General features: G+C 40.1%; 3 protein-coding genes across 8 annotated transcripts; 2 read left to right on the forward strand and 1 right to left on the reverse strand.

Moving 5' to 3' along the window:
- The first annotated feature begins 5,433 nt into the window (after positions 1-5,433).
- Positions 5,434-159,342, forward strand: MNAT1 (MNAT1 component of CDK activating kinase). 3 transcript variants are annotated; one of them, XM_081344000.1, is made up of 9 exons: positions 5,434-5,580; positions 58,666-58,818; positions 59,749-59,822; positions 64,209-64,312; positions 64,944-65,084; positions 79,063-79,188; positions 107,224-107,345; positions 149,751-149,913; positions 159,235-159,342. In XM_081344000.1, exons 1-8 carry the CDS (start codon positions 5,492-5,494, stop codon positions 149,869-149,871), a joined length of 930 nt encoding a protein of 309 aa, XP_081200126.1. In that variant the 5' UTR covers positions 5,434-5,491; the 3' UTR covers positions 149,872-149,913; positions 159,235-159,342. The 3 variants fall into 3 exon arrangements, with proteins under 3 accessions (XP_081200126.1, XP_081200127.1, XP_081200128.1); XM_081344001.1 differs by lacking the exon at positions 159,235-159,342 and adding an exon at positions 151,947-152,063; XM_081344002.1 differs by lacking the exons at positions 149,751-149,913; positions 159,235-159,342 and adding an exon at positions 151,947-152,076.
- TRMT5 (tRNA methyltransferase 5) lies at positions 152,124-163,076 on the reverse strand. Of its 2 annotated transcripts, XM_081343949.1 has the most exons (5): positions 163,022-163,076; positions 158,956-159,593; positions 156,389-156,516; positions 153,646-154,291; positions 152,124-152,429 (listed from the first exon to the last, which is right to left on the reverse strand). In XM_081343949.1, the coding sequence occupies exons 1-5, from the start codon at positions 163,024-163,026 to the stop codon at positions 152,353-152,355; spliced, it is 1,494 nt and encodes a 497-aa protein (XP_081200075.1). In that variant the 5' UTR covers positions 163,027-163,076; the 3' UTR covers positions 152,124-152,352. The 2 variants fall into 2 exon arrangements, with proteins under 2 accessions (XP_081200075.1, XP_081200074.1); XM_081343948.1 differs by lacking the exon at positions 163,022-163,076 and having other exon boundaries at positions 158,956-159,757.
- Positions 163,077-163,084: 8 nt separating this feature from the next.
- On the forward strand, positions 163,085-211,025 carry SLC38A6 (solute carrier family 38 member 6). 3 transcript variants are annotated; one of them, XM_081343969.1, is made up of 16 exons: positions 163,085-163,380; positions 164,721-164,851; positions 166,282-166,355; positions 171,957-172,009; positions 172,906-172,945; positions 185,724-185,802; positions 192,688-192,770; positions 193,257-193,315; positions 201,521-201,586; positions 202,289-202,342; positions 203,117-203,196; positions 205,957-206,057; positions 207,696-207,820; positions 209,232-209,376; positions 209,473-209,567; positions 210,751-211,025. In XM_081343969.1, the coding sequence occupies exons 1-16, from the start codon at positions 163,279-163,281 to the stop codon at positions 210,829-210,831; spliced, it is 1,368 nt and encodes a 455-aa protein (XP_081200095.1). In that variant the 5' UTR covers positions 163,085-163,278; the 3' UTR covers positions 210,832-211,025. The 3 variants fall into 3 exon arrangements, with proteins under 3 accessions (XP_081200095.1, XP_081200096.1, XP_081200097.1); XM_081343970.1 differs by lacking the exon at positions 209,232-209,376; XM_081343971.1 differs by lacking the exons at positions 164,721-164,851; positions 166,282-166,355.
- Positions 211,026-270,921: the final 59,896 nt, after the last annotated feature.

Below are 270,921 nucleotides of genomic sequence, written 5' to 3' on the forward strand. Positions count from 1 at the left end.
TGGTCAAGGGCAATTGCTTTTTCTGCACTTTTTTTTTAGAGCAGACTTAACTGGCTACTGCTATTAACTTTTCCTTAGATGCAAATTCTTCCAAGTTCAGTTATGTTTACTTCCAGGTCATCATTTGATAGAATTATAACTTTAATTTCTCAGAAATATTGAGTTTATAGGACCAGAGCCACAGGAGTTCAATCTTTTTCCATTCATCTACCCCAATGCCTTTAAATGTTTTATAGGCAAAGAAACTGAAAGCCTTTCAATTATAAATCATAATAATAGCCATAATGTACATGGCCTAGCACAAAGTTGGCATTAAACAAGTATAGGTGATAGCTACATATTAGTGAATGATAAATAATCAAGTATGAACGAAAGCATATCCTGATATGTTGGAACAGTAACTTGGTACAGAACAAATATATTCCAAAAAGTGGTGGGATAGATCAACTTTCCACAGCTGGTTTTCTGGATAAACATTCCCATAATTTTGGGTGAGAATTAAAATCTAAAACACCTAGAGGGCTCATGGGTATGAAAGGTGTAGGGATGCTGGACTGTTTTAAATATCTCATGTAAAGTCATCTGAATAAACAATAATTAAAACCAAATGACAATTACAAATCAATAAGAGATTGAGCACCACGTAGTCAAAGTATAAACACTTTGTGACTGGATTCACAGAACACATAATGGCACTTATGTGTTCTAGAGAAGACAAGAAGGTAAACATTGTGAAAATGCTTACCTTGGGGTGGTTAGCTTCTCCAGTCTCTGTGTTTCCAGGAAATTATCAATTACACTTTACTGTAGATGTCATCATTAATTTACAAAAACATTTCACCATTCAGTAGAATCAACAACTAGTGGTAAAATCCCAATTGCTCTTCTAGGAAGGAGTAAGAAGCACTCCTCCTTACTGGGAAAGTAATATGGGAAAGATATAAACAAAGGTTGTCTTGATACCAGAAAGAAGACTTCAGAGCAACCTGGATGATGCTGTCTGAAAATGATGAGGATGTAGCTCCAGCTTTCTAGAGGGTGCTGGGTTGAGAAGGGCAACTAGTAGAGTAGAATTAGAATATAATGGAATGGAATGGTTTGATTGTTAATTTTACAATACTCTCTGGGCTCTTTGATTCTCAGAACTTGTCTTAATTCTGAAATGAATAATGCTAAGGATGCTGGCATGAAAATCAGTTCTCTTGAAATGAGTGAATTTTAGCTGAACTTCTTTGGAATAAACTTATTTGGCTCTCCAGATCCGATCCTGCCTGCATTCTACCAAAAGCTTGTCTATCTTCAATTGAATTAAACCTCACTTTTATGTAAGTTTGCTCAGTGGGAAGCCCCATTGATTCCAAGTTTTTCCATACACAGATCTGTGTATTTAAGCTTTCATCCTTACCCACTAACAAAGTTTCCAAGCCTTCTGTTTTCTGGACTATGGACATTTTTCAACTGCTGTAGCCATTTTTGACTATGGATGATGGCCTTCATGGTTCAATACATCAGGAGAGTATCAGCCTGGGGAAGCCTAAGCCAAAAAAGGAGATTAGATCTACATTACAAGAGTGTAATTGTAGGGCTATTTACTTAGGTGTAAATCAAATTAGACCATTGGATTTATTGCTGAGTAAGTGCAGGTGAGGTCTGACTCATCCAGAAGATGTTCTTGACAGATTTCTACAGGAACAACAGAAAATGAAAAGTCTGATAAAGATTATTTTGTTCATGGTTTCTTTCCTATGAGGCTATTTCTGCAATCTTTATATGACATCAGGCATTATCTTTGTTTTAGAACACTTAGGAAGATCTATATTTAATCCACCTCAGCATCACAGACTAGGACATGGGGATCAATAGATACAAATATTCCTTTTCCATTGTTGGAATAGGCAACAATATTCCACAAGCAACACTACTGTATGCTATATGAAGACACATCCCTTTTAATTTAGTGGGACTTGCCTCTGGGGAAACATCACAACACACACATTGGAGAATGCAATGTTAAGATATGTAATTATTTTAAAGCAATTTTTTGATCCAAGGCATCAATGTACTGTTTGGTATTGGGGATGGGTTGGGGAGAATCTTAATCTGCCATATCTGGTTTTTGAGCATCGCTGCCAAGCCACACAACTTTGGCAGCTCTTTGGAAGGGCAATAATGTGAACTGGGATTTCAGAGTGTTTACTACCATTTCCTCAAGGTAGGTAGAATTATATTTATAAGCCAGCCAGAGTCTCTTAACAGTGAGATGGGTGGCAATACACTTAATAAATATATCTTTCTCTTTCACAACGCATTCAGGAAGTTTTAGGAAATCTGAATCAAGATGGGAAAATTATTTCTCTCTGTAAATGGAAACTCTTTCTTTCAAGGTGGATTGAATCCATTATGGGGGTTTAACAAGCTGTCACTTGCACTTCTCAACTGACTTTGGGGAAGGTCCCCGCAATCGGGCTTTGTTTTGGTGAGGAAATAGGGAAATAGGGGTAGGAAGCACAATCCCATTACCGACCTCCTGATCAGAACGGGATCACCTTTGAAGAAGCTGTTTTCAGACATCGGGCTCAACCTTAGCCTGCCTTCGCATTACAGGTTAATGATTTTTGCCAGCCTCGAATCACGTTGCCATACACAGTCGGGATCACAGCGACATCAGGTCTAAAATGATGTGTGGTTGGTTTGAGGTTCAGTGCAAACATCCTACTTTTGAGATGTGCCTACAAACCAGTTCAGTAGAAGGGTATTATAAGGATCATCTGTGTATTCCAGGTTCCTTTGTATCTATGCCCTGAATAACATGCACGCCCCGCATTCCTAATACCTCTGTAACTTGATCGGAGTGATCTTCTAACCTGCCTGGAGATGTCTCTCCCAGCACGGTGGATCCTTTTTGATCCCGGAAAATAAAATAAAATCCGAGTTAGAGGTTTTGGGTAAACCCTTTTACATAATTTTTACTCCAGTGTAGAGCAGAATGGTCGTCGCTCAGAAGCAACCAGGACTGACTGAAACGAGTTTCCTTTTCCACACATCTGGCTGCGGGGACGCTGAATGGGAACAGACCTAGGGGTAGAATGGCTCAGTCACTGTCAGTCATTTGCAGGCAGCCGAATGCCCGGATTACACCAGGGCAGTTAGATTTGGAAACCACAGGCAAATACAGTCAAGGCAGGCGGAACGACCGACTTGGTGCTTAGGCAACCTCCCCCCCCCCCCCAAGGCTTTCAGCCTTAAGGAAATGAAAGCAGAGCCGTTTTTGGTCTGCTGGAGTTTCAGCGGCTGGAACTCAGTTACTGTATTTGCTCACCATCGGGGGAGGGAGCCGAGGGGCAGGTGGTAAGGAGTCACTGTCTTCAGACCATACAGAGTTGGGTTCACCTCTAAAAGGCAACAAGGAAATACAGATAACTCTTAGATCCTTTGTGTCTTTCAGCGGCTATCCGGAGTTTTGAGCCCTGTACAGCGTAATTTACGTGGCCAATTTGTACAGGCGCAAGTCCGGGCATGGGAGCAATTGTGCTGAGGGACGGAGGGGGGGGGGAATGGGGGTCTAAATCTAGAAATCTACCGTACGTCCACCTCGGTCTCGGAACGCTTCCACTCTAATTGGCTGACGAAATCAGTACGATCCTCTCAGAGCCTGGCAGCCCTGGACCATAATAGTCGACAATGACTTGGACGTCGGTGCGATGGAAGCTCCGGCTGTTTCTGAACACACACACACACACACACGTACCATTTAATACGAATCCAAGTTTATTCTACAGTCAGAGTCTAATGTGATGTCAGAAGCCATCCCATACATTCAAAAAGAAATCTCAAATTAGATAGAGGATGCATCTAAGTGGATACATTTTTCAATTAGTTTTATTTCAATGGAAATAAGCAATGGGCTTTGTTTTTAAGAAGACTTCCGGAATCTTGGGATGAGTTAGACTGAATACGGTGGATGACCCTTTGTCTCAATGGCCCCAAGTACATCTATATACCAATCTTCCATTCGCCTGACCTCAAAGAGAGACTCACAACTGTATTAACTAACTCTCTGGGGTTTCGGAGCCCTAATAAGCAGGCATATACATAGAATGAAGGCTATTGCTAAGCACATTGGTTTGTGCTTAAATTGTAAGCCGCCCTGAGTCTTCGGAGAAGGGCGGGATATAAATGGGATTAAAATAAAAAATAAATAAAAATAAATAAGCCTGCGCAGTGAGAATCTTCATTCAGAAACTGCCAGGAATCCCTGACCAGCTTCTTTCAATCAAGCTGCACTGTCGTTCTATAGGTCAATTCCTTCCCAGCACCATCACTTGCACATCACCACTATCTGGATACTTCTCTTGCTCGAAAATAAATGCCAATGTCATTACCAACTTCATTCATTCCTCCAAGCCAAAACACTGATAGAGTTGTAGCCTGATCCCTATATATGTTTCCTCATAAGTAAATTTGAGCTAGGACAAATGGCCAGATTCATTTCATCCCAGAGAAGCGCACATGAAGGAACCCTGGGTCTCGTTCTTTATGCATGCTTATTGAAGAAATATTTGTGTGCCTCTCTTCCAGTGAGATTTCGCAAAACAATATTAAACGAAGCAACGTTTGCTTTTGAGTCGTGCTGACTAATCTAATGCAACTTTTCTTGAACATTTACTTCGACTGTGTTTGTAAAAACTGGTTTCCAATACGATTCTTGAGAGTCGCTCTACACCAAAATAGCCGACAATGACTTGGGTAAATACTATTGAAATCAATGGGCTATGTTTATGAGGGATCTACAGTATTAAGCAAAATGGAACAAAGTGATAGGAACCCATCAACAGGCTTCAGGTTTATCTCAGAGACATTTGAGGGGGAATAAATGCTATTCAATGCAATGCAGAAGACTCACTTCTGAATAATTTTATGCGTAGGATCTTGTAAGGATGTGATCCACTGCTCACTCACTGAAGACACTGAGGTTTTCACTTTTGGAAGATATATATCGAATTAGGAAGCATATTCCACTGTTACTTTATGATTTTCCTATTGCTGTTGGGGCTGCTGTCTCTAGTAGTTTCTGCAAGCCCCAAGGGAAAGGGGCTTGCAGAAGTGATGTTAGCTCTAAAGCCGCAAGTGGCGCTTTTGTAAGCATTGAAGCTGCCTTTTTTAATGAAATAAATCCATCGGATGAATGAAACTTACTTCCGAGTAAGCATGGATAACAGTATTTCACATTACGGTTAAATACCTGCTGAGGAAATTCGCTTCAAATCTGCCCTCCCCGCTTCTCATCCGCTTTCTTTTTTCAAAGCACAGGCAAAGTAATTAGCAAAAGGGCGCAAGATGCTTAAATGTTTTTTTTCTCCTCCTGCTGCACAGCGGAACCATTCTTTCCTCGCTAGAGAGCCAGACGGCCGATTTTAGCGGTAGGACGCCGCCTTTCTGGAATGAGGGTAGCAGCGGCTTCGGCGGCAAATTTAGTCGAAAGCTTGTCGCCATGGATGACCAAGGTTGCCCCCGGTGCAAGACCACCAAATACCGGAACCCTTCCCTCAAGCTGATGGTCAACGTTTGCGGACACACGCTGTAAGTGTTTCTGGCTTGCAGAGGAGCGGTGGGAGAAAGGAAGGGGGCTTAGCTGTTAGGGCTTGACGTCCCGTGTCTCAGTAGACCGAGGGTGGGAAAGCCTGTTTCAAAAGCTAACGTTGCTCTCTAGAAGTCACATTCCTACACTCTGAGCACCTTATTTATTATCTAGAGCAGGGGTCTTCAAACTTGGCCCTTTTATGACTTGTGGACTTCAACTCCCAGAATTCCTCAGCCAGCTTTGCTGGCTGAGGAATTCTGGGAGTTGAAGTCCACAAGTCATAAAAGGGCCAAGTTTGAAGACCCCTGATCTAGAGATATGGAGATAGGCCGTAGTGATATAAATGCAGTTTGCAGGTGCTTAGAGGTGTCCCTGTTAACATGCTAGGAGATCAGATCTTAAGCTCTAGAAGAGTTTGAAACAATACAGAGGATTTCAGAGAATCTCTGTGCAGTAAAATATTGAAAGTTCTCGTGATGTTGAATGTATTTAGTGCTATCTTGCAGCTGCTCACATCCCAGGAGACAGCTGTCATGTCGCCCCTAATTCTTCTCTTCGTCAGACTAGATGTACCCATTTCCCAGAACCGTTCCTCATACGATGTATCCTGCAGACCCTTTGACATCTTTCTTGATCTTCTCTGCACTCTTTCTAAAGCCTCAGCGCCTTTTTTTTTTAACTCCGATTACCAAGAGCCTTGGTGGAGCAGTGGGCTAATGCCTCCTTCAGTAACACCAGCTGCCTGCAATTAGTGCAGATTTGAGTCCCACCAGGCTCAAGGTTGACTCAGCCTTCCATCCTTCCGAGGTAGGTAAAATGAGGACCCAGATTGTTGGGGGCAATAAGCTGACTTTGTAATAATGCCGCTTGGGGGGGGCGAAAGCCCTAATAGGCATATGCATAGAATGAAGGCTATTGCTAAGCACATTGATTTATGCTTAGATTGTAAGCCGCCCTGAATCTTCGGAGAAGGGCGGGATATAAATGGGATTAAAATAAATAAATAAATAAATATAATAAATGGTGAGGGGTTTTTTGCATTTTGTTTCTTAATGTTTGTTTCTTATAAGGAAATATACGTTTTTCTTTATATAATCTACAAGTCTAGATGTATGCTGTATCCAAACAATTGAACATATTCATTTTTTACTATGCTTATCTTTAATCTACTTTGAAGAATCTTTACTATTTGTTTAGCATAACACCTACTTTCCAGAATGCTACTGTTTTCATGTGGGCATTTGAAGCCAAGGAAATGTGTGACTGAAGATGTGGTAGATAATTACTAAATAGGTGTCTTAACTATTTTTTGGCCTACCGGATTTGAAAGGAGACATTGGCTGTGGAGTCCTAGTGCTCTCTGAGGTTGGTTGCTTGCTACTTGCAGTTATTTCATTATTTGTTCAGGTAACATCATCAGTGCTAGGGAGCATGGGGTTTGCTGCCTGTTTACATACAGGAGCTGCCCTGCCAGTGTTGGTGGAGGTGTGGTTTTTGCTTTAATTCCTTGATTAGGATATTGTACTTTGCTTGATTGCTTGTCTGGTATTAATCCTTGCTTATCTGGGTTTTGTTTGCTGGGGAGGATATGTTCTGATCTTTTTGTTTTTAGTTTTTTGAGTGGTCTGTGAATGTGGGTTTATATAAGGGATTGGATCTCTTTTTTCTGCAGTTTGTATCCTATTTTTTATTTTTTTAATTGTTTTAAGCTTCATCGAAGAAGGAAAAGGTTAACTAATAAATCCTAAATAGAAGTAAAGCTATATTACTATTGTATAAAAACTGTGTACTATAAAACTGACCTTATTTAAAAAAAGGACTAGGTTGCGAGAATAAAAATATCAAGGAAAAAAAATTGGAGAATAATCCAAGGGAACCCCTGCTCCCAAACTAAGTAAGTAGAAGTCCCCTCATATTTAATTTTGTGATGATATGGAGGAATGACTTTGGTAGACAGGAGGAAGAATCACAGACTTGCCAGTGGTCGGGTAAGAGCAAGCTGAGCATGCAGAAGGAATGGGAGCATGGCAAATCTCTCAAAAGGGACTCTCCCTAGTTTCTTGGACTACAAGGGCAAGGGGGGGGCATATTTTCAGACTTGCAAGATTTATTAAAGTAAACTTACAATAAAGATAGAGATAGTACTTCTGAATGTGTTTCTTGTCTGGACTACAAAAGTCAAAGAGAATGGGAGCCCACCTCACCTGGGAGGAAACATGTTTCAGAGGGTGAAGGCAATAACAGAGAAGGCTCTCTTTCTGGACCCCACCAGCTAGAATTCTTTGGCCGACGGTCTGCAACATACCTTCACTGTCTAACTGGGTGGGAAGGACCAGTTGCTAAGGTACCATTTGAAGTTATAATGGACCATCCTAAAGGTACTTATTTTATGTTTGCAGTCTGCAATTTCCACAGGCTGCATTGGGAAGGACTGATGTAGCAGTATGAAGACAGTTCTGTAGGTAACCTGGCCCCATGCTGTGTAGGATTTTAACGGTCATAACCAATATCTTGAATTGGACCTAGAAGCAAATTGGCACCCAATGTGGGTTGCGCAGCAGAGGTGTCACGTGTGCCATTTCCTTGGTGCCAAAGATTGTCCATGTGGCAGCTATACTGTACTAGCTGAAGCTTCCAGATATTTTTCAAGGATAGCCCCATGTAAAGCGCATTGCAATAGTCCAAACGGGAGATGGCCACAGGGCATGATTGACCGAGCAGAGAGCCTCCCTATGAATTATATAATAATTTATACTGTTAGTCATGCCTCTTATTTGGGGCAAAGCTATTCATATTGTTTAGGTTTAATTCACTGTTCAAAAACTACATCATAGTTATGAAACAGAAAAAAATTATAGTCTTGATTTTTTTGTCTTAATTCTTAATGTATATACTTACTGATGATCTTTGCAGTGCTCAGAACTTGGGTGGTGCAGTTGTCCTGGGCTCTCCTGGATTGCTCAGTGCTTTCGATACGTGGACCTTGGTATCTTCTGGACAGATTTTTGGGGCTGGGATTTGGAAACCCTGTTTTGTGGAGGTTCGCCTTTGTGGCTTTCAGTCAGTATTGGGGGGGGGGGAACAGGTAGAACCCCAGCCCCCTGCAGTGCATCCTAGAAATTCAGGACAACATATTTTTCATAGTTACGTAAACTTTGTTTTGCATGCTTTGGATACCCTCCTGTTTGGCTCAATTATGGCAAAATACAGCGATTTGTGCTGACATAGATTATTAGCAATGCTCTGCTATTTTGTGGACTTTTTGTTTTGGTAATTCAGAGACTGTATGCTACTTATATTGTCTTTTTGCACATAGAATAATAAAGTTATAAAAAGATGCCATTTCTGCTCAGCAAAGTAATTTGTATATTTATATTTATACTATAAATTTGGTAAATATCTACTAAATTATAGCACCCCAACAAATGTCTGTGCACTCTCCACTTGAACTCATCCAATGATAAGTCTTGAATGTCGTGTTGTTACATTCTTGAGCCTCCATTCCCAGCAAATAGCACAGTCCATAACATATGAGTTTCATCAGTAAATGTTTATTTCATTTCCAGATAGTAATGTCTTATTAGCTATCATGTCTCTTCACTTTCTGATGGAGTGTAATTTCATCTTCTCTATTTTTTAAGGATCTATTATGTCTCCTGTTCTGCATCCTCTTTTTCACCCCTCAAATTCAGACCTGTTTTACCTCTCAGCCTGGAAACTGTTTCGGGATTCCAGAAGTGCAGAGTATATTCTATATTTCTTTATTCTGGTTGTTACTCTAGGAGGATTCCCTTAGTGATTGTCTTCCTCAGAAGCTAATATGAGGCTATTCACTGTTGTGGTCCTTTGATTTTTTTTCTACAAGGACTGCAGTACTGAAAATTTTTATATATTCAATTATATACCACATTGTTTTCAATGTGGAGCACAAACATAAGCATTACTGGTCATAATTGCAGATTTCTGCCCATTTATCTCTGTCTTTGCTTATTAAGGAATTACTAGTAGAAAGTCTTTTTATTTATTCTTGAGCATGGGGAAGACACAGAAGAACACAGCTGGACAAAGTTGCTAAGATTCTCAAAAAGAGAAAGGTGAGAACCAGGGCTGTCACAACTGGCTATAGCAATCCAGATGATCACTAGATACGGTAGTAATAAAGAGATTCTACTTTCTCTTATGGAGCCCAATTTTGTGGAAAGCAAAGGCAATATATGATTAGTTTCATTGATGTAGTATACCCAGGGATGGTTTGTCAAGTGACTGGTGTTGTTTTAAGCTAGATTTAATTCAATTTCTTTCTCTTAAATCTCTTTTTCTCTTATTTCCCTCCTTTAATTCTTTTACTGTTTTCCAGAGCTATGCATAACATTGTTTATCTTGAAAGAGAATCATGTGATGGTTTGTGTGTGTGTGAGTATATATTATCTGCATATCCATAGTGGATAACAGCTGCAGTCCAAGTCATTTAAAGACAGTCATGCTGGGGATGGTGTTTTAACTTAGAATTAAATATAACTAATTAAACTTTCTGGTAAATATGGTAGTATGGATGAATGAAGCTTTTTGTATGAGCTTCCGTTTACAGATTGGATCATAAAGGAAAGATTATTCACATTAAGTGTAAATATGTTTTAAAATACAAGCAGACAACCCTTTCTACTTTATCCTTTGTATTAAAAAAACAGTGTTGCAATAATTTTCAAAATGTAATTTTCAAAATATGAGCTATTAAAATTTTTCTATTCTGTATCTCTAACTCATGGCGAATCCATATTTTTACAACACATAACCTGAATAAAGGGAAGTATATTAATGAATCAGTTAAAAGTTTTTATGAAGTTGAATGCATGCATGTAGTTATTATTGAAGTACGAAATTCTGCTCTCTATCTGCTAAGATTGCTTTTGCTTTTACTTATTTAGTGCTATACACAATATTTTAAAAATGCAGCAAGACAGGTTCCTGCCCCAAGGAGTAGGACTAATAAAAAGAAAAAAACACAGAGGAATAAAGTGGTTGACAAGGATTGCTTATGTTTGGGGTTTATTACAATTTAAAAGACAATAGCTCATTGGTGAGCTAATTGCTCCCAGAGCTGGGAGGTTAATCTGCAAAGAGGAATTTATAGGTCATTGGTAGACATGCTGTTATACAGAAGGACTCAAGTTTGATTTTTCCTGCTTTCATCTAAAAGATCTGGGAGCAAATGATTAGGAAAATCTCAGCTTGATTCCTGGAGAACTGCTGCCAATAAATAATGCTAGGCTAGATAAAGAAAAAGTTCATTTCTCCAGTTCTCTCCATTCAGTGGGAACTGGGATTGCTATGTAGAAACTTATGAGTTCTGAGGGTGTTAAGTTTTACTCTTCCTTGATTGCTTGCTTATTTATTCAGCCAATTTGTATTTTGTTTTTCAGTCCAGCTGAATATTAAAGGTGGCTAAAAAAATCTTCAAATGCAAAGTACAAAAAATACAAAAGCCTTTTAAATCTAGTACTATAAAGATTAACAGGTAAAGATTGGCTGTATTAAATGTGTTTTGTCTGCTATTTTAAAGGTAGAGAGATTGAGGTTAAATGCATAGCTGTAGGGATGTCTCTTATTTGCTTGACAAATTGTGTGTGTGTGTGTGTCTGTCTGTCTGTCTGTCTGTCTGTCCTCAAAAGGAGCTTTCCTGCAGATCTTAATCTTTTCTTGATTGTAAGCATGCCTGCCATACTTTGAGAAAGGAAAAAAGTACTTCAGCTATGTCCCTTGAAGGTCAAACACCCTGCCAGCAAAAGCAGATGCAGCACTATTGTTTTCAGCAAAGCTGTATCAGCTGCAAATGTGATCCAGAGAGAAAAGGGGGGGGGGGATACAGTTTTTATGATGTACAGTTTTAAAAATAGAAAAGCGGATTGCTTTTACATCCCCTTTAGCCCTCGATGGCTTCAGATTAGGAAAAGGATTTCACACTATAGTTATGTCTTAAATGCAGAATAGATATTTTTGGCCCACTATAATAGTGATACTGCTGGCTGATACTTTTGATGAGAGATCATCAGGACCTGATTTTATTTTCTCCGATGAACTTGGGTGAAATTTTGCAGTAGCAACTGATTAGGCTGAGATGTAAATTTAAATTTTTATTTCAAAAGGTCATCTTGGGAGCTTTTTAAACCATATTTACTTATGCAACCTTATTAACCCCTCTGGAATCTCTGTAATAGTAGCACAAGTAATCCTTGACTTATGACCACCGTCTGTCTTAAATGAATCATCACATGAGCGTGCCTAATTTTACAACTATTTTTGCTGCAGTCAATAAGGCCATCACATGGTTGTTAAGTGAATCCCGATTGTCCCATTGACTTTGCTTGTTGGAAGCCCCTTGGGAAGATTGTGTATGGTGATCATGTGAGCCTGGGATGCTGCAGGTCTTGTAAATACATGTTGCTTACTGAGTACCTGAATTTTGATGATGTGTCTGTGGGGAGACTGACATGCTCTTAAGTGTGAGGACTAGCCACTTTTTCAGTGCCATTGTACAGTTGCTAAATGATTGGTCATAAGTTGAGGATTCAAGTTGCAATTTTCTCGCTCTCCTAAGCGTGTTCGATAAAAGAATAGCGCTATGTACACAAAAGGGCTGCAACCTGTTTTGCTGTCATTATTGGGGAGAGCTGTTGATGAAACTTGAAGTTAGGTAATCACTGATGATTACTTAAAGGAGATTTGTTTACACTTTTTAAAGTATCATTAAAACCAGCCTGTAACATATGTAAAAGCCCATCCCCAAAGAAAAGTTGATTCTTGCATGCTGGACATAAGGAATTTTTCAGACACAATCCATTAAATCAGCTTGTTTGGATATAATGAGAGCAAGCTAGAATGGTGGAATTATTCATGTATTATTGTCTATTGAATATGAAATAACAGATTATAAAAAAAGTTGGCTGACAAAGTTCATCCCATAACAAATGTTTCCATTTACATTTTTAATTATTAAATTTATATGCTGCTATTCCCAGTGACTCTCCTGGCTAGGACTAAAAAAGAAATGCTCTTTCTGAAAACCTGAGACCAGAAGCAAAAACCCCTTTGAGTGCACATTAAGGTATTGATAAAGGAGAATATTTGTAGCTCAGGTTGAAATGAGGGTTCCTTGGTGCTCTCTGAGCTTGTTGTTTCTTGCAGATGTTTCATTACCCAAACTGAACATCAGTTTGGGTAATGAAATGTCTGCAAGAAACCAACCAAGCTCAGAGAGCACCAAGGAACCCTCATTTCAACCTGAGCTACAAATATTCTCCTTTATCAATACCTTAATGTGCACTCAAAGGGGTATTGGCTTTTGTATTATGGTCATTGTAAAAAAAAATCATTTAAGATGTATTTTGAGATTCCTAAGAATAAGGGGTTATTAATAGATATGCTTTTTTCTCTAGTTATTAGAATATGGAGCTACCTAATATTAACAGATAATTCAAAAGATACAAAGAAAATAACTGATTGTAATGTATATTAATAGGGACGCGGTGGCTCAGTGGGTTAGGACGCTGAGCTTGTCGATCAGAAGGTCAGCAGTTTGGCAGGTCGAATCCCAAGTGCCGCGTAACAGAGTGAGCGCCTGTTACTCGTCCCAGCTTCTGCCAACCTAGCAGTTCGAAAGCACGTAAAAATGCAAGTAGAAAAATAGGGACCACTGCGGTGGGAAGGTAACAGCGTTCCGTGCGCCTTTGGCGTCTAGTCATGCCGGCCACATGACCATGGAGACGTCCTCGGACAAGCGCTGGCTCTTCGGCTTTGAAATGGAGATGAGCACCAGCCCCTAGAGTTGGAAACGACTAGCACGCATGTGCGGGGGAACCTTTACCTTTACCTTTTTAATGTATATTAATATAAAGAATTACTCTCACCAACTCTATTGATCTGATTCAGCACATTTTATTAGTAAAAAATTGTTACCTTAGAAACTTAAGAGGCATACTTTCTTTGTTGCTGTAATTGCCCTCTTTAAAAGCCCCCTCATATATGGAGCTAAGCTTGTTGTCCTTTTGTGATAAAGAGTTAACTTGTTCAATTGGCATTGGGCTGAGATAGTGTATGAGCCCATTAATACTGTATATTTGAAGCCTGTTTTTTCCCCTAACGTGGTTGCTTTTATTATGTGATATTTTCTTTATCTATTGTTTTAATCTTTGTAAAACCATCCAGATTTGTTGGATGAATGAGCAGTCTTAAAAATGAGTAATATTACCAGGTACCTATTATCATATCTGGTGGACATGTCCTAAAGCAAAAAAGGTTTTGGCTTAAGATACATTTATGGTTAGGCAAGATGATTAAAAAACAAATAGAATTTAAACCAGAATTGTTTCTCTTAGGAATGATAGGCCCTAACTATGATAAGGGGAGCGGATACTTAATGTTACATGTATTGACAGCAGCGAGAATTATGTATGCCCAATATTGGAAAAATGAAAAGTCACCGACTGAAGAAGTATTAATTAAGAAATATTGGATTGTTCAGAAATGGATAGATTAACTTTAGAGATTAAAGAGAAAGAGCATTTAGTTTATTACAGAACTTGGAATAAATTTTATCAATGGCTAGATAAATGAGTTAGAGAGAAAGGAATGTGATATGCAACTTTGAAGTTATTTGAGTAAGAATGTTATCATACATTGAAAATTTAGTATTGTTTTTGATAATTTATTATATCTATCAGTGTTATTGTTAGCCTCATTATCTTTATTTATGTATATTTACCCAGACAACATGCTGTTTGCCAAATATTGAATGTTATTGGGGGAAACCCCAACCCTCACCTTTAACCTTTCCTCTACCCTATCACAAATCCCCATTTCCCTACCTTCCTTTTTAACCCTATAAAAACTAATAATTTTTTTTAAAAAATGAGTAATATTATTATTATTATTATTAATTTAATTTATATACCGCCCTTCTCCCGAGGGACTCAGAGCGGTGTACAAGGCAATAAAATTGCAATAAAAATACAATATACAAAAGTTAAAAATGAGATTAAATAGACTAGCCCATTACAATAGATAATTAATTAAAAATTACAAATTAAATACCCCAAACCCATTAGACCAGGCCAGCTTGTTCAAATAGGTGAGTTTTCAGGTCACGGCGGAAAGAGCGAAGGTCAGGAGCCATCTGGAGCTCAACCGGTAATTGATTCCAAAGGGCTGGCACACCCACAGAGAACGCCCTCCCCCTGGGGGCCACCAGCCGACTCTCTGACCGACGGCACCCTGAGGAGGCCCTCTCTGTGGGAGTGCACTGGATGAAGGGAAGTTGACGCCGGCAGCAGGTGCTCCTGTAAGTAATCCGGACCCATGCCATTTAGGGCTTTATAGGTCATCACCAGCACCTTGAATCTCACCCGGAGGGCAACTGGAAGCCAATGCAGCTCGCGGAGTAGAGGTGTTACATGGGAGTATCGGGAGACCCCAAACACAACTCGCGTGGCTGCATTCTGCACCAGCTGGAGCCTCCGAGTGGTCCTCAAGGGCAGCCCCATGTACAGAGCATTGCAGTAGTCTATACGAGAGGTCACGAGCGCGTGAGTGACTGTATGCAGGGCATCCCGGTCCAGATAGGGTCGCAACTGGCGCACCAGGTGAACCTGGGCAAAGGCCCCCCTGGTCACAGCTCCTATATGATCTTCCAGGGAGAGCTGTGAATCGAGGAGGACACCCAAGTTGCGAGTCCTATCTACGGGGGGGTAACACCTCACCCCCCCCATGGTTAAAGATGGAATAACCTGAATTTCCCGAGATGCCGGCACGTACAACCACTCAGTCTTGTCAGGATTGAGCCGAAGCCTGTTCCTCCCCATCCAGACCCAAACCGCCTCTAGGCAATGGGACATCACGTCAAGGGCATCACTGGGGTGGTTTGGGGTGGAGATGAAAAGCTGGGTATCATCAGCATACTGATGATACCCGACCCCAAAACCACGAATGATCTCACCCAGTGGCATCATATAGATGTTGAACAGGAGAGGCGAGAGGACCGACCCCTGAGGAACTCCACAAACGAGAAGCCTCGAGGCCGACCTCTGCCCTCCTGCCAGCACCGACTGCGAACGTCCCAGGAGGTAGGAGAAGAACCACTGCAGAACAGTGCCTCCCACTCCCAACCCCCTGAGACGCCACAGTAAGATACCATGGTCGATGGTATCGAAAGCCACTGAGAGGTCTAATAGGACTAGGACAGAGGAACAACCCCTGTCCCGAGCCCGCCAGAGATCATTCACCAGCGCGACCAATGCCGTCTCCGTGCTGTACCCGGGCCTAAAGCCCGATTGGTACGGGTCCAGATAATCAGCTTCCTCCAGGAACAGAGGGAGCTGATGCGCCAATATTACTTGGTGTGCAATATTATTATTCCATAATAATTGAATTAATTGAATCAATAACTTTATGGAGGACATACCTACTAGTGGCTGTGGTCATGTTTATTTATTTATTTATTTATTTACTTACTTACTTACTTACTTACTTACTTACTTACTTAACAAATTTTTATAGCTGCCAATCTACCACAATTAACTCTGGCAGTGAACAAGATAAAAACAAAGTTAAAATTTAAATTGAACAGAAACATATGTTTTAAGATACAGCATCCTATTAAGTGTTAAATCATATTAGAGCTTTTACTACTATATCCAGGGGCAATAGGCTGGTTATTATAGGAAAATTTAGAATCTATTTTATGATATTTATTTAGAAGTGCCTTGAGTTGGGTTTACCCAGAGATATTCTTAAATAGATTTTCATCTTTTGACTAAAGCATGACCTCTCAACATTGAAAATTAGTTTTAAATTAGTTATAAACTATAGAGTTAATGCAGCTTATTGAATCTATTAAGTCTAAATGGCAGTTAACTGCAGGAATTCATATCAAAACATCCCTATACTGTAGATCACAAGTGTCAAACTCTATAGCATCACGTGACATATCGTGACTTTTTTGCCTTTGCGGAGCCGGGGTGGGCGTGGCCTGCATGTGATGCAACTGGCCCATGGGCTGCCAGTTGGACACCACTGCTGTAGATGAATACTTGTAGCAAAAGTAAGTTCATTCCCTCTTGCAATAATTGGTCCTACTAGAGTTTCCTACAATTTTATCCTGTAGTACTAGTAAGAATTCCTATTTTTATCCCTAACATTCAGCTGCTTTCTTTCTACAATATCTCCTGGCTTTTTGGGAAGACAGAAAAAAAAATCTTGCTCTCTTGTATTTGATACCCTGTATCAAATACCTTGCTGTTGTGTCCATCTTCTTTGGACTAGTCCAGGGGTAGGCAACCTCTGCTCTTTTATGACTCATGGACTTCAACTCCCAGAATTCCTGAGTCAGCATAGCTGAAAACCTGAGACCAGAAGCTGACTCAGGAGTTGAAGTCCATGAGACATAAAAGAGCTGAGGTTGCCTACCCCTGGACTAGGCCAAGGGTTTTTAAACTTTCTCTATAAGCTTATCGTTTCCTGATGGTTCTTGTCCTTCTTTGAAGCTGTTCCAATATTTCCAAATTGTTTTTAAAGTCCCGTACCTGACAAAATGTTCAAGTTGTGGCCTGACTAATGCAGAATTAAGTAGAACAATCATTTCTGATTTGGAAACTATGCTTTGCTTTATTCATCCTAAATTGCTTTTGTTTTTTTTCTGTAGGCCATCAAACTGCTGACTCACATTCAGTTTGTGATCAAGATTCATTCCAAGATCTTTTTTCATTCCATACTAGTGTTTCTGTTTCCAAACTCAGAAATTTTGCATTTGCTTCTCTTTTATGTTTTTTTTAACCTCTTTCTTTAATTTAACAAGATTGTTTAGAAGTTTAGTTCTGTTTTCTAAGGTATTAGCTATGTGAAAAGCAAATTTGATAAGCATTCTCTCCATTTTATCCAAATAATTATTTATTTATTTATTTGATTTGTATACCGCCCTTCTCCCTAAGGACTCAGGGCGGTATACAAATTAATAGAAAGGTGGTTGTTGCACATACTTATCTATTAGAGAGTATCTCTCTTCCAACTTGGTCTTGCATCACCAATTATGAGCAATGATTTCCAGTCTGATTGTAAATAGAATGATGACTTCTAGTTCATGTTTCATGCTCAGTTTTTTTCGTTTAGTCTCAGTGTAATCGTAGTCTGCCACCACAGAGCATTTTACAGCTTAGTACAGGGGTGTCAAACTCAATTTCATTGAGGGCCGCATCAGCATTGTGGTTGTCCTCAGGGGGCCGGGTGGGTGGGGCCTGGGTGGGTGTGGCCTACTGGGTGGGCGTGGCTAAAGTGGGTGTGGCCAGCTCTACATCGTTCACATCAAGGGTGCCTATGGGAGCCTGGGCAGGAGTGGGACAGATCTGAGGGTCTCTGGCAGAAGGAGGGTCTCTGGGCCAGGGCCAAGGCAGTGGGGGCCGTTTCCTCACTGTTTCCAGGATGGCTTTGTGGGCCGCATGAAACCATGGGCCGGATCTGGCCCCCGGGCCTTGTGTTTGACATGTCTGGCTTAGTACTTTATAGTCTCTTAGTTTATCTTATTTATTATACTCAATATAAACCTCGTATTAGAAGGTGAACTTAGATCAGTGCTTCATTGATCATAGAAAGGCTTTTCAATAATGTCAAACTATGGAATGTGTTTATAAAAATGAGAATTCCACAACATCTAATAATCTTCATGAGAAATCTATATATAGGTCAGGAAGCCCCACTACGGACCAAACTGATCAAAAGACTGGCTCCAGGTTGGCAGAGAAATGAGATGACTGCACACTTTCCTCTTATTTATTCATTCCATATGTTGAATATAAAGAGGGGCTGGCTTGAAAGAAGATGAACATGATTTAAAACTGGAGGAAGAAAAATCAATCTGCATTAGGCTGATTGCAGTACCGTGATAGCTGAAAATGCGCAGGATCTCCAAGCTGTTGTAAGAAAAGTCAAAGAGCATAGTTTTTTTTAAAAAAAGGAATAAAATTAATATAAAGATGACCTAATTAATGACAATAACCTTAGACCAAGCTAATGATCAAGCTAATGCAATGAGTCTTGTAATTGACAGTGAAGATATCAAAGTGGTAGGTAGCTTCTGCCTTTTAGGATCAACTATCAATAGTAAAAGAACAAGCAGTCAAGAAATAGGAAGTGGGAATTGAAATTTGAAGAAGCAGGAAAGAGAGTATTGACACTTTTGAACTTTGTTGGAGAAGACTCCTGAGAATACTGTGGACAGCCAGGAAAATAAAATAGTGCATTATTAAACAAATCAACTCAAAAAGTCTCACTTGAGACATAAATGACTATATGTTTGCAGCCTTTACGTAACTTATTAAAAAGTTCAAGAAATGAGATAAAATTAGTTGGCAAAATTATTGCATAGTTCTGGTTATCCCTGTATTGTTTTCACTGTATTTATAAATCAGCTGGGTCATGATGTTATCTGGAAACTTTGGCTTTGACATTGTTTTTTGAGGAGGGAGACAAGGATAAAATTAAGTTTTTCTTCAATTATTTGTCACTCCATCTTCATTCTCTAAAGATAATACATAAGGGCTTGGCCAGGTCCTCAGCAAGTTCCTTTAGTATCCTGAGATATAAATAATTTGTGTCTGGAAATTTAAACACATTGAAAACAAGTAGATATTCGCTGGGTATATTTCTGTCCATCTAAAGCTTCAGTTTCGTCCTTTTGTTTTGCTTGGCATAATTGTCTCTTGGAACATACATTCTTTCATCATAAAAGACTGACCCAAAATAGTAACTGAATAGTTTTTTTCTTGCTGCTACCTGCATTTTTAAAATCCTGATTGAGCATCTACTGTATTGATTCGTTTGTTTTCCTTTGCTTTTGATCATACCTAAAAAGGCCCTTTTTTGTTTTTCTTATTATCCTCGACCAATATAATTTTATTCTATGCATTAGGTTTTTTTTTCTGATATCATCTTTATAATTCTGGCCTACCTATTTCTTTACTCCTTAGTAATTTGTTTCTAGTGTCTACGTGTATCCTTTTGTTTTCATAAGTTCTCTAAACCTTTTGCGTAATCCCATTCATTATCAGCTCTCTTCCATTCTTTCTCCTTGTTGGAATTCTTTGCATTAGTCCTTTTAGTATCTCCTTTTGGGGAATTGCAACTCATCATAAGCTCCTTTTCTCACTAGATTCTCCTGCCATGGAGTCTCATTTACATTGTTTAGTGTGTTGAAATTTTTTTAAAAATATTACAGCTTAAATTTTCCTGAAAAACCATCTTCTGCATTTCTTCATTCTGAAAAAAAGTATCAGTGAGACAAATCAGAAATTTCCTTGAAGTACCATGCTCAGCAGGAAGTTGTTTGAGGTAATTAAAGATCTGTAATTTGCCTTTTGAAGTATTATCCACGCCATTAGTTGCTGAGTGTTGGTAGATACTAGGAACAGTGTTGGTTTCCATTTGTTAACCTTTTTAACTTAGATTCTCTGTATAGTGCCACCAAGGTTTTTACTTGGATTTCTGAGTATGTTTGATTATGTTTAACATACAAAATAATAAAATAATATTATATAATGAAAGCATTTCCCCTTCATTTCTATTGCTTCTGTTACTGTTTAATCCTTTAGCTGCTGTATTCCAATAATGGGAGCAATCACAGCAGTTCTATCTTATACCTGTTAAATCCTGTTTGTCTGTACTGATTTCAAGTTTATCTTGTTTATCATATAGACAATGAAGACAACAGACTTAATGAGTGTTCTTACTATTCTTTTAGTTAGTGGTTTAACAGTCTCCATTACAGGATTACACTCCCATTTCTTTCTACAGTGATTGTCTGTATTGCAGACATTTTTATCTCCAAAGTCCATAGAATACAATTGAAGTCCTCTGTATTAAGATTACTGTGCTTTATTGGATCAGATTATTTACTATTTCTTGTGAGGTATAACCACTCTTATGCCAGCAATCATCATCCAGACTATGCCTCAGAACTGAAATCTTGGCAATCGGTACCATTTCTGAAACCAGATGTTCTTCTATTCCTATTTCTCTCATAGATAAGAAGATGGATGGGAATACCACTTGAATCCCTCTATTTTTAAGTTCCCTTCCTAGAACTTCAGTATCTATAATCATATAGATAGTTACAGTTACTTTTAACCTTATTCTTTGTCCTTAGATGGATTAGTAGGAAGTTATAATTGTCAATAGACGTAATGCTTTAAGTCTTTAAAATAGTTTTGCCATATTTTTAATCTGTGCTTCTGGAAGATAACATACTTAATAAGACACTAAGTGCAATCAGTAGTATATCACTAACAATTATAGTAGCAAATCACCAACAACTATAATTCTTCTTGTTGTCTTCTTTTAAGAGTACATCCTCTCTGCCCTTTGGAGATCTCTTGTCTCTTATCCAGCATTTTTTCCTTTTTCCCTTCCCTGAAGTTACAGACTTTTTTTTGTAAGGATCTGAAAGTTCTTGGGTTTCAGAGGTGCTGACTGTTTCAAAATATATGGCACCTTCTTTATCTTCATTGTAAGCATAATCGTCATGTGTAAGATTCTCTTGTCTATGTTACAGCTTCAATCATTGTACTTTCTCTTCAAATACTACTACATACTTGCAGTTGCTACAGGCCTATCCCTATACTTACTAAGAAGGAAGAGAATTTAAATAAGAAAATGTTTCTTTATTTTCTAGGTAAATAGATTTGCATTAAGATTTTTCTCTCTTTCTCTCTTCTTTAGTAAAGATGGAAGGAAAGAAATTGTTACTGTATTCAGTCTCCATGTTTTGAAAGCCTTGCTAGGGCATTTTATTGCAGTGAAAAAATGTCATGTGTATTTATACTTTCGTTTATCTTCTGTTCCCTTCATTCAAGGCAGATGAAAGTACAAATAGTGAAATCCTGTGTTTATGATAGTTTATTTGTAGACGTGGTAAGGACTTTATTGGAGTTTAAAGCAGCCATTTAGTAGATAAGAATATTCCTCATTTCCAATGAGATAAACGTGAGGTGGGGGCGATGCCAAACCATGGACAAATTTGTTTTGTCACACTTATCGAGACATTTTAATTGGAAATACCAAGGAGTGATCAGGTAGTCCTTGCGTACTGACCACCTGTTCAGTGTCTGTTTGAAGTTGCTTAAGGCACTTATGACTAGTCCTTGAAGTTGCACCACCTTCACAGTCATATGACTGTGATCTGGGTGCTTGGCATCTAGCTCACAGTTACGATGGGTGCAGCATCCTGCCATCATGTGATCATGGTTTGTGACCTTTCCTGCCAGCTTCCCACAAGCAAAATCTATAGTGGAGCCGGCATGGAATCTCACAAGTTTCTCGGGTAAGTATCTCCCACCTGGCAGCAGCCACTCCTAGAACTGAAAATGCTTGCACCTGCCACTGCAGCTATCAATGCACCCTGCTTCCCTCACATTAGCCACTTATCTGCCAGCTGGCCTGCTTGTGAACTGCCTGAAACCTGCAACTTCCTGCTAGCTTTTCCACTGACTGGTTGTTGGAAGCTGCCAGGAAGTTGTGAGGAGGTCCTTGCTTAATAATACACAGTTCTCACTTAATGATGTCAGTGGGGACTGCTGTGACATCAGACCATGAATGCATCATTTAGTGATGGAAATTCTAATCCCAATTACAGTGTTAAGCAAGAACTACCTCTAAATCAGGGGTCTTCAAACTTGGCCCTTTTATGACTTTCGGACTTCAACTCCCAGAATTCTTCAGCCAGGCACGCTGGGCAAGGAATTCTGGGTGTTGAAGTCCACAAGTCACAAAAGGGCCAAGTTTGAAGACCCCTCCTCTAAATGAATAATATTGGAGAACTGTTTTTATATGGTGCTTAATGTGTTAGATTAGAAACTGAGAGACTGTGACTTCTGGTTCTCCTTTAGGCATGAAAGTTGGGGTAGTTGACTTTGGACTAGTTACTTTCTTTCAGCTCAACCCACCTTGCAGGGTTTAGTTGTGGGGAAAAAAATAGCTGGGAACATTTTGTGCATCACTTTGAATTGAACAAATATAGTAAAGACAGTATAGAGCTAATAAACCTGCTTTGTTCCTTTGTAAATGTCTCTTAGAACTAATTATGAGTGTCGTAAAGTTGTTTAATGTGTTATGAAGTTGATTAATGATAATTAAAACAGGAAAGATTTTTTTGTGTTGTCTACACTTAAAATAACTCTGATTTTCTTGATCAGAAGAATGTACAATATCTGTAGAAACGTTCAGAGATTTCATTTTGTTAATGAAATATTCATACTATATAGTTGTGATCCCCTTCATGGATTACTGCCTTGTCGTGGCGAAGGGGCTTGCGTAATTCAATGAAGCTATGAGCTATGCCGTGCAGGGCCACCCAAGACGGACAGGTCATAGCCGAGAGTTCTGACAAAACGTGATCCACTGGAGAAGGAAATGGCAACCCACTCCAGTATCTTTGCCATGAAAACCCTATGGACAGTACCAAAAGGCAAAATGATATGACGCTGGAAGATGAGCCCCTCAGGTCGGAAGGCGTCCAATATGCTACTGGGGAAGAGCAGAGGGCTAGTACTAGTAGCGCCAGAAAGAATGAAGCGACTGGGCCAAAGCCGAAAGGACGCTCAGCTGTGGATGTGTCTGGTGGTGAAAGGAAAGTCCGATGCTGTAAAGATTTTTTCTCCATAGGAACCTGGAATGTAAGATCCATGAATCAAGGAAAGCTGGACGTGGTCAAACAAGAGATGACAAGACTGAACATCGACATCTTAGGTATCAGCGAACTAAAATGGACAGGAATGGGTGAATTTAATTCAGATGACCATCAGGTATACTACTGCGGGCAAGAATCCCTCAGAAGAAATGGAGTAGCCTTCATAGTCAATAAAAGAGTAGGAAAAGCAATACTGGGATACAATCCTCAAAATGACAGAATGATCTCAGTTCGAATCCAAGGCAAACCATTCAATATCACAGTAGTCCAAGTCTATGCCCCAACCACCAATGCTGAAGAGGATGAAATTGACCAGTTCTATGAAGCTCTACAGCACCTTATAGAACTAACACCAAAAAATGATATTCTTATCATCATGGGGGATTGGAATGCTAAAGTAGGAAGCCAAAAGATAACCGGAATAACAGGCAAGTTTGGCCTTGGAATGCAAAATGAAGCAGGGCACAGGCTGATAGAATTCTGTCAAGAGAATACAATGGTCATAGCAAACACTCTTTTCCAACAACCCAAGAGACGGCTCTACACATGGACATCACCAGACGGTCAACACAGAAATCAGATTGACTATATGCTCTGCAGCCAAAGATGGAGAAGCTCTATACAGTCAATAAAAACAAGACCAGGAGCTGACTGTGGCTCAGACCATGAGCTTCTTGTTGCAAAGTTTAGGCTTAAACTGAAGAAAGTAGGGAAAAGCACTAGGCCACTGAGGTATGAATTAAATCATATCCCTGTTGAATATACAGTAGAGGTGACAAATAGATTTAAGGAATTAGATCTGATAGACAGAGTGCCTGAAGAACTATGGACAGAGGTTCGCGACATTGTACAACAGGTAGCAACCAAAACCATCCCAAAGAAAAAGAAATGCAAGAAAGCAAAATGGCTGTCTGAGGAAGCTTTGCAAATAGCTGAGGACAGGAGGGAAGCGAAAGGCAAGGGAGAAAAAGAAAGATACGCCCAATTGAATGCAGAATTCCAGAGAATAGCTAGAAGAGATAAGAATGCCTTCTTAAATGAACAGTGCAAAGAAATAGAAGAAAACAATAGAATAGGGAGGACCAGAGATCTTTTCAAAAAAATTGGAGAGATGAAGGGAACGTTTAATGCAAAAATGGGCATGATAAAGGACCAAAATGGCAGGGACCTAACAGAGGCAGAAGAGATTAAGAAGAGGTGGCAAAATTACACAGAAGAACTATACAAGAATGAGCTTAATGTCCCTGATAATCACAATGAGGTGGTCACTGACCTCGAGCCAGACATCCTAGAATGTGAAGTGAAGTGGGCCTTAGAAAAGCTGAGCAACAACAAAGCTAGTGGAGGTGACAGTATTCCAGCTGAGCTATTCAAAATCTTAAAAGACAATGCAGTAAAAGTGCTACACTCAATTTGCCAGCAAATTTGGAAAACTCAACAGTGGCCACAGGATTGGAAAAGATCAGTTTACATTCCAATTCCAAAGAAAGGCAGTGCCAAAGAATGTTCAAACTATCGCACCATTGCACTCATTTCTCATGCTAGTAAAGTCATGCTTAAAATCCTACAAGCTAGACTTCAGCAGTATGTGGATCGAGAACTACCAGAAGTACAGGCCGGATTTCGAAGAGGCAGAGGAACTAGAGATCAAATTGCCAACATACGCTGGATCATGGAGAAAGCTAGGGAGTTCCAGAAAAACATCTACTTCTGCTTCATTGACTATGCTAAAGCCTTTGATTGTGTGGATCATAACAAACTTTGGCAAGTTCTTAAAGAGATGGGAGTACCAGACCATCTTATTTGTCTCTTGAGAAACCTATATGCGGGCCAAGAAGCAACAGTGAGAACTGGACACGGAACCACTGATTGGTTCAAAATTGGGAAAGGAGTCCGGCAAGGCTGTATACTGTCGCCCTGCCTATTTAACTTATATGCAGAGCACATCATGAGAAAGGCAGGGTTAGATGAATCAAAAGTTGGAATTAAGATTGCCGGAAGAAATATCAACAACCTAAGATACGCAGATGATACCACTCTAATGGCAGAAAGTGAAGAAGAACTAAAGAGCCTCTTGTTGCGGGTGAAGAAGGAGAGTGCAAAACTTGGGTTGAAACTTAACATTAAGAAAACCAAGATCATGGCATCCGGCCCTCTCAATTCCTGGCAAATAGATGGGGAAGAAATGGAGGTAGTGACAGATTTTATTTTCCTGGGCTCCAAGATCACTGCAGATGGGGACTGTAGCCAAGAAATTAAAAGACGCTTGCTCCTGGGGAGGAAAGCCATGGCAAATCTAGACAGCACACTAAAAAGCAGAGACATCACCCTGTCAACAAAAGTGCGTATAGTCAAGGCTATGGTCTTCCCAGTTGCAATGTATGGCAGTGAAAGTTGGACCATAAGAAAGGCTGAGCGCCAAAGAATTGAGGCCTTTGAACTATGGTGCTGGAGAAGACTCCTGCGAGTCCCTTGGACTGCAAGGCGATCAAACCGGTCAGTCCTAGAGGAGATCAATCCTGACTGCTCTTTAGAAGGCCAGATCCTGAAATTGAAACTCAAATACTTTGGCCACCTGATGAGAAGGAAGGACTCACTGGAGAAGAGCCTAATGCTGGGAAAGATTGAGGGCAATAGAAGAAGGGGACGACAGAGAATGAGGTGGCTGGATGGAGTCACTGAAGCAGTAGGCGTGAGCTTAAATGGACTCCAGAAGATGGTAGAGGACAGGAAGGCCTGGAGGAACGTTGTCCATAGGGTCGCGATGGGTCGGACACGACTTCGCAGCTAACAACAACAACAACAAATAGTTGTGATATGGAGTTGGTTGCTATTCTTAGTACATCTTCAGTTGTTTCCTTAGGCAATCTGTACCCAATATCTTAATTATGTGCCATTTAGGAGAAGTGATAAAATATGACTTTAATAACACTGTTGTAAATCATTTTGAGTCTATCAGTGTGCTTGTATATTATTCTTGGCTTTACTTCAATTGCAGAGAGATAATTTTGAACACATATCAAGTGATACCTCAGGTTTTGTACTTAAAATCCTTGAGTAATTGTTGCTAGGCTATTTGTGTGTGTGTGTGTGTGTGCGTGCGCACACACGTGCCAGGATCAAAAGCCCATATATATTTATTTGGTATTATATGTCTTAATAAACTCAGTGGGGTTACTTCTGAATAAAAACATATAGAGATGTATGGTTACATCAGTTTTCATAAGTGAGATAGAGCATTTTGAAGGCTTTGATTTTTTTAGCCTATCTTTATATATTGCTAAACTGATTGTTTTCTAGATATATTTAAGGCCTTAGACAACCAGTGGTAGGTTAATTTGTAATATTCTGTATTATTTATCCCTTCAAGATGTTTGAGATTTATTATTATTAATGAAGCATATAACAAATATTTTTTTAAAAATCAGTGATACTACATATAAAAACTATATTATAGGGATTAAAATAAGCTAAACACAAGGGGAAGGGAAGAAACTGAGGGTCCATATAATGTTAATAGAAAATTAATATTGTTCCATTTAATTTTTAGAATATAAAGGCATTTTAAAATTTGAGAAAGAATATATATCTTGCACCCCTTCTTTAATGTCAAGAGTATAGATTTTTTTTTCTATTTATGATACTCAGTTTTGTTCCCTGACTTTTCTGAATTGAGTCCTAATTTGTCAGCAGGGATAAAAGTGCATTGAGTTGACTATATAATCACAATTAAGCTTGCTTGTAATGTCCTTGAGACTTCCCCACTCAATATGAAAAAGTTGGAAGTGGAGCGGATGGATTTGTACATCTACACCCTGCATGAGTACAATCTAATAATAATAATAATAATAATAATAATAATAATAATAATAATAATAATAATAATAATAATAATAATAATAATAATAATAATAATAATAAATACAACACTGCAGTGTTTAAGGCCAAATCTGTGATTTTGTATGTTGCAACGATGTGGCCCCAGTGGCCAGGCACACTGTTTGGAGGCCATGTGTGTAGAAAGAATAGTTGAATAAAATACGTCTCTTGTTAAATGAATAGAGTTCGAGCATTTGAAAAGGCCAAATGTATTTGATGATGGGGAAAAAGTGAAAAAGTGCTTTGCTGGTAGAATTAAAAAATAAACATTGCTTTGTTTCTTTCTTAAAAAGAAAGGCCAAATATGGAAGAAGTTATTATTGAAAATTTAATGATATTTCCATCAATATTGTACAGCATCTCTGCATTTTGTAATGATTTATTTATATTTAATGAGTCTGCAGTTTCTACTTTTAGATAAAAGAAATAACTACCTACATATAGCTTTGACTTATGTGTTTACAAAAAACATGTCCTCTTGCCTGTAATTTGAATTTTTTAAAAAACAAATCTTATGGTAGCTTTTTAAAAAATACACTTATTAAAATTCTTGGCTTGGGTAATTACTTGACATAAATCCAAATATCACTGTGTTTCATCAGACTACTGTTAGCTTGATGTAGTACTTAAGAGTTTATAGTCTGAGTAGTAAGTATCATTTGCCTACTGAATTTTTTTTGCAGCCCTTTTTGCTATTCTAAACTGTGCTGATTATTGCCAAAACTGTTGTTGAAATTAGATAATATGGCTTCTACTACTTTGAAGCAGAATATACAGTGCACCCTGCATTGTTGCTCTGGGCTTGATCAATAGCAGCTGTTAGCACTGATTCAGTGCTTGTTGAAAATATGCTTATAAAAGATTCTCACTTTCACCTAAGAAGGGGAGAAGTTTAGAAAATAATAGTTTTTATAAGATCTTTAGGCAAAACTTATCACGGATATCAAATTCCATACTCATTTTGAGCAGGAGACAAATAGAATGCCTACTAGTGATGTGTTTCTTCATGCTGAATAACATTGCTGAAGATTGGGAGATGTGAATTGCTGAATTTAACTCACATATACTATGGCTCAATTTGCAGTTCTTGGCTTGCTAATTCACAATTTAGCAAGTAAGAGTGAGCAATAAGAGCTTGTTTGGGCAGACCTTGAGATTTTATTAGGTTGCAGGTTATATACATTTACATGGGAATTCAGGTAGTCCTCGACTTTTTAGCGACCATTCAAAGTTATGGCACTGAAAAAAGTGACTTATGATTGACTCGCACTTATGACAATTGCAGCATTCTGCAGTCATGTTATTGCCTTTTGTGACATTTCCAGCCTGCTTCTGATAAGCAAAGTCAATGGGGAAGCCAGCAGGGAAGGTTGTATATTACAGTCATGTGATGTCTCAGTTAATGACTGCATCATTTAATGATGAATTTTCTAGTCCCAGTTGTGGTTGTAAGGTCAAGGATTACCTATAAGCCTCATTGAAATCAGTGAGAGCTATTTTTTAAGAGAAAAGTATGGACTGTTCATTATATATTCCATTCCTGACCTAATAGAATATCTTAGGTTGTCCTCAACTTACAACAGTTTCATTTAGTCACTGTTTAAAGTTACAATGACATTGAAAAAGTGACTTATGACCGTTTTTCACACTTAGAACTATTGCAGCATCCCCATTATCTCATGGTCAGAATTCAGAAGCTTGGCAACTGATTCATATTTATGACAGTTGCAATGTCCCGGGGTCAGCTGACTCTCATTTGCGAGCTTCTGACAAGCAAAGTCAATGGGGAAGCCAGATTCATTTAACTACCATGTTACTAACTTAACAACTGCAGTGATTCACTTAACGAATGAAGCAAGAAAGGTTGTAAAATGGGGCAAAACTCACTTAACAAATGTCTTGCTTAGCAACAGAATTGTTGGGCTTGATTGTGGTTGTAAGTGGAGGACTACCTGTATGTCTTTCCCTATTCTGTCTGTCTCCCGTAAGTATTTTTCCCAAGGTTGATTTGGTAGGGTTGGTACGCTCAGGTGTCAACTTCTGAACTGAACCTGGCTGAAGCCATCTTTGTTGTTCTCAGTTGCCACACAGGTTGGGAGGAAGGCGGCGGGGGGAAGAAACCGAAAGGATTGCTAGACTAAACACAGAGCAATCCGTGGGAACCAAGGTCATTCCCACAGATGCTGGAAGGTGGGAAGAAGAAGTGTCACAGATCCCGCCAATTGTTCTCATTGGGTAGCGTGATTAATAGCGTAGTAGGGGGAGGGAAGTGTTACATTTAGTTACATTGAATTCCTGGGGGGGAAGTTTAGAGTTGTTTTCACTTTTGACCATGCTGATATTATGTATCCAATAAACATGTTCTTTGAGGAAACTTCAAGACTCAGAGTTCTGATTTGTTTGGGTCCATTAGTTGGAACCTTGTCATCAGAATTCCTTCAGTTGAATGGTGCCGTCTATTGGGACACTGGGAATGCGCCTTCTCTGTAGCAGTACCTGCCCCTCTGGAATGAGGTTCCCACCAAGACTTGAAGAGCTGCTACCCTGATGGTATTTCAAAGGGCTTTGAAATCCTTTCTGTACATTCGGGCCTTTGGTGAACATGATTGAAGCCTCCTTTTTTTTCTTTCCTTTTTTTTTTCTTTCTATTTGGGTTTGTTTTCTCTGCCATCTTTTTTCCTTTTGTTTTGTGGTTTTTAACTTTTAAATGTTTCTAATAATTTGTAAATGGCCCAGAATTGCAGGGAGACAGGGGGCCTATAAATTTAACTAACAATATGTTATTAAAACTAAAGGTGCAGTTTAAATGAAATATAGTGATTTGGCTTCAAAGACAAAATTGGAAAGTGGGCCCATTAATCCATTTGAAATAACAAATCCTATCACAAATCCCAGGAAGAATTTGGCTTGTTGCTAGTGTTACATCTGAATTCTACAAACTAACTGGGGGCTACTCTTCATGGAATGTACTCAAGCAGAGGTTGCCCATCCATCTGTTTGGGATGTTTTGATTTGCTACAGTGAAAGAGGGTTGAGTTCAGTGGCCCAACTTTATAATTTTATGATTGTCAGTAGTTTGGGGTAGTCCTTGAAGTAGGCATTAGTAACTAGTCATATTAGTAACATATTAGCTACTTCCTCTGGATCCTGCTACCCACATGTTTTTAGAGAAGACACCAAAGAAACCTGGAGCAATATGGAAGCTGCTCAGATTGCCACTGTATGATAATACCATGATACTGTATTATTCAGCCTTCTCTAATCTGGGATCTTCTTTATTGCAACTCTAGAATTCCTAACCAGTGTAACCAAAGACTAAGAATACTAGAAAGTCTGGCTTAGGATATCTGGATAATATAAGAAGTCTCTATAATTTCCATAAGGTAAGTTAGTCAACTTTTCCTTGAGATGGTTATTTCACAACACCACTATAGCCAAAAAATTTCCTCATTTAATGTCTAGTACATTTTCAGAAAAAAAGGAAGAGATTATTCACTAATTATTTTTTTTATTGTACCCTTTCTATACAAGTATTCCATCAAGGATTCCATGAGTTGAACTTCCATCTATTTATCCAAAGGCAAGGATTCCCTCCAGGGCATATATATACTGTGAATATCTTTGAAAATAAATTGTGGAGATCTTTTTTTGTGTGTGTGATTTTGATATTAATGTGGGAGAACTAAAATCTTTTTTGAGTCTAATTAGGACCCTTGCTAGTTTGTGGTCCCTTAACAATAAAAAGTTATAAAGTATCTTACAGATTAATACATTTATAATAACATGAATCTCATTTAAGCCATAACCTATAACAAGTTAATGATCATGTAAGATATTTTGTGTTGAGCTATATATAGACTACTTTATTTACCAATACTACCTTCAAATGCATGCATGGATACTAATAAAAGAGAAAGCCATCCTCTTGGCTCCAAAGACCACATTATTTAGCTCATAGCTCTCTTACGGTTTCTTATAATTGGCATGCATCCATTATTCACTACTTGATTTGTATTTTGGAAAAGGATTCCAAGAAGAGGCCCGTATAAGGCAAGGCCACCGAATGCAGAAACATAAAACTTAACAACCAAGAACATTCTTTTCTAATGTAGCCTTTGCTGATATCTCAAGTGTAATCTAGAAAAAGAGAGGTTTGTTCTTTTCTTAGCAAAATTCATACATGTGTTTCTACTTGCCCAGGCTTCCTCTGCCCGTTTTTTGGTATAAATATATATAAAAAAAGATGAATGAGGCATTAAGAAAAAATGCAAGGTTGCAAGTAATATTTTATTATAAATAAATGTTTAAAAGATGTATTGGAGCTGTACTGCAGAAATTCTCCAAGTGTAGACCTTGGACTTTGGCAAGTATAGGCAAGTTACAAATTTGAAACAATTTGATTATGATTTATGATAGTTCACATATATTGCTCTTTCCCTAGTCCTACTTTTTAAACTTGGCAATACTAACTTTCTTTATTATTTTGCCTAGTTTTATGGCTGCTATTTCTTCAGACTGGTGTGCTTTCTAACTTTTCTGCCTTTAGGAAATCCTTCCCATTACAATTCTGATTTAGAAGTTTCTGGCATTGGGTTTATTCGAAGAGGTACGCCTCTATTGTTTCACTATTGCCCTATCTGAATTTTGAGTGCCCTAGGACATATTTATATTGGCTTGGTTCAGTAGAAAGGAAAAGATTGTCTTTAAGGGATGTATTTGCCTACCATTATGAATCTAAAATAACAAAAATAGCGTGATGATAAGAATAATGTAATTGTGGAACTAATTGCATGAAGGCAGTCTGTCCTTTTTCATGTTAAATATTTGGGAAGTAGGGGCTGGAATACATGGTCCTAGATTTCTTTCTGTTGGAAAGAAAGAAAGAATTCTGTTGGAATTCTTGAAAAGTTTCTGAGGGAACACAGTTGTCTTTAAACACGTTTTGAACAATTCTGCAGTATTATACAGAAAAAGAAATCTTCAGAATAAAGGTCTTAATACGGTACTGACAGCCATTTGATAATTGTCTTTTACAGATGTTCATATTGTTTCCTCTTGTTTTAAAGAAAGCAAGCACAGGTTTGCCACATAGGAAAAGAGGTAATGTTTTATCTCCTCTGCACGCTCCCCCCTCCCCCTTTATTAGAAACCCTTCTTTCCTGGAAATGGCTGTATGTACAGCTGTACTGGCTGATACTGGAAATTGTTCTACCTTTGAGAAGTACATCATGTCCTTGTGTCCCCATTCTAAAGGGGTAATGAATGCAAAGCAGGTGAGTCAGCCTTTTGTGCTTAGGACCAGGTGCTTTTCCTTTTTTTTCTTTTTTTGGGAGATGGCATGCTAAAACACACCCTGGCATTCATCCTGTTTGCAAACACTTCAGAGTATTGAGAACAGGTAGGGATATATTTTATGAGTGGGTTAGCCAGTTTTCTTTAACCATACAAGAGAGACTAGCTTCTATGTAGTTCTTTTTTATAAGATTAGAACAAAATGAAATTCTAGGATGGTTATTAGGCTATATTAGCTGCCCTCTGACTTAGTTGGACTTGGTTGTGCCACAGATTGAGAATCAGAAAGTTAGAACATCTGGAGAGCATCTAGTACAGGGGTATTAAAACTGCCGGCCCGTGAGCCAGATTCATCATGCCGAAACTGCGCCCACCCTAGCTCCGGCAATGGGGAAAAGGTCGTGATACGTGTTAAGGAATTTGTTGTGCAGAGGTCTCCTTGTGCTACCAAAGAGTTGCACAGACAAGGAAGGGTACTGAGAGCAGTAAGAGTCACACAGTAAACACAAGAGTACACTGAGTTGTAAAAGCAAAAAGTAGTTTACTTTTGAGGTGGTGTAAAAACAAAAATGCACAGTCAAAAATAAACAGTCCAGGTCATACACAATAGCAACGGTCCAAGAAGTAATCCAAAATACAAAGTCTTCTTACCGGTCCAGAGGTCAATACACAGTTCAGGTTTATAACAGTAACAGAGCAAAAACAGTAATAGTAGAGAGCAGTGAATTCAGAGAGAGAAAGAAGCTATGTTACTAGCTCCCTCTTATGGCCATGAGAACACTTACACACCCATTGGCCAATTAACATCTTAAAGACATAACATCATGGTTAATATATTTTCAACCCAACATTGTAGGCTAACACCATATGCCTAACAGTGACATGTCACGTGATGTTGGGAGTTTGATACCCTTGATCTAGTATATAGGAAGCTTAGGGAGCAAAAACTATGCTAGTTTCTTGCCGACTAATATTCTATTGTTAACTAAAATGGGATATATTTTATGAATGTGGTATTTGTGACTACTACATCATCTAAATCCAGCAGGTAGCTGGATCTGGATATCTGATAGCTGGATTTGCTAGTAGCTGGATTTGCTAGTACACATCTAGCAAATTAGAATGAAGTAGTAGTCACAAATACCACATTCCTAAAATACATCCCATTTTAGGAATGTAGTATTTGTAACCACTACTACTGCTACTAGAATTATAGCTACCAGAAATCCAGATCCAGCTACCTGTTGGATTTCATATTTATTTGAATGCTTTGATGCATTTTTAAGCTGTTTAAATCTAATAAACCTAAGACATAAAGGTTTTGGGAGTGATTAAAAGACAGATTAATTTGTAAATGGTACAATGCTGTTGTGAGGAAAACCTTGTACAGATGATGTCAAAAAACTCTATGAAACTGTTGAAAGAATTGGCTTGATTCATTCTATAAACATATTGATAAATTAAAATGAATTTTAATGACATCAAAATGACTTTGTTTTCTTTCTGTTTTAAGTTTTGTAATCAAGGTTACAGTATCTCCTGATATTCCAGGAGAAAATCCAGAGAAAAGATTTTCACATTCATAAAAACCTTTCTTAACTGAGTTAAAAGTTCGAGTACTTTACTGCAGTGTTTTTAAAAAGATGCCATTATTTCAAAATTAAAGGTAAAGCCTCTCCTTCAGTTGAGTTGAACTCATATGAGTACACGGAAATGTCCATATAATTTTCTTGGCAATTATATGCGAAGTTCAGTGGTAATGAACTTCTGGTTGATAGGCTATGTTCTAATTATTTGATATCCAGATGTTTTGCCAGTAACTTTGGTTGGCATCTTTAGAGGTGAAAATGAGCACAAATATTTGGTAATCAGAACATGGCCTATTAGCACAGAAACTTAATCACCACTGGATTGATGCTGATTGTGAAAGTCTTTGTCAAAATAGAGAAATTGTTTGGCATTCCCATCCTCTAGCTCAGACATGTCAATCACAAGGCCCGGGGGCCGGATCCGGCCCGCAAAGTGGTTTCATGCGGCCCGTGAAGCCATCCTGGAAACAGTGAGGGAACGACCCCCACTGCCTTGGCCCTGGCCCAGAGACCCTCCTTCTGCCAGAGACCCTCAGATCTGTCCCACTCCTGCCCAGGAACCCAAAGGCACCCTTGATGCGAACGATGTAGAGCTGGCCATGCCCACCCAGTAGGCCATACGCACTCTAGCCACGCCCACCCAGTAGGCCACGCCCACCCAGGCCATACCCACCCGGCCCCCTGAGGGCAACCGCAATGCTGATGCGGCCCTCAATGAAATTGAGTTTAACACCCCTGCTCTAGCTGATTTTTTTTACTTCTTAGCTTAAACTAATCTCCAGGCTTTTTCTAATGGTCTATCCAAATATTAATTAGATCCAACTTAGTTTCTGTGATCAGCCGAAGTTAACTAGGAATTGCTGTTCTATAACTGGGCTGTTCTACAGTTGCAGCCTATTAATTAGAATAAGAATCATATCAGTTTAAAGATTACACCACTGAGAGTTAGATTCAATGAATATAAATAGCTCTTCTCTGTTCTGTGAAATTATTTATTTATTAAATTTAGACTACTTTCAGGGGGATTTCCTTATCCAATTCCTCTGGCTCTTTTGTAGAAGTTGCTGGGAGAGAGAATGGGGGGAAGAGAGAAGAAACATTTTCTTTTTGTAGTTTCCTGGTGCTTTTACAAAGTTTTTTAGTCTTTTTTTTTTACTACTAGAAAAAGAAAAACAAGATGGTACTTTATATTTGGGTGTCTGTTAGAAATCACCAGATTAAAAATATCCAAATTTATGCTTTTGTTCTCACTAAATCAATGTTTTGGAAGTATTTGGTTTTTTTTAAAAAAATAGTAGTTGATTGGGAAAGGAAATAAATGTTTATATCAAATTCAAAAGAGGAATCATTTTACTTTCTTTACTTTTTTAAATTAATGTAATGGTGGATATACACATTTTCAATAATATTTTTCCACACTGGGAAGACTGGTTGGTCACATCAGCTGGAATTTGCAGATACTGGAAAAACTAGTATTTCAGGTTTCCCATACAGCATCCTATCCAAAGAAGAAGCCTAAGTATTTCCCTATCAGGAAGGGGAAAATTCATTGTGAGTGACAATAGTAGAAATTATCCAAACCGAGTCTCCATTAGACATTTCTGTTATATTTGCATTTCTCACTTGTAGTAGTGAACATCTAAATAAGCCCTGGGAGACTGCACATAACCAGCTTAATTGAATATGAAAGCTTTTCTCCTTAGACCAGTACACGAGACGTAAATAAAACAGAACAATCAATAAATAAGTGCATTAGCTGAATTTACAGAAACGAGCTATGAAACAATATTGTTTTTAAGCAGCAGAAAAATATTTTTTGGATGTGTCTTGTGGAGTGAGTTACTTTTGAAAGAAGATACCGAAGAATCAGAGATCAGATTGTAAGTAAGGGAGACAGGGTGAAAGTAAGTATGCAAACAGACAACTAAGGGCAACTGTGCCATGAGCATTACTGTAAAACGAATCAATTGAGTGGGGAATTCTATCGTTCTAGATTTTTTAAAAAAGTTTCATAGCCTGCTGGATGTTTGTAATAATGGCACTTCAGCATGGAGATTATATAGATGTGAAAATACAGTCACCATTCCAGCCATTGTTTTCTATGAATTTAGCCTTTCAGCATCTTTAATGATTATGATGGCCCTTCTTTATCCTTTTTTTCAGCAAAGCATTTGATAGAATAGCCCTAGACATTCTGATTTATAGGTTGATTAAGAATGGAGAATTACATGTCTATTAGCTGATAGCTTCCACAGTTGGCTTAAAAACTGCACTCCAGAGAGTGCGGATCAACAGTTCCTTGTCGTACTGTCATAAGATAATGATTGGGTACCACAAGGTTTGATTTGGGTCCAGCTGCTCTTAAACATTTTTTATTTGTGGCATGAACACGAAGGTGAAGGACATGCATATCAACTTTGATAACTCAAAAGACAGAAACAAAATGCAAAATAATATTGATAGCTTAGAGAAATTAGCTAAAAATAAGCAAATCAAATATAGTAGAGACAAATGTAAAATTCTTCTTTAGGAGAAAAAAATACAGGACCAGGTTGGGGATATGTAGCTTGGTAATAATGCTTAAAAAAGGATCTTAGAACAGCAATTAATTATAGCTAAGAGTAACTGTGAAGAGCAAACAAAATTTTGTTCTTCACTAATGCATAGTTTATAAATGAAAGGAAGAAGTTACTTCCACTTTGTTCTGCCTTAACCAGACTCTACTTCAAGCAGTATGCCCAAATTACTACATTATAACAGAATTTTAAAAAAAAACTAGATTTGGAGATTGCAGCAAGGATGATTACAAGTTGGAAACTTAGTTGGAGTTATGGCCATGACACAGCAAAGAATATTTGAAAGCTTAGTCCAAAACCAAATGTACAAAACAATGCCACTGCTGTACACCAGGAGGAGGCATGGTGAAGTAACCGACAAACAGAATTCTTTGGACAGGAAGACAAAGAGAAGAAGTGTATGTAACAAATGATGCTTTCCCAGGGAGTCCACCTTTAAGCCTCCAACTCTTGCACTGGTTTTTGTTTTTAGCTCCTTCATAGTCAGGGTTCTTGTGGGCTCAGATGTAGAATTGTGTCAGTACCAGGTACTGGAGTAGCAGGGTTTATAGGTATATTTGTAAGGGTCTAGGCTTGTTTCTAAAATTATCTAGTGGTATATTTGCATTGTTACATTACATACATCAAATTATTTTTAAGGCATCACATTTGATATGGATGACAATTTTTATATACAGAACCAGTAAAATGCTGATATTTTTTACCCTTTCCCTAGTTTTTCCCCCATCTTTTGTTATTTGTTGCCAATATGCTTGAAGAAATTAATTTATTGATATTGGAATCTAACATATCAGTTTAGGATCACAATGAGGAAAACTGAAGTAAATCTGATTTCGGAATTCAGAACTAATATTATCAGAGTAACCAATGCTATCTCTCTCATTCCATAAGACCAACGCAACAAGAGAAATGTGTATTGTAATAACTTAGAAAAAACAAAGAGAAAGAGAAAGAATAACACGGGGAATCTATAGTCTGTATTACCTTGCCCCAAAGCCAAATATTATTTTCAAAGTATTTTCTGTCTTGTCTGCTCTTTTTCAAATATTCAAGCTGAAATTTAGACATATTCTTCCCCATAGTCTAATTTTCTCCATTTAGAAGTAAGTGTACACAACTGTGTAAATCCTCACACCTTTCTTCCCTCCCCCTGTTGTCTATGGAAGATTGAAAGCAGCTCTAGATAAAAGCCAGAAAATTAAGAAAGCAGGCTCCCTTAATGGGCATCTGAAAGATTTATGAAAAAGCTCTTTGAAACTGCAATGTTAAAAGAAGGCAAGTGAGAGTTTGAGCTTGCTAATGATGATCGACATGAGTAGAAGGGCTTTCCCTTAGGCAAGGATTGCATATGGCAAGAAATACTGTGGCAAGCAGTAATGGATGAATTATGTTACATCAGGGAAGGGCAGCATATGGCTCCTAAATGGCATGAGGACTCAGAATATTTTATGTGACTCATGCACCTGTTCCAAATGCTGAAAATGTCCAGTTTCCTTTGGCAAATGTGGTGTTGTTTAGATAACTATTGAGCAAATCTTTACAGGGGATCCATCAATAATATTCATGTAATACAGAAGTTTTGCATGGTGACCCATGTCATGGCGGCTGTATGACTAAAGAGATCAACATCTAGCAAATCATTAAACATGATTGGTGGGCTGCACTTGGTTTGGAGGTCACATGTTGGGCAACTTGTTACATAGGTAATGTAGGAAATCTGTCAGTTGGATTTTTCTGAGGTTTATGTAAACATATCTGAATTGGGCTAATTGCTCATGCCCTTTTAATTCACTGCTGAATTCAGCAAGTAAGCAGTGTTTTCAAAGTACTGTAATTATTTTTATGCCTAGTGGGGAAGCAACTGTGTACGATCAAAGAGAGAGAGAGATTTCCTCTGAATCTCTTGCAAAGTCAATTTTTAGGTTTTTACTTTTTTTACATCTCAAATGTGACCAAATGGAGAGAATCTATGTAGTTGCTAAGTGGTGATACCAACTTGATGGCACATAATCAGAAAATACTTGAGCTACAGCTCATATAATAATGTTGTAAGCTGCCTGAGTTATCTTTGTTTGAATTGGGCGGCCATGTAAATTTTTTTAATAATTAATAAATAAATAGGAATCAATTTAAGACAAATCATAAAAATCATGGTACTAGAAAAGTTCATGAAGTTAGCGTCTTCTGCGTGTCATAAATACATCTCTTAGACACTGAGATGTTGGAGCAGATCACCCTGAGGTTGATTTATATCATATTTTTATGCTGCCCTGGCAAAATCTGTATTGATTGTAGGTCTAAAATAGTATCATGTCCTCTCCTTGCATAAATGTACAAGTGATTGTTTAGAGATCTCTTTTTGGTGTGAAATTAAAACTTGTAGTGGTTGAACCAACAAAATACTTTTTACTAGGAAAATGTTTAGTCTAAGCTCTCACCCTTTGCCACATGCACTATTCTCTTTTAACAGTAAGGACAATAGCAATCACTTTTGGTATGTTTTGGCCAATATTTATTTTTATTTATTTATTTTAATTGCATTTATATCCCGCCCTTCTCCGAAGACTCAGGGCGGCTTACAAGCTCAGCAGTAGCCTTCATTCTATGTATATGCCTGCTTATTAGGGTTTTCACACACACCCCAGCGGCATTATTACAAAGTCAGCTTAATTGCCCCCAACAATCTGGGTCCTCATTTTACCTACCCAAACACAATCAAAGCTCAGTTTTATCCTAAAAATGCTTATATTATTCTGTGCAAACTAGGTTCTCTAATCTACAGATACTCCTGCTAGCCAGCTTACTATTGCATATGTTATCAATTAGAGATAAATGTAATATACTGACAAATTCAAATTCAATTACAAAGTAATGTTTATTGGTGTTGTTAGTTTTGCTTTGCATGGGTTTTAGAAGAGGGAATGGAGATCAAAATTATTAAAATTGTTATTTTTTGATAATTTGCTAGAAATGTTAATAGTTTTGAACATGCAGAAGTGGTGGAGTTCCTTCCAGAAGTTTCCCTCTCATTTTATACCTTTGGCTCATAAAAGCAATTGAAGGGGGTTAAGTATAGGAATTGGAAGCTTTCTGGAGAGACTAATTGTCATTCCAATTCTTAATCAGCAACATTTGGCTAATTTTGATTTTGTGAATTCAGTGTGCTGGATGCTCTCAAGCTATAGATTGCCCATATATAGTAGTCTTTAAGATACCATAAGATTCTATGTAGATTGTTTGAGTAACTTTGCTAAATGTATAAGGAAGGACGTTTTCCATTCTTAACTTTTGGAGACTGTGGAAATAAAGGGTCTCAGTATGTAGAAGCCTTTATTTGAAAGTGTCTTAGATTCCATTATAGGCTAAAAGAAAATTGGTACAAAATGTTTTACAAATGGTGCATAATTTTATCAATAATTAGCATGAAACTGAAAGAACATTCTACCATATGTGGTGGACATGTAAAAAGTTCAATAGTACTGGAAAGATATATATAGTAATGTGAAAAAAATGAAAATTAAATTAAAAATGAAATCACAACCATTTTACTAGTCAATCAATCAATTTATTACAGCCAAAGGCCAACACATAAATTAACCATTCAAATAAAACAAAACTAAACAGAACCATCACAAGAGGACATAGCAATATATTACAATTAATGATGTAATCAATGCGTGACCAAGGTCTGCCTAGTTTTACAGACAGTATATCAAAAACTAGCTAGCTTCAGAAAAACTGAATCATACTGACCTGACGATAAAAATACATTGAGTATAGTCTAAAACTGGATAAAACATGTAATAAAATTAATTATAAAAGATTATTAAAAGATCTAAAATGATTATTTATGTTTCTGGTGAATCCCCAATGCTGCTACACAAAATCTAGCCACCTGCACCGTGATCACTGCCTACTCATCCTTAAGCAGCCACTGGAAATAAATACTTTCCGGAAGACCAGGATACCTATCAATTATGGAGAGGAAATGGTTTTTCTGAATAGCTCTGTAGAAGGAACATCAAAGGAGTATGTGTCCAATGGTCTCCACCTCTCCTGAGCCACAGGAGCAGAGTCTTTCAGACAGTGGTGTCTTTTTATACTTGCTGTACAGGACGGCCGATGGAAACGCATGGCACCATGCAAGTGAGAATGCTTTCCAGTGGTTTACTGACTCCAACTGACTAAGATACCTGGCAGGTGTAACCACGTATCTAATAGAGTCTAGAGCCAGAAACAGCGGAGCTATACCTAAGTCTGCTTGCCTCTCAATGTCCTCTGCCCTTTGACACAAGGTTTGTTTTGCTTGGTCGTAGTCCAATTTGAGAATTGAGGCTGACGGGAAGCCTAGTTTGGCAAGGTTGGACTCGACTGCCTTGATCCATTCTCCATAAAGAGGAGAATTTATCTTGTAGAATTAATGGAGCAAGGCTTTGCGGAAAGCAATTAAGCCTTAGCCAGATGTTTAAGGAAGCTCTACAGATTCTTGCTTCGACTTTTATCAATCCTGTCTCCAGGCGCAGAAGTGCATTTGGGACACAGCGTGGCATCTGGAGAATTGTTCTGATAAATTTGGATTGAACTCTTTCCAGTGCTGTAAAACACGAAGCTGAGGGTCCGAGCAAGGTCCCGTAGAGAAGCTGTGCCAGTGACTTGGCCAGAAAGAGCTTAATTTCAGCTGGAACATAGTGTCCTCCCTTTGTGCAGAAAAAATTAAGAATGGCATTCGCTGATCGTTGGCCAGAGACAGCCACATATTCTACATGGGCTTTTTGTGAGTCAGTGGCATGGATGACCACCCCTAGGTACTTAAAGGTGGTTACCTGCTCTATTTTGTGGCTATTTAAATACCATGAGTACCGTTTTGGCCTTTTTGCAAAAAGCCATAACCTTTGTTTTCTCATAATTTATGTCCAGTTTATTATATTTGCAATACTGGACAAAGGCTCGCAAGGCTCTTTTAAGGCCAACTGGAGTCCTGGAGAGAATCACAGTATCATCTGCACAGAGCAGCAGAGCAATGCTTCGGTCAGCTATTTTTGGGGGGTGGTAATTTGGATTATTTACCATATCCTTATTTTACCATATCATTTATGTAAAAATTGAAGAGCGAGGGGGCCAAAATGTACCCCTGTTTAACCCTCTTGAGTTTCAACTGACCTTGAGAGAAACCCTTGCATATTACACCTCACCTTGAGGGATGTTTTGGCATGTAAGGCACGTAACAGATGGAGGAGTCTGTGAACAATTGAGGCAGCTTCCAGCTTCTCCCATAGCTTAGTCCTTGTAACCGTGTCAAAAGCTGCCTTAAGATCTATAGAGGCAGTGTATAATGATACAGGTCTATCTGATGCATATTTTTCAATCAAATGATGAAGGACTAAGCACTGATCTATGATGCTTCTCCCCTCTCTAAACCCAGCTTGTTCTTCGGCAATCAGGTTCTCAATATCCTTTAATTTATCTTGAAGGTGTTTGGCATAGAGTTTGCTGATTATATTTAGCAGACTTATTAGTCTGTAGTTGGCAGGGTTGTCTCCCTTTCCTTTTTTATAAATTGGGACCACAATTGCCAAGCCCTGATCCTCTGGGACATGGCCGGTGGAGTCAATATAGGTGAATAGCGCTGCCAGCACGGGTATCCACCACTCCATATTATTCTTTAATAATTCGGCCGAAATGAAGTCAGCTCCTGGAGCCTTCCCGATCCCGAGTTGGCCAATGAGGGATTTAATTTCAGACTGAAACTGGAGGCCACTCAGGTAAATCCTTCATTATAGACCTTGTACTCTCGCTGGAGGGGTCTTCATACATTCTCCAAAAATGAAGTTCCCAGGTTATAGGAGATATATGACAGTCTAATGGGGTATAGATTCTTTCAGAGTGGCAAGATATTAGATGCCAAAATAAAGAAGAGTTCTTTTGCTTTGCTGCCACAATGAGCTGTTCCCAGGAAGACCTTGTGTCTTGTCTCTTCTTGAATGCAATCAATTGCTTGAATTGCTTTTTGAGTGTAACTAACTGTTTAAGAATTGCTTTATTGCCATATCCAGTCTCGCTTTTGTACTCCCAAGTTAAGGGCTTTCTTGGCTTCTACGCAGTCCTTATCAAACCATGGTTTGGAGGTGGTACAGGACCTCTTAACTGAGAAATTTCGGTCATGTGCTAATAATGGTTGTAGCTCATAAACTAAACTTTTATATAGTTCTAATAAATCTTGAGTTGGGTTGGCTGATATAAAGGCTGCACAGACTTTTTGAAAATTATCCTCTGTTAAGGCTCTCCTTACCTTCTGATCATGTTGTTGGGTCCATTTGACCCAACATCTTGTTAGGCCAGCTGTAGAGATTGCAGGGATAAAATGGTCCTTGGAGGGTATCTGCCTGATAAAGGGCTTCCTGTATATACACAGAGGAAGATGATCACTTTCTAGGTAAGGCAGGACTTCAAAATTTTCTATATAATGTACTAAATCCATAGAAGTTAAGATGTAGTCAATGGTACTAGTTTTGGACCCTGCCATGAATGTAATTTCGCCAGGATAGTCACCAGGCCATGAGCCGTTAGATATGAAGAAGTTAAATTTATTTGCCATCTTGGCAAGACAGAGGCCAGCATAGTTAGCTCTAATGTCTTTACAGTAGAGATTCATATGAGGGGGGCGTTGGTTTGTATAGGGACCTCCGATGGAGGGTATTGATGATGTTTCATGAATAATATATAATCATCTGGTCCCAATATGGCAGGGGTGTCAAACTCAATTTCATTGAGGGCCACATCAGCATTGCGGTTGCCCTCGGGGCCGGGTGGGTATGGCCAGGGTGGGCGTGGCCTACTGGGTGGGCATGGCCAGTTCTACATTGTTCGCATCAAGGGTGCCTATGGGGGCCTGGGCAGGAGTGGGACAGATCTGAGGGTCTCTGGCAGAAGGAGGGTCTCTGGGCCAGGACCAAGGCAGTGGGGGCCGTTCCCTCACTGTTTCCAGGATGGCTTTGCGGGCCACATGAAACCACTTCACGGGCCGAATCCGGCCCCCGGGCCTTTTGTTTGACATGTCTGCAATATGGCATTAAAGTCTCCCCCTAGTTGGACCCTGGTATTTGGGTGTCCCATGAGTTGTTTATTAATGTAGTTTTCCAACTCCAGCCATACAGCAGTGGTTTCAGCTTTTCTTAGTGAAGGAGGGAGATAAACATTAATTATCAAAAGCAGGACTGAGTCCCACTTGAGGAGAAGGGCCATAGCTGAATGGTTTAAAGGGGTAATAATAAGTGTGGACACCGGTCTCAAGTTGGTAGAAATAAATTACCCAGCCCTCCTTTCAGTCTCCCTGGGCCTTTGCTGTCCTTGCTTCCAGCTTATATGAATAATAGCCATTAAGCAGGAGATCATCAATAGTCCAAGTCTCTTGCACCAATATAATATCCTTACCTTTCAGAGGATCAGAGTGATTAACGATACCGCCCAGCTACATTCCATGACATGATGTTTAAAGTGTTTTTCTTGCACTGGCCTTCATATAGTCAACTCAAGTTCTCCATAGGGGCAAGAAATATCATAATTTACTGAGATACAAAATTTGCCAAACACTGAAAATAGCATGCAATTCTGATGATATCTAACTAGGAATTTAAACTTGGTGTATAAGCAACAATTTCAGAATTAGAAGCATATATACACAAGAGAAGTTTAATCAAATTCAAGAAAGAATGGTTTCTACCAACCAACCACCTACTATTAATATTGCTAATTTGTATGCCACCCAACTCCCAGTGATTCTGTGAGTGGCATATATGTACAATAGATTAAGCAGCATGGCAAATACAGAAACATTATTGCTTCTATGGAAGCCTAAATGCTTATAAACACCACAACTTGGTGTCTGGAAGTTGAGTCAGCTCCCCTTCCTCCAGATATTTTGGATACCAAATCCTAACTTGTATAGCCTGTATTATGGTTGTAATAGTCTAATCCATCTAGATGGTTCCAAGTTAGGAATATCGAATTTATCACCGAGGTTCTCTTTATCTGTTTACACTGTAAATAGAACAAACCTGTCTATCTTTTTTCTATAATCATTTAGTACACATTATTGTTTACAATATTGTTTACAGAATAAGGTGGAGAATACCTTATCTGTTCAGGTACCCGTTCATCAGCAAAGTCTGACTATGGTCGTGATTTTTGCATCAAAAAGTTCTTGTGATTTTTATTATACTCCAAAAGAGCAACAACAATGATTAGGGGACTGGAGACTAAAACATATAAGGAACGGCTGCTGGAATTGGGTATGTCTAGTACACGGGTCGGCAACCTGCGGCTCCCAGTCGCCCGGTGCGTGCGCACCTCTCTGAATGGGAGGAGGTGCGCACGCACCACTCCGAACGGGAGGAGGTGCGTGCACACCACTCCGAACGGGAGGAGGTGCGCGCGCACCACTCCAAAGGTTTGGAGAGCTGCGCACACACCTCTCTTGCACCTCCGCCCGAACACCCGTTTGGAGACCTGCTGGTGTTCGGGTGGAGGTGCGGTTTGGAGACCTGCTGGTGCTGGTTTAGAAAGCTGCCGCGGCCCGCAACAGCTTTCTAAACCGGCACCAGCAGGTCTCGACACGGGTGTTCGGGCGGAGCTGCGCGCACACCTCTCCAAACCTTTGGAGAGGTGCACGCACAGCTCCGCCCGAACACCCGTGTCGAGACCTGCTGGTGTTCGGGCAGAGGTGTGGTTTGGAGACCTGCTGGTGCCAGTTTAGAAAGCTGCTGCGGCCCGCAGCAGTTTTCTAAACCGGCACCAGCAGGTCTCGACACGGGTGTTCGGGCGGAGCTGCGCGCGCAGCTCTCCAAACCTTTGGAGAGGTGCGCGCGCAGCTCCGCCCGAACACCCGTGTCGAGACCTGCTGGTGTTCGGGCGGAGGTGCAGTTTGGAGACCTGCTGGTGCCGGTTTAGAAAGCTGTCGCGGCCCGCGGCAGCTTTCTAAACCGGCACCAGCAGGTCTCCAAACCGCTGTTCAGGCGGAGCTGCGCGCGCACCTCTCCAAACCTTTGGAGAGGTGCGTGCGCAGCTCCGCCCGAACACCTGTGTCAAGACCTGCTGGTGTTTGGACGGAGGTCGGGCGGCAGTTTGGAGGTCCCAGGGTGGCTCCGGCGACGCCCGGGCTGAAGGCAGCGCCACAACCCAGCGCCCGTCACCACAGAGACCCGTCGCCGCTGGCATGCAGGTGCGTCCACCGGCACCAGCAGGTCTCCAAACCGCTGTTCGGGCGGAGCTGTGCGCGCACCTCTCCAAAGGTTTGGAGAGCTGCGCGCGCACCTCTCTCGCACCTCCACCCGAACACCCATTTGGAGACCTGCTGGTGTTCGGGTGGAGGTGCGGTTTGGAGACCTGCTGGTGCCGGTTTAGAAAGCTGCCGCGGCCCGCAGCAGCTTTCTAAACCGGCACCAGCAGGTCTCGACACGGGTGTTCGGGCGGAGCTGCGCGCGCACCTCTCCAAACCTTTGGAGAGGTGCACGCGCAGCTCCGCCCGAACACCCGTGTCGAGACCTGCTGGTGTTCGGGCGGAGCTGCGCGCGCACCTCTCCAAAGGTTTGGAGAACGCGCGCGCGCAGCTCTCCAAACCTTTGGAGAGGTGCGCGCGCACCTCCACCCGAACACCCGTGTTGAGACCTGCTGGTGTTCGGGCGGAGCTGCGCGCGCACCTCTCCAAAGGTTTGGAGAACGCGCGTGCGCAGCTCTCCAAACCTTTGGAGAGGTGCGCGCGCACCTCCACCCGAACACCCGTGTCGAGACCTGCTGGTGTTCGGGCGGAGGTCGGGCGGCAGTTTGGAGGTCCCGGGGGTGGCTCTGGCGACGCCCAGGCTGAAGGCAGCGCCGCAACCCAGCACCCGTCACCAAGGAGACCCGTCGCCGCTGGCGTGCAGGTGTGTCCACATAAAAAAAAGTGGAACCGTGTCGAGACCTGCTGGTTTTATGCGCGGCTCCCACTTTTTTTATGTGTGATGGAACCGGTTCCCAGTGGCTCTTTTGCTTTTTCAGGTTGCCGACCCCTGGTCTAGTATAATGAAGAGAAGGACGAGGGGGGACATGATAGCAGTGTTCCAATATCTCAGGGGCTGCCACAAAGAAGAAGGAGTGAAGCTATTCTCCAAAGCACCTGAAAGCAGGACAAGAAGCAACGGATGGAAACTAGTCAAGGAGAGAAGCAACCTAGAACTAAGGAGAAACTTCCTGACAGTTAGAACAATTAACCAGTGGAACAACCTGCCTCCAGAGGTGGTGAATGCTTCAACACTGGACATTTTTAAGAAGAGACTGGACACTCATTTGTCTGAAATGGTATAGGGTTTCCTGCCTTAGCAGGGGGTTGGACTAGATGACCTCCAAGGTCCCTTCCAACTTCTTCTTCTTCTTCTTCTTCTTCTTCTTCTTCTTCTTCTTCTTCTTCTTCTTCTTCTTCTTCTTCTTCTTCTTCTTCTTCTTCTTCTTCTTCTTCTTCTTCTTCTTCTTCTTCTTCTTCTTCTTCTTCTTCTTCTTCTTCTTCTTCTTCTTCTTCTTCTAGCTATAAATGATAAAGGCAATTTTAGTTTAGTATAGGTGGAGGGTATCAGATGGATGAAGACCAGAGTAAGGTTAAAAATAGACCTTTAGCTTTACCTCAGAAAATTGCATGATGCATGAAGCTTTTCATTATTTTTATTTCGTGACAGAGTAAAGGAGAGGTTTACTAAGAAATATAGAGGGACAGGCTGTAAGTTTCTCATTGTGAAGAAGGTTTGTTGTTAGAAGCAGCATTCTTGATTGTTGAATTCATCTTTCATCAACATTGTTTGTCTTGGCTTGTGCCAACCCTGAGACAACCAATATTGGACTGTTTCAGATGAGCTGAATGAGGCATGTTTAAAGACAAAGGTGTAAGATTTTGTAATGTGCTTTAATCATTTTTAAAAGTTCCATTTTGTAGCCAACACTCTTTTCTGTTCCAGGAGGATATACTGAAATATTGTTTTTCCATGGGTGTGTTACTACATTTGTTTGCCCAATCTACTAATGGATTTTGAAGTGATCCTTCTTGTAAGTTGGGTAAATTTTGTGTTTGACCTGGCATTGCTTACATATTGTGTAACTACTTGTTTTTTCTTTCAAAGCAATAGCTATGTTTAAAAAAATGGGGTGAGGTCTTTGAGTACCCCATGGGATCACTTCCATGGACTTTTGAAATAATTGGAAGAGGAGCAATTCTGGTCCAAACTGCAGTTGATAGATTGTAAAATATTGCCAAGAGGTATTCTAGTGGTATATTTTGGCATTCTATTTATTTTTTATTTAAACAAATATTTTAAAGAAATAATGCAATTCGGATTGAGTTTTGGCACATTCTGGAAGATTAATGATGGACCTCAGACATCAAGCAGCCTATTCTTGATTTAGTCTTAAATACCATTCAAGATTGTTGCAGAAGTCAATATGCTAATTCTATGTATTTGTTTAAAGACTTTTTAACCTTGCTTTTTTGGTAAAAGGGCTCCTAGAGTGATTTGTAAAGTTATATAGTATGACTCTTCCTGCCCTCTGACTCACAGTTCAGGTTATCACATACAGTCTATAGAGAAAAAGAGACTAGAGGGAAGAGGAACAAAATGAAATACAGTAGAAAGGAGTTCAGATTGATAGGTAGATATTGCGTTCTGTTTTTTTAATAATAGTAATAACAAAGTAACTTCCTTTTCCCATCTCCTTGAAAGAAAAATCTGATAACTTTTTCCCATGAAAAGACTGAGCTTTATTCAGTTCTGGAGTCGTTCTAAGCAGTACGGTATGTTTTCGATACCAGGATCTGGTTGGTAGCTCTCAGAATTTCAGTAAAATCATAGAAGAGTGTGTAAGCTTAAAGTCTACATACCGTATTTTCCTGAAAATAAGATCCAACCAGAAAATAAGCCCTAGCCTGAATTTTTAGTGTGCTCCTAATATAAGCTCTACTCCCAAATTAAGTCCCAGTTAAGATTGTCATCAGCTCTTGGGTGGTGGTGGTGATGGCCAGCACAGCACAGCACAGCTCAGGAGGTGGTGAGCCTGTGGGGGCCGACAGTGTCCGGCAGCAGCCACAGCCCGTGCAGCACAGGTGAGTCCTAGTGCAGATCACCAGACTGGCCCTCCAATCAGAAGCACGGGGGGAAGGCAGGTGATCCGAACATGCAGCGGCACTAGCAGCAGGTGGAAGCAGAGGCATGGGGTGGAGGCAAGTGATCCTGACGTGCCACAGCTGCTTGGACAGGTAATCAGCTCACCTATGCTGTACGAGCTGTGCAGCCCCAGAGTGCGCCAGCAAAGGGGCCTATGTGCTGCGGCTGCTGCCGGACACCATTGGCCCCCACATACTTGCCACCTGTTGTGCACGTATTGGGGGGGATCTGGCTGGGCTGATCACCCTGATATCGTGTTTCTCTGAAAATAAGTCCTAATGTGTCTTTTGGAGCCAAACAAAATATAAGACTGGGTCTTATTTTCTGGAAACATGGTAGTATCTGCCCAATCTACTTGATCTTGCAGATTCCTTTGATGTTATGTAATCTATTTGGGCCTGGAAGTGCTCTTTCTCTATAGCAGATGGGGTCTTCCTTGAGATCCAGATGGCTCCAACTCTCCTCTTGTTTAGGAGAGCCACGAAGAACTGGTTTTAACCCAGGCCTTTGGCAAAGGAGAATGAGATCCTCCACTTCATTCAGTCTGATCTGTTGTACTTGCTATCTTTTCTCTATCTTTTATTGATTTCACTATAACTACTTTGACTGTTATGAACTGCCCAGAGTATAGGGAGTCAGGTACATACAAGTTTAATAAATAATGATAATACCTGGGCAATCACTTGCAATTAAAATATTACAAAACCCCCCCAAAGGCTTAATTTTGACTGCTCAAGAGCAAGCTATTTGAAGTAATGCAGTCAAAGCCAGAATTCAAAAAATCATCAAAAACAGATTGTACAAAACAGAAGAAGAAAGAGTAGATCATATACTCAGCTTGTGCAAGAAGATTGCATAAACTGATTATAAACAGTGACATAATACAGTCAGCAAAAGTATTCCCTGGAACCTCTATAAAAATTATCCTGTGCAAGTAATAAAAATATAGGTGAAAAAGTACATGAAAATTAGCAGGTTAAAATATTGTCAGATTTTTCAGATAAAACTTAAAATCTTGGCACATAACACATGACTGTGGTTAAAAAGAAGAAATATGGCTAATTGATGTGGCAATAGCAAGGGATAGTAGAAGATTAAGAATTAGAGAAGATCACAAAATATCTTGGGTGTTGCCCAGAGTCTCCTTGTAGGGCAGATGGGTGGCATAAAAATCAAATAAATATCTGAAAATTAAAGTTGAAAGATTATGGCATAAGCCAGTTATGGTGGTCCCAGTGGTTATTGGCACTATGGGTGCAATATAAAAAAATCTTGATAATGATGGCACTTGGAAAATTGACAGAATTTTCATTTCATTTCATTTCTCCACTGTAAAAGGCCATGCTGCTTGGATCTGCACTTATGCTGCATCAATACATTGCAACATTTTAGATTCTTGAAAAGAATTCAATGAAAGAACTGGATGAAGGAACTCCAAGGAACTGGCAGCTGTAATTTCACATTGCTGTGTATATACTACTACTACTATTACTACTACTATCACTAGAGACTGGACAGCCATTTCTTTGAAATGGTATAGGGTTTCCTGCCTTAGCAGGGGGTTGGACTAGATGACCTCCAAGGTCCCTTCCAAATTATTATTATTATTATTATTATTATTATTATTATTATTATTATTATTATTATTATTATTATTACTACTACTACTATTACTACTACTTTGGGTGTGCTAGTGTAATAACAGAGTAGAATCATAGAACCAAAAGTCTGGAAGGAACCTTGGAGGTCTTCTCGTCCAAATTCCTGTCCAGTGCAGAGGATTTTATACCATCCCAGACAAATGTTGTCCAATTTCTTGAAAACATCCAGTGATGGAGCACCCACAACTGTGGGAGGCAAGCTGTTCTAGTGATTAATTGTTCTCACTATCAGGATATTTCTCCTTAGTTTAGTTGGATCTCTCTTTAATGAGCTTCCACCCATTGCTTCTTGTCCTATCCTCAAGTGCCCTTCAAGTACCAGAAGATAGCTGTCATGTCAGCCCTAAACCTTCTCTTCGTTAGGCTAGACATACCTAGTTCCCTTAACCACTAATTGTATGGATTTAGCCTCCAGACCCCTTACCATCTTTGTTGCTCCTCTCTATACTCTTTCTAGGGTCTCAGCATCTTTTGTGAATTGTCGTGACCAGAATTGGACACAATATTCCAAATGTGGCTTCACTAGTGGAGTATAAAGCAGTACTGTCTCTTCTCATGAACTTGATGATAATCCTAAGAAAACAAATCAAACAATGTGGTAGGGAATGATAAGAAAAAAGAACAACTTAGGAGATGCAGAAAACATACCCGCGGACAGGCATAAAAGTCTTAAATGCTTATATACAAATGCTCAAAGCTTGGGGAACAAACAGGGTGAATTAGAAGCAATAGTACATGAGGGCAGGTATGACATAGTTGGCATTACAGAAACCTGGTGGGATGAAAGCCATGACTGGAATGTACTGATGGATGGATACAAATTGTTCAAACCCCCCCCCCCCAACAGATCTACAAAAAGAGGAGGGGAAGTTGCAGAAATGCACATGATCAAAGATAAAATCTCTCCAGAATGTACATGGGTCAATATAAAAGCAAAAAAGTGACATTGCCATAGGTGTATATTACAGACCACCCAATCAATCAGAAGAAATAAATGAACTCTTTGCCAACCTGTTAACAAATGTATGTAGGAAGCATACCACAGTAGTAATGGGAGACTTCAACTATCCAGATATCAATTGGAGACCAACTCTGCAGCGAGTGGGAGATCAAACAGATTCCTAACCAATCTAGCTGGCAACTTTGTCATCCAAAAGGTGGATAAGAGAACTAGATGTAAAGCTATACTGGACTTAATTCTTACTAATAAGAGAAGAAGTGATAGAGTTGAAGTTGCTGGAACCTTGGGTGAAAGTGACCACATCCTACTGGAATTTAATATAATGCAAAAACTAGCAATAGTAAACAGTCCAACCAGTGTCTTAAACTTCAAAAGAGCCGATTTTAATAAACTCAGAGTGGGTGGTTGCAGCAGGTTTTGGTCACTTCACATGACCCTGGGACATTGACCATCATAAATATGAATCAGTTGCCAAGCATCTGAATATAAATCACAAGACCCTGGAGATGCTGCAACATTCCAGCTGATCGGCACTTCTTCTGGGCTCAGCAGAAGCGCCAGGATCAGCGCCGATCTCCAGCTGGAGCCTGGCGCTAATCCTGGCACTTCCACTGAGCCCTGACAGCCCTGAGCTCCAGCCATCTCTCAGTTTTGGTCACCATACTACAAAAAAGATGTTGAGAATTTGGAAAAAGAGAAGAGCAATTAAAATGATCCAAGACCTGGAGACTAAAACGTGAAAAATGGCTTTGGCTAGTCTAAAGAAAAGAAGAAACAGGGGGTGACATGATAGCAGTACTCCAGTATTTGAGGAATTACCACAAAGAAGATGGGGTCAGATTATTCTCCAAAGCACCAGAGGGCAGGACAAGAAAGAATGGTTGAAAACTGACCAAAGAGAGAAGCAACCTGGAATTAAGGAGAAACTTCCTAACAGTGAGGACAATTAACCAGTGGAACAGCTTGTCTTCAGAAATCATAGGCACTCCATTATCACTGGAGGTTTTTAAGAAGAGACTGGACAGTCACTTGTCTGAAATGGTATAGGTTCTCCTGCTTGGGCAGGGGGCTGGACTAGAAGACCTCCAAGGACCTTTCCAGATTCCTATTCTATTCTATTCTATTCTATTCTATTCTATTCTATTCTATTCTATTCTATTCTATTCTATTCTATTCTATTCTATTCTATTCTATTCTATTCTATTCTATTCTATTCTATTCTATTCTATTCTATTCTATTCTATTCTATTCTATTCTATTCTATTCTATTCTATTCTATTCTATTCTACTCTACCCTACCCTACCCTACCCTACCCTACCCTACCCTACCCTACCCTACCCTACCCTACCCTACCCTATTATCATTAAAATATTTCCTGCATTGTAGAAAACCAGTCATTTGTGGTAGAATGTTAGGTATTTGAACAGGGTGATCTCATCTGTCTTCATTGTTCTATTTCAAAGTTTTGCTTAGTTCCCAATCTCTCATAATTCTTAGTCTCCATCTCTTCTACATCTTTGTTTCTCTTATCTGATTATGTTCCAGTGAGGTGAAATAGGAATGAGCATTTTGCCTCTGCTCTTCTGTGTTGAATCCTTTTGTTTTCCCTCCTGACACTTCATGATGACTGGTTCAAGCATCTGTATGCATTTGAATACTAACATTAGTTTGTCAAAAGATCTCAACTATGGCAGATAAAAATGAAATTAGATGATTATGGTAGGCTTATATAGGCCTTCCTTTTCTGTATTGTATCATAGTTGTAAAATGTGAGTCTGATGTCATTTGCAAAGCATTTTGCTGTTTTCATCTGGGAAATTTATTTAGTGGTTAGCTAGACACAGATGCATCTATTTCTGTTATATCATTTTTCAGGGACTGATTCCAAATGGGATGTCTCTGTGTATGGCATAATATATGGAAATACAATTATATGTCTTCAACTGACTTGAAAAACTCTCCCCTGCAATAACAACTGATTGCAGTTAGAATGATGTATTGTTTTTAATTTTATTATAATGCCTTTCCCCCTTTAATTTTCCAGTTTTAATTATAATTCTACAGATAATTGAGGCAGTAACATTATTCTTCTTGGTATTCTCATATCAGTCCTATGAGTGGGTTAATTTGAGAGATACAGTAATTACTGCACAGAATATTTTTATGCCATGATTGAGTTGAGATTTGAACCCAAGTCTCCTTGGCCAAAATCCAACATTTAGTGCTACTTATTGTTATCTTCATTCTTATTCTCACTGGTATATATGCATCTCAAATACATATTATAGTAGGTTCATATGGGCAAAATATTAGTTTTGTAAGCTGGTATTTTTTTGTGAACACTTATAACAATATGCAGATGAATAATTTTGGTACTTTTTTCACATTCCCTAAAGAACAAGCTATTATAAACCTCCAATTTTCTATCCTGGATATATGCTGGATTATAAAACTCATTATCTCTTGTTATGATATGCAGAGTGACCCTATGGGTTGTTATCAGCTGTCATATCTCTGCAGGCATTAAAATCCATTCTTTTCTGGAATACTGTCACTATATTAGAAGATACAAGACAGCACCTGCAGTGATTATTTCTGGTTTGTTGGACTGTGTAACGTGAAAGATAAAGAAATATTTCATTGCAAACTAGAAATACAAATTAGTGCATTGGGATTTTTTTTAGGGAGGCTACCGCTCAGAAAAATGAAATATTTACATGAGACTGGTCTCATTTGGTACCATGTTCCCAGTAGATTTCCATGTTCCCATTTAAAAATGATTTGTTCTGGTCTTCAGTAGCCTGCAGTCTGGGTGAAGGAGGTTGCAATGTACTTCAGACAGGACAGTTCAGCCAGACAGTAGGGGGAGGGGGAAAGAAACATAATTTTTCTCCTGCATAACTTCCATACTCACAGATGTGTACGTTCTCCAGTCCTTTCCTCACCCCATGCCCATATTTTCAGTCCTCTGATAGACCATACTCCCTCAATTCCTGCATCAGACCATTTCTTTTTGTTTCCTCACTAAAACATGTGCCTTCTATTACGTTTTTGGATTTGCTATGTCCTAACTCACTTCCAAGGGACGCGGTGGCTCAGTGGGTTAGGACGCTGAGCTTGTTGATCAGAAGGTCGGCAGTTTGGCGGGTCGAATCCCGAGTGCTGCGTAACAGAGTGAGCGCCTGTTATTCGTCCCAGCTTCTGCCAACCTAGCAGTTCGAAAGCACGTAAAAATGCAAGTAGAAAAATAGGGACCACTACAGTGGGAAGGTAACAGTGTTCCGTGCGCCTTTGGCATCCAGTCATGCTGGCCACATGACCACGGAGACATCCTCGGACAAGTGCTGGCTCTTCGGCTTTGAAACGGATATGAGCACCGGCCCCTAGAGTCGGAAACGACTAGCACGCATGTGCGGGGGAACCTTTACCTTTACCTTTAACTCACTTCCAGTTAAGACAGAAGCTAAAATATGTGGCACTCCATTTGTTCAAATTTATATGTCATCATCTGATACTTCCTTGCTCCTTTGTTTCCTTTTATATCCCCTGCCAAAGTGTCATTTGTAACTTCTTTATGGCTGGGATTTATGTTATTTATTTATTAAATTTGTTTGTTGCCTATCTCACTGCAAGGCGACTCTGGGTGGCTTACAACATCAAAATAAAACCATAAATATATATGCCTATACTTAAAATCACAATAAAGTCACAATGAACATACAGATTACAACTAACACTAAAATATGGGGAGGAAAGGAGCAAAATGTATTTCTATTAATGATGTTTTGGCCTTGCAAGCACCACATAAATTGTTGCTATACATAAATAACAGTCGGGTATGGGTAACTGTGGTTCAATGTCAAACCAGTTTTTTATTGCAACTCATTGCATCATGTTCTGAAATTCACAATGCAAGTAGAATAATTTGGTTTATCAGTCAATTTTCAAAATTACTTATTCTAATACTGTTTTTAGTGGAAAATATCAGAAGACAATGATAAAACAGTTCTATATTATTCCCCCAAAAAGTAATGCTGATGTATCCATGAGGTTACCAGGTCTGGAGAAAAACAGTATTCAAAAAACCTTCTCAATATAAAAGAAGCACTGCTGGATCTTACCAAACCAAATCTTATTCTTAACCCTCTTTCTTGGAGGCCAGTGATATTCAGCCTTCTACTATTATTGATCTCAGTGCTGATAGTTAACTCTTAGGAGAGTTGTATCCCATTGTCTTTTCTTCTGCTATGATCTTCTTGTGGTGGTAAATTTCATAAACCAGAACATATTATCTCTCTTTTTAAAAATTTGGATATATTGTACATCCAATTAGTTTTACTGAGCAACTCCAGATTGTTTCTTTTTCTTGCATAGCCTTTAATTGAAATAACTGGATCCAATTTTTTCCTTTAAAGAGAAGAGCCTATCTCATTAGCTTAAATGGGAAAGAGATGTTAACATTCATTTGGGACCTTATTTTTGTTTAGATTTTACATACCCTTTTGGGGGAAGGTAGGATGTTGCTCAATTTACATTTCTATTTTTTATTTAAAACTATTTTGTTGATGTGTTACTTAGATCTATCTGGCTGCATTTATCTTCAGATATTGGTGTATTTTTCTGTATAGACGTAAGTATTATTGGTCTTTAACATAACAAAGTTGATGTTAAAGTGGCTTTAATTTGCCATATCCAATTGGCCATTTGGATGATATGCATGTTTAGAACAAGCATTTGTCCTAACTTTGATTCTTTTTCCTCCTAAAAATTATATGTATAAGAAATTGTGAGCATGCACTTATGCTCATTCTGAACTTGGCAAGATGATTTTATGCTGCCTGCCATTCCAACCAAGCATGCAGCATTTGGAGGACACCAGGCTGGAGTAGCTGGCCTGAAGACTAGAGCCTATGAGTTGTTGAGCTTTCGTTGTTTTAGCTTTTCGACCCTTGTTGTCCTGTATCATACTATCCTCCCCTCCCATCTTATTACCAATATTTAGCTTTTTGTATAATGCATAATGTATACAAATTGGTTTCTGTAATTTGTTGGAAGTTCTGTACGTTGATATTCATGGATCAATTTTCCTTCCCATTTCCCTAGGCCAAAATAAGTAGATGATGATGATTTAGTCAGTAATGATTTGAGTATTTGTAATAACATATTTCAAACGTTTTGCTTCCTCCTGAAATCTAGTCTAACTAGCTCTCTTGTGACCTTCTAAAACTAGCTGTTGTTGTGCATGCCTTCATTTTATAGACCAGAGGTGAGGAACGTTCCCTATCTTTTACTGGCTTTTACCAAAAAAAAAAAAGCCATTTAACATACTACCCAGAAGACAGAACAACCTCTCCTTCTGGGAGAGGGACCTTGTGTGGTAGCTCTTTCACTGTCACTTCAGCTTTCACTGTCTGAAATGCTTCCCCCAGGTAAAACTGTGCTCTTCATCTCCTCAGTTGCGAGGGAGATATTAGTAATCCTCAAGATTCGCGAAGTAAAATAAATCTTAAGATGATCATACTATAATACAGGGCTTTTCAACCTTTTCACCCATTGTACCACTTTTAGGATATGGCAACATCCGAGTAACCACCAGTTGCCTAGCAAGGTGTCAAAAACTTGATGACCCCCCCCCCCCAAAATGGAAAAAAGTGATGAAGTACAGGTAGTCCTTGACTTACAACAGTTCACTTAGTGACTGTTTGAAGTTACAATGGCACTGAAAAAAGTGCCCCCCAAGCCACAGCTGAGCAAGACACTTGCCTGCCTGCCCGGCGGCGCTCTTCCTCCTGTCCGAGGTTTTCATTGTTGTGAGCATTTCTGTTGAGGATTGGCAGCGGGGGTGGGGTGTCTGGTTTTTATCCCCCCCTTCCCCCGTCCGCTGGGTGCTTGCAGCAGGTGTTGGTCACTTCACATGACCCTGGGACACTGTGACCGTCATAAATATGAATCAGTTGCCAAGCATTTGAATGTAAATCACAAGACCCTGGAGATGCTGCAACATTCCAGCTGATCGGCGCTTCTTCTGGGCTCAGCTGGAGCCAGGCACTGATCCTGGCGCTTCCGCTGAGCCCTGACAGCCCTGCAGCTCCAGCCATCTCTCGCTCAGGCTTGTGCGGTGCTGCCACCGGTTCAGCTTATTCCCCTCCCCCGCTACCACTTTTCTAGGATGGTTGCGTACCACTTGCCAGGTGCCAATGTACCACAGGTGGTACCCATACCACTGGTTGAAAAGCCCTGCTATAATACTCAGAATGATCCCAGAATATTGACTGTTGGGGAACCTGCAATAAAAAAACCTGGTTTCGAAGCAAGGAGCAAAACGGAAAGGAAATAGCAGTTTACGTTGCAAAATTTTATACAGGTTCAATTTCTTCCTCTATATCAGGAATAGATAAATTTATGGACGTCTGGCAGCCCCTACTATTTTACTGTGTGTGACTTCCAAAGATACTGACCTTGTACTGCTGAAATATGAAGGCACATGTTTGCTTAAAAAACCCCAAAGAAACAAGGAACATATTAAATCTCTAGTAGGGGTTAATGCACCTATTTTGATAAAACAACAGCACTATGTCTCAAATTCTTTTGAAGTGAAACATGAAAACTACAATTTGTGTCAGTGGGAACAATCAATTTTCTTCTGGCAAAATACACATTTTTATTCCCATTGTACTCTTGAGTACATATTTTGTTGTTTTTATTTAGCTTAGATCAAGAATATACCGCAGTGTTTGGAGAAAGATAAAAACTGGAATGAGAATACTCTTGGAAGTATAAATTGGGTTGACTTGCTTAACAGTGAGAATGAAATAAATTTTTTAACCATCTCTGCTTACAATACTGTAGAATTGACCATCTTCTACATTTCCCTTTCTTTGGCTCACTATCTCAGTTTGGAGATGGTAAAAAGCACTTTTTGAAGATTTTTCTCTTTGCTGGTTCTTGAGAAGGGGAGAGAGCCTTCCATCAGCCATATTGATTTCATCTTTTTGTCATGAATGCTTAAGCCACTGCTTATGCCAAGTAATTGGATTATTGTTTTTCTGGAATCTTTCACATCTGTAATATGTTACTCTTTTTTTCATGCATAGATTTATCTCCCCACCCCTTCCTTCCCTTTGAAAATAAAAAGGAAACATGAATATGAAGCTACCTACTGGACCACCTGTCTGTTTTATCACTTATTTATTTTTTTAGCATCCAGTGATTTTTCTCTTTCAGTTGTGAAAGCTGCGTGGAGCTGCTGTTTGTTCGGGGAGCTGGGAATTGTCAAGAGTGTGATACCCCTTTGCGGAAGAACAACTTCAGGGTACAACTCTTTGAGGATCCAGCTGTTGACAAGGAGGTGGAAATCCGTAAGAAGGTGCTGAAAATGTAAGTATCAGAAAGCCCCAATTAAGAGAAGCCACTTCTTTTTTTGTTTGTGTTTTCAAATTCATTTTAGCCATGTTTGTGAAAAGGGTTTGTTTAAAATATTTGCAAAATATTCTTGCTCAGGAAAGTATTTTTTTCTGTTTTTTGGTAATTTTCTTTGGGTTTTTCAATACAAAATAGGGCAGAGCAATGCACAGAAACAAAGACACCTGATTTGTGCATAAATAACATTCCATATGACAATATTTCAGGCAGGAAACTTCAATTCTTTCTCTTAGTTCTGATGTGTTGGGAGTTTTAATGTTGGTTGTTAACCTGAATACAAGCTAATTCTGCTGACTGCCAGCAGTTCGATTCTCATCGGCTTAAGGTTGACTCAGCCTTACATCCTTCTGAGGTTGGTAAATGAGGACCCAGATTATTGGGGACAATACGCTGACTCTGTAAACTGCTTAGAGCTGCAAAGTACTATGCAGCGGTATAATAAGTCTAAGTCCTATTGCTATTATGTGGAATTAACTAAAAACAGCCACGTTGCTGAGCATAAAAACTAGTAAGGATGGTATTTTTACTTTTTTCGTTATTGCTCTTTAGCTATAAAACTTACCATAATCATTTTAAAATATGAGACATTACCTGGCGTCAGGCTTATATGATCTTGTTCTAGACCTTTAAATGAAATAACAAACTTGAGATTATAATTTTCTTAGCTCTTTAGATCCCTTTTATCCATTTGTCATTGCTCTGTTCTGTTGGCTTTGGGGAAGCATTTTTATTAGCTGCTGACTCACTTAAGGTTCAGAAAAGATCAGTTTAGATAAAGTCTGAGTGCTTGGCTTTTCAGAAAGGATGAAGAAAGAATGTCAGAAGTTTATATTTTTGAATGCTCAGATATAATCCTATTTTTTGTGTGTGTGTCTCTTGGCAAAGATACAATAAAAGAGAGGATGACTTCCCCAGCTTAGCAGAATACAATGATTTCCTGGAAGAAGTGGAAGAAATTGGTAAGTTCTAATGTGTGCATATTTGATGCTCTGCATGCTTTTATCTTCATTGAATGTTAAAGCTGAGCCTCTCTTCACTGATATTTATTGGAGCACTTGCTGATTGGCTAATTACTTTCTCCTTGGATTTTTAATCAAGAGCCCTTCAATTGGAGGGATGCATCTGAGTAATAAATGTTTTTAGTAGTCATAGTAAGGATGGGTTGTGGTATGGTGGGAAACACATACAGCAGATGTGGTTATAAAAATGCTTTGTAGGTTATTGCTGGGACTGCAAAAGAAAAACTCCCACCAAAGAAAAAGGGGAAGGAGGAGCATTCAGTTCTTAATCTTGGCTTCCATTTGCCTTTATTCACCATGACAGTAGCCATATGGCCCCCCTGTAATCCTCTTGCTGCTTCAAGTACAGTAGCTGGGAGGACTTGAGACATTTGACCCTACATACATTTTGGCAATGTATTTATGGGGCTAATGCAGAAGGACAGAAGTTAAAGAGCAAGATGAAATCTCTTTTTTTCCCCTCCTTCTTTGTTGAATTTCAGGTCTACAGATGCTATAGCTTGGGGGCTGTCCCATTTTGTTGGCAGTTGTAACACAACATTCTCATTGGGGAATGTTGACCTAACAGATTGGGTGGGAAATAGGATCTTTCTTGCATTGGAGACCAAGGCATGTTAATAGGGGAGAGATGTATGTGCTCTTTGAGGTCTTGTTAATATTTAATGCCTTCCCTCTATTTATGGCTATACTCCAGTGAGCTTTTAGTGTGCATATTTCAATCGAATCCTCCTCTCCTTACCCTGCACAGCATTTATCTGAGTATAGGTGGCGAGATATGCCTGACCTTTGGGGCTGAGTTCCCCCAAACCTTTCCCTTTAAGAAGTCCCCTGGATCTATTAGCTCTTGCTTTGCTATCTGGGCATTAAAGTTTGCTCTTGGTTTTACATTTTTTTGTTTCTGCCCCTGCTCTTGACTATATCATAAACAGAAGACAAAATTGGGTAATAGTAAGCAAATTAATGTGAGTACAAATTATTTGACACGGTTGGTGACTTGCAGTGCCACTGTTATTTATTTTACTTTCAATAGTCCTGTTTCTTATTGTATTCAAAAAAATAATCAAGTTGTAATAAGTTTCTGTGCTCAGTCACTCAAGCCCTGGTCATGTCTTGCTTGGACTACTGCAATGTGCTCTACACGAGGCTACCCTTGAAAAATATTCAGATGCTGCAGCCGGCACAGAATTTAACTGTGAAAAACACTTCTTGGAGCCCCTAAGGTAGCCCATGTTACACTGCTGTTCCACGAGTTGCACTGGTTGCCAGTTTGCTTCCGATTCCAATTCAGGGTGTTGGTTGTCATCTTTAAGGCCCTTCATAGCATGGGTCCAGGTTACCAGGTTAGATGGATGAGTTACATTGGTAGAAGGGGCTGGAGACTTCATCGGCCAGGGAATTCCAGCTGGCGGGGCCCAGGGGAAGAGCCTTTTCAGATGTGGCTCCTGCCCTTTGGAACATTATGTCCTTTGAGATGAAATCTGCGCCCACCCTTTTGGCCTTCCGAAAGGGCCTGAAGACTTGGCTCTGCCAACTGGTCTGGGACCCCAATGGGGATACGTCGTTCTGGAGGTGGTTAAGGGAATGATAAGACCCCCTTCACTTCCCCCTCCCATATGCATCGTACTCTCTTCCTTCTCTTCCCTACCATTACTTTAATGTTATTTTTTAAATTTTTAATATTTTTATTGGTTCTTAATGATTGTAAAGGGACGTGGTGGCTCAGTGGGTTAGGACACTGAGCTTGTCAGTCAGAAGGTCGGCAGTTTGGCGGGTCGAATCCCGAGTGCCGCGTAACAGAGTGAGCGCCTGTTACTTGTCCCAGCTTCTGCCAACCTAGCAGTTCGAAAGCATGTAAAAATGCAAGTAGAAAAATAGGGACCACTACGGTGGGAAGGTAACAGCGTTCCGTGCGCTTTTGGCGTCTAGTCATGCCGGCCACATGACCACGGAGATGTCCTCGGACAAGCGCTGGCTCTTCGGCTTTGAAACGGAGATGAGCACTGGCCCCTAGAGTCGGATATGACTAGCACGCATGTGTGGGGGAATCTTTACCTTTACCTTTACCTAATGATTGTAAGCTTCCTAGAGTCATCGCCAGGCTAGATGGGTGGCATATAAGTTGAATAAAACAAACAAACAACAAACAAACAAATGAGCATTGACTGATCATTATTGGACAAGAGAGCTGACACAGGTGAAGCAAAGCTGATACCAGGTGTGATCAGGCAAGGAGGGTGAGCTAACACGCCAATTTGCAAGAAGCAAGTATTTTGATCAAAATTAAGTTGCTCAAATTCTGAAGAGCCAATTCAGACCTGGGAAACCTTATACAGTGAGATGAAGTCCAATGATTCTTTTTGTCATCCAGTCTTGATGGGTGACAAGCAATGGTTCTTTCTGGCCATTTCTGCCAAAGAGCTTGAACAAAAGGCTAGCAGCTCCCTCTTCTGGTGAGGTAGCACAGAGTGAGGTAGCTGGGCCTGAGCACCCCCCAGCTCTGTGGCTGGAGATTTGTGCTGCAGCTGAACTGGGTTTTCCCCCCCCACCCCAGCACTACAAATTTGATTAGTGATTGTGTGTGTGTTTTTGAATGCATGCATACATACCCACCTCACACCACACAGCCTTACAAGTTAAATGGGAATTTTTTGATTTTTAGGTTTTTTAAAGATATGAAAGTGGTATTAAAAACAATTTGCATTGTGCTGTATCTTAACATCTTAAAGGCAGGCCAACATGTAAAAGAACGAAAGAGAGATGAACAAAATTACATTTGTCTATCTCCTTTTTTCTTGCTTCTTCATAATTGTGAAGGCCTAAGACAGGTTTATTTGGAAATGTATGTTGTGCTTCAGTGTGATTACATAAGAAAGACTTTTCTAAGTTGTCTACATAACAGTCATCTGTACTAATGCCAACCTGAGAAATTTGCTTCCTGAAATAGAGTAACAAATGGGTCTTCATGGTCCATTGCATTATATCCTGTCCCAGCTTGACAAATGGGCATTCTGGGAATTGCAGTCCTAGCTTAACTGGAGGTGCTAAACTGCGAGAAGGTGTCACATGGGTGTCCAAAGCTAGTTATGTTAATTACCACTGAGGACATCCCATAGATGCTGTTCCCTGATAAAAGGTTAAATGATAGCATTCATTCATTCATTCACTCATACATTCTATTTTGTGCCTTATTTTTCCATTCCTAGGTAACTCATAAGCAAAACACAATATTGATCAAGATTATAGGAAGTTATTATGGGTATTAGCAGTATTTTTATTTGGTTATCTGCGTGTATCTAAGAGTAGCACAATTTTATTTTATTCCTTTCCACAAAAATAATCTTAGTTTTGTGAAAGAAATTATTTAGGCCAAAGTTATACCTGGTGAGTTTTCATGACAGAATGAACTAGAACCACATGGGGAAGGTGGTTATTGTGATTAAAGGCGATACAACCCATTACAGAATCTAGTGGACAATTGCATTTCTATATTTTTCACATGTTGGATTATTTTGTTTATGAAATAACAAAATAGAGTAAACTTTATTTTATCTGTTCATTCCATTTTACATATTGGTAGAACTCACATGAAGTTCTAATATCATTCAGTGCCATACTTATGCAAAAATCCAAAATGAAACAAACACCTTTTCACAGAACATTAACAATTTGCTGGCTTTCCCCCCCTAAACTTTGACAATCAGAAGTGGCTGCCTTATTCTGACCCCAGCCTGTAGTATACCTCAACTATTTTCTGCATCCTTTCTAGCTTCCCAATATTGTTATAGGAATTGAGCAGTGTCTAGAACTGTACCCAGGATTCCAAGTATGGTTGAGCCAAAAATTAGTAATGTGGTATTTTATAAGAAGCATAATGGGGGGAAAATACAATCAAATCTAAACTGACTTCAGCATTGTTGAAGAATTCATTGCATTTCTAGAGACTTGCTTCTCTTCCTGTACAGTTGAATTAACACATCATAATGCTTGAATTTTGCATTTTTCACCCTTAGAATAATCCTGTGACTTTTCAGCAGTAACTGTAATAAGTAGGCTGTTGCTTGATGGAATTATGGAACAACTTAGGATAAAACAAAATTGAAATAAAAGTATGTGAATATAGATAATCTCACCACTAATTTTTAGAAGAAACATATTCCAAAATTTCTAATAGTAACTATTATTTTAAAAATAGGAATATTTTGGGAAATACTATTTTTGGAACAAAGGCAGAGCTTTTAATGTTTACTGATCCTCCCCTCCCCTTCTCTCTCCTTCTCTTCCCTCCCCTTCCCTTCTCCATTATTTTTTTAATCAAAATTGATCCAGTATTCAACCTCACCAACAATGTTGATGTAGAAAGCACAAGAAAGAAAATGGAAATATACCAGAAAGAAAACAAAGAAGTTATTCATAAAAATAAGATTAAATTGGTAAGTTTTGTAGGGTTTGTTTGCGTCATTTTTTTCTGAATTAATTGAAATAAAGGAATTAATAGCAAAATATTTAAAAGCATCTGTTCCATCCGCTCATCCATTTTTTGAGATCCTTTATCTGGTGACTTGAATATATAGATATAGATATCTGCATTGTCATTTTAACGAACCTACAGGGAAAATAGAGTAGACTGAACTATCCATGACATATAAGGAAAAACATACTTGGTTTTTGGTATATTTCGTTTCCAGCTTTGCTTAGAATTCTTGAAACATGGATATAATCTAATCTTTAATTGAACAAATAAGGGAGGTGCAGATCATTGGGACATGTTTCTATTGTTAGATTTGAATGGGATTTAGCCTATTTCTTAAGGAAATAGGATCTCGGTATATTTATCTTGTTAGTCTGAAAAGGACACTCATGAGATGACTTCTGTTATGAGAAAGGATGATATCAGCTCCCATCTGTGTCAAGATACAAGAAACTTTATAATATTCTTGATGTCCATAGTTGACTTTTCCTAAGCGTAGATACTAGCTGCTTTTTTCAGGTTTTCTGTTGCCCTAGTCTTGTACCCTTAACAAGTTTCAGCTCAGAAGTATTAATTATTATGGTTCTGCTTAGTCTCGAGAACAAGAGGAGCTGGAAGAGGCACTGGAGGTTGAAAGGCAGGAGAATGAACAGAGGCGGCTTCTTATACAAAAGGAGGAACAAATGCAACAGATGTTGAAGAGGAAGAATAAACAGGAACTTCTGGATAAGTTGGTAAGTAATGAAAGAGACAGGTTTAATAAGCAACTACATATTACTGAGTTCTGAAACGGACTGATTATATTTCTCTTTTGTATGGTTTATTCCTTTTTTCCTGCCACCAAAGAATAATACTAAAGGATTAACTCAGAGGTTTCCTTCATTCTTCTTTTACTTTTTGCAATCATTGGAGCTCTTATGAAATTCAAGAAACATCTGTAATCTTTATTTCTTAGACAGTCCTATGGAATAGATTAACAGCTTAACAAAAAATGAGACTATATAGGGATTTGAATACTAGCATTTTTACTCTATACTGGTCGAATGAGCTGGAGTAAAATATTGGATTTCTGCTGAGAACTGGTTTTTCTGCCCTTTCTCTTTTCTCTCTCTTCGTAATTAGTTGTCAGTTCATTACACACACACACACACACACACACACACACACACACACACACACGGGATTATGGATATATTTTAAACCTAAATTGAAAGGTGGGAGAGTAAGGCAGGAGCCAACTACATCTACAAAAACTATTAAGGAAGCTGAAGCTATCACCTTTATCTCAAAATTGGCAGAGTTGGTAGGTAACCTGGCAGCAGAGAAGCATCCTTGGAAAGACTACTCACCAGCCAGTTAGCATGGAAAAAATACACTGAGGAGAGCCAAGTGGTTTGCTGATTGCTTCTTTTGTTAGCTAGGGCAGGGAGGAGGAGGAGGAGGAGGAGGAGGACAAGATGTTGGAGTTGTTTGGCTTCAAAGCTGATGGACATGTTGTATCTGGAGCTGAATTTTTATAAATAACAGTTTCAAAGCTAGAAGGGGAAATGCTTCTCTTTAACTTAAGCAAGCCTGTTGAAGTAAGGAAAGGGAAATTGCACGCTGGCTCGGCCCAGCCTTTATCCCATAGTATATTTTTTTAAGCTGTGGGGGATTTTTTTAACAGTTTAAAATAACTAAATGAAGGATATATTTCTTCTAAATCTCATTTCCCACCCCTCTTCAGTTCTTCTTTATATAAAATATTTCCAAATGAGCTTCAACTTGAAAGAATGTAAAAAAGCAAAGAAAAATGGGCTATTCCAACATCTAAAATCTCAAATATTCAAAAACAACAAATGATTTTGAATTTTTGCTTGCAAAATAAGAGAAAATAGAGTGAAAATAAACTGAATGTATGAGGGCTGAGGAAAATAGCAGTCCTTTTTTTGAGGTAACATTTAGCAAAACTTACCATTGACTAGCCTCATGATGTTTTCTATCTCTATCAAATGCTCACTCCACATTATCTGCTGAAATCATCAAGTCACTAGTAAATTCCATTAGCTTTTGTAGGAGAGCTAGATACACAAAAATCATTTTGAATTGAGGCTAAGCATTCCAAGAAATGTTTAGTAACTAGCAATACAAAAGGGGGAAAAGTATAATTGTAATAGATGGGGATTGTTCATTTGCACTGTGCAATCTGCAACTACCTAGGGCAGTGGTGGCGAACTTATGGCACGAGTGCCAGAGGCGGCACTCGGCGCCCTCTCTGTGGGCACGCATGCCATTGCCCCAACCCCGCCTCCCCCCACAGCCTCCTCCTCACCAGCAGCCCCCCTGGAGGAGAGTCACCCTGGGTGCGGCCTGCGTGGAGCAGCACAGCCAAGCACATGGTAGCTGGGCAGCAGATGATGCTGCGGGGCGTGGGCGGAGGGCGTGGCCACCATGGCGCTGCAGGGCCACCTGGGCGATCTGCGGTGGTCCGTGGATGGCCCTGAGGGCAGGCAGGTTGAGGGCGGGAGTGGGCAGGCAGAGCAGGGGCAGGGCGGGGGCAGGGCGGTTTGTGGGCACTCGGTCTCTAAAAGGTTCGCCATCACTGACCTAGGGTTTGACCTACTAGTCTGCAATATATAGAAAAACTCATTAAGTCATGGTCCAGAGATGGCTGTCCAACCTCCTTTTAAAATTCTCTAGAGAAAGAAGTCATAATCTTCTTAGGTAGTCTGTTCCATTGCTGTATAGATCTTACAATCAATTGACATTGAAAATGAAAGAAAAAGAAGACTCAGTTTATTTTAGAACATGGGATACTTTTTATCATTGGCTAGAAAACACTTAATTCGATCTGTCCAGACATCCAGTTCACAATAGAAGAAGAGACCAACAATGTGCTGGCATTTCTAGACGTTTTCATCAGCCGTGAGCCCAATGGTGGTTTTTCTACAAGTGTGTATTGGAAAGCCACGAACACCGACCATATTTTGCATAATGACAGCAACCATCCTACTGTGCACAAAATCAGCTGCATCAGGACATTGTTTAAAAGAATTGACACCCACTGCAGCACGATAGCAGTGAAATCTAAGGAACGAACACATCTCTACCAGGTATATATACAGAACAGATATTCGACAGATTTTATTCAACATTGCTGCTGGCGCCATGAGTTGTGACCAATGGATGATGGATCCACAACTGCCATTTGGGCAACACTCCCATATGTTAATGGAGTATCTGAGACAGCCGCGCGGATATTATCGGCTCATGGCATCAAGGTGGCACACAAACCCAGCCAGACCCTGCGAACAAGGGTAATGCACTCCAAAGAATCCTTGCCTAAAGGAGAAATGTCATCTATGGTTTACCAGATTAGTTGCAATGACTGTACAAGCAACTATTTCGGGGAAACTGCAAAATACCTGCAGACAAGGATTCACAAACATGAGTTGGCAGTCAGGCAAAATGAACATTGGTCCCAAGTTAAACAACCACTTGTTTAACTTTGTAGGGGCTGAGGTCATCGCCCAGGATTCAGCAAAGGGTGGTCGCCTGCTAAAGGAAGCCTGGCTGTCTGACCAGCATTCCAGATCAACTGGCATGTTGATCTGTTACCAGCATATCAAGAGCTAAAACATCACGAGCAATCGCGCAAGGGGTCAGAAGGTGTAAATTGAGAACCACCCTCCGCCCGTGTAATCACTCAGGGTAAAAAGGCAAGACATCCTGATTCCACATCAACTGATATGCTGGTACAGCTGGAAGCCATGATGATTGAGGAGATGGGAGAACGGACCAGACCTACCACGAGATCGAGGATGAGACAGCAAACTGGTGCGATTGACGCAGCGAGCATGGCTGAGAAGCCACCAGCTGGAGCAAACACACGAAGCGTTGACAGCGCATTGGACTGTGACAGTGGGTGACCATGTGGCAACATCAGATGGTCTGACGCTATATGACAGGCATGTTCGGCCAGCGGGGCAAGTGGCAGGAGGCAGAGTGGCAGGAGCATGGCGGATGCCGGCCAGCACAACCGAACTGAGATCAATACATCCAATCAAATGTGAGCGGCAGACTGACGGACCTATTTACGTGCACATTGGCCAAATTACCAACACTTAAAGCACTATAAAAGTCTTCCCAATGTTAGCTTACACTTTGACAATGTTAGCGGTGGCTAACGAAAGCTTAGTGCTTAATAAAACTTTCTGTCCCAGAGATCAGTGTGCCAGTATGCCTCTTTTACAGATAAATGTACCTGGGACTCAAATTTTTAGAGTAATTACATAAACATCAGTGACTCAAGATGTCATGCAATAACATTTAAAACATCACAAAATGGAGTTGGGCAAACCTCCCAATTTTGTGTTATCTGCAAATTTGATAAGCAGGTATCAATTCCATTATCCAGGTTACTAATAAAATGTTGAATAATATGGTTCCAAGATAGATCGCTAATTACTAGCTTGATGTAGAACCATTAATCCTGATTCTCATAATTAGTCAGTTAACCACTGTCTCTTTAGTGTTGTATCATCTAAATCATATTTTAACAACTTGTCAATGAGAATATTATGTAGAACCTTGTCTAAAGTTTGCTGAAATTTAGCTGATTATCCACAGCATAACTCTAATCCACCAAAATATTTACTTTGTTAAAGGTGACATTGAGCTTTATTTAATATGACTTATTTTTTTGCAAAATCCTGCTGACTCTTAGAAATCATAGCATTATCTTCATGATGGTTTCAAATGACCTACTTTATTACTGGCTGTAACACCTTTTTAGGTACTGATGTTAGGCTCGGTGGGATTCTCTATTTTCCCCTTTCTTGAAAAGGAGGGGCCTCATTTGTTCTTTTCTCGTCCTTTGGCACCTCCCCAATTCCATAGGTCTCTTCAACGTTAAATAACAAAGGACCTGACAATGTTTAGTCATCTTTCAGTATTCTAAGGTGCATTTCATCATGGTCTGAGGTCTTGATTCCTACTGCATTTACCATATTTTATGTTTCTTTTAATGTATTTTCATTTCCATATAAGCATACTCTTAGTCACAGTAATTTATTTATTTTTTTCACATTAATTCCTCACAACAAATGATATACTACCCACTAAGTTTCTACCAGCAATTGTGCACTTTAAAAATTCTTCAACCATTTCCCCATCTTTGCACATGTGCAAATGTAGCTCTCATATTCTTAATAGGTTTGTTTAAACATCTTTTGGTGAAACCAGCCAATGGCTTTGTTTTAATGAAATTTATTTATTTATTTATTTATTAATGGGATTTATATCCCACCCTATCTCCTGAGGGACTCAGGGCGGCTAACAACAACAAAACATAAAGGTCTCTGTATAGTAAATTAAAAAATAAAATTTGAAATAAATTAAAGTAAATTAAAGAATAAAGTTAGAATTGTAAATATAATTAAAATCCCTGTCAGTCTAGGTCAGCCAGGTGGAAAAGGAGTGTTTTGAGGCCGCGGCGAAAGGACTGGAGATCTTGGGCCATCCGAAGCTCAGGGGGGAGCTGCTTCCACAGGGCTGGCGCTCCCACAGAGAAGGCTCTTCCCCTGGGGGTCGCAAGCCGACATTGTCTAGCCGACGGTACCCTGAGGAGGCCTTCTCTGTGTGAACGTACTGGGCGATGGGAATTCGTTCCCGGCAGCAGATGGTCCTGCAAGTATCCTGGGCCTAAGCCATGTAGGGCTTTAAAGGTAAGAACCAGGACCTTAAATCTCACTTGGAGGGCAACCGGTAGCCAATGCAGCTCACGCAGGAGGGGTGTAATATGGGAGTATCGGGGTGCTCCCATCACTACCCGTGCAGCTGCACTCTGCACCAGTTGAAGCCTCCGGGTGGTCTTCAAGGGCAGCCCCATGTAGAGAGCATTACAGTAGTCTATACGGGAGGTAACGAGTGCGTGGGTGACTGTACGTAGGGCATCTCGGTCTAGAAAGGGGCGCAACTGGTGTACCAGGCGAATCTGGGCAAATGCCCCCCTAGCCACGACTCCAATATGATCTTCAAAACTGAGTCGTGAATCCAGGAGGACGCCCAGGTTGCGTGCTCTATCAACGGGAGGTAATATCTCTCCTCCTATAATCAAAGATGGAACCTCTTGTACTAAATGAGATGTCGGTACGTAGAGCCACTCAGTTTTGGCCGGGTTGAGCCGGAGCCTGTTCTTTCCCATCCAAATCTGTACCGCTTCCAGGCAACAGGACATCACATCGAGGGCATCACTGGGTTGGTTTGGGGTGGAGATGAACAACTGGGTATCATCCGCATATTGGTGATACCTCACCCCAAAACCACAATGATTTCACCCAGCGGCTTCATATAGATGTTGAACAGGAGGGGCGAGAGCACCGATCCCTGAGGCACCCCACAACTAAGGGGCCTTGGGGTTGACCTCTGCCCTCCTGCCAACACCATCTGTGAACGGCCCGAGAGGTAGGAGGAGAACCATCGTAGAACGGTGCCTCCCACTCCCAACCCCTCAAGACGACGCAGCAAGATACCATGGTCGATGGTATCAAAAGCCGCTGAGAGATCTAATAAGACCAGGATAGAGGAGTAACCCCTATCTCGGGCCCGCCAGAGATCATTCACCAGCGCGACCAATGCCGTCTCCGTGCTATATCCAGGCCTGAAACCCGATTGGTACGGATCCAGATACTCAGTTTCCTCCAGGACCAAAGGGAGTTGCCGTGCCACCACGCTCTCAACGACTTTCGCAAGAAAGCGAAGGTTGGAGACAGGACAAAAGTTGTTTAAAATAGTTGGATCCAATGCAGGTTTCTTGAGGGGCCTTACTACCGCCTCTTTCAGGGCGGCAGGGAAGTACCCTTCACTCAGTGAAATGACTGACTGAGTCATTTATTAACAATTTGTTGTTGTTAGTTGCGAAGTCGTGTCCGACCCATCACGACCCTATGGACAATGTTCCTCCAGGCCTTCCTGTCCTCTACCATCTTCTGGAGTCCATCTAGGCTCACGCCTACTGCTTCAGTGACTCCATCCAGCCACCTCATCCTCTGTCGTCCCCTTCTTCTCTTGCCCTCAATCTTTCCCAGCATTAGGCTCTTCTCCAGTGAGTCCTTCCTTCTCATTAGGTGGCCAAAGTATTTGAGTTTTAGCTTAAGGATCTGGCCTTCTAAAGAGCAGTCAGGGTTGATCTCCTCTAGGACTGACCGGTTTGATCGCCTTGCAGTCCAAGGGACTCGCAGGAGTCTTCTCCAGCACCATAGTTCAAAGGCTTCAATTCTTTGGCGCTCAGCTTTTCTTATGGTCCAGCTTTCACTACCATACATTGCAACTGGGAAGACCATAGCCTTGACTATACGCACTTTTGTTGACAGGGTGATGTCTCTGCTTTTTAGTGTGCTGTCTAGATTTGCCATGGCTCTCCTCCCAAGGAGCAAGCGTCTTTTAATTTCTTGGCTACAGTCCCCATCTGCGGTGATCTTGGAGCCCAGGAAAATAAAATCTGTCACTACCTCCATTTCTTCCCCATCTATTTGCCAGGAATTGAGAGGGCCAGATGCCATGATCTTGGTTTTCTTAATGTTTAGTTTCAACCCAAGTTTTGCACTCTCCTTCTTTACCCGCAACAAGAGGCTCTTTAGTTCTTCTTCACTTTCTGCCATTAGAGTGGTATCATCTGCATATCTTAGGTTGTTGATGTTTCTTCCGGCAATCTTAATTCCAACTTTTGATTCATCTAGCCCTGCCTTTCTCATGATGTGCTCTGCATATAAGTTAAATAGGCAAGGCGACAGTATACAGCCTTGCCGGACTCCTTTCCCAATTTTGAACCAATCAGTGGTTCCGTGTCCAGTTCTCACTGTTGCTTCTTGGCCCGCATATAGATTTCTCAAGAGACAAATAAGATGGTCTGGTATGCCCATCTCTTTAAGGACTTGCCAGAGTTTGTTATGATCCACACAATCAAAGGCTTTAGCATAGTCAATGAAGCAGAAGTAGATGTTTTTCTGGAACTCTCTAGCTTTCTCCATGATCCAGCGTATGTTAGCAATTTGATCTCTAGTTCCTCTGCCTCTTCGAAATCCTGCCTGTACTTCTGGTAGTTCTCGATCCACATACTGCTGGAGTCTAGCTTGTAGAATTTTAAGCATAATTTTACTAGCATGAGAAATGAGTGCAATGGTGCGATAGTTTGAACATTCTTTGGCACTGCCTTTCTTTGGAATTGGAATGTAAACTGATCTTTTCCAATCCTGTGGCCACTGTTGAGTTTTCCAAATTTGCTGGCAAATTGAGTGTAGTACTTTTACTGCATCGTCTTTTAAGATTTTGAATAGCTCAGCTGGAATACTGTCACCTCCACTAGCTTTGTTGTTGCTCAGCTTTTCTAAGGCCCACTTTACTTCACATTCTAGGATGTCTGGCTCGAGGTCAGTGACCACCTCATTGTGATTATCAGGGACGTTAAGCTCATTCTTGTATAGTTCTTCTGTGTAATTTTGCCACCTCTTCTTAATCTCTTCTGCCTCTGTTAGGTCCCTGCCATTTTGGTCCTTTATCATGCCCATTTTTGCATGAAACGTTCCTTTCATCTCTCCAATTTTCTTGAAAAGATCTCTGGTCCTCCCTATTCTATTGTTTTCTTCTATTTCTTTGCATTGTTCATTTAAGAAGGCATTCTTATCTCTTCTAGCTATTCTTTGGAATTCTGCATTTAATTGGGCATATCTTTCTTTTTCTCCCTTGCCTTTCGCTTCCCTCCTTTCCTCAGCTATTTGCAAAGCTTCCTCAGACAGCCATTTTGCTTTCTTGCATTTCTTTTTCTTTGGGATGGTTTTGGTTGCTACCTGTTGTACAATGTTGCGAACCTCTGTCCATAGTTCTTCAGGCACTCTGTCTATCAGATCTAATTCCTTAAATCTATTTGTCACCTCTACTGTATATTCAACAGGGATATGATTTAATTCATACCTGACTGGCCTAGCGCTTTTCCCTACTTTCTTTAATTTAAGCCTAAACTTTGCAACAAGAAGCTCATGGTCTGAGCCACAGTCAGCTCCTGGTCTTGTTTTTACTGACTGTATAGAGCTTCTCCATCTTTGGCTGCAGAGCATATAGTCAATCTGATTTCTGTGTTGACCGTCTGGTGATGTCCATGTGTAAAGCCGTCTCTTGGGTTGTTGGAAAAGAGTGTTTGCTATGACCATCGTATTCTCTTGACAAAATTCTATCAGCCTGTGCCCTGCTTCATTTTGTATTCCAAGGCCAAACTTGCCTGTTATTCCAGTTATCTTTTGGCTTCCTACTTTAGCATTCCAATCCCCCATGATGATAAGGACATCATTTTTGGGTGTTAGTTCTATAAGGTGCTGTAGGGCTTCATAGAACCGGTCAATTTCATCCTCTTCAGCACCAGTGGTTGGGGCATAGACTTGGACTACTGTGATATTGAATGGTTTGCCTTGGATTCGAACTGAAATCATTCTGTCATTTTGGGTATTGTATCCCAGTATTGCTTTTCCTATTTTTTTATTGACTATGAAGGCTACTCCATTTCTTCTGAGGGATTCTTACCCGCAGTAGTATACCTGATGGTCATCTGAATTAAATTCACCCATTCCTGTCCATTTTAGTTCGCTAATACCTAAGATGTCAATGTTTAGTCTTGTCATCTCTTGTTTGACCACGTCCAGCTTTCCTTGATTCATGGATCTTACATTCCAGGTTCCTATGGAGAAAAAATCTTTACAGCATCGGACTTTCCTTTCACCACCAGACATATCCACAGCTGAGCGTCCTTTCGGCTTTGGCCCAGTTGCTTCATTCTTTCTGGCGCTACTAGTACTAGCCCTCTGCTCTTCCCCAGTAGCATATTGGACGCCTTCCAACCTGAGGGGCTCATCTTCCAGCGTCATATCGTTTTGCCTTTTGGTACTGTCCATAGGGTTTTCATGGCAAAGATACTGGAGTGGTTTGCCATTTCCTTCTCCAGTGGATCACGTTTTGTCAGAACTCTCTGCTATGACCTTTCCGTCTTGGGTGGCCCTGCACGGCATAGCTCATAGCTTCATTGAATTACGCAAGCCCCTTCGCCACGACAAGGCAGTAATCCATGAAGGGGTTATTAACAATATTTATCGCAAATACCTCAGGTGGGGTGTATCAAAGTCATGCTCAAAAAAGAATAGAAATGCTACGTCTACTTATTAAATCTTCAGTAAGCAGTCTTTTGAAGGATCCTCTAGAAGAGATCATGAGGCTATGGGGAAGGGGAAGATCTGTTTGGTCAAAGTTCAGCTGGCCAAAGTTCAGCCAGTAAATAATATATTCTGGACTTCATCCAGAATTTTGGCTAGTTTTTTGAAGGAGCCAACCTCTGGGTAGGAAGTTCTATAATTTAAGTTGAGAGATGTGACTAGCTCCACACTCAGCTTGCTTTATAACTAAGAGAGGATTTTAGTTTAGTTCCTCTTCATTGTAGTCTTACGCTATAATCAGAGAGAGCACAGTCTCTCACCATGTTGGCCCTCCTAAAGGAGGGTTTCTCTATCCCAGGTAAGTGGAAGAATACTGATCATACCTTTTGCTCTCATGTGGCAAGGAAGGAACTATACAAGAAGCATTCCTAAAAGTAGATGTACCTTACATATAATTAGACTACAGTATGAAGGTCACTTCAAAATAGCTTTATCACTAACAGTTTACTTTTTATAATGACTTAAGAGAGGGAAAGGAGGGAAAACTTACAGTGAGTCACCAAAGTGTTTCCAACTCAAATGTAAATGCTCTTTAAATTTAGATGAGCTAACATTATTTTCTTATAAAGCAATTGGTTTTACGGGAAATCCATTTTGCCAAATGCCTTGCAAAAAAGAGCAGTTATAAACAGCCTTTAGGATATGACCAAAATAGGTAATTGATAGACCTCTGTGTACACATCGTTACTAAACATATCTAAGTACGTTATTAATGACCGAAAGGTAAAGTGAAGGGCAGGAGTTTGTGTTATTTTCTTCCCCTAAGGCAAATACTGTCAATCTTTTTTGTTTAAGGCTAATTTCAAAAGTTAATTATTGTGAAGAAAAATATTTTGAAGAATACTCCTCATTCTGAAATATGCTTAAACATTCTAAAATAGTTGTATTAGTAGTAAGGATTTTCAATATTCTCCTCAAGTACAAACTCTCATTCAATAACAATAATTAATTTTTTTCCCTGTTCATTCTTGTCCAGTTCTCAGAAACTGCCTGGATAACTCCCTACAGTTTTTTGGGCAAGGTTTTCCAGAAGTGGTTTACCATTGCCTCCTTCCTAGGGCTAAGAGAAAGTGACTGGCCCAAGCTCACTCAGTTGCTACAATTTATGTTTTCTTGGTTTCCAGTCTGGATGCCACTACACCAAACTGCCTAGTAATGTATAGATATATGTGTTTTGGTTCTCTTTTGCTGTTAAAATAGAATTACCCATTACCTTAAAAACAACTAAGCCTAAGCACATATTTTATCCCATAACTGGACACACTTTCTGTTTGTTGTGTGATAAGGAGATCATTTATGCATTTCAAAAATCATAGTAAGCCAACAGTTCCATTACATGAACAGGAAATTATATTTCTTTCCTAATCTCTCAGGAATTAGAGCAAGTAGATCAACCAGTGCTTTCATATTACGAAATGTGTGATATGTACTGCACAGTTTGTGAAATAAATACCAATTAGAATACCTACTGGAAAACATTTTGAAAAAAATGCTTCATTTGAAATAATGGTAAACCCCTGTTTTATGTTACTCTAAATATTTTATGGTAAGTGAACTCAGGTTCCAATTCTGTTTCAGTAAGATGGAATCTTTGTTCAATTGCTCCGGTTTTTTAAGGGGCATCAAAAAGAGATACTTAATGTTTATAATATCTAATAAAAAATGACGCAATCATATGTATTTTTCTATCCTTCTCCTCTGCCCCCATTCTGCTGTGCTGCAGCATCATGTTTTTTGTGTTTGTGTGTGTGTGTGTGTTTGTGTGTGTGTGTGTGTGTGTGTTTGTGTGTGTGTATTGCTGTTGTTTTTGTTGCTGGAAAGTATGAATGAAGAATACTAGGAGTATATGCCATGCCAAGAATATATACTCCCATCAGAAGGAGTGAAGGTCATATCAAGTAGGCAGTTATATCTGGTAGCAGGAGGAAGATAATCACACAACAGCAAAGATGATTTCATGCTGCATGTGAGAAGACGGTGGCATACCATTTCTGTATTTTATCAAGAAAATCAAATGGATGGAGCATGTAAAGCTTATGTATGCATGTATGAGTTTGTTTATGTGTTTGTTTATTTATTTGTCTTTATGTATTAACTGCTCAGTATTTTTTTATTTTTTTTATTTTAATCCCATTTATATCCCGCCCTTCTCCGAAGACTCAGGGCAGCTTACAATTTAAGCACAAACCAATGTGCTTAGCAATAGCCTTCATTCTATGTATATGCCTGCTTATTAGGGCTTTCGCCCCCCCCAAGCGGCATTATTACAAAGTCAGCTTATTGCCCCCAACAATCTGGGTCCTCATTTTACCTACCTCGGAAGGATGGAAGGCTGAGTCAACCTTGAGCCTGGTGGGATGCGAACCTGCACTAATTGCAGGCAGCTGGTGTTACTTAAGGAGGCATTAGCCCACTGCTCCACCAAGGCTTAGTAGCCAAAGCTTTGTTTTAGTTATTACAATTAAACATGCTAAACAAACTATTTGAGTGAAAGCATATACAATAAAATCAAATGACATATAAAATCAAATCAAATGACATACAAAATAAAGGTACCACACAAACTAAGTAGCACTAAAGGTTAGTAATTCAAAATGAAAAACAAAATATGAATTATAATACTAATAAAACAATTAAAATATAATTGAAAATGCAATTAAAATTTAAAATAAAAAGAGTTTGGAAAATAGTAAGCTATTTGTCTGGCATTGAAATGATTCTAAGGTGGGTGCCAGTCAAGCCTCTTTGGGGAGGGCATTCCATATAGGTTGCCATCACAGAAAAAGTTTTGTCATTTTCAGAATGCCTAGTTCATGGGTGTCAAACTGCCGGCCCGTGGGCCGGACGCGTCATCCAGAAGCCACGCCTACCCTATTGCCGGCAATGGCAAAACCGTCCCCATACGTTGCGTGACGTCACTTGACTCGTGAGTTTGACATGTCTGGCCTAGTTGAGGTTGACATACAGAAAAGAGAATCTGAAACTGTAAAGGTAGAATTAAAGTGGAAATATGGAATGTTACAAGCCTGAACATTGGAAACCTCAAAATACTGAGAGGAATTTGCCCGTTGACCTCTTAAGCAACAGTGAATTGAAATGTATGGGAATTGGACACTTTCACTCAGAAAGCAAACATTTTACTGTTCAGGAACAAAAAATAAAGAAGGAACTATGGTGCTTTCATAGTTAGGAATGGTATAGCAACAGCAATACTTAGGTACACTACAGTTATACTAGTTGGATTCCCTTTAATATACAATTTATGTTCCATTCACTGATGCAGAATAAGAGGTTGACAAGTTTTATGGTCGAGTTCAATCTGAAATTGATGCAGTATGCAAGCAGGATGTGCTCCTTGTGGTTGGAGACAAGATTAGCAAACTTGGAAATAGTAAGAGCAAAGTAATAGTTCTGTATGATTTAAGAAACAGAAATAAAGCATGAGAAGGACTTAACAGCTTCTGCCAATCCGGTGATTTTTTTCATTGCTAACACGGTCTTCAGATAATCAAGATACCACCTATATAAATAGACATCACCAGGCGGAGTTCACAGAAATCAAATTGACTATATTATTTAGACAGGGAGGTGGAAGAGCTCAGTTATAACAGCAACAATGTACCCAGAGGCTGACTGCAGAACACACCATAATCTATTCATAGGCAAGTTCCAAATTAAGCTAAAGTGGAAGAAGAAAATCAACTACCTTCCATGATACGATTTTGAGCTTATGTCTACCCTTTTCAAAGAAAACTTCAAGAAACACTTTGAAATCTTGAAACTAATTCATAGGAAACCAGAGGAAACACTGAGTGGAATTTTATTTGCCTTTTGTTAGCCTGGCTAATATTATTATGCTGTCCTAAGTTTTAAGCAAGTTTCTGAACAACTCTATTGTCCATTTGAATCAGTGGGCTTGCTTTATGCATGGAAATTGTTAAAGGAGAAAATAACTGTAATAAAGAAGAAATCTCATTGTGTGAGAGGACTGATGAGAATAACGTTCAAACAGCCTCAAACAAAATCCAATGAAGAACCAAACTGGATGGAGGTTTTGGATCCAGCTTAGATGACTGTCTGTGCTGCTTCTTTTTAGAATTGTTTATTCTAATTATTATGACATTAAAAGTGATACTAATTGCACACTTATGTAATTATTGGAATAATGATCCTATTTTAATACATTTGTCTTTTTGGTTATTACATTTTATTATATTTTTGTTGGTGCAGAATCTATAAAAAATATATTTCTATGTTGTTTTTTTTAAATTAATGAGACTAATGTAGCTTTCTTCTATTAGTAAAAATGACCATTTTCTGGTAAACCGGGAGTATTGAGCTCCATTCTTCTGTAAATGGCCAGAGAAAGCCATTTTTGAGAAAGGTGAAATTTGTTGCTCTAGGAATACATGACAGTAATGGTGGATGGTTTATGGCTTTTAAATATTTTACTCTCTGTTTTTAATTTTGATTGTAGGAAAGTTCTCATCTGCCAGCTTCTTTGCTGTTAGCCCAGCATAAAGATCGATCTACAAAGCTAGAAATGCAACTGGAGATTCCCAAACCTGTCAAACCAGTGGCATTTTCAACAGGTATCAAAATGGTAAGATCCAAACAACTTTCTCTGTGTATAAGAGAGAAATATTTTTTCCTTTTTCAGTTTGGAACAATAAATTAAATTCTAGATTCACTGTAGCACTTAGGTTGTGATTAACTGATTAGAAGACAGGGATAAAGAAAACAGACATATACTAACTGGTTTCAAAACCTTGTTATATTTTCAGTTCATGAATGTACAGTAGATTATCACACACACAAGAAAGCATGGCCCATTGGCAGTGGATTCAATGTTTCTAATTGCAATCTTTTTCTCAATTTCAACACCACACAAATGGATGCAATCTATTATGCTGGATATTGATGGCTGTTTGCTCCAGATATGTTCTGCATTAGGGCTTGGCATATTTTGAAAATGATTAGAAGAATTATTTTGGATCTTGTACAGATGTGTACATAACACCTCTCTACTATTTGTTGAAGAAGCTTTTTCAGGGTTTGGCATGAGGTTAAAAAAAGAATTACAGCTTTAAGAATCACATTAAGAGAAGGATGAGGGGTGACATGATAGCATGTTCCAATATCTCAGGGGTTGCTACAAAGAAGAGGGAGTCAAGCTATTCTCTAAAGCACCTGAAGGCAGGACAAGAAGCAACGGATGGAAACTAATCAAGGAGAGAAGCAACCTAGAACTAAGGAGAAATTTCTTGACAGTTAGAACAATTAACCAGTGGAACAATCTGCTTCCAGAAGTGGTGAATGCTCCAACACTGGAAGTTTTTAAGAAGAGACTGGACAGCCATTTGTCTGAAATGGTATAGGGTTTGCTTCCTGAGCAGGGGGTTGGACTAGATGACCTCCAAGGTCCCTTTCAACTGTATTATTATTATTAATTTTGGTGAGTCAGCAACCTTAAAGCAGTTGAAAAAGAAAAGACAGAAAAAAAGGCTTACATAACATCTGAAATGTTATTTTGGCATCATTTTTGAAGGATTGACAGTCCTATTCTTTAGGAAATATGGATAATAATAGTGTGAAATACCTCTAAATAGTCTCCAAAGTTCATCTAGATTTGGTATATGTTTATTTTCTCATAAAAATTGACAGTTCCTTGGCTGTGCTACAGATTATATGTACTCTTTTCTTATCAACGATCAGCATTCATTCTTGACTGGCTTTGGACATAACATTAATCTTTGATATAACTATGAAGAAATAATACTTTTTATTTCTATTTTCAATTAATCTTTATTATACAGATATGCAGACATATATTCAATCTTGACAGTGGTTTAGGGCATTTCTCCAACCTAGTGATCTCAGTTGCATTGGATTACAACAATCTGTTGGTAAATAGTTACAGCTCTTATGCTTGGGAAAGGCTGAGTTAAAGAGGAAGGCCATACTAAGGAACAAGATGCTAAAATTGAGTTTTTCCCTAAGGCAGAAATAAGCATTTTAGTGCTGTCCATATATTTTGAACTTCAGGTCCCATCAGCCTCAGTTATCTTGGCCTAAACAAAATTGTACAGACAAACCAGAGATTGTCTGGATAAATCAAAGCACAAGTAGTTAAAAATGGAAGTAAAAGTAACATAGGTGCACTTATATCCAAAGCAGAACATCTAGATCCAATCACAACTTTCTTCCATATAATATCAACCTTGTGAACTCTCAAGTTTCCTCTTTTCATTATGTATTCAAAATGGACAGGGATTAATATACACACATATATGTATATATATGTGTGTATGTATGTATATATATATATATATATATATATATATATATATATATATATATATATATATATATATATATATATATATATATATATGTATGTATGTATGTATGTATGTATGTATGTATGTATGTATGTATGTATGTATATGTATATGTATATGTATATGTATATGTATATGTATATGTATATGTATATGTATATGTATATGTATATATATATATAACATGTGTATATGTGTATGGGTATATACTTTATTTTGAGAGTGGGCAACAGAATTTCATTTTTAATGTGTGCCAGTATGCTCAGAGTGAAAAAATGACAATAAAGGTTATCTTATCTCTCTCTTATATCATAAAATATGTTGGTAAGTGTTTTTTGATACAAAGAATCATTAAACATTCTCCGGGAAAAGAGCAGATTCTTGCTAGCAGGAAGATTTGTTTTAAAAGGTTTCTTTAAAGACAAAACTTTTATTTGGTATTATTTATTTCTCTTGACATATGACAGTGATGATAATCTTGCAGTTTTCTCAGTTTTACTTTGCAGAGATTGTCATAAAAGTCAAGATAACTTCTGTCTGCCTCTTAGGGGTGGGACTGCCATTACATGGTTGCAACCGCCATCATGACTCTGTTAACCTCCCTTGACATCTTTGAACTGAGTACTGTTTTAAATGTATTATTTCATATTTACATTTCTCGTTTGTGATCTTTCTTTTGAATACCAAGAAAGGATAACATAGGACAAGTTGTTGACCAAGCCCAGAATTAGTTTTCACTTGTCTTAGCTCAGTTTAATATAACTCTGTTATTGCTAATTGCATTTGTGTCCTGCCTTTCTCAGAGAGATTGTGGTTGTTTACATGAGAAGGGAAGTAGAGAGGTCTCTTCTGATTTCATCCCCACAACAAATAGCTTGGTAAGGTAGACTGGGCTGAAAAAAAATAACTGGATCAAAGGCTGATACTTAAGCATCTCACTACACTAGCTCTCTTTTAATAAATAAGGTACTACTACACATAGATAGATTTGAGCTGTGTGCTGAAAAGTAGTCTGTCATTAGATCAATTTTGAAAAAAAAGTATGCTAACTTGCCAACTTATATATAGAGTTGTTTAATTAGTTTAAGGATTACTAGAACTTGTAAAGGCATTTGACACAATTAGCTTATTCTAGCTTCTATTCTTTCCCATCCTAAGGGCCAGTTTAAGGGTGTTGCAGTAGTACTGGGCCTCAGAAAGTAGGAGCAGGGACACTTCCCACTTTCCCCACATGTCATCCCTTAACTTCTTATGCCAGATATAACTTAGCCTGTAATATTCTCTATACTATTAATTTTTAAAAAAATTGGTGATGTGACAATGGATGTCGGCGCTCTGACAACTGAGAATTAGCAGCCATTTTACTTTTGCTTTTAATGTGCCTTTTCTATTTTAGAGTTCAGATGTAGAAGGATAGGGTAAATGCTTGAGGGTTTAGCTAGCCATAACAATGTCGAAGTGTGGGAACTCAAGGACATTGTCTGATAAGGTTTTGGTAGGCTGAAGAGCCGGAGAGAAAAGCCCACGGTTTGCGCTAATTGGTGAACGTGATTTATGACCGCTTTTGTGGGGTGGGAATTGCAACTTGTTACTTTGTATCTGCGGGGAGGGAAGCTCAGTCTTGGGTTCAACTATGTACATGCCAGATACTTTGTTTCCTAACAAAATGTTCTTTAAGGAAGAATTCTTGCCTTGAAGTTCTGTTACTGGTTTCATCTATTGTAGACATGTCAAACACAAGGCCCGGGGGCCGGATCCGGCCTGCGAAGTGGTTTCATGTGGCCCACGAAGCCATCCTGGAAACAGTGAGGGAATGGCCCCCACTGCCTTGGCCCTGGCCCAGAGACCCTCCTCCTGCCAGAGACCCTCAGATCTGTCCCACTCCTGCCCAGGCCCCCATAGGCACCCTTGATGCGAACGATGTAGAGCTGGCCACGCCCACCCAGTAGGCCATACGCACTCTAGCCACGCCCATGCAGGCCACACCCACCCGGCCCCTTGAGGGCAACCGCAGTGCTGATGCGGCCCTCAATGAAATTGAGTTTGACACCCCTGATCTATTGGAACCATGACATATTCTATAGTTGTAAAAAAAATCCTTATCATTGCTTTCTTGTAGAATGTTTGTCTTTCTGTCACCATATCTTCCCTTCTTGGAATCAGTGCCTATCTTATGGAGAATATATTGATGGCCACTTTAGCCCTGTGGTTGCTATGAGCTTGGTCAATATCCAGCCATGCCACTGACACTCCACTGTCCAATCAGCTCCTCCCTCTTGTTAGGACTGAGGAGGGACTGAGATGTCTGCTGCTTTGCCAGTCTGGACTCCTTGCCATTCTCCAATGAGGGGATGGGGATGAAATTGCTACTAGGAAACCTGATACTTCTCTTCTCCAGTCTTATCTGCTGCCTCTTATTTCTGTTGAGGAAAAGGATGCAAGGGAGAGAGGGATATTTAACATCTCATTTTGTAGAAATCAATTTCTGTGTTAATCTAGCTGGACGGAGGCCAAATGTGAGGTTGCATTATGCCCACAAATTTCTTACATAATCCCTATTTTTTCATCCATATTTTAGTAAAAAAGAATGCTTGAAACTACTCTGAACAGTACTTTCCTTTTTATTAAAAAAGTGCTATTAGCCTTAGAGCCATGAGCTATTTATCTTTGAGTTAGACAAATGAAGGGAAATCCTCAGCTGAAACCAAGGTTCTGATTTTGTGTAAATGCACCTCATTTATAAGTAATTGTAAATATATGAAACTGCATTTATACACATACATTTGTTATTTTTGATTCTTTTTATTTGCATTTCTCTCTCTACTCATCTCCCTGTTCTTTAACTTTGAGCTGAAAAAGTCTTAGGGGTAGATTTGATCTTTCTTGCTTCCCCAGGTTCCCAAATGAGTACATGTGAGTCAGTTTTCATAATCAGACTATTGGTCTGTCTGACCACTGGTTCATTTAGCACCATATTATCCATTCTAATTGGCTGGTATTAGTTTTCTTTCACCCTGAACAGAAGCCTTGCCAATTCCAATACTTGGGTTTCCTTAAATTGGAATTGCAAGACTTGAATCTGGGTTGCTGTGAATGTAAAATATTTGTTCAACACTGACCTATGACCCTACCTTGAAAACTGATGCCACACTGTCTAGGATAAGAATGAAAAACTGAATCCAGCAAAATGACTGGATGCTTCCCAAGTTTACATCTGGAGTACAGGTGAACTCAATCTGGAGGAGAATCCACGCAATCAGAGTTCTTGTTTTAAGTCATTTCTTCCTGACTTGCTTCCTCTGGCTTTCAGCCAATGTTCTTGTTGTGCCCTGTGCACATCTTGTTCTCTGATTCAGACTGAGTGAAGCTTTTGAGGGGAAATATGTCAGTATGAATGCCTTGTAGGCTGGAACTTTTCAATCCCTGATCTAAGGGTTTCTTTGGTTGTTTATTCTATTATACATTAATAATATATTATTATTGCCATATTATGAACCATAATTCTTGGCATTTCACAAAACAATAAAAACAAAAAACAAAAAAACGCAAACAACCAGCGTCTCAGGGCAACACTCTCCCACACATCAACATTCCACCTTCCACTGGGCTCCAGCCTCCTCATATCCCACTGCTTGTAGGAAGAGCTCTTCAAGGCTTTCTAGAAGACCAGGAGGATCTGCTGGATGTCATGGGGAAGAAAGTTCCACTGGCAAGGGCAGCTATGGAAAAGTGCACTTTGTAGGTGCTGCTTGATTACCAGATTTAAGAGAAGGGACCTGGAACACATACATTCTATCTGATCCTCAGGGATTAGAATGAGCGGACACCACAGATGGTTTCACAAATGTTGTTTATGATATTATCTTTGTTTTAAGGTCCTCATAGGTCCTTCTGATGGTAAGAGTATGAGGAAGAGTTATCTGCTGTGTAGTAGCCCCAAAACAATGGAGCACCACTTGAGGAAGCTTATTCCATTCCCCTGTGACAGAATGGGTCAACTAAACTCTGTTTGGTAATCTGTTATATGATCTTTCAGATTCAGATTCAGATTTAAATTCATTTCATTTTATTTACAGCTGATATCCTGAGGCTGGGACAGATATGGACCCTCCGGTTAGTACCCTTTTATCCGGGGGTGAGGGGGATCAGGACCCTGAGCTCAGACTGGTGTATTTTAATGCCAGATCCGTTGTGAACAAGGCTCCCCTCATCCGGGAATTGATCGAGGAGGAACACGCGGATCTGGCATGCATTACGGAGACCTGGCTGGGCCCAGAGGGCAGTGTCCCTGTGGTTGAACTGTGCCCTCCGGGTTTCTGTGTGCTACACCAGCCTCGGGCTCAGGGCAGGTGCGGTGGGGTGGCGGTGGTTATACGGGAGACCTTATGTCCGTGGGAGACCACCGTTGTCCAGATAGGCGGGAGTGAGTCCCTTCTTATGAGATGTGGCCCTCAGGCTCAGTTGGGCCTGTTGCTAACATACCTGGCGCCCAGCTGTGTAGCAACAGCCCTGCCTGAGCTGCTCGACACCCTCTCAGGGTTGATGGTGGAGTTTCCCAGAGTCATAGTTCTGGGCGACTTCAACCTGCCTTCCCTGGGAGGGTCGTCAGAGTTAGCTCCTGGAGTTCATGGCTTCCATGACGGCCATGGATCTGACCCAAGTAATTCAGGGCCCGGCTCATGGGGCGGGTCACACTCTTGACCTGATTTTTCTATCTGGGTAATGGTTGGATGATTTGGGAGGGGGCTTGCCAACTATTGTCCCCCTGTCATGGTCCGATCATTATCTCCTGCGGCTGGTCTTTCGCTGTGTCACCCCCCGCCGCTGGGCTGTGGAACCGACTAGGTGGTTCCGTCCCAGGCGCCTAATGGACCCAGAACGGTTTCAGATGGTGCTTGCGTCCTTTCCTATCTCCCTCACTCACAGCCCGGTCGATGCCTTGGTGGATGCCTGGGAAACGGCGGCCGAGGCACTCGACCGTGTTGTACCCTTGCGACCCCAGACCCGGCACAGATCCCGTTGGGCCCCATGGTTTTCTGTAGAGCTCCGGCAGATGAAGCGTCGGAGACGGGGTCTAGAGAGCAGTTGGAGATCCACCCAGTCTGAATCTGACTGATTGCGACTAAGAACCTTCACAAGGTCTTATCTCGCTGCAGTGAGGACGGCGAAGTCTAATTACTTCGCTGCCGTCATCGCGTCCGCAGATAATTGCCCAGCTGCCTTGTTTAGGGTGACTCGCTCTCTCCTTAATCGGGAGACGAGGGAGGAGCCCTTACAGGGGCGGGCTGAGGAGTTTAGTCATCATCTGGTGGACAAAATAGCTCAGATCCGGACCGGTTTGGACTCTGGGCAGAGTCTGACATGGAGGAATCAAGCGGTCTTGAGCATGTTATCTGGACTGAGTTTGACCCTGTTTCCCCCGATGACGTGGACAGGATCATGAGGAGACTGAGCTCCACCACTAGTTTACTGGACCTGTGCCCCTCCTGGCTGGTTTATGCGGCTCGGGAGGAGACACGAGGCTGGTTCCAGGCAGTAATATCTGCTTCTTTGAAGGAGGGTGTCTTTCCCGCCGCCTTGAAGGAGGCAGTGGTGAGAACCCTCCTCAAGAAGCCTGTTCTGGACCCAGCTGTTTTAAATAACTACCGTCTGGTCTCCAACCTTCGCTTTTTGGCGAAGGTTGTTGAGAGTGTGGTGGCGCATCAGCTTCCTCTGTTCCTGGAGGAAACTGATTATCTCGACCCATACCAATCGGGTTTCAGGCCCGGGTACAGCACGGAGACGGCATTGGTCGCACTGGTGAATGATCTCTGGCGGGCTCGGGACAGGGGATGTTCCTCTGTCCTAGTCCTTTTAGACCTCTCAGCGGCTTTCGATACCATCGACCATGGTATCCTACTGCGGCGTCTCAGGGGGTTGGGAGTGGGAGGCACTGTTTTACGGTGGTTCTCCTACCTCTTGGGCCACTCGCAGTCGGTGTTGACGGGAGGGCAGAGGTCCGCCCCGAGGTCTCTCGTTTGTGGAGTCCCTCAGGGGTCGGTCCTCTCTACCCTCCTGTTCAACATCTACATGAAAACGCTGGGTGAGCTCATTCGTGGTTTCGGGGTGGGGTATCATCAGTACGCTGATGATACCCAACTTTTTCTTTCCACCCCGAACCAACCCAGTGATGCACTCGACGTGATGTCCCGTTGCCTGGAGGCGGTCCGGGCTTGGATGGGGAGAAACAGGCTTCGTCTCAATCCTGCCAAGACTGAGTGGCTGTGCATACCGGCATCTCGGGTTAACCAGGTCGTTCCACCATTAATGATGGGGGTGAGGTGTTACCCCCCGTCGATAGGGCTCGCAACTTGGGCATCCTCTTGGATTCATGGCTCAATTTTGAAGACCATATAGGAGCCGTGACCAGGGGGGGCTTTTGCCCAACTTCGTCTGCTGCGCCTATCTGGACCGAGATGCCCTACGCACAGTCACCCATGCGCTCGTGACCTCCCGGCTAGACTACTGCAATGCTCTCTACATGGGGCTGCCCTTGAGGACCACTCGGAGGCTTCAACTAGTGCAGAATGCAGCCGCGCGAGTTGTTATGGGAGTTTCCCGATACTCCTGTGTAACACCTCTTCTCCGTGAGCTGCATTGGCTTCCGGTTGCCCTCCGGGTGAGATTCAAAGTGCTGGTAATGACCTATAAAGCTCTAAATGGCTTGGGTCCGGATTATCTAAGGGAACACCTGCTGCCGGCATCAACTTCCCATCGTCCTGTGCGCTCCCACAGGGAGGGCCTTCTCAGGGTACCGCCGGTTAAGGAATGCCGGCGGGTTATTCCCAGGGGAAGGGTGTTCTCTGTGGGCGCGCCGGCCCTATGGAACCAACTTCCCACGGAACTCAGGACTGCCCCCGACCGTCGCTCATTTCGCCGGGACTTGAAAACCTGGTTCTTTGAGCTGTTTGGCCCAGACTGAGGGGTTTTAATTAATTAATTTATTGGTTTTTAGCTTAACTTTAGGGACTGTAATTTAATCATAGTTTTAATTGATTTTAATTTTGTATGTTATGTATTTTAATTCTCCCTGTAAACCGCCCTGAGTCCTATGGGAATAGGGCGGTATATAAATTTAAATAATAAACAAATAAATAAATAAATAAAACCAAGATATTTCCACATGCATAGTCTAACTGTGTGAGGCAGGTACATAAGCTGAGATGGTCTAAGGTATGGGTCCCAGCCATTTGCAGAGAGAGACAGAGACAGAGGCACTTGCGGTTCCCTTCTCTCTCTCTCTCTCTCTCTCTCTCTCTCTCTCTCTCTCTCTCTCTCTCTCTCTCTCTTTCTCTCTCTCTGTGTGTGTGTGTGTGTGTGTGTGTGTGTAACTCATGCTGTTCTCTGAGAAGCTGACAAGCTTATTGGGTGGGGCTCCTGCCTTTGCTGCATCTCCACAGGAAGCAGCAGAAAGCAGGGTGGGAGAGCCAGCCCAATAAGAATGTGTGTCCGCTTGTCCACAACAGCGTGAAGCCAGCTTGCCAGGTGAGCAGAAGATCGGAGAGAGGGAGAGAGAGGGGGGGAGAGAGAGAGCGGGAGGGAGGGAGAGAGGAGAGAGAGAGAGAGAGAGAGAGAGAGAGAGAGAGAGAGAGAGAGAGAGAGAGAGAGAGAGAGAGAGAGAACTCATGCATAGCAGCCTCTATTTCTTTTTAATTAAACTCTTCAATCAAGTTTACACCCCTTGCATGCACGCACGCACGGGTTTTGCGGCTCCCAGTGTTTTTTTCCTCTGGGAAACAGGTCCAAGTGGCTCTTTGAGTGTTTAAGGTTGTCAACCCCTGGTCTAAGGAGCCAACAGGAAAATAGTTTTTGGACCCAGAGAAAGAGAAGATCACTACCAAGCAAAAATAGATTTAACTAGTTTCAGATTGGTAAGTACATACATAATCTTGGGAGAGTTAAATTGCCCAAAAAAAGTTGTGGTATGTGTTACTATGTATGGATGTGAAAATGATGCTTTGAAGATTCAGTCTACCCAGCACAGAGGTCCCAAGAAAGAAGAGTATTTGAAGATAATATAATCAAGAAGGTAATTATGCTTTACTAGCTCTAAGACACGGGTGTCAAACTCGCGATGTCACGTGACGTGTCGTGACGCATCACGACATTTTTCCCATTGCCGGCAATAGGGTGGGTAAGGTTTTGGCGTGATGCATCCGGCCATGGGCCGGCAGTTTGACACCCTTGCTCTAAGAGGTTGCCTGCTACCTCTGACATAAGCTCTTGATTGACTCTATGGAGAAATTTAATAATAGCTAAACATACAGCAAAAGGCATCGATAGACATAGTAGCAGAGGGATCACTTTTACAGGCAGGGAGATAGAGCACATTAGGCCACAAATCAATTTGCTACTTTTTACTTCTGAAATTAGAAATGAGAGGGAGCGAATGATTTGTTTGTGTGCTTTAGCTGAATGCTACTTGTTGATCTGTCTATCTGAAAAAGTCAACCTCTTAGAGAACCTGATGTTTTTCTCTCTGGAAATACTACAGATGAAGAAAAAACCTGTATTCTGTTTTGTCTGTTCAGTCCTGAGGGGGATCCCACTCCATAACTAAATTCTTTTGTGCTACATTGTATCTATTTCAGGGGTGTCAAACTCAATTTCATTGAGGGCCGCATTAGCATTGCGATTGCCCTCAGGGGGCCGGGTGGGTGTGGCCTGGGTGGGTGTGGCCTACTGGGTGGGTGTGGCTAAAGTGCGTATGGCCTACTGGGTGGGCATGGCCAGCTCTACATCATTCGCATCAAGGGTGCCTATGGGGGCCTGGGCAGGAGTGGGACAGATCTGAGGGTCTCTGGCAGAAGGAGGGTCTCTGGGCCAGGGCCAAGGCAGTGGGGGCCGTTCCCTCACTGTTTCCAGGATGGCTTCGCGGGCCGCATGAAACCACTTCATGGGCCGGATCTGGCCCCCGGGCCTTGTGTTTGACATCTCTGATCTATTTCTTGTATGTTTATCTTGTTTTGGGGTTATTTATTTTCCTATTGTATAGTTAAACATTTTGTTGGCTGTTTTCCTTCTAAAGTTTTTTAATTTGGTACATATGCTGCTTTCTGCCTCTTTATGCATATTAGAAAGAAGAGCAATTCAAATTTCGAAAGAGAGAAGATATCTGGTAGAGCAAGCCAAAATATGGCTGGCTGGAGATATGCTTTCCCCCCTCTTCTCTGTCTTTCCACAGTTGTTTGCTTTGGAAAGCTCACACTTTAAGCACATGGAAATACTTCACACTTTTGAGAAATGCTGACTTCCTACATGCTTTATGAAGGAACAGCACATCATTCATACAATGTAAGCACATTTTATAGATTATCTCAATATAACTTTTCATTTCTGCTGTGTGTTTTTTTTAACAGTTAGGTCTGTAATGTGTTCCTTCTTTTATTACCATGTTTTGACCATGTGTTGCATAAATCATGGATAGCTAAATCTTGCACTATATAAATATAATGGAAAAATACAGCTTTACTGCTAGATTTTACGGGCTAGAATACTAGTCGTTAAGTTTAAAATTTCAAAGTAAAATAAATCGGAAAAGGCATTTTAATTAAAATGTAATAACTGACAAGAGTTGGCCTCAAAATCAAACTGCATTTCAGTTTATTCCTTAGATATTTTCTTCTCGCGGTAGAATGGGGATTTGAACTGAAACATCTTTCTTTGTCTCAGAAGCCTAAATTAAATTCCATATACACTTCTATTTCTCCAGAGCCATTGCTAAGAGGACAAGCTTTAATCTGGGGCCGAAGTAGGATAAACTCAAGATTTATCCTTCAGTCTGTCCTGGTGAGCTATTACTTGCTTGTCTCCTTTCCTCTAAAGAACAGCTTCTGTCTTCTGAAAGAGAATTCCCCCCCCCTCTGTTTAGGACAGGGGTAGGCAACCTCGGCTCTTTTATGACTCATGGACTTCAACTCCCAGAATTCCTGAGTCAGCTATGCTGACTCAGGAATTCTGGGAGTTGAAGTCCATGAGTCATAAAAGTGCCGAGGTTGCCTACCCCTGGTTTAGGAGGATAAAGGTTGAGGAAGTCTCCTGAGCTATGCTGACTCAGGAATTCTGGGAGTTGAAGTCCATGAGTCATAAAAGAGCCGAGGTTGCCTACCCCTGGTTTAGGAGGATAAAGGTTGAGGAAGTCTCCTGAGCTACTAATACTTTTGTCTGAAAGAAGTTGTGTATTCCCCCTCAGATGTTTTCTGGCATTTTGAATGGCAAGGAAACTAAACTTTTGTGAGTTCTGGCTAGCTATTCACAACAGAAGTATACTATCTTCATTATTACAGAGTAATATCTATTTATTCTTCATGGTCTCTCTATATTACACAGGGCTTGTGTCTATGGAGACTAACATTCAAATATTCCCTTGTCTGAGTTTTGGGTAGGTTACCTGCCTCTAAAAATATTTCCAAGTGTAATTGTCTAAGCATTTTTTAATTGCCATATAAATAGGACCATGAAGAAAAAGTTTTACCGATATTATTTTGAGCTTTTACCTTTGATTTTTTTTCTGTTCCCTTCCCCTTACTCCTGTGTATTGTATATTCATTATTAATTAGCATATTGGTTTCTCTTGGCTGTAGCTGGTCTACAACTCCAGTTACCAAAATAAATTTCCTCATAGATCGACATTCCCATTGCTTTTTTGTTCATGGAGAGGATCCTTTCTAGGAGATCAAATGCTTCAGGGGGTGTTATTTCAAATATAGTCTGCAGTGGATGGTAATATGTTGCTACAATTAGTAGCTGAAATGATTGTACACCCCATTTCAGTTATATTTTAGGATAAACAGTGGTGTAAGACTTCCTAACCCTGGACATCGTGTACTGTATGTATAAACTGCCACTTCCAGCATTCTCAGCAATTGGCCATGTTGGTGGAATGTTCTAGGGTTGAAATTTATATGCTTGGAGGATGCCAGGTTGATGTAAGATAGGGGTGTCAAACTCGCAACGTCATGTGTTGTGTTGTGATGCATAATGACGTATCACGACTTTTTTTTGCCATTGCTGGCAATGGGGTGGGCACGGTTTCACTATGATGCATCCGGCCTACAGACCACCAGTTTGACACCCCTGATGTAAGAGGTTGGTTGCTTGCTAACATTTGATTTCAGAAATGTGACTGATTTAACTTTCCTAGACATTGGTAATGCAGGTTGCTACAGCCTATCAAGTTTTACAATTTAGGTAACTGCTCTCAATCAGAATTTGAGTAGTGAAGTGAGTTCATTTCTCTGCTCTTATTGTGTCTGCAAACATCTGGCCAGTGGTCCTATTTAGGGTGACCAGGTTCTTTCTGAGTAAGGCCAAGCCAGTTCAGCCCTTGCTAGATTTCTGTGAGGCATGTTCTTAGCATCGGGATGCTAAGGACCGGGATGCCTTGCGTACAGTCACTCATGCGCTCGTGACCTCTCGTTTAGACTACTGCAATGCTCTCTACCCCCTTCATGGATTACTGCCTTGTCGTGGCGAAGGGGCTTGCGTAATTCAATGAAGCTATGAGCTATGCCGTGCAGGGCCACCCAAGACGGAAAGGTCATAGCAGAGAGTTCTGACAAAACGTGATCCACTGGAGAAGGAAATGGCAAACCACTCCAGTATCTTTGCCATGAAAACCCTATGGACAGTACTAAAAGGCAAAACGATATGACGCTGGAAGATGAGCCCCTCAGGTCGGAAGGCGTCCAATATGCTACTGGGGAAGAGCAGAGGGCTAGTACTAGTAGCGCCAGAAAGAATGAAGCAACTGGGCCAAAGCCGAAAGGACGCTCAGCTGTGGATATGTCTGGTGGTGAAAGGAAAGTCCGATGCTGTAAAGATTTTTTCTCCATAGGAACCTGGAATGTAAGATCCATGAATCAAGGAAAGCTGGACGTGGTCAAACAAGAGATGACAAGACTAAACATTGACATCTTAGGTATCAGCGAACTAAAATGGACAGGAATGGGTGAATTTAATTCAGATGACCATCAGGTATACTACTGCGGGCAAGAATCCCTCAGAAGAAATGGAATAGCCTTCATAGTCAATAAAAAAATAGGAAAAGCAATACTGGGATACAATCCTCAAAATGACAGAATGATCTCAGTTCGAATCCAAGGCAAACCATTCAATATCACAGTAGTCCAAGTCTATGCCCCAACCACCAGTGCTGAAGAGGATGAAATTGACCGGTTCTATGAAGCCCTACAGCACCTTATAGAACTAACACCCAAAAATGATGTCCTTATCATCATGGGGGATTGGAATGCTAAAGTAGGAAGCCAAAAGATAACGGGAATAACAGGCAAGTTTGGCCTTGGAGTACAAAATGAAGCAGGGCACAGGCTGATAGAATTTTGTCAAGAGAATACGATGGTCATAGCAAACACTCTTTTCCAACAACCCAAGAGACGGCTTTACACATGGACATCACCAGACGGTCAACACAGAAATCAGATTGACTATATGCTCTGCAGACAAAGATGGAGAAGCTCTATACAGTCAGTAAAAACAAGACCAGGAGCTGACTGTGGCTCAGACCATCAGCTTCTTGTTGCAAAGTTTAGGCTTAAATTAAAGAAAGTAGGGAAAAGCGCTAGGCCAGTCAGGTATGAATTAAATCATATCCCTGTTGAATATACAGTTGAGGTGACAAATAGATTTAAGGAATTGGATCTGATAGACAGAGTGCCTGAAGAACTATGGACAGAGGTTCGCAACATTGTACAACAGGTAGCAACCAAAACCATCCCAAAGAAAAAGAAATGCAAGAAAGCAAAATGGCTGTCTGAGGAAGCTTTGCAAATAGCTGAGGAAAGGAGGGAAGCGAAAGGCAAGGGAGAAAAAGAAAGATATGCCCAATTAAATGCAGAATTCCAAAGAATAGCTAGAAGAGATAAGAATGCCTTCTTAAATGAACAGTGCAAAGAAATAGAAGAAAACAATAGAATAGGGAGGACCAGAGATCTTTTCAAGAAAATTGGAGAGATGAAAGGAACGTTTCATGCAAAAATGGGCATGATAAAGGACCAAAATGGCAGGGACCTAACAGAGGCAGAAGAGATTAAGAAGAGGTGGCAAAATTACACAGAAGAACTATACAAGAATGAGCTTAACGTCCCTGATAATCACAATGAGGTGGTCACTGACCTCGAGCCAGACATCCTAGAATGTGAAGTGAAGTGGGCCTTAGAAAAGCTGAGCAACAACAAAGCTAGTGGAGGTGACAGTATTCCAGCTGAGCTATTCAAAATCTTAAAAGACGATGCAGTAAAAGTGCTACACTCAATTTGCCAGCAAATTTGGAAAACTCAACAGTGGCCACAGGATTGGAAAAGATCAGTTTACATTCCAATTCCAAAGAAAGGCAGTGCCAAAGAATGTTCAAACTATCGCACCATTGCACTCATTTCTCATGCTAGTAAAGTTATGCTTAAAATTCTACAAGCTAGACTCCAGCAGTATGTGGATCGAGAACTACCAGAAGTACAGGCAGGATTTCGAAGAGGCAGAGGAACTAGAGATCAAATTGCTAACTTACGCTGGATCATGGAGAAAGCTAGAGAGTTCCAGAAAAACATCTACTTCTGCTTCATTGACTATGCTAAAGCCTTTGATTGTGTGGATCATAACAAACTCTGGCAAGTCCTTAAAGAGATGGGCATACCAGACCATCTTATTTGTCTCTTGAGAAATCTATATGCGGGCCAAGAAGCAACAGTGAGAACTGGACACGGAACCACTGATTGGTTCAAAATTGGGAAAGGAGTCCGGCAAGGCTGTATACTGTCGCCTTGCCTGTTTAACTTATATGCAGAGCACATCATGAGAAAGGCAGGGCTAGATGAATCAAAAGTTGGAATTAAGATTGCCGGAAGAAACATCAACAACCTAAGATATGCAGATGATACCACTCTAATGGCAGAAAGTGAAGAAGAACTAAAGAGCCTCTTGTTGCGGGTGAAGAAGGAGAGTGCAAAACTTGGATTGAAATTAAACATTAAGAAAACCAAGATCATGGCATCTGGCCCTCTCAATTCCTGGCAAATAGATGGGGAAGAAATGGAGGTAGTGACATATTTTCCTGGGCTCCAAGATCACTGCAGATGGGGACTGTAGCCAAGAAATTAAAAGACGCTTGCTCCTTGGGAGGAAAGCCATGGCAAATCTAGACAGCACACTAAAAAGCAGAGACATCACCCTGTCAACAAAAGTGCATATAGTCAAGGCTATGGTCTTCCCAGTTGCAATGTATGGCAGTGAAAGCTGGACCATAAGAAAGGCTGAGCGCCAAAGAATTGAAGCCTTTGAACTATGGTGCTGGAGAAGACTCCTGCGAGTTCCTTGGACTGCAAGGCGATCAAACCGGTCAGTCCTAGAGAAGATCAACCCTGACTGCTCTTTAGAAGGCCAGATCCTGAAGCTAAAACTCAAATACTTTGGCCACCTAATGAGAAGGAAGGACTCACTGGAGAAGAGCCTAATGCTGGGAAAGATTGAGGGCAATAGAAGAAGGGGACGACAGAGAATGAGGTGGCTGGATGGAGTCACTGAAGCAGTAGGCGTGAGCTTAAATGGACTCCAGAAGATAGTAGAGGACAGGAAGGCCTGGAGGAACATTGTCCATAGGGTCGCGATGGGTCGGACACGACTTCGCAACTAACAACAACAACAACAACAATGCTCTCTACATGGGGCTGCCCTTGAGGACTACTCGGAGGCTTCAGCTGGTGCAGAATGTGGCCGCGCGAGTGGTGGTGGGGGTTTCCCGATACTCCCATGTAACACCTCTACTCCGCGAGCTGCATTGGCTTCCGGTTGCCCTCCGGGTGAGATTCAAGGTGCTGGTGATGGCCTATAAAGCCCTAAATGGCATCGGTCCGGATTACTTACGGGAACACCTCCCTTCGTCCAGTGCACTCCCACAGAGAGGGCCTCCTCAGGGTGCCGTCGGTCAGAGAGTGTCGACTGGCGGCCCCCAGGGGGAGGGCGTAATCTGTGGGCACGGCAGACCTTTGGAACCGTTTACCGGTTGAGCTTTGGATGGCTCCTGACCTTCGCTCCTTCCGCCGTGACCTAAAAACGTACTTATTTGAACAAGCCGGCCTGGTCTGATGGGTTTGGGGTGTTTTAATATTAATTTTATTATTTTTACTGTAATTGGGCTACAATGTTTAATTCTTTTTTAACTTTGGTACATTGTATTTTTATTGTATTTATTGCCCTGTACACCGCCCTGAGTCCTTCGGGAGAAGGGCAGTATAGAAATTAAATAATTATTATTATTATTATTATTATTATTATTATTATTATTATTATTATTATTATTATTATTATTATTATTATTATTATTATTATTATTATCTATTGGATAAAGTCTCTCAGCTTCACTCAAAATCGTTATGTTGGTTGGTTGGGTTCTATGGAGGTGAATGGGTCATGTCTGAGCTCTGTTATATGGGAAAAATTTAGCCAGTCACACCAGAGGAAGTGGATAGGATCCTTAGGGCTATTAATTCTGCAATTTAGTGCTGGCCAGTGCCGTTCCTGGTTGGTGAAGGTTTCTTGGTAGGTGGCATGCAGTTGAGTCCAAGTAGTTATTAATGTTTGTTGAGCAGATGATGGGTGCTCAGCTTCAGAGGCCCCTAGATGGAACAGATTATTTGGACTCTTTTCAGTCAGGATTCAGATTGGGTGACAGCAATGAGACATTGTTGGCCTCTTGTGAATGAACTGTGGAGGGTGAGACAGTTGATGTATTTGTCCTGACATCTGTCAGTTGTTTTTGGTATCATCAACCATGGTATCCTCCTGGATCAGCTCTGGAGTTTAGGAGTTAGGGATATGAGTTGGGGATGTTGTTTTGCAGTGTTTTTTCTTTCCTTGTGACAGATTCCAGGTGGTTTTGGTGTAGTTGGGGGGTGGGAATTGAGCTATGTCCCCGCAATGTGGAATGCTTCAGGTTTTGCCCCTCTTCTTTAATAGCTACATGAAACTACTGAGAAAGGTCATACCATGGTACAGGTATGCTATTTGCAGGACTGCTCTTCCTCAGGATATCCCCCCCCCCTCTCTCTAGGATAGAATAGACATACTCCAAGTCCCTTCCCTTAAATGTTTAGAAAGATCCTGGCGGTGGGACTGATAGTGGCTCCTAATCTTTGAAAGATCCTTCATCTGAGATTCAAGTAGGCCCCTACCCTCCTAACCTTGCAGAAAGTGGGTGGGCAAACTGAAATTTATTGTAGTCCAATAAAATTGGGATATGTGGGGGTATGTTGCTTTTTGAGGCGACAGTAATTTTTGTGATGGTTTTTATGCTTTTTACTGCTTTTATTGTTTGTTAGTTGCCCAGGGTTATGGTGCGTGAGATGAACAACCAAACAAGTGTTTTAAAATAAATGAATAAATAAATACATTAGAGAATTGGATTGTGGCTAGAAAGATATCATGTCAGATTGCTGCTGTTGCACACATTTGGGGCCAGATATTATCTCTCAGTCTAACTTGAATTTTTATAAAATGACGTAAAATGGGTAAGAAGACATCCATGCATGCCATAAAGAGACAGGATTAAAATATAAATAAAAGTAATTAAAAGGCAGATGTTTCAGATCATTCAAGGCAAAAGGTTTTGCAAAGCAAAGTTATTTTGGTATCAGAGTTGTCATAATCAAACAATGATAAAAAAGCAGACTGATAGCTGATTAAAATAAAACTTAATTACCACAGTGGTGCTTGTGGCACATTTTTCCTTATAAGCCTTAGCTGATCTTTACTTTCTCTTACCTCTTTACATCAAGATTAGTTTTATTTATAGATTTGTTTAATTCTGCTTTTAAACCCATCATTAAATGGTGAATAGTTGTTTTTAAGAAAATATAATTAGATATAATTTTCTAAACTAAAAATCAAATGAGTAACCTACTTGCTGCTGTCCAGCAGTTTAAAAATTGAATTGTAAGTTGCTACTTTCTGTTTTGCTTGGTGCAAGTTTTTTCTTTCTGTCTCCTAATTAATATATTAAAAAAACTGCAAACTGTAAAGAAATTAAAGCAGAAAAATGATTAGTAGAATTTTAACCAATGGGAAAAATGTTGGTAATGAAAGAAAATTTCACATTAAAATGCATTTATTTTGCTTCCTATATTATAATGAGAATTGCCTGGAGTTTAAGTATAATCATTGATTGCCTGCATATGCTAAGGAGAAAAGATTTTTGGATCAAAGGGACAATGCACTCTAATGAAGAAGTAGTCCTAAACAATACTTTTTAGGAAGGGTGTTTGCTCAGGTGTTCACGGGTGGAGAAGAGGTTATTGTTCCATGCAACCATCATCTGGCATCAAAAGCTGGCACCCCCTTGTTGTACCCAGGCTGTTTTTGGGATGTCCATCAAGATGGAATTGAGGAAAAAACGCCTACTGTCAGTTACTGTTGAAAGAACCTTCTTTAATTGTTTGGAAAGAAGGGAGGGAGGAAGAAAGATGGTTCATTTTGAAAGGTTTAATGGCTTATTTCTTTTTTGTGGTTGTTAATTGGCCTTGTTTCTTTTCAAGTAATTAACCTAGCGTTTTGTGTTTCTGAGTATATTATTAGGTCTTTCCAAACCCATAAAAATAGAAGTTGTGCTGGTCCATTAAAAAATCACACCTATGCAATATTTTTATTTAAGTATTGCATGAAAATAAATTAAACAAGAATTTAAAGTATTTTCTCTGGGACATTTTGAATTTAACGTATTCACATCTGGTAACAACTGATAGTTTTAAACTCAGGACCTGTAAATAAATCTGATAAAGTTAAATACTCTATACCCTGTTTAGTGTAAATCTGCAACACATGAGCTCTGTTCACAAATCATGCTATATCACGTGGTGGTGGGTTGTTTTTTTGGCTTAGCGTGTTATGCAAACCTATTTATTGTAGTTAGTGAACCATGATGTAGGGGTAAATGTATTATGTGAATCCAATTTATTATTGCTCAACCAATCATGATTAAGCGAATCATGGCTTAGGGTGATGTACATACAGTGTGATGTACAAACCTAGTTAGAGTGAATTTATGGGAGGCATAAATTTTGTCAATAGAATGTGAGAGAATTTGTCTTAGCCTTCCTCTATCTAATGCTGTTGGAATATGTTGGTTTAAAACTAATATAATTGGTTCTGAGAGGATTAATCAAGCTCACTTCTCCTTGTAGCTTAGTTCTGCAAGATATAAAGTAAAAGAAAAAGATATGTAGAGTTCATACTTTTGCTTTACAATAGGTAAAATGGTGAGGGGAAAGGACTGTGGGGTTAGATCATGGGTATCCAACCTTTTGTCTTGCCTGGGCTGCACTGAGTGAAGATGAATTGTCTTGGGCTGGATATAAAATATATAATATGGTTTTATAATATAAAATCACATAATATTAAAAGTTTACCATTTGTGAGTTGCATTACTAGCTGAACCCAGGCCGTGGGTTGGATACACCTGTGTTGAGTAGTAGAGAATCTCCATGTGTTGTTGAGCATTTTGCCTAGTAAACATTGGGGGCAGGATGAGAGTAAGTGTTAAAAGCAAGTCAATTTTCTGATCTTCCCAAAAAAATGTGGTTTTTGAAATGATGGCTAAGGTCAATGGAACTATGGGAGTATGCGTATGTATGTATACAGAGGTTAGTTTGGAAAGTATCAGTTCCTCATAGTTCTCTTTGTTGATGAATTTCAGTTACCTGAGACAGCTTATTTTGAGAAAAGAGCTGAAATAAGAAAAAGCTAAAAATAATACCTGAATCAACATATTTTAATTTCGTCAAAGTAGAACTCATTTTCTGCTGAGGTCCCTAATTGAAAATACTAATGCTAATATTGCAGTAATTTCTCCTGTTTCTTTTTCAACAAAGACATAACAGGATGTTTGAGGTGTAAGTTTCTCAAGCTAATATAAATAAAGAAATATAAAGTTCCTGTGATTTAATTTTAATTTATGTTTAGTGCTCATGAGCTATATGTTATCTTTTCTTACTCTGCAGTCTTGTTCTTGGTTTTTCATGCATTAGCTTGTCTTGTGGTTGTGTCTTATGGTTATTTCAATATTAATTATTTGTTAGTCCAATCAGAACATGATTGTAGTTAAATGGCTATTTATTTTGGAGCCACTAACTTTTGACAGTGGTATTCTGCCCTGTAATATCTCTGAAACTCCTTTGCAGTAGCTTGAGCAGTACATTGCAAAATATTTGCTGTTATTATGAAGGAAATTATCCCTCTAGTGATTAATTGGGGAACTGATTGTTGGATGAATGTACACATGTTGGAATGCTCCCTTCTTTCTCAAAATTGGAGGAGGGAGCTCATAGAAACTTGGTTTCTATTTTGTTGAGTCCCATGCAGCATTTTATCTGGTAATAATATTCTGTAATTGGAGGCGCCTTGTAAAAAAACAATTTCAGAAGTAATTCATATCCTTGAATAGTGGGAATAAACTTGTAATATAGTAGTTTAGTTGACAAAAGAATATAATTATGCTGTCCTGTAAGGAGGTATTTTATTATATTACCAGAAAGGCATGTGAATGAATATATTTCATAAGAATTTGTATTAACGTATTTGTGGCATTAATGTTTTATTATGTAGTTTTGAGATGTTTCTCCATAAAGTCCCCCTCCTCCCCAAAATAATTTTTATTAATTAAAATTTTTTTATGTGGCCCATCTTCCCTATAAAATGAAGCTGGGTGGCTTTTTACAAATCCAATGCCCGTTTCTTTTGGCAACTACTTCCACTCTTGATGTGTTCTTACAATCAGGAAATTTTTCCTAATATTGAATAATAATTTGGCTTCTGGTCATTTGATACCATTATTCTGGGTACTGTACAGGTAATAGAGAAAAGGATTTACACACTACACTAAGATTTCCCCCCTATTTTCTCACTGTTAAGAATACTCAGGTCACTTGGTCTGACTCTTAAAATTTAATTTCCAGTTCTTTAATCATCTTGATTCATATTATAAAGTTCTTAGGGAATCTTTACAGTTTCAGATTTGAAAAATACTTTGGATAAGAAGATGAATAATTTAATGTAAAGAACTATTTCTCTTCTATAGTCACATAAAATACTAATATATTAATAAAAGGCCTGTTGTACTTGCAGAATACTATCCAGCACTATAATCTTTGTGTCCCAAATGACAGATGAAAAATATTTTCTTTTGAGCAACTATTAACATAGTTCAAAAAACAAAATTTGTTTAATAAATTATTGATTTTGTAAAATATCTAAAAGATTAACTATGTTCATGTTGGGATTTCCAAATGGTGTATAATAATTACATGCTTCCTTTAATTTACAGACTTCATAAATACTGGTTATTACTAACAGTCTTGTAATAGAATATTATATTATATTATGCATTAAATCCCATGGTTCAAACTGTGTGTCAGAATTCTACCATAAAGGAATAGTGAAAAATGAATAGAAGAAAATGAAATATTATATTTGTACAAATATTTGGGAAAATCACTAGATAGAAGCTTTCAGTGAACAATGTACCACATGTACATTGAATGTGGCAGTTAAGGTAAAAAGATTATTCAGTATTAAATAAAGTATTATTTATTCTGCAGTTTGTTGGGGGGAAAAATAAACATGTAACAAACATCCTGACTGGAAATAATTGAAAAAGTAATTATATACCACTGTCATCATTTCTACCTACTTACATCTATAGTAATGAAATTTAGTTTTTTAAACATTAAATTTGGTTCTTGTTTGGTGAACATTTTTTTAAAAAATGTCATTTTATTAAATATTTAATTTCAATATCCGATTTGTTAAACTACTTTTTACAAGTGAAATAGGGTTAAACTTGATTTAGGGTTAAACTTGAAGATAGTGCAGTGATTGCCTCTTCACTGGTCTTTCACAATACAGTAAAATCTAGAGGGAATAGTCGTCTGAAGGGCAAGATGCCAGAAAGAACAGGTTCGACTTGTCTGCAAGGATTTACACCACAGTAGAATGTACAACTGTTTTCTCAGAGGTTGTTGTGAAGGTCAAGGAGCTAGTTTGCATTACCAAATGAGAACAGCTTTATGGTGATGGGGAGGGAAAGTACTTGAAATCTCACTTGAAATGGGTGAAATGCAATTCATTCTTTCTTAAGCAAACCACCTCTAGAAATCTGAAACCTTCTTTCACTTAATTTCTTCAGCCAGAGTATTATTGGTAACTAGAACGATCCAAGTCCTAAGCACTTTCATGAGGAAAGACGAAAGTTGACAAAAACTTCCCTAAGTTCTTATCACTGAAACATGCCTCTAAACATTTTCCTTGTAATGGAGCGGATCTCCTGTGAGGGTCTTAGCACTGAGTGGCATATTCTTCGCAAATAATCCCTACATTGAGTGTGAGCTGGCCAGCGATATTTGATAGGTGACTCCCCCCCCCCGTCCCCATATCCCAAGAGAGAAACTGGCAGAACAGAGGCAAGGTCAGAAAAGTCAGTCATGCAACAGTTAACCTACTTTGTTCATGTGTAAATCTGACTTGCTGGAGATTTAAATATTATTTTTTAAAAAAATGGTGCAGCAAATACATAATTCTTAGGACATTGGCTAATGCATTACTTTCTAAAGCATGGGGGGCTTAGTTTAGTAATGTGATGATTTTAATAAACAGCATGATAAGAGGCTTATAAAATTATCAATACTATAAAAGTCATGAGATTTATGCAGAATTCATGGAAACAGATTCATATATAAAGTAAAAATGTACTCCATATTTTGGCTTCTCAATTTTAAGGTGGTTTACTTACAATGAATATCAACATTTTATAGGCACTGATTTCTTTTTAAGAAAAAGACTAGGAAAATTCAATCAAAACTCTTACCCTCCTTTATCCCTTTAAATGAAAAAGGGGCACACATTGCAAATGGCAGATAGCCATTGGGGAAGAGCAATGGAGAGATTAATTAGTAAACACAGGAATGTGCACTAGCAAATGTGCCTGAATGGCATGAACAGATGTGACAGCAACAGGTGGAAAGTGAGTGCTTCTGTTTGGGGAGCTATTTCCAAAAAGGCTTCAGAGAGATGTTAGTCTTTAAACAGATTTCTCTGCTAATTGCTTCAAATTATTGTGCTTATTTTTAAAGTTTACTAATATGCTCTGTGTCGTATGTAGATTAAATGTAATCTCCAAATTTTATAGTGAAGAATACAGTACAAGCACATATTGAAATAAAAAAAACACACTGTTTGTTCTGACATAGCACAAGGGAGACCTGAATGCATAGTTGATACAGCAGAAAATATGTGTTTGGAATAAAATCTCAATCCTATTGAGATTAATAAATGTTTTTTTTATGAACAGTTTCATTTGGAGTATCCAACTACAGTATGTATACCAAAAATAGACATAAAATAAAAATGTCTGCTTATACTTTGACTTCCCAGGGTTCTAGCCAAGAATTTTCCCACTGGCAGCATCCTGATCTCCCACTCTTGCTTTTCTCCCTAATTCTGGAGATAGAGAAAAATGAAATTATGTGGGGAAAGGCTGTGGTCCCACCACAATTAATATTTCATGTATATATAGGCACACTGAATTGTAGAATTTGATTGGGGTCATATTATGAGTTCAGACAGATGCGGGGAGCAATATTAATATTTCCCAAAATGTAATTAAGGAGATCATGTGTAATATAATATGGAGGGGGAGAGGTGCAGCAGGACAAAAACACTAGAATAATTTATATTTATTGCTTTTGATGCAATCAGGAATTTCCTTTCAATTTCACAAGAAATTTTTGGCTCAAGTCATTATGAGAAAAGTAATGGACACATATTGGTGTGGATAAATAAGCTTTTGTTCTTTTTACATTTATATAAAAGTAATTCATCATTTTTATCATTGTGTTTCAAAAATGTTATTAACTGCTAGTGTCTAGCTTTGTTTTCAGCATATATATTCCATAAGTAATAGAATTAGATATTCCATTATTTTACTCCTTAGATGTGATTTTTTAATCTCAACGCTTATCTTAATGTTTAATGTTTTAATTCAACATTCAACAAGATAGAGGAAAGTTATTCCTTGATAACTTTTGACCCTACACAACTGAACATTCTTGAAAAAGAGACCAGATATCCAAAATCCAACTTCAGTAGATTATTGATTGATTGATTGATTGATTATCAATCTGAAAGAGATTTAACTTTGATTTAAAAGGCAGTCAACAACTTGATATTTGTGATCAATTACAGAAAAGTATCACTTGGTTGCAATGATTATCATGGCATTAGTGTGTGAGTAATTTTCTTTTTAACAATACCCCCAAGACAAAAGATTGCTGAAAACCCATCTCTGGAAAGATATGACATCACAAATGAATGTCTAAAAAAAATAAATAAAATCACATGGCACCCTTATGAGTTTCCTAAGGCAGCCTGACGTACTGCAATGCACTCTTTAAGGTTTAATTGGTTATATTCTGCTGTGTGTTTAGTCCTGCCAGGGGACATTCTCTTTTAGTAAGATTGCCCAATCCAGTTTAAGGAGGAAGAAGCATAAGCAAAAGCTCTGGTCTCTTTCTTATCTGTTATTGGTACTTGGACAATGACTGAGCAAGCACACATGTGGTCAGCTGGTCTATCATTTCTACTAAGGAGAGTAGCAACCTAGAACTAAGGAGAAACTTCCTGACAGAACAATTAACCAGTGGAACAACCTGCCTCCAGAAGCTGTGAATGCTCCAACACTGGAAGTTTTTAAGAAGAGACTGGACAGCCATTTGTCTGAAATGGTATAGGGTTTCCTGCCTGAGCAGAGGGTTGGACTATATGACCTCCAAGGTCCCTTCCAACTTTACTATTATGATTATGATTAGTATTTTATTTGCTTGCTGCTTCAGATTTAGTGTGATTTTCCACCAGCATCTGTATTATCATTTTTCTTTTATGGTCCTCAAATGCCAGTGTGTACTATTTGTTGAACTAATTAGCAAGACATGAAGATGTTTTAGTGTGGACGCTGATCAATCCAATATTGATTCTCCAGGTTTTCAGGCAGAGGTCTCTTTTCCAGTTCTATTTGAACCCCTTAAATAGAAATGTCAAACCATGGGCTGGGACTTAGTAGATTGAAGCCATCCTATACCATTGAACTTGAGCCTTTTGAAAATCTCCAGGAATGAATTCTGTTTACCTAAATAAGTTGTTCTTTTCAGGACCAAAATAAAGACGACTATAATATGTTATATATTTTCTTTAGTTATTGTTAAATTCTGCATGGTTATATCAGGGTGTTAAAGTGTGAATGGAATACAAATGAGTTTGACAACTGTTTCTGGAAAACATAATAATAAGTGTCTTCTTTCAAGAAGCACCCACTAACTCTTCTGTCCCATCCTAATGAACACCTGCTGCTATAAATATAGCAGCAATCCAGAATGTTTTGATGTATTGATGGAATAGGTGGAAAAAACTCAATAGCTCCATGTGAGATAATCCTTAAACGTGCTCCACAGGTGGGTAGACTGGTTCTATCTATCTATCTTGTCTATCTATCTATCTATCTATCTATCTATCTATCTATCTATCTATCTATCTATCTATCTATCTATCTATCTATCTATCTATCTATTTATGGGATTTGTATACTTCTATATTAAGCAGACATTTATCTGGAAATTGTGGAGAAATTGTAGTAAATTTGTCTATCTTCTGATGGATTACATTTCTGATTGTCTTTGAGCACGCCCACTCTGCCCGATTTCATCAGAGAGATAGGAACTGAGAGACTAGAATTAAGCAATACAAAAATGGGATTACAACCTAGAGTTAATGTTACCTTGATGGGCAATCCAATCTTTGAAAGAATATATTTTCAGAACAAGATTTTGAAGCTGACTTATTTCAACTAATCAAACAATTAATTATAAGATAGTATCTGAATACTGTGCTACGCTGCAACCAATGCAAACTGGAAGGGATCTTCTAATTCTTCAAGGAGTGTGTAATCTATTGCACCTATTTCTCCAGGGCTGGATTAGGGTGAGATGAGTGCTTGTGGATGGTTTTGTTGGAGGCATACAAGGAGGAGGGCTGAGTTGCTAGATTTTTGTTTTATAGTTTTGTTTATTTTATTGGTTTTATTCTTGCAAGCTGCCCAGAGTTGTGATCTAAGGTGGGCAGCCATACAAATCTTAAACACCACCCTCTCTGCCACAATGAGGCACCACAGCAGGGCTCTGTTTTTTTTTGGGGGGGGAGAGATATGTCTGTATGTATGTGTAATTATTCCCAACTCTGATAAGCATAAACTTGATTTTTGTACAATTATATTGAAGCTTCCATTTGTGTTAATATCATGGCTAAACAGCATGGAAAAATGTATAGCCTGTAACAAATGCAAATAATATACAAATGCAGATTGTATATTATGTATACAATCTCAATGTATACATGGTTGTACTTTGACAATAAAGGCTCATTCATTTATTTCTTTAAATTCATTATAGCTGCCCAACTCCAGTGGAGCCTGGACTCTCTCAAATTTAGATCCTATTGTGGTACCTTGCTTTAATGGCAGACCCTGAAGAATTTTAAAGACACTCTTGTCTGAAGGCTAATTTGAGGAATGCAAATTATTTTTTTAAAGTTCTGGAGGAATTTGTTGAATTAATTTTAATGTTACAGAAAACATCAATTCTTATAGCCATCACCTGTGGTAGTTTAAGATTAGGTAGGTAGGTAGGTAGATAGATAGATAGATAGATAGATAGATAGATAGATAGATAGATAGATAGATAGATAGATAGATAGATAGATAGATAGATATTAGGATAATGTAAAAGTAGCTTCCACTTCTCATTTAGAGCTTGGTCTTGCTTTACTCTGTTTATTTATCGATTTATGTATTTATTAAATGTATTCACTACTCATCTCACTGTTACTTGGTATTGCTTATGAGAAATGTAACTTTATCTGTTAAATTCATCTGCCACAGAGGGAAGTAGCAGCACTTAGTGTAAATCTGGTGTCAACTAATTTTATTTTCCACACCTCCATCTTTAAGAATTATAGCTAACAAACCATTATTTTTCTAAGATTAAGATGTTTGGAAACAATGTCATCTTAGAAGCAGAAAATAGATTGTATAATAGCTACTGAATGCTCAATTTTTAGGTTTTAATTCAGCTTTTGTAAGAATAACAGCTTCTTATTATGAATCATCTAAACTAAGCCACAACTTAGATATCTCCCTATATATTTTTCAACAGGGTCAGCATATTTCCTTAGTGCCTGTTCAAAAGATTGAAGAAGTACTCTATGACTATAAGCCACTGCATGTAGAGGCATATGGACCATTGGTTCCAGAGGTGGAATTGCTGGGAAAATTAGGGTAAGTTTGTTTGTTTAAATTGACTTAAGATTGCACCCTACTGGGAACCTTACCACCTTATTTGTTTTTCAAAGCAGAGTGTTTTTTTTAAAGCAAAATAAAAAGACGGTAACAAAATAGACAACATCCTGTCCAAACCAATGTTTTGTTTGGGCAGCCACATGTGATTTTTGTTTGTTCCACGCTTTTCTTTGGTTTTCTAGCATTTTATATATTAACTGAGAATTCTGCCAGATTGCATTAATGTTTTTAAGATTGCTATAGGCAGTTGAGGAGAAATAGCTGTTCGTTTTCAATTTATGTAGTTTTAAAAAATATACATATAAAGCTTTGGATCTTGATTTGTCTAAGAACGGTGGGCCAATAAAAATATTAGGGCTGGTTTTTCATTGTGAGAGAAGTTAAATTTTACTTTCAGTGCTGGATTCTTTCTGTCGGGGGAAATCTTTTGCCTGAGTATCTTTTAACTATAAATGTAAGATCTAACTTATATAACTGGCAGTTCCCATATAACGTTTTTGTAGGTGTTGCTGTGGGCATGTATTCTGGTGCAAACTTCACAAAAATTTTGTGAGGATAACCTTCAGCTTGAAATACAATGCATTCGCCTATAAATGTCAAATAGATTATATTGAACATTAAAAGATACAGTACATAGTTGATAGAGTATTTTAATCTAAGTAAGGAGTACAGAGCTGACCCTGAAGCAGAAATGTTATAGGTAATCATAGAGATTAAACAGAAATGTAGAATATTATTTGTGTAAATAAATAAAATTCAACTAGTCAGCTTTGCTTACCTTGCCATTTAGAATGTCGGTGTTAACAGCAGTATAACATCAGCTGTAATATAAGATAACCAAGTTGGTTAAAGAATTAACTATATTATCAGTATGTGGTATTAGAACCGGTTTTGATGTCAGATTAAATTGTGTGGCAAGAACTAAGCACCTCATGTCCTATTGGGTTTTTGTCATTTCATGTTTTTTTTGCTGGCGTTTCAAGTTTATTTTCAGCAAGTTTATTTATTTATTTATTTATTATTAGGACTTATATGCTGCCCTATCTCCCGAAGGACTCAGGGCGGCTAACAACAATAAAACACAATAATACAAATGTTAAAAAAAGATTAAACTAACAAGCCCCAGTGATAAAATATTAAAAACATTTTTTTTTTAAAAAAACCCTATTGTCAGTCCAGGTCAGCCTGATGGAAAATAAATGTTTTGAGGTCACGATGAAAGGACCGGAGATCCGGGGCCATCCGGAGCTCAAGGGGAAACTGATTCTACAGGGCAGGCGCTCCCGCAGAGAAGCCCCCCCCCTGGGGGTCGACAGCCGACATTGTCTAGCCGACGGCACCCTGAGGAGGCCCTCCCTGTGTGAGCGCACTGGGTGATGGGAAGTCGTTCCTGGCAGCAGACGGTCCTGCAAATATCCCGGGCCTAAGCCATGTAGGGCTTTATAGGTAAGAACCAGCACCTTAAATCTCACCCGGAGGGCAACTGGTAACCAATGCAGCTCACGCAGGAGGGGTGTAATATGGGAGTATCGGGATACACCCATCACAACCCGCACGGCTGCATTCTGCACCAGCTGGAGCCTCCGGGTGGTCTTCAAGGGCAGCCCCATGTAGAGAGCATTGCAGTAATCTATACGGGAGGTAACGAGTGCATGAGTTGTATGAAATAAATTCTAACATATAGCACTTGGCAGCAAAACACTGAAATTAATAAACTGCTTTTAAACTACTTGCTCTTATTAATAAAAAAAGTATTTAACAAAAAATAAAATAGTAACACATTAATTTATTCTACTACTTCTGTAATTATTATTGAGACCTGTGATGTTTAATGGATGAATTAATAATCTAAAGCATAATTACATAGCAATGTTGAAAAAATAGGAATAGCACTAGCAATACCAGTTAGACTTATATACCACTTTACAGTGCTTTTACAACCCTCTGTAAGTGGTTTACTGAGTCAGCATATTGGCTCCAGCAATCTGGGTCCTCCTTTTATTGATCTTGGAAGGATGGAAGGCTGAGTCAATCTTGAGCCGGTGAGAATACTGAAAGGTAGTTTATTGTTTCATGTATTTAATACTTAAATAAGAACAAAAAAAGAGGTACACAAAACTAGATTATGTTACCGTGTTTCCCCGAAAATAAGACTGGGTATTGTATATATTTTTTTTTACTAAAAGACCCATTAGATTTTATTTTGGGGGGATGTCTTACATTACAGGAGGTGGCGAGCGCGTGGGGGCAGGGCACGGCCTGTGCATGTGGCGGCAGCCCAAGGCCAAAGCGCTAGCAGAGCACTGGAGGGTTGGGGAGGGTGCTGAAGCAAGCCAGTGTCCTGACTGCAGCGCCCTTACTGGTTGCCCCTTCCCTGCCAGAGCCGGAATGCCACCATATTTACCATAAGTGCCAGTACCGGTAGATGCTGGCCTTTCCTGGGCAGCTGCTAGAGAGCGACAGGCCTGTTTCAGGCTTGGCACCCTTCCAAGCCAGACTGCTTGCGCTTTCGTCACCCTGCATCAGCCATACTCTCCATGCCTCAGATCAGCTGCAGCTCACTGTGAAGAGCATGGCGAATGTGGGATGAGCATATGGCAGGCAGGCATACGGACTCTGCACTTCCCACTTGGCCGCTTTTCCTTTTTCTTCTCCCCGCTCCTCCTTCCCTTGCGCCGGCTGCTCTACCTCCCGTCTCTCCACTGCAGCACACATTGCAGCCTGGAATCCACTTTGGCAGTGGCAGGGTTTGGGGGATGGTGAATCCCCATTTGTGGTGTGTCTGCCGACCAATTGCCATACCACCTCTTGGGAGGGCACCAAAAAAAGTGGAGTCCGTGTGCGTGCCTGCCTCATGCTCGCCGTGCATTCACCATGCTCTCCACGGTGCACTGCAGCTGACCCAAGGCAGCTGGCCAGACACAGAAGCGCCGCCGAAAACAGCAGAATCTGTGTGTGCACCTGCTGCACACTCACCCACTCGCTGTGCTCTCCACGCCTCGGATCAGCTGCAGAGCACTGTGGAAAGCATGGCTGATGTGGGCAAGGCAGGGGTGCACACAGACTCCGCTGTTCCCGGCAGTGCTTTGGTGCCTGGCCGACCACCTCAGGTCAGCTGCTGCATGCGGTGTAGAGCATGGCGGATGCGGGGTGAGTGTGAGGCAAGTGCGCACATGAACTCTGCTTTTCCCAAGTTTCATTTTAACAACCGGTTCGCAAACTCAAGAGAAAGTAGGTAACGGTTCTGCCAAACCGGTATGAACCGGTTGAATCCCACCAGTGATCTTAGCCCTACTAATTATTCATTTTGAGAAGATACTTGCTATCTATAATGCATTTATGCTTTATCTCAGGAACACCTTATAAAAGAGAACTGCCAAGTACTTCAGCATTACCTTATTTTTGCTCTGCCTTTTATCATGACCTGGAGAAAATGTGTTGAAAGAGTTGTTATCCTATTTCAAAAGGCAACTGGACTTTCTTCATTTTTCTTTTTCCCCTGAAAGTGCTTTACTACTCATCCTTTGATGAGAAACAAAACATTTTTAAGGAAAACAAAGTCCAGTTACCTTTTGAAAAGCACCTTTGGAACAACCATGACCTAGATGATTGAAAATCTCCATAGACAAGGATTTGTTATGCTGCAAAAATTGTCCTTGATATAGAATTCCATGCTGTGCTCCATCCTGAAACCCCAGTAGGTGAAGTCTGAGTCACCCTTTGTGAGGCTTGTCAAAGACAGGATTGGCATCAGAGCTTTTTATTTCACAGCTCAGTCTTATAATACTATATACCAGAGGGTCCCAACCTTTTGAGCACCAAGCAACCCAGAGAGCATAGGTAATTGTTAAGCTGGGTTTTGAGTCTGAATATTTTAGATCAGGCATGTCAAACCCGCGACGTCACGTGAAGTATCGGAACTTTTTCCCATTGCCGAAAATGGGATGGGCGCAGTTTTTCCGTGATGCTCCGGCCCGTGGGCCGGCAGTTTGACACCCCTGTTTTAGATAGACCCCAACATTCTCAGAACTTCACTGTGGTTCTAACCAACATTCAGCTGTATCTCCAGGGGAGCAATTCCCCTAGTCTCCTGTTTGATCTTTTCTGGCTTCCCACTTCTTCCTTTGTTTGGCCTAGTGAGTGCTCAGCAGCAGCCTGTGCAGCCACCTATATTGCCATTGGAACTCCTTACTTGTCAAGGCTGACTATCATCCAATGTAATAAAAAAATAGTTTTCTGGCCTAAGAGGCTCCTGTGTCTATCTTTCTGCAGCTTTGCCTGTTTTCCTGTGTTTAGGCTGTATTTAACATTTGAGAGCCAGCGTGAATTAATTACTGGACAGTTGGATTGAGATCAGGGAAATTGGGTTCAGATTTTTTACTCAGCCACAAACCACAAAGCTGACTGGGCAATCTTAGGCTGGTTACCAGCTTATAGTTGAACTTAACTCACAAATTTATTGTGCAAATAAAAGGGTGGGGTGGGGATAGCTTGTTTGTTTCCATTTGAAATGGAAGGCTGAGAGAAAAATACAATGAACACAATTCATAGGTCTTGACTTCTTTCTTTCTTTCTTTCTTTCTTTCTTTCTTTCTTTCTTTCTTTCTTTCTTTCTTTCTTTCTTTCTTTCTTTCTTTCTTTCTTTCTTTCTTTCTTTCTTTATTCATTTGATTTGTATGGTAGCCCATCTTGGAGTACAATTGTGGGTGACTCACAGCCACAATAAAACTACAAAAACCATAAAACCCATAAAATACACTATCACTTATTAGAATGCAGAGAGCATTTATATGCCACAGGTCACTTTTTTTGAAAAAATAAATGTGAAAGGGATGGGTTTTTGTGTTGATGAGGAAATCAAGAGGCTTTCAGACTGGAAGGGTCCCTGGGTGAAAGTCTCTTTATCTTTCTGATTGCTTGTCCCCTTGCTGCTCCACGATTCAAGTTCAAGAGATGGAAGGGTAGTATAAGATCCTTTGAGTTTTCTGAACCGTTTTAGGGAAGGTCAATCAATTGAAATGATGGTCAGTGCCTATTGCCTTGAATTCACACAGTGGTCATGCATTATGGGTCCCTGTTATTGTTGTCTATCTTGTGGGAGGCAAAAACTTTGGCAGGAACTGTGCCCTGTGGTTGAGGTGCAACATTGGGAGGAAATAAGTAAAAAGTCATACACTTGATGATTATGTGTTAACATTGTGATATGGCTGCAAAAATATAAAAGCAGTTTTAGGCTGGCACAAACTGCCCTTTAAAAGAAGAGTTCAGAGAAACTGGACCAAATTCAGAGAAGAGTAACAAAATTGATCAGAAAGCTATAAAGAGATTGAATCATCTAAGAATGTTCAGCCCCAGGAAGAAAGAGTGCTGTTGTCTTTGCAAATTGCAAAATGTGTCATACAAAAGAAGGTCAAAACTTGTTTTTTTATTATCCTAGATTTCAGGACATGTTAAAATGGAATTAAAACAAAAACAAGTCAGTTTGTAATTGACCGTTGGTAAAAATTCTAAAATTAAGAATAATTTGAAAGTTGAATCAATTATCCATAGAAGTGCCAAGCTACCTGTAATAGATGTGTTCAGGCAGAAGCTGGTCAGCCTTCTGTCATGGATGTTTTAATTTGGAGTTTTATGTCAATCTGAGCTTTGGTTTTGTGACCTAAATGCCCTCTTCTAGCTCTGTGATTCTATGAATTATTTAATGATATGGAGAATGATAGTTTGAAAAGAATATTTTCCTAAAAAATGTTTTAAGTCATTAGTTTCTGGAACTTCAAGAGCACTTTCTGTTATATTTGTGTAGGCCCATTTTTCTCATAAGGTTACAGAAATAAAGATAGTTACATGATGGCATTCTAGCTTTTTCTCAGTACAGTAGGTGTTCAAATTCTTCAATCATTTTGCACTTTTTTCCAGCTGTATCATATATCCTCCATTAAATCTGGCAACTAGAATGGAATATAGTATTCCAGATGTGGACATAGTATAGATTTGTTTAAAGACACTATAATAACTGACAGTTTTATTTTCAGTCCCTTCCTAAAAGATATATAGCGTGGAATTTGACTTTTCATAGCAGCTGCACACCAGGTTGACATCTTCAGTAACTTGAAGATAGCATTATATATTTCAGATCTCATTAGTAAAGCTAAGTATCTCTCTTATTATAGTGTATGGTTGCTAAGTAAAAATTAATTTGCTTCGCTTTTTCCTCCACTATTTGAATCTACTTTGCATCTGGTTTTGATTGTTAGAAATCTTGGATTTTGTTTTGTTTTGTTTTCCAAGTAAATATTGCAATATTGAAAGGTGCTCATACCAGATTAGAAGTTTCCATTAGGGCCCCTCAGTAGCGGTCCATTAGTTCAAGAATGTGCTTTCTTCAGCATTAATGATCTGTTCTGGTCATCAGAAACAAGACTGCTAAGGAAAAAACATTGCTTGATTTAGACTTGTTCTAAGTTTAATTTTTCTTATGGAAAGTGTTTGTGGTTTACCTCTATTCAGAAACCTGACTGATGACTGGATTTTTTGAAGTGGTGGTAGGATTTGCTGTTGGGCTGCAACATATACCAGCTTCAGCCTGCAGCCTAGAAAATTTTTGAGGTTATTGGTTAGATAGTTTAAAAGAGTTCCAGTTCTGCTGACCTGAAAGCTGCAAAAGACACTCTTTTGGAATACGTACACAGCTCAGCCAGCCAGCCGCTTAATATGTTCATTACTTATAAGAATCCAGTATGGTACACTAGCTCTTTATAGTAATTGAAATAGACTGTGAAGCTTGACACTGTCCCAGATGGGCAGTTTAAGGAAGGCTTAAGCCTCTCCTTAACTCCTCCTTTAAAGCTCAGAGTCTCTTTTGAGGAGGGGAAGGATTGTTACATTCTCTTGAAGCATGTAGTTTGGTTTGCTTCCTTGTAGAAAATGGTGCTACTTGATCTGCAGTATTTTGGTTCTCAGTAGACTAGCACGCATGTGCGGGGGGGGGGAACCTTTACTTTTACCTTTTTATCTTCCAGTATTTTTGTTCTCAGTGAGAATATTGAAACTTGAATGCTACAGAGCACCCTAAGGTCAGTCAGCAGAGAAATGCTTAATTTTAAACTAACACATTGGACAATAAGGGAATCTAATTATATTTTCTGCTCCTCATATAATGTAGAAAGTTCAAAAGATGCCTCTTCCGAACCACCTAGATTAGTGCACCACTATCCAAGGATCCTCATGTTTAAAGCCTAGTTACACATGTTTATTGTATTTTTAAAAAAAGAATGAAGGAAGCAGATAGATTTCTTCAGCTGATTTTGAAATCAAGGACAAGAACTTGGCCTCCTGCAGGAAGCCTAAAACCTCACTGTTTTAAAAAGTTGGATGTTTTGACAAAATATCTTCTGAGATTTTTCAAATGACACCATATAGTATATGGAACTTTTGCAGTGAACAACACTTCTGCCAAAATCATTAGCAGAATATGTTAAGATTGGATTGCTTTGGAAATAGACTTTCTTATTTCCTGTCCACCCACCTGTGGGTCTAGTGTGGGCTTGTAGCTCTTGACAGTCTCAGGAGAATTATGAAGACAAAAAAAATATGGGAAATGTATAAAGAAAAAAAAAGAGAAAGTCTATGCTTGGCTGCACAATTACGTATATTCCAAGTTGGCTATAATTGTGCAAGTTCCTGCAAGATTAACTTCAGAAACCTGGACCTGACAACAAAATGTCTATAATAATGGCTTTTCCTGGATTCAGAATTAATTCAGTGACTGAACGTAAGCTCTGAATACTTCACCTATAATCTGTGTGGTAGTCCCTAACTTCTTTTTAATGTAATCATGGGCAAAAAAAAAAATCTGCCCCAAGCAGTTGTCAAACAAGCTTCTTTCATTGACAGTCAGACACAGGGCAGCTGAATAGAGTTGTTTAGTCTAAAGTAAATACTCCAGAGATTACAAGGTCGCTGAAGGAAATGTAATTATACTATTTTATTATAGAATAGCTTTTTTGTGGTGTGAGAATTGTAAAGCTTACACAATGCTGGAGTGCAATGTTTGTTAAAGATATATTTTCTCAATATAGATATATTTTCTCGTTACTCAGAAATATGAAGTGTTCAGGCCAGAATATAAAGAAGTATGTTGAATAAAATGAAGTGGAGGGAATGCCTTTCAAAATCATCTCTTGAAGATCTGATATTCTTGGAAAACCTTTTAGGGCTTTTGATATGAGAAATGTAATTTCCCAGAAAAACAAGAATGCAGTGGTATGCTGAAGATTTGTTTTTGAGAAATAGAGAGGAACTAATGATGAAAAGCAGAGACATCACCTTGCCAACAAAAGTGCGTATAGTCAAGGCTATGGTCTTCCCAGTTGCAATGTATGGCTGTGAAAGTTGTGAAAGGCTGAGCGCCAAAGAATTGAAGCCTTTGAACTATGGTGCTGGAGAAGACTCCTGCGAGTCCTTTGGACTGCAAGGTGATCAAACCGGTCAGTCCTAGAGGAGATCAACCCTGACTGCTCTTTAGAAGGCCAGATCCTGAAGTTGAAACTCAAATACTTTGGCCACCTAATGAGAAGGAAGGACTCACTGGAGAAGAGCCTAATGCTGGGAAAGGTTGAGGGCAAGAGAAGAAGGGGACGACAGAGAATGAGGTGGCTGGATGGAGTCACTGTAGCAGTAGGCGTGAGCCTAAATGGACTCCAGAAGATGGTAGAGGACAGGAAGGCCTGGAGGAACGTTGTCCATGGGGTCGCGATGGGTCAGACATGGCTTTGCAACTAATAACAACAACAACAATGATGATAACTCATGCCCTTATCAGAAACCCAGATAGAGTTACTTCATGAGGCTACTTTTGAAGACAACCTGGAAGCTGCAGTTACTACCGGTAGACAATGCATGCTGACATACACAGCAGAAGCAGTTTCAAGTATGTAATATCTCTATTGTAGGCCTGTGTTGGTTTAAAATAAATTGATAGATATAACGCAGAGAGTTAATTTTAATTTTTAAAATCCAAATTGGATTGGATCCTAGCTACCTTCTGGATTGTTTCCTTGGATTCCATGGGGTTTGGAATTCAATCTAGGATTTTTATGTGGTAATCTGTTTTTATGTGGTAAACCTTTTCACTAGAGGTGAATCTGAGGCCAACTCTGGCAGCTTTTTTAAAAGCTGTCAAGATCAAGTTGTTCTGCAGAGTATTTGACAGTTACTGTTGCCCAATGTGTATTATGTCGTATTATGTTATGTTCTTATTGTAGCACACTGGGAGTTACATTGAACTTCATAATAATTCTAATGATTTGGGCATTCACTTTCCATCATTTCCCATAGTTCCCCACATAATTTGTGGGGAGGCTTCAACTGGTGCAGAATGCAGCTGCGCGAGTTGTTATGGGAGTCTCCCGATACTCCCGTGTAACACCTCTTCTCCGTGAGCTGCATTGGCTTCCGGTTGCCCTCCGGGTGAGATTCAAGGTGCTGGTAATAATAATAATAATAATAATAATAATAATAATAATAATAATAATAATAATAATAATAATAATAATAATAATAATAATAATAATTTTATTTATATACCGCCCTTCTCCCGAAGGACTCAGGGCGGTGAACAGGGCAAGAATAAAAAATACAAAGTTACAAAAGTTAAAAAAAGAATTAAATATATGCCCACTAAAAACAGTAAATACAAATATTAAAGTAACAATAAAAAACCCCACCCATCCCCCATCAGGCCAGGCCAGCTTGTTCGAATAAAAATGTCTTTAGGTCGCGACGGAAGGAGCGAAGATCTATAAATGACCTATAAAGCTCTAAATGGCTTGGGTCCGGATTATCTAAGGGAACATCTGCTGCCGGCATCAACTTCCCATCGTCCTGTGCGCTCCCACAGGGAGGGCCTTCTTAGGGGAAGGACGTTCTCTGTGGGTGCGCCGGCCCTTTGGAACCAACTTCCCACGGAGCTTAGGACTGCCCCCGACCTTCGCTCATTTCGCAGGGACTTGAAAACTTGGTTTTTTGAGCTGTCTGGCCCAGACTGAGCGGTTTTAATTATTTATTAATGGGGTTTTAGTTTAAATTCAGGGACTTAATTTAATCTTAGTTTTAATCGATTTTAACTTTGTATGTTATGTATTTTTAATTTTTCCCTGTAAACCGCCCTGAGTCCTACGGGAATAGGGCGGTATACAAGTTTAAATAATAAATAAATAATAATAAATAAATAATTTAATGTTCCCCTAAAGAAAACTCAGGGACGCGGTGGCTCAGTGGGTTAGGACACTGAGCTTGTCGATCAGAAGGTCGGCAGTTTGGTGGATCAAATCCCGAGTGCCGCATAGCAGAGTGAGCGCCTGTTACTCGTCCCAGCTTCTGCCTACCTAGCAGTTCGAAAGCACGTAAAAATGCAAGTAGAAAAATAGGGACCACTCCGGTGGGAAGGTAACAGCGTTCTGTGCTAGTCATGCCGGCCACATGACCACGGAGACGTCCTCGGACAAGCGCTGGCTCTTCGGCTTTGAAACGGAGATGAGCACCGGCCCCTAGAGTCGGAAACGACTAGCACGCATGTGCGGGGGAACCTTTACCTTTACCTTTTAAAGAAAACTCATTGAAGGAAGCAAATATACTTAAGGGTTTTCATCTGATATATATGGAAATTATTTTTTGAATTAATAGAATTAGTGTGGATAAAACTGATACAACTATCAGTTATATCATTCCAGGGCCAACTGCCTACAGGCTTTCAAATCTAAATGATATGACATAAAAGGGAAAAAAGATTCGGAGATGGAGCAATCAGCCACCAGTTTTTAATGATAAACTGTAATTCCAAAAAGAGATGACTAAAATGGAAACACTTCAGAAAGAAGAGGACTTCAGTCTTTCAGCAGCAATTGATGGGATGTATCTGTTGCTTATCTCCCTTTCTGCAGTCTCACAAATGGGTATTTTGGTGCTTTGTTTCTCTGTTCTTGAGGCCAAGCCAGAACTGGGAGAATACAGTGTAGTTGCTTTATTTATTTTAACCACTTTATGGAAAGTTCAGAAAGAAAGACAAAGAGGAAAAATAAATACGTGCATTTCTTTTATATAATCAAGAGCAAACAGATATTCTACTTTGCTGATTTTGTTGACTTTTAAAATTATCTATGTGAGAGTGAGCGAAAGAGATTCTTAAGAACGTTTTGCCTTCAGCTTTACTTTTCTTCATTTTTTCCCCTCTCCCCACCTTTAACTTGTCTTTTTTGGTTATTATTAGGTTCAAAAGACAACTGATGAACTTCTCATTCTTTCTCATTTATCTGCTTTGCAGTGGTTAACATTTGTCAGTTAACCAGTTTTGTCCTTTACTAGTGCTAGGTTGCTACATATGTGGATTCAAAGGTATGGGGGATTTTTTTGCGTATGGCAGGCTTTCCTTCTAAACCTCTTCTTCATAGACATTGCCTTAGAAGTTATTCTACTTGCAGTGATCCAAGGTTCTGCTTAAGTGTGATTCTGCAGTTGTCTGCAGTGCTGCTCTCTATCCCACCCCACTACAGATAGCAGCTGTCAAGCCCCGCCGGCCTGCCGTCCGATCGGGCCTCGACATCGCCTCCGTCGAGCCCCGGACGCTCGATTGGAGGGCGTGGCTTCGCCAGGACTTCGCGGAACGCGCCGCCGCAGCCCCGCCGAGCAGCTGGCCGGTGCCCAGCTGATCGGCACGCCCGCTCCCGGACAGCGCCTCCCCCGACCTTCGGACGCTCGATTGGAGGGCGTGGCTTCGCCCGGAATCCGCGGAGCGCGCCGCCGCAATCCCGCCGAGCAGCTGGCCGGCGCTCAGCTGATCGGCGCGCCCGCTCCCAGACGGCCGGCGTCAGCGGGGACGGCGCCGGGCGCCCACCGGTCTGGCGCTGGCGCCTGCCCAGGACCCTTTAACTCCTCGGCGGCTGGACTCTGAGCTGCGGATGGCGCCCGGGCAGAAACGGTCTGGACCAAACGGACAGTTAGACCCGCCCCGGCAAACTGTAGAGGGGTGTGTGGCTGTGCCCGTTTTGCCACCCTCTCTCACTGGGCGCTTGGAAGGGCTCGGGGGGAAGTTAACAGCCGCAACGCCAGCACGGACTGGGGCGCATGAGGGAGCGGAAGGACAGAACTTACCTGGGAGGGGGCTTGACGGGCTGCAGCAGTGCACACGATGGGTGGTGGCTATGCACGGTGATGGGTGGGGCGTTTATGGGGAGGCGGGCGGATGCCGGTTTGCTTTGAAGGGGTGGGGTTAGGGTGTGGTAACATGATAAAAGAGCGTTGAGGCTGGGTGCCTCAACGCTGACTTTACCGCGGTTTGATTTGTGGAAGAAATAAACCTGGTCACCCGTTCCTTTTGGAGTGCTTGTGTTTCCTGGCAGAGGACGACGTGACAGCAGCCACCATTGGAAGACACCAGCCTCAAGCTTCTAGCTTTATTTTCTCAGTGCAGTCAAGAATTGGGGGAGAGAGAATATGGGAGAATGAGACCATTTTATTCGTTTTTGCCTTTTGTCTATTAGCATCAAGTGGAACTGGTACTATAGTGAAATACGTTTTTTCTGGAGTCTCAGGAACTCAGGAAAAGATGCAATCGCCTCATGTTGTTCTCAGCCTGTCCAGCATGCAGGCTCCTGTCCTTTGTGAAGTATTTTTAAAAAAACTTTACTTTTTTTCTTCATATTTATTTGAAATGGGTTTTTATTAGAGGAAAACAACTGCTTCCGGTTGAGACTCAGGTTTTCGAGTTTTGCTCTACCCTCACTGTAGTAGTTAAGGGAGTTGTGGAATATAATATGAATAAATGGTTGCAAGATCTGCCTTTTCCATTGCAATTGTGAAATTTAGGCAACCTGTGGTCTTTCTGCATTTAAGAAGGCTTGTATTAGAACCATTTTACAATAAATTATATATTTTGCATTACTCTGTAGTATGTTTTGAGTAATCTTGGTGCATACATGCCCACAAAAGTCTTTTTCATAATGAAGTCTAATAACTTATTCTCCACCATCCTGAAAAGAAGATCACTAACATGCAGTATTTATATCCTGGGCTTCAGTATCAACTGACTTTTAATTTAATGGGATTCAAAACATTATAAATCTAAAGCAAACGTTGTTGTTGTTAGTTGCGAAGTCGTGTCCGACCCATTGCGACCCCATGGACAATGTTCCTCCAGGCTTTCCTGTCCTCTACCATCTTCTGGAGTCCATTTAAGCTCACTCCTACTGCTTCAGTGACTCCATCCAGCCACCTCATTCTCTGTCGTCCCCTTCTTCTATTGCCCTCAATCGTTCCCAGCATTAGGCTCTTCTCCAGTGCATTCTACTGCATTCAAATAAATGGAGCATAGGCTTACCAAACTAAAACAGTTTGGAAAAGGGACTCATACTGTATGTTTTTGTGCATGATTGAATGCGTTTGTGTGTGTGTATTTATATATCAACTTATGTAATTACGGTATATATTAAACATGCTTGCAGATAATGTCAAGAAATAGGAAAAGCTGGTTATGAAATGAAATTAACCATTGTCAAGTCTAGATGGGGCATAGCCATATTATGTCTTTACAGAACAGCCTCTAAATGTAAAACCTTACATAGCTCATCACTGGATGAGTGGTGTGTGGGTTTATTCACTATAATTTTTTGCAGGATACTGGTCCAAGCAAGGATACTGGTCCAAACAAGGCTCACTATCACAAGACAATGTCATTTCACAGATTTAAAAGTTGTTAAATATTCTTGGATAAATTGCACAATCTTTTGTAGTGAGGTCCAGAATAATTTTCTGAAGTATTTTGCAGGCACACAAGTTGAATAAACTCTGTTGCGATCACCAATTCTCAATAGTTTTACTGGTTTGCCACTGCAGAATCAATTCTGTAAGTTTACAAAAGAAAAAAAGTGGATTGCATATTGCTGACCTGCAGAAAGACTATACTTCTTTAACTTGTCAAAATCAGATTTTAGTTAATGCACATTTTCAGTGATGTAATGGGAATTCTTTGGCAGACAGAATGTAATGAACCATGATTAACATTTTAATAAGCAGTTTTGCTCTTATGATGCAGAGCTGAAACGTTTTTCTGTTCAGACTGATAGTCCTGAAGCATGTGCATGCATATGATCTTTAAAAAATACTGAATTCTTTACTTTTTTGAAGTATTTTTTTATTCTCAGCAATATCAACAACTTTGAAAGTATGCCATCAAGAGAGTTATTGATTCCTCTCCCTAAAGTGATTGCATTAAAATACACAGAGAACAACAAATATATACAATATTTAAAAGTACTTCAAAGAATAAGAATGCTTCATTTAAAATAGTAGAGTTAGAGTTATTTTTGTATTCTGGTACATGTATTTTTCTCATATGCATTGACTTTTCTGTATAAACTATGGTTTATTTTTAATATATTTATCTTAATACTTTTCACATTAACACATTTTCAGCATCTATAACACAAAATACCAACATGCTCCCTCCCCCCCACAATTTTCTTCGTTTTGGTAGGAATTGTATATGAGTGTGTATGTGTGAGAGGGGGAGATGGAATTGTATCTCAAATCCAGGGACACCATCCTGACTCCTAAATCATTCTGTATCTCATTTTTAAAGAAAACTTAAATGTTTACCATTTCCTACTTTGGTTGATAATGGCTGGTAATTGTTGGTAATAATCTACTTTGGTTGGTTGGTTGATCTCCGTTTTGTTTTGTTTTGTGTGTGTTGTGTGCTTCTTCTGTTTGATCAGAAATTTTTATTGCACACCCTCCCCTCCCAAGGGAAGTTCATGTTTTATCCAATATTCTTTATTTTCTTTTTGCTTCAGAGGCTTTTTTTAAAAAAACAATAATGCAAAAAGATAGGTTTATGATTATATGTTTTTGTGGCTGGGAGAAAATGCTGAAGGCAGTCTTATAATAAAAATAAATACTTATGAAAATGGTTGGTTTCCAGTTTCATAACTATATGGAACATTTTTTCCTGTAAAATTCAGCATGTATATTCAGTTAAAGTCTGCTCTGTTCCAATTTATATTATGACTTGAGAATTTCACTTTCAGTCAGTCAATAAACTTTATTATGGTCATTTTTTTTATTAAAGAGTTTTACAAAAAAAGATTTTACAATACATATCCCCAAAACCCACCTACCCCAAACCACCCCCCTTCCCCGAGCTAAATACAGGGTTATAGATATAATAATCATATTCTAACTAAAAATTATCCATAATATAAAATTAACCAAATTCATAATGTGCTTTAACTCCCCTTTAACATAGATACATACAAAGTTTGTTGTTGTTGTTGTTGTTGTTAGTTGCGAAGTCGTGTCCGACCCATCGCGACCCTATGGACAATGTTCCTCCAGGCCTTCCTGTCCTCTACCATCTTCTGGAGTCCATCTAAGCTCATGCCTACTGCTTCAGTGACTCCATCCAGCCACCTCATTCTCTGTCGTCCCCTTCTTCTATTGCCCTCAATCTTTCCCAGCATTAGGCTCTTCTCCAGTGAGTCCTTCCTTCTCATTAGGTGGCCAAAGTATTTGAGTTTTAGCTTCAGGATCTGGCCTTCTAAAGAGCAGTCAGGGTTGATCTCCTCTAGGACTGACCGGTTTGATCGCCTTGCAGTCCAAGGGACTCGCAGGAGTCTTCTCCAGCACCATAGTTCAAAGGCTTCAATTCTTTGGTGCTCAGCCTTTCTTATGGTCCAGCTTTCACTGCCATACATTGCAACTGGGAAGACCATAGCCTTGACTATACGCACTTTTGTTGACAGGGTGATGTCTCTGCTTTTTAGTGTGCTGTCTAGATTTGTCATGGCTTTTTTCCCGAGGAGCAAGCGTCTTTTAATTTCTTGGCTACAGTCCCCATCTGCAGTGATCTTGGAGCCCAGGAAAATAAAATCTGTCACTACCTCCATTTCTTCCCCATCTATTTGCCAGGAATTGAGAGGGCCAGATGCCTTGATCTTGGTTTTCTTAATGTTTAGTTTCAACCCAAGTTTTGCACTCTCCTTCTTCACCCGCAACAAGAGGCTCTTTAGTTCTTCTTCACTTTCTGCCATTAGAGTGGTATCATCTGCATATCTTAGGTTGTTGATGTTTCTTCCGGCAATCTTAATTCCAACTTTTGATTCATCTAGCCCTGCCTTTCTCATGATGTGCTCTGCATATAAGTTAAATAGGCAAGGCGACAGTATACAGCCTTGCCGGACTCCTTTCCCAATTTTGAACCAATCAGTGGTTCCGTGTCCAGTTCTCACTGTTGCTTCTTGGCCCGCATATAGATTTCTCAAAAGACAAATAAGATGGTCTGGTATGCCCATCTCTTTAAGGACTTGCCAGAGTTTGTTATGATCCACACAATCAAAGGCTTTAGCATAGTCAATGAAGCAGAAGTAGACGTTTTTCTGGAACTCTCTAGCTTTCTCCATGATCCAGCGTATGTTAGCAATTTGATCTCTAGTTCCTCTGCCTCTTCGAAATCCTGCCTGTACTTCTGGTAGTTCTCGATCCACATACTGCTGGAGTCTAGCTTGTAGAATTTTAAGCATAACTTTACTAGCATGAGAAATGAGTGCAATGGTGCGATAGTTTGAACATTCTTTGGCACTGCCTTTCTTTGGAATTGGAATGTAAACTGATCTTTTCCAATCCTGTGGCCACTGTTGAGTTTTCCAAATTTGCTGGCAAATTGAGTGTAGCACTTTTACTGCATCGTCTTTTAAGATTTTGAATAGCTCAGCTGGAATACTGTCACCTCCACTAGCTTTGTTGTTGCTCAGCTTTTCTAAGGCCCACTTCACTTCACATTCTAGGATGTCTGGCTCGAGGTCAGTGATCACCTCATTGTGATTATCAGGGACGTTAAGCTCATTCTTGTATAGTTCTTTTGTGTAATTTTGCCACCTCTTCTTAATCTCTTCTGCCTCTGTTAGGTCCCTGCCGTTTTGGTCCTTTATCATGCCCATTTTTGCATGAAACGTTCCTTTCATCTCTCCAATTTTCTTGAAAAGATCTCTGGTCCTCCCTATTCTATTGTTTTCTTCTATTTCTTTGCATTGTTCATTTAAGAAGGCATTCTTATCTCTTCTAGCTATTCTTTGGAATTCTGCATTTAATTGGGCATATCTTTCTTTTTCTCCCTTGCCTTTCGCTTCCCTCCTTTCCTCAGCTATTTGCAAAGCTTCCTCAGACAGCCATTTTGCTTTCTTGCATTTCTTTTTCTTTGGGATGGTTTTGGTTGCTACCTGTTGTACAATGTTGCGAACCTCTGTCCATGGTTCTTCAGGCACTCTGTCTATCAGATCTAATTCCTTAAATCTATTTGTCACCTCTACTGTATATTCAACAGGGATATGATTTAATTCATACCTGACTGGCCTAGCGCTTTTCCCTACTTTCTTTAATTTAAGCCTAAACTTTGCAACAAGAAGCTCATGGTCTGAGCCACAGTCAGCTCCTGGTCTTGTTTTTACTGACTGTATAGAGCTTCTCCATCTTTGGCTGCAGAGCATATAGTCAATCTGATTTCTGTGTTGACCGTCTGGTGATGTCCATGTGTAAAGCCGTCTCTTGGGTTGTTGGAAAAGAGTGTTTGCTATGACCATCGTATTCTCTTGACAAAATTCTATCAGCCTGTGCCCTGCTTCATTTTGTACTCCAAGGCCAAACTTGCCTGTTATTCCAGTTATCCTTTGGCTTCCTACTTTAGCATTCCAATCCCCCATGATGATAAGGATATCATTTCTAGGTGTTAGTTCTATAAGGTGCTGTAGGGCTTCATAGAACCGGTCAATTTCATCCTCTTCAGCACCGGTGGTTGGGGCATAGACTTGGACTACTGTGATATTGAATGGTTTGCCTTGGATTCGAACTGAGATCATTCTGTCATTTTGAGGATTGTATCCCAGTATTGCTTTTCCTATTTTTTTATTGACTATGAAGGCTACTCCATTTCTTCTGAGGGATTCTTGCCCGCAGTAGTATACCTGATGGTCATCTGAATTAAATTCACCCATTCCTGTCCATTTTAGTTCGCTGATACCTAAGATGTCAATGTTTAGTCTTGTCATCTCTTGTTTGACCACGTCCAGCTTTCCTTGATTCATGGATCTTACATTCCAGGTTCCTATGGAGAAAAAATCTTTACAGCATCGGACTTTCCTTTCACCACCAGACATATCCACAGCTGAGCGTCCTTTCGGCTTTGGCCCAGTCGCTTCATTCTTTCTGGCGCTACTAGTACTAGCCCTCTGCTCTTCCCCAGTAGCATATTGGACGCCTTCCGACCTGAGGGGCTCATCTTCCAGCGTCATATCGTTTTGCCTTTTGGTACTGTCCATAGGGTTTTCATGGCAAAGATACTGGAGTGGTTTGCCATTTCCTTCTCCAGTGGATCACGTTTTGTCAGAACTCTCTGCTATGACCTGTCCGTCTTGGGTGGCCCTGCACGGCATAGCTCATAGCTTCATTGAATTACGCAAGCCCCTTCGCCACAACAAGGCAGTAATCCATGAAGGGGACATACAAAGTACTAACACTAAAATTAATAACAATATTCCTCTAAAATCTACTCATAAGCTAAATGGAACTTTTTAGTCCCATATTTATTCTGAATATAAACTATTCATCTCCTCCAAACTGAAATATATCTTTCTTGTGAATGATCCTTCAAATAAGCAGAAATCTTAGACATTTCTGCAAGATTCGATACTTTAAACACCCATTCTTCTATAGTAGGCAAACTATCCTTCTTCCAGTATTGTCCCACCAGTAACCGTGCTGCTGTTATCAAACTTTATTATGTTCATTGACTAAGAAAGAGGACAAAGTCTGAAACAGTAAATAAAAATTGCAGCTAATCTAAATAATTATAAATTTGATATAGTCAAAGTACTTCTGTTTTTAAAATGATAGAGAAAACAACCACAGTCAGAGAAATCAATGTCCGTATTTGGTGCTTTTGGTGAAAATTCTTCTCTTTCACCCTGTTTAGAATTATGTCCTTCCTTCCTTCCTTCCCTTCCTGCCTGCTTGCCTCTGCTGATTGTCTTGGTTATAAGCTGTTATTTGTTGCTTTAGTATTTTCAGTACTTCCTTGATCTTCCTTGTTTTTCAGTGATGTTTCTTGATCTTTGCTATTCTTGTTGTTCAGCTTTTTATTGTGGGCTGTTCCCTGACACCACTGGATGACATCGCCAGGGCTCGTTGCCTTGGAAGAGTGAGGAAGATTCTCAGGGATGACTCACACCCTGGACGGTATCTCTTTACTCTCCTACCATCCGGTAGGAGATATAGGAATATAGCCAGCCGTACCAACAGGCTGAAAAATAGCTTTTATCCGTGGGCTGTTAGGCTTTTAAATGGGACATAATCTTATGCAGAATTGACTTGGGAGGCCGGTGTGTGGTGTAGTTGGTTCACATGGTGTGGTAGGATGGAGGGTTTGTTGTCACTGTGTGTTGGGGGGAGAGAGCACGGGGGGGAGGCTCAGCTAATCTCAATGTACACATGTTGTACTTTGACAATAAAGGTTTATTATTTATTATTATTGATTATTATCTTTCATCTGTTCTAGCTTACTTGCATATGTTGCTAGCATACCAATTTTATTTTCTAACCAGATCTTCCATTTTGGTGATGTACTGTTTGGCTTTTTTCATGTGTGTTATGTCACTCTTCTCCAACGGGTGTTCTCCAAATGTGTGGGACTATAACTCTCATTAGAAGTGGGTGGCAACAATGCGAGTTATAGTTTATTACATTTGGAAGACCCCATTTTGTGAATGACAGATGTAAGAATTCAGTATGATTAATCAGAACTAAGCTTTCTTTTCTATTTACAGTATGTATAATATTTAATTTCTTTAAGGTAATTGAGTAAGAGTTGAATTTTTAACAATATAAAAAAGAAAAATATAAATAATAAAAAGTTGGATTTTAGAAAATAAACATTTATGAGAAAAGGCAATGTGATAACGATTGATTAGAATTTGCTTTAAAAACTTTTCCAATTTATATTTTTCCAAGGGGCTTTCCAGCATTCTAAAACAATGAGAAATTACTAATAAAATGCTTTCTAAATCATAAATTAGAGGATTATGTTTTGGAACATGGCTCATTTGGTTTTCCACTTAAGAAATGCAGTGGGTTGTTTTTTGTTTTTTTTTTATAGCCAGTCTGTTTTCCCTTCCATAGCCACAAGACAGTGGCAACTTACAGCATGGATAAAGAATTAGATCTGTCAGGTTTGTAAGTCTTCTTCAGGTTAGTGAAAGGAGCTAGAATAAAGCCCAAACAACCCTTCTTTTCAACAGATTGTTTTAAAAGATACATACACTTTCTTCTGTTACCCTACTTTATTTCTGAGTAATGGCTGGGAAAAGTAACTGTAAATGTAATAGCCATATCTATATATTTTCCAGCAATATGTTACCTGTGAGACCCTTAGGTTGATAGTTCCTATATGTCTCCCATATAAATCTTGTTTAATTGCAAAATATGTCTCTCTGTGCTAGAATTTCTCTGTTCCTTCCTCCTCTATCTTGTAATCTGCCAGCTCATTTCTCATCTTGTCATATATTTGTCAAAATATTGTGATCTTCATTTATGCATGTTAATACCACTTTATAATGTCTTAGTAAGATCACACTTGGAACACTGCATCCAGCTTTGGTTGCCACGATATATAAAAAAAAGATGTTATGATTCTAGAAAGAGCACAGAGAAGAGCAACAGAGATGATCAGGGGACTGGAGGCTAAAACATATAAAGAATAGTTGCTGGAATTGGGTATGTCTAGTTTAATGAAAAGGACTAGGGGTGGTATGATAGCAGTGTTCCAGTATCTGTGAGGTTGCCGCAGGGAGGAGGGGGTCAACCTATTCTTCAAAGCACCTGAGGGCAGGACAAGAAGCAATGGATGGAAACTAATCAAGGAGAGAAGCAACCTAGAACTAAGGAGAAATTTCCTGACTGTTCTAACAGTCTGAAATGCTATAGGGTCTCCTTCTTGAGCAGGGGTTGGACCAGAAGACCTCCAAGGTCCCTTCTAACTGTGTCTGCATTCTATGCTGAAATGAGTGCAGGGGCTATCTATCAACCAGTGGGCCTGATGTTTTATCTTTAATATATAAATACTGTAACTCTGCAATGCTTTGACGATATAAAGATGCTTCAAGGAACATGGCGATGTGAAGACAGAACCTGTCTACAACTCTTTAAAGTATGTCCTTTCCCAGGAAGAAAAGTGGTATAGACTTCATAATACTCTTTCAGAATTTTGTTATTTGCCTAAGTAGAGGGTTGGACTAGAAGACCTCCAAGGTCCCTTCCAACTCTGTTATTCTGTTATTCTGAATGTCAGTCTACTGTAGAAGATGAGGTGCTAGACTGGCATCAGGAAGACCCACATTCTAATCCTCTCTTAGCTTTGAAAGCTCTCTGGGTGACCTGGGCTAGTCACTCATGTTCAACATTATCAGTAACTGTTGGGGAGCTGGGACCAAACCAGGTCATGCCCAACTAATAAAATAAAACTGCTTTGGGGACCAGAATGGGTGGCAAATTGGGATCAGCCCCTTTATACTCCTAGCAAGCTATCTAGTGGAGCTTTAGAGCCTGTCCAAGCAGCTGTTTCAGCACTTTACAAGATAGTGCTCTGAAGATTTGCTCTGATGTTTTCCTCTGGGTATTATAGATTGGATGGCTAGCTGGTATGTGTGGGGTGTTGCTGCTACTGCTATAAAGAACCCAAAATAACAGAGCATTCAGAGGAGATGATTTTTATACCTCAGTGATCATAACCCAGTAGTATAGTGTACTCTTTGCAGGCAGAAAGTTCCAAGTTCTTTTCCAATCCAGGTAGGATTAGAAATGGAGCCTTCCCCGAAGATTTGGAGAGTTATCTATGAGTAATTGCATTAACATATCTTTTGAAATGGGGAACTCTCCAACTTTCAGAATTTTTTTTTAAAATCCCATTTATATCCCTTCCTTCTCCGAAGACTCAGGGTGGCTTACAATCTAAAGCACAAATCAATGTGCTTAGCAATAGCCTTCATTCTATGTATATGCCTGCTTATTAGGGCTTTTGCCCCCCCCCCCAAGCGGCATTATTACAAAGTCAGCTTATTGCCCCCAACAATCTGGGTCCTCATTTTACCTACCTCGGAAGGATGGAAGGCTGAATCAACCTTGAGCCTGAGATTTCTCTGTGTTAAAATTCACAGAGGATGGAGAGTCCTGGGTTATGTCATCCAGGCCTAAATGAATCACTGCTTTGACTTGATATAGGATAGTTTCTTATGATTCTATGACATTTTCATACGCTGTTTCAGCTGGAGAAAATGAGTTCAGTTTTCCAGCCCTGTATTGTAGTTGGATGAAATAATGGATATTGTAGACTGGATGAAAGGATAATTAATTAATTAATTAATTATATTGATTTATATTTATATAAATTTATAAATATATTTATGTTACATTGATTATTAAGAAAACAGTCTTAAGCCTCACATCAAGCACTGTCTACCCATAATAAAATAAGTTCTAAATTGCAGTGGAACACATTGTGAAATATAGCCATTATTTTTCAGTGCTGTGGGCAGCAATAAGCAAGCTTGGTTGGACAATATTAATTTTTAATCCAGGCAATTCTTATCCACTGTCCACTGTTTTATTTATACATTGTCCACACTTTTACTTTTGCTTATTCATGCTGTCTGTACTTTTACTCTTAAATTAAAATCTTAAAACAAAAGCGACACGCAAAAATCCCAAGAAATGATACTGAGCATTAAAAGAGCCCTTCCTAGTGGCCTTTGCCTCCTTTAATCCTTCCATTTATATGGGTTCTACCTTAAATCCCATATCCTCTCTGTTTGCAAGTGGCCCTAAAGAGATAGATCCTCCTGCCACCTAGTGTTTAATGGAGAGCTTCTGTGTCTTCTGAAAGCTTACAGCAAGCAATTTAGCAAGACATGTTGTGTACTTCAAAATATTTAAGACTTCACCCTAATTTGCTATCATTAAAAAATCTGCTGGGGTACAGCAGTTGAATGAGATGGGAATTTTAAGAGTTATAGAATAGAATACTGGGACGACACCACTACTGAATAGGTTTTTTAAACTGTACAAAGATACCGTGTCTACATTTGGGTGCTTTCTACAACATAAAATCACTCTAACGCTTCAGAGCACCTTATGTTCTCCAAACCTTTGTGTATAGCAACCAGAAGCTTCCAGAAGGTACTGCTAGTTTATAAAATTTAATATAACAGAAGCAACAAATAATTAAATATAAGGTAATTGAGTAATAATACTACCTGTTACTCTCTGATAAGATGGATGGCCAATAGATTTTACAGACAAATAAATAAACTGTATTTAGCATAGATTCATTATGAATGTAAATGCAATAATAATTCTTGCATTGACTTCTTCCTCTTATTGTTGGAGTACAGCTCTCACCAAGTGTAGCTCTTAGCCAAGTTAAATTGTGCATCCTCCCTCTGTAAAGATATCCCTTGTATGTATGTCCCTTTTTCCTAAGGATGTATGTTTCTTTCCTTGTGAAATCTCATGGTCATATATTACTGAAAAATCCTTTTATGCCAAATTGTTTCAATTCCTTGATCTTCTCGGACAAAAGTCTTCAGTCATAAGGAATGTATTATTTTCCTTTAGGTAGGTAAGGAGTAGGCATATGACATTTATCAGAATCGTAAGAAATTGAGTCCATTTTCTCTGTTTCCTAAATCTACCATGTTTAAAGAGCTGGAAGAGATTATCAGCATCCTCAGATCTATTGCCAACAATATCACTTGAAGTTTACAAAAGTTTGAATTTTTGCCCTTATTAAAATGATCGTTAGGTACAGCATCATACCCATGAATGCATACACATGGAACCTGTTCTATATTAGGGGACATATTATTCTTTTGTGGACTGGCAAAGTTCATTAGCTAGCTCGACTTGTTCATTGACAGAGATTTGTATTTATTTACTTATATAAGACATTTTTATAGCCACACAGATGTTAAAACATTTAAAAACAAATAACAATAAATATAAAAGCACTACAAACCCCCCCCCAAAACAAAAACTGGCAAAGAAAAGAAATCTATGGTGGAATAAATAAGAAAAGAAAAGAAAGACTTCTCAAAATACCAATAGGCTGGGAGCTGTTTAAATTTTGGGGATAACCTCATTCCAAATTGGTAGGTACTGCTTACAGAGAAGGCACACTTCAGGGTCCAGACAGCTGGCATTGTTTAATCAATGGAACCCAGGGTGTGCCAGCCCTGTCAGATTGAACCAGCCAGGCAGATCGTGAAATCGGAATGAATTCTGCTAATCCCAATATAGATTGGAATCCTTTGTAAAGAAGGCTGCACAGAATCCCTTCTTTTTCTACTGAACCAAGTAGGGCATTACCTACGAACAGAGGTAAATGTTAGTTGTTTTTTTTTAATTGAATGGCTCTGCGGTATCTTAATTATTTATTTTCATACCAGGTAGTAAGTGAAACTCAGTAAAATTATAGCCTTAAAATAAAAGCAACCAATCAGTTAAAAAAGAGCCTTCAAAAAGTATTTTGACTTTTTTTGTCTACAATCTGATTCAGAAGGAACCTGAAAGCAGACCAGATGTTTGAAACAGCCTTCCCTCCCCAGATCCGATTTACCCCAACCCTGCTGGCCTTCTCAAAGCTTTAAAACTTGGATATGCTTCTAGGCATGGAGGTCTAGAAGTTAGCTGGAATTTGTGGATTGTTCTCAGTTTATTAGATTTGGTTTGGGGGATGAACTGTTTTTTTTAATCTTTTTATCTATTACTTTGGGGGGAATAGGAGGGAAGCATTTATTTTGTACAGTCTTTTTATCTATTACTACTACCAGAGTCACAAGATGGGGTGGGCAGCTACATAAATGAACAAACGAACAAATGAATTCGCTCTATTTCCAAGGAAACTTTTAATGTACGGCATTGTTATTGAAACTACTGTATCTAATGATGCGGCATACTTGTATTACAAGAACAGAGAATTAAACTGCATTCAGAATATTTCTCGGGGCTCATTTCTTTTTACACATATTGTTGAAATTTCATGTCCAAAAGGTTTTTGCCCTCCTCAGATACAATCAGTTGTTGCGATATCCTTTTTGTTATTATGTCTTGGGTACATAAATTTGTAGAAACAACTGTCAGCATTGATTGATGATCATAAGCCTGACCTATTTCGTGGGCAGAAAGCGCAAGACAGCTGAAATAAGCGACTGTAATTGATTGGTGTGAAAGTCACTGGTGGGTAAAAATGGAACAAGAGTCTTTCTTCTACTTTTGTAATACCATTCCCTTATCTTTTCTTTCCCAAGTGGAACGTTGCAAATAAAGATCCACAGGTTTCCATCTTAATGATGCCTGCCATTTCAGGAAATTGTATTTGCTGCTCAGTATTATATTTGTAGCATTGATCAGAATTCAATATTTCTCAGTAAAGATCTTATTGTTATTGAAAGAAGCTAAGCCTTTTCATTGTCTCTGCTTTTCTCCTCTGTTTTTAAACTGCATTTTCCTGCAATTCATCATAGTGTAATGAAGGGGATAATAAAATGGAATGAGCTATGTACATTTTTTTGTAACAAATACCAAAAACAGAACACTATTTGGCCTAATAGAAGCTAGTAGTGCATTAGTAACAGGGAACACTGAGTTATTATAGAATATTTACTTTCCACTACCCACTACAGATCCCTTTTTAATGGATTTTACTTCTTGACTAATTTAGTTTGGAGTGTTGCAAGTTACCCTAAGGTCTGGCTCATATATTTAAATAGACCTGTAAAATAATATCACCCATGTTAAATTCATAAATGAGTAATTAGCTCCTGGTATGTAGCATATTCATTTGGGAGAAGATTAAAGAACAGATAATCTAGATGACTGTCATATGGACCATGCTTAGGTAGTGCCAAACTCAGATTTGTAGGGAAATTTTATATCAAGTGTCCACTTAACAAGTAGTAGGAATCAAGTAGCCCTGGTCAGATTCAAATATGCAAATGTGCTGTTTGATATTATTGAGATAAATCTTGTCTACAGATTCTTGTACCATCCTGAAATCTTTTTGATCAATTCCTAGCTTCTTGATTATTTTAACCCTTGTCTTCATAATATGAGAAGATAAGCATTTGACATCAACAGTATGTCTGCCAACAAACATTCATTGGTTTCCAGTTAATTTCTTTCTAATTTAATAGAGTACAGGTAGTCCTTGACCCACTATTGGTTGCTTAGCAACCATTCAAAATTACAACAGACCCCCTGAAAAGCTGCTTAAGTCCTGGTTTCAGGTTATGGCTGCTCAGTGTCCCTGCAGTTACGAGAACAAAATTTGGGTGAATTGATCCTTATGACCAGCACAGGTACACCACAGTACCCCTCTACCTAAATCCCCATCCACCCTGACCCATTGGGTCCCCACAGACCTTGAGTCTGCTTTCCTACCCAACTGGGTTCCACACCCTCCTCTTCACCCCCCATTTCTGTCACAATCACTCATTTGCCTTCTGTAGATCTGAGCTTTGGAGCTTGTGTTGGGGAAGCAGAACAGGCTGCATGGTGCCATCTTGGAGGCAGGCATCATTTCCAGAGTGACTGCAATGTGTGGCCACTCTGAAAATGTCGCCCACTTCTAGGACAGCACCATGTGACTTATAAGGGTGCTGAGGGATGGAGCTGCCTGCTCACCTTCCATAATGCAAGCTGTGGAGATCTACAGAACATGAGTGATCTGTGATGTGTGGGGAGGAGGATGTGGGACCCAGTGAGGTGGGAAACAAGCCCAAGGCTTGTGGGTATCCCAAAGGGTGGAAAGCAGAGCACAGGGTGCCTTCAGGTGGGAAAGACCTTGGGATACTGTGGGCAGGCAGGTCTGTGCCTGTGGTAGGCCTCTCAGGGGCTTCCCCACCCTTGAGGCACCTCATGCTTTGCTTAATGACCTGAATGGTGGGTTAAATTACATCAGGGGTGTCAAACTGCCAGCCAAAACCACGTCACTCCAAAACTGTGCCCTCCTCATTGCTGGCAATGGGGAAAAAGTCACAATACATTGCGACATGTCACGTGACGTCGCGAGTTTGACACCCATGAATTACATCATAGAGAGCAGGGATGGGGAACATTAAGCAAGGCAATTATGTGAGTGCCTAGCTTAAGGATCCTCATGATTTGCAACAATAGTGGGCCAGCTCCATTATGGTTGTAAGTCGAGGACTTTCCTATACTATGAAATTCTAAAGCATCTTGCATTGCTGAGAAATTAGAACAGGGTAATTTCTTTCAAGTGGGATGGTTCATAGACTTAAAATGGATATGCAGCCAACACTGTTGCATTCTGCTTTTGGGGCAAATAAGGCATTGCATTATGGACTATAGTTTTTAAGTATTGCCTTATTTCTGGGTACTGCTTATCAGTAATAGTGTTATGTTGTTGCTGTTAAAGAGATTTAGCTGTAAGTGCAGGAGCTGTTTCAAAACTCTGAAATATATAAATTGAAAGATGGTGGGCTAATTTGACTTAGGACTCCATATTCTGATCCTAACATTACATTAACAGTTCTTCAATAAATCCATTTCAGTGTCATATTTATCTTTCAAATCAATAAAAATGAAACACGTTTCAGTCAGTCAATTCAACAGGATTCAAGCTAAAATTCCCTGCAACCCCCCTCAGTTACATTAATAAGATTGCTTGAAAAATGTTGAATGCAAATGTCTTGTGTCTGTGACTGCTCATATTCCCAAGCGTTCCATTAAACAGACAATGGATTGTAGGGTAGCAAAAGCAAAAGCACTACGGGTGTGATGAGAAATCCAGATTCCAGTTGTATAAGGGCAAACAGCCAAGAGGGGGTTAATGGAAATTAAGAGCGTCCCTCACATTTAATTACATTCTCTTTCTCTCTCCCCTCTCCCCTCAGTTAAGTGCATGCAAAACCTGATTTAGTCATGGCCTAAATGTAGCCACAGCTCTGTGGTTGTCAAGTATAATGTATCCCCCCATGCAGCGCAAGTGTTGTATGGATCCTGGCTTAGAGCTGAGTGCAGTGTCCTTGCCAGCCAGAGCCGTTGCTCAAGGATACGAAAATGCTTACTTGCAGTTATTTCTGTGGAGGGATGATTGATTTGCTCTATCTGGAGGATTTCGGACCTGGAAACCTGAGCACAGCAGAAAATGCGCTGGCTGTTTTGGCAAAGCTGAGTGTTGAGAGGACAGACAGCTGGCTGATGACCTCAAGAGAATGACAAATATGGGGCCAGGTGCCTCAGTCATTACAGAATGCTTCATGCTAAGCCATGCCTTGCCTTGAAACGCAAAGGGCGGAAGCAATTTGGAGTTAAAGAAAGCCCCAGCGAGTCAGATCTTGGTTTCTGGAAACAGAAGTAACTTGTGATTCTAATCTCAATACAAAGAGAAATGAATTCCTTCTTGCACTTTGGGAAGAAGATAGTGCTTTTGCTGTTGTGATGGAAACCTAGTTAAAGGAATCTTGTTGTTTAGACAAGCAATGGCATGTGGAATGTGGACGGATGAGATCACTGGAGTAATCTAATATGCCAGTGAGTCTTAAAAAAAATAAAAACAAAAATAAATGACATTTTTACCCAGCATAACCTAGCTCTTTCTCAAGAGGATGTACGTGCACCTGTTGAAAACTCTGGATGTTTGGAAGGAAATGAAACAATATAAAATTAACACACCCTGTGCGGAAAAATCCAAATATATTAATTGCACAATAATCAAATTTATTTCTAAGTGACATTCAAATTCTGTTCTTAAATTAACTCATCCAAACCAATAATTTTATGCAAATGATCATTGAATTGCAAATTATTTGGAAATGTGTCTTACTAAAACCAGTATACTTATGAACAAGTAAATACCATTAACGTAAGAGATGAGTGCAATTTTTGCAATTTTCCTCAACTTCATCTAAAGCCTCTCTTTCGGTCTTTGTGCAGTGTGACTTTGCGTTTAGGATGGAAAGTGGTGGAGATGGTATAAAAAGCTTGACAAATGAACAGCCTTTGGATAAGGGGACTGCTATTGAGGAGCCCTGAGTACAAATGGTGAAGAAATTCCTTCACCATCTGTACCACAGAATTTTTAACATCCTAATCTAAGTTAATGGTTTTTTCATCAGGCATAACTAATTTGCTCTGCACTGGGATCAGGATGCATTATCCAGATAATGACAGGTGCAGTATCCCATGGATTCAAGGCTTCAACTGTGAAATTATAATATTATTGAAAATTGGTGTGCAACAAATACAGGTTGACCTTGATGAAAACTCATTTAACAGATATTATATCTTTCAAAATAACATAGTATGAATTTTGAGAATTTGAATCTAAATGCTCACTTCTCGCTGGCATCCAACAGCACAAACATTCTTGGGATAAAACTAAACTTCAGTTGTGCTTCTAGTTACTGCTGTAATATGCCACAATGGACTGGTATGGTCCTTACTGTTAGTAGGGAATATTTCATGTCCTGTGAAGACTGCATCCATCTCTGAGAATGGGATGGATGACATTAATATATCCTTAGATATACAGGGAAAAATAGGAAGAGTAAATACAAAAAGGTTTGGGGGATTGGTTTGTTAAGTGTGCTCGGGAAGGTGTGTGACAAAATTCTGATTGAAAGGATATGAGAAAATGATTAAAATGGAATTAGTGTAGCTTTGTGCTCTAAGCTCTTCAACAGGTCATTGAAAAATATTTGAATGTGAGAAGGAATTTTATTGTACATGTGTTGATTTATAGCATATAATACAGTGAATAATGTGAATTTGGAGTGTTTTGCAGTAGAAGTGTGTATAATAACAGTTAAGATATATAAAAAACCAAGGTGGGTCTGTATGAGGAGGAGAATCTTTTCTGCTGCAGCACCCACCCTCTGGAACAGCATTTGAAATGTCCCCAACCCTGCTGGCTTTTCAGAAGGCCATGAAGACATGGTTTTGTCATGATGTCTGGAGATCCAAGGGTGGTATGGAGCCTGTCAAATGGTTCTATTGTTAGCAGTTGTATGGATTATATTCTCCCACAAATTTTTATGGTTCTGTATTGTTTTAATTGGTTTTGAATATTTTTTTTATTTTAGTTGTTTGCTTATAATTATTATTATTTTTTAATTGTATGAGCCACTTAGATATATATTTGAGATGGATGGCTATATCATTTCAATAGATAATAATAATAATAATAATAATAATAATAATAATAATAATAATAATAATAATAATAATAATAATAATAATAATAATAATAATAATAAGTAGTAGTAGTAGTAGTTGGAAGGGACCTTGGAGGTCATCTAGTCCAACCCCCTGCTCAGGCAGGAAACCCTATACCATTTCAGAGAAATGGCTGGCCAGTCTCTTCTTAAAAACTTCCAGTGTTGGAGCATTCACCACTTCTGGAGGCAGGTTGTTCCACTGGTTAATTGTTCTAACTGTCAGGAAGTTTCTCCTTAGTTCTAGGTTGCTTCTCTCCTTGACTAGTTTCCATCCATTGCTTCTTGTCCTGCTTTCAGGTGCTTTGGAGAATAGCTTGCCTCCCTCTTCTTTGTGGCAGCTCCTGAGATATTGGAACACTGCTATCATGTCACCCCTCACCCTTCTCTTCATTAAACTACACATACCCAATTCCAGCAACCGTTCCCTATATGTTTTAACCTCCAGTCCCCCAATCATCTTTGTTGCTCTTCTTTGTACTCTTTCTAGAGTCTCATCTTTTTTACATCGTGGTGACCAAAACTGGATGCAGTATTCCAGGTCTGGCCTTACCAAGGCATTGTAAAGTGGTATTAGTACTTCACGCGATCTTGATTCTATCCCTCTGTTAATGCAGCCTAGCACTGTGTTGGCTTTTTTGGCAGCTGCAGCACACTGCTGGCTCATATTTAAGTGATCGTCCACTAGGACTCCGAGATCTCTCTCACAGTTACTGCTATTGAGCAAGGTACCACCTATACTATACCTGTGCATTTGATTTTTCCTGCCTAAATGTAGAACCTTACTTTTTTCACAATTGAATTTCATTTTGTTAGATAGTGCCCAGTGTTCGAGTCTGTCCAGATCCTCCTGTATCTTAAGCCTATCTTCTGGAGTATTGGCTATTCCTACCAGCTTGGTGTCGTCTGCAAATTTGATGAGTTCCCCATCTATCCCCTCATCCAAATCGTTGATGAAGATGTTGAAGAGCACTGGGCCCAGAACAGAGCCCTGGGGTACCCCACTACACACTTCCTTCCATGACCCGACGCAGATCCCAACGGGCCCCATGGTTCTCCATGGAGCTCCGCGAGATGAAGCGTCGGAGACGGGGCCTAGAGAGCTGTTGGAGGTCCAGCCGATCCGAATCCGACCGGTTACGACTAAGGTCGTTTACGAGAACTTATCTCACAGCATTGAGGGTGGCTAGGTCTAACCACTTTGCCACCCTCATTGCGTCCGCAGATAATCGCCCGGCCGCCCTGTTTAGGGTAACTCGCTCTCTCCTTAATCAGGAGGTGAGGGAGGAACCCTTGCAGGGTCGAGCCGAGGAGTTTAGTCGATTTCTGTCGGACAAAATCGCTCGGATCCGGACCGGTTTGGACTCCGACTGGGCAGAGTCTGACGAAGAGGATATGGGCGGTCTTGTCGATTTAATCTGGGAAGAGTTCGATCCTGTGACCCCTGAAGAAGTGGACAAGATCATGGGGAAGCTGAGCTCCACCACGTGTTTGTTGGACCCGTGCCCCTCCTGGCTGACTTATGCAGCCCGGGACGGGACACGAGGCTGGCTCCAGGCAGTGATTACTGCTTCTTTGAGTCAGGGTAGTTTTCCCGCCGCCTTGAAGGAGGCGGTGGTGAGACCCCTCCTCAAGAAGCCTGCCTTGGACCCAGCAATTTTAAACAACTATCGTCCGGTCTCCAACCTTCGCTTTTTGGCGAAGGTTGTTGAGAGCGTGGTGGCGCATCAGCTCCCTTTGTTCTTGGAGGAAGATGACTACCTAGACCCGTACCAATCGGGTTTCAGGCCCGGGTACAGCACGGAGATGGAATTGGTCGCGCTGGTGAATGATCTCTGGCGGGCTCGCGACAGGGGTTGTTCCTCTGTCCTAGTCCTTTTAGACCTCTCAGCGGCTTTTGATACCATCGACCATGGTATCTTGCTGCGACGTCTCAGGGGGTTAGGAGTGGGAGGCACAGTTCTCCTCTTACCTCCTGGGACGTTCGCAGTCGGTGTTGGCAGGGGGGCAGAGATCGACCCTGAGACCTCTCATTTGTGGAGTTCCTCAGGGATCGGTTCTCTCGCCTCTCCTGTTCAACATCTATATGAAGCCGCTGGGTGAGATCATTCGTGGTTTTGGAGTTGGGTATCACCAATATGCTGATGATACCCAGCTTTTTATTTCGACCCCAAACCACCCCAGTGATGCCCTCGACGTGATGTCCCGTTGCCTGGAGGCGGTCCGGGTCTGGATGGGGAGGAACAGGCTTCGACTCAACCCTGACAAGACTGAGTGGCTGTTCGTGCCGGCATCCCGGGAAATTCCGATTATTCCATCATTGGCCATGGGGGGTGAGCTGTTACCCCCCGTAGATAGGGCCCGCAACTTGGGGGTCCTTCTAGACTCACAGCTCTCTTTGGAAGAGCATATTGGAGCTGTGACTAGGGGGGCCTTTGCCCAGGTTCGCCTGGTGCGCCAGTTGCGGCCCTATCTAGACCGGGATGCCTTGCGCACAGTCACTCATGCGCTCGTGACCTCTCGTCTAGACTACTGTAATGCTCTCTACATGGGCTGCCCTTGAGGTCCACCCGGAGACTCCAGCTGGTGCAGAATGCAGCCGCGCGAGTCGTCTTGGGAGTTTCCCGATACTCCCATGTTACACCTTTGCTCTGCGAGCTGCATTGGCTACCGGTTGCTCTCCGGGTGAGGTTCAAGGTGTTAGTTATGACTTACAAAGCCCTTCATGGCATGGGTCCGGATTACCTACGGCAACACCTGCGACCGGCGTCAACTTCCCTCCGTCCAGTGCGCTCCCACAGAGAGGGCCTCCTCAGGGTGCCGCCGATCAAAGAATGCCGATTGGTGACCCCCAGGGGGAGAGCGTTCTCTGTGGGCGCGCCAGACCTCTGGAACCGCTTACCGGTTGAGCTCCGGACGGCCCCCGACCTTCGCTCCTTCCGGCGCGATCTTAAAACATTCTTTTTCGAACAAGCTGGCCTGGTCTGATGGGATGGGGTTGGGTTTTTAAAATTAGTTTTTAACTTAATATGTATTGATTTTATGGGCATGATGTTTAATGGTTTTTTAATTTTTGTACTTGATTTTTATTGTGTATTGCCCTGTTCACCGCCCTGAGTCCTTCGGGAGAAGGGCAGTATAGAAATCAAATTATTAAATTATTAAATTAAATTAGATGCAGTTCCATTGAGGACCACACGCTGAGTACGGCCTGTCAGCCAGCTACGAATCCATCTGGTGGTGATGCTATCTAACCCACATTTTTCTATCTTATCAAGTAGTAGGTGGTGATCTACTTTATCAAATGCCTTACTGAAGTCCAAGTAAATTATATCTACAGCATTCCTCTGGTCCACTAGTTTTGTTACTTGGTCAAAGAATGCAATAAGATTTGTCTGGCATGATCTGTTTTTGACAAACCCATGTTGGCTTTTAGTGATAACTTTGTTCGCATCAAGGTGTTCGCTGATTTGTTGTTTGATTATCTTTTCCAGAATCTTCCCAGGTATTGAGGTCAGGCTGATAGGTCTGTAGTTTCCTGGATCTATTTTTTTTCCCTTTTTTGAAGAATGGGAACTACATCAGCTCTCTTCCAGTCCTCTGGAAGTTCCCCAGTGCTCCAGGATCTTTGAAAAAGATAGTTCAGTGGTTCTGAGATCATACCTGCCAGTTCCTTGAGAACCTTGGGGTGTAATCCGTCTGGTCCTGGTGATTTGAACTCGTGTAGGCTGGACAGGTGCTCACTTACCATTTTCTTGCCTATCTTAACTTGCGTTTCTATTCTGTTTTTGATGGCACTGGTTTTGGTAGGTTGGACTGTTTTTTCCCTTTGTGTAAAGACAGATGCAAAAAAACGAGTTAAATAGTTCTGCTTTCTCCCTGTTGCTTGTCACCTTCTTGCCACTTTCCCCCACTAATGGACCAATCATTTCCTTAACTTTTTTCTTGTTTCTTATATGTTGAAAGAAGCTTTTCTTGTTATTTTTGACTTTGGTCGCAAGCCTTAGTTCATTTTGAGCCTTAGCTTCTCTCACTTCATCTTTGCAGGCACGGGCTGTTTGCTGATATTCTGCCTTAGTTATGTGCCCCTGTTTCCACTTCTTATACTTGTCCTTTTTATCTTTCAGTTTATCAGAGAGTTCTTTATGCAGCCATGCTGGTTTCTTTTGAAAGCTGTTATTTTTCTTCTTTGTTGGTATTGTGCTAGACTGGGCCTTTATTATCTCACTTTTCAAAATTTCCCAAGCTTCTTGAGTTGTTTTCCCCTTTAGGATTCTCATCCATGGAATTCTTCCCAAGGTCTCTCTAAGTTTATTGAAATTAGCTCTTTTAAAGTCCAAGACTCTAGTTTGGCTGTATTCTATTGCTTGTGCTTCCATAATGTTGAATTCCAATATTGCATGATCACTTCCCCCCAAGGTTCCTGTGGCTTCGACACTTTCTATCATTTCATCTCTGTTAGTGAGAATTAAATCCAATATGGCTAATCCCCTAGTTTCCTTCTCTACTTTTTGGGAGAGAAAGTTGTCTGCTAGGTTTGTCAGGAATCTGTTAGATCTTCCACTTGCTGCAGAATTTGTCTCCCAGTTGATATCAGGGTAATTAAAGTCCCCCATTACTATTGTGATGCACTTCCTACATACCTTAGTTAACTGACTAGCAAAAAGTTCATCTATTTCCTCTGCTTGGTTGGGTGGCCTACAGTCATGGCCGAAATTGTTGGCACCCCAGAAATTTTTCCAGAAAATCAAGTATTTCTCACAGAAAAGTATTGCAGGAACACATGTTTTGCTATACACAGGTTTATTCCCTTTGTGTGTATTGGAACACAACAAAAAAAAGGGAGGGAAAAAAGCAAATTGGACATAATGTCAAACAAAACTCCAAAAATGGGCCGGACAAAATTATTGGCACCCTTAACTTAATATTTGGTTGCACACCCTTTGGAAAAAATAACTGAAATCAGTCGCTTCCTATAACCATCAATAAGCTTCTTACACCTCTCACCCGGAATTTTGGACCACTCTTCCTTTGCAAACTGCTCCAGGTCTCTCTTATTGGAAGGGTGCCTTTTCCCAACAGCAATTTTAAGATCTCTCCACAGGTGTTCAATGGGATTCAGATCTGGACTCATTGCTGGCCACTTCAGAACTCTCCAGCGCTTTCTTGCCATCCATTTCTGGGTGCTTTTTGACGTATGTTTGGGGTCATTGTCTTGCTGGAAGACCCAAGATCTCGGACGCAAACCCAGCTTTCTGACACTGGGCTCTACAGTGCGACCCAAAATCCTTTGGTAATCCTCAGATTTCATGATGCCTTGCACACATTCAAGGCACCCAGTGCCAGAGGCAGCAAAACAACCCCAAACATCATTGAACCTCCACCACATTTCACTGTACGTACTGTGTTCTTTTCTTTGTAGGCCTCATTTCATTTTCGGTAAACAGTAGAATGATGTGCTTTACCAAAAAGCTCTATCTTGGCCTCATCTGTCCACAAGACGTTTTCCCAGAAGGATTTTGGCTTACTCAAGTACATTTTGGCAAACTGTAATCTTACTTTTTTATGTCTCTGTGTCAGCAGTGGGGTCCTCCTGGGTCTCCTGCCATAGCGTTTCATTTCATTTAAATGTCGATGGATAGTTTGCGCTGACACTGATGCTCCCTGAGCCTGCAGGACAGCTTGCATTCCTTTGGAACTTGTTTGGGGCTGCTTATCCACCATCCGGACTATCCTGCGTTGCAACCTTTTATCAATTTTTCTCTTCTGTCCACGACCAGGGAGATTCGCTACAGTGCCATGGGTTGCAAACTTCTTGATAATGTTGCGCACTGTGGACAAAGGCAAATCTAGATCTCTGGAGATGGACTTGTAACCTTGAGATTGTTGATATTTGTCCACAATTTTGGTTCTCAAGTCCTCAGACAGTTCTCTTCTCCTCTTTCTGTTGTCCATGCTTAGCGTGGCACACACAGACACACAATGCAAAGACTAAGTGAACTTCTCTCCTTTTTATCTGCTTTCAGGTGTGATTTTTATATTGCCCACACCTGTTACTTGCCCCAGGTGAGTTTAAAGGAGCATCACATGCTTGAAACAATCTTGTTTACCCACAATTTTGAAAGGGTACCAATAATTTTGTCCAGCCCATTTTTGGAGTTTTGTTTGACATTATGTCCAATTTGCTTTTTTTTCTCCCTTTTTTGTTGTGTTCCAATACACACAAAGGGAATAAACCTGTGTATAGCAAAACATGTGTTCCTGCAATACTTTTCTGTGAGAAATACTTGATTTTCTGGAAAAATTTCTGGGGTGCCAACAATTTCGGCCATGACTGTATAGTATACACCTATGGCAATGTCATTTCCCCCCCCCCCTTTTATATTGACCCAAATACATCCAGGTTTACAGTTTTCATCATTGTTGTGCTCTATTTCTGTAGAGATAAAGTTATTTCTTATATATAGAGCAACTCCACCTCCTCTTTTGTTTAGTCTGTTTCTTTTAAATAATTTAAATCCCTCTAGCTGTGTGTTCCATTTGTGGGTTTCGTCCCACCATGTTTCCGTAATGGCAACAATATCATATCCGCCCTCATTTACCTGAATTTCTAGTTCACCCTGCTTACTGTTCATACTCAGCACATTGGTGTACAGACATTTGAGTCCTTTATGACTGACCCTGTGTTTACTTGCTACATAACTTGTGTGGTGCCTAAGTTCCCCTATTTTCTTAGATTGCCGGGGACAGTGATGTTCTGTATCAATTAACTCACTGTCCCCGTTGTTTAGTTTAAATATTCCTCCAGAAAAGCTGTGAATTTATTGCCAAGTAACTCAGTCCCTTTGTTGGATGGATGCAGACCATCTCTTTTGTACATTTTTTCATTGGACCAGCTACAGACATCGTGACTAATATAATCAAAGCCTTCTCATTTATACCACTCCTTTAGCCACATTAAATTCTGCTATTCGCTGGCCTTTTCCATTTTGCTCCTTATACACTGGTAAGACCTCTGAAAAAGTGAGCCTACAGACTATTCTGCTGAGTTCCTGCCCCAAGCTCTGGAAATCATTCTGCACAGAGAGTACATCGTTTTGGGACAGATTGTTAGTGCCAAGATGTACAATGGCATCCACATCACAGTGTTTGCTGGCATTGTTGACTATTTTGAAAATACGCTTCTTGTCCCTACTGGCAGTAGCACCTGGAAGACACCTAACCTCTTTTGAAACCTCTGTATCCTTTCCTAAATTTACAACCCTTATAATTGAATCACCAACCAGAAGGTGGCTACTCTTTTTGGGTACCTTTCTTTTCTTGAATGACTGATGTGTAATACCTGATTTGCACTTCTCCCTGTCAAAAACAAGTTCATCTCGGACCATGCTAGATAAATAGATAGATAGGAAACTGGAGTGAGTAATTACAAAATAGATGGATGTAGATATATAGGTACAGATAGACCTATAGGGTAAAAGCTACAGCAGGTAAAGAAATGTTTGTACCTTGGTAAAAGGTTGTGGAAGTAGATAGAGGTACTAATGCTGGAGCAAAAGGAGTAGGTAACATGAACGAGTGAAAAAAGACTGTTTTTCTGCCATATGGAAGTGACAATTAGAAGTTCAGAAGAAACCAAAAAATTAGTTGAATGTGGTGGGAATGGAGTATTTAAGAAGAAGTGTAGTAAAACAAGGACGGATAGAGTTGATAATAAATCCATGAATACAAGAACAGCAGTACATTGATCTGGTTATCGTAGAAAATTGGAAAAGGATTGAATAGTAAAACATATACAAAGGAAGAGCGAAAGGGTGGAGATTTGGTGGGGGGGGGGGAAGGTTAAAAAAACAAAGGCATTGTAGGAAGCAATATATAGATTTGGGGAAACCAAGATAGAAAGAATGGAGAAATAATAGTGAATAGTATCTGAATTTTCTTAGTTTTTTGTCTTTATTTGGTATACTATTTTTTACTCCTTTTTTATACTTTGCATTGCACTGGTTACCCTTGAAGGGAATAACATGAGGTTGTGGTATGTGTTTGTATCAATTTCTTCTGAGACTGTTCTCATTCATATAAAGAAAATTTAACTTCGTAACATTCCTTTTTGGAGTGTTTTGTTACCCTTTTCTGCCCAAGGCTGGAATCAACTTTTAATAATCTGTCCTTGATTTATACTTTTCTTGACAGTAGAAAGTGATTGCCTAGGGCTTGCTGTGTTAAGTAAACAATGTGTTTACATTTGCAACGATGTGGCTAGGGGAGCTGCATGTCCTCTTTCATCCTTATTTGGATTCCCATCCTTTCACATCCAATTCTAGTTCCTTAGTCTAATCCAGAGGTCACCAACCTTGGCAACTTTAAGACTTGTGGACTTCAACTCCCAGAATTCCTCAGTTAGCCAAGCTGGCTGAGGAATTCTGGGAGTTGAAGTCCACAAGCTTTAAAGTTACCAAGGTTGGAGACCCCTGGTCTAATCCCAGGTTGTCTATTTTCTGTAATGCCATGAGCCTGCAATTTTCTTTCCTCTAAAGTCACCATGCTGTTCTATTCAAAAGCCTTTTTAAAATATGGCCTTGCCTCATTTCTTTTCTATTTCCTTGTCCCTAGAAATTTCTCCTGGAAAACATCTGTAGCACCATTTTTCTCTTCAGATTGCTCCTCAAATTTATATTTTCACATAAAGCTGTAAGATTTATTTTTCAATAGCCATCTAGAACAAATGTTTTCCAACCTTGCTCATTTCCAGGTGTGAGAACTTTAAATCCCAGAATTCCACAGCCAGAATGGCCATGATGGCAATTCTGGAAATTGAAGTCCACACACTTGGAAGTCACCAAGGTTGGGAAATGATGATCTAGAACAGAGTTCCCCAACCTATTTGGCTTTGAGGGCCAGCAGGGAGGAGGGAATGGTTCTGCACATGCATGGTGGGCAAGCCTGCGTGCATGCAGCTCCATTTGTGTGAGTGGCGGGCACATGGCCCCGCTGTTCACGCAAATGGAATGCGGGTATGCAGTCACCCATTGCTTGCATGAGTGGGAATGTGCGTGCAGGCTGCTTGCCCACTTCTGGCCGCCCTGTTCCAAAACGTTTAAGGCCTGGTAGTGGGCTGCGGCCTGGGGTTGAGGGCCCCTGCTCTAGAATTTAAATGGAATCTAAGAATGCATTGTATTTGCTTGTGTTCACCCATCTCTACCTTATCTGTTCTTTTGCTCCTTCTGTTTGAATTCTTGAAACTTTGTGGAAAAAGTGCCTTGCAATCAGAAACAAATCTTTCAGCTTAGGATATCATGTAAAATATTGTGTAAAGTGTAATATGAATTGATAATTTTTTATGAAATCATTCTTCTCAAATCCAATTCGTATCGTAATAGTCAGCCAGCATAAGCAGTGGAGCTGTAGTCCAACACAGCTGGAAGACTGTAAACCATCTGGAAGACTATAAGCCATCAGTAGTAACAGTACATGCAGAATTTACTTCTGTTGCAATATGGCAAAGCACAAACCCAAGTCCTGTTTGGAAGTGTTTTTAAGATTTGTTGCCAGTTCGGTTATTGAGCTCCAGAATTAAATCCATAGTTGACTTAATTAAAAGTGTTGTGTATCTTCTTTAAGTCATAGTAGTGGAGTTCTGGAAAAGAAGACTCCTTACAAATCAGCATGGGGAAAAGAAGCAGGAAGACTAAATTTCAAGAATTTAGCAATATTTTAATATTTTCTTTCCTACTTAAAACAAATCTGTCTTAAAGTTACAATTCCTTTCCTTCCAAATTTTATTCTTGAAGATGATCAGGAAAAAAGTTATTTAATAGATGAATAACTTTCATATCAAACAAGTGATGGATGAATCTTATCTTTCCCATGCCATTCATAAGACATCTGGAGAGCAGATTTGAGAAGAGACATCTGTATGCCAAATACATACAGATGGATTGCAACTGGTCCATCTACATAATGCAAACCACAAGTGAGGACTGGATAGGAGGAAGACTTAGGCCATTATCTGCATTCCTGTGAAAAACTGCTTTGCCATCTTGTTTGGGTCATGTACTACAGAAATGAAAATGGGCAGCATATGGTGACCAATTACCCTGAGAATCTGAATAACTTTCTCATAGTTGCATTACAATTGAATAAGCATTGCCTGTCCTTAAAACAACCATTTTTTTAAAAAAAAACTATAGCTAGTTTAATTGCAAAAGAAAATGCTTTTTTCTAGATGTTGCATCTCTCTCTCAACAGCCATGTGGCATTCTAGAAGAAATTGTGAAGAGGAAAAAAGTATATAGAATACTTAGTTCTTAAAATCAGAATTCTGGTGACTCATAATCATAGGGTAAGAATGGATGTATAATCCCCTGAAAATGGGGTAATATGGGCAGGTGTCATCCATCTTAAACCAATTACACACACCCACACACACACACACCCACAGAGAGAGAGAGAGAGAGAGAGAGAGAGAGAGAGAGAGAGAGAGACATGGTGGTCTCATGTGTATTCAAGCCAGCAAACATCTGTTCAGAATTTCCCAGGACAGTGTATAAAAGGCTACGTATGAAATGACTACACCTTTCCAGAAGCAAAATGAACCAAGATAGGCTGAATCAAAATAGCTTAATCTAGTTTGCACTGGAACTGTGGAACCTGGTTTTCATTTGCTATACTGTTTTTTAAAACCTAATGAGGTTGGCTGTCCCCTTAAGCAGGATAGTACTTTATGCTCATATAGAGACAAGCATTTGGCAGGGTAGAGATTTCATGGGCCACACCTTTTATTTACAGGATAGCCCCCACTGCCTTCTTTTCTGATATTTTAATCCTAATGTATGTCAAAATGAAAATCCCATTCCCAAGTAATTCCTTATGTTTAATCTTTCCATCATAGCATAAACTACAGCAGAGGGCTTAATTGTGTTCTTCCTCTCTGCTGCTCTCTTGAGGTCTTTATGGTGCCAAGGCAGAGACTACTGACTGAATTGGATTGTAAGATCAATGGTGTGCCAAAGCCACGTCATGCAATTTTCACTGAAGAGGGACAAGATGCAAAATCTTTGGCCTCTGCTGACTTAAACAATATCTAAGAGGTCAAAGAAAGATCCACAAGTTACATGCATGTGAGACCCATTATGATAGAATTGGTGAGGTTCCTCCTGAAAGATAAAATTGTGGCGGCCAAAATCACTGAGCCACTATCCAAAGGCAGGAGAATGAATCCAGGGAGTAAAGACCTAGAGGATTTCTGGGAAAGGAAGTTTACAAATCCTTGCTTTCCACCCTGTAGACTAAGCTATGCTTTTCTTCAGTGAGTTCCTATTTTTGATCTTTGCTGCTCTGCTTTTCTTCAATGAAATGTAGCATTTTTCCATGCCGTACCTTTTGAGGCTTTTAAAGAAAGAATTGACAGTTGAAATCCTGAGTGGCAGTTCGTAACTTTAGCCTTGCCACTGCTACTGTATTTGGTTGACTGAGGCCACTGGTCTCAGTAAGTAGCAATGGGATTTCCAAAAACTGAAGCTGACATTCCATCTCCCTGCTTTTCTTGCAGCAAGTATCTGAATTTTGGAATTAATTGGCATTTCAGCAGAAATCCCTTGGAGTTCACAAACAGAAATGCAGGTTTTCAGTTATTAGGCCTTTTCTAGCATCAAGATAGGAACAACTGTGAACAAACTGAAACTGTAGTACTGCACAGTATTTTGTAGGTGTTCAGGAAATCTTAAAGAGAGGCATGCGGTGTGGTTGTTTTGGTATAGAGAATTCAGTCTCGAAGCCACATAGATGAAACACCAAATTCATACAGTTTATGTGAATTATAGCCATCCTGACTCCTCGCCAGAGCATAAAGGTCAGGTTTTAAAATAAATAAATTTAATCCAACAAGGATTCTAAATTGAGTTCAGTCTTTCCTGTCTCCAATTCCAGCTTTTTGAGAATGATTCAGTCTATAGAAATGTGTTCAGCAGTGGGACCCAGAGAAGTTGGATTTTCTTCCAGTTCTCGTTGTGGAGCATGAAATGTTTCTTTGCTCAGACAATGCTGCTCTTTGTTCTAGGTATCTAAACCATGTCCGAGCTGCTTCCCCACAGGATCTTGCTGGTGGCTACACTTCCTCTCTTGCCTGTCATCGAGCCCTTCAAGAAGCCTTTAGTGGGCTGTTTTGGCATCCTGGCTAGCTGGGGGGTAACAGACAACAAAGCAGAGCAAGCAAAACTCAGGTGAAAAATTGTTGCCGTCTGCACTATGGCTAAACTGCAGCCCTCTATCTTTAAATAAAAAAGAAGACATTGTGAAGCCAGCTATACCTAAGTATTAAAAATTCACTATATAGAAACTTTATTTAGAAAAAATGGTGGTGTGTTATTTGCTTTTTCTTTTCTGTGGCTTGAGGATGGGAATGGGAGACTCTTTATGTCACTCTCCTGAGATGTTAATGGAAGATGTGAGCCATCGTTTCATGTATTTAAGGTTTCTGAAACAGACTGGTAATTTTTTTAAAAAAATAAATAAATCCAGATGTTGTTGTTATTTTCTAGTTTCTATATCTTCTTTTCAAGTTTCTATTTGCAAAACCACTGAAATGCTGTTTTCATTAAACCTGTATAGTACAATTCTACTAAAAGCCAAAAGCCTTTTCTTCCCTTAAACAGTGTCTATTGTGAATTATGTTTTTCTTCCCTGAAGCATGATATAAGAATTGGAGATACGTTTTCCCCCCCAATACCTTGAATTCTGAGCAATGAAATCAGAACCACATTGGAGATTGCAACAATGTCACTCTGTAAATATTCAATTATGTATCTGGCTCTAAAAATACCAAAAACACATACAGAAAAAAGCCATAACGACTTGAAACTTTGTGTAGTTTTTTTACAAGCTCTAACAGAATGGGGTTTTTAGAATACAAGAGTGCAAAGATGAGCAGCCTGCAATTCACAAGCGATTATCAGTTTTCCTTCAGCATGGAGAAAGCTGACATTTTTATACCTGCTTGATTTTGGATGGTTTTAAGAGACAAAATAAATAGGGCCATACAGCGATCCAGATTCTAAGATAATTTTGAACATGGTGATATTCATGGAGAGACTGCATCTTTTTTTTAGATTCTTTGATTCCAGGAAAAGATGGGTTTGATTTAAGTGGATGCTGACAGATATTAACATGCACTCCAAATCATCTTTACATTTACATTTGAATTGCTTGCTACATGGTCCGAAAACATGTACCTTAAACCTTGAAAAGTTTAAAGGTCCCAATATAATAATTCTGAAAGATGATCAAAATTCATCTATTTTTTTTTTCCTATTGAGGATGTTAGTTACTATTTCCAGAAATTATTATTGGGTAATTATTGCAATAAAACCAATAACTAGATTAATGTTTACTGGATAAGAAATAACTGTCTTAGGACATTCCCTCCCCCCCCCCAATGAAAACTCTTTTATGTTATTGGAAGAATATTACATGTGTTTCAGAAGCAGCTTTCTGGACTAGAGCCCACTCCATATGATACATGAAATGTTCATTATCGATTGACAAAAAACCAAGAATATTATCGCGTTTTAAAGACTATTTAATCTGGGAAAATATTTCATGTATTTGAAGCATACCAATAATCATGTATCAGGAACAGAAGTACATTTAGAATTCCACAAACTGAGAGTAATAGTATGTCATTAAAAGGCATAAAAATTCTATATTTTGTTACAAAATTAAATACATATCAGCTGTTATTGAAAACAGCAAAGCAACTGCTTTATGAACTTAGGAAATGGTGGGTTGTGTTTTAAACTGTAATATAAGATGCATTTGAGTACAATTAAGCAAAATGCAAGAAGGCCTCTCTAGGTGTAATATACACCTAGTTTACAAACTAATATTATTTATTTCATATCCTGAATTCCCCCTTCCTCTAAAACAGGAGCATATAACCATCAGATATGTGTGTATAAACACAGTTGCGTTTATAAGCAAGGAAGTGAAAAACCTCATTTTATGAATACAGATGCTCTCGGTAAACAACCATTCTTTCAGTAGTTGTTCAAAGTTACAATGGCGCTGAACAAGGAGCCTTATAGAATCCTCAAAGTTGCGGCCATTGTAGTGTCCCATGGTCATATGATCATGATTCAGGTTTTTGGCAACTGGCTCACAATTATGATACTTGCAGCATCCCACTGTCATTGGATCACCATTTGTAACCTTCACTATATTTCAAATACTTTATTGCTTTATCTTTCATCTCCCTTAGCTCCTCAGGAGCTGCTCAGGATCTGTGGATGGACATAGACATCACAGGACCAATGACATCCAATGCCCTATGTATGGGTACTTCAAGAATGGAGTGAAATATTTCATCTTGTCAATTTAATTTTATACTTTCTCACTGGTGGATGAATAACTGGACACAAGCCTGAACATATAACAATTTATGGAAAAATACAAAATTTAATGCTCTAAATAAGACAACTGACCCTAATCATATATAATTTAAAAGAACTGAAACACAATCAGCATACAATTAGCTCATGAGCATACAATTACCAACACTGAGAAAAGATTAGATAACTGCTGTTACATAGAGAGCAGATCCAATGTACTTTCCTCACCTTGAAAAATGAAATTAAAATTCTATTCAGTCATGATCCACATATCTCCTAGATGGTTTGATTATTTTCTTCAGTGTAATTTTCATTTGGGCATAGTCGTTTAGAAGGAGGTTCCTCCGGATCATCTGCAAGATGTTTCAGATAATTAGATCTGAATGGCAGGTATATCTATCTGTCCCTCCATCCCAACCTAATAGCAGCTTATCTTTCTCAGATAGTCTCTAAGCACTGTTAGTTGTGTGGTTTTGGCTAAATAATTTTTATAGCATCAAAACCCACATATACACAGATAGCGGTTTGTTGTGATGATCAAAGCAATCTGGTTTCATGCACAAACAGGAAAAAAATTATTTGATCCCCTGTTGATGTTGTACGTTTGCCCACTGACAAAGAAATTATCAGTCTATAATTTTAATGGTAGGCTTATTTTAACAGTGAGAGACAGAAAAACAACAAAAAAATCCAGAAAAAAGCATTTCGAAAAAGTTATAAATTGATTTGCATTTTAATGAGTGAAATGCATTTTTCTGAATTTTTTTGTTGTTATTTATTATTATTATTATTTATTAAATTTTTATACCGCCCTTCTCCCGAAGGACTCAGGGCGGTGTACAGGGCAATAAATATCAAAATGTAAATACAAAAGTTAAAAAAGAGTTAAAAAGAATTAAATAATTATGCCCAATATAATACAATAATAAAAGTGTGTTAAAACTAAATCTGTCTCTCTTTATGGTCGTAGATCATCATAGATGATGAGAGGCCGAAAGCTGAGACAAACAGCAAAGAGTTGCCCGGAAGTGGAACAGCGCAAGAAGTGGTTGAAAAAAGAGTTATAAAAGAAAATCTGAAGCCAAAATTGGCAAACATTATTAAAATCTTAAAAACTCATAATGCACAAGAATTAGCAACGTACAATAAACACCACTTAAAATAGATATGGAGAAAATAAGTGAATTATAAGAAAGGGAGCTTGAAAAAGAATGGAGAGGGCCACACACGGACTGGATTATTTTGGCACACCACCTCCCAATGTATCTTTTGAAACACCAATCCTGACACCAATCCTGCCATTTTACAATGGCAGTCAGTAACTGCCCATTTCACTAAAACATGATTTGGCTCTTATCACTCAAAAATAAACCAAGTTAACAGTTTATGGCAATTGGTTTTACAAATCACACAAAACCAAGCTGACTAACTAGATTATAGGTTAATGCAGTATATATGTCAGGTCGAGACAAGAGACGCATAGTGTTCTTTAGATCTCAACCCAAGAAATATCCTCAGAGCCAGGTAGCAAAATTTTACTAAGCCTCCATTCACCCACATAATATTTACCTGCCAGAGAAGACAGTGGCTTGTATAACACCTCAGCTGGAAGTTGAAAGCTAATGCACATCATTTCTTTATTGGGTGCCACATTTCTCACCCATTTAACAGAACAAAGACTATATAGGGAAGTTCCCAGTAAAGCTTCCACTCTTTCTTGAACATCTTGGGTAGGGTTATCATGTTTGGAAAAACAGTGGCAGTGCACTGTAGGAAGTTCAGCACTGATTGGTTCTCCATTCAGGAGATGCCTGAAGGCATCCAGGAACTCAATGGCCATGGCTGGCAAATTCATGATGATATGTACAGAATTCTTCCATTCCTTTGAAGAGAGATGCTTATCCAGTTCTTCTTTCACTGGCCCTTTCAAGAAAGTCCTGCCATCCAGGTTGAAGACTTTGACTTTTTTGTCCACTTTGTTTAATTTACAGTTGTGCTGGAGCCACTTGCAGGACTCAGGGTTGAGATCGTTTGCAAACACCATGCAGTTCTTCTTTGCGGCAGGGATTGCAAAAGGCCCCACCCCTGCAAAGACATCAAAAAGAAGGTCTCCTGGCTTTAAAAGGTTGACAATCCGCAAATGTTCAGTAGAGAGGCGAGGATTCCAATAAACTTTGGAAAAATCAAATTCATACGAGATATAGTTTTCCTTAACCTAGAAGAGTTCAAGTGAATAGGCTGACTGTTAGCTGCCAAAGGTCAGGAAGAGTGAAATGCAATGAAATATTACATTTTATACCAAAAATTAGAGTTCCCCTTTGCTAGCTATGGAAGAATTGAGAACCACGTCCTTGCAAAGGATCAGATTGGGAATAAAGAGACCCAAATTAAGATTCATCCTCAAATATGGAAGTTCACTGGATGACTTTGGCCCCATCATTACGTTTCAGCCATCCTAACATAGGGGGTGTTATGTAACTAAGTTCTAGAGTAACAGTGATGTTTATATTGAATGAATAAATATGTTGTCATGTTTATATAAAAGTGATAATTAATTAATTAAAAAAGACAGGACACATAACCCCATAGCTCTATATATCAACCCTAAGCATTTATGGTACAAATCCTTAGAACTACATAGCTACAAAAAAGGTTTATAACACTGGCATTTTATATCAATGTGAGATCTAGTTTTTATCAGTTGAAAGAAACAGTTTTACACTCTAAAGCACCAATGTCTTTCCCATTCAGAGGTTCAAGATGGTTTTTTAAAATTTTGCCTTACTTAAAAGAAAAAATACAAATAAAATAATTCAGTCACTATCTTAAAATTAAATATTACTGTTTGGTTTACAACTTCTTCAGTAATATATATTCCTAAACAAATTCTTATCTTTAAAGAGAACATACATTTATCATACATTTACAATAATTTTGTATCAACGGTCCCTATGAGGGAGTTGGAAATATCTGTAATATATTCGGAAGGCAAAAGTTGAGATAAATGAGAGTAATATACTAAAACAATACAGTACATACACCTTTTCAGGAATCCTATATACAGGATCAGCCTTGTATACATGAGTCCTAAATCTTATTGCAGTAATTCACTTCGCTCATTGGTTTACAGGTAGTCCTCGGGTTACAATGGCAATTGAGGCTGCAATTTTTTATCACTAAGTGATGTAGTTATCAAATGCAACAATCTGTGACTACCTTGCTTATCAACAACAATCCAGACAGTAACAGTTACGGTTGTAACTCAGATGTAGGAGAAGGACTGATAGAACCTGGGGGCAGAAGTAAAAGAGGGATCAGCCAAGAATCCCTACGTAACCATAAGGGAATTAAGTCTAACCTCCCTTGAATTCTGTTGACCCTTATCTAACTCCAAGCAGGTACAGTTAGTTAAGAATATTCCTGTGCGTAGGCATGAGTAGCAATAAATCAGTGTAACTGTACCTTCACATGTGGACTTGATCTTTTGCACCCAGCATCAGAGACTGTGTGGTTTATGAAGAGGCCCTCACATGACCAGAGTCCAAGGCAAAACAGGCCAGGGGGCAAGGCTCTGGGGCAGGAAGGTGCTACGGGTGGTCCAGCAGGGGCTGGAGATTGGTGCTGTTGAAAATGGGCAGGCTGGCAGGGCTACTGCAGGCGGGTGAAGAGGTGCTATGAGATACCTAGGTTCTTGTACACCATAGCAGGGCTCCTTGGAAGAAAAAGTAGCAACCGAGACTTACAAGAGTGATTTGAAACTTTCCTTGCCAGCTTCCCCGTTGACTTTGTTTGTAGGAAGCTGGAAGGGATGGTTGCAGATGGTAATCATATAACTGCAATGTTCACAACGTCACAGACTATTCATAGGTTTCCCTTGTGCAGCACCACTGTAACTTTGAATGGTCACTGAATTGTGATCATAACCTGAGGACTACCTGTTTTCATACCAAATGAATAAATACTAAATAAAGCAATCTGATTCTGAAAAACGAAAAAAAAGATAGTTCCCAAACTGAATCTAAAACAAATGTTTTTGAAAGAATTCTATACATGCGTGTGTGCATGGACATTACATAAATTCAGCCGCTGGTAAACTGTATTCCTCTTACCAGAATCTTTTAATCAGAGCTGCAATTTTATTCAGCCTAGACAAGGATATCTGAAAAAACAGATTTCAAACTTTATAGAATTGAGAAGCAGACAAGCAATTTATAGTCCAACATTCAATAGTGTCTATTTCTTGCTCTGCTTATACCTCCTTAATAAGAGCATTCTTTTTGCTAGAATAAAATACAATTGAAAGTCTCAGTACCTTTGTTATCATGTTGGCACCATCTCCAGCTAGTAGCTCCATTTCAAAGTTTCGATACATACTATCTATAATATTGATTTTATTTACAGCACAGGTTATTCCTTGATTTTTGTCAATGATAACTTGTCCTGAAAGTCGAATATGCAAAAAACACCACAAACACAAAAGTGGTAAGCAAAGCACAGAAAATCTCTTCCATGAAATGAGTGCTTCACTTCTTAACAAAGAAAAGTAATCTTATCCACCGTTCTTCCCCAGAGGGAGAAGGATTACATTATCTGGCCTGGCTATCCTCTCTTTGGCTCAAAGTGAAGCTCCTTAAAACTACTTCCTATGGAACTGCCATAATGCTTGCTTCTGAAACCTTTTAGCACCATATTCTTCCCTATAGAGAATAAACTTAAAACACTCATTTTTCCTCATTCTGGGAAATTTGTTGAATGGCTAAGGGGCAAAAATGGTACACAATATACTTTATTTTAAAGAGATATTAGAGAGGAAGACGCAATTTTAAAAAGGCAGCAAAAACGGACAAAGAAATGGCTAGAGAAGATGAGAACCTCGGTCTCTTAATTTTTCATAAAACAAAACCCAAATATCCACTTAAAATATTTGAATGAATTAAATTCAAGAATTTATATTATCCAAATGCATTTTTACTCCACAGAAAACTTCATTAAAGGTAAGGGGGAGGGACTTTTCCCATACAGGATCTACTCTTTTGTCCTTTCAGTCTGCCGCACAGAAAGAACTGCCAAACTATTCTTGACTCAGTATAGAAAACATCAACCAGCAACAGTGAGACTGGAATGATCAAAGGGAAAAACAGAGAGACATTGAACAGAGACCTGTGATTATTGCCAGTATACAGCCACTGGGACTGCTGAAAGGAGGAAGCTGGCATTTTGCCAACTGACAATTTTGGATATTAACAAGAATTAGGATGTAAAAACATCAGAGCAGAACTCCAATGTACAAGTCTTTGAAATCCCGGCTTCCCCCCCCAGAGGTTGGTTTAGAATAAGTGGTGAGCCTTTTGGGGGAAGAGGGGAGATTTTACATGTTAATTTGAATGTCTTTTCCTCTGGACGTATATAATTCTTTATCTTTTATCTTGGCTCCTGCCATTTGTAATGTTGCATACCACCCAGAATATTAATGGTTCACAAAATTTGATAATACACTACCTCTTTTTTTTTACATTACGCAAACATATTAATGCTTTTATTTTATATTATGCAGAGACCATCTCTCAGGTTATCTGCACCTTCTGAAGGATTGGGGAGGGGATTTTATGCTTGGCATACTGTGGATGCTGCTGGAATCATCGTTCTGAGCTTACTGTGCCATGAAACCACTACACTATGTGACTTTCATACAGCACGCTTCTGCCATTCTGTACACCATACCATTTCCTCACCCCTTCATTGGCTGCTGAGAAATAGGGGACTGAACCCCATGACAGTGCAGAAATACAGTTGCTTTTAGTGCTTTTAAAAATGACAAAACTGATGGAAATATTTTACTCAAATCAATCGTGCCTAAGATTGCAGAAAGAAAAAGATGCATTGTTGCTTTCAACCATAGCCAAAAGTCAAGCAAAAGACACAATTCTATGGCTTCATATTTAAACTCAGGGAAATTGAGTATTTCATTTATTCTTCCAGGTTCTGTTGCATTCTACTGCCTCCCTGAATAGGCAACTGCAGGAATATAACAGCTCAGCAGTTGCACTCATACTCTTCAAGCAGAAGGTCACAAATTTCGATTTCCCCAGCATCTTTATTTAAAAGGATTGGTTAGCAGCTGACGGGAAAAGACCTCTGCTTCCAATTTTAGAAAGCCACTGCCAAGGCTAGATTGACAGTCTGAGCTGATATAAAGTACTTTCCTCTTTTCTTCATTAAAAAAACACACACATAAACCATTGAAACTGACCTTGCTTAAATTGAATTCTGTATCACATATTGTGCTAATTTATGCACTAGGTTATACATCATCTTTACAGATGATTTATTGCTGTTAAAACTACATAAAACAACTCACCTTATTTTAGGCATTGGAAAGCACAAATGATTTTTCACATCTAGTTTTAAAATATTAGCCCAATTATCTCCTTAAAGGTAAAAGTAAAGGTTCCCCTGCACATGCGTGCTAGTCGTTTCCAACTCTAGGGGCCGGTGCTCATCTCTGTTTCAAAGCCGAAGAGCCAGCGCTTGTCCGAGGACATCTCCGTGGTCATGCGGCCGGCATGATTAGATGCCAAAGGTGCACGGAACGCTGTTACCTTCCCACCGTAGTGGTCCCTATTTTTCTACTTGCATTTTTACGTGCTTTCGAACTGCTAGGTTGGCAGAAGCTGGGATGAGTAACAGGCGCTCACTCTGTTATGCGGCATTCGGGATTCGACCCACCAAACTGCCGACCTTCTGATCGACAAGCTCAGCGTCCTAACCCCCTGAGCCACCGCGTCCCTATCAATTATCTCCTTAGAAGCCATTTAAAAAGCATTGCAACAGGTTTTTTTGATGCACAGGATTACACAGTAATTCCTGACCACAACCTACCGATTAAATGTTTATAAGGCAGCTGATGGCTTCTCAGATTCATGTGAGCAATATGGCCAATTCTGCTAAAGGCTGTGGTGATCTCCTGGCCTTCAGGAAGCACCGCTTTCAGAATTTCTTCTGTCTTGAAATTATCATAAGTAAGTTCCATGTTATACTTGACTGTTTCAGGGTTAATACCAAAGCTTTTTAAGATCTGTTGTTCAGATTCACCCAGAGAACCGTCAGCAGATATTTTATGTGGGTCTAACAAAATGTACTTTCTGTTTTCATCGTCAGGGTCTTCAACGACTCTCTTGAGACCTGGCCGCTGGAGTAGTGCTCCTTTAAGAGACTTCAGCAGATTGTTTGTTATGTCTTTGTTAACTAAAAGAGCTGGGATGATAACATCATTTTTGAAAGCAGCTTTGTCAAGGGTGGTCATTCCACGTACTCTGGGATGCGGCAAGAACCCATCAAGGTCAGGTTTCTTATCAGCCATCTCCTGCATGGTGGAGAAACTTGGTCTCTGAATTCCTGGAAGATGTTCAAGCAGAGACTGGTTCCAAAGCATCCACGCTGTTGGAAATAATGTTTCTGATCCAAAATATTTCACTTTCAGGAGGCAAGGGAATAAGCTTTTTAACTGCCTTAAAAATCTAATTGAAAAAGTATTCATGTTTTAGATATTACTCAGAGAAAAGGTACAAGTTTGCATGTCTGTACGATAGTCATAAACTATTTGTATGAGAAAGTCTAAACCAAACTTTGGGTTATGCAAGATTTGATTAATAACAAGCTTCACAGAACATTGATCTACTAATCATGCTTATTTATTTTAGGATCCTTGGTGCTCTCTGAGCTTGGTGGTCTTCTTGCAGAGATCATCAGCACTGATGATGCTAACTAGTTTAGTACATCTGCAAGAAAACCACTAAGCTCAGAGAGCACCAAGGAACCCACAGTTCTACACTGAGCTAAAAATATTCTCTTCTATTCTCTTGAAAGTTCCCTGATAGCCGTAGTTCTTCCTTTTTTTATCCAAAGTGGCAAATCATGATTAGCAAGTTCAGAACAAGCCAAACTTCTAAACCAAGTTTGAAGGATGATTTAAAATCTTGTTCTAGACCTCAGTCATAATAGTCATAATTTCCGTAATCCAAAAATTACAATTATTAAAGGATTTCTGGGTTTATCTACTGCATGGCAAGAAAAGGTAAAATAAAGCATTCTGTACCCAGACAAAAAAACTTGCACATCTTGACTTCATAAACATTTTGCAGATAAAAAATAAATGTAGTTTTTGCTTAACATCCATTTGTTCAGTGACTGATATTAAAATGATGCTGAATGAACAGACTTATAACCAGTCCTCAAATTTCTGGCTATTGCAGCACCCTGTAGTCATGTGAATAAATTTGGGCGAACACCGGCCTACTCACATTTACAACTGACTTTTGGCTACTTGCTGCCACCAGCTACCCCTGCAACCTGGCCCTATCTACCTCCATCGAACCTGGGTACACTACGGTACTGGCTGGGTCTTCTTTATGCCACTTTTTGTTTTGTCCCAATTCAGTCAGGGCTTTTCTCACGCACTGGGCAAGGCTTCTCGCACTGGCCAAGGCTCCTCGTGTGTGCTGGCCAGGACCTCCATTAAAAGAGCCTTGGTGGAGCAGTGGGCTAATGCCTCCTTAAGTAACACCAGCTGCCTGCAATTAGTGCAGGTTCGAGTCCCACCAGGCTCAAGGTTGACTCAGCCTTCCATCCTTCCGAGGTAGGTAAAATGAGGACCCAGATTGTTGGGGGCAATAAGCTGACTGTGTAATAATGCCGCTTGGGGGGGCGGGGCAAAAGCCCTAATAAGCAGGCATATACATAGAATGAAGGCTATTGCTAAGCACATTGGTTTGTGCTTAAATTGTTAGCCGCCCTGAGTCTTCGGAGAAGGGCGGGATATAAATGGGATTAAAATAAAATAAATAAATAAAAAATATGCTAGGCAAACTGTCTTCAGGAAATGAGGTCCCTGGGAAGGGTATCAGAGAAGCCCTGGCTGCATCGGTGCAAAAGAAGATGGCATAAAGAAGGCCCCAGACAACAGAGTAGTGGCATGTGTTGTGGTGGGAGGAGTAGCAACAGCAAGTAGGCAAGTGACCCAAAGGGGCAAAAGAGGTTAATGAGGGGAGTTGAAATAAGAGGCAGTTCCTTCACTTTTTCCAATAATGGCTTGGATTCTGGTGGATCCTCATCTAATAACCGTGTGGGATTTGCTCAATGACAGTAACTGGAACTGCCAATGCTAAGCAGAGTGGTCATTTAATGTTCAGCGTAACAAATGCATTACTTAAAGACAGAGTTGCCAATCCCAATTAGGGTCATTTAAGTGAGGACTACCTGTATACATGTCAGACTGGATCAGTTTCTCTTAGTGTAAACAGAATACTTTTAAATATACATATATAATAAAATAATAACAAATTTGCAAATGAAGTGCCAAAAGCAGATCAAACTGTCGCAGATTTCTCATCTCGCTCTTAACATACTCCAGTTGTCTTAAATAAAAAAGACAATGAAAAACTCAATAACCATGTTTCATGATCACATACTAACTTAATCAGACAAACTATATCTTATCTATAGCACAGAATACTATAAAGAGCAGTTAGTCCACTAAACCAGTCGTTTAGTAATCAAAGTTAGAATGGCACTGGAAAAATTGACTTTTGACCGCTTTTCACACTTATGACCACTGCAGCATCCCCAAAGTTATGTGATCAAAATTCAGATGCTGGGCAACTGGTTCATATTTATGACCGTTGCTATGTCCCAAGGTCATGTGATCACCTTTTGCGACCTTGCAAAGTCAATGGGGAAGCCAGATTCACTTAACAACTGTGTTATTAACAACTGCAGCGATGCACTTAACAACTGAGGCAAGAAAGGGTATAAAATGGGGCAAAACTCACTTAACAACTGTCTCGCCTAGCAATGGAAATTTTAGCCTCAACTGTGGTCATAAATCGAGGATTACCTATGGTATATCAATTCTTCCCAGTCCAGTTTGTTTATATCTTGGCAAATTTTTAAATTACTGCTCTTAAATTATTTTGGCATCACATTTATACACTACTTTTGTGTTAATGTGTCTAGCATGCTCTTGAGTCAGTCTTAACTCCTGCCGATTCCCAACACATCTATGCAGTTTTCTTAGCCACATTTTTAGAAGTGGTTGCCACTATTAAACTTTTGGATTCACTACTATGAGATGACTACTACTTTGGCTGGCTTCAAAAAAAAAAAAAGGTTGGACCAATTTATGGACATCATGGGATCAAATACGATGCCTTTTAACATTTTACCACACTGATATTTTTGTTTCATTTATTGTATTGTTGCTAGCCACCATCTTTTTAAAAATAGTTATTTATTTTTATTTATTTATTAAATTTTTATGCCACACATCTCCCCTATAAGGTGATTTTGGGCGGCTTAATGAAATCTACCAAAAGGCATACGAGCCATAATAATGTGATTGAATATTAGGATAATCTTCTTCTTAGTCGAAGGTTGTGTAGTTTTCTGTCATGGGAGATTTTTCACAAGGTGGGCGGTTAGTGCTTTTCCAAAGAGCCTTCTACAACCTGGTGCCCCCTCTATTATAAGCCAGAGTGAAAAACACTGTTCCAACCACTGATTTCTCCCATCGGGCAGGGGTTAGTTTCAACGCTCCCTCCAAATTTGACCCTTTGGACCAGGGGTCTTCAAACTTGGCCCTTTTATGACTCGTGGACTTCAACTCCCAGAATTCCTCAGCCAGCTTTGCTGGCTGAGGAATTCTGGGAGTTGAAGTCCACGAGTCATAAAAGGGCCAAGTTTGAAGACCCCCTGCTTTGGACTGTCTCTTGCAGCACGTGCAACGTGCAACTGCCTTACTGCAGAGAAAAGCGACCATGCAAAGCGAGAAAGGGACAATCTGCAGAGGAGAGCTTGACGTGGGGGAGTACCCAAGACCCCCCCTCCCTCTCGTGCCCCCTACTGAAACGAGGGCACAAAAAGAGGCCCTTCCCGCTTCTCCCGACCTCACCTCATGCCGGCCTGGCGCCGCGTTCCCTTCGCTCCTTCCCCCAGAGCAGCCCGGCCTTCCCGGCCTCATCATCACCCGTCGCCGCGGCCAAGGGCGGAAGGGGGCGGTGCGGCCCGGCCTTCCCGCCCACAGACTGGCTCTGGGTAGGGCCGAGCGCCGCCTTCTCTACCTCGGCCGGCCGATCGACCGTGAGGACCCGCTGACTGAAGAAGCGGCGGTGGCTGCGGTTGTTGCAGCCTTTGCTCGCCCGGCGCACCATGGAGCAGCCGCGAGTCTGCGGAGTCAATTCCGAGCCGGGATGGTATTTGTCGGCTCAGGACCTGGAAGAGGGAGCTCCGCTCCTCTCGCCCCCGGACACGGTGCGTGTCTCGCTTGGGGGCTCTCGGGGTGCGGGGCAGGCTTTCTCTTTCTCCATCTCTCGCTGTCTGACCGGCAAGAACCGCACTTGGACCCAGTTCCTGAATTAACTCATTTTCTGGGTTCGCTTAATGCTCCGATTTGCAAGCTTTGCATTTCTAAGATGTGCGGACCCCAACTCCTAAAGTCCTAGCGGGGGAATTTTGGGAGATCCACACATTTTAAGGTTAAGGGTGTACACAACACCCTTAAGGGTGTGGACAACAATGCTGAACCATTAGAAACAAGGGTTAAGTCTTACCAAGCTTAATTTCTAGAAATGTACAGACACAGCTAAGCATGTGTCTGAACACAAGGTGAAAAACATCCAGGCTGAGTCAGGGTGAAGAAATCACACGATGTGATTGCCATTGCTATGTAGCCTGGTTCGTATGTGAAGTCACACTACCTCATTACCTCAAGCCTCTTTGCCCCTAAGTCTTCACAGTAAGCTCCCTTTCATATGTGTTGGACTACAGTTGTAGTGGTGCCCCCAGCTGAAAACGTTTAATCTAGGGGAGCCAGTTGGTGGAAAAGGCACCAGGTTAGAAATGGGGAGATTGAGTTCAAGTCCTATTTAGTCATGAAGACAGCGGGAGGTTGTTGGACTAGTTGCTCTCTCTTGGCCCCAAGAAGAAGGCGGCAGTGGCAAATCACTTCTGAAAACATTAAGCAAAAGTACATGGATTTTTCCAAGAAGGTGCCAGAAATCAAGACTGATTTAAAAAATTGAGGCATTGGAAAACTTACAATCTTATAGAGAAAAAAATAGCATCCCTTGTTGCCACCAAATGTATATTTCACAGCTTCTTAAAGCCTCACTGGAAGTGCCCTGTTACCGTAGAGAAACACATAATGCAACAGAGATCCTCCCCCCCCCTTTATAATTTTCCAAATGACCTGTCCACCTGTCCAAATGGGGTGTTCCACATGATTATGTGTCCTAGAACTTTCCAAGCCTGTATAATCTATAGAATGAGTAGATATTCTTGTACACCCATAGTAATAGTAGACATACCTTTTGCAACAAAGATTTGCTCCATGAATATCCCAAATATATAGACTTTTTGGAATTATTTGATTTAAAACTCTTATTAGCTATTTTGAATCTTCAGGTTATGTTTAATATAAATGCATATTTTAAATCAGCTCCCATTACAATAACTGTAGCAAAATATTTGTATGTCAAACACATGATTTCAGATTACTGTGAATTAATTGGTTTCTTTCATACTTGGTTTGGCCTTGAAAAACTAATTAAGAGATTTGAATGTAACAATACATTTGGTTCTAACATTTGCAGGCATCATTGAATCATGTATCAACTGGCACCTCCTTTGGCTTTTCTGTGTTTAATTTAATGAATGCTATCATGGGAAGTGGGATTCTTGGTTTGGCATATGTCATGTCCAAGACAGGAATCATTGGATTTAGGTATGTTTTTATTATCAGTTCTGTTTTTGAGTAGTTTGAAAACTTCATTGTGGTCTATGTTTATGTTTACTTTGTTGGGCTTTTTAAAAAAACTGATTATTTTAAGAATAAAACTAAAGTAACTAAAAGTGAACAAGCAGGTCAAGAGAATGTTGAATTCCAGATCCCTCCTCTCTTTAACTCAGTCTCCATTGGTATACTATTGGAAATTACTAATTATGATTTCAGGTACAAAAATCAGGCATTTAATTTTAATAAATAAATGTCATTTTTGATGCCTCTACAAAATCAGAACAAAATAGTGTGGAGAAAGTTGCACTGTTATGCTTTCCATGAGGTCCAGTCCTCAGTCAGGGATGGGACAGACTTATCTAACTCCAGAGAGCTTGTCATTGGAGACAATACTGAGCAAGATGTACTGATACAGATACAAGCTGCGTTCTATTTTTCTATGTACATAGAATGGAAAATAATTAAATCAGTACAGTGAAATCTTCTACCTGCTGTCTGAATTGGTGTAGGGATTTATTTTATCAGAAGGCCTATATTCTGCAATAGAATATAGTATTGTATTCACATTGTTCAAATGTGGTTTATTGAATGAGCCAATTCAGCCTTGCAGATATATCTAGTAATCATAACTTTTCCCCTACAATAGTAGCAAATCAATCAAATTATAATTTAGTGTGATGAATAAACCCAGTCCAGTCTGATTTGGCAGTGCTAGCCCAATTATTCTTCTGTGTGACAGAAGGAGGCCATCGCCCTTTTAATTAGAAATGCTAAACATTGTATCTGTGGCCTTAATGTAGAAAAGTCCCGTTTTTATTCTAATTTACTAAAAATATTCAGAGTTAAAGTTCTATAATTACCTATGTAACAAAACAGGTTTTGAGATATCAGTTTTCAGTTATGTGTCCAAATAACACAAATATTTATTTTGATGGGTGTATATTGGAAATCCATTTTTTTTTGGCTTGGGAATTACGATTCACTTTGCAGTTCAAGGTTTATACAGCTAGAGCCAGATACTGTGATGATTAGTGAGCAAACATATAGTTGATATTTATTGTTCCTCTGCTCATTGGTATCTACTGATAACAAAGATACAATACAATCATTTAAAATACTTTAAATGTTACCAAAGTGTATGTTGTAATAAAAGGTTTGTTATTTTTGCTAGATTGGGATGAATCATGAAAGTTGCTAAATTCAGTATTAGAGAAAAGTCAGAAAAAGCATATCATGGAAAAAAGAATCAGCAGTCATGTGCATCATATTCTATCTGTTTAAAATACCAAACAAGGAAATATGTCTTATGATTTCTTTTTGTTCGTTGTCTGGGGGAAAATGTAGTTTCTCAACTCTCCATTTTAATGGGAAACAATGATTGAGCACATTGATGTTCATTATTTCTCTTTTTGTCCTAGTATGCTGCTGTTAATTGTTGCTACCCTTGCATCTTATTCTATATTTCTGTTGCTTAGTATGTGCATTTACACTGGTAAGTAAAAAAGCTATAGAGTTTTAAGAAGCTATGTATAAAACTTCGTAAGACTTTAGTGGGGGCAAAATAGAAATAGATTTTACAAACTGCATTTTACTAGTCCTATTCCTAGAATAGTCTGTGGAATGCAGGCAAATAATTTTTAACCTTATTAAATTACTATGAAGATTAGCAGAGCAGCCTTTTTAGATGGTGACACTGTTGCAAAAACCTGGCTACACATATATGTATATTCATATGTACATATACCTATATGTTCATATACATACATACATACACAGATATGGCAAATTACATCATTATTGTTGCCAAGAAAATTGTATGGATATATCGGTGTAGTTGTTGATAATCATGTTATCCAGTCATGTCCAACTCCTGGCGGTTCTATGGGCCAGGTCTCTCCACATCTTCCAAATCTTTGTAGATAAATTGACTGATAGATTCTTTACCTATACTCCCACACAGATATAGTTTGAAAATTATACTTTAAAAAGTTGTGCTAATGTATTTAAATATTTTAAAAATCTACATAGTTTGTCTGAATTGTTGATTACCAGAACTATAAATTATTAATGCTGATTATATATCTGATGAAAAATACTTTATCTTTGTAACTTATAAATCAAGATAATTAAGTCTATTTCTGGAATATTTTCAAGAACAAGTTCTGAATTTTGTTCTTATTTAATATATTCATTCAGTGAGGTGATATTGTGTACGTGCTTTAGAGCTCTTTTAGCGGTGGCTCAGTGGGTTAGGATGCTGAGCTTGTCGATCAGAAGGTCGGCAGTTTGGCGGGTCGAATCCCGAGTGCCGCGTAACAGAGTGAGCGCCTGTTACTCGTCCCAGCTTCTGCCAACCTAGCAGTTCGAAAGCACGTAAAAATGCAAGTAGAAAAATAGGGACCGCTACGGTGGGAAGGTAACAGCGTACCGTGTGCCTTTGGCGTCTAGTCATGCCGGCCACATGACCACGGAGACGTCCTCGGACAAGCGCTGGCTCTTCGGCTTTGAAACGGAGATGAGCACCGGCCCCTAGAGTCGGAAACGACTAGCACGCATGTGCGGTGGAACCTTTACCTTTACCTAACATGGATTATCCCTAAAACAGGATTTGCTGCATTTTGAAAATACACTTATCACATCTTTTTAAAAGAATTTAATTAGAAACTCTGTTTGGTGCTCTGAGTTAAAAAGGAGCTAAACATGCTTGCTAGATACCATGTACATTGCAAAACACGGGTCTCATAATCCCTGTGTTGAGCAGTTTTTCACCCGAATTTCAGAAGTTTATAGACATATAAGTGGAGATATGTTGAAAAAAATTGAAATATGAAGAAAAGACATATCTTTTGTGGAAGTGTGAATGTGATGTTAGTAGAATAAACTCCAGAAAATGTAGGTCTTTTTTTTTAAGTGTCTCTTTCTTTTTATCTGAACTCTGAGCCAGTTGACATTCCCTTCCAAATTGTCTTCATATATCTTTAATTGATTATTCATTGCGTCTTTGCTAGTTTTATAATTAGCTTCTACTAGAAACCCATTGGAAATCTGTGCTTGTGTATATTTTTAGGGGACAGGTAATAATCAGAAGTACAAATCTTACTTGCTTCTTAGTACCGAGTGATAGCTCCCCCCCCCAATCAAATGGCATTCATTGCTGCTGAAGAAGAGTGAAGGATCTTTTGAAATAAAATAATGTGTTTATGACAAGCTACATTAAAGCCTTCTAGATATTTAGTTGATGATGTTGACATACAAGAAAAGAAAAGCTGAAGTTGCAAAGACAAAATAAAACAGGAACATGGAATGTAAGAAGCATGAAAGCTCAACAAAGTAAAAAACTGAAATGAATCAGCTGTACGTGGTAACTTATTCATCAACGAATTAAAATGGATAATTTTATAATAATATTGTTATTTATTCAGGACAGAAAAATAAATGGTTGTTTTCAGTTACAGTATTTGCTATATGCTGTACATAGCAAAGAAAATACCTGGGTACAATGCAGTTAATGAGCTGATAATATTAATTTGATGGTTATCCATGTTTGTGCCTAACCGCTGATGCAGCAGAACATTCAAACAAGACGTGCCGTGTTGTAGTCAGTGATAGTACTACCAAAGTTGGAAATTGTGGGCAGGAAAATAAAGTTGGATTGTATGGCCTAGAAAACAGAAGTTAAGAATGACAATCAGTTTCTGTCCATCCAAATATTTCTTCATTGATAACATGTTCTTCAAAATGACCCCTGTAGTGAACATTGCCAGGTGGAGCACACAGAAATTAAACTGGATATGTTATTGGTACGAGGAAGTGAAAAAACTCAGATATGTTAGCAAACAAATTGTGTGAGGCCGATTATAGAATAGATCATGAACTGCTCGTGGGCAAGTTCTAAATCAAGCTAGCGCAAAAACAGGTTTCCATATGCTTCCATGTGCATCAGCTACAAAATATGGAATCACTAGGAAGTCCTGAATCTCACTGAGAAAGTACCAGAGAAATTGCAATGAAATAAAGGAAGTTGTTAAAGAAGACTTATGAAAAAACATTTCTAAAGTTTATAATCAGAAGAAAACAAGCTAGATATCAGAAGAGATGAATCTAAAGCCAAGAAAGACAAAACTCTCAAGAAGGAATTTAATGAAGAATACTGTATCAGGAAAGACAAGAAGAGGTTTTTCAACATCTATAAAAATATCAAAGAAAGAAACAGAGAAACATGACAATTGTTTACAAAGTATCTCTAAAGTCAGGAGGACAGCCACCTCAAACTGGTTTACTAAAAGATTCCAATGGACACACACTAACTGATTTAAATTAGATGGAAGGAGTATACTGAAATACTGTACAGTAGAGATTTTAGTGTAGAAATAAAAGATACTGCTTATTTATAAGAACCTCTACCATAGTACTTGAAGATTAAGTTAATCAACACTGATTGTTATGAAATCAGAAGGCTAGAGGAATTTGTGGAACATATATGAAAAAATAGTAAGCAACAGAAGAAGAATCCTTAAAGGTTCTAACCCACAGGTCTGCAACCCGCGGCTCCGGAGCCGCATGCGGCTCTTTCAGCTGTCTCCTGCGGCTCCCAGTCCTCTGCCATGTGCAGTCCAAAAAAAAAAAGTGGGACTAAGAAAGTTCAACCAATCAATTCAAATATGCAGGGTAGGTGCATATCTCGCCTTGGCTCCACTCTTCAGTCAAACCCTGTTCTGTGCATGCACGCATGTACGCACATGCGTACACATTTTTTGCGGCTCCCAGTTTTTCCTTTTGTGAGGGAACCGGTTCCGAGTGGCTCTTTCACTGTTTCAGGTTGCTGACCCCTGTTCTAACCAAACTATGACAGGAAATTGGTAAACAACAGAGTGACCAATAAATTGGAAGCGGCTAATCTTCATACCAATACCAAAGAAAGGTGAATCAATAGAATGTGCAAACTATCCCACGATATCCTTTTCTGCCCTCACCTCCCAATGTTGGAGGGTAATTATCACAACTGCCATGACACAACAAGCATAGCTTTAAAAACATCAAAACTCACAGTCATATCAAGCCATTGGTTAAGTTTGGATGACATTTTGAACTTAGCTTTTCTTCACCCAAGCCCTTTTATTTTATTTTATTTTATTTTATTTATTTATTTATTTATTTATTTATTTATTTATTTATTTATTTATTTATTTATTTATTTATTTATTTAATCCCATTTATATCCCGCCCTTCTCCGAAGACTCAGGGCGGCTTACAATCTAAGAAGCACAAATCAATGTGCTTAGCAATAGCCTTCATTCTATGTATATGCCTGCTTATTAGGGCTTTTGCGCCCCCCAAGCGGCATGATAGGAGAGATAAAACAGTCTGGGATTATTTCAGCTTTTTTTCATTATTTTATGGTTGCAACTCACCCATTCAGCTTTCTCAGTTGTTACTGGCTATCTTATATTGTTCTTTCCTGTTTCAATTTTAATTTCTGGACTTCTGTGCCTTTACTTTTTATGGAACAGATTTTTTTCATGTTGGGTTTTCTTCTTCATACTTCTGGTTCTGTGTAGCTATCTCTGACTAGTCAACTTTCCTTGGTTCTTCTCAAAGACTGTTCCTCTTCTCCATTTGATCTGCACTTTTATATATTCAAGAGGTAAGATCCTATTGTTATGTGTAAATTATTATTTATTCTGTCAATTGCTTTTCAGTAAATATTTCCCTCTGCAATATTTAGTAAAGTAAGCCTGCAGTTAATGTACAATAAACACATTTTAAAATTATAGCTAATCAATAAAAGCAGCAGTAAAACAATCATGTTGAAAGCTATCACAGCTTAATTGTGTCTGGTGGATCAGTCTGAGAATGCTTTTAGAAGTAAAACCCAGCAAATAGTGGAGTCTGATAAAAATTGTCTGTGAAATAGGCCTTTTGGATAAAAAATACGCATATTAAATCCCATATATTTATTTCCTTGATTTTGTAGTATTGAGCATGCTAAACTTGGGAACAAGCTCCAATGGGTGCCAGAAGATTTACTTCTGCAATACATTCTCAAAGATTTGTATCCAAGATGTGAAGTTCTGAACATTTTCTAATACACACACACACACACACACACACACACACACACAAATAAATGTGGATTGCTGACAAAGAATTAAAGGGAGACTGATAGCTATTTCAAGCTTCTTTGCTCTCATCGGTCAGCCACACCCTTCTGAGATTCGAACCTGGGCTGCTTTGCATGTTAGGCAAAAACACTCAAGACGTGTGTGTGTGTGTGTGTGTGTATTATATATTCACAAAATACACACACAAACACACAAATTTTATAAAACTGTATTTTGCATTGAAAAAATTCACAAATATAGCTCCTAACACGCTAAGTTAGCAAAAATTGGAATTTTCTTCATATGGTATACTTACCAAAATCTTTTTCCCAGATCATTTCCCAGATTCCCCCCCCCCAAAAAAAAATTACAATATGAGTAAATAGAATGGTACACTATTTTGTATTCGGGAATTTGTTATATATCTTTCTTGGATATAGAAAGGATAAAAGCCATTATTATTATTATTATTATTATTATTATTATTATTATTATTATTATTATTATTATTATTATTATTATTATTATTATTATTATTATCATTATAGTTTATCACCCAATGAGATGTTTAAACTGTTTTTGGCATTTTTGATCACCTATTGAGTCCTTCCAAAGGACCTGGAATAGGTAGATGTTATTATTTAATAATAAAGGTATCATTGTTAATGATTGAATATTGATATGACTTTAATAATGGTTGTGAAGTGATATATTGATATAAGGTAGTCAACATGCAAAGCAATGGTCTTTTATCATGTTAAATATAAATATAAATAAAATATCATGTTTTAAATATACATTTGTTCCAAATGTATAATAAGTAGAAAAAACATACCAGGTCTGGTACAATGGGATTTTTTTTAAAAGAAGAAAAGAAAGAAGCATATTAGTTAGATCTATAAAAATTAAAGTTTGTACTTTATAAGAATCCCTTAACTATATATAATATACCACTAAATGTGTATTGTGAATTGTTTGTTCTCTTTTTATAGCTGTCACATCTTATGAAGACCTTGGTCTCTTTGCCTTTGGTTCACCTGGGAAGGTAATTTCCAAACTCCTCTTGCAATTAATATGCTGAAATCCAAGAAAACAAAGATAAAGTTTTATTACACTAGAGCAGGGGTGTCAAACTCAATTTCATTGAGGGCCGCATCAGCATTGTGGTTGCCCTCAAGGGGCTGGGTGGGCGTGGCCTACTGGGTGGGCGTGGCTAGAGTGTGTATGGCCTACTGGGTGGGCATGGTCAGCTCTACATCGTTTGCGTCAAGGGTGCCTATGGGGGCCTGGGCAGGAGTGGGACAGATCTGAGGGTCTCTGGCAGAAGGAGGGTCTCTGGGCCAGGACCAAGGCAGTGGGGGCCGTTCCCTCACTGTTTCCAGGATGGCTTCGCGGGCCACATGAAACCACTTCGTGGGCCGGATCCGGCCCCCGGGCCTTATGTTTGACATGTCTGCACTAGAGCATACTCTAGAGTTCTACAGAGCTCCTGTATTTACATGGAATTTTGTACATGTAAGAGAAGAAATGTTTTTGTTTATGACTCCCCCAACCCTCCCCTATTTTTGTTCTTTCACCCTTAGAAAGAATAGAATTTTCTTACATCACTTTCCCATATAATTATAGAGACTGTTAATGACCTGTTCAACATGAAAGAAAATTGAAAATTGTCATTAGCAGGGCATGCAAATATCTCTTTCATTCTACTGGATGTAAAATATATAAACTTATAGCAGTTATTCTTCTGATCATAGTTATAAAATATTTTAAAAATCATCTTGATTTATCCTTCCATTTTTTAAAATAAATTTAAAAATCCATCCTGTATAAATATTTAGCTAATTTCTTAATTCAGCAATTTCTTATGAGTTTTTAAACACATGATTTATATCCAACAGGGAATGTTTCTTCTTTTCTTAAACTAATCTACTTTTTTGGCAGGTTATTGTGGCCAGTACAATCATTATACAAAACATTGGAGGTAAGGAAAACCCTTCCAGACATTAAAATACTGAATGTCCCTCAGAGACAATGTACATTAAACCTTAATATGGTTATATAATATATAAATGATAAAGCAGTAGTAACTCTATTTAGCATATTTCCAATTTGAACTGTAGAACAATTACCTGGAATACGAAAATTAAATCTTATGTTTATTTCATTTATATTACAATTCAAACTGTAGAACAATTACTTGGAATATGAAAATTAGACCTTTTATTTCATTAACTTTATATTTCAAATAATGTTCCAAAACATTAAAGGTTTTGGTAATTAAATGAAAATAGATTGCTACATTCATATTTATGACTGCAAATATATTTACATCCGACTGGTGTTTTCTAAAGGAAAAGGAAGTGGCATAGTCTGTCCCCTTTGGCCTTTCTCATGTAAAATGTCCTGCAGATGTTCTTGTAAATATGTATGTGCAAGGAAGCGTAGAAAGTTCAGCATACTAATTTGCTCCTGCATAATTATGGACTTCAATGTTTTACTTGAAATGAAGCTGGTTTCAGTTGGCAGGTCTGCGGAAGCCATTAAAAAGCTGACAGATTTGTAATGGGAGGGGGGGGGAGGAAGCTTGTGCTCATATATAAGAATATTTGAAGATGTATCAGCTATTTAATAGATCTCTTGCTGTGTGTGATGTTTGTTCAGTAATCACATGAGGTGAAAGGGCTAAAGCAAGTTCCTCTTTTAAAAAAAATAAAATAAAATGGACTAATTAGAACTATTGACCAAGAAGAGGAATGAGTGATAGCTTTTTTAATCTAAATATGCTTCAGGGAATCAAGCTGGTTTCAATAGACTTCTAAGCCAGGGATTCTCAAACTATGAACCTTTGCCAGCCTACAGAGATCTATCAGGTAGTATACCCATAATTTAGCATTCAGAGCCTACTTACTACCTCAGCTTCTTCCTCTTTGTGTTCATCACTAGTGAGTTGTCCAATTTCTGATCTGAAAAGTTTAGTATTCAGAGATTGTGTTGAAAAAATAACTTCAATCAGCAAGTTTTTCATAAAAGTTAGTACGGTATATGACAGGGGTTCCCAATTGGGGGTGCTTGCACCCCCCAGGGATGCGAGACGATATTTCAGGGGATGCCAAAACTTGGGTTTTCAAAATTATACTGTATATGCATATTTTGTTGCTGTTGTTTCAAACTTTTGTAAAGGGTGCGAGAACATATCAGAAGCTTTCTAGGGCACAGAGTATAGAAACAGTTGGGAGCCGTTGGTTTATGGCATGGGGTGCATCAAATAAATTTTTAATTTTGTGTTAACATTTTAGTTTAAAAAGGCCTTTAAAATGGATGTGATAGCAAGGCATATACAATTGCAACTATCAATATTATCTCATACATTGGAAAAAGCAATCTCATAAATGTCTCTCACAAAAAGTGTTGGGAAAGGGCATTTATTTAACTGATGGTCCTTATAATTTCCAAACAATTTAGTCCACAATAGCAGAATGTTTTTAGAAACTTTGCTCTGAGTTAATTATTCTGAAAACTATGGGTCATAATCCCTGGGGAGAGTGGGGGGCTGGGGTGGGAGGATATGAACAAGTTTGAAGGTAGATCATATTCCATCTTGACAAACTGAATGCTGCCTTGTAGGGCAGCTGCTAGGAAATTCTGGGAGTTGAAGTTCAAACTTGTTAAAGTTGCCCAGGTTGAAAAACACTGGCTTACTTTATGGCTAAAGTCTTCTTTTGTTCTGTATAAAAATAATGTAGAACAGACTTTATTGCTTTGCCAAGATGCCAATAATATAGGTGGGGCTTCAGTTGCATTGTGTCCATCATCTTGATTTTTTGATCTTGTCCATGCAGATAATCTTTGCCAGGTTGTATAGACAAAGAAAATTGGCCTTAGGATAACAGGAAAAGCTTTTGTAAATTGAAGAATATTGATTTTTTGCTCATCCTCTTTGCTATTAGAATGGCATACATTTTTGGGGGGAAGACAAAATTTGGTAAGTTTTATGATTTATACGATAAGTTAGAAGAGAAGAGAAACATTGGAATTAATTAACATTGTAGATTTAAAATACTTCATTTAAATACTAAGACTGGGAGACCCCCTAAAGCATGGTGTGGAATAATATTGAAATGGATCTAACTCCTCAGTTCTTAAAACACATTTTTTTCATGTAACACATTTTTAAAAAGGCTAGTCCAAAAAATTAGACAAACACTGATGAAAATTGGAAGTAGAGGTTTTTTTTCTCCCCACAGTACATAATTACAAGTGGATATGAAATAAACAGGCACTTAAGAGCAAACATCACCAATCTCTGCCATGAAACATCCGTTTCTTGGTAGAGGTTGGCCTGATTTAGTCTTTGAGTTCCTTCTGTATTTTCCACAACTATTGAATGTTTACAGAGAGATTTAGACTAATTTGAGTGCTTACCCCTTCAGCAGAAGCTATGTTTGGCCAGAAAGTTAATTACCTTACTGTTCTAAATTGAGGATTTCCAGCTCTCTTTTTATTGAGGCAAGTTTGACATCTGCTAGTTGAACAATTTGGAACCATTAAGGTCTGTTGTATTTTTTGTATAATGTAGTAAATAGTCCAGGATGTTTTTAGAATTGTATTTTAAGGAGGGATTCAGAATTTTTTAAAAACTTGGTTATAGGCTGCATTATTCAACCTATATAAATTATGTAGACTAAGGTTAGATGATTTAATTAAAGATATTTCTGAATTTGGGGACTAACTGGTAATATTTTGAGTATTATTTGGAATAATGCAAAAGATATAACATCCAAAATCCTGTGGAGTCAAGATTGTTTGTTAGTTTGTCCATGTAAAGAACATTTCTATCTAGGTTCCGCTTCATGGATTTTATTTGGCATTACAAGAGGATCTTAAGGTAGATAATCTCATTTGTTTGATTAGTGAGTTGAGAAAAGTAAATATAGTTCAACTTTATAGGTGTCAAAGAATAGAACTCTCTTTCTCACAGAGTCATTGGAGCAATCACAGAGAGGGCAAATCACTTTGCAAATTAAATATCCATATGATTGATAATAGGAGTATTAGAGTCTAAACTGTTCATATAGATACTTGCTGAAATAAAATTATATGTTGTGCTTTCTTAGTTTGTTTCATATACTTCCACACAACATCATGAACCAAACTAATTGGTAGGAACAACTAGTCAGAGGGAATGCAGTTCATTCTTTTCACACATCAGATGTTTTTAAAGGTGTCATGAAAACACTTCAGTAAAGAAAGAGAATCACATGAACTCTCTGACAACTCCTTAAATGTTTGACACATACCCTCCTTTTGTCACCAAATTGAAATGTTGGCATTGATCTTTTATTTGTGGACTGAGTAATTAGGGAAAACTGGAGCCAAGACTATGACTGTGAAGCTTTAAAAACAAATTTGTGTGTGTGTGTGTGTGTGTGTGTGTGTGTCAGCATTGTGCAAACTGAGGGTGAAGTAATGCATCTTCTGAAGTTTATATTTGTTTTCACTATTCTTACCTAAAATCATAGAATCATAAAATCATAGGACTGAAAGGGACCATAGAAGTCTTCCAGTCCATCCCCCTGCCCAGTGCAGGAATTCTTATTCCATCCTGGACAAATGGCTGCCCAATCTTTCCTTGAAAACCTCCAACAATAGAACACCTATGACTCCAAGAGGCAAGCTGTTCCATTGGTTAATATTTCTCACTGTCAGGAAGTTTCTTTTTTAGCTCCAGGATGGAGCAACTTGGGAGTTCTCCTAGATTCACAGCTTTCTTTAGAAGATCATATAGTAACTGTGACTAGGGGGGCCTTCGCCCAGGTTCGCCTGGTGCGCCAGTTGCGGCCCTATCTAGACCGGGATGCCTTGCGTACAGTCACTCATGCGCTCGTGACCTCTCGGTTAGACTACTGCAACGCTCTCTACATGGGGCTGCCCTTGAGGACCACTTGGAGGCTCCAACTGGTGCAGAATGCAGCCGCGCGAGTTGTGTTGGGGGTCTCCCGATACTCCCATATTACACCACTGCTCCGTGAACTGCATTGGCTTCCGGTTACCTTCCGGGTGAGATTCAAGATACTGGTAATGACCTACAAAGCCCTACATGGCATGGGTCCGGAATACCTTAGGGAGCACCTGCGGCCGGCATCAACTTCCCTCCGCCCAGTGCGCTCCCACAGAGAGGGCCTCCTTAGGGTGCCACCGGTCGGAGAATGCCGTCTGGTGGCTCCCAGGGGGAGGGCGTTCTCTGTGGGTGCGCCTGACCTTTGGAACCGTTTACCGGTTGAGCTCCGGATGGCTCCCGACCTTCGCTCCTTCCGATGTGATCTAAAAACCTATTTGTTTGAACAAGCCAGCCTGGTCTGATGGGTTTGGGTTTTAATTATTGTTTTAATATAATTTATTTTTACATTTGGGCACTAAGGTTTAATTTTTTAATTTTGTATTTTGGTTATTTTGGTATTTATGGCCCTGTTCACCGCCCTGAGTCCTTCGGGAGAAGGGCGGTATACAAATTAAATAAAATAAATAAATAAACAGTCAAAGCAAATTGTTGGTGGATAAGAGTTAATGGAATTCAAGGTGGGCTGGACTTAAATCTCTTGTGGGCACGAAGGGACTCGAGATTAATGACATGCTTGGCCCCTCCCTTGGGCTCAGCCTGGTCATCTACTTTTTTCCCCTAACATTTGGTTGGAATTTCCCTTCTTGTCACATTGGACCATTATTTTGTGTCTCAAATTCTGGCACATCAGAGAGCAGATCTCAATCATGTTGTGCCTAATATTCTTTCAGGTACTTGAAGAATGCTCCCCTATATTTCCTCATCTTCTCTTGTCAAGACTAAGCAATCCCAGTTCTTTTAATCCTCTTACCATCCTCATTGCCCTTCTTCAAACCTGCTCTAGTTTGTCTGAATCGTTCTGAAAGAGTGGTGCACAGATTTGACCAATACAGTATAAAATTCTTATATCCTATGACTTGGATCCATGCTTTTGTTAATGCAGCCTGTAATTATATTTTTGCAACCACATCACACTGCTGAGTTATATTTAACTTTTTTGTTCCTTTTTTGTACATATCAGCAAAAACAAAACTTTTTTGCTGTTCTTAGCATGTTTTGCTAAGTGGTTCTAAACATAAACTTTGCTGATTCTCTTCTACTCTTCCAGGCTACTCTTAGTTTGTGACTTGTCTCTCTTTCAGCCTCCTATATCTCCTTTTTTGCTGCTTTGTTTTCTGATTTTAATCAAGCTTTTTCTACAGCCATATTATATTCTACAGCCATATTCTGTCTTCCATTTATTCCTTTCATTTGTAGTTGCCATTATCTATCTTCATTTTTAGAAACTCTCTTTTCCATTAGCTTCTGTATTATGGATTTTGTTTACTGTTGTTCTGAGTTTAGTGAAATCTGCTTTTGAAGTCCAAAATGAATATTTGACTTTACTTGGCTTTAGTTTATGTTTTCTCCTATGTATTTGCTATTCCCATTTTATTTATTAAGTCTTCCTTACTGTTTAATCAAGCACAGTAGATTCTCTTGTATGTTAACTTATAAAAGAGGAGGTTATCAGAAAATAAGGTAGGAATTTCCTGGAAGAACCATGGAGATGGTATTCTCCATTAGTCTGAAAACAATGGTGCCTCTGCTCATCTACATTAGACTCATCTCTACTCATACTCTACTCATCTACACATCAACACTGGAGGTTTTTAAGAAGAGATTGAACAAGAATTTGTCTGAAATAGTATAGGGGTTCCTGCTGGAGCAGGGGCTTGGATTAGAAGATCTGCAAGGTCGCTTCCAACTCTGTTATTCTGTTATCTAGTCATTAAAATGGCTCCCCCCATCAATTCTATTACTGGAAAAAAAATCATTGCACATTAAGTTGCTTTAGGGTTGTCTGGCTCTCCAGGAGGTATATAGCAGGATTGTGGTACTATATGTGAAATCAGTTAGGGGCAGTTTAGTGGGAGTTGCACAGAAAGCTCAAACTTCATCCACTTTTACCAGCTTAGAATTCTAAATAGTATATGGAAAAGCAGACATTCTGACCTTGAGCCCTGTTGGGAAACAAACATAATTGATACCATATTTGACATACTGATCCTAAGCATTAGAGAGATGGTGAATGTATTCAAAATTGCCAGGAGCAAAGTGCAGTAGGCTTAACATTCCCATGTCTCAGCTGTAGAATTTGGGGATGAGGGAACTGTAGGATTTCTGCTTTCACCAAGCTCACTGAAAATATACAGGCTACAAAGTCATCTTTAACTCATTTGCTCACCTTGCATCAAAAGGACTTAGACTATTACCTGGTTTCAGTGACAACCGTGCAACATGGAAAGTAATTGTATAATGAAAGCTGAATTAGAAAAACATAAGGATGGAATGTGCTGGTGCTAAAAGCTAATAAAGAAGCACTGATAACCCATGTGTGCAAATAGAGTAAGAGATACAGTATCATAAATCTACAGAGTGGAGCAGAATTAAGCATTATGCAAATATATTTTAAACTTAAATTTGTTGAGCAAATTAAAGTGACCTAATTAGCATGTGAAGGGATTTACATATCATGCTAACACGAGGGCAAGCAAAACAAATTTAAGATCATGTATAAATCAGACTTAGAGGACAGATACATAAAAGCAAACAATTTGATCTACAGTAGCATTCGTCATCAATAAGAACCAGTCCAACATTTGCCTATAAAACTTTCATCTGAAAATCTAAACAAGAGCTGATTTGTGCAGTTTATAGGCTAACATTCCATCTTCGATAATACATTGATAATTATTTAAAATTACACATAAAGAGAAGTTAATTTCCGACTACTTCTCAGTTGGCAGTTAGAATAATAAGTCCATGTAGATTAGTGCTGCACTATTTTTTGAATCTTCTTTCTGCAAATGACAGGGCAGCTGTGAAGATTAGTAAACATTAATGAGCATGTAATGTTTGCATTTCATTACACTTTTTATTTTTGAATATGTTGTTTCATATTATTGAATGGTGGCCTTCCAATATTTATTAGTATTATTTGAAGGTGATCTTTATATGTAAAAGCCTTCCTTTGATGTGAAGGCATGGAAGAAACAGTATCAATGACCCAGTAGCTTTCCCTCCTCCCTCCCTCCCTCCCTCCCTTCCTTCCTTCCATAAAACACACTCATCCAAATAGCAACATTTGCTCATGAGCAGCCAAAAAATGGAATATCTCCTTAAGGAAGCCTAAGGGCAAAATTGTATTCATTAATTTAGCATTCATTTCCTTTATTGTCTATAAGAAAAAAAACAGTATATGAGAGGTAGACACATACTTTTTAGTTTATATAATGACAGATGAGTATAACAGAAAATTGAAGGGTTTTTTTAAAAAGAGGTATTCAAAGAAGTAGCTCTGTTGTTTAAGAAACAAAAGGGTCAATCATACAACAAAGGATAAAAATGATCAAATGACTAGCCAGAGGCTAAAATACATGCATGGGGAAGAGTGACAGATTGTATATTAGCAGGAAATTTGATCTGGATATCAGTTGAAGGCTTAAAAAAAAGCTGATGTGATTTAAAAAAATATTTGTGGTGTATTTGATCTTTCAGTTTAAGATATGCACAATATAGCTACTTAATGGAAATTAGAGAAAGGTATTTTGAAACAAAAGTATTTCACATTTGTTTGCTGTTTTTTTTTCTTTAAAAAATACCTCTTTACATTAGTTGGTGCCTTTTAGTCATTATCAGAAAATAGCAGTTTTATCTTTAGATATCCTTATGCTTTTCAGATTATGTGCCTTTATAACACCTAATCATATTTTCTTTTTTGGAATTGCAAAATTAAATAAAAGGTCTTCTTAAGAATTTGTCAGTTGGGAAGGTCAGCTTTATTTGGAGAACCTCTGTGATTCAGTACATGAATGCTTCCTTATTTAGTGACCTCACAATGATTTTTAATTTCACTTTGCTGTAGGTACATGACATTCTGGTTTAATGTAATCCATTTTTATAGATGTCATATTCATGCAATTTCAAAATATATAATCTTTAACTATTTCAAGTCTGCAAAATTTTATAGCTGCCATTTATTGTTGTAATTTAATTTGTTGTTGTTAGCTGCGAAGTCGTGTCCGACCCATCGCGACCCTATGGACAACATTCCTCCAGGCCTTCCTGTCTTCTACCATCTTCTGGAGTCCATTTAAGCTCACGCCTACTGCTTCAGTGACTCCATCCAGCCACCTCATTCTCTGTCGTCCCCTTCTTCTATTGCCCTCGATCTTTCCCAGCATTAGGCTCTTCTCCAGTGAGTCCTTCCTTCTCATTAGGTGGCCAAAGTATTTGAGTTTTAGCTTCAGGATTTGGCCTTCTAAAGAGCAGTCAGGATTGATCTCCTCTAGGACTGACCGGTTTGATCGCCTTGCGGTCCAAGGGACTCGCAGGAGTCTTCTCCAGCACCATAGTTCAAAGGCCTCAATTCTTTGGCGCTCAGCCTTTCTTATGGTCCAGCTTTCACTGCCATACATTGCAACTGGGAAGACCATAGCCTTGACTATACGCACTTTTGTTGACAGGGTGATGTCTCTGCTTTTTAGTGTGCTGTCTAGATTTGCCATGGCTTTCCTCCCCAGGAGCAAGCGTCTTTTAATTTCTTGGCTACAGTCCCCATCTGCAGTGATCTTGGAGCCCAGGAAAACAAAATCTGTCACTACCTCCATTTCTTCCCCATCTATTTGCCAGGAATTGAGAGGGCCAGATGCCATGATCTTGGTTTTCTTAATGTTAAGTTTCAACCCAAGTTTTGCACTCTCCTTCTTCACCCGCAACAAGAGGCTCTTTAGTTCTTCTTCACTTTCTGCCATTAGAGTGGTATCATCTGCGTATCTTAGGTTGTTGATATTTCTTCCGGCAATCTTAATTCCAACTTTTGATTCATCTAGCCCTGCCTTTCTCATGATGTGCTCTGCATATAAGTTAAATAGGCAGGGCGACAGTATACAGCCTTGCCGGACTCCTTTCCCAATTTTGAACCAATCAGTGGTTCCGTGTCCAGTTCTCACTGTTGCTTCTTGACCCGCATATAGGTTTCTCAAGAGACAAATAAGATGGTCTGGTACTCCCATCTCTTTAAGAACTTGCCACAGTTTGTTATGATCCACACAATCAAAGGCTTTAGCATAGTCAATGAAGCAGAAGTAGATGTTTTTCTGGAACTCCCTAGCTTTCTCCATGATCCAGCGTATGTTGGCAATTTGATCTCTAGTTCCTCTGCCTCTTCGAAATCCTGCCTGTACTTCTGGTAGTTCTCGATCCACATACTGCTGAAGTCTAGCTTGTAGGATTTTAAGCATGACTTTACTAGCATGAGAAATGAGTGCAATGGTGCGATAGTTTGAACATTCTTTGGCACTGCCTTTCTTTGGAATTGGAATGTAAACTGATCTTTTCCAATCCTGTGGCCACTGTTGAGTTTTCCAAATTTGCTGGCAAATTGAGTGTAGCACTTTTACTGCACTGTCTTTTAAGATTTTGAATAGCTCAGCTGGAATACTGTCACCTCCACTAGCTTTGTTGTTGCTCAGCTTTTCTAAGGCCCACTTCACCTCACATTCTAGGATGTCTGGCTCGAGGTCAGTGACCACCTCATTGTGATTATCTGGGACGTTAAGCTCATTCTTGTATAGTTCTTCTGTGTAATTTTGCCACCTCTTCTTAATCTCTTCTGCCTCTGTTAGGTCCCTGCCATTTTGGTCCTTTATCATGCCCATTTTTGCATGAAACGTTCCCTTCATCTCTCCAATTTTCTTGAAAAGATCTCTGGTCCTCCCTATTCTATTGTTTTCTTCTATTTCTTTGCACTGTTCATTTAAGAAGGCATTCTTATCTCTTCTAGCTATTCTCTGGAATTCTGCATTCAATTGGGCATATCTATGTTTTTCTCCCTTGCCTTTCGCTTCCCTCCTTTCCTCAGCTATTTGCAAAGCTTCCTCAGACAGCCATTTTGCTTTCTTGCATTTCTTTTTCTTTGGGATGGTTTTGGTTGCTACCTGTTGTACAATGTCGCGAACCTCTGTCCATAGTTCTTCAGGCACTCTGTCTATCAGATCTAATTCCTTAAATCTATTTGTCACCTCTACTGTATATTCAACAGGGATATGATTTAATTCATACCTGAGTGGCCTAGTGCTTTTCCCTACTTTCTTCAGTTTAAGCCTAAACTTTGCAAGGAGAAGCTCATGGTCTGAGCCACAGTCAGCTCCTGGTCTTGTTTTTACCGACTGTATAGAGCTTCTCCATCTTTGGCTGCAGAGCATATAGTCAATCTGATTTCTGTGTTGACCGTCTGGTGATGTCCATGTGTAGAGCCGTCTCTTGGGTTGTTGGAAAAGAGTGTTTGCTATGACCATCGTATTCTCTTGACAAAATTCTATCAGCCTGTGCCCTGCTTCATTTTGTACTCCAAGGCCAAACTTGCCTGTTATTCCAGTTATCTTTTGGCTTCCTACTTTAGCATTCCAATCCCCCATGATGATAAGGACATCATTTTTTGGTGTTACTTCTATAAGGTGCTGTAGGGCTTCATAGAACCGGTCAATTTCATCCTCTTCAGCACTGGTGGTTGGGGCATAGACTTGGACTACTGTGATATTGAATGGTTTGCCTTGGATTCGAACTGAGATCATTCTGTCATTTTGAGGATTGTATCCCAGTATTGATTTTCCTACTCTTTTATTGACTATGAAGGCTACTCCATTTCTTCTGAGGGATTCTTGCCCGCAGTAGTATACCTGATGGTCATCTGAATTAAATTCACCCATTCCTGTCCATTTTAGTTCGCTGATACCTAAGATGTCGATGTTCAGTCTTGTCATCTCTTGTTTGACCACGTCCAGCTTGCCTTGATTCATGGATCTTACATTCCAGGTTCCTATGGAGAAAAAATCTTTACAGCATCGGACTTTCCTTTCACCACCAGACATATCCACAGCTGAGCGTCCTTTCGGCTTTGGCCCAGTCGCTTCATTCTTTCTGGCGCTACTAGTACTAGCCCTCTGCTCTTCCCCAGTAGCATATTGGACGCCTTCCGACCTGAGGGGCTCATCTTCCAGCGTCATATCGTTTTGCCTTTTGGTACTGTCCATAGGGTTTTCATGGCAAAGATACTGGAGTGGGTTGCCATTTCCTTCTCCAGTGGATCACGTTTTGTCAGAACTCTCAGCTATGACCTGTCCGTCTTGGGTGGCCCTGCACGGCATAGCTCATAGCTTCATTGAATTACGCAAGCCCCTTCGCCACGACAAGGCAGTAATCCATGAAGGGGTGTAATTTAATAACAAAACATAAATATGTATGGTTTTATTATGTGTAGTTTAATAAAGAGTATGTGTAGTTTAATGAAGAGAAGGGTGAGGGGTGACATGATAGCAGTGTTCCAATATCTCAGGGGCTGCCACAAAGAAGAGGGAGTCAAGCTATTCTCCAAAGCACCTGAAAGCAGGACAAGAAGCAACGGATGGAAACTAGTCAAGGAGAGAAGCAACCTAGAACTAAGGAGAAACTTCCTGACAGTTAGAACAATTAACCAGTGGAACAATCTGCCTCCAGAAGTGGTGAATGCTCCAACACTGGAAGTTTTTAAGAAGAGACTGGCCAGCCACTTGTCTGAAATGGTATAGGGTTTCCTGCCTGAGCAGGGGGTTGGACTAGATGACCTCCAAGGTCCCTTCCAACTTCTTCTTCTTCTTCTTCTTCTTCTTCTTCTTCTTCTTCTTCTTCTTCTTCTTCTTCTTCTTCTTCTTCTTCTTCTTCTTATTATTATTATTATTATTATTATTATTATTATTATTATTATTATTATTATTATTATTATTATTATCACAAACCATGAAAAACTCCTTATTGAATAGGCTGATTTATATCTGGGTAGTATTTTCCCAAGGATTTCAAATGCCTTGGTTTTCCAGTGCAAATGACAAAACAAAACTTGGCATTAAATGAAGACTATAAATCTTGATGGTCACAAAACTCAAATGTTATTGATGTACTTGTAAAATGTCCATCATTATGTCAAAGATGGTAGAGAGAGAATCTGTTGCAATAACTCATGAGCCTCACTGGTGAATAATCTATGTCACAGGCTGATTTTAGCTGCATCTTTAATTTCCCTATCTCTTGTAGGAATAAATGGCATTATTTTATCTATACTGTATAAGCAATGAAGAATTAGATGTTTTAATGTTCTCTACTGTTTTTATTTTTTACTGCTTTTATTGTTTTAAAATGTTTTTAATTTTTTTTATAGTAATACATGTTTTGAGTTGTAAGCTGCCCAGAATCATTTACTGAGATGGACAGCTATAGAAATCAAATAAATAAATAAACAAATAATAAAATAAAATGACATAAAGTAACCTTCCCCAATCTGATGCCTCTTGGTAGGTGCATCTGAAACTCCAGGCATCTCCAGCAGAACTTCTCGTCCAAGTCAACTTGTCAGACACCAAGTTAGAAAAGATTGTTTTAGGTCTTAATTCAAAGGTAGAGCAATTCATAGTTCAGTTGCTTCTTAAACAAATGTGTTCATGTTATAAGCACATCTGAACTTTCATCAGAAATATGTGACGGATGACAATTGGGTTAATTTGGTGGTGCCACACAGTTTAAGGAGACCTTTAGACCTTTTTCTTCCCCTTTACTTTCAACCAATTGGTTCAAATGTACAATGGCCAGTATCTCACTTGACTAATGCTTGGTTCTATATTTGCAGCTATGTCTTCTTATCTTTGTATTCTTAAATCCGAACTTCCTGGTGCTATAGCAGGACTTCTGAATGGAGACCATAGTGGGTAAGGAGATATTTAAAATTATTCCATGAGGGGAAATACAATCATTTCCTTTGCATGCCTCTGGAAAAAAAAGATAGATGGGACTTTGCAGATGTCCACACCTGTGCTTACCAGTTTGCAGTCTGAATGTGAAGAACAAGTGTAATTCCTTGCTGACTTAGTCCATAGTGATTAATAGGAGCCTGCAAGTTATAGCTTGCTGTCAGCATCTTTTATATCTGCAACTCTAATAAAAATATTTTGTTCTTATTTATGCCAAATGAGGAATTCTTGGAGTGAGTTTGCAAATTCAGCAGGACTATGTGACAACAATTTTTCCCAAGCTGGACTGTTTTAGGCTGAAAATAGATGATTAGATGTGTTCATCTTTCCACCTGCATATTTTAAAAAGTCCTTGTACATTAGGAAATCAGGATAACAAGGCAAGAAGCATAGCTAATGTGTCACTTTTTACATTTCAATAGACAAGCATTGAAATATGCACACGTTCTTTGAAGTGGTATGGTTATTACAGTCTTCCCAACTTAGGGTCTTCCAGATAGTTTGAGCAAAGATTCCAGAATTCTTGGTGGTAAAACTATCTGAAGAATAGATTGGGTCTAATAGTTATATAAACTGAGGTTGAAGTATATTGAAAACCCTTTTCTGGGGCTACCTCAAGTGCTTTTTCCATTACCTTGCTCTTCCTGTTCAGCTGGACAGAATTCCATTGTTTCCCTTTCTGATTGGAAAATTCAATTTTCTAACTCAAGGTCTGATGTATGCAAGCCTTATTTAATTGTCTTTTAGATCAACTGGAACTTCATGTAAAAGAAACCAATGGATTCTTTTTTCTTGTAGAAACAGCCCCAAGTTGTATTTCTGTTTTCCTTACTGCTGGCTTCACAAGGTGACCTCATCCCATATATTTCATACAGAGAGAATTTGACATGAATATTTTTCCCTTTGCAAAATAAAATACTACCAAGATGAAACCTAATTTCTATTGGATTTTGTCACTTGCCAAAGGAACCACACTAGGCATAAAACATAAGAACTGAATCTGTGCTTCAGCTTGAACCTTTTAAACTACTCTTTTCATTTTACTGTATTAAACTTTTTTAAAATCAGCTAAGCAAAATTTGGCAGGTATCAACATTTTTAAATATTTTTGTTTTTGGTGAGTAGTTCCTAGAGTTGCCTTCGGGAATTGTTCCAGTTTCATATATATTTTATAATTCTTCCAATTTGGCTGTGTAGCTACGTCCACTATATTTTTACTATTAACTCAAAATCAAACACACACACACACAGAAGAACACATATATAAACACACATATAGTGTGGCTTAGTTTTCTGACAAAAATGTTCCAATGTTGCTCTTGTTTTGAATAAGCTGCCTTTGTTCCTGCTTGGTTGCTTTTCTAGTCTTCGGCTTTCATGAATTTGAACTTTTATCATTAAAAATATACTTTTCGAATGGTAAGTCAGTTAAAAATATTTTAGGTTTTTTTTTAAAGGCAACAGCAGCAGAAGTATTTTCATTGTTCATCCTTGGACTGACAGAGCTAATACTATATGATGACTCCCTATTCATGAGAAGGCAAGGCCATGAAAGGGTTCCTTCCTGTTTTCCTGGAAGAAGCATCAGAATTAACCTTCTCAACCCCCCTCCGCCCCAAACTCTGAAAAAAGAAATAAAAGAGTGAATGATTATACAGTCTACCACAAGAAAGTAATTATCTCCTCTCCTTGCCACATAGCCAACAGAATCAAAAGATTCCCAAGATTGGGAAAACTAGGCAATGCAAGGTTCTGCACCTCTCTAGTGAATGCAATCAAATGTCACCAGCACTTCACAGATAAAATGGAAGACACCATGTTTTTATTACTTGTATTTGTATTACTGTTAGCTGCCCAGGGTTGCATGCCACAAAATAGGAGGCCATATATATTAGTCAATCAATCAAATAAATTAGCAACCTCTAAGAGGTGAGCAGGTGATTCTAATATTAGTAGTCCTTCAAGAATTATGGATATGCTGTTCCAGCACAACCAGACCCCTTTCTCATTAGGGCAGAAGAAACAGCAGCAAAGGAGCTGGGTGATGGCCTGAACTGAACAAAAAGGAAGCTCAAAACTGTCAGTTTAATACCATTGCTCTAGACTTTTAGTTGCGCAATATTGGAAGAAGGAGGAACTGCCTTCTATAGAAGAGTGGACTTTGGAAGTTTCTAACTTGGCAGAAATGGCAAAGATTTCAGCATATTTGAAAGAACAATCGCAACAGAGATATATTGTGGAATGGAGAAGATGGATTGAATATATACAGAATAAATATGGGACTAAAAAGTTTCATTTAGCATTTGAATAAGTATTGGTTTTATATGATGTATTATTAGTTATTTGTTATTGGTTAGTAATATAGTTATGTTTAAGTTGAGTTAAAGTGCAATAGAATTTAGTGTTTTATTTTAGCTTGTTAGCATATTTTAGTTTAAGTTTGTAAAGTTTATACCCTGTATTCAGCCCTGGGAAGTCGGGGGGGGGGGGAGGGGAGGGTAAGGGAGGGTAAGGGGCAGGGGAGGGGGAGGGAGGGAGTTTTTCTTTTTAAAAAATGTACTGTAAAACTTTTCAATAAAAAATACCATTGCTCTAGATACCCTTTACAGCAACTCAGCTCTACCACAGAAGAGACTGAGACAGTAGCAACAGCAACAGCTGCATAGTCCTTTACGGCGCTCTCTTACAGTTTACAGAGTCAGCATATTGCCCCCAACAACCTAGGAATAGGTCCTCATTTTACCAAACTCAGAAGGATAGAAGGCTAAGTCAACCTTGAGCTGGTCAGGATTGAACTGCTAGATGTAGGCAGAGTTAGCTTGCAATACTGCATTCTAACCACTGCATCTTCATTGCTCAGTATGAAGTGGCAGCTTACTCCAGCAACCAGAAAGGCTACAACAGGTTCTTTTATACCTCTAGAAGAGAATATATGTAATTCAGGATTGAATTGTAGAGTCCTTAGTGGTTTCTCAGCATAGCTGTTTCCTTGCAGATGTGTCATTACCTAAGTAAGTAGCATCATCAGTGCAAGTGACCATGGGGTTTGCTGGTTTGCTGCTGTTTATATATATTAGCTTGCCTTGCCAGTTTTGTGAGGATGTGGCTTCTTCCTTGGGTTTCCTTGATTAGAGCATTATTTTCTGCCTGATAGTTATATGGTATTGATCCTTGCTTGTCTGAATAGTGGCTGCTGGAGGGAATGTGTTCTAGTCTTTTTGTTTCCTTCCTAGGTTTTTTATTGTCTCTTTTGAATAATATGAATTTCCTCTATTGGCTCTCGGGTCAGGTGAGCACATCTGGGCCAACTGTTTCCTATTCTAGGGAAAAAAGGTATGAGGAGAAAGTGAGCTACCTCAAAGTAGATGCCAGATGCAGAGGAAAATCAAAACCAATTCTTAACAGAGAAATTGAAAAGAGTGTGAGAAGAGAAAAAGGCCCCTTCTTAAATACTGTTAAGAAAGAAAGGGACTATTTGTTGGTGAGATGATACATGAATCCCAGCTCCACTTCAGTGACAAATTCCAGCATCGTCCTCTTACCCTTGTATCATAGTTATATTACAGGGATGAAGGGGGGGAGAGAAAGCCAAAACCTTAGGATAAAACTAGGGAAGTGGAGAAGGGGATAAATACAAATGACAATACAGCTCAAGCAGTGGTTTCTATAAGCACAGGAGCAACATTAGCCTATTTGTTAAATGATCAGAAAGGACTCCATGCCTCTGGGGATTATGAGTAAAGTTTAACAGTACCGTAAGAATGTCAAGACGAAAATATCCCTGCTCAGGTGTTCACCTGGAACAGTACCAATTCTGCTGGTAAAGGTAAAGGTAAAGGTTCCCCCGCACACGAGTGCTAGTCGTTTCCGACTCTAGGGGCCGGTGCTCATCTCCGTTTCAAAGCCGAAGAGCCAGCGCTTGTCCGAGGACGTCTCCGTGGTCATGTGGCCGGCATGACTAGACGCCAAAGGCACACGAAGCGCTGTTACCTTCCCACCGTAGTGGTCCCTATTTTTCTACTTGCATTTTTTACGTGCTTTCGAACTGCTAGGTTGGCAGAAGCTGGGACGAGTAACAGCCGCTCACTCTGTTACGTGGCACTCGGGATTCGACCCGCCAAACTGCCGACCTTCTGATCGACAAGCTCAGCGTCCTAACCCACTGAGCCACCGTGTCCCTGCCTAATTCTGCTGGGCAAGGCAGCAAATAGGCACAACAATACCTACTACCAAATCAATGCCCAACCTGCTATATATAGTATTTTTCTTTGAGACAAGAGTCTCATTGTTACAGTTCTTTGATATCATATTATCAAAGAGCAAGGAAGGCAGCACTAAACTTTGTTTTTTTTTATTCTCTCAATTATATCTTCCAATGGATTTAAGGTGTGAGATTTCCCAGACATCGAGGATGAGCAAGTAATGATTTTGACTCCAGGCTGGTGGTAGTGAGAGATTTCCTTATGAATGTGTTCAAATGATGAACCTAGATGATGTTTAGATCTCTGCAGAAGACCTGATAATGAAAGTAGGATCAGTGACCTTGCTTATAATCGGATCCTTTGATTTATAGACAGATCCTTATTTTTCAGAGGTAATTCTCAAGCCCTTAGCAGCCACGTATTGGCAGGATTCTGAGTCTTCCTTAAGTAGATTTATAGAAAGGGAAAACTTTTTATGTTACCAGAAAACATAGTACCTGGATATGCTTATTTTAGTATCCAACTTATTCCCATGTTGATTAGGATGGTTTCTTGACCATCTTACTAATAAAACGTTGATGCACACGAGAGCTTGACTATTCATTTTCATGATGAAGGAAGAATATGTAGATGTTATGTGGTTGTAATATTTTGGAAACTGTCATCTTCCCAGGCTCCGAGAAGCCCGTTACAGAGGAATTAACTTTAGAGAAAATCTAAATAAATTGTAAAAAGTGTTAGAATTCATGTTCAATTCATCCTAGGATAGAGATTTTTTTTCATTCAAAGAGCACAATATCAGGTTGTAGCAATTTGCAAGGGATTATGGCTAAAATATTGAGGGGTGACACATGCACACAGCAGTGGATTATTAATTCCAGTAATAATTCTTCCTTAATCATGAAAATGAATAGCCAGCTCCCCTGTGTGCATCAATGGAAAACAGTACTCCTGTGGCCTTAACTTTAACCAAGGAGAGCAGGGTAACTGGAAGCATTATTGGTGAGAGGGAATCTTGCATTTTTCCCACCATGGCAACTGTTTTAAGAATACTCATAATGTGCTCTCGCAGTTTCATTGGCTCACAAATATTCGGGACCTCTGGCAAAAGGCATATATACAGATTTATATAGAATAAGAACTGAAGTCTAAATATTAGCCCATCTGACATTTTCAAGAGAATGTGCCAGGACTGCTGAAGACATCTGGCTGTGCCAAAAGTTATATACTGAAGAATAAACTCTTTATTAGAGAATCCTCTCTACCAGTTGGCCTGAATAAGCCAAAGAAAACGTTTTGGAGACATGGTGTTGAAATCCTTGTAAAGGAAAAGAGCTATCACTGAAACAGATTAAAAATATTCATGGCTCATTCTTTAACCATATAGGATAAATATATTAGATCCCATGTATATAGCATCTAATATAATTGACCAGAGTAACTGTATATTAAATTATCATATCAGTCCACCATGTTTTAGAGGGAATCTTTTTTTATTTATGAACAGTTTTTAGTGAGAGTTTGAGAGCATAGTTCTAACCTTGAGAGCTGCTAGCTTCTCTGATTATACTGTTTTTTTCCATAACAAATATTTTTAAATTGCTGTATAAGCAAGAAGCATCTTTCTTGCTTTTGTCAACATCAGCCAAAGACTTAAGTGCTGATAGGGCAGAATTCCCAATTGCCTAAATAACATTTTAAAAAGAGATTCTTGTTCCCATGAGCTTTATATTTCCTTAAATTAATCTATGATGGAGCAGAACTTTCACATCTACCTTTTTGCAATGGATTTTTAAAATAAAAGAAAGGCTTATAAATGAAAAACAGATAGTTGCATGCCAAATCAAGGAAGGAAAGAAAACGTTTGGTTTCAAGGTGGTAGGAGATATGCGATGTGTCATTTTCTAAGAAATTTGGAGACCTCTATTTTAATAATATTTTTGCTAATACACCACCTCACATAGGAGACATTTTATCCCTGCTCCACTGTGTGTGTAAAATACCTTCTCCTCCAAAAGATCATGCTTGCAATCAAATGTGCGCTTTTAATTTGAATTTGTTAAGCAACATTTCTGTGCCAAGAACACATTTTGGGTTTTGAGAGCATGCTGTGGGCCCACTCACAAAATGGCTATCATAGGATATCTCCCTATTCATAAAAGTAGAGTTTCACAAAATGAAAGAGACAAATTAGCTATTTGGGGTGTTCCTTATTATTCAAATGGTGTTTTAGTGAGGTCCAAAGCAATTGCTGCAAATAAATATGATGCAAGAAGTTTATAACATCCTAGTTTCTTATTTATTTGCTTTTTTTACTAAATACTTTTTAAGGTGGAAAAGAGGCTGATAGGCATCCAGGGAAAGGATTTCTCAGGGACCGACATTATCAAACATTAATAGCAGGAATTTTGTAATGTTTGTCTGTCTGTCTGTCTGCTTAGGAATAACACAAGCATATATACCTCTCACCTCTTTATATTATTTTGTTTGGTATTCTTGAGAACTCAGATGCGTCATACTGCTTTGTAAAACATATACTAGCTTGATAAATACATCTTAATATGGATTTTAATTTTTATCTGTTTATCTCAGTATGTAGGTGAAGATATATTGAATTTGTTTGCATTATATCTTCTAATAGTTCTTGGTATCTTGATGGAAGATTACTGCTGCTGATTACCTCAGTTTGTATTGTCTTCCCTCTAGCACTTCTTCCTAAAATTGGTGAGTAATTTTAAAGAGAATATTCCTGTTGTGTAATTTACCGTTGGCAGCCAACTTTTCTTTCTAATAGCAGCTTGATTGAGAGACGTCAGAGAGGCTCTTAATATGAGTTTAAATAAATTAAGGAAAGATTGATCAGGGTAGATTTATTTGCAATTTAGTCTGCCTTCCAGACTTGCCTAGTTAACCTATTAGTTAGATTGCCCATATTTTGTCTGCTCTTCTAAAATTAAACTTTTACAGAAAAACATTAAAGAAATGCATTTACTTATTGTATGCCATTATTGGTAGACCAGTTCTAATTCAGTGCTGTAAAGCTACATAAATGGTCTGTGACAGGCAAGTTGGAATGTTTTTGATGGAGTTTTAAGCCCCAGACACCAAACTCTATAATGAAAAACATACCTACAATGTGAAATTCTTTTAACCTTATACCAGGATCACTTTCTTTATAAATTGTTTCTTATTTTTACTGTTATTTTACAGGCTTTCTTGGCTACACAAGTAGTTTATCATTTTTCTTTATGGTGTACTTTGCTCTTGTGGTAAGTAAAAAGATTCCAGATCATAGCTTATGTTTTCTTTTTATTTTGATCGATTTCAGAATTCCTTTGAAACAGATGTCTGTCTTTAAAAAATTTGTCTTTAAAACCAAAGTATTCCTTCTCCTGTCTTTTACATGCAGCGTATGTGTTTCCTTGTGTGTGGGTAAGTTTTTTGGCTTAAAAAATCAGGAATATGAAAAAAAAACACCATTGTTAATTTTTTTGGACTGTAAAATGCAGTACAGTGTATTTGTTTTTGCTGACAGGGCAATGAAAAATATTAGTCTGCGTGGGATGGAATTTTTCATCCTTACTTCAAACCACCATTTACTGCAACTTGCACAGAAGAAAATGTCATCTTTTCCAAGTAAATTGAATTTACGTGTTAGTTTAATAGCGCAAAGCACAAGAAGCAGCAAAACTCTTCTGAGAAATTTAACATCCATATTAATATATCAAGGTCTTATTCTTTCAGACTGAAAGAAACTCTTTCTTCCCAGTCTGTCTCTGTGTCAAATAGGTCATTCAGTGCTGATGTTTACATTCATCGCTTCTTTTGTGATCTATGGAAAACAGTAAGGGTGTGCATTTGGTTTAGATTTACTTCTACTGTGCTTTCTGCAACAGTAAAGAATATGTAGAAATGGATACATTTCAGGATAGGTTTAGAAATGAGTTATCTTCAAAACCAACATCTCTATGTGCAGGGGCCACAAATGTGTATTCAAGCAATTGATATGTTTTAAACGTTCCCGCATATGCTGGTAACAACTGTGTCATCTATATCTTGGAGGTATTTATTTATTTAATCAAATTTATATACCACCCATCTCATCTAAGTGACTCAGGGCAGTTCACAAATAAAAACCATGAAAAGTGATATAGTTCAAAACAGTATTAAAAACAGAGTTAAAGAGATAAGAGTTACAGAGGTTAAAAAAAAATAAAAGGCAGAGGGAGTGCCCTTAAGACACCAACCACCCCCATGGAATACATACCATTCTTAGACACCCATACCAGTTGGCAGAGCCAGATCTTGACGCTGTTCTGGAAGTGTGGGAGAATGGGTCTTACCTCACCTCTGGGGGCAAGATGTTCCATAGGGTATGGGCCACAGCAGAGAAGACTCTTTTCCTAGGTTCTGCCAGCCAAAATGTTTTAGTGTTAGGGGATTTGGGGATAGGACATATTTATACACATTGGCCAAGTTGAGAGATGGTGTATCATTGCCTCTTTCAAGGTTTGTGGCATCACGTTCTTCCTTAAGGAAGAGTTCACTATCTTTTACATCCAATCCCTTATTCCCTACCTCACCACCTAGGAGTGTAGCCTAAAGGTATTGGATCTCATTCCACACAGAACCCCAATTCCTCAGAATTCACAGGTTCAGAAAAATCTCAGGTGGTCTCACAAGGTATGATGACTATCATCTCATGAGATTTTGAATAAATGCAAGCAATTATATTGGCAAAATGCCTAGCAAAAAGGTCAGCTGGTAAAAAAATATATCTTGAACCCCATTTGAGAATGTATATTGGAGGTAGTGAAGGAGGAGAAAATAGAAACTTTATAATACGTTATATTATAGGGAATAGCTTTAATTAGAAGAACATTGAAATGTAACAAAAAAAATCACTGTCTTCCTTTTTTGTCACTGTTCTCCTTTTCTTAGGCTATTTTAATGTGGCGCACTACATGAACCCATTACATATGCTGTCAAAATTACAGATACTTCCATAATCCAGAAAGGTTGCTGATCCTTGGGTGCAAAAAATACCTTCTATTCAATTGAAAAGGGAATCCATAGCTAAATCCACAGATATGCTCACGTGGTCTCTGGAAGAGAGTGAATAAGGACTAGTGAATTGTTCTTCTGCTCCCTTTCCCTTCCACTATCATATATATTCAGGAGTGCCATTGCACACATGTTCCTTCTTGGTGGGTTGTCTCCCATTATTGTGTGATACTGTACTTTCAAAGCAAGCAACTCTCAAAGAAATTATTGCCCCCCCCCCTTTTCTTTGGGTAGTTAACCCATGGGCCTGGGTAAGATTACTTTACTACTTGGCTGTTAGTAAGAGGTTACCACTTTACCTATTTATCTTCCTTTGAGTGCAAAGATTGGCTTTCAGTGGCTCATGTTAATCACTAGAGTAATAACTGAGTGCTATGCGTGCTGATGCTGTTTTAATTTTCAGTCACATTGATGTGTAAAGAAAACTGGCAGAGGGCATCAAATAGGTACAAGTGAAACCAGAACAGAGTGATAATTATTTATATGTGTGTGAATTTATCTATTTCATTATGCCCCCATCACTCCCATTTTCTTTTAAATGGTTGCTCTTTGACCTAGGATAGATTGATGGAAGAAGAAATTAAAGCAAATGAAATAGCAATAACAGCCATGCTTAAACATCATCATTCTCTCTCTGCCTTCCACCTGAGCAGGCATGCTTTGCTGAAGTTCGGTGCTTTCCCTGTAGAATAATAAGCAGTGCCCCTTGACTCTCTTGTCTTGTGTTGACTTGCAGGCAAACCTTACTTTTCCTGTGTTTTTAAGAAGATAAAAATCACATAAAGGCTGTCCTGCAAAAATGCCATCCAGAGTGGAAGACAACCAGTCCATTAAGGAATTGAACTATAGGATAAAAATCAGACTTCAAAGCTGTCAAAATCTCTCCCTAAGGGCAGCATCTTTCAAGATCTCCAAAATATTTTTGCCAAGTCTAGGAGATGATAATCTTCTGCAAGCTCAGCAACCTTCTGTGAGCTAAATTGCCATTCATTAATACCTACTTGGGCTTACCTGCATCCAGTATGTCTCAGTTCCTTGGCAGGTCCAGTGACAGATCACTTATTCACCATCCTGTTTGTTGTAAAAGGATTATAACCAGATAGTCTGGGAGGGAGATGGCTGTGTACACTGTATCTAAATGATGTCTTAACCATGTTCTTAGGTATTTTTGTTGTAACACACATTTTACTTGATTCTGGTTTGTTTGCCAAGTTCTGTTCCCAAGTAAAAGTCCCAGTTGTTTAATGATTTTGCGTGAGCTTGATAATACTAGAACTATTCATTCTCTCAGTGCCTAACTGATGACCAATCAGGGATTATTCAAAACAATTATTCTCTGCATTTAATAGCACATAAATCTCACTGGTTGTTGTCACTAGGGGTTGTTTTTATTGTTGTTTGGTATTTTGCTCTTCTGGTCAGTTGGATTTTGATACGTTGCCTTTGGGTTGTAAGCAGTCCAGAATCTTTGGAAATCTGTTGGAGAATATAATAAAATAAAATATATAGTCAAAATATGCCCAACAAATTTTTTTGAAGAACTTAAAGAGTGAAGAATATTAAGACAAGCAACAAAAACATTTAAATGAATTTCAAAGAAGTAAATAATCAGAGAAATTGTTTGGCCATTGAATAACAGGGGCATTTAGGAAGTGGAGGAAATTACCACGAATTGTATGAATTCTTCATCCCTGTTTTCACTTCTGAAGATGCAGGCCAGATACTGTGTCTGAACTGCATTTTTCAGGAAAGGGATGGGTAAACTAGGCAAAGTAACAAGAGATAAATGCAATTGACAAATTAAAAACAAAAAAATCCTTGGCTCCAGATGGTATCTGTCAGGAGGCTGTTTAAAAATTAAAATATGAAATTGCTGGTTTTTTGACAGAAATAGGCAATTTCTCTTTAAGAACAGCATTTGCTCCCAAAGACAGGAAGAGAGCCAGCAAGACTCCAAACATAGAAAATCACAGTCAAGTGAGCTTATTCATTCCAGGTAAAATGGTAAAAAGCATTACCAAAGAAAAATAATTTATAGCTTCTTTTCAGCATGTTATTCTAATATGGCTTCTGCAAGAATAAATCTCATCTTTGTAAGTACAGGTATCTAAATACATCTTGGCACCTGGATAACCTTTAAAGGCCCTTTATTGTTACTCTGCCAAGTGCTTGTCTACTGCATATTTCTTAACTGCTGATTCATTTACTTCTAATAATCAATATTAAAAGATAGAATCTACCCACTACCCAATATTTTCACTATCAGTTCTAAAGCCAGTTGCTGTACCTGGTCTCATTAGTTTGGTCTTAAATATAATTGTAGGCCCATTGTTTTTTTTAAACTTTGCTCCTTGACTTCTTAAGTTACTACAGCTTCCAGACATTTGCATTTTCAGCTATCAAAATCACGTCATCTGCATTGCACAAGTCATTTATATTTCTTCCTCCAGTTTTAAAACCACGCTGATCATCTTCCAATACATCTTCGGTAATATACATTCAGCATAAACGTTGAATAAAAAGGGAGGGGGAGTACATAGCCTTGACTCACTTCATTGCTAAGCTGAAGCCAGTCTCAGTCTTTTCTGGATTATGGCTTCCTGACTTATGTGTGGGTTTTGCATGAGGACAGTGAAATGGCCCGAGTTCCCTATTTTCCTGTGAATATTCCACACCTTATGATAATCAAACATGATAATCATGTTTACACAAACAGTAAAGCATATACAGGTAGTCCTCGACTTACACAATTGACTGGGCACAATTGAGCCCAGAATTGTTAAGTGAGACATTTATTATGTGAGTTTTGTCCCCTTTACAATATTTCTTGCCACAGTTGTTAAGTGAATTACTGAAGTTAAGTTAGTAACCCAGTTGTTAAGTAAATCTGGCTTCCCCATTGACTTTTGCTTGTCAGACGATCACATGACCATGGGACACAACAACACATCATCAATATGAGCAGTTGCCAAGCATCTGAATTTTAATCACAGGACCATGGAGATGCTGCAAACGTTATAACTGAAAAATGGTCATAAGTCACTTTAATCAATGCCATTGTAACTTTGAATGATCACTAAATGAACTGTTGTAAGTTGAGGACTCCCCGTACCAACTTCCTTTTGTCATTTTTTGCCTTTCTCAATTGTCCATTGTGCACCACCAATAATATCTCTTCTTCCTTGACTTTTTCTAAAGCCAGCTTGAATAGCTAGGATTTCCCTTTCTCTTAAGGGCTCTGATCTGTGTTGGATGATCCTAAGTATTATTTTGCTAGCATGGATAAGGATATTATGCAATGTTTACATACAATGATTTCTTCTCTTTCTGGTTTTGGTATGTGAACTGAGGTCTTCCAATCTCTTGTTCATTTTGTCATTCTTCAGATTTGCTGGCATAGTTTAATCTACTAAATTAATTCTATTAGTTCCTGTAGTCTTCTGATTTGGTAATGACCAATTCATAGAATAATAGAGTTGGAAGGGACCTTAGAGGTCTTTTAGTCCACCCCCCTGCTCATGGAGGGAGACAGAGGGCAGCAGACCTTTCATAGGGAGTTTGCAGAGAAGGGGGACTCCCATGTTCCTAGGCCCCAAGACCAGGAAGGGTCCCTTGAAGGTCCGCCCAGTGGTGGCTGCCCTCCTTCTGCAGGTTGTAACTCCAAGGAACTCACATGGGGTGGACAGAGCTGTGAAGGAAGCGGGGAAAAGGCCTGGGGCAGGGAAAGGCTGAGACTCCAAGAGCTTCAGCCCAGCTGGAGCAGTAGGCCGAAGCCTTGGGGCTCCCGTATTCACTGGGCTCGGATGGGGCCACTCCGGCTGCTTCTATGGCTGGCCTCCCGTCCCATTATGAGAAAGTGCTAAGTTTCCCTTCTAGGACTAGAAGTGAGCTGTAGTGTTAGCTTTACTCTTTGTAAGGAAAAGGTTTCGCATAAAGCTGAAAATGTTTATGTGTGAATATTATTCAGTTTAAGCATATTATTTAGCACTTCTAGTGTTAATTAAAATAAATAAATGCTAAAGGAAATTTTCAGAGGTCTATTAAATCCAATTATATTTCCCTGATCTATTTTTTTATTTTTATTTTTGGTCTTGAAAGGTGAAAATATAATGTATGGTGATACCTGCTGTACTTTAGTTTGCATATCATTTTCTTGCTATCTTAAGTACATACCTTTTAATATGTTCCAGGAATCCAAAATCTGACCTGGGCATATGGAAGCAATATTTTTATAGTAATATAATTTTCTCCTTTTGGTTTTTGGGCAAAGCTTCTGCTCAGGTTATTGCCTGTGAGGACAAATATTAATATTGGCTACAGATATGGGCTTGGACCCAAGAATTGAAATTCTGCCTCAGCTAGAGACTCCCTGGGTGATCTTGATCTGTTTTCCTTCTTTTTTATCATTATTAACAGCTTGCCTCATAGGGATATTATGAGAATGAGTGATCTGAGGAAGGAAAACTATTCTCTGAAACTGCTCAAAATGGTGATCTAAGAATAATGAATGGAGTGTGGAATTTTGTCCTATAAATGGAACATTTTTTTAGTTTTTCAGTATTCAGTGTTTTCTCTCTCTCTCTCTGTCCCTGCCCCCTCCTTCCTCACTGCCTTTCAGCTTTGGGTAAGCAACCATTAGGGATTCTTTTACATTACAGAAATTTATTAAGTTTTCTTAGTATACTTCCTTTGCAATTCTTAATAAAGCTTCCCAGTCATTATGCTCTAAAAGTACAGGCTGTTATTAATATTTATTAAATTTATATGCTTCCCATCCCCGATAAGATGATTTTAACTTGACAAATGACTGATCTCTTTCAAATCAGTTAATGTACTATGATTACTCTAAATTAATAAAATATAATGTTGTAAGGGCTTTATATTCATTTCTCAGTGTTTATTGTGATCTTTGATTTGCTTTGTTGTCCAATGATTTCAAGAGGTGGAATCTAGTTCTTAAATATCCAATGGATAGTAAATAGCATTTTGGATTTATAGCATTTCAAGAGGTTCAAGGTTCGCTTGACAAATTGCTCTTCTGTGAATAAAAGAAATGTTGGAAGGGACCTTGGAGGTCTTCTAGTCCAACCCCCTGCTCAGGCAGGAAACCCTATACCATTTTGGACAAATAGCTGTCCAGTCTCTTCTTAAAAACTTTCAGTGTTGGAGCATTCACAGCTTCTGGAGGCAGGTTGTTCCACTGATTAATTGTTCTAACGGTCAGGAAATTTCTCCTTAGTTCTAGGTTGCTTTTCTCTTTGGTTAGTTTCCATCCATTGCTTCTTGTCCTGCCTTCGGGCGCTTTGGAGAATAGCTTGACTCCCTCTTGTTTGTGGCAACCCCTTCAAATATTGGAACACTGCTATCATGTCACCCCTTGTCCTTCTGTTCATAAAACTAGACATACCCAATTCCAGCAACTATTATGTAATTTGGGGTTCATGATAGGAAGGACTACACTTGCATCATACACATAAAATATATTGACTCTTACCTATACCTAAACATGCCAACTGCAAGAGTGTTAAAAATGAAAGGAATGGTCCCCAAGAATTATTTAGTCTCTTCTTCATCAGAGTGCCTTGAGACAGTTAGTATAGTGCTCATAATTAGGTGGGCACTGAGAGGAAATTTGCAAACATTCAGACTTAAAACTATGTTCACTTCTCTGGATAAAAACCATTTGCCACTGCGCAGAACACTATTGGATTGATGTTGATTATTGAAGGGAATATTGAAGGGAATATTGACCTTTTTGGACACCCTTCCCCACCATTTGGTACTTTCTAAGGAAAAGGTAGAAACAAGGTTCAGTGTCCTGTAGCTTGGTCTTGTACATATTGCCGTTTCGGAGATAGCCCTTGAGATAGTACTTTCATGAGCTTGTCTGAACAAGACAAAGTAAACAAGACCTGATTAGTAAAAAGATAGAAAAAGTCTTTCAGATATCCCCAAACTGAAAATTATGGAGATGTCTCCGTGTAGTCATCAGAAGTTGAGCTTGATGCGAAGGACACTTTATATATAAATCGCCATAGGACTTCCTTATATGACTTCTTTGCTCAGTCTGAGGAGCAAAGAGAAGCTGAATGCAAGCAAAGGTGAGCTCTTGATCCTTTGTGACCTTCTCAATCAGTTTTTGAGCATAAGGGCTATTTCCCACCATTCTTACTTACTCTATCAAATCACAAGTGCTCCAGTGCCAAAGAAAATTCTGTATGAGTAAACCATTATTTTTAAATATAACAGACATATTTACAATGGGGTTCTCCAGATATGCTGATCTACTATTCTTATCATTTCTGGTTATATATTTAAAAACTATGCTGATTAGCATGATAAACCTTAATTTGTGATTGGATGCAATATGGTCACCATTAACTGAACTCTTACTTTTTTTCTTTTTATAGATAATGATTAAAAAGTGGTCCATTCCTTGTCCTCTGCCACTAAACTTTGCTACAGGATTTTCCCAGGTATTAAACTGCTTTAAATCTGAAATTAATTGTTCTTGTATTTTCTACAGGCCTTTTATTTCTAAACTACCAACTGTTATGCAGTAAAATGATTACTTTAACAATAATTTATAATACCTTGAAATAGCACAGATGGTTTGCTGAATTAGAGATACAGCGTTCCGTGCGCCTTTGGTGTCTAGTCATGCCGGCCACATGACCACGGAGATGTCCTCGGACAAGCGCTGGCTCTTCGGCTTTGAAACGGAGATGAGCACCGGCCCCTAGAGTCGGAAACGACTAGCACGCATGTGCGGGGGAACCTTTACCTTTACCTTATATATTATTGTATCAGTAGAATTACACTATCCAAGATTATCGGTTTTGCATGCAACATACCTATGTCTTTTTCTTATTAATTTATGTGGATGCATTGGACTACAAAGAAAGAGAGAATCTGGAAAGGAACTATTCATCTGGAATAATTTATTACTGAATAAGATGAGTTTCCCCCCATATCTTAAACCATTTCTGTTTTGTTGACAGTTGCAGTAGGCTGCTACATGGTTTTGAAAGTAATTGAGGATTACTTTAAAGTGATTAGTATAAATGTGGCCTTTATTAAATCTTTTTTGTAAGTTTACTGGTAGGAATTTGAAATAGTTTTTAAATTATGTAATTTGAACCCAGCTGGTGTGCTTTTTTGGTTTTGTTTTTACATAGGTTTCAAATTCTACTAGAGACTGTAATGCACAACTTTTTAATTTCTCCAAGGAGGTAATGTAAAATTTCCTTTTAACAGTTTAAAAGAGTTTACAAAAATGTGTTGAAGCATTAGAATTACTGATAAAAAAGAATATTTTGTAGCTCGGGCTTGAACTGCGGAGTTCCTTAGAATTATCATATTAGAATTAGCGTTAAAATTAGCCAGAGCTTCTCAGTATGACTGTCTTCGTGTATAGTACTTCCTAAGGATGTTAATTGGAATTGTGTCCTAATACTCTTTAATATCAGCTGGTGATCTTTTACATTGATAAAGAATTCTAGTTTATTTTTTCAAATGGATGCTTTGCAAGCTATAAAGTCTTTATAACTGTTATTATTTCCAATAATGTCTTTGAGCCCTGGTTGAACTCTGTAAGTTTTCTTAGAAAATAAAAATTGTGGGAAACTGCAGCCTAGTATTTTATTTGAAACTGTATTCACCTGCCCAGAAAAAAAGATAAAAGCAGAGATAATAGGGCTCACTGGGCAACAGACAGCCCTACAACATTTTGGTAAATGGGTGCTTTGTAACTCATAACATTTCTCATCTAGCCATGTTATGCACAGTTAAATGTCCTTGCATCTTATTTGTAAGAGAGAACACAACATATTCTCAGAAACTGTTGCCTGCTGAAAATTGTCCACTGTTGCTGTCTTATTAATAATGTATAAAACATAGTGGAATCAGTACAACTTAATTCTTGAATTTTTTGCAAGGGTTTAAAAATTAATATCAAATATTTACAGACTTTATTTCAACACTCTTTCTTTTTTATTTTTTATTAGAGTGCTTATGCCATTCCAACTATGGCTTTCTCATTTCTCTGCCATACATCAGTACTGCCAATTTATTGTGAGCTCCAAAGGTAACATTTAATTTGTAAGTGCAAACAATTTAAAAAGAAGGAGTATTGACATTTGGAAAAAAATCATTTCCTGTTTCATCTAGTGTGAATAATATTGAAAGAGGCCATTTAGGCTCTTTCAGTGCAACCCCTGGTTTGCAGGATTCCAAGTTAACCATCCCAGATAGGTGACGATCTAACTTCAATTTGATCACATCCTATTTATTTAAATTAAGAGGCCGCTTGATGCCAAACAATCCTGGGCCACTTACATATTAACATTCATAATAAAAAGAAAATGAATGTCTGGAATAACACAATAGCCTCCCTCCCCCCAAATAGAACAGCACAACAAAATAACATATTTTTCTAAACTGATAGGAGCTCAGCAACCTCTCTAATCCCCAGCTTGGGAGCAAAGTCAAGTTTTCAGGGACTTAAGGAGCACCCCTTGGAAGGGAACTTTACAGATAAATGAAGGGGATCCCCCCACCTCCATGTGATTAAAACAATGAGACAGTATTAATTGGTTCTTTTAATGTACTGAAGCTCCCTCTATATGATTAAAGGGAGGCGCTTCCAGCTAAAGATCTGCTAGTGTTCCATTCATCTTGCTAAAAGATCCATATCTTTCCTTTTGGGGGAGCCACATGCTTGGAGACTCAAGGACCTGAAGCTCCTTGAATTAACAGACACAAGTGTTCAGGCATTTTACAATTGGATAACATCAAACATGGAAAAATAAATATGTGACGAATAAAGAATACAGCCAAAAAGTGAGAAAAGTGCTAAAGACAATACAGAATTCTGGAAACACCATCAAAGTCATCAATAGCTGGGCCAACCCAATGACACGCTGTTGGAATTATTAACTGGACACAAGCCAAACTGGATAGTTTGGACAAAAAAATAAAAGCTAATGATTATTCACTATGCAATACTTCCCCATAGTGATATTGATAAATTATACCTGCCTTTTTTAAAAAAAATTCCATTTATATCCCGCCCTTCTCCGAAGACTCAGGGCGGCTTACAAGCTTAGCAGTAGCCTTCATTCTATGTATATGCCTGCTTATTAGGGCTTTCACACACACCCCAAGCGGCATTATTACAAAGTCAGCTTAATTGCCCCCAACAATCTGGGTCCTCATTTTACCTACCTCGGAAGAAATGGAGAAATGGAGGCAGAGGTTTATTTCAACTCAGATAAATCGTTGAAGAAGAAATTGAATTGAGAAAATTGTGCAATATTCTAAGAATCTAAATTTATGATTGATTTGATTGTTTATGATCAAAGATCATCAAACCCTCTATTCAGACCTCAGAATTGTGCCTTCTCTATGGCAGGGCCTGCCTTCTGGAATGAGGTTTCTCCCAAGGTCTGGCCTCACCCTGCTGGTGTTTCGAAGGGCCACTAAGAGTTGACTCTTCACTCAGGCCTTTGGCAAACATAATTGAAGCCCCTGTTTCTTTTTTATAATTATTTTTGTTCTGACCCAGGCTTGTTATCCCTGCCATCTTTGCTCTTTTTGTTTTCTGCTGTTTTCTTGTTTTAAATGTTTTTAACAATTTATAAATTGCACAGAGTTGCTGGGAATCAGACAGTATATAAATTATGAGATTTATATTTATTAAATTATTAGTAGTAATAAATAAATAGGAGATAGTGAGCAAAGTTATTCAGAATAGATGGTTGTTTTTCAGCAGACCATTGAGAAAAATATGAATATGAAAAAGAAGTACACTCAATGTTTGGTGCTTCAGGAAAAGCCTATTAATGGGCTTCAATTCTGGAGTATTTTGTTTGAAGTTGACACTGTTGTAAGGGCAAGCCCGAATGGGTAAAAAATGGAGTATATTTGTATATATGTTTGTATGAGGTTTGGAAGCTATCGGATTCCAAAATTACTTGGGCAGTTTACACTAAATATTTAGGGAATGGTTCATTAAGCAGAGAATAAGGCACAGATCTATGATAATCCTTGGTTGTTTAGTGTATTTATGGCTAAATTTATAAATTTATAAGGAATGCTAGTTCCAATGCTAGTTGGCTTGTTCTGATTGGGAACCAGTGGTTAAATTGACAACCTAAAACAGTTATTTCCCTCCATTGTCCCAGCTTGACTCCCTCAATGATGCTCATGGAGTTAACCCTAACACTAGTTTATCTTAATCAGTAGTAGAGATTCCATCCTCTGTCTCTTGATCCTGCAGGATTATGAACACTTGTCTGTATGGAATAGTCTTACTCCAGAGTTGACAGAAGGAATTGACTAGCTCTGCAAACCCCACCCCCCCAATGTTCATGCAACTTGGGCCAACTTCTTCATTACTTCGGTCTTTGCATTATTTGTCCAAAGTACTTAAGCTTTAATTTCATTATTGCAGCCAGTGAGCAGTATGTTTTACTTCATCTAAAAGGAAAGCATATGTTCTATCAGTCTACGTTATTTTCAGCAATTTTATATAGAGCCACAATTGAAAGGTGGCAATTTTTTTTGTTTATCCTTTTTGAGGATTTAGCTTTCATAGTTGCAAATTATACCTAAGAAAACCATAGCCTTCTCGGGATATACTTCTGTGATATTTCCGAAAGTTCCAAAAAGCTGTTCTCCAAGTCCGTATAATATTCCATCCAAGAATTTGTTCCTTGAGGCGGGATATAAGGGGTGTGTGTTGAAGGAAACTGTTATCCATTGGTTAAGAGATTAAACATTCATCTGCAGAGATTTGTGTTTCAGTGAATTCCTTCAATAATGCCACTTTTTTCTCTTTCTGTAGTCCATCCAAAAGCAGGATGCAAAAGGTTGCCAACACAGGAATTGCTCTCAGCTTTCTAGTTTATTTTCTGTCAGCGCTATTTGGATACCTCACTTTTTACAGTATGTTATCAAATATTAATTTCTGTTTATTAATAGGAGATAAAGCAGAACACCCTAATATGGTGATCCAATATACCAGAGTGGGCAGCATGCAGACCCTTTGTTTCCTGCCCCAACTGCTTACTTTGCCCTCCTGGCATTGCAGTTTCAATGAGGAATGCAAAGGTAGATCCTCTTAATTGATTTCCCAGTATGATTCCCAACATGATTGGGTTCCCAGCGGCTATCAGCTAGCTTTTGGAAAGCCTTTTAGGGTTATGACAACATTGGGGTAGAAGATGCAACTTCCCTAGCTTTCTGCTCAATATTGTCTGCAATCCTTAGAGTCAAAAAAGCTGTCCCTCCTGCTTTTTCCATCCCATAGTTTACTTGAAGTGGGGTACCAGTCTTTACCTAGAACAATTACTTATGCAAATTCACTTCAAGAGAAATGGGTTCCCACAGAGAATTTCTCTCAGTATATAATGCATGCTTAAATACCAATAAGTATATATGTGCCCTAAAGTGGGTTTCCAAGTAACATTTGTCAAGTAACAAGCATAACAGTAATGCACATCTGGAAAAAAAACCTAATGTTGTAGCTCCACACTTTTTAAATTTACAAACAGTAACAATTTCTAGACACTTAGTCTCTAAGCTACAAGTTCAATCACCAGCATACGCTTTCTTTGACTGCAAAACTATTTTTGTTTCTCTGCATGAGCATGCCAAGATAATATAGAATATTTAGATAGTTTGGGTTCATGTGGCAAGGGAGGGTAGAAAATTTGAAATACTATAATTGTAAACATTATAACAATGAAGCCATTGTTAATCTTAACAAAGTATAATTGATTTTGAAGGGATGAGCTTGGCTAGTGGCTGATGGCAGCCTCAAACATTCCTGAAAATTGGCATCCAAATATATATTGATCTATAACATTCACACATAAGTGTTTATGTTTTATGATGTTTATATATACCACCTTTTTCATCACATATATTGAATCAAGCCAGTTTTCACAAAAATGAAACAATCAAACACACTTAATTAACTTAGTGCTGCCTATATAGAACATTCCAAAATCCATACAGGAATATCTTTATTAAGCCAACTAAAATTTTCTAGAATAGTGGTAAGCTTTGAGTTTCCATGAACTCTTAATTAAACAAGTTGATTAAAAGCCAGGAAAAAAATTGACAGGGTGGTGAGGGGAAGAATGTGGCAGATACAGAACTGATATTTGAGCCATGTCTGTTTCAGTTTATGTTCTTAAATTCTTGAACCTCGGCCCCTTCTTTTTTTTTTTAACTTTGAACCATCTTATATGATGAAGAGATCATGGAAACACAAAAGCCTGCAAATATTTGTGATAGCTAAACCTAAGGAAGACCAGACAAATCTCTGGATTTTAAACAGTTTCTCATGGCTATCATTTGGCTATCATTGCTTTTAAATAAAACAACTATTCAAGCAGAAGTCATTCAATTTTTTTTTCTAGTCAAAAACAATCATGCATAAATTTAGTCTTCCGATGTTTCTTTAAATTTACTTCTAAAACAGAGAAAAATATTGCATAATAGACTGACAACCCCCCTCCTGTAATTTACAGTGTGAGAATTAGGTGTTGCTACTTAATATGTTTTAAATAATTTCAGACCACGTGGATTCAGAATTGCTTCAAGGATACAGCAAGTACTTACCCCGTGATACAGTCATCCTGACAGTAAAACTGGGAATCTTATTTGCTGTGCTGTTGACAGTGCCTCTAATTCATTTCCCTGTATGTATTGCAAAATATTTGATTTGCTGGTCTAGCAGAAGTCATTCTTAATTATTTGCAGGCCCTACAAACAGTTTGGCTTCCTTAGTTATACTTCAAATAGGTCAGAGTGTTCATGTCTTCTATGATCATTAACAGCAACAGAGGAACGAGACCTAAACCAGAATACTAATTTGTTTTGTGCTTGTTTGAAAAAGAAATAGTTTTAAATTTGAGCTGACTTATAGCATTGCAATTTGCAGAATATGATATTCTTAAAATAGATTTGGTATGCACATCTGTGTGTGTTTTCTTTTCGTTTGGTTTTTAAGTTAGCATGCAGTGTAATAAGCAAATGAAAGCCAGCAAATTCTGCAAGCTTATTTTTAACAGGGGTTAATACAAAACCACAAAACTGCTGCTGGTCTTGGCCTTTTCCACATTCTCATCCTGAAGTTTTTGCTGTTTGGGAACTAAGCAATATATTAATCCAGTAAAACATTTTTTATGGTTGCTCAGTAGGCAGAAATGGTATTGAGAACATTTCCCTATGGCTGGTTTCCCATTTATACAGTCTGTTTTGGAGCATGAGGGATTATATATATATATATATATATATATATATATATATATATATATATATATATATATATATATATATATATATATATATATATATATATATATATATATATATATATATATATATATATATATATATATATATATACATATATATATATATATATATACATATATATATATACATATACATATATATATATATATATACATATATACATATACATATATATATATATATATATACATATATATATATACATATATATATATATATATATATATATATATATACATATATATATATATATATATATATATATATATATATATATATATATATATATATATATATATATATATATATATATATATATATATATATATATATATATATATATATATATAACCTAACATACAAGAAAGTTTCTATTCATACAAAGTTGGATTTCTTCCAATGTGTTGACCCCTGCTGTCAATCAGTAAGTTTAGCTAGCAATGCAAATGGAGTTACAATCACAGTAAATATCAATGGAGATTCTCAGTCATCCAGGCCATGGTTATCCCACATAGGTTTTTTCAAAAGGCAACTGGACTTTCTTGGTTTTTACTTGGAGACATTTCACATCTCATCCAAGAAGCTTCTTCAGTTCTGAATTAAGACTATTGAGACTAGTTCTGAACTGAGGAAGCTTCTTGGATGAGAAGCGAAACGTCTTCAAGGAAAAACAAAGTCCAGTTGTTTTTTGAAAAAGCACCTTTGGGTCACAGTAAATCATTAAATGTTATTTGCGCTATTGCTTTTTTATTATTGTATTGACATGCTTTTTAAATCTTTTGAATTCTACAGGCAAGAAAGGCTGTAATGATGATATTTTTTTCTCATCTTCCTTTCTCCTTAATCCACCACATTTTCATCACTTTAGTACTAAATGCAATTGTTGTCTTGCTCGCAATGTATGTGCCTGACATCAGACACCTTTTTGGAGTAGTTGGTAAGGTTATGTGATTTTCTTCCTATTCCTGCATTTTGAAATCTGTTCATAATAGAGCTTACAAAGACTAGAAGACTTTTGACCTGTCTTTTCCAGGGTCTACCACTTCAACATGCTTGCTCTTTGTGTACCCTGGACTGTTTTATCTTAAGATTAGTACAGAGGACTTTATATCATGGCAAAAACTTGGGGTAATCTACTTTTTCTTTTTTTAAAAAAAAGCTTGTCATTGTTTTAGGTTGCGTGTACAAATTTAAGAACTCATTTCTGGTTGGTGAATACCTTAAAAATATGCTGTATGCTGCTGTGGAACTACATGAATGTTGGTAGTGCTAATGGTATATAACAAAGCTTGATGTACTTGTTAAGTCAGAATAATAACATGCACTTCTACATCTAATACTGTCTATTCTAATTTACAACAATTCATGGCCTGTATAAAAAATATTTGCTGTTGCTCTTTCTGAAATCCTTTTCACCTAAGGTCTGACATAATTACATTTGGAGTATGCTTTCTGCTAAATGTGCTAAATTACTTATAAGCAACGTGCAAAGGGACATAATCTTGTTGTGTGAAAGATATCTGCATTTGTCTGGACTCTTTTCCTGCACATTTTCTTCCTTTCCCAACATAAATACAGTCAAATTTATATCCTAAAATGTCACCATTCAGAAAATTCAGACCACGAAGTTCAAAAATTATCTGCCATAATTCTGCAATAAATAATTTCATCATTCCTCACCCAGACATTGTCACTGGAGACGCCTAGTAAATCTATACATTTGGTTTGAAGTCAATACTGTCAGGCACAAAAGTACGCTGCCTTCCCCACCCCAGTGGAGTTTTCCTTATATGAAGCGTTTAGGGAGAAATGTATCAATATTTGGCTGCTGTTCTGTCTGGGTAACTATGAATTTTTGGCAGATGCTTTTCTGCATGTCTGGATTGCTTCAAATTTTGAAATGCTAATGAAACTTCAGCATGTTTCAGATTTGGAATGAGTCTTTTTTTTTTTGTTTTGAGGAGGAGGCTTGCTTTGATTTTCATCTGCAGGAATCAGTCCAGTTTGGTTTGGCATTTGGCCAGTTGTTTTGCACAGCTCTTCTTGCTGTAGCTACAGTCACTTGACAAGGGCAGATCTGCTAAAATCATTTCCTAAGCCAGAAATCTAACTTGTTTATTGCAGGTTGTTGTCCTTGTCTCAATGATACCCACATATCCACATGAAAACATCTTGATATTTGTGTTGTAAATGCAACTTTCCCACCATCTAAGAAGTAAAATGATGCCATTACAACCATTGCTTTGATTAACAAAGTATTGATTTATTTCTGTTTTTAAGATTCATCTGTTTGTCTCACTTTTATTCACAGGCCTGTGCACTGCTAATTTTTGGCCTCCTTGTTGGACTTCTCAGTTTATCAGTAATCGTGTACAGTTGGGTCCACCATTGAAAGTATTCCTGCCTTCTAAAATCTAGAATTGTACATAAGAAGAACTGGCAAAACAAATAATTTCCACAGTGTCTTAAATAAAATTATTCTGCCAAGTGCTGAAGAAAGTTGAGTGATGGTGTTCTATAGAACTCTGTGCTCTTTGCATACTAACAACTACTTGAAATAGCTGGAGAAATTAATTCAGAGTTTTGGAATGAAATGCTCTTGTTATTTGATGACATTCTGCTCTACTACATCTTACCTTCTAGTTCTAAAAGAACTGTGCTGTTGTCTAATCATTGGTCATTGCCTGGATGAGGAATACAAAGCTGAAATTCAATCCAGACAAGACGGAGGTTATGTTGGTAAGGAAAACATTAAGGTGATTGAAGTGAAGCTGGTTCTGAATAGGGTTGTGATCCTTTAAAGTGAGCAGATTTGCAATTTTGAAGTGACATTTCACACACACACACACACACACACACACACACGCACACACATACATTACTGGATTTGCAGATGGTAGTTGGGGAAAGGAACCCGTTTGCCCAATGGCAGTCATTGTGCCAAACGCAATCCTTCCTGAGCCAGTTAGCCTTAATGAGAATGATCCATGCCTTGGTTCTGTGGAGCTACCCATGAAAAATGTCCAAAAATGGCAATTTGTAAAATGCAGCAATCAGGCTGCTGATTGCAGCAAGGTTCAGAATCATATGATACCTGTACTGAATATTTCTTTTGGCTACCTTTGCCTACAAGGTATAATTTAAGATGTTAGTGTTACTAGAATTCAGAATATATCTAACACAGGGTTCAGCACTGAGATGTAGCTGCATTCACAGAACTTTCTCTGGTTTAGTATCAATATTGAAGATCCATTGGAGGAAATTATTTCAGTTTATAGCCCTGATGGAGCTGTATTTTAGGGCTGTGTGAGAGAAGTTCCCATTATATTGGAGTGCACATATTCTCAGAAAGCAGCTACTGTACAAACTAACTTCTTTATCCTTGATTAATGTACATGAATTGGGAATTAATCCTTTCTGGTTCCAGTGTAGTGTTGATCTGGCTGCTGTTGTCATTGCTTGACTTTCTGGTGAATGATATAGTAGTTAAGGCGCCAGACTAGAAATCAGTAGATCTGTCTAATTCTGTCTTAGGCACAAAGCTGGATGGGTGACCTTGGGCCAGTCACTATCTTTTGGAATGCCAAAAGATTAATCTCCTGTATTTCTTTGTCCTGCAAACAGGAGCTAGTGCAGTTGCATGGGGGTGCACAGGACAAAATATCACATTAGGTTGTTTATTTCAAGTCTTTGGTGTCATAATACAATTAACCAGAGACTGAAGGTCTCTCAGCTCAGTCACAGTTTGTACTTTTGCAACTGCCTGCCTTCCTGGTAGATCAGACAGGAATCATAACCATGTGAGCTTATTCTATTTTATTATAAAGTCACATCAACAGAATCTTGCATGCAAATCTCGTGCCATCTTTTTAATAGCCCAAGAAATTAGGGAGGTTTCTTTCTTTGCTTGTTGTTCATCTGCAGGCTATGACTTCTCTTATCTGACAATTCCCTAGGCAGCATCTCTTTCCTCTGTCTCCCATAGTCATATATCCTGTATATCATTACTGCAACATGCAATAGAAGGGACTACCTTTGGGAGCTGCAGCTGATCCAGAATATGGTTGCACTTGTACTTACGGGCTCACTTTGGTATGCCCATGTGAGCCTGCTATTGTTGTGGCCCCAACCCCCGAACCTGTCCTACCCAAGGAAGAGGACTCTGAGGATGATGGGGAGGAACTGGCAAGGCCTCCCTCTCCAGGACCCTCCCCTCTGGCAAGGCCTCTGTCTCCATCTGAAGGCCAACAGGAGCAGCCTGTGATTAGCCAGGCTGGGAGTGAGCCAGAGCAGCTGCAGCAGATGGAGAGTAGCGGAGATAAATCATGGCTAGATCCCCGAGAACGGTGCAGAGCCAAGCGTTTACAGCAGCGTAGGAAGAGTAGGAGGGTCAGGGATTAGCTGAGTCACTGAGCCACACCCCACAAGGTACAAAAGAGGGTGTGGCTGCTCTCAGGACTTTGTGACGAACAATAATTTAATCAACTTCTGGTCACATCTTCGGAATTCTGTCGGATTTACTACCTGTTTGAAACCCTGGCCTGAATTCTTGACAACGCTTCTGTACTTTTGTTTCTGGACTGTTTACTTGTTTACTTGGACTCATTTTGAGTAATTGTTTGGAAGTTATCTCATTCCAGTGGACGCTTGAGGTAATGAGCCTATTTTGGCTGACTGTTTGTATTTTGCTGCCAAGGCCTTATCAGAAGGCAATTACTAAAGCCTGAGGAATTAACCCTTGCTAGTCGTGCCTGCTTGTCTGTCTGTTTGTACCCCGGGGAGGGGGGGAACAGAACAGCTATTGTGTGAGCTACATTAGCTGTCTGTTAGCTTCTCGTTGCAATTCAAAGTAATAATAATAATAATAATAATAATAATAATAATAATAATAATAATAATAATAATAATAATAATAATAATAAAGTTGGAAGGGACCTTGGAGGTCATCTAGTCCAACCCCCTGCTCAGGCAGGAAACCCTATACCATTTCAGACAAATGGCTTTCCAGTCTCTTCTTAAAAACATACCCAATTTCAGCAGCCATTCATTATATGTTTTAGTCTCCAGTGTTGATGATTATCTTTAAAACCCTTCATGACTTAGGGCCTAGTTATTTGTAGGACCGTCTCTCTAATGGTCTCTGCTCATCCATTAAGATTGAACAAGCTTGATGTGTTCCAGATTCCTGCTAAAGAAATGTCATGTTATGGGACCCTGGAATGCCTTCTTTGTTGCTGCTCCAGCCTCTCTCCAAGGTCCACATGGCCCAATCCTGCTGTCCTTTAGTGAAATCATAAAGGCCTGGTTCCTCCAGCTGGCTGGGCCATGGGGCCACCGGTCTGCTATGATTGGTTTAATTTTGGGGGGAAGAGTCCTGGCGGCACAATAGTAAGAATGCAGTACTGCAGGCTAACTCTGCCCACAGTCTGGAGTTTGATCCTGACTGGCTCAAGGTTGACTCAGCCTTACATCCTTCCGAGCTCAGTAAAATAAGGGCCCAGATTGCTGGGGGTTATATTCTGATGTTGTAAACCATTCAGATAGTGCTATAAATCACTATGGAGTGGTATATAAGTCTAAGTGCTATTGCTATTGTATTCCTGGACAGCTATTTATTACCTGGTTCTTCTTTTACTGTTATATTGTATTTTTAATTTGTCCTACATGCTGCTTTAAGTCATTTGATGATTTGACAACCTTAGAAATCCAATAAAAAGTAAATAAAAAGCAAAGCCAATAAATCTAATAAATAAGTAAAATAAAATTGCAGCATGGAGAAATAGTTTGTGTATTGTTGCTGTGCATTAGCGAATAATCCTCTATTGGGGAACAAATGTGGAAAGGTTATGGCTAAAATCCAACAAGACAGGTGGCCTTTTGAGAACATTTTGCTGAAACTGATTGAAATGTTGCTGCACCTGTTCATGTCAGTTTTACAGAAACAGCTTGCAGAGCCTCTCCATCCTCCTCACTTGCAGAAAACTTGGATTTGCAAAATGACGCTTTGCCCAGTCTAAGTTTAATTAAAGGTGCCGTTCAAGGCAATTTACATTTCAGTAAAGAAGTAAGAAATAGTTACAGTGCCTGTCAACATGTTCTAACTTTGCAAAGACATCCATCATTTTTATACTTTATACATTATCATATTTAAAGATAAAAGTAATGAATTAATAGTATGGTAAAGTCACGTTCCTTTCAAGTGCAATTGTGCATTAAGAAATCTTCATTGTAAGAGGGTTCTGTAATGTCTACAAGAACCTAATTTAAACCATATGAATATAACTTGGTAAACTCATTTCATGCAGCTGTATCTTCTTAAATATCTAAATGTGATTGTGTTTGGAGAAGGGAATGTTACTAGTTAGTACCACCGCTGCTTTCTGAAAAACTTTTTTTAAAAAGAAATAAGGTGGAATTTAGACATTTTCTCTGTGGTGTGTGGAGTCCTTGTTGTAACAGAGGTTTCTATACAAAAACTCTTCATATAAATTGTGCCTGGAAGCAGAAATGTAGCCACCCTGGTCTGTTTTGACATCAGATACTTTAAAAAAAGAATCATGGGTCATGTTAGGACTGCCATATTTTCCAAAGTTACGAACATCTGAAATATTCAGAGCATTTTTTGATCCTGATTGCTGAATTGTTGTCATGCGGAGGCAGTGCTGCCATTTCCAAAATGGCTGTCACAGAGTACATGGCCACTCACAACCCTCTTGGCAAAGTCTGGAGCCCAGGAAACTGTAAAATCATCCACGACAAGAGAACTACTCTACCCTGATTCAAATGCCTGGGGAACAGCTAGGTCAGGGGTGTCAAACTCGCAACATCACATGACGTGTTGTGACGTATCGCGAGTTTTTTTGCCATTGCCAGAAATGGGGTGGGCGTGGTTTCGCTATGATGCATCCGGCCTGCAGGCCGGCAGTTTGACACCCCTGAGCTAGGTCTTCAATCAGCAAGAAGGTAGACAACTGCCATTTTTAAAATTTGTAAGAATGATTGTATAATCATAGGCTTTGCATTGTGCTGTGACAGCCCCCATTTGCTTATTTTTGTATTAAATTAGAATAATTTAAAGGGACGCGGTGGCTCAGTGGGTTAGGACGCTGAGCTTGTCGATCAGAAGATCGGCAGTTTGGCGGGTCGAATCCTGAGTGCCACGTAGCAGAGTGAGCGCCTGTTACTCGTCCCAGCTTCTGCCAACCTAGCAGTTCGAAAGCACGTAAAAATGCAAGTAGAAAAATAGGGACCACTCCGGTGGGAAGGTAACAGCGTTCCGTGCGCCTTTGGCGTCTAGTCATGCTGGCCACATGACCAAGGAGACGTCCTCGGACAAGCGCTGGCTCTTCGGCTTTGAAACGGAGATGAGCACTGGCCCCTAGAGTCGGAAACGACTAGCACGCATGTGTGGGGGAACCTTTACCTTTACCTTAGAATAATTTAAAACAATTTTAAAAAAATTACTTTAAGAATTGGGAGGGAGCTATGGGAAAGGGAGCTATGCAGATGTCAAAGTGTCCATAGACATTGATGCTCACATGCACCTAATCCAAAATTAATATTCAGTGTACAATAAATTTAAAATGATTGAACCACATAACTCATCATGGTATAAATACTGTTGACAATGGTAGGAACTGGGTTAAGGAAGAATCAGGGCGCACAGAAGCTGTTTGAGAAAATCTAATGTGAATGTGCCAATTATCCTAATGCTTAAAGCAGGACAATTGGTGAAACATGTTGGAAAATGAATTGTTAATAATAAGCCTCCCTTTATATTGAAAAATCTTCATGGGAGTTAATGAAAAGAAATGCAATAATTAAGAGTAGAAAAGCAAAAAGAACTGAACTGTAAAGTGATAAAAGGAAAAAAAATCCCCTCTATATAGAGTTTTAATCTTTAAAAATGCATATTTTCAATGTTTCTTGGAAGGCTAGATATGAAGTAGTTGAAGAACTTCCCTTTATAGAAAATGCCTTGATTCTAGATAGGATAAGCCTGTACCAATAGAAGAACCTGGGATAGTGTTCAGCATTTTCTCACCTGGAGCATTAGGCTAGGTCAGAAGTATTGCTATTACTTGTACATGCCATTTGAAATTTTTTAAAAGAAATCTATTTGCTTAAGGTTATCATCTCGGACTGCATCTGAGGCAGTCCATGACAATGCCCCTTCCAAATAGAGTGTTAGGAATCTTACAAAGTGCAGGGGATGATTTAATTTCTTAAAGCTCATGGTTCATGTGATGAATGTGGGGGAAACACTCTAATTTGCATTTCTATCATATTTGTACCAGGATAGCCAGCAAGTTAAGTTTTGCCTTCAACATATCTTGGCAAATCCGATATTATTTGTAGAATAAAATCAACTAAATACTGTTATTTATTTTCAAAATTTCCAATTGTCTGAAAAGCTAAGGGGACCTTTTGTCTTTCTTGTAAATTTGATGCTCAAAGGAAGTAGGTTTCTCAAGAAAATAATTGTTTAACGTAAAATTATGAAATTAAGCCACAGACCGGGTTATGAGAAGAATTTGGAGTTAGGAGCTCCTCATTGTTTCCAGATGGACGGATAGAGTAATTTTGGCTGAAAGCTTACAAAAGCAACATTGCCTTCTGAACACTCCTGCCTGTGTGCCTAAGCTTCTCACCAAGAGCAGAAACCTTTCCTGCCCCATGTCTGCTCCAGTATTGTTCACTTCCAAATGGATTGGCCCATTTCCCCATAGAGTTTATATTGTCTACCAGCATTCTATACTGACATTTTTCTTTCACCGCTTGGAATATTCATAAACTAGTTTTGGCCTAAAATGCTAAAAACATATGCAAAAGAACTGCTAATATATGGCAGTCTAGTTCAAATCAGTATTTCAGTCCTTTGTTGTCTTTTGCCTGTTTAGTTCCCCTTTGCCGCATAGATACCCTTGTGTTCCTAATGTTTCTTTTTTTATTTCTTTCCTTTCCTATCTGATATTTGTGTTTTTTCTTTGTTCTATCCTCCCCCCCAACACTTTTATAATGTATGTTCACAGGATGTAAGGCCTGTTATAAAAAATATAGTTGTTTGTATGGTAGGTTTGTCCCCTGAGTATTCTTTAACACAGAGGTCCCCAACCTTTTTGGCACCAGGGACCAGTTCTGTGGAGAGATGTTTTTCCATGGACCGGAGGCTACGTGATTTTGTGTGTTGCCTGCATCTCGCGGATGGGGCTTTGCTTCTTTGTGCGGACCGGTTGCTGGCATGCCACGGACCGGTACTGGTCCATGGATCTGGGGTTGGGGACCCCTGCTTTAACACATTGCTTAGTGTATGGTGTGAACTCAGTCTTTTTGTAACATCACAGTAGCTAAACCAATAACAGACAATGATCAGCATACTGTTTACACCAGAACAAATCCATCTGCTATTGAAAATATTCAATCAAATTTTCTCCTATATAATTTTGTTGGAGCCAGACATATTTCTAAAAAAAAGACTTATTGGAGAAATTAACGCACCACGCTGAAGCACAATTGTTAAACAGTGTCTTAAAACTGGCTGAGTTCCCACACACTGCAGTAAGTCAAACATAGTATGTGAATTTGGCAGTTGAAATTTGGAATCTTTAATTTTCAAGGACCTGCTTTAAACATGGTTAAGTCTGACTCCAATTGACTGTATTTAAATAAAGCATTAAAATATATTCCATTGCAGTGGTGCTTGGTTTTCTTGTTATAACTCTCCTCAAGAAGCCTGCCTTGGACCCAGCTGTGTTGAACAACTTTCGTCCAGTCTCCAACCTTCGCTTTCTTGCGAAGGTTGTTGAGAGTGTGGTGGCGCATCAGCTCCCTCTGGTCCTGGATGAAGCGGATTATCTGGACCCCTACCAATCGGGTTTCAGGCCCGGGTACAGCACGGAGACGGCATTGGTCGCTCTGGTGAATGATCTCTGGAGGGCTCGGGACAGGGGATATTCCTCTGTCCTAGTCCTATTAGACCTCTCGGCGGCTTTCGATACCATCGACCATGGTATCTTGCTGCGGCGTCTCAGGGGATTGGGAGTGGGAGGCACGGTTCTTAGGTGGTTCTCCTATCTCCTGGGACGTTCGCAGTCGGTGTTGGCAGGGGGGCAGAGATCGGCCCCGAGGTCTCTCGTTTGTGGAGTTCCTCAGGGGTCGGTTCTCTCGCCTCTCCTGTTCAACATCTACATGAAACCGCTGGGTGAGATCATTCGTGGTTTTGGAGTTGGGTATCATCAATATGCCGATGATACCCAACTTTTCTTTTCGACCCCAAACCACCCCAGTGATGCCCTCGCTGTGATGTCCCGTTGCCTGGAGGCGGTTCGGGTCTGGATGGGGAGGAACAGACTTCAGCTCAACCCTGACAAGACTGAGTGGCTGTGCATTCCGGCATCCCGGGACATTCAAGATGTTCCATCTCTTTCTATGGGGGGTGAGCTCTTACCCCCCGTGGATAGGGCTCGCAACTTGGGAGTCCTCCTAGATTCACGGCTTACCCTAGAAGATCATGTAGTGGCCGTGACTAGGGGGGCTTTTGCCCAGGTTCGCCTGGTGCGCCAGTTGCGGCCCTATCTGGACCGGGATGCCCTGTGCACGGTCACTCATGCGCTCGTGACCTCTCGCCTTGACTACTGTAATGCTCTCTACATGGGGCTTCCCTTGAAGACCACTCGGAGGCTCCAACTGGTACAGAATGCGGCCGCGAGAGTTGTCTTGGGAGTTTCCCGGTACTCCCATGTTACACCTTTGCTCCGCGAGCTGCATTGGTTACCAGTTGTCTTCCGGGTGAGGTTCAAGGTCTTAGTTATGATCTTTAAGTCCCTACATGGCATGGGTCCGGGGTACCTCGGGGACCACCTGCTGCCGGCTTCAACTCCCCTCCGCCCTGTGCGTTCCCACAGAGAGGGCCTCCTCAGGGTGCCTCCGGTCAGGGAATGTCGACTGGCGGCCCCCAGGGGGAGAGCCTTCTCTGTGGGTGCCCCGGCTTTGTGGAACCAACTGCCGGTGGAGCTCCGGACGGCATCGGACCTCCGAACTTTCCGTCGTGGTCTGAAGACCCATTTGTTTGAATTGGCCGGTCTGGCCTGATGGGGGAGCTGTGTTTTAAATTGTCATTTTAGATTGCATTATTGTTTTTTAATTGGGCACTGATTTAATCTTTGTTTTAACTTTTGTATAGTATTGTATTTTTATTTATATGCCCTGTGAACCGCCCTGAGTCCCTAGGGAGAAGGGCGGTATATAAATTAAATAAAACATAAACATAAACAAAACATAATACTTTTGCCAATATAGAAGCCAGCGAGCATGAGCTGCATTCTTGATCCAGAATAAAATTGCTCGGTATATAAACACATGACAAGTGATCATCATCGCTGCCTTCCTTTCCCAGGATCTCTTAATTCTCCAGCTTAGTTATGCAGTTAATACCCAGCTGTCTGAATCTGTAGGATAAAAATCCTAAACAGATAACAGATGGGAAGAAGAATGCACCTTATGCAAAAAGTGAAGATAACTGTAAATCAGTTGTTGCTTTTTTTTAACTTTGTCTTCTGGGACTTAATTAATCTAGGAGGGGGAAAAACAAACACTGGAGTTCTGTGTGCATTATGAGTTTAAAATATCCATTATCAAGCAATCTTGAAATTTGGATCCAGGGAGCATAGCTTGCATTACTATAGTATAATGACTCCTCAACTGTGATCAAACAAGATTTGACAGTACAAAAAGTTACACGTAGAAACCAGAGAAAATTGGATGCAGCAGAGGTGACACTTAACTATTTTTTCTTCTTTGATTTGTCTTTAATTGCGAAATGAGAGGCAGAAACTGAAAGCTGAACTTGTCCCCATTCTCAAAGTTGCAATCTTATCTGTACTTTCCTGGGAAAAGGTATCGTTGAAGAAAGTACCCTATTTCATGGATCCCATTAATTCATTAAATCATAAACTCTATAAGAACAACTTGGTTGATTTGGTTCAGATGAAGACTTGAGGGCTCTTAAAGCTTGTGAGTTTCCCAGGAATGCTGCAGATTATTTGCTGATCTCTGAATTGTATGTTAAACCAGTGGTCCCAACTTTTGCGGCTTGGCAGCCTGGCTGGGGGAGAGAGGGGAACTGGCCCGCTGCTCGCATGAATGGAGTTGCGCAAATGCATGCACACCAGCCTGCCTCTTGTATGGTCCAGTTCCAAATAGGCCATGGCCCCGTAGTGGGCCACAGTCCAGAGTTGGGGACCCCTGTGTTAAACTCTAATGCTGTTAAAAATGTTTATAAATTAACATTAGTGAATGATTTGCTACTACCACTATAAGCTAAACTAATGAGAATGTGATGTGGTGATTAAACCTATAGTGTAATTCTGTTCAATCTTATTCTGAAGTGTAATCTCACTTGGAGAGGGAAACCCATGTTCTAGTCCTTCCTATATTCTGTGCTGATGCTTCATCATAATGGTGAGTCATGGGTCTTTGGCTGTTCCAGTGCACCTCCATTCACTATTTCTGAAATGAAGGACAAATTTCTTAATACTGTCATGAAAGAACTCTCCATTTTGTCTCATCAATGAGTTCAGATAATCTTTTCCACCTCTTCAATTGAGTTGCAAAGTGTCAAGTATGGTGGATGGTGTAAGTTGGTGAGATTCATCTTCACAATGGTGCAGGTTGAAGGAGATACATGTGATTAACACCATTTGCACCCTCAAAAAATAACTATGAGATTTCCTGTTAAAGCTTGAGTAGTTTCTCCCACAGGTGACACCTTGTGATGATATTCTGTGCTGATGCTTCATTGTGAGCCATGTTTTTTGATCTGACCCAATGCATTGGAGAAATCCTTGCCTTCATTCATGTAATGTGATAATAATTGTCAAAGTTCAATTCTCAAAGATTTCTTTGCCGCCATCAGCTTTTGAGGAATCCATTTCACACAAATCTTAAAATATTTGAGAACATCAAGAATGTGACCCATATGTTCTTGTGAAATGCCATTCTTGGCAGCAATTTTTTTGATCCACAGATTGTCCCTAATTTGTTTGTAAACCTTTCTCAATTGAAACGTGTGGCTTGCTGTATAGATTATCCACGTTATTCCTGTTTCACAAATAAGTTATTTTCTGTTCACCACAATTTTGGTCCAGTGATGCACAATGCTCATGCCAACACAAGTCACTGTCAACTCTACAAATGAGCATGGCTGCAGCCATTTTTCCTACTCATTTTTGGTTACCACATAGAACAGAGGGAGGGGTGTTGCCCAAGTGCTTTGCTAGTCAAAATAATCTTTTGTCCCGTGGGAACCAAGGTCATCAGCTGCTCCTGAGACTGTAGGCTGGGCGTTGCATAAAAATCCCATTGAGAAGATGTATTGGGGAACATAGTTGCTTGCATAGTTCTATGGGTGGGATTTTTTAACTTTGTATTGGGGAATTGTTATGTGTGTCTCCAGACTTGGTTTCACTTTTGACGTGCTGATATTTTGTAACTAATAAACATGTTCTTTGGGGAATTTGCAAGCCTCGGAGTTCTGCTTTATTCATCTCTTTCTGTCGGAACCATGACAGTCACCTTAAACACAAGCTGCATTTCACAATTAATTTCAATTGGAGGGACACCTTTATCAAACAAAATACAATTACAACAGTTTTTTAAATCACTGATGAGTACTCACTGTAGACTTCTATACCACAAACAATAGCAATACAACTTTTTCTCAGCAATGTCCCACCAATTGTAATGAAAGGAGACCGCTAAAGAATATATCAGAATTTCTAGTGCATCAGTACTGCCATCTGTTGTCAATTTATTACATTGGCCGAATTACTCTTCATTCAACCCTTGTATTTGAAGCAAGCCATTTTCACAGCACAATACTGGCTGCTAAAGTACACAAATAAGTTGCCTTTTCCTCCTTATGTATTACAGCCAGTTGGTGATGTATGAGTCTAATCTTACACTCCCAAGCCATTTCCATTTGGGAACTCCTGTCCCTTATGCTGAGTCAAGCCTTGGATGTCCCCTCAAAACACCACTGAATGGTATCATATTTTCTTCCCTCCTCTTTTTGAAACTCTCAGTCCTGTGAAGCAACCACACAACTTTCAGGCTATGGAAACTTTTCATCATTAATTTGATTTGTTGTAATTTTATAATCTGTTTCCCAGATAGGCAGACCCACAAAGCCAAGTTGATTAGCCTCTGGGCAGGTAGCTCCCTGTTCAGTTTATTATAAATTGTGTGCCTCCAATTATATCATGCCAGAGAACTGAAACAGTCAGATGGTAAAGGAATCAGAAGCAGTCCTTTAGAGGCTCAGCAATGCAAACTTCCCCAGATGAGACATGGCAACATTTCCTGGAATAGGATAGCAAAAAAGTGACATCATGTTCAAGTGAGCTTTAAAGGCAAAGCAGGTGCTGAGGGATACTGGGAGAGATTATGAGCAGCCAATAGGCGGAAAGCTGGATTTAATGTTTTCTGTATTTGCAGGGAATTGCAATCATATCTATGGTGAAATCAAGTTCTGGTGGATATTATTACCTCCCCTGAAATTATATGAATTTACTACCCAAAGATTATACATATGTGTGTGAGGGTGGATGCACACCCATTCATATGTATGCACTAAGGCACTTACATTCTATGTGTGTGGAAAGATAATATATCAGGGTAAGACAAGAGAAAGGGATATTCATTCAACAAATATCTGCTTCATTTTCATGTTCTTTAATGAAGTTTAAATCATTCCTGCAAACAAAAATAAAAGCGTGACAAGTACCTGCCTTGTTCTTGTGTGGTAGTTTTCTACTTGCAGGGAAATTTTAAAAATGAAGGTAAAAATATTCTCCCATTACAGTCTGAAGGATCTATTTCATTTGATACATGATTTCAGTCAGAAGGTAGGCAAAATAAGCCATTTCAAGCAGAAATCCTCCCTGCCTTATACCCTTGTGTAAGACAGTATGATCTAGCTCTGGGAGCATTTAACAGTGGAAGACTTTCACCTGAACCCATGAAGAACATCTGTTGGTCAGGTAAAAAATGGATCAGACATCCAAAGGAACTTAGCCTTGCCCAAATCAGCTTCCTGTATTTGTGGCAGGGGAGGTTATAAATTAACCTAGCCAATTCTTAATCATGCAACCTGGAGGAATAGAAATAAAATATAACCCAAACAAATAAATATGCTAAGTCATGGTGAAACTGTCCTTTTGAAGTTCCAGGATTTACTTTCACTGGATAAATATTCCAGAAATTTGAAAGAGAATTGCCTCTCTTTTCTAAACCATGTCAGAATCAGTTGTCAGGTGCAGCAAAATATGTGTGCATAAAGCAACATCAAACTATTGGTGAGATAATAATGTTGAAAAGGGAAGTATGAAGCCATACTATCTGGGCAACAGAAGATACAGCTGAGTGAAAAGACCATTTCTTTCGGCTCCTTCTCACTCTGAATATCTTCCTATTCAAGCTGATATAGACAAGAAACATAGTAAATTTTAGAACTGGTACCTGTGCATGCTTTGTTTTACCCCTTCTTTATCCTCCTTTTTTTTGGTGGGGGGGGGCAGGCAGCAGCTTAAAAAAAACAAATGTCAAGGAAAGAAAAATATTTTCACATCCACATGTTCCCTAGCAGCCAACCTCCCGATAAGCAGGAAACAGCATCAGATAAACAATCAAGGAACCATCAAGGAACAAACCACACCCCAATCAAGACTGGCAGGGTAAGCTACTAGATATAAACAACCAGTAAACTCCATCCCCCCAAGCACTGTTGAGATGACTCATCTACCTTGCTAACAAAGTGATCACAGAAAAACAACCAAGCTCAGATAGCACTAAGAACCCACTAAACTAAATCTGCAACCAAAATCATTGTCACTGATTTCTTGAAAGCCAGGGCAGCAATCTGGGCCAGAGAGAGATCTACCCAACAAGATAGCAGCACCAAGCTGGCCCCTGGCCAATTTCAAAAGCCAGTACCATTGGCCTGGCCTCTGAAATTGTGTGGATAGGTAATTACTGAAAATCTCAAGACCATAGATTAGACTGGGAAGTAAAAAAAAATATCCCCAAAAAGGCAAACTGCTTCAATTAGGTCACCATGAAAATTACATGGGCATACTATACAGTGAGCTTACTAGGAGTGGAATGGGCTCCAAAGGTGATGCAAATGTTTCTCTTACACCTGCATGTTGGGCGAAGAATGCATGTCAATGAACTTTAGGCTGATCAAAGTTTTAAATAGGATTCTCTTGTCATGGGAGAAAGGGGACCCTTTGAATAGAGTTCAGGATAATCAAGTAATAAGAGCTTTCTGAAAGCAGTTGCACAGTCTAACCTAGATGGAGTTCAGGAGTCAGAGGCAATCTCACTTGGTAATATCCACATTGAATCATAAATTGGCCAATTACATTTTAATCAAATGTGATTATGGGCCTTGCTCATATGTTTAATTCATGACTCAGTGTATTTTGCAAACGGTAAATTGGATTAACTAACAAATCCATAAAATGCAAAAATAGTATAGTTACTCTTGGAAAGGAGAAGGAAATTCTAGCTAATGTCTTTTCTTTTGAAAATATGCTGTCATAAGTTTGCTGTGGTGGCTTTGCTTGTTCAGGGCAAGAGTAACTTTTGTTACAGATAATGCTAGCGCCTGTTTAAAACAACTTAGTTCTTTTGTTTGTGTTTATCATCGAAAATTAAGATGAAATTGAGAAATGTCAGGAAAATAATGCCAAACTCTGGAATCCTTTTTTACTAGCCAGTATCTACAAAGACAAGAAAAGTTCTAAAGAATACTTATGCTAGTATACAGTCTCTATGCACAATAAACTGGGCTTAGGCCTGGCATCTCAGTGGTAGGTTTGTGGATGGTGCCAAACTATTTTTAATTGGTGGTTTTTGATTGAACCATATTGCCTGAGATCACACTTTACACTAAGCCATGAACCATGACTTACAAATCTAAAGAGAAGACTCAATAATCTGCTGAGTTAAAACCAAACCAATTAATATATCCTAATGAAGTGCGTAAACCCAGCTACCCTAGGTCAGAAATGTAATATTTTTGCACAGTAGATTCCTAATGCTATAATTCTTATAATTCTTCGATGCAGGACCCTACCTGAAAAAATAGATCTCTGTTATTGAATGTAAATATTTGTCAGCTATAGCGGTTCAAATTTTTATTACAGCAGGATATTTTGGCTTGAATTGGCAGGCAGTGAAGATCAATATGTTCACATATCCACCAGGGAGGGCACATAGAGCCTTAGTGGAGCAGTGGGCTAATGCCTCCTTAAGTAACAGCAGCTGCCTGCAATTAGTGCAGGTTCGCATCCCACCAGGCTCAAGGTTGACTCAGCCTTCCATCCTTCCGAGGTAGGTAAAATGAGGACCCAGATTGTTGGGGGCAATTAAGCTGACTTTGTAATAATGCTGCTTGCCCCCCCCCCGAAAGCCCTAATAAGGAGGCATATACATAGAATGAAGGCTATTGCTAAGCACATTGGTTTGTGCTTAATTTTTTTTTTTTTTTTTCCTGCCCAAGATGGCGACGGCCGCAACTTAGGCTTCGGGCGCTCTTTGAGGGCTTCAAAGGATTTAGCTCGGGGAAGCCCACGGTATGTCGAGGCGATTCTGGGGGTGGGGGGTCTAAAAACAGCTGCTGGGCGCTGTTTTTCTGCGGCGCTGATCCCCCCCCCCTTCGAGCTAGCGGCTTTTGATATCTGCCGCCTGTCAACCTGCCGGCCCATGATGGCGCCGAACGCTGCTACGCTGTGAAACCCGAGATGTCAGCCCTGCTTTTTCATCTGCTGCTGGCCGAGGCGACTTCGTGCTGCTGTTGGTTGTGGCTACTCCGGGACCCGGGGGTTTTTAAAACAGCTGCTAAGCGCTGCTCCCTGTGGCGCTGAGCCCCCCCCCTCCGAAATAGCGGCTTGTGGATTCTAGCGAGCGGTGCCGAGAACTGTCTGTCGACTTGCTGAGCGCTGCCATGTCGTGAAGCTCGGGACGTCTGCTTTGTTTCCATCTGCTCGCGGGCTGAGGCAGCTTTGGGGATTGGGGATTGTTGGAACAGCTGCTGGGCGCTGCTTTTCGTGACGCCGAGCCCCCCCCCCAACCAGCGGCCTGCTGATTTGAACGAGCAGCGCTGAGAATTTCCTGCCGACCTGCTGAGCTCCGTTATGGCGCCGAGCACTATTACAGCCCCGGGAAGCCCGGGACGCCTTGCCTGTCTTCCTTCCTCTGCTTGCTCGCCGTGGATACCCTCTGTTGTTGGAGGGGCAGCGGCGATGATCCCACCGGACGGAGATTCTTCCACTACCATCGGCTGGCTGGCACCGTTTTCTGCGGTGCGGAGCCTCCTTCTCCTCCCGGATGGTGGTTGCAGACTGTGGGCCTGGTCATCGGCCTCGGCGGACATGCTAGCGAACTTCTTGATTCAATATAGCTGCTGGGACTACCTCTTTCCTCCGTTGGAGATGGTTTGGACTGGCGGACGGGCATTGACTGACGGTGCTGATTGGCGGTGTGAGGATCAACAGAGGCCTGGCCTCCCTGTCCTTTACTTTTTTGTTGCCAGGCAGGCGTTATGACTGGCTCCGTACCTGATGGGAATTAAGATCTCCCTATTGATAGTCCAATGTGGACGGGACCGAACCGTGGTGGGAGGACGGTTTTGGACTGGTCAGCGTCCACCTCACTGGTGTGAGAGACCAGTTGGGGTGGGCCTGGCTCAGGATCCCCTTTTTCTCTCTCTGCTCCAGTCAGATGCCTCAGCTGGAGTGAGAGGACGGCTGAGGTTGTCTTTTGGATTTCCATCTCAGGTGAGAGCTGAGATGGCTTTGGCTTTGCAGATTGAGAGATACGCCCACTGGACTTTTTCTTTCTCCATCTATGTACCATCAACGAGCGATCCTCTGGATATATTTGCAACATCGGCCCTGAGAGACTATTCGAGCGCAATATGATCTATCGTTATTCCGAAGCGGACTTGTATGCCCTTAGGGCGGTTCCTGCCTCATGGGCGCGACCTGTCGCCTGTTTCCATACTCCCCTTAATGACGGGTCCAAGCTTTGGGACTCCGAGAGGTGGTTGGGCTTGGACAGGGGCCTCGAGTTAAGACGCGCTAAGAGGCCCCTGATAAGATTCTTAGCCGGTTATTTTAAGAGGTTAGGGAGGGGGAGGAAGGGGAGGGTGGGGAAGGAATTTGTAACCGGCACTCAGTCTGGACCTGTTAGAGGTCCCGACGGGACGGGGTCGGGGGAGGTGGCTGCTGGCGCTGGGAATGTGGGGGTGGGGCATCGAATCCCCACGGCGATAGGGTATGGCAGCAGGTGTTTGCGCGGAGGGCCATATCAACATCTGGGATCGCGCCCCCGCTATCTCCGAGCGGTGGCGCGCTCCGACCCTCCGGTTAGCACCCTCCTACCCGGGGATGAGGGTGATCAGGCCCCTGAGCTCAGGTTGGTCTATTTTAACGCTAGATCCGTAGTTAACAAAGCTCCCCTCATCCGTGATCTGATCGAGGAGGAATGTGCGGATCTAGCGTGCATCACGGAAACTTGGTTGGGTTCGGAGGGAGGGGTGCCTCTCACCGAGTTATGCCCGCCAGGTTTCCGGGTGCTGCACCAGCCACGGGCTCAGGGCAGGGGTGGTGGGGTGGCAGTGGTTATTCGGGAGACTTTGTGTCCCCGGGAGGCCACCATTGTCCAGATGGCCGGGAGTGAATCCCTCCTCTTGAGATGTGGTCCTCGGGTTCAGTTGGGCTTGTTGCTCACATACCTGGCGCCCAGCTGTGTGGCAACAGCCCTGCCTGAGCTGCTCGACACCCTCTCAGGGTTGGCGGTGGAGTTCCCCAGGCTTATTGTCCTGGGTGACTTCAACCTGCCATCACTGGGGGGGTCGTCGGAGTTAGCTCGGGAGTTCATGGCTTCCATGACAGCCATGGGCCTGACCCAGGTTATTGAGGGCCCTACTCACGAGGGGGATCATACTCTCGACCTGGTGTTCCTGTCTGGACAGTGGTTGGATGATCTGGGAGGGGGTTCTCCGTCCATCACCCCTCTGTCTTGGTCAGATCATCACCTCCTGAGGCTGGTTTTCCGTCATGCCATCCCCCGCCGCTGGGCGGCGGAACCGACCAGGTGGTTCCGCCCCAGGCGCCTAATGGACCCGGACCGGTTCCAGAGGGCGCTTGGGCCGATACCTATCACCCTTACCCACAGCCCAGTCGATGCTCTGGTGGAGGCCTGGGAAACGGCTGCCACCAGGGCACTCGACTGTGTTGTACCCATGCGACCTCTGACTCGGCGCAGATCCCGTTGGGCTCCATGGTTCTCTGTGGAGCTCCGGGAGATGAAGCGTCGGAGACGAGGTCTAGAGAGCGGTTGGAGATCCAGCCGATCCGAATCCGACCGATTGCAGTTAAGAACCTTCATAAGGTCTTATCTTGCGGCGATAAGGACGGCGAAGTCTAACTACTTTGCCGCCCTTATCGCGTCCGCAGATAATCGCCCGGCCGCCCTGTTTAGGGTGACTCGCTCCCTCCTTAACCAGGAGGTGAGGGAGGATCCCTTGCAGGGACGAGCCGAGGAGTTCAGTCATCATCTGACGGACAAAATCGCTCGGATCCGGACCGGCTTGGACTCTGACTGGGCAGAGTCTGATGTGGAGGAATCAGGCGGTCTTGAGCACGTTATCTGGACTGAGTTCGACCCTGTTTCCCCTGATGATGTGGACAGGATCATGGGGAGACTGAGCTCCACCACCTGTTTGTTGGATCCGTGCCCCTCCTGGCTAGCTTATGCGGCTCGGGAGGGAACACGAGGCTGGTTCCATGCAGTAATAACTGCTTCTTTGAAGGAGGGTGTCTTCCCTGCCGCCTTGAAGGAGGCGGTGGTGAGACCCCTCCTCAAGAAGCCTGCTTTGGACCCAGCTGTTTTAAACAACTATCGTCCAGTCTCCAACCTTCGCTTCCTGGCGAAGGTTGTTGAGAGTGTGGTGGCGCATCAGCTCCCTCTGTTCCTGGAGGAAACTGATTATCTGGACCCGTACCAATCGGGCTTCAGGCCCGGACACAGCACGGAGACGGCATTGGTCGCGCTGGTGAATGATCTCTGGAGGGCTAGGGACAGGGGTTGCTCCTCTGTCCTGGTCCTATTAGATCTCTCAGCGGCTTTCGATACCATCGACCATGGTATCCTGCTGCGGCGTCTCAGGGGGTTGGGAGTGGGAGGCACCGTCCTACGGTGGTTCTCCTCCTACCTCCAGGGCCGCTCGCAGTCGGTGTTGACAGGAGGGCAGAGATCCGCCCCGAGGTCTCTCATTTGTGGAGTCCCTCAGGGGTCGGTTCTCTCGCCCCTCCTGTTCAACATCTACATGAAGCCGCTGGGCGAGATCATTCGTGGTTTTGGGGTGGGGTATCACCAGTACGCTGATGATACCCAACTTTTTCTTTCCACCCCGAACCAACCCAGTGATGCCCTCTCCGTGATGTCCCGGTGCCTGGAGGCGGTTCAGGTCTGGATGGGGAGAAACAGGCTTCGTCTCAATCCCGCCAAGACTGAGTGGCTGTGCATATCGGCGTCTCGGGTTAACCAAGTTATTCCACCTTTAACGATGGGGGGTGAGGTGTTACCCCCCGTTGATAGGGCTCGCAACTTGGGCGTCCTCCTGGATTCACGGCTCAATTTTGAAGATCACATAGGAGCCGTGACCAGGGGGGCTTTTGCACAGGTTCGCCTGGTGCGCCAGTTGCGTCCCTATCTGGACCGGGATGCCCTGTGCACAGTCACTCATGCGCTTGTGACCTCCCGTTTGGACTACTGTAACGCTCTCTACATGGGGCTGCCCTTGAAGACCACTCGGAGGCTTCAACTGGTGCAGAATGCGGCCGCGCGAGTTGTAATGGGGGTTTCCCGATACTCCCATGTAACACCTCTACTCCGCGAGCTGCATTGGCTTCCGGTTGCCCTCCGGGTGAAATTCAAGGTGCTGGTTATCACCTATAAAGCCCTACATGGCCTGGGTCCGGGTTATTTGAGGGAACACCTGCTGCCGGCATCAAACGCCCTTCGCCCAGTGCGCTCCCACAGGGAGGGTCTGCTCAGGGTTCCGCCGGTGAGAGATTGCCGGCGGGTGACACCCAGGGATAGGGCCTTCTCAGTGGGAGCGCCTGCCCTCTGGAACCAGCTGCCGGTAGAGCTGAGGACTGCTCCCGACCTCCGATCATTCCGCCGGGGCCTGAAGACCTGGCTCTTTGAGCTCTCGGGCCCAGGCTGAGGAGAAAATTTTAACTGGGGTTTTAATGTACAGGGTGAATTTAATGCTTTTTAATTGGTTTTAACTTTTGTATGTTTTGATTTTTAATTCCCTGTAAACCGCCCTGAGTCCTCAGGGAAAGGGCGGTATACAAATGCAAATATTATTATTATTATTATTATTATTATTAAATTGTAAGCCGCCCTGAGTCTTCGGAGAAGGGCGGGATATAAATGGGATTAAAATAAAAATAAATAAATGAAACCAGAGCAAGTGCAAAATCTTTGCTGGCATGATTAGGAGACCTTCTCTTTTCCCACTACTGGCAAAAGGATGTAACTCCAGCTTCTGCAAGCTGCCAGATTCCAGGTGTGCCAGCCTATACAGGATCTTATTGAGGAGGAGAACGCAGACCTGGCTTGCATCATGGACACCTGGTTGGGCCAAGAGGGGGGTGTCCCTCTCTCGGAATTATGCCCACCAGGTTTCTGGGTGCTTCACCAGCCGTGGGCCCAGGGCAGGGGCGGGTGGTGGTGGCGGTTATTATTAGGGAGAGTCTTTGTCCGTGAGTGGCCACTGTCCCTCAGATAGGCGGGTGGGAGTCTCTCCTTTTGAAGTGGGGTCCTGGAGTTCAGTTAGGCCTGTTGATTACGTACCTGTCTCCCAGCTGCGTGTCATCGGTCCTGCCCAAGCTTCTCGATGTCTTGTCCGGGTTGGCGATTGAGTTCCCCAGGCTTATAGTTCTGGGGGATTTCAATCTGCCTTCTGTGGGTGAGGCGTTGGCCCGGGAGTTCATGGCTTCAATGATGGCCATGGACGTGACTCAAATAATTCAGGACCCGACCCACAATGGAGGGCACACACTTGAACTGGTTTTTATCTCTGGGCAGTGGATTAATGATCTGGGTAGGGGGGATTTAATCATCCAACCCCTGTCATGGTCCAATCATTTTTTTCTCTGACTAGAATTTCAGTATGCCACCCCCCGCCGCTGGGAGGCGGAACCGACCAGGTGGTTCCGCCCCAGGTGCCTGATGGACCCTGAGAGTTTCCAGATGGAGCTTGGGACATTTCCTGCTTCCCTTGCCCACAACTCTGCTGAGGCCCTAGTAGAAGCCTGGGAGAGGGCGGCTGCTGGGGCCTTGGATCGAGTTGTGCCTTTGTGGCCTCTGACCCAGCACAGACCCCGGGTGACCCCCTGGTTTACCGAGGAGCTCCAGGAGATGAAGCGCCAGAAAAGATACCTAGAAAGCTGTTGGAGGTCCAGCGGATCCAAATCTGATTGAACACAGCTAAGAACTTATCTTAAGTCTTACCTAGTGGCGATGAAAGTGGCAAAGCGTGTTTACTTTTCTGTTCTCATTGCGTCCGCAGATAACCGCCCAGCTGCCCTGTTTAGAGTGACCCGCTCCCTGTTTAATCAGGGACCGAGAGATGACCCTTGCAGGGTAGGGCTGAGGAATTTGTACAGTATCTGCAGGACAAAATCGCTCAGATCCGGACTGGCTTGGACTCAGACTGGGCAGAATCCAGCGGAGTGGAGAGGGCAGGTCTTGATCATACCATTTGGGGTGAGTTTGACCCTGTGACTCTGGATGATGTGGACAGGATCATGCGTAGACTGAGCACTACAACTTGTTTACTGGACCCATGTCCCTTCTGGCTGGTTTCGGCCACCTGGGAGGTGACAGGGGGCTGGCTCCAGGCAGTTGTCAATACTTCTTTGATGGAGGGTGTCTTCCCCTCCACCTTAAAAGAGGCAGTGGTGAGGCCCCTCCTCAAGAAGCCTGCTCTGGACCCGGCCTCGTTGAATAACTACCGTCCTGTCTCCAACCTTTGCTTTCTAGCGAAGGTTGTTGAGAGTGTTGTGGTGCATCAACTCCTGCAATTCCTGGATGAAGCGGACTATCTGGACCCGTACCAGTCCGGTTTCAGACCTGGCTACAGCATGGAAACGGCATTGGTCGCACTGGTGGATGATCTCTGGCGGGCCCGGGACAGGGGCTTTTCCTCTGTCCTGGTCCTACTTGACCTCTCAGCGGCTTTTGATACCATCGACCATGGTATCCTGCTGTGATGGCTCGAGGGGTTGGGAGTGGGAGGCACTGTTTTACAGTGGTTCTCCACTTACCTCTCAGGCCGCTCGCAGTTTGTATTGGCAGGGGGACAGAGATCTACCCTGAGGCCCCTCACTTGTGGGCTGCCTCAGGGGTCAGTTCTCTCCCCCCTCCTGTTTAACATCTATATGACGCCTCTGGGTGAGATCATCCGTGGCTTTGGGGTGAGGTACCACCAATATGCGGATGATACCCAGTTGTTCATCTCCACCCTGAGCCAACCCAGTGATGCTCTTGACGTGATGTCCCGGTGCCTGGAGGCAGTGCGGGTCTGGATGGGAAGGAACAGGCTCAGGCTTAACCCCTCCAAGACTGAGTGGCTGTGGATACCGGCATCTCGTATTGTCCAACAAGTTCCATCTCTTTTGATGGGGGGGAGGTATTGCCCTGCTCAGGAAGGGTTCGCAACTTGGGTGTCCTCCTGGATTCACGGCTTAATTTGGAAGATCATCTAACGGCCGTGACCAGGGGGGCCTTCGCACAGGTTCGCCTAGTGTGCCAGTTGCGTCCCTTTTTGGACCGAGATGCCCTATGCACAGTTACCCACGCCCTCGTCACTTCTCGCCTGGATTACTGCAATGCTCTTTACATGGGGCTGCCCTTGAAGAGCACCCGGAGGCTTCAACTGGTGCAAAATGCGGCCGCATGGGTGCTTATGGGAGTATCTCGGTAGTCCCATGTTACACCATTCCTGCGCGAGCTGCATTGGCTTCTGGTTACCCTCCGAGTGCGATTCAAGGTGCTGGTAATAACCTTTAAAGCCCTACATGGCTTAGGCCTGGGGTACTTGCGAGACCACCTGCTGCCATTGTCAACCTCCCATCGCCCGGTTTGCTCCCACAGAGTCGGCCTCCTCAGGGTGCCGTCAGCCAGGCAATGCTGGCTGGCAACCCCCAGGGGGAGAGCCTTCTCTGTGGGCACGCCAACCCTCTGGAATGAGTTTCCTCCAGAGCTGCGGATGGCCCCTGGCCTTCGGTCCTTCCGCCGTGACCTGAAGACCTGGTTGTTCTAACAAACGGGCCTGGACTGACTACGTTTTTTAATTAGGCTTTTTACTGGGTTAAATTGTCTTGTAATTTTGCATTTATTGTTTAATTCTCTTTTAAATTTTTTACTCTGTTTTTTATTTTTATTGTTGTGAAATCAAATCAAGTCTTGGTGGAGCAGTGGGCTAATGCCTCCTTAAGTAACACCAGCTGCCTGCAATTATTGCAGGTTCGCATCCCACCAGGCTCAAGGTTGACTCAGCCTTCCATCCTTCCGAGGTAGGTAAAATTAGGACCCAGATTGTTGGGGGCAATAAGCTGACTTTGTAATAATGCCGCTTGGGGGTGGGGCGAAAGCCCTAATAAGCAGGCATATACATAGAATGAAGGCTATTGCTAAGCACATTTGATTTGTGCTTAGATTGTAAGCCGCCCTGAGTCTTCGGAGAAGGGCGGGATATAAATGGGATTAAAATTAAAAAAAAATCAAAATCAATTCTGATCTATGGCTAACACAATCATGGCAGCAATGATGGGAGTTGTAATCCAGCAGGTTTGGAGTGAGATGACCTGAGAAGACTATTACTAGGCACTTCTTGAGGCCCAGTATTGGAAGAGCAATACTTCAGTAAATAAGGACTGTTTGCCTTAGTGATCAGAAACCATTGACAACATTCCTTTACTGATCAGATATGTTGTGGTCAACAAATGCTATGCAAATATAGCCTGAGTAGGCATTGGAGTGATTAGCCTGCTGCTCACAATCATTGAAAGAGCTGCAAGTGTAAACAGAGTAATTATTTGGCAATTTACTGCTTGGGATGGATGGTAGTGGCAGATGCTGAAAAGGCATAGGCCTTGCTGAGAACAAGAATAGTATCTGCTATTGGGATAAAGTTACAAGGGCAAGCGTTCCCCTTGCACAATTCAGTCACCTGCTAGGATTAAGGAAGAAAATGTCCTCTTTGGTCCTGTGGGCTGTTACTGCTCAACAGAGGGACATTCTGAAAGTCTTGTATTTCCCCCAGTGACGTGCTCAGAATGCCTGAAGGACAGACAGGTGATTCTTTTTTTAAAAAAAATTGGGTTCCTCTGGCGATCTTCCCATGGTTTTTTGATGGCTGCACTCTACTCTCAAGAATTCAAATCTCGACTCAAAATGTATACTATTTCTTTACAAGCTAACATTCAGATTTCTATTTCCCATTGGATCAGTATTGGATTGGAGACTGATTCGAAGTCTGGGTTTACTACAAGTCAACGTTTGCTACCAGTCAAGGTTTACTACCAGTCAACAGGATTGTATATTGACCTCTTTTTTCCCTCTGAGAAACGTCTGATATTACCCTTTTCTAGGAGAACTAGAGTTTATCACCTAAATCCCAATACATCTCCAACCATATATGACTATTTTAAACTATTACTGTGTTTTCAATAGAGCTCTGTACGTGTAGCTTAGGGTAAGGAACTGCTAGGCCTCCAGATGTTTTAAAAATGAACTTGGCATGCCTTCAACTGTAAGAGATCTTGTTGAATGACAACCTTCAGCAGCCCTCTCATCATGACCAACAGTAAGGGGAGTTGGAGTTAAGGACTCCCCAATATTCAGAGCAGCTTAGAGAGCTCTAAGTTCCCACCTATTGAATATATGATGATTTACAGTTTAATATATGCAAAACAAAAAGTTCTCTGCTTGTTTGCTATTAGAAGGAAAAGAACAGAGGGGAAGCATGACATCAGTGTGATCTAGTCATGACAACTACGTTTGCCTTCATGTTTAGAATCTGTGTGCTATTAAATATTTTACCCTGTGAGATTCCTGAGACAAATTGTATGGGCTACCATGGAAGGCAAATGAGATGCGCTACTTACTGTATTAGTCTAGTCCTGCAGGGATCATTCTGCCTCCCACTCAAGGCTAATTTTTAAAATTTGAGCCCCAGCCTAACAAATCCAGGAAATGTCACTTCCTTTGGAGCCCAAATACTGAAGCTCACAATGCCATCTAGCACAGCAGCCCCACCTCACATTTGTGTCCGTATATTCACAGACTGTGCCTGGGCTTATGGAAAAAGGTATGAATCCCTTCAGACAATGGGAATCACTCTCACTGATCAGTTGGTCCAGCCTCAATTTCAGGAAAAATATGCAGATGGCACCAAACCGTATTATCACTTCTTCATGGGAGTTTTTGGTGACCCATCTATACAATATATGCAAATCAAGAACTGTCCTCCTCCTCCTTCCTTTTTGGCAAAGGAGGCTGCCTTCTGATTCAGTTAGGATTAATTGAAAGTAGAATGTAGGGAATGCTTCTGGGCTTGCCAGCTGGGCAAACTATGACCTTAATAGGTTTCATCCGCCTTTGCATTCCAGAAAGCATTTTTCTTCCTTGTAGGATTAGCAGGCTGCTTCTGCAGTGTCTCCAGCACCTGCTGAACTTTGCATAACAGCTGATTGCATGGCCACAACTGTCAGTGCCATCCATTGAGCATCTCCGGTCAGTTGCTTGTATCTTTGCTCCCTGTCCCATCCCTCAATTTCCTGATTGCAAAGCCATTTTTACAAGGGTGATTGTGGAAGTCAGGCCATGAGTGCTGGATTTATCTCAGATGGACACAAGAGGGCCCTTGGGTGACTGACTATGCAATTCCTTCTGCAGCTGTTAGCAAAGAAACAGCAGGAATCTTCTTGTTTCCAAGATAGCCTTCACTTTTCACATTAGAATGATCAGCTCCCCAGTGAGCCATGGGCTGATTTGCTTTGGATTGCCACCTATCCTATCAACAGCTCCTTCTCCCCATGCCTCCATCATGGATACATATCGTAAGTGATAGAGTTACTCAACTAGAAACACAGGGTAGGAAGGCATCTTTTTTTAAAACCAAGGACCATCTATTCCTCATCAAAACACAACCTTCTGGATAACTCATTTTTGGTTTCAAGGCATTCTCGCAAACGGTATGATCTAATGGGGTATGATCTAATCTCATAGTATGATCAACAAGACTTCAGGACTTGTTAAGGTGACCACTTATCCATCACACATGCACTCCGGATAAAAATGAGATAAACAGAAGATGTGCATTTCTAATTTATATCCATTGATCCTGCTTTCCAGGATCAAATACCATAGGCCTACAGACTGATTTTATCTTTTTTAGATTCCTTTGAGTAAAGAAAATGGGAAGTTGGCAAGTACCAGTTGCAAGCCTGTTTTTCCAACAATGCTTCAAGACTTCTCTTGAGTCCCTGGGACATACATGAAAATAAAATGATGGATGGATGGCAGCATCCTATGGTACTTTGTTAGAACTGTCATCTGCCCCCTCCCATCAACAACAATTAGCCAAGTTTAGAAGCCTCCTGGAAAGCTAGAGAAGCAATCTTACTTATTGCTTAATTATGCTTTTTATTTGGGGAGCACCTGCACAATGACAGCCTTCATTTTTACCTTCTCAAATGTAGCTACCAACCCCCAAATTAGGTAGAACCTGCTTTAAATAAATGAATAAATGTGGATATCAACACCTACAGGAACACTGGCCATAATGCATAGCCTCAGAGTGTTTCCATCTTTACAACCTTGTTCAGGCAATGGTAGGAAGTGTAAATTGTTGAATCTGTGTTAACATTTTGCCTTTTTCATGGAACAATTGTGGTACTGATTTTTTCCCCTCTTTTGTTTTCACTGCTTGTTTACAATTGCATTCTGCTGTCTATTTTTCTCTTTCTCTGGAATATTTTGCAATTATAGTTTGCATGTATTTTTTAAGAAACTCATTTAACCCTCACTGTTTTTGTAAAGATGGAGATATGAATTTTGTCATATGTTAGATGACCTTCATCCTCAGGTCAAAGAACAACTTCCCAATAGAGAAGTAAGCTTTGAGTTGTAGGAGGAAGGACTGCTTTGCCTTTCTCGTCTTCACTGATTGTCTCCACAAAAATGCTCCTTAACTGGACTTCTGTTCACAAATTTGGCAAAAGAAAGGAAGTCTGAAATACTTGGCCAGCTGGGCCTTTGGAGCTTCTGGATATACAAAAACTGTCTACCAGAGCTTATCACTGCAGTATAGAATAAGGGAAAAGTAAGTGTTGATCTGCTGTAAAGGCGGATCAGTAGTGAACATCCTTAAGTTGAGGAAGTCTGCCATAAACTAGAACAGCTAGTGCATTTCTTTTCATTGTTGAAGACAGTCAAGATGGATTGGTTAGAACAGCAGGCCAGTCTTCCTGATGGCAGTGGATCTGCTAAAAGCAAAGAGAGATTCTTTAGAGTTCTACTGGCCTTTTATGTCTATGTTTATATGTGTGGATGAACACACACGCACACACACACAAACAGAGCCATGATGACCAATTATTTCTGCAAGCCAATGATTGATTTCCACAGCTGAAAAACAGGATTACACCCCCGTTTTGCCACAGGAGACCGGCATGATGGATGAGTTCTTTCAAGGATTACACTACATATAGAGTTGTCAACAGCATGAGTTGTTTTTATTCCCCCATTTCCTCACATCTGTAGAGATAACACAAAGCAGGGCCAATTAATTGTGGTTTCCTGGTGGCATCTGGTTGTGATGCTTCCCTCCTTGTGAGTTCTTCCATGGGCTGTAAAGTTAGCACCAGGACTGGTTTCCTCCCTGCTGTGCCTCTTTGCTTTCTACTCTCCATTTGTTTCTGCTCAAAGTTTTTCGAGGGGGAGGCAGAATTTGGTATCATCTGCACATTCAAGTCTTCTGTGCAGCGCCTGGAGAAAATCCAGCTAAACAGGTTTGGATCTGGCCAGTAGTCAGACATGGAAGACTGCCCGAGGGCTAAATAACATATTACACACCGTCCTGTGTAACTTTTTCCAGATGTTTCCTTTTTGGAAAAGAAAAACCTCAACAAACCAAAAATAAACCACAAACCAGGCAGGGCAGACAACAATCAAGATCTGAGTCCTTGGATGGGAAGGATTGCTCAGTTTAACTTTTTAAATGCTTGCCCTCTTTCTCTTCCTAATATTATTTCTCCCCCAAATATATATCTTTTCTCCACAATTAAATTCATTAATTTATTCACATTATCCAGCCTGTCTTATGGAAATGCAAAATGAGTATCTTACGATCTCAAAAAATGGAAACTTAGCAAGATCTATAAGCTTTATTAACGGTTATTACGCATGGACCTAAAATGTTGCAACATTTAGACTATGTGGGGAATACATGCTAAGTTGTAAAGCTTCATTAATGTTTGTGTCTGCCTCCATTTTATCTCCATGGCCTGCTGCATTGTTTTTAAAAAGGCTTGAGGCTTACTGTGCTATACAAACCTGAAATTGCAGGGTTGAATGCAATGGAGTGGTATTGGGGAGGGGGCAAGCTCAGTGATGCATATTGTGTTAGCCTGTTGTTTTGGTTTTATGTGAATAAAACCTTAATGATTTCCAAAGTGATAGCTGTGTCAGTCTGCTGCAACCAGCACAGACTAACATTTATTAAAACATAAAATGTTGTGGACTGCAGTCCTCTTAATCAGATGTAGTTATTATTTTGGATGTCCTAAAGGTGCATTTTCAATTATTTTGGATTATTATTTTGGATGCTCACTGATTCTATATCAAAGGGTACTCAAATGACCTGACTCTAAGACTAGAAACTAGATGAAGGAGATTGCTCTTCTGATTCTCCCTTCTATGTTTTAGTAAATTTAAAAATGCCTGAATCAAGCCTGAATTAAGTTCAGGAATTATGACAGTGCATGCGTTATCCAGGAAATCAGATGTGAACAACTATGAAATAAACCTACTTAGTACTTAGCTATGTGTAGCAAGGTAAGAAGGACTGAGCTAAAGCTAGGAGTACACAATTTTACATTGTAAAAAGAAAGTGGCACTTCAGTCATGCAACTCTGGTCAAATCTTGACTTTTAGCTTCTTCCTTTCCATTCTCCCCAACATCCTTGGCCAGCTTTGGACACTGAATGATCTATCAGGCTATACTCCAAAATACTGTAAGTCAGGTCAGGACAAAAAAAAAAAATAGAATTGCCTTCACTTACTTAATATTTAAATTTGATTAAAAGTGGCTTGATTTAAGATAATTAAATCAGAATTTTAATAGTTTTCTTCTTCTGCCCCATTAAAGTTTAGAATTTGCCAATAGTTTTGAAGCTGTCTAGGAGCTGCAGCCAGAGCTTTTAAGAATTTCAATTTGTGTGCTTCTGAGTGATACTGTTTTTAATGCATGTATAGTTGGGTGAAGGAAACAGCAGTGAGTGGGAAATGGAAAGTCTTTCTTAGCCCATCTTTCCGAAGCTCTGGACTAGGGTAATTATTATTATAAGAATCTTTTGCAACAAGTCAATGTGGTACATTTCTGCTTTTGAAGGTATTTTTCATGAAATGTGAATTGGTAACCACTTGCTTAATAGTGCATCCATTAGTCCCAGATGTCAGTAAAAGTATCAAAAGGGTAAAGTTCAAAAGAAGAAGAGCTAATTTGTCCAAGAAAAATCTAGTCCATGTGCAGCAATGCCTTGGAGAAGGGCTCTCCACCAACCTCATATTTAAATGATTCCATCCTTGTATTCTCATGTATCCAGCTTCTTTGATTTTTCTCCTTCACACAGTTTGGCCCAGTGGCTTGTAGATGTAGCCTGTATCTAACACCTTGCTGAGTGTTCTGAATGTTCATTGTGGCCACAAGGGCCAAATCAAGTCCTGAAAGGGAGCAAAGCAAGGGATGGCACTAGGAAACATTCCCCCTGGATAAAATGGAGGTCAAGGTATCACATGTGTACATGTGGGAGCCAAGAGAAGTCAATTAGAGTAGCTTTCTGCAGCAGGGTGTCTTTCAACTGTACTCAGGCTCAACTCTCACACTTCAGCCTGTAGGGCAGAAAGGGAAGATGAATTTGGGATTGCTGAAGCCCAACATCAACAGAAGATAGGTGGCCAAAAAAGATCACATTTAATATTATAGTCTAAAAATTATATCAAACATGAAGGGTAAATACTAAGCACATTGGTTTGTGCTTAAATTGTACACCGCCCTGAGTCTTCGGAGAAGGGCGGGATATAAATGGGATTATTGTACAAGCCGGCCTAGCCTGATGGGGGATTGGTGGGGTTTTTTATTCTTGTATTCTTAATATTATCTTTGGGGTTTTATAATTGTAATATATCAATTGTTTTAAAATCGGGCAATTATTTAATTTTCTTTTAATATTTGTAACTTTGTATTTTATTCTTGCCCTGTGAACCGCCCTGAGTCCTCAGGGAGAAGGGCGGTATAGAAATATTATTAAATTAAATTAAATTAAATTAAATTAAAATAAAATAAAATAAAAAATAAAAAATCATCCTGGGTCACATCTGCTCAAGTCTCTCCTCTGGTTTCCCACACTGGCCAGAACACAGCACCATAGCAAAATCCCATTTTTACTACTTTACTTTTGTTGTTGTTAGTTGCGAAGTCATATCTGACCCATTGCGACCCCATGGACAACGTTCCTCCAGGCCTTCCTGTCCTCTACCATCTTCTGGAGTCCATTTAGGCTCATGCCTACTGCTTCAGTGACTCCATCCAGCCACATCATTCTCTGTCATCCCTTTCTTCTCTTGCCCTCAACCTTTCCCAGCATTAGGCTCTTCTCCAGTGAGTCCTTCCTTCTCATTAGGTGGCCAAAGTATTTGAGTTTCAACTTCAGAATCTGGCCTTCTAAAGAGCAGTCAGGGTTGATCTCCTCTAGGACTGACCGGTTTGATCGCCTTGCAGTCCAAGGGACTCGCAGGAGTCTTCTCCAGCACCATAGTTCAATGGCCTCAATTCTTTGACGCTCAATCTTTCTTATGCTCCAACTTTCACAGCTATACATTGCAACTGGGAAGACCATAGCCTTGACTATATGCACTGGCAGGGTGATGTCTCTGCTTTTTAGTGTGCTGTCTAGATTTGCCATTGCTTTCCTCCCCAGGAGCAAGCATCTTTTAATTTCTTGGCTGCATTCCCCATCTGTGGTCATCTTGGAGCCCAGGAAAATAAAATCTGTCACTACCTCCATTTGTTCCCCATCTATTTGCCAGGAATTGAGAGGGCCGGATGCCATGATCTTGGTTTTCTTAATGTTAAGTTTCAACCCAAGTTTTGCACTCTCCTTCTTCACCCGCAACAAGAGGCTCTAGTTCCTCTTCACTTTCTGCCATTAGAGTGGTATCATCTGCATATCTTCGGTTGTTGTTATTCTCCCAGCAATCTTAATTCCAACTTTTGATTCATCTAGCCCTGCCTTTCTCATGATGTGCTCTGCATATAAGTTAAACAGGCAGGGCGACAGTATACAGCCTTGCCGGACTCCTTTCCCAATTTTGAACCAATTAGTGGTTCCGTGTCCAGTTCTCACTCTTGCTTCTTGACCCACATATAGGTTTCTCAAGAGACAAATAAGATGGTCTGGTACTCCCATCTCTTTAAGAACTTGCCACAGTTTGTTGTGATCCACACAATCAAAGGCTTTAGCATAGTCAATGAAGCAGAAGTAGATGTTTTTCTGGAACTCCCTAGCTTTCTCCATGATCCAGCGTATGTTGGCAATTTGATCTCTAGTTCCTCTGCCTCTTCGAAATCTTGCCTGTACTTCTGGTAGTTCTTGATCCACATACTAGTACTTTACTATTTTACTACTATTGAGGATAGTGCAAATATATATCTTTTCTCCACAATTAAATTCATTAATTTATTCACATTATCCAGCCTGTCTTATGGAAATGCAAAATGAGTATCTTACGATCTCAAAAAATGGAAACTTAGCAAGATCTATAAGCTTTATTAACGGTTATTACGCATGGACCTAAAATGTTGCAACATTTAGACTATGTGGGGAATACATGCTAAGTTGTAAAGCTTCATTAATGTTTGTGTCTGCCTCCATTTTATCTCCATGGCCTGCTGCATTGTTTTTAAAAAGGCTTGAGGCTTACTGTGCTATACAAACCTGAAATTGCAGGGTTGAATGCAATGGAGTGGTATTGGGGAGGGGGCAAGCTCAGTGATGCATATTGTGTTAGCCTGTTGTTTTGGTTTTATGTGAATAAAACCTTAATGATTTCCAAAGTGATAGCTGTGTCAGTCTGCTGCAACCAGCACAGACTAACATTTATTAAAACATAAAATGTTGTGGACTGCAGTCCTCTTAATCAGATGTAGTTATTATTTTGGATGTCCTAAAGGTGCATTTTCAATTATTTTGGATTATTATTTTGGATGCTCACTGATTCTATATCAAAGGGTACTCAAATGACCTGACTCTAAGACTAGAAACTAGATGAAGGAGATTGCTCTTCTGATTCTCCCTTCTATGTTTTAGTAAATTTAAAAATGCCATCTTGGAGCCCAGGAAAATAAAATCTGTCACTACCTCCATTTGTTCCCCATCTATTTGCCAGGAATTGAGAGGGCCGGATGCCATGATCTTGGTTTTCTTAATGTTAAGTTTCAACCCAAGTTTTGCACTCTCCTTCTTCACCCGCAACAAGAGGCTCTAGTTCCTCTTCACTTTCTGCCATTAGAGTGGTATCATCTGCATATCTTCGGTTGTTGTTATTCTCCCAGCAATCTTAATTCCAACTTTTGATTCATCTAGCCCTGCCTTTCTCATGATGTGCTCTGCATATAAGTTAAACAGGCAGGGCGACAGTATACAGCCTTGCCGGACTCCTTTCCCAATTTTGAACCAATTAGTGGTTCCGTGTCCAGTTCTCACTCTTGCTTCTTGACCCACATATAGGTTTCTCAAGAGACAAATAAGATGGTCTGGTACTCCCATCTCTTTAAGAACTTGCCACAGTTTGTTGTGATCCACACAATCAAAGGCTTTAGCATAGTCAATGAAGCAGAAGTAGATGTTTTTCTGGAACTCCCTAGCTTTCTCCATGATCCAGCGTATGTTGGCAATTTGATCTCTAGTTCCTCTGCCTCTTCGAAATCTTGCCTGTACTTCTGGTAGTTCTTGATCCACATACTAGTACTTTACTATTTTACTACTATTGAGGATAGTGCAAATATTCAATCTGATTGGACAAGTTGATTCAGATTTCCAAATCCAATTTTAGATATTGAGTTCACTCAGCACTGTGGTAAATGTCCACATTTTGGCTTTGCAAGATTTAGTAACTCTAGCTTGATTTGTTGGTTAAAATGTTCTGGTTCTAATAGGCTCAGCACTACATAATTTTGGGGGAGAGGGTCCAAAGAGGTGTCAAAATAAATGAGAACAGCAAAAATCTTAATACTGGTATTAAAGGCATTTTCTGTCACTCAGAGTTGTGGGACAAGTAGAGTTGTAGGAGCACCCATTATCCCTTGCTATCCTTGGATATTAAGTACAATAAATTAATGTTAGAATTGGAGTTTATCGACCATTGATCAAGAGAGACATGAAGAGATTTCCGGCAGCGGCACTTTCATAAATCCCAGGGTGAGTGAAAGATAATGGATCAAATGGCAAATCAATATCAAAGATGACATTTTATCCAATGCCTGCTTCAGAGTGCATTACACCAAGGCTTTTGCTTCCATTATTACAATGATATATTACTCAATGGGGAAGACAAGCACCAGAAGAGGAAACCAATTCGCCACTGCTTCTATTCATAGTTTTGTTTCTGCCAGGAATGATTCTGAACAATATGTTTAAGCATTCCCCTCAACCAATAGTCCTTCTGTTTGTCATTATTACAGTGGGGAAACTGTAGCTTTCCAGCTCTTGAACTGCAATTCCTAGCAGACCCTCAGGGAAATCGGTATATGAGGACATGAAGTAAATAAGTGATTTTCTGAGTATAAAGTACCCAACTGGAAAAATAGTTTGTACATTTTTTTTCACATCCTGATTGTGTGTCAGTGCGCAGCTTGTACTTCCTGGTTGGTGAGATGTAAAGCAATAGTATGTTGGCTTGCAAAGTGATCTCTAAACAGAGAGCTTGATTTGTATAGAATAGCATGAATATGCTTGGAATAAAACAGGGCTTTAGCTCAAATCCGAGTTGGTATTGCTCTAACTGTTAGCAGAGAATGTTGCATGTAAACACAGGTACAACTAAACCTGGTTACTTAGTCTACACATTGTCATTACTGTCTGAAAATGTAATATGATAGCCTTCATTTGGCCAAAAATATGATTGATGGGCCCATCTCATGATAATCACGAAACATAAACGATTGCAACTTAGAATGTAAGAAGATTAAGCATGAATGGATTGAAGAAATTAAATAAAATGAAGAAATTAAGGGAAGCTGCCCAGAGTTACCCTGTGGTAAGGTGGGTAGCCAATAAATTTAATAAATAAATAAAATAATATTTTATGTCCTTGTGAAACTAAGAGAACAGGGAAGGATGCAATATGTATGAATGAAGATAACCTGCTTAGAGTAGGATAGATAAATACTTGAGAAAGTGGAAGTTTGATTAGGATTGAAAGGGTAAAGTATAAATCGAAGTATTACTTGGTATCATTTTGGTTGTTGGTGCATATGAAAGGAAGAATTCATAATAGCTCCCTATTGGTGCTCTAGTGAACAATGATGTAAGAAGAACCAGGGATCAGTTTCTAGAAAATCTGTGCAGTATTTTGAGTAAGATATCTGTGATCCAGGGGAAAAAATATACTGGTAGATGATATAACTGGATGGGCAGGAACAAGATAAAGATAAGATAACAGAATAACAGAGTTGTAAGAGACCTTTGAGGTTTTCTAGCCCAACCTCAAGCAGGAGACCCTGTGTTATTTCAAACAAATGGCTGTTCAGTCTATTCTTAAAAACTTCCAGTGTTGGACAACCCACAACTTTTGAAGGCAAGCTGTTTCACTGGTTAATTGTTCTCACTGTTAGGAGAAAATATAGAAATATAGAAAAATCAACAAGGACATTTGAAGACCCCTAAATAGATAAAGATGGTGAGGTTTTCTTGGGTATCTTAGAAACTTTAGTTTTGAATACGTGGCTGGAGCACAGTTGTGTTCATATGTACACATGGAAAAGGAATGAGTAGAAAAACCCTTATTAATTTGCTTACAATGAAACAATGAAAGAATTTGAAGGTTGAAAAAGTGATGAAACTTTTTGAATCTAAGATTTTGGTACTGTCAAAATGGATAAAGGAAAAATTGATAGGGCAAAAAAAAGAAAAGAAGTGGGAGAAAAACTGGAATGAAAACAGAATGACTGCTATATTTCAAACTGTAAGGAAAAAGTTATTAGAAGATAGATTAATTTCTTCTTGGAATGAATGGAAATTGAAGATAAGAACAGAATTCCGGTAGAGAGAAGTTCCCTGAGGTTGGGCTCCAGAATGAGTCCAAAATTAAACTTCTGGTCCTGGCGACTGACCCAGATTGGATCCTTCAACTTTACACTGTGACATATATGTTTGCCTTCATTCAGTGGCGTAGCGTGGGGGGTGCAGGGGGGGCCGGCCGCACCGGGCGCAACATCTGGGGGGGCGCGCTCACACTGAGCTGCTCGGTAGCCACCGAGGCTCTGTGTCATTTCTGTCCGCGCCGCGGGCTGCGAAGAGGCGGGGCGGGGCCAGGCCGCCGACATACACGCCGCCCAGTGACAGGCGGCGTACGCGGGCCCAACCAGGAGAGGCCCCCTGCTGCAGAGGCCCTCCCCCTCTCCCGGCCCCCGCCCCCTCCCGTGTCTCCTTCATCCGCTCCGGGAGAGCGAGCCAGAAAGGGTAGTGGACGGACGGACGGGTGTGCAGGAGGGCGGCGGCAGGGTGACTTTGGATTCCAGTTCCGCGAAGGAAGAAACTGGGGTCCCTTCTTTCTCAACGCACCGGACTGCTCCAGAATAAGAGCCTTCCTTAAAAGTCGCCCGGTTCGGCTCCGTGATAGCCGGCGATGGAAAATATCTGGTCCAAACCCAAAACCCGAAGTGAACAAGTGCACGCGGTCTCACGCCTGCGCTTCCTGCTTGGAGAGCGCTGCGGGACTCTGCGCGGACTACCTGTGGCGAGAAATCAGTGAAAAAGGCTCGTCAGGGACCGAGAAGGAGTTCTAGATGCAAAGCTCCGCAAAGGGGGTGGGAAAGAGTCCGAAACGTGGGTTCGTTGCTGAACGCAGTGCTCAGGGAGCCCCAAGGGCTGCACAGAGTTGGCTTGGCTCCGCTCTCGAGCTGCTCTTTCTTGCAAAGCGAAATGAGTCCGGCAGGTGAGATGGGCGGCCACATAAACTGAATAAAATAAATAGAAGCGGCCAACTCTCCGCCCAGGCTCAGGCCAACTGCAAGCGCCCCGCAGGCGCCCTGGCAGGTTTGGCCGAGCGAAGACAGACCCGCTGGCCGGCCGGCCTAGCTTCGTGCGCATGCGTGGCTTTATTTAGCGGGGCTCACGTGCGAGCTTGAATGCAGCGGCTCTTGCAGGTCGGAGCCCCGCCCAGCCGCCCTCAAGAGGGACCCGGAAGCATCCCGCATGCGCGCGACTCTTCTTGGAAAGTCTACGCCGCTGCGGGGCGCGTCTTTTCAGCAGTGCCGTGACGTCACCGCCCGCCCCTCTATTTCCGCTTCCGGTTGCCTTGCCCCGCCCCGGGTGCTGACAACCCACGCTACGCCACTGCCTTCATTCATAAGAAAAGAAGATGTAGAAACTCTTCAAACAGGTTAAAAAGAATTCCGTTACAGGATGTGACAGTTTATGTGGAATTATATCAAGCAGAAGGGGGAAAAAAGCTATTTGGTGAAATGATGCAGTGTAATGATGCTATGGACTAGGACAAAATTCATATAATAATTTAGTTAAATGACATAAGAGATTATACATAAGGCAGAAAGAGAAAAAAACTTACTTGCAAACTATGTAGTTGAAAACAAGGAATAGTCAGATGAAAAAGAGTTCAAATGCAGATTGATTTAGATGGAAATCAAAAGTGGGCGAGAAACTACAAGGCATAGACCTGTCGTGTTAAAGACTTATGTTAAAATATGGCTGTAGTTTACTAATGGGATAGTTATGCTACTTTGTTGAATGTTTGTGAATACTGAATCTGTGCCTGTTGATTGAAAGGATGCCATTATTGTTCCCTTATACAAAGAGAAAAGTAACAAGAATGAGTGAAGGAACTACAGGTGGATTAGTTTATTAAGTGTAGCTGTGAAGGTATTTGGCAGAAATCTGACTGAAAGGATATGAGAGGTGACAAGGAGCACAATGTGGAAGTACTGTCTGGGTTTATGCCAGAAGGAATGTGTGCAGAACAGTAAATCAATGGGAAATGAATGAATACGAGAAAATGTATTGTTCCTTTGTTGGTTCAGATGAAGAATATGATAAAGTCAAGAGCTTGAATTACAGCATGTTTTGCATGAAGATGCAGCTGAATGTGGTTTCTGAATGCCCTAAGTGGGGCATATGATGGAAATAAAGAACATGCATACTTTTTTCTCTGAATGCAATGCCATGTTGTCAGTTTAGAACCCAAATGATTTGCAATAGTAGTTGTGCTTAATGCAGAAAATGGACTAAACAATTGCAAATTATTCACAAATAGCAAAACAAATTAGATGAATTTGTGTATTTTGATAGAATGGTTACTAAATATGGCAAAATGGATGGAGAAATTTTAAAATGTGCTAGGCGAATGTTGCAGGAAGTACATTGTTGTGAAGAATGAATGTTTGTTGAAAGAAATAAAAATGATTGTGTCTAAGAGTGTGGCTCTGCCCACCTCATTCATGAAAGTTGGGTAGGTCAGGAGAATTATAAAAGTTAGTTGGATGTAACGGGAATCAGTATCTAAGAAGTGTGGTAAAGTAGGAAGTGACAGGGTAAAAAAGATGGGTACATTAATGTGGATGTACTTTTTTCTTTTCTTCTTCTCTCCCCCTTCTTTCTATTTCTGGTGGTGCTGCCAGCTGCGGTTCATTTTTTAAAATATTAAATGGAGCTATTGACTAGAGCAGGATGGGCCATTAATTTTACCAAGGAGCCACATGAAAAACGGGGACTGTTGTGGAGGGCCACGGTGGCTGCAGCCCCCTGCAACCTCCTCTTTGGGCCAGACAGGGACAAAGGGCGAGATGTAGCCCATGGGCCATAAAATTTATTTATTTATTTATTTATTTATTTATTTATTTATTTATTTATTTATTTATTTATTTATTTATTTATTTATTAATGGGATTTATATCCAGCCCTATCTCCCGAAGGACTCAGGGCGGCTAACAACAAAACATATAAGTACAGAAATTAAGATGAAAATAAAATTAAAATCATCTGTGCAATAAATTAAAATTAAAAATTAAAAATAAATTAAAAATTGTAAATATAATTAAAATGCCTGTCAGTCCAGGTCAGCCAGGTGGAAAAGGAGTGTTTTGAGGCCGCGGCGAAAGGACTGGAGATTTTGGGCCATCCAAAGCTCAGGGGGGAGCTGATTCCATAGGACTGGCGCTCCCACAGAGAAGGCCCTCCCCCTGGGGGTCGCCAGCCGACATTGTCTAGCCGACGGTACCCTGAGGAGGCCCTCTCTGTGTGAGCGTACTCGGCGATGGGAATTCGTTCCCGGTAGCAGATGGTCCTGCAAGTATCCCGGGCCTAAGCCATGTAGGGCTTTAAAGGTAAGTACCAGCACCTTAAATCTCACCCGGAGGGCAACCGGTAACCAATGCAGCTTATGGAGCAGAGGTGTTATATGGGAGTATCGGGGAGCTCCCATCACAAAATGCCCTGGTCGGCACTAGAATGTATTGATCATCATTAGATTCATAAGCAGAGTTTCAAAAGAAGATAGAGAACTTGTTACTGATTATAGCTGTGAAGAAACCAGAGCACTGTGGATCTGACAATTGGAATTTTTAATATCTGTGTTTGAAGAATTTACAGTAAGAGTGACACAATCTATATAAGCTAAACTTGAGATGTTGAAGAAACAACTAGAAAATAAACTGAATACAATTACATGTTAAACAAGTGAATGACAAAATGTTCTTTCTAGAAAATAGAATAAGGGCAAAAGACTATAGTTTATTTATTTATTTATTTGAGACATTTATTTAGCTGCCCATCTTTCAACCAGCTCTGGGCAGCTCACAATTAAAGCTTAAAATATATATTTTAAAAACATGTAAAGTTAAAACATAAAACATTAAAAACAACAAATTGTTTAAACATCAAACTGATCCTTGCTAACTGACCATCATGTAATCTCCTAACACTTTGGGGGGAAAGCCAGGTCTTTAAGACCTTATGGAATGCTGAGAGGAGCCTACATTTCGATTCAATACTAAAGAATATTTATATATTGAGATTTTTTATAAAACAGCATCGAGTAGCTTGAGTGCCTGCAAATCTATTAAAGGGGGAAACTGGCAAGTAATTTTATTTTTATGAAAAGGGCCTTTGATCTTGCAAGCTGCATACACATTGGAGACAAGAGTTTTTCCAAGTTCGCAGAGTGGGAAATTGTAGCAGCAGCTGAACTCCTAACACAACCAGGTTTTCCACCTTTCTGTGTTACTGATTTGTCTGGGACCAGAAGGTTGCGATCAAAGGATTTGGGATAAATCCGTTTTAAGAAGTGAAATGATATAGATGCATTCAGAGGGCAAGTAGCAAGTAAAAGGTACCACACAGGAGAATCAAGCAAGAATGAATCCTTCAGAATAACTCAGCTAGTCTTTCCCAACATATTGGCTCCCAGTTGTGTTGGGTTGCACTTCCCATTATATCCAACCAGAATGCGATGGCCATGGTACCTGGCGAAGCTAGAGTTACAGTCCAATGTATTTGGAAGGTGGTGCCAGGTTGGAGAAGTGTGTGAAAAGTACCGTAGTGACAGAGATTATACATTGTGTTAAACCATCATGTCTTTGGTTTTGCATCAGACATTTATATGATTTTAAAAGTATGTTTTATGGATTAACCTTAGCCACTTAGCTTCAACAAACCATATTAAAACAATTTCTTAGTTGCAGTAAATCTCCAAGGTTTCAGCCAGGAATGTAAGGACCTGAAAGAGCTGAGACTGAGCTAGGATGTTGTAGTCTGTGGTAATAAAAATAGGCTTTCTATGACTCTCATTTGCTGTGGTGTAAGTTGTATTTTTCTCGTATTTTCTTGTACTTGTAATGATGATGATGATGATGATGATAATAATAATAATAATAATAATAATAATAATAATAATAATAATAATAATAATAATAATAATAATAATAACAACAACAACAATAATAATAAAGTTGGAAGGTACCTTGGAGGTCATCTAGTCCAACCCCCTGCTCAGGCAGGAAACCCTAAACCATTTCAGACAAACGGCTGTCCAGTCTCTTCTTAAAAACTTCCAGTGTTGGAGCATTCACCACTTCTGGAGGCAGGTTGTTCTACTGGTTAATTGTTCTAACTGTCAGGAAGTTTCTCCTTAGTTCTAGGTTGCTTCTCTCCTTGGTTAGTTTCCATCTGTTGCTTCTTGTCCTGCTTTCAGGTGCTTTGGAGAATAGCTTGACTCCCTCTTCTTTGTGGCAGCCCCTGAGATATTGGAACACTGCTATCATGTCACCCCTCACCCTTCTCTTCATTAAACTACACATACTCAATTCCAACAACCGTTCCCTATATGTTTTAGCCTCCAGTCCCCCAATCATCTTTGTTGCTCTTCTCTGTACTCTTTCTAGAGTCTCAACATCTTTTTTACATTGTGGTGACCCAAAACTGGATGCAGTATTCCAGGTGTGGCCTTACCAAGGCATTGATGACATAGGAGATAAAGTCATTTTCCTTTCCTTGCCTTGTTCACTATAGGAAAAGTATTTTTTACATTTTCTTCTACATACATTATCTTTCTGGTATCTATAACAATATATTAAGGGTTAAGGGTGTCAACTTGCTGTGTCACGTGACGTGTTGCAATGTATCACGACTTTTTTTGCATTCCTGGAGCTGGGGTGGGTACGGCCTCCATATGATGCAACTGGCCCATGGGTCGGCAGTTTGACACCCCTGAGTTAAAGCAATGTTTTCCTAATCTGGCAACTTTTAAATGTGTAGACTTTAACTCCCAGAATTCCCCAGCCAGTTTGGGGGTATTCTGGGAGTTGAAGTCCACACACCTTAAATTTCCAAGTTTGAAAAACATTGAGTTAAAGTAGGTTTTTTTACCTGATAGTAAACTGCTCCTTTGGCCTTTGGTGTGAAAAGACTCATTGGTGCCTAGCAAATAACTTGTGTGATACAAAGAGGATATGGCTAGGATCAGGAAAAGGGAGCATTTTAATCCTTTGGATAGCACACCTGATGAGGCTTCCTTTAAGGAGGCCTTAACTGACTGGTGAACAAAAGAACAAAAGAAAAGTCCTCTATAAAGGGAGATGCTTTTTTTACCTTTTAGGTCTTGACCTTTCTCTGGAATTCTGCTCTGCATCTAAGCTGTATAAATGCCTGAGAGCCGAGGAATAAAAAAGAAGCTGCATGCATTGGTCACTTGGCAAAGATTTAGTATTAACAAATATTCACTCACGCTCAACATGACTCATGGAGACTCTTTGGACACATCAATTGGAGTTCTCCTGGTGGCAATCCAGAAGGAATTTCCCATTGTTTATCCAAGCTTCGCTATCCATATTTGACCTGTGATGAAAGAAATCATAAATATGGGTTGTGACATCACAGTGCAAACCTTGCCCTTTCATGCTTATGGCCAATGTTATTTTATTACTGACCAGGGGTGTCAAACTGCCGGCCTGTGGGCCGGATGCGTCATGGTAAAACCACGCCCACCCCATTGTCAGCAATGGAAAAAAAAGTCGCAATATGTTGTGACACGTCACGTGACATTGTGAGTTTGACACTCCTGCTGTAGAGTGTCACATGGTTAGTCTAGTCTGCAGCCCTGAGATTTCTTAATGGAACATTAAAGATCCAATCCTGTTCAGGTCTTTGGAATTTTTCAAATATAGCCTTTAAAAGAAAGAAAAATCTACTTATGAAAAATATATCTTTCCTTATTTGATAACTATTCTAAATGCTTGACTGGACAACCTTTACTTTACCTTGCCTATTCTAGTATTTAAACTATATCCCAGACAGCAGGAAACTGCTCAATTCTCAACAGTCATAGTTAGAGGAAGCTCTAAAGCTTGTAAATAAAGAATTCAGTAACTAATTATTTCTATGGGCATATAATAATTCACTATTTAATTTTTAAATGGATTTTGGTAACTTCATCTTCTTGGCCAGCCACAAGTAAGAGCAGGGATAGTGAATATGGGCTTTAATACTCCTCACCATTCGTCATGCTGGAGGAACATTGATAATAAAATCATAAAGGCAGAAGGTACCTTATAGGATAGGCAGTTCTTGTTCACTGCTAGAACAACTCTGGCACATGAACAAGTCTTCTAATTGAAGACCTCAATAAAGGAGAACTCATCATTTCATATGGCACCCTGTTCTATTGGCTGACAGCTCCTTCAGTCAATCTGATGTTGTCTTGAATCTCCTTCCTATGTTAGCCCATTGGTTCTGGCCCTACCCTCTGGTTGTATAGGGACTAAGTCAATAAGTCATTTGAAGATTGCTACTCAAATATCTCCTCTTAGTTGTCTTTTCTGTAGGTTACACATATCCAGATACTTCAACTGTCATAAAGGTTACATCTCCACTCCTGCCTGAAATATAACCTCCCAATTGCAGCAGGAATTTCAAGACAGGCTTCAAATGTTCTCTTAATACATCTGTGTTCCAAAAACTTTCCATTAAGAGCATCTAGAACCACTGTCCCTCTACTATGGAAGTCTCTTCTCTTGTACATGTAGTTTTATTGAAAACTGAGTTTGAACATCCTCTAGTAAAAGGCAATATTTGGATTCAATATTCAGCTTGGGAAGAAGAGTCCATATATTCAAAAATAAAGAGGTCTAAAAGAAATTGGTATAAATTCATTTAAAACATCAATTAAGAAAACTAAAAAAAATGGATTCACCCCATGATCAGGGAGGGATGAATGTATGTTTTCATTTTCCTAAATGCCCTTTGGACTGTAATGCTGGTGTGTCAGCAGCATCTTTGGGTCTGCTGTTATTTTAACGCCAATGCACATAAGCCACAGAGGCCAAGAAAGGTCGAGTCTTTTTTTTATCCCCGGATCCAACTTGTTCTTCTGTTTGTTCTTCTCCAGACCATTTAGTGGAATTACCCTCAATTGCTAACTTCAAATTAATAACTGGAATCTGGTTTTTTTCAGCATCAGAAGGTCTGGCAACTCAGCCCGATTGATTACAGGTGAATGCTTCCCAATTGCGTTTTTTCCCTCTGGGTCAAGCTTCAGGCCCCCTGGACCACCTGCGTTGCTCCTGTAAGGCAGCTTTTGTTAAATTGCCCTAGAGCTCCCCACCCCTCCCTCCTTCCCTCCTTTGCTTTCTTGTCCCTGTGCACATGATGGATCCGCTCCCTTTCTGCCACGTGACTTCAGTTAGCCTTTGAGTTCAGAAATCATCTCTAGCATCAGGCATGCTTGCTCGGTTTCCCTGAGGCTATGCACTTGGAACAAATCAGTCTTGTTTGGGGTATTTGGAGGGCTGACAAAATTGACTTTTGAAATGCTTCTTGATGTGAAAAATCTTAAGCAGGGCCAGGAGGTGATGGTTGGTCTTCTCCCATTTAGCTTTAGTACTAGATATTCAGAAGAACTCCCATACTATGTTGTAGTGTGGACAGCTACAGTTCAAGACTGTAGATCACAATACATTAATTTGTGTTAATATTTCAATTGTCAGAGCTCTGTTAATTATGAACTCTGAATTTTAATTCAAAACCCACAGCAATGTTATATGTGTGGACTTCAATTCGCCTTACTGCTGAGGTGGATGGCATATAGATTAAATAAATAAATAAATAAATAAATAAACAAACTCCCAGAATTCTCACCAATGATCAGGCTGGCTGTGGAATTCTGGGAGTTGAACTTCCGGAAATTCCCAAAGTTGGGAAATCCGCCTACTGTTTTTTTGTTCCACTCATATCTACCAATCTGCATTCTGTAATCACTAACCATGTTTTTTTTATTATTACATTTATATCCCGCCCTTCTCCGAAGACTCAGGGCGGCTTACAAGCTTAGCAGTAGCCTTCATTCTATGTATATGCCTGCTTGTTAGGGCTTTCACACACACCCAAGCGGCATTATTACAAAGTCAGCTTATTGCCCCCAACAATCTGGGTCCTCATTTTACCTACCTCGGAAGGATGGAAGGCTGAGTCAACCTTGAGCCTGGTGGGATGCGAACCTGCACTAATTGCAGGCAGCTGGTGTTACTTAAGGAGGCATTAGCCCACTGCTCCACCAAGGCTCTTACATGACCACGGAGATGTCCTCGGACAAGCGCTGGCTCTTCAGCTTTGAAACGGAGATGAGCACCGGCCCCTAGAGTTGGAAACGACTAGCATACCTTTACCTTTACCTATGGTTCTTTAAGTAGTTGAAATACAGTCATTCAGGAGGATAAGTTCAGCTAACCCAGGAAAACTAAAAGTTTGCAGAAGTGTAAAAGATATGGAGAAAAAGATCATGGAGGGGGAGGAGAAATTTCTGACAAGGACAGAGCCTTGGTGGAGCAGTGGGCTAATGCCTCCTTAAGTAACACCAGCTGCCTGCAATTAGTGCAGGTTCGCATCCCACCAGGCTCAAGGTTGACTCAGCCTTCCATCCTTTTGAGGTAGGTAAAATGAGGACCCAGATTGTTGGGGGCAATTAAGCTGACTTTGTAATAATGCCGCTTAGGGGGTGTGTGAAAGCCCTAATAAGCAGGCATATACATAGAATGAAGGCTACTGCTAAGCTTGTAAGCCGCCCTGAGTCTTCGGAGAAGGGCGGGATATAAATGGAATTAAAATAAATAAAAAATAAAAAAAATGTGGCCAGCATGACTATATGCCAAAGGCGCACGGAACGCTGTTACCTTCCCACCATAGTGGTCCCTATTTTTCTACTTGCATTTTTACGTGCTTTCGAACTGCTAGGTTGGCAGAAGCTGGGACGAGTAACAGGCGCTCACTCTGTTATGCAGCACTCGGGATTCGACCCGCCAAACTGCCAACCTTCTGAGCGACAAGCTCAGTGTCCTGACCCACTGAGCCACCGTGTCCCTTTTAAAGAACCATACTCAGAGGATTTTTCTTTTTTGGATGATTTGAGGAACCCCCCCTTCTCCCCAATTACATCTACCTGTTCTATCATATCGAGCAGAAGGGCATGTTGTTGGTTCCATCAGCCAAAGAACTTTGTTCACCAGAATCCATGAAGAGAGCCTTTTCTGCTGTGGCGCCTCCCTGTGGAACATCATTTCCCTCAAAGGGAGTTTGGGCCTGACCCTGCTGGATTTCTCGAAAGCCCTCAAAAGTTGGCTGTGCCATTGGCCTTGGGGATCCCAAGGAAGTGGGAAGCCTATTGAATGATTACACTGTGTATAGTTAAATTGCAGTCTCCTTTGTCTTTTGCTATTTTGTTTTTTTAAATGCAGCATGTAATTATTTTTAATTTGACTTTAATGGCAGAAGGCCATTTGATTGTTAGTAGTGTTTTAACTGTTTATGCCATCCGGAGTAACATGCAGGGGAGATGGATGGCCATATAAATTAAATCAATAAATAAAAACATATAATGGTGAAAAAGCAGCTATTTTTTAAAAATTAAAGTGAGAGAGATGCCTATGAAAGGTTATTATATAATGACCAGAGATAAATACAATAAACATCAGCAAGATTAATCTGAAAAAAAAATGTCTCTAGAACGGTTGTTGTGCTGACAGTCAACGCTTCTAAATAAGCACATCAGGTGTGTGGTTGCAATTTTGCATTTCCCAGAAGCCCTCTAGGGAGATTTACCTGACCCTCACTAGTCAAGTGGATGATACAATTAAGCATACTGACTTTCCTGATAATTCATCTTCCTAAGAAGTTAGGAATCATTAGCAATAGTACTGTTAGAACAGGAGACTGCCTGGAATCTCTCTGCAAGTACACACCTGGGTTCCCCACCTTTCACTTTCTTTGCCCGCACCAATTACTCACCTCTGCTCCCCTCCCCCCCTCCTCCTCTTTCTCCACCACCACCAGCAGCAGCCACAACATGGATGCTTCTTCTTCTTCTTCTTTTTTGACATGCAGACCATGCTCTGGGCACTCCTGCCACTTTCATGTATCCACAGGATCACTAACTGTACTGTACTGATTTTATAAGATATATGGAGGAGGGTCACCTGTGGGCTGTGAGGTCAGTGGCCTATGTCTAATGATCCACTCACAGTGGTGGAATGGTAATGGTTAATAGAATCAGAGTTCTGAGTAAACCAAGATTATGTCTACTTCTTCTGGCATATGTTAGTCGTTTAGATATTTGTAAACTATCGTATTTCAACCATCTTTTCTACAATGTAAGCATGCCCAGCTCTTTTAATCATTCCTCACAAGGTGTGATTTCCAGATCCTTTGCCCTTGTAGCTCTTTTCTGGACTCAGTCTAACTTCTATATGGTCTAACTAGCAAAATGTATTATTGGATGATTACCTCCCATAACCTGGAATCAACCCTTCTCTTAATGAAGCCCCAAACAGTCTTGGTCTTTTTAGCTGTTCACCTCAAAGTCAGCTTGTGAACCCATAGTACTTCTAGATCTTTCTGCCATACACTGTTATTAAGCTAATTCTTGCCCTAATTAAGTATCCTCTACTTTTTATTTGTTTATTTATAAACCCACCTTTATTATTTTTAGAAATAAGTCAAGATATAAATGAAGCAAAAAAGGAATTGATTGTAAACTTGATAATGGCAGTTATTCAAAGAAATGAGTGGTATAATGAAATATGGAATATGGCAATTAATGATAAATTAACAACAGAAATTAAAGTTAAAAAGGAATGATTAAAGTAAATAACTATAAGGAAATAGGGGAGGATTTTATAAAAACAGTCTTGGTGGAAGGCAAAGGGAATAAACCTACTCAAGAACATATGCTGTTTTGGAGAGAATAAGGGCACAATTGGAATATATTGCATATTGTTAGTTGTTATATGAGAAGAAATATAGGTAATAAAAATTGTCTCTAAGGGGGTGGGTGCACTGTAATATTTGTTTTTTTTTAATACTGTTTGTTATTTAGACTTATATGTATTATGTTTGTATTATTTGTATACAAAAAAGAGAGAAATAACTCAAAGTGGCAAACATATCCTCCTCCTATTTTCCCCACAACAACAACCCTTTGAGGTGAGTTGGACCGAGAGAGAATAACCAGCTGGCTCTCATGGCTAAGGCAGGACCTGAACTCAGAGTCTTTTGCTTTCTAGCCTGATGCCTTAACCACTAGACCAAACTGAAATGTCAGCATCTGTAGGAGGAATGAAAAAGTGTTTTGCTGAAGACCTCTCGGAGCAAACAGTCTGCTAAGGAGACAGTACTGGGTAAGATGAAGTCAGCTTTATCTCCCTGCCCTGCTATTGTTAAAACTCTGCAAATCCATTATTTTTCTTTTAAGTGTTTTCACAGAAAAATGTTTACTTGCCTATACTTTTGGCAGGAACATCCCTACTAGAACATTCCCAAACCGATGTATTGGCAAGAGTTGCTTTTTTGGTTCCTGCAGTATTCTTCTAATAATATATTGTTCATTTGACATTTTCCCCAGAATGTTTCCTTCCACCTCTGGTGAAAAAAGAATATTAATATTTGGGCATAAAAATACTTTAGCATTTTTCAGGGCACAGAATACTTTTTTCCCCCCTGGTATCTGCTTGGAATTTTCTTTTCTTCAATCAATTTCTTGTGGACTTTGCCTCGGAATGAAATGCCTATGTGTAGTACAAAACTTTTGTAACAAGTAACCTTTTCCTGACATGCTATAAAATGTTATTAAAAATACACCCACATGAACACACACACATACTCCATCCTCTCTAGTTGCTATCTTCTTGGCTGGAGAAAGCTGAACATCTGCTTTGATTTAGTTATGATGGAACCCTTGCTTGAAAGGCATTACTTAGCTTGCCAGAGTAGATGACCTAAACCATGGCAGAATTCTGGGCCACAGAACCGTCTTCAAACCTGTCTATCAACTGAAGCGAAAGAAGAATAGCCGTTTAAAACAATGCTTAAAGGAGGAATTTCCCCTCTCCTTCCTACGATTTATTATGTATGACTGCAACTGCAGAGAATGTAGCTAAAGTTGGCCACAAAAGCTTTGCAGAGGCAATAATATCAATAATGCACTTCCACCTGATATAGTTTCAGAGGAACAATTGTTAGACATGGGTAAGAAAGGGCTAGCCTCCTTCTTCTCCTGTGATGATAAAAGTTAACCGACTTGCCTCCAATCTGCTGATCCATTCATTCAGTGTCAGCTGTAATTCAGCTCTTAGATCTGGTCACTTTTAAACCAGTTCCAAAATCAAGACAGCAAAGTGCAATATTGCAAAGACACTTTAAGGAGTGAATGCACCTTCTTATCAATGAGTTCGAAATTTTATTGACTCCAAGAATCTTTTCGACTCAATAAATACAGTATGTCCTGAAGTCTCTAATATTACATGGTTGCAGGGCCAATCCTGGATGTCCTTAAAGGCTCCTGCTCCTGCTGTAATCATCTTGGACGTTTAAAAAAATAGCCTAAAAAGCGGAAGAAAAACCTTGGCCATCCTACAAAGTTTATAAAATAGTTCCCATGGATTTTGTTTTTCTTGAGGGAAGGATGAACACTAACTGGGCTTTGTCTTGGCTACAGTTTTTCCTATTGTGGCTGTATCATGAATTCACAGCAGCAAAATTCCCAGATTTGCTTACATTGAGGAAACCATTCTAGGAATTGGCTTTCTTCTTGTGAAATCTTCCTGGTAAACTGTCTTCTCAGGCAGAATAAGTTGTCTTCTACTTCAGATTTGTGTTCATATAATTTCTTTCCCTGCTTCCTTGAATGATTCCAGTTTTGATCCTCTCACTGTCTAGACATCCTTCGGTCTGATCTTTTCTTATTTGTTTCTATGCTGAGATTTCTTTTTGTTCCCCCTTAGATTTAAAAGAAATTTTACCCTTGTATTGGCTTTGACAATGGTATTTAGTTTTCTTCCTTCTTCTATAGGTCTAGATTTTGCACTCCAAAGTTTAAATTAACTTCACTGTAACCCACACACAGGGGACGCGGTGGCTCAGTGGGTTAGGATGCTGAGCTTGTCGATCAGAAGGTCAGCAGTTTGGCGGGTCAAATCCCGAGTGCCGCGTAACAGAGTGAGCGCCTGTTACTTGTCCCAGCTTCTGCCAACCTAGCAGTTCGAAATCATGTAAAAATGCAAGTAGAAAAATAGGGACCACTACGGTGGGAAGGTAACAGCGTTCCGTGCGCCTTTGGCATCTAGTCATGCCGGCCACATGACCACGGAGACGTTCTCGGACAAGCGCTGGCTCTTCGGCTTTGAAACGGAGATGAGCACCGGCCCCTAGAGTCGGAAATGACTAGCACGCATGTGCGGGGGAACCTTTACCTTTACCTTTAACCCACACACCTCTCTAGATTATTGAGGACTCATCCTATTACTATTTAATCATGCTGTAGTTAGCAGGTGTGGATTGCTTAGAAGAGCAAACATTTTTGATTTCCAAATATTGGATAACTGCAGTCATAAAATCTCTACTCCAAAATTGTATTTTTTTATCTAGAGATACTGTGAATCCTTTTCCAATCCCACATATAAAACAAATACTTAGTTCAACATTATTTAGTTTTTTACATCAGGATCTTCATGGAAGATTTCAACCACTAATCAGAAATTATAAACTGAAAATATACTTGTGCTTGATTTATGCTGTAGGTACCCTGACTGAGTTAATTCATGATACTAAACCATAGTTTGTGAAATAAAGTACAACTGCCTTTCTTATTTCATTAAACCAAAACTAAACAAGTCACATAATGGCTTAATGCAGGATGTGCCTGTGGTCTCAATGCCCTGAGATTGTGAGCTTGAAATTCAATAACAAAAGCTCCAATTTTACATAGTGCGTTTTTTTTCCTTTCATGATAACATTGTGTGGGAAGAATCCAGAGAAACAAATATTTTGGGGAATATTAAAAAGGCAGAATATATTTCCCCAAAGGATCTTAAAGGCAGAAAAGCAAGCCCAGTTTTTCTTAATAGCCCCAAGCAGAAACTCAGCAGAAACCAGCTTTTAGAAATGCAGATGTAATAATCCATTCAGGAAAGTTGGAGCCTTCCAGTTAGAAGCTGAAGAGATTAGGAAGACAAAGATCCCTAGAATCAACAATCCCTCACACCAATTCAACACAGGGCATAGTCATCAGCCACAGGCCCAGGGAAGCAGGATATGACCTTTGGGACATAATAGGATTAACCCACCACCATCAGAATACCAGAAAGGCACATTCAGACTCAGGTCAAAGTTCATGCCACAGGAACAACTCCAAACAAGAGCCCCAGAAGGTATAAAAACCCACCACTCCCAGCAACATGTGGTCTGCTTTTCCAGAACCACGATTCTGTCTGGCTTTGCTCTTCAATAAACTCCAACCTTCTTTCTAAAGCCATCTCCATTTTGTTTATTCCCAGCTTGGACTGGACCCTAATGAAAATTTTTCTTTCAGCAACTGAGAATGGGAAAAAGAGGCCTCTGGAATGCAAACTGTTCTTCGTTTGAGCCTTAAATCTCAAGCTCCCATTTATCCTGAAATTAGGCTGTGAAGATTCAGCCATTTTGTGGTCAAATTTTGGAAGCTCTATTTTTGGCCAATTTTGATAGGAGGCAGCATTTTTGAAGGGTGAAAACAGGAGCAGAATTTATCCCAGAGGCTTCCTGCTCTATTCCCATTCTTAAATCCCCCCTCCCAAAAACGTTCTCCCAATTTTCAGTGAATTCATCTGTGGCCTTCCAGCTGGTAAGGGAATTGCAGTCCCCAGCCCAGAAAGCTGCCCATGTAATGTGTGAACTCACATTTTTTCCCCCTCTGTAATGCAGCCATGTTTCTTCTGGAGATGCCCCAGAGCTTAGGATCTGGAGGCAGAGGCTCCTCTTCCAAAGGGGAACTTCTTCTACCCTAGAGAGCATTTCACAGGTTCCAGAAAAAATATAACCGGGGAAAGAGACCCATGTTTAAGGGTATGCAGCTAGATGAAAGTCTTGCTGAGTAAACTGCCAAATTTACCAGCTGCCACCTTTCTCTCAATGGGTCAGCACTGCCTTTGGTGGGCATCTCTGACAGCTCCCTGATGGAGGGAGGAGAAAAACCCTTGCAGAGCTTCAGGGCTAGATCCTGAGTCATTAATGGCCCCTCAGGATCAAGTGCCCACCTACAGTTCATGAGGGTGCAAGGAAGTGGTGAGAAATTTCTCTTCCAGCCTGTTCTAAGATGTTGCTCTATCTGTCTGTAATTGTGGAGAAAAGTGTTAGATTCCAGATCAACTTACTGACCACCCTTGATATTAGCGCATCCTATTGCCACTTGGTGATGATGTGAGTGGCGGCTTCCTCCCCAAAGGTCCATTTTCTCTCGTAGCACCCATTTTGCTATGGCAAGGGATTTTAGAAAACCGCAGACAATACTGGACTTTACAATAAGGTGTCCATCCTGATGCCCAGGTTTGAAAAGCTGGGTATAAAGAAAGCAGATTCTAAAAACCAGATCCATATCAGACCCAAGTTTAGATGTGATTAGATTCTGAGAAACTGCATGTGTTCATTTCATAAAAATAGAGAGGGAAGGAGAAATATAGGATTTGAAATGTGGGTTTTATTTCAGGAAATTTAAGTCTAGTATCTCACCAAGTACATATGCCTGGGTTGTTGCCCTTTTTAAAAAAGTGAATTGGATCTTAATGTCTTTTAAATAGCTATTTAAAAGCACATACTTCGATAGCAGAAATTCCTTATTTTGTGGTATAACCAGCATTTAAGAATGGATATTTTTATTTCTTTTTTTTTTAAAAAAAATCTTTGCAGATGTAGAAAACAGATACAATCTATGCATGTGCAGAAAAAAAAGCATAGATCAAGGCAACAGACTTCAGAAAAGTCATTCATAAAGTAAAAGAAAAAATATGCATAAACCCTGGGAACACAAAGAGAACTTTGTATTGTGAGGATCAGGGGGGTCTACAGAGGAGGGTCAAAAAGTTAAGAGGGTGGCCATAACAATGTGATAGAAGCCTCATCTGCTTTTATATGCATCAAGGCATGTCAAAAGGAGGCAGGTTTTGACTGCACGGTTGTGGCCACCATCCTTATATATTTTTAAAACTTCCCTGGTGAGGATGGTAAAAATGAATTATATTGCACAACTGCAGTGCTGGATTTGTTTAAACTTTGCAGGATCCTGATGAAGGCCAGCTTCGATACTGTTGGACAATGGAGCTGAGATATAAGAAAATATCAGGGTACAGAAGAGGCAGAGCAGTAGTGGAATGAAAGCAAATATATGGCAGAAAGTTGGGCAACATGGAAGTAGGGAAACAAAACCCCAATCACCATATAACAGCATATAACCCCAATCACATCTAACAGCACAGTATAAAATTTGGGGTTTTACAGCTCAGATCTGGCAACTAGATGCTCTGCATATTTGACTCATACTATTTTAGCTAATTAGACTCTTATTCTTTGTATTGTCTTTGTATGGAACACTGTTGATTTGGAAATGTACCGGCACAACTGCTGTTGTCCAGTTGTAACTATTGCAGCCTCCAATAGACTACTCATGTGCCATAATTTGCAGAGACTGATCCTCTTCTGAAAGTAACCTAAGTCCAAATCCAGTTTACAGATCAAGAATCCTGAGAAGCTAGGATAGCAGGATCCCTGGTGCTGCCCATCAGCTGCTGGCATCTGAGTAATATATTATAATGACCATGAAGCCAGTACATCTGCTCTTTCTTCTCCCTTATGTAGAAAAGTAGTATGCTGCAATTTGTAATAATGATTTTTTTTTAAAAAAACAAGTTTTTACCATCTAACTCAAATGCAGGTTGCACATGTAGATTCCAGATTTAATCTCTGAGTTTTCCAGTTGCAAAATTTTGACGCCCAAATTTTCAATCAGCCACATTGCCATTGCCTAATTCTTCTGCCATCTGGCTAATGGTCTTCTACTCCATAAACCTAGCAGTGTTTTCAGGGTAAGGTCAACACAATCAAGATGATGATGAAGAACTTCACTTGTTCTTTTACATATTTCACATGAATAATGCACATACACTAAATGATGGAGTTTTGATCACAATGTTACAGCCACCACTTAGACTTTATTGGGAACAGCCCTGCATAAATCAATTCACTGGGTATTTGCAATCCTAAACTGCAGCCCTTTAATCCTGAGCCAGAGACTGAAAAGCTGTGATGATTTGGAAAAATTCTAGCCTAACTTATATCTATGTATAGAAGTTTTTTTAAAAAAAATCTTTGTTATGTATTGGGCTTCATTGTAACACCACGTGGTAAGCTGGAGCTAGCTAACAGCTCCCAGCAACTCAGACACCCTGTCTCCAGTGCTGCTATGGGCTGCCCCTAGTCTGCAATGGGTTGCTTTAAACCTATTGGCTGCCGCCTAGGGGCCAGGCTATAAATTGCTGCAGGCTGCAGCTCAGTTCCTCAGTTCAGATCCTGCAAGCAAATAAACATGACCATTGCTGAACTCACTCGCCTTGTCTTCATTCCTGCACAACGAACTCACTACACAACACTGGCGACGAAGGTGGAGTCCTGCTTCTCCGAAGGAGCTGAAAGTCACTAGGGGAGAGGCAGCGCATGCCTGGAGGGAAAAGGCATTTCCCCCCCCTACAGTTGGCTAGCCAGACACGCTAGCAACCAGAAGCTCAGTGGATCAGTCCATGGGCATTGGAGAAGCAGGATCAGAAGATGCAGGAACCAGCTGAGAAGACCAGAAGAATGCCCAAGGTCAGAAGGCTGTGAGAGTTCAACATCAAGCGAACAGAAGGATGGCCATCGTACCTGTCCCAGGTCAAAAACTACCTCTGGGTGAACCAGGTTGCAGTAGATGGACTGAAGGCCGCCACGCTGCTCTGTGTGTGCGGCCCAGCAACATTCAATCTGTCTGAAAACCTGTTCATGCCAATGCCGGTAGAATCAGTCTCCTATGCTGATCTAAAGAAGAAGCTTGGAGAACATTTCCAACCGAAGATGTCAGTAATTGCCTGGTGCTACACCTTCAAACAACAAATACAGCAGCCCGGTGAGACTGCGTCGGAGTACATCGCGACCTTGAGGTAGGCCACACGCCTGTGTAAATTTTCTGATGTCAAAGAGAGACTTTGAGACTGGCTCGTCTGTGGCCTACGAAATCGAGAGCTGCAGCAGAAACTTTTTGCTAGAGCTAACCTGTCGTTCACTGAAGCCCAGGACAAAGTCATGGCAGATGAAGCTGCCAGGGGAACCGTCTAAACAGTCCGGCCCACCAAAACAACGCAGCACAAAGAAACTGTCCACCACGAGGACGATGAACGCACCGAAGAATCAGATGAAGAAGATGCCAAAGTCGACAAGCTGCACAAACAACCCGACACTCAGCACCGTAGCAGCACGCAACAAGAGACTCCTTACAAGGCAGATCTCTTACCTAGATGTCCAGGTTGTGGTGGCCGCCACCAACACGCAGACTGCAGATTCCGGTCAGCCATGTGCTGGGCCTGCAGCAAAACCGGCCACATCACAGCAGTATGCAGAGCTCACCAGAGGGACTGGCCATCGAAGCGCCAGTTGGAAGATTCGACCAGGAGTGGTACCGGGGCCCAGGGGCCATTTAGTGTGGGGTTTTGTGCAAGCCACAGAAGTGTATGCCACACGGGGCCCGACACCCCCACAGACCCAAATTTAAACTTCAGGTGGAGCTACAAGGCGTTTCCTGTAAAATGGAGTTGGACATAGGCTCAGCCGTTTCCATTATTTCTCTGGACACATTTAATTTTGTGTGCAGTCGCAGTAGAAAATGGGCCAAGCTAAGGCCCTCCGACATAATTTTAACAGATTTTCAAAATGCTAAAGTCACAGTCAAGGGGGAAGCTACCTTGGCCGTTATTTAAGGGATTTTTTGGGCACCTGGATGTCGTAGTAGTAGGGGGCCAGAGAACGAGTCTAATTGGACTCGATTGGTTTGATGCATTAGGCATCCAAGTAACCGGTATCAACCGGACACAAGCCGTGAATCTAATGTCAGTTTGTGAGGACTTTGCAGACGTATTTGATTCAGCCCTAGGAACATACACAGGCCCGCCTATATTATTCAAGCTAGACCCCAACGTGGTCCCCATTAGGATTAAGCCTCAAAGGGTTCCCTTTGCCCTCAAACATAAAATTGACAAAGAAATAGACAAGCTTCTAGAACAGGGTGTTTTGCAACCAGTTGATGGTGGGGAGTGGGAAACTCCTATAGTAACACCACTTAAGGCCAATGGTGAAATTAGAATATGTGCACACTACAAATGCACAATTAATAAAGCCCTTAAGCAACACGCATACCCTGTCCCAATGGTGAATCACATATTGGCATCTTTGCAAGGGGGCACCATTTTCTCAAAGTTAGATTTGGCACATGTCTATCAGCAACTGCCGGTTGATGAGGCCACAGCCACTGCTCAGACGATTGTGACTCACAGGGGGGCTTTTAAAGTGAAGCGTTTATATTTTGGGGTTAGTGTTGCACCAGGAATTTTTCAGGGAATCATGGAACACATGCTTAAAGGCATTCAGGGTGTTTGCCCTTATTTTGATGATGTGCTTATTGCAGGGGAATCCACAGAGGTGTTAGCCAGCAGGCTCAGAGCCATCCTACAGAGGCTGCATAAAGCAGGCCTCAAATTAAAAAAACAGTAAATGCAGTATTGGGGTTTCTTCAACCGAACTTTTGGGATTTCCCATTGATGCTAACGGCATTCACCCAGCTGAGTCCAAAGTGAAGGCCATTCAAATAGCACCTAGCCCTAAATCAAAAGGAGAGCTACAAGCATTCTTGGGCCTCCTCAACTTCTATCATGCGTTTCTGCCTAACAAGGCCATATTGGCAGAGCCACAGGCTCTTAGATAAAAAAGCTTCATAGAAATGGACCAGCATTCACAAGAAAAGTTTCTAAGACTTAAAGGCACTTTTGTCAGTTAAATCTACTGTCACTCATTTTAGGGAGTCTAAACCAGTCCAGTAACAGTCAAGCTGAACGTATGGTAAGGACCACAAAGGAGTCACTAAAACGCATAGTAACTGGGGACTGCCATCACAGATTGGCAGATTTTTTTACTTTGCCAGCATTCCACGCCCTGCATTGCTACTGGGAAAAGCCCAGCAGAACTACGTTGGGGGAGACGCCTGATCACAAAACTGGACAGGTTGCATCCAGATAGAGTGGCAGCAGAAGCCTCTCAACCAAAACCCCCGAGGGGGCTGCAAGTGGGTGATGGGGTGTGGGCTAGAAACTATGGGCATGGGAATCTGTGGGTTTCTGGAAAAATCACTAAATCATCTGGTCCCCTCTCTTACGAAGTGGGGCTGGAGGGAGGGCAAGTTGTCAGATGCCACATTGACCAACTCAGAAAGCGATTTCCAGAATGGCCACTAAGCGAGGACTGTGTCATAAGTCCCTCCCAAGGTTCCCAAACTGGCAACCAAGCCAGCCCATGCATAGACTCTGAAGACTCTCACAGCACAAGCAATGAGGAGTTGGCCGTAGAGGAGGGGAGTCTGGAAGTGCAACATGGATCACCTGATGGAGCAAGCCAACCTGACTTTCACAACTGCTGTGCCAACTCTGCTGAACAGTCTTGACTCTGGGGTGGGCCAACCTGGAGAGGCCAGCCAGAGCACCAAATCCTTCTGGCTCAAGTGCATCAAAGGACACTGGTCTGTCCGGCCGGGTGGGTAAGCTGGTAGACCAGAAAGTGACTGAACACCTGAGGCATTCCACAAGGGCACACAATCCTCCTGCTTATTTAGCAGATTATATAGTAAAATAAAGGAACTATAATGTTGTATGTACTTGTGATAATTATTGACTATGAGACTGTACTAAAACAATGATGGAGCTATAATGTCGTTAACTGTCTTATTGTATTGTTAGTGGAAACCTATTCATACTATTGTTAAATCTTGTAATTTGTTATTGCTATGTTGTTTGTTCATTCTAAGAAGGGAGGGGTGTTATGTATTGGGCTTAATTGTAACACCACGTGGTAAGCTGGAGCTAGCTAACAGCTCCCAGCAACTCAGACACCCCATCTCCAGTACTTCTATGGGCTGCCCCTAGGTGGCAATGGGTTGCTTTAAACCTATTGGCTGCCGCCTAGGGGCCAGGCTATAAATTGCTGCAGGCTGCAGCTCAGTTCCTCAGTTCAGATCCTGCAAGCAAATAAACATGACCATTGCTGAACTCACTCGCCTTGTCTTCATTCCTGCGCAACAAACTCACTATACAACAATCTTCATGTGATTTCCAGTTGCCAAAAGCAGCATGGTGATCTAGTGGTAAAGATGCTCTTTCACTTGGAAGGTTGAGACTTCAATCCTAAGTAGTGACAGATGTTTCTCTCCTAGAACACAAAGAGAAAAATATTTGTTGCAAACTCTGTATGGCGTGAGGAAGGGCATCTGGCCAGTAAACTATGCTCCATCCAGTTGCCCTGACTCTACCCTGAATTAAAAGATTACATGGTCATAAAAAGGGAGATTTTTAAAAATGTGATTTCCAGTTCCCAGTAGAAGAGAGAAGCCCTCCTTGCCAGGAGGACTGCCAAGTGAGTCCTAATAAACTTTTATTTCTGAGTCCCAATGAGGGTATTGGTCATCTGGAAAACCCACATTCCACAAAGTCAACATTCCCATGTCCAAAGTGCAGCAGTGTCACTGAAGATTGGCTAGGCAGGTTGGAATTGAGCAGATCACTAAGCTCCCAGGATCCTCCTCCAGGTGCCCTAGAATGTTTGCATATGAAATCTTGTGTTTCAATAATCATTGGCTTCATGCTGGTGCACCTTAGATTGGCTTTGGCCATCCTCAACAGCTGAGAGTTTACAGTGAGATGGGAGTTATGCTCTGAAGACAGTTCCTCAGCAAACATTTACCAAACAACTTCATGTCATGATAAGGAGGATTTATGAATTAGCCCTTCTTTTGCTGGCTAGTTTGTTGTCCAGTGTCACATGAACACAGCCAAGTGGTATTAACAAAGTACAAAAAGAAAACAAGCAGTCAACCAAAGGGAGCAGGAAAGCAAAGCCTCTTCCTTATTAAGTCTTTACTTTTGCAGATTTATGGCTGGAGTATAGGCTAGCTACACTAGTGACCAATAGGATCATCCAACCATCACTGTGGTGATAGATCACTGATGTAGACAGGCTTTGTATTGCAAGTTCTCGATGACAGCATAAACTACAAATGTGGAGAACCTCAAAGTAGACAAAACTTTCATCCTGGCACTCAGATAGGTACTGCTAGCTGCCCCTCAACAGATAAAACTAGTCGCTCAGAGAACTCAACAAAGCTTCCAATCCATTTCTGAGACAGTCTTCTTTTCAACCGCATGTGCCCATATTGCTATGATATTGTTCTGAGGCTTTCCCAAATTCTGAACTCCTTCCCAAGCCAAAGATAATAGCTGACTCTCAAAATTCTGGAAAAAGACACATCTACAATGATCTCATTTCTAATGTGAGATATTAAAATGTTGTGCTTTCAGCTTTTCTTTCCCCATAGTAATCAAGACTTGAGACAACACATTCAACAGCAATCCGCTGTGGGCATGGTTCAGCAATTCTGAAACAGGTCCAGTGGTGCAAAGCAGGTGCTGGCTGGGGATGTTGTGAGTTATAGTCTAACATAGTGATTCACAGTCTTAGCAAGTTCCAAATCAAAATGCCATCCTCAGGTATATCCTTTATTCCTAGCAATGCCTTTCCTACAGAGGGGGCTTTTGCCCAGGTTCTCCTGGTGTGCCAGTTGCACCCCTATCTGGACCGAGAAGCCCTATGCACAGTCACTCATGCGCTCGTGACCTCCCGGCTAGACTACTGCAACGCTCTCTACATGGGGCTGCCCTTGAGGACCACTCAGAGGCTTCAGCTGGTGCAGAATGCGGCCGCGCGAGTTGTGATGGGAGTCTCCCAATACTCCCGTGTAACACCTCTTCTCCGCGAGCTGCATTGGCTTCCAGTTGCCCTCCAGGTGAGATTCAAGGTGCTGGTGATGACCTATAAAGCCCTAAATGGCTTGGGTCCAGACTATCTAAGGGAACACCTGCTGCCGGCATCAACTTCTCATCGTCCTGTGCGCTCCCATAGGGAGGGCCTCCTTAGGGTGCCGCCGGTCAGGGAATGCCGGCGGGTGATCCCCAGAGGGAGGGCATTCTCTGTGGGTGCGCCTGCCCTTTGGAATGATTTACCTGTGGAACTCCGGACTGCCCCTGACCTGCACTCATTTCGCCGGGACCTGAAAACCTGGCTTTTCGATCTATCTGGCCTGGACTGAGGGGGTTTTTAGTTTTAAGTTTTTAACATTGTTTTATTGTTGGGCTTTATTAATTTAATTCTTTTTAATTCTATTTTTATCTTAATTTTATATTGTTTTTTAAATATTGCCCTATAAACCGCCCTGAGTCCTTCAGGAATAGGGCGGTATAGAAAACTAAATAAATAAATAAATAAATATTGTTAAAAAATAAAATAGCAAGGGGCATATCCAGCACAACAACCATTATCGCCCCCCCCAATTGTTCCAGACAAGCAAATAATATATAATTGGTTAATTACTGTTGCTTTGGTCATTAACTCAAGTGGTATTTTAAAAAATAAGGGAATTATATAGTGTAGCTTTAACTGAAAGAGACCTAGTTACTTTTAACCAGCCTTAACAATCTACACAAATTAGACTAACCTCCATTTCTGATTATTTAACATCAGTGTGCACATACAGGGAAACGTTAGCCACTGTATCCAAACACTGTGTGTGGGTTTTTTTTTATTTCTTGGAAGGATCTATGTGTAGACAAACTGGAAACATAACCAGCAGCTTGGCATATTTCAAGATTGCATAGAAACAGCCTATGCTAAGATGATGAAGATGATGATAT

Source organism: Vipera berus (assembly GCF_964194415.1).
Source record: "Vipera berus genome assembly, chromosome: 1".
Taxonomy (NCBI): domain Eukaryota; kingdom Metazoa; phylum Chordata; class Lepidosauria; order Squamata; family Viperidae; genus Vipera; species Vipera berus.

Bases quoted from the DNA above. Each gene is read 5' to 3' on its own strand.
- SLC38A6 (XM_081343969.1), top strand. From the start codon at position 163,279: ATGGAGCAGCCGCGAGTCTGCGGAGTCAATTCCGAGCCGGGATGGTAT. The intron at 164,852-166,281 runs GTATGTTTTTAT...TTTTTGTCCTAG, and splicing joins ACAGGAATCATTGGATTTAG to TATGCTGCTGTTAATTGTTG. The intron at 166,356-171,956 runs GTAAGTAAAAAA...CTCTTTTTATAG, and splicing joins TAGTATGTGCATTTACACTG to CTGTCACATCTTATGAAGAC.
- MNAT1 (XM_081344000.1), top strand. From the start codon at position 5,492: ATGGATGACCAAGGTTGCCCCCGGTGCAAGACCACCAAATACCGGAAC. The intron at 59,823-64,208 runs GTAAGTTCTAAT...AAATTGATCCAG, and splicing joins GGAAGAAGTGGAAGAAATTG to TATTCAACCTCACCAACAAT. The intron at 65,085-79,062 runs GTAAGTAATGAA...TTTTGATTGTAG, and splicing joins AGGAACTTCTGGATAAGTTG to GAAAGTTCTCATCTGCCAGC.
- TRMT5 (XM_081343948.1), bottom strand. From the start codon at position 159,613: ATGAATACTTTTTCAATTAGATTTTTAAGGCAGTTAAAAAGCTTATTC. The intron at 154,292-156,388 runs GTACTGAGACTT...GAACTCTTCTAG, and splicing joins GTGCCAACATGATAACAAAG to GTTAAGGAAAACTATATCTC. The intron at 152,430-153,645 runs GTAAATATTATG...AACATCTTGCAG, and splicing joins GCCACTGTCTTCTCTGGCAG to ATGATCCGGAGGAACCTCCT.